We start from the raw sequence: 288,358 nt of genomic DNA on the forward strand, positions 1-288,358 counted from the left end.
TCAAGGATTCAATTGCATGGACAAGTTCATAGAACATGGTCTTATATGGTGGTGGCAGAATTAGCAGCAAGATAGATGGAGCTAAATCCAGACCGATCCTGGGAAGAAAATAAAAATGGTAAAAGGTTGCAAAAGAGTTGAGACCGGGCCGCCTTCTAGCAGGACAACTATGCTAAACCTACAGCCTAAGCAACACTGAGTTAAATCAATGCATATTCATTTGTTACAGTGTCGACTCAGGGAGGCGGAGTACGTCTGTGCATCAGACTACATATTCTTATTTGTAAAACATTATTTTTCTTGAACTTTACAATCATGCCAGTTTGTTTAATACATAAAAATCCAATAGAATACATGGAGGAAGGTGGTTATAATGTGACAAAATGAGAAAAAGTTTAGGGGGTATGATTACTTTAGCAAAGTGTATCATTGGATGCCAAAAATTCCTCACGAAAAGAAACATGTTAAAGTATTTTTTCTGTGTGTTATTTGTTTGCTTTGGTGTAGTATACAGATGTTTACACCGTTACAAGTTTGTATTTGTAGTGGTAGCTTCAAGATAATTTCTTACTGTGCAGTTATTAATAATTCACAGCATTATATCTTGAGTTTAATCTACCAGCACTATTAATCTGATCTCTCTAGTAGCATCAGTAATAATTATAATCCATATAATTATGCTGTAGATAGTATTTAAGCTGCTGTGGAAAATATGTTTGGAGACTGAATTGTGGAGGCATTTGTAGTAAACTGAGGGATTCATTTTTTTCCCCTTTATGACCTGATCAGTTTCTAATAAACTGTCTAAATGTGATTTAGAGGAAAAGCTAAACTGTTTCACATTATTGATTCAAGGGTACCCTTGCACTTTCTGTCATTTTTCATACATTTCCAGACCTTCTTGGGTTTGAATTATTGATAAATAGCTGGCTGTTGCATGCTGAGCTTATGAACGAGAGAAAACCTGGACTGGATTCTGCAGCAAACGGGACTCCGTGTCACATAAAAACATATTTACTACCAGGCACATTGTGGACACCCGTCTTCAAATGCTTCTGCTTAATTGCTGTTTTAAATATATATATATTTAAAGCTGCTTTGTTAATTAGTGTCATTAGTGATAGGATTTTGTAACTCTGCCAAATGTAAGATTTACAAAATTGTATTTTCTGGTCTATCACAGTGTTCCCAAAGTTTAACGCTTACAAGATGCCATGATGCAAGTTAAATCACACCTGCCTCCCCAAGGGACTCAGTGCACTAACACAAAGTCCCTTAACTCTCCAAAAGCTGACACAAAGAGCACTAGTATAAGAATTCAAGATTTAATTAACTGAACTGTTAATTCTGTTGTTTTAATATTACAAAAAAAATTCTTTTTCATTAACTTAACGAAAGATTAGTCATTTATTGCATTATATTGATACTTCATGAATTTCCGGTAATTTATCTTTCCTATACTCCAAACCCAGACAGAGCATGTGAATATGCCTTAAAGGTCAATTGCAGTATTATACTTAGGATGCCTTTACCAAAAACATATTCCTAGATGACTTATTAATAATATGCATGCTAGTTTTGTTGTTGTTTGTCTCTATTAAAGACTTATTTAAAATAATCAGTGTTCCCTAAGACCACTTGAAAGAATGAATGTTGTTCTCTAGAAAACTATTTGCTTCTCAGGTTTTTATAACCGACTTTGCCTCAAACATTCCCCCAGAGGGCAAAAGAACAATAAAGTGCCTTGGAAAAAGCATTTGACCCATTTCAACATTTCTTGTGTTGTTGCTTTTTGTCTCACTTAAATGTTTCTGTCTATCAAACTAATTTTTATATCAGCCAAAGACAGTCTGAGTAAATACAAAATACAATTTTCAAAAGAGGATTATATTTGCTCGGGGATAAAAGCTGTCCAAAACAACCTGGCCCTGAGTCTAGACAGACTTTATCCCTTGATAAATTATTAATTCCCGCTCACTGACCACATTCATGGGGTAAATTACACTATTTAAAGCCAGACCTGATTACTGTCACACCTAAAGAGAGTATTAACCACTTAAACGGAGTCTGTCTGACAACCTGGAGTGGGCTGTACAATTTCCAAAAACAGCACATGTTGCCCACATCTAAATAAATTGAGGAGTATAGAAGTGAAACAGCACGACACAGAATGGGCTAACTGCAAGTTACAACTAATCATTTGTTCACCCAACAAGACTCAAGGTGGACATTTACTCTAATGAACTACATCAGGGTGGCTGTGATCAGGGACAGAGAGCAGAGGGAACTGTGCCTGAGCAAAAATTGACATTTATCAGTTTAGAAAGGATTTAAAGTCTTTAGTTTAAAGTCTTTTGGACTCCAGTGAACCTCAGTTATTCACAAATGCAGAAAACCAAAATTAAAGAGAAAGGCACATCTTACATTTGCTAAAAACAAACAAACATTGTTATGATCACTAAGATTATTCAAAAGATATTCTGTAGACTGACTCGACAAATGTGGAACTTTTTGGAAGAAGTAAAAATAATTGCATTTCAGGAAAAACAGCATCTCACTAACAGTCAAAAGGGTGATGTAAGTGTGATGGTCGGGGGGATACTTGGTTTCTTTTTGACCTAGCTTAGCCATGAGTTCTGTTCTGCAACAGAAAATCATGTAGATATAAAATCAGGCTAGGTGCTTGTGACAACAAAACTCAAGTGCACTTGAGTTATACAGCAGAATACTTGACAGGAGCTCGAAAGCCAGACAATTTCCTAATGGCTCAATAAACCAAAATGAATGGTTTTAGAGTAGTTTAATCAAAGTCTGCTTGATGTGACCGGACTGAAGACAAAACAAAAACAAACAAGAAAATACTTCCCAGGCTGGGATAAAGCAGGATTAAATCGTTGTGCTAACAATTAACCTCAAAGGAAGTGAAATGGCAGCAAATTTGATAGCTGTTGTTAACACAGTTTGATATCAGCGGCGAATTACACAGATTTCAGCTCAGTTACTTCATAGTGCTCCACTAGCAACACAAGTAATCAATTTAATCTGCATACAAAGCAAGTGCTGGCTCTCATTATCACCCTGGTTGTATTTTTTTGTCTCTCTCTCTCTCTCTCTCGCTCCCTGTGCATTGTTTGCTGTATCACTGTGGAAATATTGATTCCACCGATGCTTCCAGGGAACCCCATTATTGATCCACTGGCACCAATAAATTGTTGAGAGCTAGCTGATGAAAACGCCTCGAGCTATGGCGAAGCGATCCAATAATGGCCGGGTGCAAATGTTTTCTTGCGCAGTGTCATGCCCGAACCCCTGCCATTGCTTGCATTCCACATGCGTACTGCCATTGATTTCTGATCATCCAGAGCCCGCACTAACTGATCCGGGTAGCCTCCAGCAAGCTCGGGCTTTCGGTGCCACCGCTGCAGCCGCTGTTGCCAGGGTTATGGTATTGAAGTATGCAACCTTGTTATAAGAGCCAGGCTGCCTAGGGGGCAAAAAAGGCAGCGGCTTGGTTGCTTTGTTACCTTCCCAGCAGGATAGCCTCGAGTCATTCCACAGCATCAGAGACACAGGGAGATGCTGCAGGGAGGTGCTGTACTCTGCCTTTGCACAACCTTCTAATATATATATATTCTAATATATATATATATATATATATATATATATATATATTTTGTTTATATATATATATATATATATAAACAAACAATGAAGTTCATGAAATTGTGAAAATAATGTTGAAAATTACTGACAAATCCACTCTTAAAACAGGAAATGACAACACAGTAAAGCCACAATAGCTGTAATGTAAAGATTTTGAGCTTCTAACGTATTAATCTTCTCCACGATGGATTTACTCATTTGTCATGGAACTGTCAGTGGAGATTTTTTCCCCCCCATTTTCCTTTCTTGGTTTTATAAAGCGATTAAAAGCTTGTTGACCTTAAAGATTACTCTTCAAGTAAAAAAAACAAAAAAACAAAAAAACAATAATGGTACAGATTATTGTAAACAATGAAAATATAAATGTATTCACTCCAATAGAGTCTTAGTCTTGCAGGATTTACAAGATCCCTGAACCAGTTGAGTAACGATGGGACTATAAAGCACAGAGCACAAAGAGTGGGCGAATTTAGGCGTTTACTCTTGAGTTCAGCATAGTGGCCTAAAACATTTAAAGTACTTTACAAATAGGAAATATGCGGCTCAAAAATATTTGTTTCAGTTCCTCTACAAATCCCTGCACTAAATAGATCTGATCTTTTACCATTAACAACAAACACTAATCTTCAGTCTGGGGGATTCTGCCTGTAAACTATAAATGAGCCTTCGCTCATTCTTTCAGCAGTATGTCGATCTGTAACATATAACCAAATCAACCCAGGAACAGTTGATTTAACCCAAAGGCAACCTTCTTCCACGGCCATCATTGTCCCCAGACTTAAACCTTATTGGAAACCTGTGGATTGTGCTGCAAGGAGGCCATATAAGGGCCAAAGACTCAAGGTCTTGAGAAATTGTACAAAGAGGAACGCACAAAGATCCTTCTCTCTCAGTGCTATAACCTTGTTAAATGTTAAAGAACATTTAGCGCGATCTTTTTGACAAAAAGTCTTCGCAAAACACAAGTAACTATAATAGTGCCACAAGTGAATGTGGATTTCTTGACATTGAATGTTATTCCATACAGAAGAAATGTGCATGTGTAATCCCAATAACAGGATACATATTTTTCATTGACGCAATATGCTTTCAGATGTTGACATATTTAACAAAATTTGGACCTCACTCGAAAATTGGCTTGATCAAATCCTATGTAATTTCATTCATAGGCATAACCGCTCAATTGAAAAGACTAAGACAGTTGTGAAAAACAAAAGATTCTTACAATGAGCAAAAAGGGAGTTTTTCCTCTGAGGGATTCTAACATCAAATGATTTATTTCTTATGCCATCTATGACACCAGCACAATTAAAAATGTCTTCCAAGTGAGCCATTCTATTTCAGCGTGTTTTAACATTTTTTGGGCAATAATGCTTGCCAAAGTAGTCGATGAACCCTTTGAAGCCTGAGGAAATACTACAAAACTCTATCTTTGCTATAATTAGCGCATTAGGTGTATATTGATCGTGCATTCATGACGTTTTAACATTTAACATCCTTTCAAATCAAGGACATGACATGAATCCACCAGAAAACACCTGCTGCACTGAACAATGAAATATACCTGAAAGCCTAAACTATCCCAAATAATGCGCACGTTTTCACCGCCGTGTTCCTGTAAAACATTTTAGATATTTTAGGTGAATTTGACATTATTGAATAACTCTATTAATTAATTACTCATGAACAAAACTAAAGGACACGTATAGGATCTGATACTGGAGGAAAGTACCCTGCCCGAGTCTCAGAAAAACGTGCCACGGTGGCTTTTTAGGGTTAAAACGCTATAGAACTAATCTTCCTATTATAAAACTGAAATGCTTCGCAATCTGATACACACACGAAACATTAGGTGGTGTTCCGAGGGGGCTGCAGACAGTGAATATCCTGTGTGTCGTTGAACTTTTCCACAGGGGGCTGCGTGGCACTGTGCGCGCTGGAGGGGGACGATCCACACGATAGTCCATGCCGGACTTTCCTTCCCTTCGTGTGGAGCGCTGGTTCATACGCTCGGCGATGCCTCTGCAGCCCACAGACGGAGCGGTACGGGGAGATACTACGGTCTCTGGGACCTTACCGTGCAAAGTGACGCGCTGTGATCAGTCCTGACTTCGGGTCATTTTAAAGGAAACAAGCAGTTTTCGGCGGAAATCACAGGATTACTCTCTCCGGGGGGGGCTGTCGGAAGGACTCCGCTCAAGCCAAGGTAGGCAGCGAATGTGCCAATTGCCCCCCCCCCCCCCTTTCTCTCTCTTCATTCATTCTGCAGAGAGAATTTGTCATCAGGTAAAAGTGATCATCTCTTTCATAAAACGTAGACTTTTGAACAGGTGGGCTTCAGAGCGACGCCCTGTCGTATAATCAGATTTTCCCTTAGAGATTATTCAGAGGTGTGCAACTTTCTCTTGATTCTGGGGGATTTTAGAAATAAGGTTAACGTTCCCGTCAAACTTGGTCGACTGCTTTATGTTAATTGGCACGTCGACAGCCGTCCCTACTATCTCCAGCTAAAGTGATAATGAGGCAGTTGCAGAATATCCAATCACCCCCATCCGTGCGCTTTGACGGCAGACCTGCGTCTGCTATTGCGTATTTGGCATTTAAATATGAGGACGAGGTGCAGAATCTCTGTTTTTTTTTCTTTTTTTTTTTTTTTTTTTTTTCCATTTCTGCAACGATCGCTCTTCTGCCTTTCCTCTTTACCGTCCATTAAATCGGGGGGAACGCTGTTATCACTTGTGTGATGAGGTTGCAGCTTTATCCAGTGCCGTCACACCACACATTCAGGGCTGTGTGATGTTAAACTGACCACAGATCTTCATTTCTGAAAACAACAACAACAACAAAAATAACACTCTTAGCCTTTTCAGCCTCCTTTTGTCGTAACAGGGACAACATGCATCATTCCTGTATCCATGTTCAACTTCGTCAGCCTCTTCAGTATGCAGTTTTCTTCAAAGATAGTTGAGGATCTCTTTCCTACTAGCACTTCTGCACGCCGACTGTGTGATTGCAGTCATTAAAACACTGCCTCGAGTAGCATTGCCAGTGCAATCCAGCTGGTATAAATGAACAACATTGCATCTGCAAATTACTCTCCAGACTGCATCCAGCTGCGATTCGAATGGATCACTTGTGTGATCTTAATGCTTCACTGGTTTGTCTTGGAAGATAAAGTTGTGCTGTTTGCCTGCCGGTGAAAATGAAAATTATTCTATTAGGATAGATATACCCAGTAATTAGACAGGGGTGTTTGTGCTGAGGCGCCGAGCCAGGCGAATTGCAATAAACCTCTCATTTCAGGAGAGGCAGAGTGAGATCCAAAGATATCAGGGACGAGAGGTCAAAGAAATACGCTAAAGCCATAATTCATCAACTAAGTGGAATGTAAGGCTTGGATAACACAGGAGAAACATTTAAGGCTGTAGCTGAACTGAATTGCTTTTTTTTCTTCCTATTCTCTCTTGTGTTATCGTTAGTTTCCCTTTGCTACCAAAAGGTGCGAGGCAGACATTTTTTCTGCTGTCTTATCTCAAGTATGCAGCAGCAGTCCAATCCAGCAATCTGTTGATCTTCCGCTGCTGCCTGTGGAACTTCTGAAAAGACCAAACGTGCACGCTTTCCTTATTATTCATAAGCAACCTCCCCCACACACAAGGGACTGCTTGCTTCTTCCTTGACTGTAGGGGTTTCATTGTACTGTGGAAACAGAAGTTTTGTATTTTTTTGCTTGTCAGATAATGTTAGTTTCTGTGCTTGACTCTAGACTCAGAGCTCATGCTTCATAGCTTGTATTTTTACACTTAAACCGTTAAAGAAATTAAAAGTATACAGCTGCTTGGCATGATTTAATGACTAGGTCTGATGATTTTTTTCCCCCCTTTGTCAGGTGACTTGTTCACTCGCTCCTGTGCTTATTTTTTTAACTTTACATATAGTCATCATTGGCATTAATGTCGTTGATCTTTGCACTTCAATAATGCTCTTGAAAAGTCCTGTTCCAGTAAGAATAAGGATACTTTAAATAACCCCAAATAATTTAGAAAAGGAATAAGATTTAAGTTGTGAATAGTGGATTTCATGTGAATTTACATTAATTCACATCAGATCAAAACTATACATACGGTCTCAAGTATGTACAAACACGCCTAAGATTTAAGTAAGTTTCCCTTTGAAGAAACATTTACTACACACTTTAAAAAAAAACAAAAAAACATGTTTCTTGCATATGTTTGTCTGGATGTTTTACCACTTTAATTGGGTGATTTAAAGCCATGGTCATAACCTTTAAGCCTAGTTAATACAATTGGGTTGAAGTAAGGAGGCCTTATAGAACCAATTGCTGGGCTGCTTTATTTAACCCAAAAAGGTTGTGACTGGTGTTTGGGATCATTGTTAGTTGCAGCACTGTGTCAAATCTTCTTTCGTCCGAACCAAACTGTTTTGGACATTGGTACGGATGTTCACGAGCAACCCCAATACCGTTTTATAAACTGGAAGATTCTGAAACACCAGCATAGTAAAGTAAGCCTAATGTGGACCGAGAGGGTGCCGACCAAGAGGGAAAACCCTGCTCTAAAATCGAGTTCAACCACCAGTAACATTTTAAGCTGCCTGCATGGGTATATAAAATGTTTCCTGCAGAAAAGTTGCCCCTATAGTCCAATGAGACAGAGATTGAGCCATTTCACGGCAATGACAAGGATATTGTTTGCTGGAGTTTGTCGTGGTGAGGTTTTAAAACATGAACACAATCAACTGCAGGGTTTCCCCCACTGTATTATAGACATGGCTGACCACCAGGCTTTCCACCCCCCCCCCCCTTTCAGGCTAACAGGCTTTTCTTTATTTATATTAAATATTTTTTTTTTTTATAAACCTGTAACAGTGATACCAAAGATGGTATATAGTAGGGTTGTCAAAATAATTGATGCCACAATATTCAGTGCTAAAGCAGGAATTATTCAAAGATACATAATTGCACCAAAATCCATACAAATTGATCCATTCACATCTGCCCAAATTAAATTTCAAACGTGATTTGAGCGTCAAAATGGTGTCCAACGCCTCAACCTGGATGCTTGTGCAGAGCATTTGACGGTCTGAGCAAAGTGTGGACAGACTTGTCTGATGCGCATTGGAAGGAGCTACCCTGTTCTTTTCCTCAAATGCTGGGTTTTGGACAACTTACTCGAAATCCCAACTTCCTCCTTAATCCTCCGTCAGGCAACGTCCTTTACTGTCTCTGTAGTGATAGCCCAACGGATCATAGATAATACGATGGGCACAAACAGCGCTGATAAGTTCGTCCTTCATTGTCGACTTCTCAGCTTTTCATGATCCTTCCGTGCTATGAGAAAATGCATCACTGCGTCACATAGCGGAGTCTCCCTGATTGGTTGACAGTCCGCATCCAACAGATAAACACCAATGCATTGTCCGAAGAAACTTTTCCAGACAGACAGACAACAGAAACAAAATGCTGAATGTTGCTACATGCTAAGCTAACACTACGACACGAATGTTTAGGAGCAACATAATAAGACTGGTAAAGCTCCTGCATCTGGATCAATGTAGTAGACAACCTGGTCGACAACATGAGCCAACGCGGACATGGACAGCTCAATGACCGGGTAGTGTTGGTTTGACTTCCCACTTCTCTCTGCAAGGCTCTGATCACAACATAGTTGAACAATAAATAGTGAAGCAACAAACTAGTATTAGCATTGGAAGAAAATGCTTTAAAAACTAAACCACCACCAGGCTTAGCCAATTTCCTGGGGAAACCCCTTATCTATCAGGCATGGTAATGACAGCATCATGCTCTGGGCTATTTTCCTGATAGTGGTATAAAGCAATGAAGGAGGAAGACCACCTCCTGATTCTTCAAATTTGGGGGTAGTCTAGCACAAATCAACAGCTACATTGTTGAAACTTGTGCACAGTTGGGTGTAGGAACGGGACACTGATCCAAAAAAAGCTCTACACTTTTTGAATGGCTTGAACATGAACTCTATCGTCCATTTATGGATTGTGATTGAAAGCGAAGTGTGTGGTGGAAAGCAAACAATTTAGAATAGACAATATAAGTATATACATTGATGGTGATGATGAGTAGCCTATAGGTGAACTTCTGACTGGCACTAAAAGTTGTCTTCTCTGCTACAAAAAAACCCCTGTAAACTGCCCTAGTAAATCCCTTGTAGGCATTTCCAGTGGAACATTATGCATCCTTTTAAGTGAGATAAGGGCTGTTTAATAATTCAACATCTCTATATATTTTTCACACTTGTTCCATACTATATCTCACTTAATTATGTGGCTATTGCTGTCCAGATGAAATGCGTCATCACAGTGCATAATCGCCTTGTTGTTGCACTGTTGGGATGGTTGGATTGGAATTTTTGAGGACCCGAGGGTCGACAGGCAGTGGCACAATGATTGCTTTCTAAGACCCCAGGGGTTATCACACAAGACCATTCTGCAAAGAACGATGATGACAGACCTGTTACTCATAACTTGTACCCCCCGCAGGTTTTATTAAGGAAGGCCAAAAGTCTCTGCTGTGTCGTAATCATGCTGGTGGATGACAGCAACGGTGACTCAGCTGTTACTGTGTTCTCCGACGTGCTGTAAATCCTGCTCGTGTTCTTTTTCCCTTGCCAAATTTTAATTATGCCGCACTGTTGCGTAGTTCGGTCCTGTCAGGGTCTTTTTTTTTTTTGTCACTCACTTTAGAGAACAGGACATGCTCTCTTTCCAAGACTTCAATCTTGTGATGAGAAGGCTTACCGTTCTGGCTTAAGGGGACTCTCTGAGCGCTCCTGCATCAGTCCTGTAATTTCAACATGTGTACTATGTAGAGTACATTTGCTGCTTTGAATTATAGTACAAGAATGGTCAGAATTCTAGTTTAATTTCCTTATGTTTTTCTGTTCTCGCTTTTACTCTTTAATTGTTTTAGAATAGATGGGAACATGCAAGATGTGGTTGGTAGGAAGCCAGACGCTGAGTTTTAAACGGAGCTCACTTTCATATCTAAACACAAGTCCTCATGAGGACCCTGCATGGAGTTGGAGATTGTTGAATTACCTATGGTTTCGTTCTTGTATAAATGAACAAACCGATTTTTCCTTCCTATCTAATGTGTTCCTCTATTACTCATAGTCAAGCAAAACTGTGGTTTGTAACGATAATTGTCCTATTGAAACACAATGACCGAGATTATGGAGTCTTGTGGACTAAACAAAGCATCCCATGCAAGACTCCAGGATTTTTTTTCCCAATTTGCTTGAGTTACTTTAATATACTGTTAATCAACTTGAGAGAACCTTTAAATGGAACTATAGAAAGCCGATTACTCCTGGAAACTGCCGTCAAATTCCTGCATAAGCAGGTTTATGCTCTAGATTTCTGTGTTTGTGTGTCATAGCTTTTTAAAGTCACGGTGATTAAATATTTCATGAAAATTTGGACTGTTGAAGATGACATTTAATAAAATAAATTCACTCCTGCAGGTCATACGACAATTTATCTCTCGTGCTCAATAGTTCTCTCTGTTTAGAGTGTGTATGTTTGCCCACAAGCTTATTAGTCCATCGTTTTTTAAAGGCTTATGTCCTGAAAAGGTTTTTTTTATTTTTTATTTTTCTGTCAGATGAAACATAAAACATATTTGTCTTTTTTGTGTTTTACAGGAATCAAAACAAATAGGATATCAGTCATAAACGTACACTTTTGTGATGTATTTTGGTTTGTTTTCTTCCTTTGTTACAAAACTAGGTCGTGAATTTGGTGTATTGTAGACTTGCTTTTTTGTCAGGGGACACTGTTAATTCTGGTGGGAGAAGTAGGGAAAGGGAAAGAGAGACGTGTTTGTATGCCTTCCAGCAACTGGAGCATGCTCCAACTGCGAAAGGCCAGTGCCATTGTTGGGTAACATAATCCACCAGGGAGGCCTTAAGCCGGAGACTGGGGGAGAGCTGCCTTTATCAAAGTCTCCGTACGGATGCAGATGCCTTTCAGTGCTCGACGGTGATGCAGAATGCTAAGCAACTGTTACTCAACTTGTGAGATAGAGCGCACGCATTTCAACAGTGGTATAATTCTGGGTATAAAAAAAAAAAACGCCGTCTGACTGGCTTGTATAAGGAACCGTAATGATAGTGGCGGATCCTCATATCGCTGTTTTCACCATGTCAAGGTGAGCGGATGTATGGTCGAATGTGGATGTACAAATGGCTCCTCTGGGGAAAAGATATCCCACAGATAGCAGTGTGTGTGTGTGGAGGATTTTAATGAAGTGTGGTGGAGTGTATGGTCATGTGCAGAATTGATGCAGATAATAATGTGTCGGTGAGAAGCCTGTTTATGGTTAGTGTGGCTCAAGATTGATTTTTTTTTTTTTTCTTATGGATTCTGCTTCTGTATTGGATTTCCTGGAACCTAATAAGCTCAGACATTGCTGCTCACAAGCGGAATGCATGCGTTTACAGTGGACTGACAGCACTCACCAAGCAAATTATATGCTTGTTTTTAGAACTGCAACCAATACTCATAAAGTCATTGGACATTTTGTATTACGTTACCAAATAAGATTTGATTTTATAAAGACAATAACATTTCAAGTGTGCTATCTACACATTAAAGAGAGATTTATTTTGCTTGTAGCATTCAGTTCCAAACCAAATGTACAAAAACATTAATGAGCATCCGGATGTTGTATTGGGCAGACAGATCAGGAAAAGAAGAAGAAATGAGGTGAAGAGTACAATGTCCAAAACACAGAGTGAACAACTATTGTTGTGTAAGTTCAATATTAAATGAGCTGGAAATACTATACCAAAGATTCAGTCAATCTTTATAGTTCATCCATAAAGGGAAAAAATATTCCACATTCTGTCCATGTGACTTAAAGATGTTAAAGTATGCGTTCATTTACAGAACAAATTATTGTAATTATTCAAATAAATTCCGATTATTATGGTTACATTCTATTTAATGCCATATTTGTATTGTCAACCCAAACATTGAACAGAATGGAGGTTAGGGCCAGAAACTCATGCAACATTTAAATGGCACAATAGTGACCATAGCGACTCATTTATGGCGCCTTTCCGTTGCCATTCTCCCCCCTGCACGACTCTACTCGCCCCACACCAGCTCTTCCTTACTCTTGCTGGTTTTCCACTGACCCGGTAGAGCCAGAAGGTGATGAACGCCTCGTGGGTGTGGCTTTAGGCCCACCTCCAGCCATCAGTGTGGCTCTGCTATTAAGCATTTCTGTGTGACATTCAAGTTTCTCGCTAATTTCTTTAGTTTTAAAGAATAAAACAGTTAATCATTCTAAATAAAAACATTGATTAAAAAATACAAATAATGTTTGTATATGCAAGAATGTCGTGAATAATTTTTTTTAAGGATAAAATAATCCACCAGGATAAATCTCAGGATCACAGATCAGGCTACACAGGTGTGGGGGAGTGACGGAAGAGGAGGGGAGATCCAAGAGGGGAGATGATACAATTTAGACCTTATGAGAAAGTTATTGCCTCAGACATGGCGAGAACAACAATAAGGACTTTAAGGCGCAAACCTGTGGACTTGTGACTGCAGTGAAATTATTTTTATAGGTTGGAAATTGGATATTCATGCTGCGCTAATTCTTTGGGTTAGGTCCAGAGCTGCCGCTGCAGCAGTGGGCAGCCATCCGGCTGTCTCCTCTGCCTTCTCCTTCCTCCGGCACACAGTAGTTTAATCAGGGGCCGTGAACACATTTTTGAACCAAACACTAGTCTTTAAAGACAAAACTTGGGACTTTAAATCGTCTTGTTAATGAAAAGAGCTTTATAAATAAACTTGTCTCGCCTTATAGCTTTCAGTGTGTATAAAATGAGAAATAGCCTCGCTAAATCCGCTGATCTGATTCAGGTTATTAAATACAACGCGCCTGTCTGCGTATAAAAAGCTGAAGTGTCCTTTTTCTTCTGTTTCCCTCGGGCATGGTACATGGTTTGTAAATAGTAAAATTAGGCTACATTCACACTGCAGGGAAATGCGACCCAAATCCTTTTAGCCCATACACGACACATATGTCTTTTTTATGTCTGTGTGAACGGCCCAATTCCGATGTTTTCACCCCCCAAAAAAATCTGATTTGGTTTCGTTCCATATGTGGTACTTATTCAGATATGTATTGGATTTTTTTTCAAAGCGTCCACTGTCTGAACGGTCATCTTGCATATTATCCATCTTTCACGTCACTCTCCTGTTTCTCACTACCCATCCACACACAGTAATAGCAGTTAGCGACCGATAAAATATCATTGTTAATCGCTGTGCTGCTTGCTATGATGTGATCTTAATATCGTCGGCTCCCATTGCTCAGTAGCTTTCGCAAGGAGAGATGCAGGCCGGCATCTGTTTTGCATTATTCTATTTTTTTAACAAAAGCTTTATTGAACACTTCTTGAAACAATTACAGTCACCATTACTTCCGTAAACAGTGTGCTGCTGTGTGATATCTTTCTCTGTTCTCCGCGCATGCGGGTCATATTTAATAGTAATATGAACGGCCAAAAAAAATAAAAAATCGGAATTGAGCATCAAGACCTGCAATGTGAACATAGCCTTTTATTTCTTTTTGATCCACTCCATTCATGGTGGTCCTTTAACAATAATGTTGTTGCTCTTCAGGTTAACGTTTACCTGCATCCCCTTGGAGAAAACCTAATTTCTCCTCACTGGAATTGTCACAATACTAAAATCTCAAACTCAATATTGAAACCCAGGAAAACATTCAATACTCAATACCATTTTTTAATACCACGGGGATAAAATATGGCAAATAATTAAAGGTATAATAAATATATTTTTAACATGGGAAAACTAATTTTTCAATCTCAACATGGAACATGCTTTCTCAACAGAATCACAAATGATAGTTAAATAAGTGTACACATAAATACTAAATAAATAACCAAATATAACACATGCCTAGTAGCATGCTAGCCACAGCTAATCGCACAGCCTTAATGCGGCCCACAGATCACGTTAACATCAGTGATACGCATGACGTACTAAATTAAATTATGAACGGGAAATTTTATGTGTTAACCTGTTGGAATTTATCATGAAGACCAGGATGTCGGTCCTTGAGATGATAAGTTTGTTTTGCTGCTTGACTTCATTGCCACCAATTTAAAGCACTGTTTGCACACGGGCTTGTCAACGTCTTTGGGTTTCCCTTCTTCGTTTGCCTCTTATGCAAACTATTTAGTATCGATACCATGCCAAATTAGTATTGTATCCGGATACAGCGTTTGAGTATCGATACTTTTTATACTCAAGAACTTTTTACTTGAGAATGGATATTGTTGACAACCTCACCCTTCGCCAATTGCTGAACAGCATTTTGCTCATGTCACATTCCAGCCTTAAAGAGCTCTGGCTATACCACCTCTTGAGGAAAGATTAAAAAAATTCAAGCCGGTAGGAAAAAAGACAACTAATTGAAATGCTCGCAAAGCGGATGAAGACGAGTAGAGCCCAGCCAAGCATAACCCGTGGAGAAGGAGCATTAGTGTGACGGTCCTCACTAAAATTTATAGGCCTGATGTTTCCAACTCATGTTCAGAACTGAAGTAGCCTTTTTCATGAGAAGTGCAACGTTTTAGAGAAACATGAACAGTCTTGTACTAAAGCACTTGGTTTTTTCTGGGATCTCATTGATGGGGGTTTAAGCCATAGGAGCAGTAGGATTGGACACACTACATGAAACTAGGGCATGAACCTTGAGCTCACATTGTTTCAAATAAAGGAGAAAGTTTACATCTTATTAATAAAGGATCTCCACAAAGTTTAGACTTGTTTGTAAGAGCATAAAGAAACCCTTCAGTATGTAAAGACACCAATGTATTATTTTTATTATGCCTTTTATCAAGCCAGATTAAAAAAAAGCCATTGAGATCAAGACCTATTTCACAACTTGGCCAAGTTGAATCACACGTCACAGTGGGCAAGACAGACAACGATAACAAAACAACCATTTAAAACATATAAAGCGCCAGCAATTGAACAAATAAAATGTAGGAATAATTGTTACAGTAATAATATAAAATGTAAAACAGTAATGTACGTAGCCTTTCAAAAATTGCCAATATGGATAATCCTGTTTGTATAATGCAATTCCAACCATCATATTTGGACTTGTTTCATTTATCTGAATGCAGAAACTCATGCGTTGTTTGGATCAATTGTAAACATCCTTCTATCTAGGCTGAAGCCACTATGAGTTAAGGATCAATAACGTAGTTTACATCACAGGTATTTGCAAGTATTACTTAAACTATTCAATTTGGAATTTACTAAATAGTTGGGATGACTTTTTAATGCAAATATAGTTCAATCAAATGTTTTCACTGTGTATATTTTTAATTATATGCAGTGGACTTTACTTTCATCTTATCTTGCCAGTGCAATATCATCTGTTTCCATCTCCAAATTGTAAGACTGCTTTTATGTCAGAGTCCCATGGGACGTTGTCTAATTATTTTAGTTGGAGAAATTTTTCGCCGCAGTTGCAGGGTCAGCAGTGAGGTTCAGCCGTCAGTGCTGCTGCCATGTCAGTCTATTTAACTCCCACAAAGTACAGATGTCATATCCTGCATTAACAGATTAGTATGACATTTTCACTGTTCCCAGGCACTGATGAGGGAAATTTGCATTCCAAATATATGAATGACCTCCATTTTATTTCTGTTTGACACAATTTGGCATAACAGAATGACAATCTTGTATAAAGAGACAACCAAGTTTTCTGCTGACGGTAGGTCAGTAGTTATTGGTCTAAAAACACGAATGGGCTGCTGCTTACTGAAAGGTGGGCTCAATTACGAGTTGGGGAGCTTTCTATCATGTAGCAATGACAGTTCTGGCATGTCTTAGAGTTATGGATTAGCTTTCTGGAGCAATGAGGGAGCTTCTCCTGACCTACCAGTGTGCCTTTATGCCACAGCTCTCCTGCAGCAGCTAGCCTGGTCGCCTCTCACTAACTGTGACAGGAGAGGGAGAAAGACGATGAATCAGATGCATGACAAAGATCTCCCCGGCACTGATGACGACTCAGAGTTTCCGGACACTGTCACATAGTGAGGGAGTGTGTGATCGCAGTTACGTTTATTTTAAAAAAATCTTAGTCAAGTGTGCAGCCTTTTTTTTTTTTTCTTACCATGGATCTGAGCTGAATTTCATGTCCTGTATGAGTAAGTTTTACTAATGCTGTTCTTTAAAAATCATGATTCATTAAACACACTTGGCATGGACCTGTATGTGATTATCACAGTATGATAACAGTATCAATGTATTTACAGAGAATTAAACACAATTACATAATCACGTTGTTTTTAGTTAAGATAGAGCAACTGTTATTTCTGCTGCTACTAAAGTTGTGTAAGTACAAAAATGCTGAGCAACATTTTAAATTTGTTGTACGTCTGGATTGGCCTTGCAATTTAATTACATGTTCTAATTTTAATTCAGACCGTGACATTTTTATTGTGATTATTGAAAGTTTAAATTTTTATAACAAATAACTAGTGTTCCCTGAAGATAGGGTAGGAAAGTTTATTCTTATCAACCCTGACCCTTGAAATACAATACTGCATAATTTTTTTATTATTTTGTTATGAGAAGCTACTGTCAGATATTGTCCTGTCTTGCCAAGTACATTAGTGCTTTGAAAAACATGCGTTGTCCTAAAGGTAAGACAATGAGACTATGTCGCTTTTCATGTGCTCTTATTCTGATTAATGCATGTGAATAGGAGTTAAGGGTGTGCAATTCTGCGGTCCGCTGCTTTAGGTCAGGGTAGTTTTCTTTTGCAGTGATGTCAAAGTCATGTTTTTTTGTTGTTGTTTTAAAGAACAGTGGATCAACCTTGCCTGCAAGCTGAATTCTAGCAGTATTTGAGAATTCACAGACCCACGAGGATCCATCTTGTCCCGCTCCCATCTCAATGGGTCGGGCCAATCACGTTGCAGTATTTTGGTTTAAGGCGGGACAAACAGCTGTAACGAAATCAAGAGCTGCTGAGCCCACAGCCAAACCAAAATAAACATGGGAGCTCAGGTAGATGCACGCATAGCTGCTGCTATCCCATCTGTTTTTTTTGAAAGAAGAACAGCAAGAAGCGCCTTGACCAGCATAACTTGTTGTGGTTTCTCCTGGCGCCTGCTGCTTACACCACTTTCATTGGATACTGTGATTGCTAACACCAACCTTTGCTTGGCGGGCACTAGGTGTTCAGCTCGGAAAGTTCTGCTGAATGTCCCTCTTTTCCCTGAACAGATTTGATGGGATCAGGACCAGATTGATGACGTGCAGAATGGAGAGTGCGACACATTATCAACTTGGTTACCTGGAAATTAAAATTTAGTTGGTCTAATTGCCGCAACTGGTTAGATCATTATCAGCCCAGTTAATTAAAAAGTAGGTAAATCTGCCAGTTTCACTTTCAGTTTCAAGCATCCAGTACATGAAGCGAGCCAATCTTTATCAGTGCAGACAGCATAGTAAAGCATGAAAGTAGTTCAAAGCTATTACTGGGTCATTGCTGCAGTATGCCAGTCATGCCGTTGATGCTGTACCATTGGTATATATTTGAAGATGCTATATACGCACTCTAGAAGCTGCAGAATTGTTTTTGTTTATGTCCAAAATATTTGTGACATCTGGGTTTATGGTGATCAAGTTGTACATACTGCACTCAAATGTGTGGTAAGAGAGCATTGAAGCATTGTTTCCATTGCCATTGTATCTCATTACACTATTGAAACTAAGGGTACACACAGCATAGTGTGACAAGAGTAATAGAGGCAACATAAGTAGTTTATTTGCTATTCTGAAGCTTCATTTAATTAAGTCTTTCACAAACTGAATGCAATTTCTTTTGGATATTTTTTTTTTCTGTTACAGTTTAAAAGTAATACATTATTACCTTGTCTTTCTAATAGCAGTTAGCCTGTTTCCAGAGAAACTCTCTCTGACACCAAACTGTTGAGGAAAAGTATTGATGCTTTTCTGTGAATGGAATCTCCTAAGTTTCCCACCTGAAGAACACGGTGTACACTTTGCACACCCTCCCAGGGGCCTTGCTAAATGACACCAGGCTGAGTTGTGCTTACTTCAAGTTTGAAGTTCTCAACAAAGTGAGCACCAATCCTGAAGGTGTTAATTTGAGCCGGCACATGTACAACACTATAACATTACCTTATTAAGTGTGATGGGTGGCACTCCTTCCTTTTCTAGACAGTGACTGCTCATGGTTTTGGTGAACAGAAAGATTTCTTTACGACTGAGGTTGCAACGTTCTTTCAGCCAGCCGAGCGGCAATGCACTGCCAGCAGCCGCTCCTGATTTGGGTCAGGTGAGCGGCTGCTGGGAGGGGTCAAGCTGAGTATCTTTGTGTGCTGCTGCCGGAAGAAGTGCGACAATTTGGGCAGGTGTGAATGGCTCAGTTTATATAGATTTTGATGCAAATCTGTATTTTTGAATAATTCCTCTTTTAGCATTGAGTATACAGAGGCATAAATACCATCTTTGGTATCACTGTCACTCTATTTAAGAAAAAAAAGACTTATTCAAAATAAACAAACAACACTTGGCTTGGCGGGAGGGGGGCAGGTCAAGCTTGGCCCGCCGGGCCTATATAATACCGTGGGAGATGCCCTGATGTTGTAAATAATTGAGCGGCTGTACACGTTCACTTAAATATGTTTTACATGTTTTAGTCTTTCTAAATAGTGCCTGATCAGGAGTCTTTATAGTCATAATGACATTTTTGGGATTTCAAATGATCGCATCGTGAGCTATTTCTGTCTCTACATGCTCACTCTTCTACCTTCACCTCTCTCTGTGTCACACGCATTATTATATTTGTGCTACAAATATAACGCACTGATTAGCGCGCAGTGAGACGCATTTAAATCTCACACGCGCTCGCTCAATACCAGTCTGGCGCACACTCAATGTTGACAGACTCTACTCCCCCGATCTGTTGTTGTACTCAGCTCCGTCTCTGCGCATGCTTGGCACCCGCCCCGCCGCCGAGTCTAAATTCCTAGAAAACACTGCAACACTCCAAATAAATATTCATCTCAAGAACTTCATTTCATGAGCTGTTTCTGACTAGCAACCCTTTAACTACCAGTCTATTGTAATCTATTAGAGTTTAACCGGCTATTTTCACAAATCTAGCTCTGAATTAATCCACTTCTTCGTGCCTCAGAGAAGTAGTTGGCCTCAGGTCACCGTATGCTAGTCCGAGTTTCCACAGGAGATTCGGACTATCATGTGTCCAAACATCGAAGTAAGCCGTTGTGAGCTGAGATCCTGTGTATTTAAGGCAAGGAGATTTATTTCAAGAGCCCATTACATAAGATAAGCTGGAAAAGGTAGGTCTTTGAATGGCTCAATGGAACCTATTTTTAAATCAGAAGTGCGAATCTGAGCTGATGAAGTAGTAATAAGCAGCACAGCGTAGATGATGTTTAATGACAGCTTTTGATTAATCTGATCTTTTAGCACAGAAGTGTGATTTTAATTGAGCTCATCCAAAGTCTGTCAACACCAGGTAGATAGATGGCTAACGCTCTTTCTCTTAAAGGCTTGAAAGCAGAGTACCCATCCTTACTTTGATCTCATCCTTGACAAGGAAAAGGAATGTAAGGGATGGTCTAAGGCAGTCCTGACGCTGCATAAAGGTCTGACACAGTTGTGTTGGATCCAGCTGGCATCAGTGCAGGCTAAAAGCCCCTTTGTGTTCCTGATGTTAATTTGGAGAGAGCCCCTCCAGCCTACCGACAGGGTTTCCAGTAGAAAAATGTCTAAAAGGAGCTTTAAAAACCTTCAACTACTCACCGTCCGTCTGTGCGAGCTTGCAGCTCTTCCAGCATATCCTGTTGGAACCTAGTATCTGCCAGTCTACATTTAACATTGAATTAATCTGACTAAATTTGTTGGATTACACAATTTAGGCATGCTCCTTTTTAATTAATTATGACTTATACGTTGGCACTTTTATACTCATTTTTGCAAGGCTTTTTTTTTTAGCAAAAAAGGGGAAAAAAAATCATGTGACAAGAAGCATATGGGTGGGACTTTTACAGCCAAACCGATGTGACTGCAACATGTTTGCCTAATAGATAATTTATAAAGAAAGAAGGTGTGGGCCTTGATGTAATCATAGTATGGTGATGGATTTTATATTGGGGCCCATGAACTGTGGAATGTCCATGTGAGGAGAGGCAGGGCCCTAAAACTCTGCCAGATTTCATTTCACGCTCTGCAGAGCACAGCTTCTGAGATGGTGACATTTACATGGCCCTCTATACCACCGCTAGATGCTGCTGGCCCAAGGCGCCCGCTAAATCAGGCACAAGAGCCAATGAATGAGGAGCCAAGGCAAGCAGCAGTAGAACAAGGCAGAGATGGATAATGTGCTGTGTAGAAGAAGCACCCAAAATGACAAGACTTTGCAACAACTGTATCATCTCACTGGTACCCTCAGTTTAAAAAGCCCAATTTACTGTTTTTTCTGCTTTCACTGTCAAGGCTATATGGCATACATTCCCTATCCAAAATATTCATACCCCCCCTTTTCAGATTTTGTCACCTTTTGACCTCCATCTAGCGGACCACGGTCTGGATGCAGATGAGATAGCATATATACCTCCAGATTTACTCTCCCGCACGTGCTCTGAGGTCTGAGGGCCATCTTCAGCTAATAGTGCCTGAGACGAGACTTAAAACCAGAGGGGTCAGAGTCTTTTCTCTAGTTGGCCCCAGACTTTGGACTACTTTGCCCCTCCATATACGAACAGCCTCCACAGTGGAGGGTTTTAAGTCTCGTCTTAAGACTCACTTTTATTCTATGGCCTTTAACACCACCTAGTTGTGTGGTCCTTTGTGTCCTTTGTAGTTTCTTTTTTTGTTTGTTTGTTATGTACAGCCCATTGGAAACTTTTCTGTTGTTAAATGTACTATATAAATAAAGTGGATTGGATCTCACGGGAAAAGACTGACAAACTACATCTCCCAGCAGTCATTGCGGCTCCAACGTCACAGACAGAGGCTTTATAAAACAACGTGGCAAAACTTCCTCTCCAGTGCACCGGCCAAAGACAGGACACATCAGGAAACCTCAATTTAGAGCGGAACACCAAACTTGGCAAGTTTCGTTCACGCTCCCCTGTCTTTAACCTTCGGAGCATCTTAAGAAAGCTTTCAAGATTTTTCTGTTCAACCTTCGGAGCATCTTAAGAAAGCTTTCAAGATTTTGCTGTTCATGTACCCGTTAAATCTCATGCTCCCTCTTACCTTCAAAGAAAGAGCTTGAAAGAAGCTCAGGGGATCCTGTTGTATGCGCCCCGACAGCCCTCATTCATTCTTGGGCGAAAAACATGAAACATTAGAAGTCTGCCATCCAAGACTACAGAATTACAACATAGATTCTGCAAGGAGCCGTATTTCCTCCCTTTGCATGCCATAACGTAAAGATGTGTATTTGCAGAAAGCTTTTAAAAACATTTCTCTTTTCCCTTCCACTGTGTAAGGGTGCACTGCTTTGTGTTGGTGTTTCACATAAAATACCATTAAAGTACACTAAAGGTTGTGGTTGTAATTTGACAAACTGTTCAAGTTTGAGACTCCTACTTTTCCCAGGCAGTGTGTGCAAAGTTGTAAATTCCTGGTGAACTATTAAAGCAATGCATTTACACATACATACTGTACTTTTACTGCATTACTAATGTTTAGCGCGCGTGTGTGTGTATGTGTGTGTGTGTGTGTGTGTTTGGGGGGGAATATTGCTAAGTCTGTAAGACCAGCTTTGCCAAAGGATTATCTGCTCCAAAGACCAACTGCTCATCTCTTGACCAAAAGGTCATCATCGTGTCAGTGCCAGCAAACCAGCTCTCTCCAACTTCACTATACCTTCTCCATCTCTCACCAATCCGCCTCTCTCTTTGCCTCTGGTTTGCCTGCTGTATTGCCCAGGAAGTAGTGAAGGGCCATCCATTTACTAAGATCTCCACATGAGTTAACCAGTGGGTTGGAGTAAACACGCAGAGCGGCTTTAAACTATAAAACAATTCAGAGTGCAGTCAAAGAAAAGCCTCTGGCAACAGGATAATCATTCTACTTTTGACAGCTTTCAATTGATAAAAATCCTAAGATTGCATAAAAAAATAAAAAGCCTTCTTGCACTGCAAAAACAGAACTTAAAATAAGTAAAATGTTCTTAAAATCAGTGTGTTTGTCCTTGATTTGAGCAGGTAAATAAGATGATTTGCCAATGGAATAAGATTTTTGCACTTAAAATAGGAACAATTCATCTCCATCATCTTATTTCAAGTGCAGGATGTCTAATTATCTTATTTTAGGGATCAAAATACTCATTCCATTGGCAAATAATCTTACTTCCCTGCTCAAATCAAGGACAAATACACAAACTTTTAGAACATTTTACTTATTTTTAGATCCGTTTTTGCAGTGTGTTTTCTTTTAGCATAGCAGTTTTTATCCTGGATTTTCATGGAGGCCCTGTTCCTTGGCCTCCCCTATGACTAATATCACATAAAACTAATCATACATAAAAAGCTGCTGTATAAGGAATTAAAGTCAAAACTTACAGTATTTCAGTAAAAATATTGCACCATGACTAATCTGGCTGTATTGTCAGACACAAAAGGGTATGAGGCAGATGGACACAATGACTGAAGTAACTGGAGAGCAGGTGGATGTCAGCATTGTACACGTACGTCATGGTCTGGTGAATCAGTGCAACTGTCAGGCAGATGAGTGTACGACACTTTGTCCATTACCACGATGTAAATCTAGCTTTGGCGCATACTAACTGCCATAACGAGGCGGTAACAATGTTAAGGAATCATTAGTGAGCATGTGTCCCAGTGGGACGGCGAGGGAAGGTGAGCTCGGGGAGTTTACAGCGCGACAGATGGTGGTCGTATATGTGTGTCACCGTGTGAATCCACGGTGCATGAGTGCAGGGTTGTTGTTTTGCACAGAAACAAGCGAGAAGAGAACCCAATGTGGCATTCGCTTGGTGACATTGATAGCTGCCGGCTTTCAAATGATTGTTTGTTTGTTTTTTCTTCAACTGTGTTTCATTTGGAGGGTCAGCCATGACAACATCATGATTTCACTATTATTTACAGTTTGAAGACTTAAGCCGTCAACTTTTAAACACTGCTATAAATAAGCAATCACATTCCCAGTGAGATATTCCTGTGAGGTTACCAGCAGGTTACAGTAAATGGAGCAGCAGCAAACTATGAAAACAGTTCTGGCTGCTGTCAAAGAAAAGCCTTGGGCCATGGGAGAACTGTTCTGCATCTGAAAGCATTGCAGCCAGCATTTATGACTTTCCATAAAAAAACAACAACTCTGAAATTGCATAAAGTAATGCAAATCTGAGCAGTATCGTTTACCTGGCAAAAGTGCTCGTACCGTCATAATATTTTCACATTTTGGCACATTGCAACCCCAGATGCATGGGAATTTTATAGGAAATGTTTGTGATAGACCAACACAAAATGGTGCATGGTAAATGAAGTGGAAGGTAAATGAGACGTAGGTTGCAAAATGTTTAGCCACATAAAGTTCTCAAGTGTGGCATCATTTTGTATTGAGCCACACTCACTCTGTTACCCCTACAGAGAACATTCTGGAGCGAGCCGGGTTAGTAGCACGGTTGTTCCTCACTCGTCCTCCCATCCCTGTTTGGTGGCACTAAATGGTAAATGACAGCAGCCGGCTCCTTGGAAAGTTGTATGCTGAATGTTGTGACCATGTGGTATTTGTTTGGGTATGTGACCGTGATTTTGATGCTCTGCAGGATTGTGTTTTTTTTTTTTTTCACAGAAGCAACTAAGCAATGCTGGCTGTACGGCCTTTTATTGTTTTTGTTTTTTTGTTTTTTTTTGTAAACTGTATCAACAGGGCAGGAAGGAAGATATGATATCGGTAAATACCAGCCATAGCTCTGTTGATATCTATTGGCTGATATTTTTCTCATATTTTATTTCATGGTTTTACAGAATTTGAATCTGTATTCTGATTGTTTTGAAAACTTTTCATGTAATGCATTGACAAGTAGATAATAATACATGTCATATATATTGTTTTTATTCCTGTAATATTTTCTTTGCAAAACTAAATCTAATAATTACCATTTTTAATTAAAAGGTCATGTTTTCTATTTGAAATTTTTGTGTTTATACTATAATACTGTTAAATGGAGGTGTTTCTGCTCCAGGTTATTGCACCATAAGAATCTCAAACAGGCCAATGCATACCCTTTAACAAAATTAGGTAACTAAATTACCTAATGAATTTACTATGATGATGACAAGATGCCCTGAAATTCCAGAATATAAAAACACCTAGATCTTTAAATGCTCTCTGCATTGCATTTGACCTGCGTTACAATATGTGTCAAAAGACCAGATGTCATGTTTGTATTAATACACATATTATCTCCTCATTTGTGAAGAGAATAATTTGTCCAATTATGCTGGTGCTCACAAAAGACAACAATAATATGACATTACAAGAGCCCATTAAACATGTCTGTTAAGTATGGGTTGAGGCAGAGTAGGAGTGACTCAAAAACGGTGTTACCATGCCAAACAATGGTTCATACCAAGGTGCCAAGCATGGAGAAGAGGGAAAACATAAGAGGGAAAAACCCTCTTTTCACTCTAATAATCGGCATGAATGGATGCTGAAGTACAGGCTCCTTGTTTTAGAGCCAATCATCCAGATTGCCTCTCTATTATTTTTCTTCCCTTTTTATCTCACAGCAAAGCCGGTAGCATTAGGGTTGTATTTTTACATTGAAAAAGGGTAATTTCTCCTCCTTCTATTTAGTACGGCATGAAACAGACTTGAACATGTACATAAAAGACCCTAATAAAGTAAGTTGTAACAGTTTTGGGTCATATGTGTCATGGCCATTCACTCACTGTTAGTCATCTCTCACTCACTGGAAGGAAACAAGGTTAGTAATATTCATTTTTGCTTTCTGTGGTCCATAATAGAACACATCAACAGGAAATAATACATGTTACTGATTATTGTGAAATGATTGCAGCCATTGCAAACTGAAGAAACTGAAGTTTCCCCAATGAATGTTGCTGATTTTTTTCATATCAGTATAGTCTCACTTTCACTCCGAGGTTGAATCTTTTTATTGAAATATATTCTCAAAATATGTAACAGTTGCACCTTTACAAGGCTGTTTTTTTAATATTTATATATAAAAATTCCTCTTGTTCCTCAAAATTGGCCCTGATCCTGAGCAATGATTAAGATCACTTTGTTACCAGTTTACCACCTGCAGATGAATTTGTGGGGAAACAAATTAGTCCTGTTCATCTCGGTTTGCCCCTACCACTGACATCCACGTCCTGCACATTTGTGACAAAGAATTTTTTATCTGGATTTAATAGTAATTAAATTAGCGGGGAGAAAAGGTCACATGCGCTGAGATCCCTGTGCATGCAGAGGGAGAGTTCTTTTCTAATTGAGCACAAAAATGAACAGACAGCTGGAGGTCAGGCATTAGCCTGGCCCTGTGGGCTGGGTGGTGGTGGTGGGAGGGGGATGCCCTGGAATTAGCCGGCCTCTTGTCCTGTTTTGGTCACCACATTTTCATATCGCTTTTCTCATTGAGCCTTTTCATAAACTGTGTCATTTTTAATCTAGGTAATCTATACTTTAATTGTTATTGTGTAAAAGCAGTTATGCAGGAAGTCATAGTATATTTTTTGCATCCAAGTGATAGCTTCTGTGAGAGTATTTGTGCATTTGAAAATGTAGCAGAATATGAGCATTCTTATATGAACATTCCTAACAGACAGCTAATTTCGCAGCTTTGAGGAATGATTTCAGCACCGTGGACAGCGCTGAGTTCTTCACGCATGACTCTCCTTTTTCATCTGTAGTGCTGAACTCGGTTTCCACCCACTCATGAACACACGCATGCACATGGTTTCAAATGCATATGTACATTTCTAGATTAATGAAAAGTGCTGTGCACCAAGAATCTGACGTTCACATTTGTCGAAGAAGCACCATAAACACATGTTCGCAAGATCTCCGACAGTAAACTTTAATCTGGCAATATCTTTTATTTGTCTGCCCTCTCATTTCTAACACAGACTTTATTGTCTGTCAAGAAAAAAGACATACAAACAATGACCTGTGCAATTTTATTTGATTGTGGACATAATTTCTGCAATAAAATAGAATAAAACATGATGAAGACTGAGCTGCTTCTTCATTTACTGGTTCTAAATTAATAGATCCATTAGTATCACAGTGAGCAAAAGCAACCATTTGTCCGGTTGACCAGTCCTGTCAGGTGTTAAACTCAAAAATCAGACTTTTTTATGACCAGCGAACATAGCATTTGCAAGTGGTACCCAGTAGAGGTAAATAACACTTAAGCATATTGATGCTAATACTAGTGGAAGAAGACTCAAAGTTACTGGTGTACAGTATTGGTGAGTTATATAAAAATAGGAGCAGATATGTAAGAAAATCTTCAAAACGAAAATCTATTTTCTGTGATGAAATGAGACATGGATGTTATTTGAAAATGTTACCAGCATTTTGAACTGGAGTTGAAGATTCTCTAAGGAAGAAACACATTTGGCTAGTAATGCTTGCTGCGCTAACTACTGCTGTAAGATTCTAAAGCTAGTCTAAAATGTGAACTCTGCAATCAGTATGTACCGTAAAACTGTCCTGCAGCTAGTGCTCTTTCACAGACATTGTAGCATTACTTTAGCTCCTAATGCAAATAACAACACACTCAAGAAAAGCAAGAGAACGAAAAAAAAAAACTATGCTGCTCTTATATTTCTTGTATTGTACTTCAATCGTAATCATTTATCAGTATCAGCATACCAGAAATTATGAAAATGTTTGTCTTATGTGGAAGTGGTGGCCTAGTGTTTAGAACACGAGGCAGTTGCTTCTTGAAGAGGCCCCAAAGGTCGACGGTTTGAAACTGAATGTCACTCGTGCTCCATGAGCACAGATTGCTCCTTGTGCGCCACTCAGTGTCTGCAATGTACTGCTCATGGTGGTACGCAGAGACAAATTTGGTGCCCAGCTTTTTATAGACAGGTGATTCTGGCAGATGTCACCTATACAAGAGAGATTAGCTTCATTGTGCATTCCCATCTCACCTCCTGAACTTCACTGATTTATTGTGTCAAAAGCTCAGGTTTTACTTATTTTAATGTCTTGCCTATGGTTTGGGTTTTTGCATAAAAAAGATGTACAGAAACAGACAGATTTCTTCAATTTGCGGAGAGAAAACAAATCAGTTCTTGACCTTTTTGCCCATTCATTGAGGTGTTATAAATACACAATGAAAACAAGGGAATACTTTTATGGTGTGACAAATATTAAGAAGAGAACACTTTTTTTCTTGCTCCTGTTGTTCTTCAACTGCTGACTGACAGTAAATGCATGTGTGTTGAAACAATAAAAAAAAAAAACAGTCATTTGTGAGGAGGCCCGGATCTCCTTGCTGGTTCTGACTGCCAGAGAGAGAGAGAGCGAGAAACAAATGCACATGCAGCGGAAAATGGCTTAGTCAGGGTCATCACTGGCCAACAGCTCTGGGTAGCTGTGACAAACTGGGGCATCTTCCTCAGGCTTCAAGAAACAGAATAGGAGAAGATTTAATTGATGCCAATTTCCCAGCATGCATTTTCCTGAAGTTACATCAGCCGTGAGCATGAGAAATTTTGTAGAAGAGTTATTGAAGCACCATAAGGTATCCATTTAATATATTTAATTAAAGAAAAACAGATACTTTAAGGGATCCACAATTAGTTGTAACAATAGACTTTATTAAAAAAAATATCTATTTTAAATGTAAAAACAATACATTCCTGTAAGGTGTTTAGTTTTTATAAATTTAAATAAGGTATTGTCACACAGATATTGCCATGTTGTTTACGTTGCAGGGCATTCTGGGTAAATTACATATACTAGGTCCTTTAGCGCTAGCTCCATCCGGCAAGTAGTGCTCTGTGTCCGGTGTCAGGTCCAATAACACTTGCTTAGGATCTGATCGGTCTGGTCTTCTGTTCGTTAACACCTGTTTAGGGTCCGTTTACCGTTATGGCAAGTAAACATAACGATGAACAAATCAAAAATAACGAGGACGTAAAAGGTACATTCAAGGTAGGTACAGTTATTTAATTGGGCTCAGTTTCATCATCATGTCAGATTCCGTAATCTAGTCTAATCACTTAATTTCTTTATATTGATTACTAGTGTTGGGATTTCAGCCAGGAAAGAGAATAAAAGTAAAGCTGTAAGGCTGCAGCTACAAGAAAGAGAATAAATCATCATATTGTCTCTTTTGCTATAAGAAGCTTTATAACTTTCTTTGACTGTATAACTGAGTAAGTCTATTGAAGCAGGATGCAAGTCACATATTTTATACCTGTAAATGCAATAACTTTCTCACTTCTTTAAACGTAAGTGTTGGCGATAAACCTCTAAAAACACAAATGTGCTCAAGGTACTTTTGTACCTTGAGCACATCGTAATATATCATAAGGAATTCATAAATAAAACAACAGGTTGAATATTTTATTTATGATTGCAGCCTGCAGGACCAACTGGTTTAATGCAACCGTGAACAAAGAGCAGTGATGAAGCTGAATAAGCGTCAATAGCTCAACTAAAAGTGTAACATCTTCATCAAGTTACCGATTCATTTAGTAACCTCTGAATAGCACATGACAGGCTTATTGCTTCAAGTGGAAAATACATTTGTGGTTTCCCTCTTTATTGGCAACTGTATCCATGCACATCTTATAAGATATTTTATAAGACGTGTGCTTTGTTGGCCCTGTGTCCTGTTGGGGTAAAACCACTTTGATATTGTTGAATACCTTCTGTTTCAGATACTAAATTGACAATGTAATTCAGATGCACAAATTCCTTACACTAAAGTAAATGTTGTCTTAACCCACTATTCGTTTTCCTCCCCAAGCCTTAACTCATAGTTGTTTTTACTAGAAAGTACTCCTAGCCCAGTGCTTCTGTGTTTGCCCATGACTCCTTTCCATCCTCCTAAGGGCCAGTTGACGCAGATGGTGGCTAATCCTGAGCCTGGAGGTTTCTTCCTATCAAAAGAAAGGTGTTTCTTTCCACTGTTGCATCAAAGCGATGAGTTGATAAAATCTGCTTGTTGCCCTATTAGGACGACTCTTTACTAAATGTGATTTTTATGATCAATTGAATTGGACTTATTGGAATCAGTTGGATTGGATTGTGTGGACCTTTTTCCGATCTACACCTACATCTTAATGGGTATTGCTCAAAATCCGGTGAATTGTCAGCATTTAACTATTTTTGACATCACTGAGGTTCTTAAAATGAAGTTCGGAGGAGACAGAGAAGTTGAAAGAAGCTTCGAAGAAGGAAGGTTTATTTCCTTTTCAGACATGTCAGCCCATCATTAAGGCTGCCACAACAGAGCATGACGATGGCAGGTAACAGGCAGCTAAACATATCTCATCACAACTGCTCCATTGTATCGTTTTGACAAGTCCAGCTCCTCCTGTCATTGAATATACTAGTTAAGAAAATGTTACCACTGTTAAGAAAGCCCCACAGTTGAGGTTAGGGTCTACTAAATGTATATGAAGAACAAAAATGTCATCTGCCTTAAACTGCTGATAAACTATAGATAGTTTAACTCTCGAATAATTTTGTCTATTTTAAATATTAGTGAGATCATTTTACACTGGAAGGCTGTGTGACACCAACTGCCCTCCGTTGCACGGTTTAACATCACCTCTGTTCCTGATATAATAATTAATTGTAGGACAGCAAGGTTCTTTAAAGGTTCCTGTGTAGTTTCAATTAATGAATGAGACATAAAATAACAGAAAAATCATAAATTTTAAGTTAAACACAGCTTATGTTTTCAATTTGTTTTAGAAAAAATACATCCTGTAGTATGGGACACATATATTGTGGTGTGGTGTGCAAAAAGTCATTGACCTGGGTGCTGCCTTAGAAAGGAATACATAGAATGTGCCGTAATTCTTTTTAGTGGTGTTCTATTTCTATAAACATCTGTCCCATAACTTCTACAGGATTTCACAAATGCTATAGATTTTCAGTGATGCAGAGAGGGGAAAACCCCTGTTTTTTGAGGAACAATGGTTTAATTTTGCAATAAACACTTTGTTTTTAAGAGAATTCCATTTTCAATTAGTGGACGAAGTAGAAAAGTGTTCTTTTGTCATTTAAAGCCCCCAAAGACTAATCTGGTGCTTGCTAAAGTTGGATTGGCAGGACAGAAATTCTGTTCTCAAAATAAGTGTTTAGCTATCAACCACAAAGGCTGTAATTGGCTCATCTCTAAAATAGCCTGACATCGGAAATTTGGCTAGATTGAAACCAGATCAAAATAAGCTTAAATGCATGTCTTTCTCATAGCGTGAGATTTACAGTGGGGGCAAGATAAGTTCAATTTTATTCTATTTCTCTTTTATGTGAATTGTTTATTGGAGACAAATGCAGTATGAGCTCATGTGGTTGTTGGAGTGCCCTGTTCATTCACACAAACAGATTAAGCATATTATGGCGATGCTTTTGTATAACGCTTTGGAACTTTATGATCTGTGTTCAAACATGTGCCTATTTAGTGATATTTGCACTCTTTAAGTGCTTGGAAACATACAAGCGGATAAGGCAGTGTTGTAGCACAAAGCCGACAGAGTGCAACATAGGCCTTGCATGTAGGAGCTCAATACAATAACACTCTCCGTGATGTCATCTTTCTAATCTGACGGAATCTGGGCCAGCTTTGACGACGAGGCAGCCCGAGGGATGAGCAGTCACTGTCATAATGATTCGGCGTGTCAGAGGGGGGAGGTTTATGGAAGAGAGGGCTTCGTGTTTGTGTGCCGCAGCATATGTGTGCATGTTTTCTATTGAAAAGGATTCCCTTTTAATCTCACTGCTGTTTTATGGTTTGTATGCCGGATGCATTAGAAATCAAACTAGAAAAACCCCAATTATTGGATCATTTTCTTGACGACCTGCTAGAGTATCATCGCATTTAGTAAATGCTGCAACTAACTTGCCTATTTTATAATTGTATGCTTTCTTAAGCCACAAACTTTGCTGTTTAATATTTTCAGTGAATTTGCCAATTCTTCTTTTTTTTTTTTATTTGGCTGTAACTTGTTGAATCTCTTGCGTATTCAAACACCAGATAGTAATTTTAATTGAATTTCCATGACAAAATATTTTCATGGGGACGGAAAATGTTTGATTTGATCTCAAGCCATGCAATAATTACTTGGAACAAACCCTGTTTAAAAATTACACCAGGCGTTGAGACATTCTAATTAAGCATCTACTCAGTGCCAAACACAATTTATGGTGGTTTTACTCTCCTGACAATAAACCGGTTGAATGTTTTCAGAGCAAATTAAGACACTGATTGGATGTCTGTACATGAGAAAGAAATCAAACAAAGCATAAACACTGTAGTTGTTTGAATAAAGCTCTTTAAAAAAAAAGTTTGTAAAAGTCTGACCACAGCAATTCAATTATCTAAGAGTCAGTGTGTTTATTGATCTCTTCAAATGCTCAATAAAACTATACCAATGTGTCAGACATCCTCATATTGCCGGAGGCACATGCCAGCAAGAATAATTAACTCAATGAATTTACACAGGAGGGGAAGAGGGAGTTTGATCAACTAAACCTTCTTGAAATAAAATTTAGTGGTATGAAATTAATTTTATTCTCATTGTATTTGATAAGTATTTTAAATCAGTATTTAAACAGCCTATGCAACTTTGAAAGATGTGTAAAGCTATGGAATGAGCCTTTAGCGTTTTCCAAGTCTGGATGTCTATGCCAAAAGAAAATATGATATTGACAAAATTATTTCTAGTCTTTGCACTCTGTTTTCTCTTCTGAAATATTCAAAATGCTAAAAAGTTTTCTGGTGGATTATATGTTGGTGATAACCTTGTTTTTCTTGCCAATGTGGTCTAAGAGTCTAAGCATTTGCTTTTATAGGTTGTTATAGCCTCAGATTTGTCTAGACACAAATTCATACAGCTGATTTACATTCACTTTACCTTTGCTTTGCATCGCTGTGAATTAGAGTGGCTAAATATATGAAATTGCATCATTTCAATATAGATTTTTTCTCTTTGTTTTGTTAACTTTTTTCTTTTTCTTCAACAACAAAATGTGTACAATATTGCAATTATAAAAGATTGTTTGGAAGGAATTCTCAGTAGGGTGTAACATTTAAAGGGACACTTTGCATGCGATGACAGATTTGGTCAGAGGTGAAAGGCAAAAAGTCTCAAGAGTGTCTGAGAAATCATATTGATAGAAAACAAGAAGAGTGAGAGGAAAACTGTCTTTATCTCGACCGGTATTGTCACTGCTGTATTAGCAATGTTATAATTACGGAATATCCTGCAGCTCTGCTCTCTATTGTCATTAATTCATTGAAATGAAGTGTATTTCCAAAGCAGGCGGTAGAGCAGAAGCTGAACCAAAAATGACGGGACCAGGACTTAAAGGTAAAATGTTCTAATTTGTTTTCATGCCAGAAATGAAAACAAATTAGAGTCTCAAGGATAATTTGGTGGAAATTTGCAGAGTTCCAAAGTCTGTCAATTTTGATGCAAAAAATAAACGGATCGGTCCAGACTGTGACGTACAATTAGGTCTGCAGAGAGGATCGACGAGGCGGACCTGCCCTCCATCCAGAACCTGTACAGGTCCAGGGTCAGAAAAAAGGGCAGCTGAAATCTCTGCAGATCCCACAAAAGCTGGAAACAAACTATTTACTCTTATCTTCATTCTGCGCCACAGAGCATCATTTACAAAAAACAGCCGCCACAGAGACAGTTATTCCTCCGGGCTTCTGATTCTCAAGGAGTAATTCACTTCTTTGAATCAGTTGGAGTAGGGAAGCATCTAAAACCTACAGGGCACCAGACCTCAAATACTGGAGTTTAACTGATGGTATGTTTCTCTATAGTGAACATCAACCCTTGCCTAATTTTAGTTAAAATGATTAAGGTGTACTTGTCATGAAATTGTCTGAGTAAATCATAAGATTTTCTTGAGCCAAAAAAAAAAGTGCCGCCAAAACATACATTGGTTATGTGGAGCACTTGGTCCACTTGCGTTTTCACTGGTAAACAGTGAAGATTGTAGACCTAAAACATAATTTCATAGCAAACCATATTAAAAGTTTGCATCTAAATGTCAAAAATGGCCAGAAAATCTGATAGAATATCATGAAATGTGACTCTGGAAAAGCCTACGATTTTCTATAAGATAATAAGAGACCCGGCAGAATAATAACTTTTAAAGCAGTGGTCTCAAACTCAAACCCTCGAGGGCTGGTGTCCTACAACTATTAGACATGTCCCTTGTATTACACCCTAATCATAGGAAAACTATCTCGCTAGCATTCAGGCTACATTCACACGGCAGGGAAATGCGCCCCAAATCCGATCTTTTTGCCCATATCTGTCTTTTTCATTGCAGTGGGAATGGCTCAATTCCGATCTTTTCAACCCCCAAAAAATCCGATTTGTGCCACTTCCAATCTATGGTACTAATTTGGATACATATCAGGTTTTTTCAAAGTGTTCGCTGTCTGAACGGTCATGTTGCATTTTAGCCATCTTTCATGTCCCTTTCCTGTCTTTCACTACACATCCACACACAGCAGTAGCAGCTAGCGCTCCACAGAAGACTGTTGTTAATAGCTGTGCTGCTTTCTTCTTACCTTATTTCATCTTGCTCTGATGTGGTCTTAATATTGTCGGCTTTCATTGCTTAACAGCTATGTAATAATAACAACAAGGAGAGATGCCGGCCAGTATCCATGTTTTCCGTTTATTTTTTAAACTTTTTTTTTAACAAAGCTTTATTGAACTCTTCTAGAAACAATTACTTAACCATTACTTCCATGCTGCTCTGTGACGTCGCTTTGCGGTCTTGAACCATTCAGAAAGCAGTATGATGACGATCACATTTAATAGTAGTATGAACGGCCACCTAAAAAAATCAGATTTCAGCAAAATTGGAATTGAGCATCAAGATCTGCAATATGAACATATCCTAAGTATGCAGAGCTCTTCTAATGAGCTGATGTTGGAGTCAGGTGTTCTGAAGCAGAAATGCATCTAAAAGTTGCAGGAAATGCCAGCCCTTGAGGACTGGAGTTTGAAACACAGACCCAGAAAAGCCTTTAAGACAGGGGTCCCAACGCTTTTTGTTCACATCACATCACAAAGCCCTGATCTCAATTATATAGAAAATATGTGCAAAGTGGAACCCCGTCCCACAAACCTGACTCGGGTATACCGTTTCTGTCTGGGGTAATGATCCACCAAATTATTGTGAGAGGTTTTGTTGAAGGATAACCAAAACAACTGACCAAAGTCATTCAATTCAATTTTTTTTCTATAATTCATCCATCTGTCCATCCACCCACACAACCAACCAGTGTCTGCAGTGTAAGCTGGTTCTTTATTTATATCATGACCTTTGTAGACATATCTGCCATAAATTCATTGTAAAGTTTTGTGATCATAGTTTTAAGATACTGAAGAAAACACAGAACAACTTGGAAAATTTGAGTCTGCTTTATAATTTTGACAATAACAATGTGTCAAAAAGCCAGAAGAAAGCCTCATCGAACATTATTGAGCAGAGTTTGGCTTTGTCAAAGTCTTTTTTTTTTTATCTTGGCTGTAGCAACCACATTGTTAAACTGTTGCTTATTTTTAAAAAAATCTCTGCAAAATGTCATGGCAGCCGAGTGACCCGTGTCTGTAGTGGGCCCAGCAGTTTATCTGGTGCTGATAAGAGCCATAAAAGATGGAAATAAGTGATGGATGGCAAAGGAAAGTTCATCAGTCAGCATCAGCTCAGATTCCCAGGACACAAGGAGGTCAATAGATTCTCCCATGATTCAGCTGGAGCAGGAGTTAATGTGGACAGAAAACATACTAAATTTATTCCACGGTGCAAAAGGGAAATAAAAGTAAGTACAATTTTCATAAAATGAGTGTATTTGTCCCTGACCTGAGCAGGTAAATAATACTATTTGCCAGTGGAATGAGTATTTTGACCCCTAAAATAAGATAATTAGATAAACTGCACTTGAAATCAGATGGAGATGAATTGTTCCTATTTTAAGTCCAAAACTCTTATTCCATTGTCAAACAATCTTGTTGACCTGCTCAAATACACTGTCCAGAAAACTTTACATACTTTTAGTTCCTTTTTTGCAGTGGAAATGTGTGGGAGAAAAAAAAATATAAACGGCTTGGAAAATAGCCAAATATGCAGTGAAGCTTGGCAATAAACTGTTTTACTCACCAATTATGTGTTTTTGCTGATATTTGGGTAAATAAAGATGTGCTATAATATGGCCCATATGGTTCATCCTCTGAGATAAGCTTAACACATTCTTAAAGTCTAATGGGTGGCATTTCCTGCTTCAAATCTTATAGTTTATTTATCAATCGACAATTTAAACAATTAACACAGTGATTTAGTCTCTTTTTTTTCTTTTAACTAAAAAACATTATTTGTGCAAGCATTTATAGTCAGATTATTCGAAAGAACATAACATATGCTGTGTCAAAGCAGAACAGTGCCAGGAGCTGCTAGTACACACATTCCACCTTGCAGAAAGTATGATTCATTTAGTATTCTCACACGGGAGTTCTTGTGTGTTACATGTCGTTGTGCACGCAGCAGAGTCTCTAGTTTTCTTACTAAGCCTCGTTTTGTTCAGCCTGTGTAATCCCCTTAAATTCCCCTCTGATAGCCCTTCTACCTTCACATTAGATTAGAAGAGGGAGCGATCAAGACTCCTCGACAGCCGGCGTGAAGAGCAAATCAGAGGGAAAACACATGTTTTCTGGATCATGCCTGATCCAGCTTTGCATTAGGATTTCATTCAGAAGCCTCTCTAACATATTAAAGCGTATGTTGTGTGCTATAATGTTTACACCGCAATCCTGTGGCGTCGCACTTTACAATAATATATGTTGTTGCTGTTAAAATTTATAGAATTTTTTGCATTTATGCATGGCTTCCCCTTGCATGTATTACCATAAAGTTGATTTAGATTTGGACAGACACGAGCTTCTAATGTCCCAGAAATATTGCTACATGGTCTCCTACACATGAACCTGCCTCTTTAAGAGGTTCAGCCCTGCTTTCTTCTAATAATCAAGCCCTCTTCTTGTATATATGCAATACTCCACGGTTTCAAAGAGGCTAGTAATTTCATAGGAGGCTGCATGCAGTCTGTACACGCTGATTTAATGATCATGCACTGTATGCTTCTGGGGATTTTCGTGCTTAGCTTTTAGTTGTCAAATAGATGGATAGGTAGATGTTCCATCTTCAGGCGTTTTTATACTCTACACACAAAATGCTAGGTATCGGGGATTCTTTATTGTTTTTAGCTGGCGTTAAAATTGTTGTAGAAAGTGTTTGGAAAATATGCCAGTGCAATGATGATTAATCTTTGTTGTCTATTGGTTTGTTTCGTCTTTCATCCATAAGTGATGGCTTCTTTAATACATTTAATGGTTTGATTTATTTATTTATCTATCTGTCTGTCTGTCTCTTAAACATCTAACCCCATGTAACCCACCTTACATTGTAGGTATCACCATGTGTAGTGGCTAAATGTCCGTGCTTAAAATGTTGACCATTTCTTTCTTTTGATGAATCCAAATAACCACTCAGTCAGACGGAATGAACGAGTCTACGTGTGTTAAATTTTAAACAACGATAGAAAAACAGTGTTCGCCCCGTCTTTATTTTATTTCCAGTCAGCACCAACACACATCAGTCTTTTTTGTTTTTTTTGTTTTTGTTTTTTTAAACATTCCTGAGCAGCGCGAGCTCCGAAAAACGTTATTACTCAGCTTCAGTTCCTATCGGCTATCTATTCAAGATAATTCTAAGCATTAAACTGAATGCAGATTAAACTAAAAGTAAATTATAAACATAGTAAAGCAGTAAGGTAGTTATAATGCATTCATAAATATTCTATGATATGCAAATACTAAACATATCCAAAAAATAACTAAATATGAGTGTAAATTACTGAATAGAAAAATGGCACCAATACCATGTTTCTAGTTTTAAGGTAGACCAAGATCTTAACTCTTAAAAGCACAATATGAAAAATAAATAAAACATTTTAAATATGACCTTGATTTCAAAACTACACACATAACTCCTGAATCAGGAATTGGTGGTCGTCTGTCCCATTTTCTATACGCGCTTTTCCTTAAGGTTGAACGGGGGAGCTGAACCCCATCCCCACCAACCATTGGGTGCGAGGCGGGGTAAATGTTGGACAACAATGCATACTAACACTCATACTTAGGTGATATTTAGAGAGACCATTTGGTCATGTGTTTGAACTGTGGGAGGAAACCGGAGAACTCGTAAAGAACTCTCAAATGGATGGGGAGAAAAAGCAGAAAGATCCCAAGGTGGGATATGAACCCATGACCTCCTAGTTGTAAAGCATCAAGTGCTCCAACTGTCTGACTGTGTCTCATTGACATGTATGTATTGCATATAATAATTAGGTTATGAATTGTCTGCTTAAGAAAAAACTGCCACAGGATTTCATAACAACCTATGCACATCAAATACTGCGGTTTACACTTGTTTTAAACAGTTTTCTTTTAAATGTTTAGTATTTAAAGTTTTTTTTGTTGCTGTATGGCTCTGTCAAAGACACATTTTTGAAAATGATGGAAAATATATTTTATGTCCCGGAGCTATTAAAAAAGAAGGACTTTTTACTCCACAAAAGCTCTGCATCTTGGTCGTTTTAGTGTTCTGTGACTTCGACCTTCAACCAGACTGGAGAGAAGACAACAACAGGTTTTGTTTGAAACAGTAGATTTTATTTTTGAAAGAATTACCAACTTTGTTCAAAATAGAGTCTCAGAAATATATGTATCACAATAATGCAAACTCACTGTTTTAAAACATCAAAATATTGAGAAATCTTCCTATGGAGAAGCCTCTCACAAATACCCACCGGTGCTAGGATCCTGGTGCTTACAGATACACTTCTATAAAGAGAAACCGTATACTTAGCTTTGGCTATTGCTAAATACATCTTGTATTAAACCAGGGGTTCCCTAAGTGGGGGTCTGGACCCCCTGAGGGGGTCACGAGATACCATGTGCGGTTTGTGAGAGAATCCAAATGATGATCCAAATTCTTAACTTTTACAATGTCAGAGATATACTTGTTTTAATATTGCAAATGTATGCCTGTAATCATGGAAAATGACTTTTTTCTGAACAAGTGACAACTATTCAACATCAGATAACATCCAAGTTTTGAACTTTATTTTTTAATTTTTTTGTGGAAACAGATTCTGTTTTTATTTAAACAATGATGGCCATACTACAATCCATCCATCCATCCATCCATTTTCCAAACCGCTTATCCCTCATGGGGTCGCGGGGGTTGCTGGTGCCTCCATACTACAATTCTTTGTTAATTTATTTGGAAAGTATGAGTTATAATATTAGGTGTACAAGAATAAAGAACATTTTGAGAATTAACACAGGGGGAAGACTACCATTTATTTGTGAGAGTTCACATAAAATTACTACTATGTTCTCACAATTTTATGACTTTATTCCTGTAATTTACCAAAAGGAGAAAAAAAATCAACCTCACCCTACCAAATGGAGGTCTCTGGTCTCTGGCGCTGTTATTTTGGTGTCACAGGCTGATAAGTTTGGGAACTCCTGTATTAAGTTATACTGTGTATTTTTCAGTGACGTTATCACAGGCATTTGTTTGTTTGTGCGGTGATACTTCTGTGTGTTTATGGCACTAGTGGCTCATTCTTTACAAAGTAGGCTGACAGGAAAGGGGGTTTGAGAGAGGGGGGAAGACATGCGGTAAAGGACCAACCGGCTGGAATCGAACCCGGGTAAGCCGTGTTCATTACCTCTGTGCCATCGGAGCACACCCCTCTTCTGTTTCTGCAGGTGTGGAAGCCGACTCTGAGGATGTTATCTAGTATTCTCTTTTCCTAAGCCCTATTTTGTCACCTTTTCTCCCTTCCTTTCTTTCTGTTTTGCCATTCCATTTCTGTGTCCATTTAATCTGAAATAATCCAATAACAATGAGTATCAAGTGGATCTGTCTATCTATCTGTCTATCTATCTATCTATCTATCTATCTATCTATCTATCTATCTATCTATCTATCTATCTATCTATCTATCTATCTATCTATCTATCTATCTATCTATCTATCTATCTATCTATCTATCTATCTATCTATCTATCTATCTATCTATCTATCTATCTATCTATCTATCTATCTTTTTTTTATTATTATTGATGACATTTCAGTGAAAAGCCAGAGAGACTGCCAGTTAGTGTACTTTTCTCTGCATGTATGGATTTATTGCGTGCAATATAATAGGCTTTCAAAACACTGGTCACGATGTGGGTCTATTTTGTCAACCAGCAGTTTAAAAATTATTCTTTTTTGCACTTAAAAAAGAGCATTTACAATACTGTTTTTCTGGACAATTCTGAGATGGGCAACATTTATTCTTCATGTAAATCCATCAGAAGTGTTAGATGATGTATAAGAGATGATGTATGAGAGAAACGTTCATGCAAAATGAAATGACATAGTTTAAGCTACATTTATGTTTGATCCTCATTTTTTTCCCCGGAGAAAAATAATGAACTTGCACGTCAACTTCTTGTGTCCTCTAAAGTCTCTATTGACATATCCACCAGACTGTTCATAAAATATTGACTTGAGTGCAGTGGTTGCTGAAATGCACTGAAATTGAACTTCATAAACTGACAGTCAATAGACAAATGAAAGGGAATATGTTAAACTTTTATTTACCTTGTTCATTATAGAAATGCACATTTATAAAATGTAGTATTGTGTAAAGGTTGTTAGGCAGGTATGAAATTTGCTGTAAAGTAAGAATGCCTTCAACAATTGAAGTGTTAATAGTTTATTTTTCTCAGTTAAGAAAATGCAGTGAATAATACTTATCTTTATTTGTCGTTGCGACATACATTCCACTAAAACTTGTCCTCTGCGTTTAACCCATCCCTTTGGGTGCCTGGGGAGCATTTTGAGGCTAAGGGTCTTACTCACAGACCAAGAACCTCCAGGGCGAAAGCACATCACTCTAACCACTAACCACCGCTCCCCCAGAGTAGACGGGAGATATAAAAATCCAAACAATACCACTTAGTGGTGATGCAACCAGGGTTCTGTGGGGAACATGGTATCCCTTCTAGGACTTCTTTATCTTCTTTACGAAGAAGATACTTCTCACATACCTGGGCTGTATGGTTGGTTGGAAGTATCTGCCTGCATTTCTCTACACTGGGGGAATCATTAATCCTGACCAAATCTCCAACTGCATTTGCAGAAATTGCAGTTCCAAACGTCCAAGGAACCTCCACCAAGCTTCTCTGTTGCCTGCAGATGCTCATTATTGGACCGCTCTCCAGCCATCCGGCGAACAAACTGCTCACTGCTACAAACGATGATCTCAGTTTGTTTTGGAAAAGTCTTTGTTTATGCAACTTGAGTGCATCTCTAGTCCATACCTTTTTTTTCTTTTTTAACTTTAGTTGGATTCAGTTGCTTGCAGTCACTATAGTAAGCCCTACAGACTGAAACCAGATTTATCATTGCTACCTGCCATTTCTAGAGTGAAGCTATTTTTGTGCTCATAGCAGCATTGTAACCCTTCTTCAGCATTCTGTCTAAGCGACCGAAAGAAGATGCTGATGTGCAGCTTCTTAAGGTTGCTTTCTGACAGTGAAAGAGGAAGGGCTGGCCTGGGGGGCCTGGCAAAAAGAGCAGTAGGAATGCTAGTGGGAGCAATAAGACAGCGTTACATTTGTTGGCAGAATTTACACCTCGATCATTTTAAAGCAGTGCTTCCAATCCAAGAATTGACTTCCACTTTTATTAGTTTAAATTTACCTTCTTGTTGAGTCTGGTGGGTTTTTTTTCATGTTTCTTATCCATGTTGTGTAATCAGAATCACAATCAGAAATAATTTAATAATCCCAGGGGGAAATTGCTGATGGCCTCAAAATGTTGAGGCCATTTATTTATTCATTTCATTCATTCATTTATTCATTCTTTAATGTCGAACAAATGTGCAATTGGTGTATTTCCAAGTTTTAATTCCACATGAGGTTCTATTTTATGCCTTCCAAATAGTATATTTGTTTTACTCAAGTTTAATTTTATTTTTGTCAAATCACTTTTTTAAACTGTTTGTTTATGTTACAACAATTTCCAAAATCTGCTGCAAACTTTTTCCACAACAAAATATATTTGTGTAATCTGCAAAGTATATACATTTGAATAATTGTGATACTTTACATATGTCGTTAATGTACATTATTCATAACTTTGGTTGTAATACTGATTCCTGTGGTACTCCACATGTAATTTCCCTGTATGTTGATTTGTGTTAAGTTATTTGCACAAACTGTTGCCTGTTTATTAAATAGCTCAAACCAACCCCCCTTATGACATACCTTTCAAGTTTAATCAATAATGTATTGTAATAAACTACATCAAAATGCTTTATTTAGGTCTAAACATACTCCTACTAGCCTACTATATTTTTTGTTATATGTGCAATTTGTGATTTCTTCTATTAATTAGTGCCAGAGATGTTACTCTATTGGATCTGAATCCAAATTGGATTTCTGTAAGTAGAATGTGTTTTTCAATGAATTTGTCCAATCTATCTGTGAATCGTTTTTCTAGGATGTTTGAGAATTGGGGAAGTAAAGATATAGACAGGCCTGTAGTTTGTAGAGTTGATGTTTGTCCCCAGTTTTAAACAATGACACCACTTATGTAATTTTCATGTTGTCTGGAATTCTACATGATTGAAAGGACAAATTGTAGATGTGGATTAGTGGTTCTGAAAGTTCTTCAATAATGTTATATCTATATCGCTCCAGGCTGTAGAGGTTTTGTTTTTGCAATTTCTTACCATCTCCATGTTTTCCTTTTCATTAGTTGTTCTTAAAAATTACTTTGGTTTTCTGGCCACCAAATCTTCTACAACTTTACATTACGTTGCCTGCAGTTTCTTTAGTGTTGTTGCCAATTTTTGTCCCACACTGACGTAGAAATCATTTAAACCATTTACCACATCTTCCATGTTATCATAAGCCCCGTCATTTTCAATAATCAACAAATTATCATTTTACATCAGGGTTGAAACATTGCAAACCAAATAAAATTCTATCAGTACAGTCTGAATTAGAAATGAAAGCTGAGAACCAAATTCCCCTTTTAATGTATGAAGCAGATGTTTGCTTCACATGTTTGAGTGTCTTTGCCATACTTTGCATGGTGCATATGTAAACTGTACACTAGTGGCTTAATATAATCAGCGATGTGAAGTTGGCCCATAACCTGAAGGTCAGGGAAATTGAAGCAGTCTTAAGACAAGTTATTTTCCACTCTCTCCAACTTTTACACCCACAGTGAGAGGTGATGATTCACTCACCATGCTTAGTTTCATCATCCTTCAAAACCAACGAATAGCCAAACTGCTTAAGACCAAGAACATCTGAAAGAAACCTTTAATTTTAGATTATTTTATGATATTTAGCTTTAATATCTTAACTCAGTAGGATTTTCAGAATAAACTGTTTTATGGAGCCCAATAGTACACATCTCTGACAAGCACATACTGTCTTATTTTAGGATGTACTCTGAATTGCCCTGCTGAGAAAGTCTTCTCAGTAATTGTTGTGTGAATAAGGCTCGGCATGCAATTTTTCTTTTTTTGTATTTACTTTATTTTGTAGAGCTAATGGGTATTCTTTCACATGTACATGTTAGACATAAAGCTCAAATTATATTCTATGTATACAGTTCGCCTCAGTTCCTGTTGTGTTGAAAATAAAGGGGAATTTACCTCATCACTGGAACAAAATTATGACAAGACCAAGTCAAAGTGCTTCACAGGAAAATAAATAGAAGTAAAGGAAATTACAATAAAAACATAAATCATATTCAAAGAAATTCTACAGCAATATCTAGAAGAAAGCTGTTTAAATCCACATTTAAAATAAATTGATAAGATCTAAAAATTGGGATTCTATGATACTATGAAAAATGAAACCGTGATATCTTTGCTGAATATTGCAATGATAACAATGATTGTGATCCCTCTACTTGCACTTTTATTTTATTTTGCATCATTCTTTCTTCATATCTGGCTATATCAGATGTAGGCTTAAAAGACAGGAAAGGTTCATCCAATGGACCAAATTGTTGTTCTCAAGCAGAGTTTAACTGCATGGCTATTTTAACGTTATTTAGTCTTTTCTTACTAGATGTCATCAAGTAGTCAAGTTCTGTCACGCAAAATCCAAACCACTGTAGCATTGTCTCAAATAACCCAGAAGATCCAGTGCTACCTATAGAAAATAAGTAATAGATGCATCACAGTCAAACCTGACTGGAAGACAACAAAGAATTTTTTTTTAATCAATATAATTTAATGCAATGAAGCAGTTGGACCAAATGTCTTTTTAATAGTTCACCAGGCAAAGACTACTACAAAAACTGTTCTTTAACTAGCTCTACTTTCCTAAAGTTACTGAAAGTTCATAAGCTATTCATTTAGGCTAAGCCTGCATTGTGGTTTTCAACCCTACATCTTGCAGTGCCAGCAGAAAATCTAACCACCCCATCTTGTTAAAGATCTTTTACAACTAAGTGGTTTATTTCTATACATGTACGTTCTCTTTGTTGCCTCCTTCTCCTTGCAGCCTCTTCCTCTTGGCAAAGTCTCCATCCTGAGCCTTGTTTGCATCTCTGTGTCAGAAATATAATTCATCTTTTGATGGTCTTCCCATGACAGAGAAGCAGAAATTGCATTTGTGCACAGATCTTTTTTTTTTTTTTAGATCCCATAAAAGGTTTTGGATGAGAAGCAAAGAAATAGAGAGGCTATCAGAGACAGATAAAAGAGAAAATGACAAAGAAAGGCTAATCAGGATGAGGAAAAATGTCATCCCTCTGCCACTGTCTTATTTGTCGTTACTCTTTCTTTTTTTTTCCCCCAATGAATTCCATTTCTCATCTTCTAAAAACGCTGCCGAGCGTTGAGCTATGGAGATAAACACTTGACGGGCGACCTGCCGTTAGAGTAGGTCTGAATACTATGAGATTTGTCTATCGATGGGGCGGGGAGGCAAGGTTTTGCAACTCTTCTTTTATTCAGCTGGCTTGCGTTCAGAGGTTTCAATCAATCCATTCACACCAGGAGCTCAGAAAGAAATTGAATTATGTCCGGGGCATTCAACCACAGTTTCTTAATTGGTACGGGATTAGTTCACATTGATTTGGTCTGATTAGAGTCCCCAGCTTGTGTTTCCACTTAATCACTGAGCACACCCTTATCCTCTACTGCTATTTGCCCCCTCCCCCCCAACAGCTCATGCCAATCATTTGCAGCCCAGGGCAACTTTTAAAATTTGCATGAAATCACTAGTGCTGGCTATTGCTTGATCTGCTGTAACAGTGCGCGCTCCATTCTAACCGTGTGTATGTGTCTTCTTACCCTGGCTTGTTGTAGTTCAGAAACACTATTGCCCAGCAGGTTGTGAAAAGCTGCCTTGCGGTTATGATGACCCTTTCTTGGCTGTTGGGAGCAATAAAATCTCAAAGAAAGCTCAACGAGGTTTTTTTTCGGGGTGGCAGGAAAGGAAAGATGGAAAGAATAGTGGTACATGTGAAGATAGATTGGAGATGAGAGGCAAATGCACCGTCTGTTTCCTCCCTTGAAGGTGCACAGTGCAAGTTTTGAAGTTAAATATTGTTTTTTCTTTCCCATACGTGCCCTTACAATTGCTCGACGTGTAAAATGAGTTATCTATTTACTGCAGTTGCCTCTATAGGCTGGATATTCGGTTCATCGGAGAGTGATTTGGGCCGAATCCTCTGGGCGTATGGATGGGTGTGATGTGCTGCTTGCTTTGTTCACCTGGCTACTGTTTTGAGTCTGCACCATAATCGATGCATCAGCGAGAGAACACAGGCTAACTTCAATATTTATAGCTTTCTTACCTCGGAATACTTGAAGCATCTAAACAAAAGACCTGTGCAGTTGCAGTGGCAGATACTTTTCCCTCTTCTCAAATGCATATTAGCAACACTGGTGTCGTTTCAACTCGTCGCCACAGGGGGCAAACGTCTGTAAAAAATCCTGGAATGTTCCTTTAAAATTCAGGCCTGGATGGAGAATGTCTCAGAAAAGTAAAACGTATCAGACTTTTGTGGATTTGATATGTCTTCAAGCTTTTTTGCCAATTAATTTCCATTGTGCTTTGGAGAACCAGGGAGTCAGAACAAAACATTTGCTAGTTGCAGTCAGATCTGTATGATAATTAAAACGTATGCTATGGTTCTTGTGTTTTGAAAGTTACATAATAAGGAATATGCTGAGAGCTTAAAGTCAATGGTTATAGATATTAAACGCTGAAATTTGTAAAGGAAAGAACATTCAAGACAGGGTGACAACGCATGTCTGCTGTACTCAGGGATTTATTATATCCCTCCTGGCCAGTCTTTATTACCTTTAGGCCACCTTAAAATTTACAGGACATGTTTCAGTGTCAGAAGGTATGTTAGCTGCTCTAGGTTAATGTCATGAACAATTGTAACCTATTAGTCAGTGTTAGGTGAATCAGCCTGTAACCATTTATGGGTTATTGCTTTTTTTGCTTGGACAGCTTTAACAGGTATTTGTCACTTTCCTTTATTTCTGCGTAAGATCACCCAGATACAGAGTTGTGTTTATATCAGCTCTCCAGGATATCCTTAATGGTTTTACTAGCGCGCTTCCAGAACGTTTTTCTGGGACAGCTCCAGAAAATGTAAAGGTGTCTAGATTCTGCCTCCCCACAACCTCACCAACTTAGTTTTTAACTGTGGTTTGGGGGTAAGAAACTCATTAGATTATTTTTTTTTTTTTTTTCAAATAAAGTCATGCCAGTACATAGAAACAGGTAGATTTGATAATGTCAGACATATTTTCCTATTGCTGAGAAGTTATCTTTTCTAAGAGGGCCTTCTCCCAATTTTTTTTTTTTTTTTTTTTTTTTACTTTGCTTGATCCCTCATTTTTTGATATTAAAGATTTCAAACTGCCAGAATAACCTGAACTGGTTGGACGGCAATCTCATTGGCCTACATTAAGTTTTCTTTTTCAATAGTATTGTGTAAGACATCTTGTCTTGATTGAATATATCAAAAAAGTCACATTTTTCTAAATTATACTTGATTAAAATCTTGAATGTATTGCATTTGCTGTGAACTCGGAATCACATGAGGGCAATCCAGTTTTTTTCATCTTGCCCCATAACTTGTTGTTTAACCACTTCAAACCATGACTGAAGTGTAAATGAGATAACAGTATTTTATTGTTCTTAAAGATCTAAAAGTAAACTGTGATCGCACACCATAGCTTGAATTGTAAAGTCTATACTTCTGTTTCCTTCCACTTTGCCTCATACTCCTTGTACACCAGAGGGCAATTGCTTTTATTTAAGAGAACAGATCGTAAGCTTCTAAGAAAGGAAGAGTCTTACGCTCCTCCTGTTTTGTTAAGCATAAGTGTACCGTATGTCTCCTTCCTATTCCAAATAAAACGAGATATTAATTTATCCTGTTCAGTAAACCAGCTAGTTGGAAGTTTCACAGGCGGTGGAATATGATTAGATATAAAATACTAGGTAAAATAGACTTTTTGATTCATTTCTTTTGCTGAAGTTTTCTAGAAGTTTTTGTTGACTAGATTGTAAGTCGATCATTTAATAGTCAATGTTGTCCATATGAATAGTGATTTAAGACAACAAAAGTGAAGCTGGAAAACTGGGGTGTCAAATGTGGTTTGGTTGAACCTCACCCTTGTGCTAGTGCACCTAGGGAAAAAATTGGGCATAACAATGCAACCAGTGCAAAAACACCACTTCTGACAATTGAATTAACCACCAGCCCATTTCATAGATGGTTTTAGCACAAGCTGCATTTTATGTAAATACCACATGCTATATTTGTCCTGGTACATATTTTTCTTCCAAGGGCGTTTATTCTATACGTTTTTCATATGTTTCTTCTGAGGGTTTTACATTTTGAAGGTTTCCTTTTAAGCATGTTTATGTCTTGTTTTTCTGTTAGTGTCTCACCAAAATTTCATTATTTTTACATACCAACAATAAAGACTCTTGGTTCTTGAAAAGTTACTTTAGAGCCCTGCTCCTCTTCACTCAGCCTTTGTCAGCAAATTAAAACTTAAAGCTCAATCGACAAATTATCACCGTCAGAATGAAATTTCATTCCGAATTTCTCAGTTCTCAGCCATCTCAGAACCTGGTGCGGGTCCATTCTGTGCACTCAGAACAGTCGGCACCAACACACCTTCGCGTTTATTGTTGTTTTTTTCCACATGCCAGAGAGTTTCTACTTTGAATAAGGCTTGGTGTAAGTAAACACACATGATTGGATTATTTAATTTTGAGCCCATATAAACAGTGCATTCGGAATACTTTCTTTCCTTTTAATCCGAACACATTTGAATCCGATCAGGGAAAGTCACGTATGTGAACAAGCTCCTGTCATTAACCTGCTAAAAAGCTAACAGCCACATGAGATGAGCTACCAGACTGACGTTAAGGCTTAGTTCTAGTCATGCTAGAAACGGAACAAACGCATTAAATAGTAATGACTTACCCTGCTGTTGAGCTCCCTTCACCCTCATCAATGACTCCATGTTGTTTCAGCTCCTGTATCATCACTGTGGTGCTCTCGTGCCATGTCAAATCTTGCACGTTACGTATTGTTTTGGTTTTGTAAAGCACAACTTGCTACCTATCTTTTGAGCACTTGGTTCGGTGACGCATTAATCGCACAACACAACCAACCAATGATGAAATTCATTGCCAACGCTTTTAATTGTTGATTTTTATCGATTCATTGTCGCACCCCAGCTAATGTCACATTAACGATGAAAGCGAGAACAAATCTAGATAGATTCGCTCTCAGCCTGAGAAAGGAGAATTATATAGAACATTTCTTGTATTGCCATTTATGATTCCATATATACCCCATTGGTATTCATTTCATTGTCAGGCTCAGTAACTGTCACACAGTCAGACATAATGTGCCATATGTTTCTTTTTTTCTCCTTTCACAGTATTGGTGCCACAGGCTTTCACTCTCCTTGCCAAGCTTCCAGCTTATATCCCAATATTTTGACTGCTGTTCCTCAACAAACTATAATGTAACCCTTAATCTGAACTGAAAATGGTGTCAAAATGTTTCATTTTCACTGGAAGGCAGTAAGAGAAGAACCATATCACCTTAATATTCCTCTATTGCTTTCTGCAAAAGGTTAGCACTTCACAATATGGCTGAATTGACCCAGTTATGCATATTGGGCCCATTTACATAAACAGAAGTCTAGAAGGATTACACCATTTACATATCTCCTTTAATTTATGTTGTGTTTTTCAATATTGAACTGAGTCTTGGGGAGGAGGGGGATTGGTGTTAGACAATCCAGAGTCCTAGTCTATGCAATGTTTGAAAGCTCAGTATGTTTACAGTGCAGTAAAATAAAACACAATACAAATAGTGAATGTGTTCCGTTTAACTCACTCATCAGTGATGTTCTGCTGCAGTGTTGTTGTTTTTTTTTCTTCATACCAATACTGGGACCGAAAAGGAATTTCTTGAGGGAACTTTGTTTCCAGACTTATTTTTAACTTGACACATAAAGGGCCCAGCCTTCAGTTAACTCACCTCCTTCTCATGCAGTTTTAATGCTGCATAATGCTGCAAGTGTTTGGCTCTCTGTTTCTGTGTGACTCAAAAATAATGTTGCTTCAGTTGTTTGTGTGTGGACAAAGCTTACAGACATGGCTATTTTTTTACCCTACTCTATATAATTAGCACTCTGCTTTGAACATCATCAAATTTTATGTTGCATTTCAGCTCTTTTAATTCCAAAGAACAGTGCTGTTGACAGAGAGAAAACTGCAGAACGCTATACAGGAAATGTATGTACTGCCGTATAAAAAAACACTTGTTTTAAACCTTAGGTAAAACCCAGATTTATTAGAAACAAAAAAACAATAATAAGGTGGATGACATATAATACACTATTGCAAGATGTTCACATGAAAACATTCCCTGACCGCATGAGCAACCTGCGGCTGCGTTGCTCATTGAGGTTTTTCTGAAGAGTCACAAACATCAGCATCAGAAGTTTTGGTCGAGGACGCTGATAAGAATCCTGAAGAGGGACCCTTTTCCGAACCTTCTGATCAGATCAGGACATCCCAGCAGATAGGTTAGACCGCTGGTTTTCAATCATTTTCAAATGTTATTTCTAGTTTAGGTCAAATGTCCAGAACTAAGTGATGCGCAGATCCCTTTACTTGCAACTAGCAGGTAAAGGGATATGCCCTACATTTATTTGTGTGGACCCAAAGCTGATTAAATTTTCAACAGTAAATTCTAATGAGCACTTTAAGTTTTTAATAATATTGTCCTCTTTATTAACTTTATTAACAAAGTGCTTTTATTTACCCACGAGAATTAATGAACTAAGTAAACTAAACCTAAAGTGCAATAACAAACTGTATCATGAAAGCTGAGGCGAACCTTCCTGTGCAGATGCGATGCATGTTCTGCTGATCACAGATCAGGTCTCTCCCACTCTGATGTCTGTCTGATGGAGAGCTGAGCCTTGGCTGAGCGGGTCATATCCCACACACTGGCTGACAGAGAGCAGCAGACAAAACAATCTGTCACTTCTATTTCACCATGAACACTGGTATACCAGGTAGACCTACGGTATTTAAACTTTTGGCAAATACCAGAATCCACCAAATGTCCAAAACCTACAGGATTTCACCTCTCGTTGGACAGGTGGAATCCTTAATCAGAATCAAACATGTGTGCAAGGAAAGAGCTTCATATGCTGCGTTAGAATAGAGTTACTTTACTCGAGAATGCAGTTGGAGTTTTCTGTCGTTTATTTCACAGAAACAGATCCGATTTATCCGTCTTGTATATCACTTCCAGCTCCACCATGAAACACTTGTCTAAACACTTTTTCCAAGGAGAAGAGACATGATGGTCTCAAAATGCCTTGGCTTGTATCTTAGAATGATAGCAGATAAATCAAAGAACCATTTTTTTTTTTAAATCCTATTCTAAAATTACTCACACCTGTATCCACTGCACTAACATATGCAAGTGCATTATATAAATGCACACATCAACACACTGGAGAGCCAAACACCTGCTTTGTAATAAATGAGTACCTGTCATCAGAGTGGGGTTTTCACATTGCACCACTGTGAATTCATTAAATGTGCCCTTTGGAGGTCTAAGCAACCAGGTGGGGTGCCATCAACCCCCCTCTGCCCTCCAAATCATTCCCGGCATTTCAATTGCAAATGCTGTAGTCTTCCCAGTGCCCTTGCAAAAACACCACCGATTAGTCGGCCAAACTCTCATCCCTGCACACTTTTGACAGACCAGGCCGACTTGTTTTGAGTTTCATTGTAACCCATGGGCCTTCAGGTTCAATTTGGCAGATCAGAGCTTTTTTGAAGTTTAAAGGTATAAAAAAAAAAAAAAAACACACAACATGAGACTGTGGCAGCAGATGAGTCTGTTAGTTTAATCACCTACTGTTTCATTACTCCAAATCTGGAACTACTTTAATCACACAGAGATTTGGTTGTATTCTAAATCGGATTAATGTTGTTGTTTTTTTCTTTTTTTTCTTTTTTTTTTCCTGCTGCAAGATGAGATTCTGAAAGCTCACAGTCATTGCTGTTTCCATGCATCCTGCTGGCCATTATGTTTTACTGCAGTGTGGTTTTCAGGTTTTAGAGAGATGCTCCATAGCTGACTCTGTTCTGGCTCTGAACTGATGGGACGAGTAGTACGCCTTCCACAGGAATAGACTGAGCAGGTCGCTTCATGTGATGAGCTCTCATTGGTGGAAAATAGGTGTACATGGGGTAGGAGAAGAGGTAAAAAAATGTTTTACTGATGAAGCCACTTGTTAAAAATACACCATGTTTGTACAGATGGAAATTTACAATCACTACTTTTGCAGCGGTCTGACCTGGCAATACAATTTTGAGCTGATTCAGGTTTATGTTTAATAAAAATAAATTACAACAAAGCACTTTTTTTTGCTTCTGTTTTTTGTTTTTGTTGTTATTGTTTTTTTTTTGTTTTTTTGCTTTCTGGATAATCTTAATTTCAAACTGCCGGAAAACAATACAATGTTCAGAGTAAAATGAAACTCGTATCCCCCAATAGAACGATGTAACAGAGCTGTACATTTCTGCATCTGTACCAATAAAAATCCAACAGTCCAGCCATAATTACTTTTCCCTATACATATTTTTGCATACCTGAAAATATAAAGTGTACCGCATCAAAAACCAGGATTTTTTTTTCCACTGCAACAAAAATGTCAAAATAAAGTTAATACCCAATTTAATATGTGAGAGGTAAAAGTTCTTATTAACGGTAATGCACAACTGCTTCAGCTTCCTCTAAGCAAAAAGGCCAAATTCAGTGTCGTTGCGTGTCCTTTTTTGTGTGTTTATCAGTCTTCACTGGTGTTGATTGCGTGTTCTTCATCACTTTGCTTGCTTACTGATGAGGAATCGCATAACATCTGAGCTCTTGCTCCGCAAATTCAGAAATAAGCATCAGGACGAGGCCTGCTGAAACGATGTTGCTGTGAAAATGTAATAAAGCAAAGAGATGATCGCTGCTGAAGTTTCAATCTTGCTTGTGTATAGTGGACCGGTGCTGCTCAAAATTGGAGTTTATGCATCATTCTGGGCAGGCTGGCAGCCAGCTGGTGCTGCTACTCACTTAGCTGGAGCTTGGGGGGGGGGATGGGGGTTGGGGGTTAATGCAGCGGGGCATGCGGGCTGATCCACAGCCCGTCCTCAGCAGCCAAAACTTCAAAGGATCCTCCGAAAGAGTCTAAATCACCATCTCCTTCGGTCCAGGCTCAGTGGTATACTTCCCCTCCCTCCACCTCCATGCTCAGGTCAAACACAGCCTCATCTTTTATGTATCGCTTAGCCCATTGATTGAGCTCTGAGAGATTCACGACTACAGAGAGAGCTATTTCTGTATCCCTCTGAAGCATATGAAGGTTTTTTTTTTCCCTGGTGGAGGGAATTTATTCATTTCCTTTCAATTTTTCTCTTTCCGCTTCCTTTTTACAAGTTTCTTTTTTTCTTTTTTTTTTAAGTATAGGTCAATCATTTTCTCTTTTAAATAATTGAGCACAGATAAATTATTTAGAGAGCAGGTAGCTCCTGCTGGGACCTTGCAGCCACAGTTCCGCTACTAAATCTCAAATTAATTTAAAAAAATATAATGAAGGTATTATTCATGTTTTATGTAATTATAGAAATGATGGAGTCGCCTTTCTTTCACGGCATAATTTCACAGCCACCCTCCTAACTCCTGTTCCGTCTGAAGGCAATTTACACAAGTTCTGAAATGCTATGGAGATGTTTCAGAGTAGCAGCTTTTGATAAAAAGCAACAAAAAAAAATAAACGTTTTCTGCAGACAGCGTCTCGATGCTTTTCAATTCATTGTCTCAATGTAAAATGCCTGGAGGTTCAACGTCCAAACGTAGCAGCAAACTTACATAACATTGGCTGCAAGCTAGTGAAGGTGCAGACTGGTCATTAGCCCCCAACCCCAGTCCCTGTGCACGCTGGACTAAGATCGCACATCTGCAGCAGGCATGAGCCAGGAAGGCTATGGTTTCTGCAAAAGTCTCGCTGATCTGACGTCTCCTGGGAGGCATCAACAAGGCAAGTGTGTGGTGAACCGCAATAGCCTGTTTTCTGCGCAACAGTTTTGTTGTTGGATTGCTGGTAATTTGAAATGCGACTGGTGCATGCTGGCCTCATACCAGGGCTGCAAACCTGTGCCAGAACCAGAACAGCAGTGCCCCAAGGAGGTTTTTGGAATGCTTTTGGCAGCTTAGCTCCTATGTCCATCTTGTCCACTGCAGTTTTGCCTGCGACCAAAAATTTTATAAAAATCTCTACAGGAAGCTGAAACAATCGATGAACTCAACTGCATTAACTATAGTCTCATTGCTGGGACCCTCGCAGATAGAGATTAGGCTGAGATGGGGCCCCAGCGAAAAAGGGGCTCAGATCTTGGAAGTGTGCACCTCTATATTTCAGCAATGCTAGTTGGATGATGGAAGAAGTTGCTGTTTAAATGTAAGGTGTATTGGTCGTGCCGAAAAAGAGATGCCTTAGCATTCTACTTACCACGGCAAGAGCAGGAGGTCAAGGAGTTGGAGCATGCAGCAACCGTGTAGGATTTATAATATAATACTATAATAGCCACTGTTCTACTCATAGACAACTACTTGAGACTCTGAGTGATCACATAAAACTGAATTTGGATCTTATTTTCATGATTGCTTCTGATTACCCAAAATATGCACACCATTTTTAAATGATTGAACAGGATAGCATGCTGGGTGGCGGGCAGCTCTTTGTACTGAAATTCCCCCCCTCACCCGGATCCTCTGACGCCGTCGAAAAGCCGAGAAGCATTCTGATTGTGCGCTGAGCTAAAGCAAGGCTGAAATTGCTGGTGTCGATGCAGAGAACTCCCATATTTATGGGCAAATGATTGTGAAGGAACATCCTAGTGTGGATGTAATAGCCAATGTAACAGCACTGTGGGGAGATAGCTTGAAAGCGTGATTATTCCTTACAATAAAATTTGGTCTTCCAATTACTGAAGTTGTCAAAAAGTGACAGAAAATGTGAGCCTTTCTGCCTTTATGGAGAGCATGGGGTGAACGCAATCTGATGTGGAGGACGCCGTGAGAGTTTCTGTATCGTGATACTTATCTGTTGACCTGTTTTTGCTTTTTTTTTTCTCGCTTTTACCTCAACATTCAGACTACATTTAAATACTGGTGGAAATTAATCATCAGGGGGCCTCATATTCTATTCATGGCGTGCTGTAAAGGAAAAACAACTCTGTATTTTTAGCACAGAGCCATGCCCCCTCGGTGTTTGTGACAGATGCTAAACCCCAGAAACCCCTCCAAAAAAAAAAAAAAAAAAATCTTAATATTCAGCTTTAGCAGTTGGAACGATGAGCTTCTCAAAGCATTAAGCTGTTCCACTCAACTTCATTTAAACTAGTTTTTTAGGTCTGAGACTAAGTGGTAGTGATCCTCTTTCAAATTGGAAAAAAACGAGATAAAACCCTGTTGATCTTAATTTAAGAGGCGTGTGCAGTTCTGCTTTTGGCATCATCTAGTGCGAGATGAACAAAAACGTGCAGCATTACTCCGGGCTTAATGTGTAACGAATGTCACGAGTACATCTGTAAGAGGACATGTCTTTCAACTTACCTGAATGCACTGATGAATGTGAAAGTGTCAAGTATTAATTATTTGTATCTGCATGAAGTAAAGGTAGTGTTTTTCATGGGTTTTGTGATGTATCTTCGTTTTATTTAGATATAGGATGTCACATTACCTTTGCATGACCTGTGCTTCCTCGTCTTTCATGTCTGCCATACAAAAAGAATCTGGTGCCTACCAGAAAGTTGGTAACCTCCCTCTGACCCGTGTGTGTGCGTGAGTGTGTGCGCGCGTGTGTCCAACCTGTTCCAGCCGAGTTCCACCTGGCGTGAGTTAGACAGACCACCATCTGCTCGGTGCCCCCACGCTGAACTAAATGCCACTTTCACAGAATATCAGGAAATTGTCACTATCGCACGACCTCATTTACTATGAGCATCATAATCATCTGTTGTTTTGCAGTTGTTTTTTTCGTCGTCGTTATATGCTTTTGGTGTTCTCCTTTTTGTTTTCGTCTGCTGCTCTGAGAAAATCGGAGCTGGCGGCGGCTTGCGTAAGCTTGTATTTGTGCGAGGAGGAAATCGAGAGGACAGGCCATTGATAAAAGCTGTAGGAAGTGGAAGGTAAATGCAATCTGCTCGCTCTGCTGTTCAGCGGTGACGAGTCGCTGCACTGAGACAAAGGCGGTCTTTCTCTCCGTTTCGGAACACCTCAAGGACTTGACATGCTAGATTTAAGCAAGTGCAAATAGGCTTAAAACGAATTCTGCACACCCCCCCTCCCTCCTTCCGCTTGTGTTTGCAGCTTTCCAAGCAGGCGGGGTTTTAGGATCTAAACCAATATGTTGGTGCAGTTGACTATGCACGTTTTAGCCCCTTTTAATCAAGCCATTTTTTTTTTTTTTTTTTTTGTTATTGTTGTTTTTACTTCCTGGGTCGACTCCGAAGCGGGCACGGTTTCATAAATGTACCTTTTTGAAGAATTACACCATGGCCTGTCCCTGAGCATTTCACCAGTAATGAAACACATGCGGCGCACTCTGAAGTGAGCGCAGAAAAGAGAGCAGAGAGCAACAGCACAGCAGGAGCACATGGCACATGGACCAGCACATTAACCACAAGGGGGGCGACTCTACGAGTGTTTTGATGTGTTGTGATGAATTCTTAACCACTGACTGAGTTTTGTTTTTTGTTTTTTTTTTTCTTTTTTCTATTCAAGGTGTAGAAATGTGGAAGCACGGACGGCAAGGAGTGTGGAATTGAGCACCGGAGAGAAAGGATGCCAAAGATGAAACAATAAAGCAGGTGAGTTACACTCGACTGTGGATGAGTGCTTTTCATGTGAGTACTACAATACCCACGGTTCTTTGCAAAAGTATCTACACCCCTTTAGGGTTTGTTTTTTCCACATTACCCCCATTTCCAATAGCATGTTTTCATGTATTTTATTAGGGTTTTGTGAAATCGAGCCACACAAAGCACACCATGATGGTGAACTGAAAATAACAGGAAAGGATGCATGGCTTTCAGGTTTTTATTTGTGAAAAGAAATAATAAATTTGAGCCTTGTGCCGATGCGAGGTAACCAGCTTTTTTCTGAAATTACAGCTACAAAGTCTTGCGGTGTATATTTCTCCCTGATTCGTACATTCAGAGAGAGAAACTTTTACCTATTATTTGCAAAAATGGGTCAACTTCAGTGAGATTGGAGGGATAACAGCTGTGAACAGTAATTTTCAAATCTTTTTAGATTGTTGAATTGATTTAGCTCTCAACTGTGACAGAGCAGTTTATGCCCTTGAGTGTGCTTTTACCTACACCACTCCATTGTCGCTCTGGCTGCTTGTTTAGGGCCGTTGTCCGGCTGGAAGATGAATATCAAACCCATTCTCCAGTCTTTTGGCAACTCCTAACATGTTATAACTTCCAGGGATGCTTTTTATATAACACCATCGTTCTTCCCGTCAACTTTGACCAGCTGCCCTAATTCGACAAGAGAAAAGCCTCCTCACACAACCGACACCATGCTAATGTTATAAATGCAGAAGTTTGGTCATGGTAATGTGCAACAGCACTTTTATTAGTTTTTTATTCCACATATTCTGTTTAGCTTGTAGGTCAAAAAGTAGACTTTTGTTCCTATCTGACTTAATTTTCTTCCATACATTTGATGTGGCTTGTGGCAAAGTATGGAAGTTAATCCTCGAGGCTTTCTTCTTGCCACTCTTCCGTATAGAAGAGGCCTCGTTTATGGAGTGTATCACAAATAGTCGTCCTGTCAACTGATTGTCCTACCTGGGCTGTGGATCTCTGCAGCTCCTCCAGAGTTGAAACGGGCCACTTGGCTGCTTGACTGATTAAAGCTCCTTCAGCTTAGTCAAAAATGGACTTGTCTTGGTAGATTTGCAATTGTGCCCTATGTTTTTGATTTTTCGATACCTGCACTGAACACATGTTCAAAGGCTGGCATATTGTTTTATAACCTACCCCTGCTTTAAACTTGTCCACAGCTTTATCCCTGACCTCCTGTGTTCGATGGTCTTAATGATGCCGTTTGTCAACAAACCTCTAAGGCCTTCATAGAGCTACTGTATTTATAGTTATGTTAATTTACACACATGTACACTCTCTTTGGTAATTAGGTGACTTCTGGAGACCAAAGTTTATCCTGGATTTTATATCTTTTACCCTAAAGGGGTCATGAAATCTGGTGATGACCGAGTCCTCCTAAGCTATGCTTTTTAAGGTGTATCCAGTCCTTGCATAACCGAACCAAAACCTGTGTCTTCATTCGAAACTTAAAGTCAAGTTAGTTCTCGGTGCATCTTGCATCTTGTGGACTTTGTTGCAAAAACCCAGTCAGTTTATTCAGGGAACTGAATAAACTGACTGGGTCGCATCTGCAGTAATGCTGAGCCAAAAACTAAGTACATTTTATTTGGGTAGCACCTTTCCCAGATAAAAGTCACAAAGTGCTACACAAAAACCGAGCAGACAAAATATGAAATGAAAACATGATTAGAATGACAAAGCTCCCAATTTACCGCTCAGTCTATGTTCCACCATGACCTATGATCACTGGATACGAATAATGACCGATATGGTACTAAAATGAGCTTCCACACCAGACGTACCCATAAAGATTGGGTGAGGGGAAAAAAACTAATCCGGGGTGGATGGATTTTATTTAGTGCTATTGGCGTAAACAGAGCTAAATGAAAAATGCACACCGCACCTTTTAGATTATTATTTGTTAAAGTTTGAGAATCATGTATAAGTTTCACTCAGTTTCACAATATGGACTACCTTGTGTTGCTGTTACACATAAAAAGCCCCAATAAAATGCTCTGAAGTTTATGCATGCAACGTGACAAAATGAGAAAAAGATCACAGAGCACGATTACATTCTCTAGAACATATGTAGCTTTGGCCTCAGTGCTATATACTGTATATTATATACTCTCTATTGTATGAACAGGCCAGTACAGTAGAGGGAATAGTTTGAAATATACAATACCTAATTCAAGTCGGCACATTCATATCTCACCTCTGACCTTTCAGAAAGCAACCATCTGTGCAGCAGCCATAAGCGTATTGCGCTCCTCCAGTAAAAAACACATCTGTCAAGGTTGACGGGTTACAATCGGCAGCAGAAATGAGATGGAGAGACACAAAGGTATCTCCGAGAATGACGATCGGGGGGGGGGATAGACAGGAGGATGAAGATAATGGGAATATTCTGAAATGAGAGGAACAGAGCAAAGGATAGGCGGAAAAAAAGAAAAGGTTTTCTCAGGCTGTTTGGGTGGGAAAAAAAACTGTTTTTCCTGTTTGTGTGCGATGATAACTGGTGACAGAGCAGATGGCAGCGGTGGGATTTACAAGTGGACAAAGTGTTCAAAAATGCCTAATAGCAAGTAAAAGTGCTGAACGTGTTTTCTCTGCCAGGCATAAGCTTTAGCGCTCTTGCAGTGTTGTGCAGCGAGCAAAACACAAGGCAGTGCCAAGGATTTTGGGAGACATTTATAAAAAAAAAAAACAAAAAAAAAAACATTAATGCTTGCATAATCTGACACTGTAATCGTTGTTTTGCTGCATTGACTCTCTGATGGATGCTATGGAGCTGTGCGGTTTATTGATGCCATGGTCTCTGCCTAAAAGCGCGTTAGAGAACTACAATTTGATAAAAGGGCAACAGCGAAGCGTAAATGTTAGTCGTATTTATTAAAGTACAATATTACTGAAATTAGTCATTTATTTCAGTATCCGGATTTCCTAAGTGAAACACATTATATAGATTAATTACTCAAGTCTTTATTACTGTTAATTGTGATGATTTTATGCTTACAGCTGTTGAAAAAACATTTAAGATTAGAAGACATCAGACAAATAAAAAAATTTAATACAGAAAGTATATTTAATACATAATTGTAAAGAGAACCTCATCTGGAGGCATGTTATCTTGTTGGTTTTGACTTTCAGTCGTACCAAAATGTTTCTTCGGACTTAATTAATCGTTACGTTTTCTATCGCCGCAGTCTGAGTCCTGACTTGAAATCGATGCTTGAAAATGCAACTGTGGAGGGGGCTTAGGGTGTAAGAAAGGCCAAATGTAAACCACCAACACAGCGGGAAAAAAATGCAAAAACCTGGTCAGAAAATGATGAGGCTTTGAGTAAAGATGTCCCATTGATTCTTTAGAATTTTTGAACAAGTTATCTTTAAGAAAAGGAACATAAAAACTTTCTTTCAAAAATTGTTTACTGCTTTTACATTTGATCATTTCTTGCTAGACGCGTCGGAAACTTCCTCGCAGGATCAAACTTCTTACTTGAATGAAAATATTTTGTTTTTTTACGCTTAATCTGCCAGGTGCGTGGATAATCTGGGCTCCCCCATCACACCATTATGTCAAAGTTGGCTCGAGGCTCGAGCCGCATTAAATCAGATGTGACTAATTTTAAGGCAACGTGTGGTGAAATGAGTCAGCGGGCAGTTTAAAAAAAAAAAAGGTACCCACCTGCAGTTACGGAGCTTCACAATTGGAAGCACATGTCATGACAATGAGCAGACCATGAAGTCAAAGGAAACTCTTTACAGACAGCCAGATCATTTCTTAGGGTAGGCCCAGTAAGACGGGTGCTCTCAAAGTCTGTGTACAGAAATGCTCAGCCTGACGTATTTATTAAGAAAATATTTTAACACAAAGTTGTAAAAGAGACGTGGAAAAAGCCATAAACCCTGAGTAGGTTTGTAAGGCACACAGTAAAATATGCATTACTGCAGAAGACCCTTTCACATGTGTATAATTATTGTAAATTAATGTGTGCTTCTGGTCAGAATGTGACTCTTTGAAACAAAAAGCCATTTTTTTTCTCAGTTTTCTCAGTCAGGATAGTATCAGAGGGATTAGTAAAGCAAAGTGGTGACAGTGTCATGATCTGAGGGGGCTTCCTTCTGTCAGTGACGGCATGACTGCTCAGAATAATAAATTATATTGATGCAAAGAAATTTGGAAAACTCCTTAAAGACGAATAGCCCTACCGTCCCATGAAAAGCAGAGTGGCCACATAAGCATATGACACATATAATACAAACAGGTTTAGCTTCAGAAGCTGTTTATTCAACGGGAGAAAATGGAAACACTACGTTAATTATTAACGTCATCATCTACTTTCCTCCGAGTAGTCGCTGCAAACTTTAGAGAATACTAATAAGCTTCAGACAATAAAAGGACTTTAAAAGCCGAGCAACTTTTAAAATAAGATCATAGCTTGCGGTGCTGATTTTCACTTCGGGAAGGGAGAGTTACATCATCATATCTGTACATCAGCTAAGTTTATTCTCATTTTAAAAGTGGAAAGCGGTGTTAAAAAATCATTAGATGCCTTAAGCTACAGGAGAATGGGCTCATTTATACGTCATGGCTAATTTCAAGATATTTATTCACCTCCCCCGACAGCCACCTACATCTATTCCAGTTTCATGTCTTACACATGCTGTATGAAGGATATTTGTTTTTTTCCCCCCACTTAATTTCTCTCTTTTCTTCCCTTCCTTCTGCCTATAGTTTAGAGATGAAACCTTGAACGCGATCATGAAGCTGCTCTCAAAATCATAAATACACGTAGCGTGATGGGATTTTTCATGGAGCGCTTTAAATTGAAATAGCAAAACTGTATCCTGTGAGGGATCTCTCTTTACCCCTCTGACTAATGGAAATGAGCAACACATTACTTCGTGGCGTGCATTTAATTGGGCACTAAATACGACGTAAGTTGCAATGAACACTGCAGTGCTATTTGGCAGGGCTGATGGTGTAAAGTGGCAGGCTGTAACAGAACGGACAGATGATGCAGCTGCGCCACCAGTCGTGTTTAATTGACTCTAGTTTAAGGTTACGGATTACCGAGCGAAATTGTCATTTTATTTGCTGCCTGTTCCTTCTGCTCTGCTCACTTCCCTCTATCCCTTTCATGCACATCAGGTGGGAGGAAGAAAGAGGCAAAGAGGAAAAATGCAAACCCTGAGAAACGGGACAAAGGAATGAGGAAGCTGTTTCGTTTCCACAATAACTTTGTCACAGCGATCCTTATTTAAATAGAAAATACTTTATCCACTTCATGAGGTTTTAGGGTTATAATGTTTTTTTTTTAATCACTGAAATTGAAGCTAAAATGTAAAAAAAAGAAGAAAAAGCACACAATGGATTCTACAGTGTCATTATTTATTAAAGATGGAGGGAGACCAAATTTAAAGGCTGTTCAGGGAGAACATGCAATAGCTTGTATCAACCACATGTAGCAGCAATAACTCAGTCGACGTTTTCTGTATGCGTTTATTTGTCAGCTACATAGCCGTGTTGGGATTGTGGCCAGCTCTTCATTAAACTGCTTCAGTTTATCAAGGTTTGTTTATTCTTTTTGTAATCAGTCAGTCAGGGGGAGGGCTGGCTCTGGGGCCCTATCCGAACCTCAGCTCTCTTCTTTTCAGGCTTTCTGTTTTGGAGTTAATGATGTGTTTGAGAATGGTAAATTTTCATTACGCAGTGTGGCCCTAGAATGCTTTTGCATAAAGAGAAATACATGCTCGACTCCATGACTGCAAGCTGAATAGTTGCTGTGGCTAAAAAAGAAACCCAAATCATCACTCTTGTACCACCGTGCTTGGCTGTTGGACTACGTTTTCTGTGCTGATGAGCTGTTTAATTTTTTTCCGACCTGGAATTCTCAACTCTAATTTTCTTTCTTCTAAAATGTTATGGCTCTTGTGGCCTTTATTTGACAGTTGCCAGACCATAAATGTGTGAAGATATAAGGGTATGGACATGCGGCAAAGGTCTCTGCTTTATGGCTTGAACCTGTAACAACCGCGTCAAGGACTGACACCCACGTACACGGGTCGGGTTTTTGTGTTCCCCTGCACCACTGCCACTCTAAAGTAAAGATGCCTTCTCTTGGCAACGTCCACCTAACATGTTTTGTAGTTTTTTACCTAATACAACATTCATAAACTTTAACATTTAACTTTCTAATTTAGCTTTCTAAAGTCTGGGATGTGGGAGACTGCTCTAAATTATTTTCCACTTTTGACTTCATTATCTCATTGTACAGTGATCAAAATAAAATTGTTCAGAAATATAACATTAACCCTTCCCAGACTGTTAGGCGGCGTTTTGCTTCAAACCACCAAAATTTCAGGTTTACAGAGCTGATCAAGATTCATGATTGTCAGTTAATTGAGTGCTTTAAAGTGTCTCTGCCTCGTTCTCTCTTAAACCCGATGGAGGAAGCAAGGATAGACTTAGTTTTTCCGCATGCTGCTCCTCCGTTTTGACTTGATGGTTGCTGTATAAATGACAGGGAAGATTTAGTTGTGCATAGACCATTCTGCCACTTTTAAGAATTTGTTTCTTAAAGAAGAAACTGCAAATAGACCAAATAAGTGTTTAAAAGTATAATAATTGCATGTATGCAATGAAAATATTAAAGGAATTGCTTATAAAGCAACATTGTTTTTAAGGGGACGTATCATGCCTTTTAATGCCTTCCTTTTCATTCAGTAGTGGGTAATATAAACATCGATTTTGTGATCCCGATATTCAGCAGAGGTATCCATGTTCTTGTTTTCATGATGTCATGCAGCTTTGATATTCTCCATATATTTTCTACAAAAAAAATAGAGATTTATTTTCAAACCAAGAAAAATATTATCTAACCAAAAATAATTGATTTCAAGTAAGACTGTACCTTTTGAAAAATGTACACCTGTTTGCAAACCACCAATTCTGCCTTACAAAATTGCTTTAAAAAAAACTAAACAGTGAAAATGTTTTTGTTTTTTTTATCATATTAGCAGGGGAATATTGTAACTTGCTGAAAAGCTCTTCTCTGGCCAGCTTTAGTTTGCAAGCCAGCTGTGAACCCTCACACCAAGGACCTCTGCCAAATAACTGGATTTCCTGCGAGCAAAGCTTACCACTTGAGAACATATCACTGCCTTGACATGGGTCACCATTGAAGAGAATTTGAAAATAAGCCATGTCCTTTACCAACTCAAGCCAAGAAGTTGAGTATCAGAGGAACGCATTCACAAAAAGAGAAGGGCTGGGGTTAGAAACATGGGCCGTATTCCCGTGAGCTGCTACATTTTGGTCTTTTCAAATACAAAGATCTTGATGTTAAACCGCTGGAAGATGATGCAGTAATCTGTTTTCTGAGGTGCATGTTTATGGAGATTATACAGTGCCAGCGAGTATGTAATTGGGGACTGATCAGAGGAGGTGAATCCTCACGGCACTGATCTTGGCGATAGTAACGCACAGCCAATGGATAGGAACTACGCAATGATAGGATGAACCTTAAGGCAGTGGAAAATTGTTGTCGGCGAAAGCAGAGCATGGCGTAATGAAGGAAGGAAAGCGAAGCGCTTGCAGACAAATTTTGGATATATAGCTGATAGTGTCAGTTCTTTTGCTCATGCAACATTCACTTCTACATTTATATACGCAGTTTAACGATATATAACACGGTCTCAGGTGATCTACTGAAGTTGCTGTGACACATTTGCTCACATGGAGTATCTAAAGAAGAAATTCTGGGATACATTTTTTTTTTTATGCTTTGTGCAAAGATGATAGACAAAACACTCAGCGGCATACATAGGTTGCTGAAGAAGAAGATGCTGTGATGTGGCTGTAAAACGTTGTTGAGCTGAAAACAATTGTGACACATGAGCAATGGCTTTATCAGGGGGGAAATATTAGCGTATCTTGTGTTTAAGAAGCAGAAATTGCAGATATTTTAAAGCCCTTTCCAACACTTCACTTAATACATTTTTCTTCATTAAGGCATTAATGAGGCCTGTTTTAACTCTTTGTCGTTCCTTCAAGCATCCTCAGATCATTTGTTCTCAATTAAACTTTCAAGTTTTAATTAAATCCTTTAATTTTTCTAGGTTTCAAAGGTAATTTAAGATCATATCTCCGTTGGAAAAATTAAGACTCCTCAAGTGCAGTACTCGTCCAAAAAAAACGCCCGTGACGATGTCTAATGGGCAAAAAGTTAATGTTCTTTGATGCACCGTGTCACCCCGGTTACCAGTAAAATTAGAGAGCAGTTATCTGTGTGTACCTGAGCAAATTATGAAATGGGAAGCTAATTCAACTTGCTCATTTCACAGTTCATTTGGTTGCTCATAAAACCACCAACTGCAAATCACCCTCTATACTCTCTGTGCTTCATGTGAAATTCAAACACTTAACTGCACAGGATCAGCAGGAGTAATGCCAGTAAATTATGTGCAACAGTTATTATGACACTTTAAGAAAAAAAACATATTTATTTAGGAGATAACTTTGAAGTATTGTGTGAAATATGATATTTACTTTACAGAAAAAAAACGCAGGAGATATTCATGGAAATTGCTAAGTCTGTTCAACCCTTTTTCACTCAATGTGATTAAAATTTTAATCATGTCAACTAAAATGATGAAAATGAAACATTCTGGAAGTTTCTTAGTAAAGGTTGTTCAGTCAGGTGTGAAGAATCACTGATTTATGTTGCATTGTTGCAGACTTATTTTAAAGGGGACATATCATGCTTTTAAATACTTCCGTTTCGCATTGAAATAATTCAGTTATGGTCTATATAAAGTGGAACTGTAATGCTTTGGTCTGAAATCATCATCCGCAACTCGTTTTGGTGCAGCCTCCCTAAACACATGGCAGGCACTTCACTGCCATTTTAGTTTATCAGACCAAAGGACATCCCTCCCATCATTAAGGGTTTTGTGCCAATGTAAAACGGCAGTTTTAAACAAACAACCAAGAAAGACGTACCCTCTGTTGTCTAATTGGAGTTTAGATAGACCAATTACCTGAATGTGTATAGTTCAATGATATGTTGATAAACTCGTAACCCATATGAAGTTAAAATGGGGGGCTGGTAGTGTAGTTTCAACTGTATTTACAGTCAGGCGTATTGAATATATATATATATATATATATATATATATATATATATATATATATATATATATATATATATATATATATATATATATATATATATATGCAACTAAGGGAATTTTTTTCATCAATAAAGATACAGAGAAGTATTGCTACAGTTGTGCACACAGATGTAAATAATCTGTACTGTTGTCCAGGGGACAAACGTTAGCGGGAAAAAGCAGTGGTGTGGTTGTTTTGTGTAGGTCAGCTCTTAGCCGGGCTCAGCCGCTGTCATCAAGCTCACCGCTGCCTTTGGATCCTCACTCAGACAGCTGAATACCTCCTCAGCAGTTGTGCGTTCTGCACAGGGGATGACTCGAGTCTAAAGCTTCAACTCGAGTTGAACCTGAGTCATATAAACAAAGACTTTGGACTTGGACTCTTGTTTTAAAGAGTTGAGATTTATGCTAGACTGGTGGTCTGGGACTCGAGTCTCTTGATCAGACTTATCTGATTCCTGGATCAATGTGTTTTTTTTTTTTGTTTGTTTTTTGTGTCTCTTGTGTCTCTGCTCTGTCTTCTCTAACCCCCAGTCGGTCGAGGCAGATGACCGTTCCCACAGCCTGGTTCTGCTGGAGGTTTTTCCTCCCTGTCAAAGGGGAGTTTTCCTCTCCACTGTCGCTTCATGCATGCTCAGTATGAGGAATTGCTGCAAAGCCATGGACAATGCAGACAACTGTCCCTGTGGCTCTATGCTCTTTTAGGAGGAGTGAATGCTGCTTGGAGAGACTTGATGCAATCTGCTGGATTCCCTTATATAGGAAATGTTTTGACCAATCTGTATAATCTGACTGAATTTGACTTTGGAAAGTGCCTTGAGATGACATGTATCATGAATTGGCGCTATATAAATAAAATATGATTGAAAATTGAATTGAATTATCTGAGTTCAGTCTTATCTATGTCTTATCTACCACTCATCTGTGGTTGTCACACTTTATTGAAAATAAAATATGCCGTGCATTTTATGAGAGCAGGGCTAATTGGCAAAAAGGACTTGTGAACATTTCCGCAATGGAGCTACCCCTCCACTGGAAGATACCTAAGGGTAACCAAAGGTTAACTTTGCTGAAAATCAAGTAAAAGAAAATGGCAATGTATGTAGAGCCTTGAGCCACAAAAGGGAACAAATATTAAATAACAGCAGATATGGAAAAGGAGTGCTGTAGTTATACAGTTCTGTCACACTGGACTATTTCTCTTTAATGTTTTTCATTTCCTTCATCTTTTATTCTAATCAGTTTATATATATATATATATATATATATATATATATATATATATATATATATATATATATATATATATATATAATATGGTACCTTGCTAAATGTGTGTTCACAACTACCATAAAGTTTAACATCTGCTGCTGCTTCTGGATTTTGCCCAGCATCTCTCTCTGTAATCAGAGTCGAGCACCAGGACGTCAGTCTGGAGACTTTGATGGCCGTTGGCTCAGCTCGGGTCGACATGACGCGCAACGTCCACTTTGTTGACGTAAACGCCGCAGACTCCGTTTACATTGGAATTTACATGCCCTGTTCGTGTCGCCGACTTCTGATGTGAAGTCAGCTGGGAGCTGAGCTGCCAACCGTCAGCGCAGAGCCCTCACCTGCTCTGACACCTGCTCTCTGTGCTGGAATGAGTTTGGGACCAAATCTCTATTGTGTGCAGGGAGAGCTGGTGTAGTGCCCCCCAGCCCCGACAGGGGGTATGTGTGTCCGGTTTGTGTCCTTAAGGTTTGCATCTGCATTTGTGATTGCTTGGCTCTTGCATGTGGGTGTCACAACGGATTCGTGTCCACCAGCACTCATACGAGTCGACAGCAAGTTAGACCCCCCCCCCCTCCCTCCCTCTCCCTCTTGCTCAGTTGGATCTCACTCACAGATCTGTCAATGTGTCCGTTGATGCGTCCTCGATGTGACATGCTGCCCACGGTATAGGAAAGACACAAACCATCAAGTTTTTTTTTATCTTTTCACCTCCCATTACCAAGCTGTGACCTCTTCCCACGAGTTTGGCACGCAGCTTTGCAGAGGAAGAGTCAATGCGTAATCTCGTGAAAATAACCTCTCCAGACTCTCCTTGTGTTAGGGTTTTTCTTATTTCTTTCTGAATGCATTAGAATAACAATATATGCAAATCCTAATTACTATTGGGTCTTTCTCTGGCACACCATTAATACAATATTTAATCCTTATTCTGCACATAATGTTCAATTAAAGTTGATAAATGCAGCAGTAACAGACATTTAGTGAGTATATTGAGACTGCGTTAGCTAAAAGCGTAAGAACACATTAGTTGTGTGCGCGCTTATGGCCCGCTTTCTTCCCCTACATGTAATTAACTGTAGAGTCAGTGGCTTGAAATCACCTGACACTGTGTCCGCCTCTGGCAGCGTTTTGATGCTGACGCTGCATGACGGTGGCAAGTGACTATACTGTGCATACTGTACAATCAAAGAGCACGCACATAACCTTTTTTTTCATTTTTCTTTCTTTTTTTTTTTCTTTTTTTTTTTAACTTCGCAGAGAACATGAGGCTGTGAGTCATGAGGCGGCGTATCTCGTCCTAAATTGGCGGAGACATTAACACAGAAGCGGCTGGAAAACGCATTTAGTTGTGTAAATTTTATGTGTACTGCTCTCAAGTCTCTGCATAACTAGAAATAGCAGTTATAATGAAGCTGCACTCTCATTATAAGCTACAGTGAACAGAGCAGAAATACACAAACCGGCTCACATTGACATTTACGGCGTCTTTTTTTTTTTTTTTTCCACTTCTGGGTTATGCTTGCGTTTTGATAGATCAGGGCCCAATATGTGATAACGCTCAGACTCACCAGGCTTTGATTTACTTATCGCCATCACAGCGCTACCTTGCGTGCTCCCATAGACCAGAATAAGCTGCCCCAGATTTTCTTCTTAATAAGAAAATGTGATGGTACTCCTCTGTTCGAGCGCAGGAGGAAACAGGCAGAGGCTGTTTATCTGGTACTTCAAAAGCGTGTTTATTGACAAGCTCAAAAAAAAAACAAAAAAAAAAACTGCTGTATGAATCCCACGGTGTCCCATTTTGAGTTGTGATAGTGTATATTGGGCAAAAATGTGAAAGCTCTCCATTTAATCACAAACAGTAATGCAGCCTTTGGTTGGTATGAGATAGTCTCAGTATAATTGCCTCAGTAAAAACACAGTGCCTTCATGATGTCACAGTAAGTGCAAATAAAAGGTAAATATGCAGTATTCATAACATAATCCAGTTGCTTTTATTTAAAACAGAAAGCAGCAATTTTCACCGCTGATACAATAACACAACAAATCATTGCAAAAATAGTAATGTTATGAGGTGTTGTCAACAAACTAGTAGAAACGGGTTGGTTAGCCAGGCTATCTGCTCATGTTTCCTGCCTAACAGACTTGCCAAGTGGAGCTTTAAAACTGTGCTGCCTTCGTAAGGCTTGTTTATGCTCGACACATCCGCAAGGTCCGGAAGGCCATATTACTTCATTTTGGCTCCGCACGTCCCAACGTTTCCGCTCCACACACTTAGGAAAATTCTTTACTACTGGACAATAGCAGCTCATCCTTGCGGAAAAACATGGCGGATGAGCAAGCCACTCCTTCTAGCGGAGGTTTGTAAATGTAGACGCCTTTATCATTCGGCCCATAAAGATCATCATGATCAACAAGTTAACAATTCCTGAAGAGAAATGGATCTTGAAAGAAAGTTAGAGGCTTTAAACTGTTGGAAACAACTGTTTTTTTTTTTCTACCTTTATGTGTAGTGGGTTGTAGTACACTTCCCATAGGAGCACAAGGTGTAAATCTATGAGAATAGTGCTACTTTGGAGGAAAGGTTGCATGGAGCATAATGCTGCAGACGTTGTCTGCACATCTCATTTCCACGCTGAAGTTATACTTGCGCGTTGGGTTGCTGTGCCGGTCTGTGTGGACTGGGCGTGACCCCATAAAAGCGCTGCAGACGTTTATACTTGACGTGGCTGTAGGTGCAGTATTCTCCAAAAACACGGGAGGGTGCAGTACTCAAAATCGGCAGTGGAAATGCAGTAAAGAGAGAAGAAACAGTTGAAGTCACACTTCCAAAATGGCTGTGCACAGTAAACTATCATGAAGAATAGTTAGGTGTGTTTATGGCAGCTAAACGGAAGAAGACGGTATGTTCACCCATTGCAAACAGAAAGACGTGAAGACCTGAAGATGCGCAATAAAGCCTGTCTGTAAAGCCCATAGGGATCTTTTTTAAATAAAAGGTTTTTAAAAAAGGCACTTTTTTTATTTATTTATTTTTTATTTATTCGAACATGATACAAATATAAAAATAAAATAGTGCACAGTAACAAGAAGTGCATAAGAAAGAAGAGAAAATACAGATTTTTGTTTCAGTTAACATATCATGCTCAAAACGGGGTAGGAAGAAGTGAGAACTTATAAACTCCTACCCCTAAACACTTGAGACTTTAGAGTTCTACTGTCATTAGAAAAAAAAAAAAAAATCAAAATCAAAGTGGCAGTTTGAAGTAACAGTTACTAATATTTACCTATACATTTTCCCATTTTATGCTGGTTTATCTTTCTAAACCCTTACACCAAGTTATTATCTTCAATACACACCTTATTGCTTTCTGTCCCCATGTGTATATCTATTGAAAATTACCTCTTTGTACCTTCTTTTGAATTGTGTTAAACTATTGCTTTGTTTTAAATCTTCATGTAACTTATTCCATAACTTTACACCTTTAATTGAAATACAGAAGCTTTTCCTTGTTGTTCTAAAATTGCGGATCTTGAAGATTGAGTGACCCCTTAAGTTATACCCCCCTTCTCTTTCAGAAAACGTGCTCTGTATGTGCTCAGGTAACAACTTCTTTGATACCTTGAACATAAATTGAGCCATTTTAAATTCTACATTTGCTTTACTAAATAAACTTTGCTACTTTGCTTTACTAAATAAAAGCTGATGGCTTTACATACTGTGAGCTGTTGTTTTTAGACTTGATTTACGCTGTAAGTGATGGAAACAGAACTCAAAATCCTTATTTGTACTAAAACTTGATCAGTAAATGGCAGTAATTTGCAAATGCATTTTTCAGTCACAGAATAAGTAGCAACCACACAGCATTGAACAAAATTGTGCACGACCTTGCACTGCGGCAGCTTGTAGGGCCCACGCTCGGGGGCGGGGACAGAGTGATTGCGTCACCCTCAAGCCCTGTTCCATACGGCGAGTATAAACCTAGCTTAAACCAGCCTTTACGAGAGATGGGTGGTGTTACCTCAGTTTGAACTCTTGATAGATGTCACTTTTCGCCTTCAACACACGTATGATTCTGTGTGCTCGAGTTTACAGAGACAACAAATGTTTAGAACTTTAGCTTTTTAACTTTTCTTCTCAAAAGCAAGAATGTTTAAAAAAGTGCCAAACTGCCATGGAGTTGCAAGCAGTAGCCAGATTGCACTGGTGTTAGTTGCTTGGTTTGGTGTGGTGAAATTTGCATCTGGTTTACATGCAGAGTCTTCAGTCTTCCTGGACCGCCAGTAGTCCTCTATGACCTCTTTGGTTTTGCTGGTGTTCAGGATGAGGTTGTTCCTCGCTGTTGTGGGTCTCATCGTTGTTGGAAATGAGACCCACCACAGTGATGTTGTCCACTTTATCTCAAGAACTGCTGGTAAAATGTCCTACTTGGTGAACAAGAGATTGCAGGTATTGCAGGTTTCTATAAACCTTTGCTAAGTACAGCATTGATGATGTGGCTGACTTTTTGCCGTATAAGTTTTGTGTGCATCTGTTTTGTCTGTAATGCTAGTTCAGTTACAGACTTGTCCTTCTTGTGAATGAATAATTGTGGTTGGAGGACGATTAGAATTATTGGCATCATTATAAACGTCTAATGTTGATGCACAGAAATATAGGCATTACTCCTATGTATTCACTCTACACATCAAAACTTATTAATAAAAGCCCCATCCCCCTGAGAGAATGCTCACAATTATAGTTACAGATAACAATTTTCCACAATTTGTCTAATAAAGCTGTGACTTTAAAAAGATACAAGCTGTTACAATCGGAGACTCTTGGCGACCCTCTTCTCACATTTGAACCCAAATGTGAGAAAAACACGTTATTTTTCACCAGAAAATCCATTTTTCATTATAGTGATGCTGTCCTTCCTCGTCTAATTTCCCCTGGCTGCTTTTTTAGGATGACTTTATTGAACTTTATTAGGAAAAACAAGAAAGAAAATAGGAATTTGTCATTCTCCGTAATATCAAGGTTGGTGGAAATAGATTGGTTTGAAAGGCTTAAAATGACCTTTTATTTAAATGGTGTTATTATCCTCAAAAAAAAGGCTTTTGGCCAACATCTATAATCAGTTAGCACTTGTGTGTGTCTTTTGGCTTTTTAGCCAAATCGTTTTGAATTATAGAAAATGAAAATTGCCTTATAAGAAAATCGGGGGAAAGACAGAAATACGGTGTATAATGCTTGAAGATAGAGTTTTATTGTCTGAATTCAAGGATACTCTAAAAAAAAAACTAGAAAATGTTTAATTAAACTAGCTGTAGAGTATGCCAATTTACTGTCTTTACATTTGCATTTCAGAAAGGTGTCCTTTTAAGTTCAATAGAGCTTGCTAGATAACACAAATTAAAAATTATTCATACCATGGATTTTTAATCACATTTTGTCACATTGCAAGACATAGCCGTCCGCTTAAATTAGCAGGTTTGACAAGAACAGCTTTAATCAGAGAAGCGGTCAAGGGCCCCATGGTAGCTCTGGAGGAGCAGCAGAGATCCACTGCTCAGATGGGAGCATTTGTTGACAGTTGACTATTAGTTGTTGTTGTTTTTTTTCTTTTTCTTTTTTTTTCCTTTTTTTCCTTTTTTTTCCCTTGACTATTTCCCTGACTATTAGTTGTAAATTTAAAATATCTATTTTGAAAAGTGGATAGTCACTGAAGCAAATGAACCATTTTTCTGTTGCTTTTGCACATAAAAACTGAAAAGTGTAGGTAGCAGTACTTTTGCATGGCAACATAAACAGTCCGGCTGTTTTAGTATCAGTGTACATACTGAGTTTGTTTTTATTTTTATTTTTAGATAACAATAATCTTCATTCTCCCACAGTATGGAAATTCCGATGAGTAAATCAAAAAACAAAACAATCCAAATTTTGGGAAAACAAAGAACTATTATTAGAAGTTATTAGTTTCAAAGTCGCCTGACCCAAGAAGATACACAAACACACAAATTATGTGTTTAAATAGGGTAATAAGAGATTTACCTTGCATCTAATACGGGCAACATTTAATAGAAAGAGAGAGATACTTGCTCTTTGAGACCACATGAGCGCCTGATAAAAAAAACAAAACTTCATATCTGACTGTAAATGTAACCTTTAAAATGAAAAGCACAGATCTTGGCTACCATCATTCTCTTAAGCTCCCACCATACACCCTGCATGGATTCAACCGTAAACCATTTAGAGCAATCTCAGTGGAGCCATGACCTTTTGTTATAGAGTCAAAGCCAAGTGTCAGAGCTTCTCAGTTTAATCTCTTTTCTGACAAAGATGCTGAGATTCTTGAATGATTACATTAATTTTTATACAAAAAAGGAGGAACATTTTTGGGAGATTAAAGTATTATACTGTCTATATTTTTCCACAGTTTTTTTAGCATAGAATTTATGAGATGATAGTCCAGAATCAGAGGATTTGCTTGGAAATAAACAAATAGAATTTCATATCTGAGTAAAACATCCTGATAATTGTCAATGAAATTAAAAAAAGAGAGGGTTAAATCATAGATAAATTGTTTTTATTTGTAATAATAAAATTACATTAAACTGCACTCTGACGGGTTAGATTGCCGGACTAAATTTTTTGCTTGTCAACTCAGTTTCCTTCTTTCAGGTCAGTGTTTTTGCCACAGATCCACTGCCTTCTCAAAGACTCAGTGCCTTGGTTAATTTGTTTACCCTTCTTCCTCATCACTGGAGGAATTTGTCTCTGGAATGGGATTGGTGGGTCCCCAGCCATAAGTCAGCCCAGTCACTCCATTTGTCAGAAAAAGACCCTGCAGTCGGCCTAATTATTTTTGCTTGTGACAAAGGAGCTGTCTTACAGAAACCAGACGCATCCGTTCATCCGTAAAGCCACGGCGTCTCATAATGCAGCCAATACAGCTGGCAGAAATATGCTGATTTTAGTGTCAAAGCACATCAGCACTTTAAGAAACGAGATGCTTTAAAGCATAGCTGTAAATTTGACTTTGTCAGATTATGGAGAATGTGTTGAGGAGATGTCAAGCTGTTACTTGCGCACACATTAGGGTGAAAACATGTTGTGGAAGCTGTCATGATGAAGACATGTTAGCGCTTTGTATTTCCTGCTGTGTGTTTATCAGAATCAGAATCAGAACCAGATATACTTTAATAACCCCAGAGGGAAATTACTGTTTTTCTTTTTTTTCAGAATCAGATATACGTGTTAAATCTTTTGTACTATGACCACATAAGGTTCTATCAGTTTGTCATTGCTTTTGTTGGTAATTATAATGTATGAAATACATCAGCAAAACCACCAGCCATGAGTTGACACTTTCCTCTAAAACCATTTCTTGCTGCAGCCAAAAAGAGATGAGTTCATCCATCATTTACGAGTCATTTTAACAGCAAGACATTAAAGCTAGCTTCCCCGAGTCTCCTGACTTGTATAAAAGCAACTTCAGCATAATGTGGAAACACACGAAAATACCATCATCCTTAAAGTCTGACTGCCCTGTGGCTGTAATTAAAATGTTATGTCACAACTTTCTGGTGTAGATTCCTTAAAAAAAATGTTCACTATGGCGCTATCTGCCTCATCACTTTTTCTTCTGTCCCACTAAAACTTTCTGGGGATGTTTTTAAATAAAATTTTAGAAAGGAGTGGTTGTTTGCTGAAATTGTATCAAATGTATCTGGATGGCTAAGTTGATCTCAGAAACCTCATTTCCATTTCTTCTTTTAGTTTGTTTCTGTCACTGGGACGCACGGCAGCACAGTTGGTAGCTCTGTTGTCAGGATCAGCTTTGATGGCCAAGTTGATTATTACAACAAGGAATTTGACTCCATGTCTGCTTTGCTTTTAATGAAGACATATTTGCACAAATATATATAAAAAATGAAAAATAGAAAAATGTTTCTTGTAAATATATATACAATGCCTGTTTCTATGAAAATGGAAGATATGGTTGCGTTAGTGCATGTAAGCATGGTATCGATCTGGGCATTGTTAAGTGTTCTTTAGATTGACAGCGTGGACGAAGAAACTTTCTGTGGAGGCTGGTATTTGTAAATGCACTCTGTAGCGGTGGACCTGGAGGTAAAAGCCGATCCACTTTCTATCCCTCTGCGTTTTCAGACCAATGACAGTGGTGTCGTCTGCAAACTTCGGGGGTTTCATAGACGGGTCTGCTGAGGTGCAGTCATTTGATTACAGAGAGAGGAGGAATCTGGAGATAACACACCAATGAGGGACATGGGCCGTGGCGGTTCTTGTGCAGGAAAAAATGCACACCAGTCTCACCTGGGTCTGCCATTCTGTCAGGAAGCCTGTGATCCACTGATAGGTGGAGGCTGGCACTATAAGCTAGGTGAGCTTCTGCTGGAGGATGTCTGATTTCATAGAGAAAATTTTTTTAGACTAAGGCTAAATTTGGTTTCACCTGAAAACTGAAACTGAAAACTTAAAATAAGTTAATTTGATTTATCACCTAAAGGACCTGCGTCTGTGTAAGCCCTCTGGTATGTTTTCTAAACTCGAGTTTTAATAATAGAAATAGACCTTCTACCTCTAGTCCCTACACCAGACTTTTATTTTGTCAACAGAAAGAAGCTGCGACAGTCCTCTTGCACTAAGTCTTATTGATTTCCTTGCTTCCTTTTAAGATTGTGCGCAATACGTCAATGTGGCTTTGCATTTTAATACCACATTTGTTTACTTGCTTTAGGGAGACTAAAGGCTCAAGGTGATGCAAAGAACATTAAAGATGGAATTGACCACTGCAAAGCTACATAGCAGTTTGTCTAGTGTGTGGGATGATACAGGGAAAATCTATTCATTAATCAAAGAAAATCATTGAAGAAAGATGACGTCCAGACATAACTGGTGCTTTTTTGTTGATGCAGTTTTAATAAGCATCAACATCCACTGATTATATTTTCGTTTTCTCTTTGCACAATAGTAGTTTCAGTGTAAAATCATCTTCCTCTAATCATACAGCGCTGTGATCAAATTTGTGATCTTGTCTCATGTCTGCTATTTTTTTTTTTAATTAACCTAAGAAGTAACAAAAAATAACTTTCATAATATTACAGAAAGGTGATTTAAGCTAAATAAGTCGATAATGACTTGAACCAAGGTTTATAATTGTACAATATCAACCTGTTACCTGTCCTTTTTGTTATACTGGGTGAAACGGTTCTTCCGTCCTGACAGTTTTCAATACATTATGTATTCAGAAAACGGATTCGATCTCTGTGAGAGCTGCAAGACTGCAAAAACTCTAATCAATCCTGTCATTTAGACCAAATGGCTGCGATTGGTCAGAGTTTTGGTCGTGCCCACACCCCCCTCTGTCCCTCGAGTTCAGGGGGGTACCACCTCATCTATTGGTTGTCCCACATGCCAATCATTGTGACGCGTTCACTTAACACCAATGCGCGTGCTCGTTCCTTGCTAGTTTCCGCTTGCTGGCTGCGCATGCATACTTCTAGTGTTTATGTATCCGCTTAGCTTCGGTGTTAGCCATCCATTGTCACTCCGATGCTCTCACCGTATACTTTGAAAAAGGCTGAGAGTTGCAAGAAGCAAACCGCATAGAGGAGCGGTACATGTGCAGTTATTCAGAAATGGACTTGAGAGTTTATTACTTACATTTCCAGAAAAATTGTAGAATATACCCTGAAGGTTATCTTGTCAGAAAATAGGCCTGCCAGTATATTGACCCAATCTTTCATTCCTATAAACAGATTTCACTCTGTTTCAGCAGCAAACACACACAGAGGCATTGTTAACCATGTATAATATACAGCACACAACAAATTAATTTAAATCTTTTGTGTAGATGCATTTTTTTCATATTTGTTAAGTGTCATTGTGTCCTGACTGTAAAATATGAGACACAATATCAGTGGGGAAAAAAGCAAGCACCTATGGCTATTCCCAGCGGTCCTAATTCCATTTGCAAAAATACACTGCTCCCGGTCAGAAACAACCAATCAGAGCAAGGAGGAATGGCTTACCAGTGTCAATCATGCTTGTGTACGCTTTGCTCAAACCCTCCTCCCCTGCATACAGGTACAATCATTCAAGTTCAAGATTGCCGTTGTGCCACAGCTCTGCTAAGAAACAGCCTAATGTTACAGGAAAACTGCCAATTTCTTTAGTGGCACCTACTCAGAAACCAAAGACAGGCAATCGTTGGAGCAGCACGGCAGGCTCTGCTGTGGGGAGGAGCTTCGAAGGGAGGACTGCTGTGCAGCTGAGAGAAAGGGGGAGGGACCTGTAAGGTGTGGTTATTCAAATTTTCAGGCTAAAAGCTCCTACATACTTAGGTATACTGTGTGCATACTGTGAGCCCTATGGACATTTTATCCTTCATAGTGGAGCTATTGGCTACATTTTATGTGGCAAATTATTGCATTTCCCACATTTTCTGCCAGTGGGATGAAGTGCGGGAATGAATAGCAGCATTTTTGATGAGCTAGTTGAGCACATGGACCTGTTCCTTCTCCAGTAGGCACCCATCATACATCTGTCAAAGCTGCACAGAGAGGGGCTGTGACACTGTGGGTCCTTGTGACTGCCTGCGTGGAGCAGCTCAATGCATCAAGCTTGGTGTCACATATAAAGCAGTTTGATGTGAAAACTTCTTCCCACCAAGCAGTTTATAGTGTGACATTGTGTACGTGGTTGTACAAATTGAGTTTTGTGCGTATCTGTCCACACGGAGTCCGACTCGAGTTTGCGCTAACTCCACGAGTTTGGACGTCCATGAACTTATGTCCACGCAAGTATGTGAGAGCCTTTAGTCTATAGTTTTGTCAAATCTCCTTACTGCAGCTTTAATGTTTCGTGTTCTAGATGACTATATGTTAGGTTTCCCCGTCGCAAGTTTGTACCCCTTTTTCATAGCCATGCTTTACCATTTCGTAACCTTGAACTCAACTATCACCCATCACTTTTTGTCCTTTGGTAGCTAAGTATTTTGATATTTCAGAGAGAAAAACAATAATCTAAATTGTAAATGATTTCATAGTATATCATCATACTGGACAGTTAAGCTATAAAATTACTCATACATCTCAGAGATTTTGTTTTTTTACTTGCATGGTTTTTCTGAGTGGAAATAAAATTAATGCTCCAGAGTGGTCCAGCAGGAGTCCCAACTGGTGTAGATGTAATGTAGAATCAATTAAAAGATTATGGTGATGGCAAAGATGTATTTGTACTTTAAAGATGGCACTCACCACCAAAGATAAATCATCACAGTATCACTAGTAACATGCAAAAGATCCTCAGCAATAATTAGAAAGGCTTGATTAATGCCAAGCCAATAAAAAATGTTGCACTGATTATTAATAAGGCCATAGATCATGTCAAAACTGATCTATGCCCTTCTTAATAATAAGTGGAAACATTTTGACATGCCATTTTTTGATCAAATTTATAATATAAATGTGTCAATCTCACGAAGGACTTTGGGCTTAACTGTGTATCATTTTCAAAGCAGATATAACCTCTCTAGCTTTTGCCTTCATCCACCCATCTATTATCTATACCTGCTTTTCCACACAGGGTCACGAGGAGCTGGTGCCTATCTCCAGCGGTCATTGGGCAAGTCACTAGATATGCCATTGGACAGGCCACTAGTCCGTCACAGCTTTTGCTTTGATTACAGCAATTTTCTTTTTTTAAAAGGTTTGCTTTAGGGTTTGGCGATGATGTATCTAGGTATGCGAAAATAACAACAGTATACAACTATTCAAAAAGTTCTACAAATTTGATGTCAGTGGAGTAAAGTCCATTGCGAGGGGGATTATGCGCAGAATGTACTTCTGCAATTCTTCTCCACTCTTGTTGCTGCCTCCATTCCTATCACTAGGATTATGCTTAGAATGCTTTTTGAAGAAGTCTTTTAGAGAAAATTCATCAATTCAAAGAGACGTTGGTGACACTTCAGGGTTATAGGTTAAGGCCATGTTTAACCCCTAACCCTACATTGATCAGGCACTAAGTTACTTAGACTTAGACATCTTTATTTGTCATTTTGTATGTACAGAGTGCATACAGAACGAAATTTCGTTGCATACAGCTTGTAATTAAAAGTAAGCAATTGAAATGTAAGCAATGCAGGAAAATTGCAGCAGTGATTAAAAAGTAAACAATTGCCGTAAGATCTTGAGCAAATTGTTTTAAACACTCATGAAAGTGATTATTGAATGCATTTTATTTACTGTTGTGTGTGTGTGTGAAAAAAAGCACTAGTGTTACAAGGAATGTGATGTATAGCAATAAGCAGAATAGCTCCTTTACAAGTGGCCACTGCTTCATAAATGCCTGTAAAGTCGTTCATGTGCTATATGGAGAGGTGTAACCTGACAGGTAGAGATAGACATAAAGTATAATACATGACCATAGCTCTCAGGGTGGGCCTTACCTGATGGGCACAACAAACTCATCATAACAACCTGTTGATGTTGACGAGCAGAATCGAAAATCCCACACAGATAGGCACACTTACAGCTGTGCAGCATGTTTGCTTTTATTTGTACATGTTTACATACATGTGTTCCACCCAGGAAAATACCATATATGACCCAACGTCTGTTCACAGCTCTAGTGCAGTGCAGCAGACAGCTGTGCCACAGACGCACTGCTGTGAATCACCGTGAGGCCCTTTTATTTAGGTCACATTCTGTGCTTCAGCAACCAACAGAAAGGATCTCTTGTCTACTGCAATGAATACCTTTAGCTGGACACAGCCCTGCAAGAGCCCCACAAGAAGTGCGTGTCTAACGGATATGTAGCGTTTGCATTTTGAGTTCGTTCTTTCGGGTTGTGTTGCTGTACGATTTTTACTCGTACCATAAAACAGCGGCATAATATACAGGTTATTACTCTACCCCCTGTGATATGATCCTCTGTTCTAGTACTGAGGATAGAATTGTCAGAACAATTTACATGTTTTCAATTAAGCACGCAAGATATATATATATATGGACGTCACTTTCTTGCGTTTGACCTACACCCTGTCCTCTAGTTACATAAAGGTATGGCTTCCTTGGTTTTCATCCCTCTTGCCCTCCCCTTATTTTCCTTCTTTTATCTACCACACAGTCTGTTGGTGCTGTATTATAAATCGCAGTAATGAATTGCATGCTGAGGCTAAGCCACACTGCTGTCTGCGTGCTACACTGGGGTCCATGGGCTTTTATTTTTTTGTTTCGTTACCTTTACCTACAGTCTAGTAAAACAGTGGATTCAGCAACTGGCCTTCTTCGGATGAGTAAGAAAAGTAGTTTAGGGGTTGCTGATGGATGCAGTTGTTTTCCTGACACGGCGTGAGGAAAAGGTCGTTTATTACAGATGCCACCTGAAGCCCGGAAGCTATTAGTTGGGTCAGATGGTTTGCCTTCAGAAGAACCAAAAGTATAGAGGGAAAGTTCAAAAGCATAATTCATGTTTGTGGATGAAGGGGTGGGGTGGAGGGGTGCATGAATCCACATTGAGCAGGTGTACTGTAAGTCTAAAAATAAATGCACTTTTTGACCCAGTTTCTTCATCCAGTGCTCTGTAAAAGTTCCTGATTAAAGGCTAAGACTCGGGGTAGTTTTTGTGAGTTTTACATTTTCTCCCCTGGACCTACTCAGGGGCTCTTTACTCAAAGGGTCATCTTGTAGTGGACAAAAGGAATGGTCAGAGTATTTAACCATTCAGAATTCATTAAGACCTGCTTCCGGTCTATTATTATTATAATTTTTTAGGAATCAATATGTCTTCCAATACGTTTTTATTTGCTTCTTTACCAGGCACGCTTGTTCAGTTGCTTCTTAACAGCAAATAAAATATAGCACCTAAGGCAATCACATGGCAGCAACTTATGGTATTTAGACATCTAGATGTGATCAAGATGGCTTAAGTTAAAGCTGAGCATCACAATGCATAGGAAAGTTGATTGTAAAGCCAGATGGGTTGGTCTTAGTATTTTGGAAACTGCTGATCTACTGCAATAGATGACTTTTCCATTAACAATAATTTCTCAGGTTTCCAGGAAATGGTCTGTAAAAGAGAAAACATCCAGTGTGGGAACAAAAATCTTTTTTTAATGGAGAGGTCAGAAGACAATGAGCAGAATGGTATGAGATGATAGAAAGGCAAAAATAGCTCAAATAATTACTCATTGAAAACAAGGTATTAGGAATACCACTTCTACAGTTGCAGAAGACCAGACCTTCCATGTAAAAACTGGTTGATCTCATATTCCACATAGGCTCACCAAAACTGGTCAGGATGGGGCAACTTTAAGAGATTATAAAATAACAGTGGTTTTGGGTTATTGAAGATAAATCTGTGATGTTTACATTTGTTTCAAAATTGTTTATGGTGAGTAATTAAATTCATTGTAGAGCAGCTCCTGTACATACCTTATTGCTATTGTAAAATGCTAATGTGGAGCTTTTGGTTCGCTTCAGTAGCTGCATGAAAACCTTTATGTTCTAAAACAACAGAGTTAAGTAACAGCTGGTAGTCCTCTCTGGTTTGATTTTGTGTCACGTTTTAATGTTGCACAAGAGAGTGTTGCATTGTGCCCTTAGTTCCTCATGCAAACATGCGTTGTGGTAGAAAACCATACTGAATCACCAGGGCTGTACCAGATGTTGTTAAGACAAATAGATGCACCCTTATACCCCTACATTTTAGATGCTTAAGTACCAGTTGGGTATTTGTTCAACTCCACAGCCTACATGGGAATGGTTGCTGTCCATGTCCGTCCTTTTGTGGCCATGGTGTACCCATCTTCCAGTGGGGTAATACACCATAAAGGTTCTTCTCAAACTGATTTCATGATCATAACAGCGACTTTAGTGTACAACAATGACATACATCGTGACCAGATCTAGAATCCAACAAAGCACCCTTGGAATGTGGTGGAATGGGAGATTCACATTTGTGATGGATCCATGTTAATATAGACCAAAATATCTGAGGAAGGTTTTTAACATCTTGTTTTAATCAATGTCATGATGATGTAAAACAAAAGGAGGTCCAACTAGTACCAGCAAAGCAGACCTGATTTAGTGGCTGGCTATTGTATTTTGTTTTGATTCTTCCCGTGTGATTAGAAGTACCAGTTTCTCTGCATCAATAAGATGTTTACAGAGAAGTTTAGACAGTTAAACACTGACAGAAGAAAAGGAATAGGAAATTGATGAGAAAGTCATGGTTAATAAATGTTGCGTTCTGATGTCCAACGCCTCAACTTGGACTCTTGTGCAAAGTGTCAGTAAATTTTAGATAGACTGGTTTAACGCGTATCGGGGGGAACTACCCTGTTCTTTTACTCAAATGCTGGAACATATTTACCTTGTCAAAAGTTTTGATACCTTACCCAAGATCCTGTCTTCCTCGCTAATCCTCCTCCAGGCAAGGTCCTTTACTGACTCGGTAGTGATGGCTCGACTTATCATAGATAATAGGACGGGCTCAAACAGCGTCAATGTCTTTGTCCCTTATTGTTCACTTTCAAGCTTTTTCATGGTCCTTCTGTCCCGTTGAACGACCTGGCACTACATCACATAGTGGAGTCTCTCTGATTGGTTGACACTCCAGCTGCAAAAGTTCAGATTTTCCAACTCTAGGGTCTGCAGCTTCGGACGCTCAAAACACGCTGCACCCGACTGATGAAACGTGCCGCAGGACCTCTCGACATTCCTAGAGGTGTGTCCACCAAAGACTTCGCATGTAAACCAGATGCCCCTGACGCACAAAACGCATTCGGTGGGAACGCAGCATAAGCGTGTTTTAAAAAAAAACTGATGAACCAACTTTGTGTTTTATTGAAGGGTGGTGATCATTCGATAAAATCCAGGAGATCCCAAAGGTTGTTACAAACATTACCCAGTCAGTTCTGACATAAATCCCCCTAAAAGTAAGATTTTTATTTATTCTGAAAGCTGTGCTTTGTTGTTTGTTAGGGTAATAATTGCATCTTTTCATTATGATGTTGGCTAATAAGCATGAGTTATGTATTGGTTTCAAGCTATTAAAAAAGCCATTGCCTCAAAACCACTAAAATTGTCCAGCATTCCTCCTGGTGAAAGTTATTCTAATGAGATGCCACAGATAGCACCAGAGCGAATGGTGGGCTTCGTCCGCTGTACTTGGAATCAAGTAATGCAGAGCTGCTCCTTTCCCGGGTGTTGCTGAACACTGCCTGTCAGCTGAATGAAAAACAAAACAATAAAGGTTGTTTCTATTTGTGACAAAGACGGACGGTCATTGTATGAAAACTAAAGTTATTCCAGTCATCACTCGCATTAAGGAAACGGCAATTGTGTTAAACATTTTTATTGTAAATTGCACTGTAAATGCCATTGCTACTGAAATTAGTTTATTGGTTTTATTGATTTTTTTTTCTGAGAAACTGTGATGCTCAAAACACTTTACACCTTTGAACTCTGTTTGGGGTGATAATAATATGGTTTCCTAGTCTCTTACACTATGCAGTGAGTAATAAGTGGCTTGTGGTCTTTTTCATGTATAGTTTTCATTGAGCGCAGCTTATTTAGCTCCATCCATCTTTCGGTCAGCTTTTACCAGTTACTCTGAAGAACAGCAATCCCTCCAACAGAATGGTTTCACCACCACATTTTAACATGTGTGTTCAGGTTAATGTGCAGTTTTAGTTTTCCACCAGATGTAGTTTATTGCATGTTGATAAAACAGTTCAATGTCAACCTCATCTGACCACCACCTTCTTCCACGTGTTTACCATGTTCTCTGCATGAATGCAGCATTGTTATATAAATAATTCTTTCAACAATACCTTTCTTATTGCCCCTTTTCCATACAGGCAAAATTCATAGATTGTAAAGTAGAACGAGTTCCTGCTGCTTTTCCAGATGACTTTAGTTATTATTTTCCAAGGTCAAATGATTATGATATTTTGAAGTTTTTACTTAAATGTGCTTTCTAAATTAGCTCTAACACAATTGATGATTCCCAAATGAAACAAGTAATTATTTGCCTTTTGCTAAACATGACAGACTAACTATTCTGGTAAGTTGTATGTGTTATTTGTGTCAAGGGGGTCTTTAAGCAGCCCCTGGGACCCTCTTGAAATGTTAAACCTGCTGTACCATCTGCAGTTTGACACTTTGTGTGTGTGTGTGTGTGTGTGTGTGTGTGTGTGTTTGTGTGTGTTTGTGTGTTAGGTTACATGGATGCATCATCGCATAGTGCCCTTTAGCAAATACAGCACAAACACTGTTTAGTTCTGTCATTTCATTTCTGTTAAATTCAAGCCAAACACAAACAATACGTACAAGGAGCCATGAGGAGTGTGTCGCTTCTATTTTTAGAGTTCTTCCATTTGAGGTTATAAAGGACAAAGATAAAATACTGACTGAAAAGAAGAGGTTCGGCGTCAAGAGCTCTCGTCTGCTTTTCTTCAAATTAAAGCAGGCATCATAATGTGCTTTGAGTGTGTGAAAATATTTTAGATTATATGGAGTTCTCACTAGTGCCGAAATACCAGCCAACTTGATTCCTCTCGCTTCTTGAAGGCATTTCACCTCTCTCCTGGTCAGGGGAAGGCGCCTTTTTGGACGAGAGGTAAAACATCTTTAAGAAACAAGAAGTCTAGTTTGCTTCTGTTGTTGCAATTAGCATTATCATGTCATGGGTGATGGAAAGTCAACATCAACATGTTTATAATTCTCTTTTCTGTCTCTCTCTTCCTCTGTTTTATTTCATGGCTGCATGTTTCTTTGTAGAGCTAGATTTGAGGCCTGCGCAGACTTTCTGCAGGAGCAGCCGGTGTGCGCAAGCCAACCCCGGCCACAATGACCATGAAAGGCCTGTCCAGCAGCCGCAGTCACCACGCAGTGACCTGCGACCCGTCTTATGACTCCATGACTCTGGGCCATGCCGATCGCCGGTCTTACTTCCTCAACCCGGGGGAGGCTCATCCGGCTGAGAACCCCTGCTATACCCAGCGGAGCGCCTTCCAGACTGAGTGCAGTGCCTATCCTGACCTGACCAGCTGCACTTTCCCTCGCAGACACTACAGCTCCCACCACGAGCTGAAGGAAGAGTGCGGCGCCGTGGTGCCTTACACCGGGCCTACAGGGAGCTGTAAGGGAAGCGGAGGGAACAATAACCGCATACCGTCAAACTTGCTCGAGCAGTTCGAGACCCAAGCTCCGCTGAGACGGGAAGGTTACCACACGCTGCAGTACAAGCATACGGCGCTGGAGCACCAACGCAGTGACAGCCCCGGTCGAATTCGCCACCTTGTGCATTCTGTGCAGAAGCTCTTCACCAAGTCCCACTCTCTGGAGGGGCCCTCGGGCTCTGGGGGAGGCGGGAGTGGAAAGATGAACGGCAGCAAATCCAGTCCGGACGATCCGCCCTCATGCTCCGGCACCCTGAAGCACAGCAAGCGCAGTAAGAGCAAAGACCGTTCCAAGTCAGAGCCCAAGATGCGCACCTCCACGTCGGGTTACTGGAGCTCGGACGACACGCTGGACCGAGAGGTGTGTCTCTACCATCACCAGCAGGGGGGTGGCGTTGGTTCTATGCCCTCGGGAGTCATGACTATCGGACGGCACCCGGACAAATCCCAGTCACAATATTTCATGGAGTCCTACAACACCATCAGCGCCCAGTCGCTCAAGACGTCGCGCAGCAACAACGACGTGAAGTGCTCGGCGTGCTCAGGTGGCGGCAGCGCAGCTCTGCCGCTGATGAGCGGCCTCGACGGACAAGTCCAGCTTAAGAAGAGCTCGTGGTCCTCCACGCTGACAGTGAGCAGAGCGAGGGAGGTGTACCAAAAGGCCTCCGTCAATCTAGACAAAGCTCTCGTCAAAGCCGAGCAGGGACGCACTTGCCATTTCCTACAGGTAGGACTGTTGCATCAGCCCCGCCTATTGCATGTCACGCTTCATATATCACCTGGAGCCATCTGCTGCTCTATGCGTCTGTTTTTCTTCCTGCATGAATCTGCATTTGTTTATGCATGTCTGTCTGTCTGTCGGAGCGGAATGATTGCTTCATCCTGTCAAGCCTTGATCATTTGTCTTGTGTTGTTGTCCTCTGTATATCCATAAAACATTTTGAAAAACCCATACCATGGCATCTCCTCTTTTGTGTTTGTGTGCATTGAATTGTTTATTTAAATTTTTTTTACGTGTAAGCTCGTTAATGCTGACATGTCCATGGTAGAAAATATACCTACTTTTCCATCGTGCAGTGCAGCAAGCTCAAATGGTGCCTCACAGTCCATGTTTTCCAGTGTATTACAGCGAGTAATGCATGTATTTCGCCGTCAAGATCAAGCGTGGTCTGGTCATAGCAGCGGTCATAAAATTGTGTGTTTGTCAGTCAGTGTGGTGCTCCGGTGAGATCAGAGACAGCAAGAGTTCAGCAGACTGAAGCTAAAAGAAAACTCCCCCAGTCTCCAAGCTCAGAGGGTCACACAGCAACACAGAGAAACATGCACACTGACGCTGCAATGTCGCTGGGTCAAGCGTTTGCTGTTTTTTGTCTTCTTCTCGTTTTGGAAAGGTTTCCAGATTTTCAGTGCCTTGCAAAAGTGTTCATGCCTTTCGATTTATTTTCTTATGGGGTTTTGTTTAATAGCCCAAAAATCCTGTTTTAGTGTGTATGTGTGAAGGTTTAAGTGTGTGAAATACTTAAAATTTAAAGTAATTCAGAAAAGTGTGGTGTGCATTTGTATTAAGAGCCATTTAGCCAATACTTTGTGGGCAACAGCTGCTAGTCTATTGGGGTATGCCACAACCAGCTTTACACATGTAGAGACAGATTTAGTTTTCCCTTCTTATTTATTTTTTTTTTTGCAGGATAGTTCAAGCTCAATTAGATTGTTCCTCAATTAAATATACTCTAAACCTAATCATTCCTCCTTACCCCCTGTTAGATGTTTTGGGTTGTTTTCTTGCTTGGAAGGTGAACATCTTCCCCAGCCTGAATCGTTTTGCCACATTTACCATTTTTCTTACTCCAGGATTGCCCATCCATCCATCTTCTAATCACCTCTTAGCAGCTTTCCTGTCCTGCTGACAAAGAGTTTGATGCTGCCACCATCGTATTTTACTGTAGGGATAGTGAATTCTGGGTGGTTTTGCAGCGTTTTTTAGCGTACAACTCTATAAGACTTCTCAGTTATTTATTTCAACAATGGTTATCTTATTGCCTCTGCTCAGTAGAGGCCAGATTGGTGGAGCGCACCAACAGCTGTCCTGTCAGCAGACACTGCAGCTCATCCAAAGTTACCATATGCTGCTAGAGTCCTTTCTGATTGACTATCCAGGTTGATGGCCAGGTCTTTATGGGTAAAAGGTTGGCATGCTTTTCATATTTTGAAAACTTGAGATTCTATTTTATATCCTAAACCTGCTTAAAATGTCACAACTTGCTCTTTGGCCTGTCTGTTTCTTGGCCTTTTATGATGCAGCTTCTTTAATGCTCTGTAACAATTGTTTAAACTGAAATTGAATTAAGGACATGAGGACTATAATGAGCACGAGATGACTTCAGAAAAGTATTTGTTGCACTAGATTTTATTTAGAGGTACAGGAGGTTGAAGCACACCACATTTTTATCTATAAAATTTAGATGTTAAAAACCATGTATCCTTTCACTTCCTATTTAGAATTTAGCATTGATTTGTTTTGGTTCATCATTTAAGTGAAGTTTGTGGACATAGCATGACAAAATATGGCAATGTTCAAAGGGTGTGAATACTTTTTCCGGGCACTGGATCTTGTGGAGAAGGGTAAAAAGCTTCTCCTTAAAAAAAATGCCTGTGCTTGTGCATACTGCACAAGAAAAAAGAAAAAAAAAACGGAGAGTAAACAAGGAAGGTAGAGGGAAGCATGAGTGGAAAGGACAGTAGGGGAAAGCAAAAGGCAGCGAATGTTCGCTCTGCCCATGCATTTCAACATCCTGGAAAGCCAACTGAGCAGATCAAGGCAGGAGGCTGTCACTGCAACGAGGCAACAATATTTTCAGACACAAAAAGCTTCGTTTTTTGTTTTTTTTCTTCAAAGTTGATGTTTACTGAAGGTGTTTTTATATAAAATCCGTCATCCTGCAAGCTTACTGTTTGCAACAGAATTTCCAGGCAACATCTTTCAAAGGCTATATTCGGAGAAGTGGGGGGGGGGGGGGGCATAATTTAAGCGTGACTTTATTTCACGCACCCGTTTTGATGGTAATGCAAACCCATTCTTTACCACTCTGTAGTTGCCCCTGACATTAAGGTCAGCTCGGTTTCCTAGCTACGCAGTCGTCTGTTGAATGATTCACTTTTTTCTTCACCCTGTATCTCATTTCTTTCACTTTCAGAGCTGGTGCCCTAAAAGCCACTCACATTGGGAGTGCGGTGGTTGTGCCGAACAAAACCCCCTTTGTTTTTTCCCCTCCTCTTTCCATCTCTGCTGTCTTTGACTCACTCTCTTTTAGATTATACCGGCTAGGAGATGGGTTTTCCTTTTTATTTATTTATTTTTAGCTTCATTAGCGAGCGTGAAAAGCCAGGAGAGCAGGCGGAGGCCAGGGTTTACAGCAGTTCTCTGTCAAAACGATTAATTTCCCCACGTTTGATATGCAGCTTGCGTCACGGGACGGGCGAAAGAAAGCCATCGGCATTGTAAGGTTAATGGTAGGATCAAGACAGGCCGGTTCAGATTGTATAGCAGTCTTGTCTGCTGTGTGTGGGAACAATGTTTTGTTTTTTTCCTAGCTCAACTAATCTTACCTTAATTCTGCAGGTGCCTCAGGATGACTGGAGTGGCTTCTCTCCACTGGGGAAGGATGACGAGATCCCTTGCCGGCGAATGCGCAGTGGCAGCTACATCAAGGCCATGGCAGAGGAGGATAGTGGCGACTCGGATTGCAGCCCCAAACCCTCGCCCAAGGTCCAGGCACGGCGAGCCAGCTACCTGAAGGCCACGCAGCCTTCTCTTACTGAAATGACGACGCTCAAGTGAGTGTATGCTCTCCATTACCTGGTCATTTATGGGAAGGCAGAAAATGTATTTACTCAGAAATGTTTTGGTTGGTTGTTATATTCAAGGGTGGGGAATGGATGAAGGGGCAAGTCAAAAGTAAAGCTGAGGACACACAACAATATTTTTTGTCTGATGCAACTGGAAAGTGTGCCCCAGTTCGCTCTAGTTGGTGACGGTCAGCATGAGCGATCGGAAAAGTGTTTGAGCGGAATACACGCGAATCGATCACAGCCAGTAAAGCGTCTCCTCAGTTTATCTTTCAGCAGAATCTGGACTCAATCAGGTAGTTCTAACGGATTACCAACCCAATAGCAATGATGAGTTGCCAGCAGCCAAATAAAAAGAGAGAAAAACGTTTTTCAAATAAAATCCTGGGCAACTAAAATATACGTGTTAACAGGTCTTAGTGGTATACATATGCTACCATTGCTGCGTGGCCTTTTGATCCAATTTGTAACTATTGTCTACAAGCAGTTAAGTGTGTGATCACACGGTCTGAGTTGTGATACAAAAATCTGCTGAAACCACTACTAGCGTGTACGCCAAATCTGTAAAGACTGAACGTTGAGTAGTGTCTTCCCCGAATATCCTTTGAATGTCTTGAGTCGAGTTCTAATTCAAGACCTTTAAGTTCCAAGGTGAGTTCAAGGTTAAAATGCACAAATCCCGGCTAAAATCCCAAGTCCTAAATTTTGAATTTCAAGTTTCAAGTGAATCAAAGATAATACTGAATAATTTCCAAAATTAAAAAAAAATAAATTGCCAGAAAGTTGAGTAAGAGAAACTGTACTCCAAAAACACCAGAAAATTGACATAATATAATGTAACAGAAGAATCTTTTGTCCGTTTTTACTAATTTCATACTGAAATTGTGCCATATTTTCTGTATGACAAGCATTTACGTTCACAGGGTTTAGCTGCACTTTTGTTTAAATTAAATGTGAAATTTGGGGGGAAAAAATGCAGTTTTTGACATTTTTGAGTTCAAGTCACGTCTTCTTTTATTAAACCTCTACTTAACCAGATAAAAGACCCGTTGAGATTGGGCCCTCTTCCGTAGTGGATAAAATAAATAAAACGATAACAAAGCAAACTTTGAGAATATAAAGTGGATGCAAATTGCCAATTAAAATCCAGAAGTTGCAATTTCAGAAACACACAGAAAAAAAATTTAAAACCGTAATAAGTTCAGACTTAAAACACGCTCTTAGTCCACACCTAGTAATAAGCATTTGTCAAATGACACAGGATGGAGTAAAACCATTAAATGTGAGAAGAAAAAGGAATGCATTTCAAAAGCAAAAGGCTGACTGAGATGCTGGAGGTTGAGTGCCACTGAGTTACGTGTGATTTCTGTAGTAACACCTTAACCTCCTCACCTGAACTCCATTGCAATCCAGTCTTCAAGACACTTTTCACCTCTACAACCAAATGACACCTTGAACAGATCAAGCCATTATTTCAAACGGATCCCAATTTGTGTACAGAAGTCTCTCTGAAACTAATTACCACGTTGCTATAAAATGTGCTGTAAGACCAGAATGTTGTAAAAAAAAAAAAAATATCCTTGCCCGAAGCAGTTCTTTTATTGAGACGTGAGATTAAAAGCTGAGCGTTATAAATAGGGAAGAACTTAATGAGATTGTTATGTAAGGCGTCTGCCTCTCATTCCTGCTTTTTTTTTTTCCCCTCCCACAGCTTGAATTGATAAATGTTCTCAGCTGTACATCCACTAAGGACATCCATGGTGTGACAAAGTCTAAAATTACAACAATTTAAAAGAACCATCAAGAAAATACCATTAGCATTTTAAAAAAGCTAAAGGTGTCATTTTGACGTCATTTCTCAGTGCTGTGAAAAATCAGTGGCAGAACACTACGTAAATGTTTATGGGAAATTATATTTGTAACTTAAATTTTATTTTGTTAAATGAAATTAATGTTTATAGAATTCGATCAGTCTCATAATCTGTCGTATGTGGAACATCTGAAGGATGATTCTTTGCCTTTCAAAGGGGAGTCGTCAAAACCGCCAAAAACTGCGGAGGGAGCTATTTGGAAGAGAAAGTAATAAGCAGGTATTAAAGTGTGCCAAGTCCTGGGGTTTAAAGAGATTTTAATAAGATGTCAGCAAAAGTGCATGGAGTAACCCAGCACTATCCCTTCCCCACCTGCTGCTGCACACTGCTGGTCAGCCTGCTGATAACAGCCCGCTACGCTTTTCCCTTCTGTCTAAAAAAAAAAAAAAAAAAAAAAAACGATCGCCGCACACGATTGTTTGTTTGAAAACTAAAGGAGCGCCGCCAAAAACACTCCTAGGAAAAGAAACGCCGTTTTAAAACTGCAGTTGGAAAACAAATACAAGCAATGTGCCGCTCAGGAAGCTGACTGCAGAGCGTTTACCTGTGCAGGAAGCCTGACCAATTCCCCCATCTAACGTGAGCTTGCTGCTCTAGGAAGTGCAGAACGGCAAATGTTGCGCAATAAGTAATTGAAAATGACCTTTTCATTCCTTTCTGTTCGGGTTCTTGCTGAAATCGAAGTGTCAAAACAAAGAGATAACGGGGAAATTAATGTTAGACTATTGTTAGAACATTTTTCTTTAATGTTATGATGCCGTGCTATTTCGCTCAAGGTTATGATACCCTAAGACGCTCGCGCTGGCAAATTCCCATTAAGCACTATCTCAGGTGCTTTGCTTCATGAGCAGGGTTATAGACAACTTCCTTTATTCATGTTGCAGCAAAAATTAATGTGTACACTTGCATGGTGACTAACATCAGCGGGATATTAATGGCTAATTTTAGGTAGAAAAAATATAACCATTCGTATTTCAAGGTTATGGTATACTAATAAATGAGTCATTTGTTATTATTATTTGAATACATATCTTAAGTCCTAGACACTGGATGTTTGTCTTCCACCAAACTGAGGTGTTTTACTTTCTGCTTCACATAAACAGAGAAAGCAATGAGGACACAAGTCTTTCTTTAAGCATGCGGGCTGTGAATGATTAGTTGTGTAATACTTGGAGATGAGGGGGAAAAAAGCACAAGTGCATTCTCAGTCATTGCTACCGGTTGCACAAACACTAGCATGCAAAGACACACAGTCTTATATAAGAACATGTGGCACAGCTTGGGGGCCCCACTAATGACTTGAGCGAGGCGCGAGGAATGCCATCATCATTTGATCCGATCCAGCGACACAACCCCAAACAGCAGTGCTGCACGTTGGAGATAGGGAATGAGTCGGGAAGCCGCTGACAACTTGTTTTCATACTTTTGTGAGTCTTTGTGAGCCGGCTAAAGTCTTTTGCGCCCTGCAATGATTGAATAATCAGCTTTGTTAGTCCGTATGCTTCTGAAGGCAGTGTGGGACCATTTTGTCCTTGGTGTGCCTGGAATTGCTCCCAAAAAGTTGGGCGACGTGCTTATTCTTATGTGCTTCCACTGTTGTTGTTGGGTTTTTTTTTTATATAGAAAAACTACAAACTATCTGCAGGGTGAGGAATGGGAATAGGGGGATTTTAGCTACAGTTTGCTGTTAATGATGATCGGCTGTGAAAAAAGTGTAGATCCTTTAGAAAGCAGTGACCAGCCTTTCTCGGGTGTCACAGGTTGGATCTAGCTTTTAAAATGCCAAAGCAAAGGTCACCGGTTCCGTAACCAGTCTCGGGTGAAAAGAGGGGAAAAAAAGATGTGCAGAACAAAGGCATCAGTGGAGTTTTGTTTTTTGGCTTGATCCCACTACACAGCACCCACACTCGCACAGGAATTCAAGTTGCTTTTATGAATGATTCACATGGATTTCTGAGGTTTGAAATACCAAGTGTGACATATTTGGCTCAGTTGAAAGATATCCAATGTCCCTTGAGCCCAGAGGAACACAGCGTGTCCAGGTGTTGAGAGACGAAGTTGGCGCAGAAGTGTCTACTTGTAAAGTTACTTTAAATCTCTTGTTGCCGGCTATAAATGAAAGTCCTTTTTAATTTTTAGGTTCAATTGTTTTGCGTGCCTGCCAGAAATTCCAGTGCAAAGTAATGAAACGCATTTTAAAGATCTGTTGATGCATCCAAATTTACAAAATAAGGAGGTCCTCATGAAGACTTTTTTCCCTAATACCCGTTTCAGTCAATTAGGAATATTATTTGCAAAAACGCAGATTATTCAGATATCGCAGTGCTGTGTGCATTCTCAAAGACTTAAAAAATAAATGAATTAAAATAACATACCACATGGTCTACTGTAGTACTGTGTTTGTGTTGCACTTAACTCATTCATAAATGTTCCAGATGCAGTAGAATCCATTTATCTTAATCTAGGGAAGACAGATCACCCGCTATTACCATATAATGTAGAACAGATTACTGGATCAATGTGTGCTTCTGTGCTTTTTTGTCTCTCTTGTTGTGTCTCTGCTCTGTCTTCTCTAATCCCCAGTCGGTCGAGGCAGATGACCGTTCATACTGAGCCTGGTTCTCGTTCTGCTGGAGGTTTTTCCTTCCCGTTAAAGGGGAGTTTTCCTCTCCACTGTCACTTCATGCTTGCTTGGTATAAGGGATTGCTGCAAAGCCATGGACAATGCAGACGACTCTCACTGTGGCTCTACGCTCTTTCTTGAGGAGTGAATGCTGCTTGTCAAGACCTGATCCCATCTACTGGGTTTCCTTAGATAGGACATTTTTTAACCAATCTGTATAATCTGATTTAATTTGACTTTGGACATTGCCTTGAGATGAAATGTTTCATGAATTGGCGCTATATAAATAAAATTGAAATAAATTGGCCGTGCTTCGGTGACGCAGTGGTTAGTGCGCACGACCCATGTACGGAGGCCTTAATCCTCGAAGCGGCCGACCTACGTTCCGACCTTTGGTCCTTTGTTGCATGTCTCTTCCTCTCTCTCATACCCCTTTTGAATTAACAAACATTTTGTCCTAAAAGGAAAAGCAAGGCAAGGCAAATGTATTTGTATAGTACATTTCAGTACAGAGACAATGCAAAGTGCTTTACATGAGTCAAATACAGGAAGAAAAGAAACAGAATAAAAGCAAGTAGGAATAAAATGTAGAAACAAACTACAACATGGAAAAATATAAACTAAAAGCAAACATTAAAAACAGTTGGACTACAAAGTTGAACTAATGATCTTTCAGTAAAACAGTTTAATTAGAACAGTCGAAAGGAAGTTCTGGCGGACTTTCCTAAGCTTTATCTGAATTAGTGGTGTGGCATTAAAAACTGTTGAACAAAAAACTATATATATATATATATATATATATATATATATATATATATATATATATATATATATATATATATATATATATATATATATATATATATATATATCGGTAAGTTTCATAATGTATGTAAAATTGATGAAAAAAAATGTTTTTCTTACCACTGAACATCTTCACAAATAAAGGTTTATGTTTATTATTAATCCCAATTTGGTCTGTTTTGTCATGTTTTAATTACTTTAAGAAACACAGAGACAAGCAAGAGCATTCTACTCCACAAATAAACATTTATCAAAAAGTACTGGTCTATCAGGAGTCTAAAACAATAGCTGTATGGCCTAGTTCATGGTTCTGAACCTGATAACAAAAGTAGGGGTTGGGGTGGGCACTAAATTTAATTAAAGTTTCAGAAACAGGTTTGTTATCTGCTAACTTGTCAGACGAGAACTGCAGCAATTTAACAGGAGGAGAGAGTTCTCACTTAGTGGTGAGGAATTGGGGTCACGGTTCACCCAGCCGACCGGATCACAACAGGATCCGCCAGGCAGGTGTGCCGCCAGGAAAAGTTGTCCTAACTTTTCCCCCCCTATGCGGGACCCTTGCCCCCAGCCCCACCTCTCAGCCCGTTTGGGTGAGGGTTGGACAAAAAATAAAGGGGGAAAAAGACCTAAGTCCCTTCTGGCAATTAACATGTCTATATCATGGTGGAAAAACCAACAAAAAAATCATTGCAGGAACTTAAAAAAAAATGTGGATCACTACTGGAGAATAAATAGATTACTACTGGAGATCTGGTTCATCACAACATTCTGGGCAAAATTTTTGCTGGTTGTCTTTCTTGTCGCTTGACCGAGTGTCAAAATCCAGCTGTCTCATGAGCCCACAGCTTCTGGGGAAGAAGTCAGGTGGGCGTGATCAGCCAATCACAAGTGAACTTTGATAAAATTGCAGCATATATAACATCACGCTCACACAAGGAAGATTTATTATTTTTTACTATTTCGACTGCATTCCTCAGACTAGACAGTGATCAAGAAAGTAAATAATTCATCTGTGCACACATTCATATTGTTGTATAAATGATGTGTGTTTAGGAGTGCGACTGAGTCAAAGTGCCTCTTGTATAAAAGTGGACAGGGTCACTAGATAAGCTCAATATAAATTCAGTCCATCAGAAAATGGTCCCATAACTAGAGCTGTTTTCACAGGTTAGAACATTTTTACCATTTTATTGAATAGACAGTTTACATTTAACACATTAATCTGCCTTATTTAAGGCCTTTTTTCTATGGGAGAACTAGGACACGATTTGATAGGGATTTAGACACCACTTTTTTTCTTAAACATAACATTTCATTAAAACATTAAAAAAAGAATCTGAAGATTCAGGTAAACATCAGGGTGTTCAGATCCAACAATCTGTCAGAGATTTGAGTTTTGAGTTTTCTTTGCACTGCATCACATACAACTAAAGTCTTTGGTAAGCTTGCATCTCACAGCAGTTTTCTGAGGCACTGATGTGACCCGTTGATAATTGGGCTTCTTGTGTGCTATATTTGGATTATGCCAAACAATTTCTCTGTTATGTCATCCAAATAATTACGTTTTCCACTCATCTTTCCAAAGAAAATTATTCCAGAAGTCTGGGTCTTTGTCAGTGTTCTTACTGGCTTTACTCTTTAGTCTGACCTTTGTGTGTTTTATAGAGAGTGACGCTTTCCTGCCTGGACACCTCCCATGAAAGTTCACCTTGTACAGTCTGTTTCTGATTGTAGAAGCACCCATTTTTAAATAAACTTTGACAAGACTTTGGAAAGTTCTATTTCTTTTTGCACCATGCGGTAAACTTTCAGGGTGAATTTGATTGGGTGGCCATACTTGGAGGCTATTTTCCAGAAACCTGAATGGCTATTTTCAAATTCCTTTGACTCCTTTAAATTCCTAACCAGAGTTACATCAGCAGTCAGGGGCACGCCAGGGTAAATGTCTGATGTTGAAACTGGACAAACTTGCAATACGTCAAAATGCTGAGCAATTTTGACGATGCGCAACACAGTGTGTTGTGCAAAAGTGTAATTTTTTTTCCCCATCTTAAATGAATAGAAAGACAAGGATGTCCTAGCTTATTCCCCACCAGGAACTCATATTTTCTTATTACCTTTTACCGAAAAATGTTAATTATTTCCTTCAGTTTTAATTATTTGGTTAAATTAATATATTTTTAATCAAATAATCATGTTTCCGAATACGTTAGAAAAACGCTGCCAAGTTTTACGTGATTGTACCTAACTAGACTACAAGTGCTGATGTATTATGTATTGATTTCATTAAATAATTAGGAAATAAATGATCTAGTGTGCTGCTTATTAATAAGTCGTTCGGATAAATATGCAGGCATTTTAAGAGATATTTCAGTGAAATTGGAAGACTAACCGAGTTTAAAGAGCGGCACTGGCCATAAAGAATACTAACAGATTAACTTAAGCAAGGCAGTCTGCAGTGATTTTTACCCAAAATGTTTAAATTGGACTCAAATTAAAGTCAGGTTTAGTGTAGGAAACATACAAGTCATAAAACAAGATAAACAAGATAGACTTTATATTGAGAGAGCTTGACGCACACCTGCACCTGGAGCTGTTTTTTTAGACAGAATAAAGCCAGAGTGCTTTAATTTGGAAAAAAAAATATTGATCAAAATCTTGAATCTGAAAGGATGAACTATAATCAAAAAAGCAGATTGCTTGTTATATCCACTTTGAAAGCCACAATGATGGCTGAGCGGCACTGGTGAAACTTTGAGATACCTAAATGTCCATTAGGCATCCTTATTCCTGTCCCAATACTTTGTCCCTCCAGTTCACCTTTATTCTCTAGTGTTTCATCTGAGGATGACTAATCTAGTTTGCTTTGCTGTGGCAACCAGGCTCTATTTTAAGGAAGAAATGCATAATTGAAGAGATCTGACCCGGAGGCAGAGAGCAGGAGCTGTACAGCATGTTTCCATGTGATATTCTTAGATACTTGGACATTAAAATGTGAGAAAACACTGAATAATTTGACTTTATCTTACTCAGTAGATTCAAGAACCTAAATGATTATCTTCTACATTTTAATTTTCTGTTGGCTGTAAGCCGGCATTGACATGCATATAGAGGAGAGCGAGTTAGATTTTTATTCCAATGTCTCCTGATTGATGACTCGTTTGGGCTGTATTCAACAACCGAAGCTCACATGTTGTTCACACCTATGCAAACAGGCAGCATAACTGGGCACAAAGGATGCTGAGCCATCGGATTAAAAGCAGGTGGAAAATAATGAGACACTGTTCATCTTCCTCTGAGACAGGACAGTGTGTTTTTGTCAGGCTGAAGGTCAATGTGTCTCTGTTTTAAAATGAAATCCTGTAAATTAACTCAAACCTAAAGGGACAAGCATAATCCCTTATCTTGACATGTATGGACAAGTCTTCATGATTAAGTGTTTCAGAAAGTGCGTACAATTTATCTTAAGAACAGACTATCTGTGCTACTGCAAGTGTTTATCTGTAGTGTTGTGCTAGTTGATTAGATAAGAGTGTCCCCTGAAGCAGCAGTACTGGATAATTATGTACTATATACGATGGACTGTATATACACATACACCGCTCATTAAAGCTGCAGTAGGTAACTTTTGTGAAACAATGTACATATTTGTTGAAACTGTCACTATGTCCTCAGAGTAAAATATAAGACAGATCATCTGTAAAAGAAAAAAAAAATCTGGCTCCTCCCAGTAGTCCCATTGCCATTTGCAGAAACACACCGCTCCCAGTCAGAAGCAACCAATCAGAGCCAGGAATGTCTTAGCAGTGACAATCAGGCTTGTGTACGTGCTGTCTGCACCCCTCCCCCATCCAGCACATACCGTCATTCAGGCCTAAGGTTGCCGTTGTGCTGCAGCTGTGCTACTGGTAGAGAAATAATCTAACGTGACAGGAAAACTGCCAATTGGTCAAGTGGCACCTGCTTAGAAAACAATGACAGATAAACAGAAGTGGACATATGACGAAAAGCAAGCTAAAAAGGAAGAATTGGACCAAGCCTGAAGTAGGACGAGGGAAAGCATCGGACCAGCACTGCAGGTTCCGCTGTGGAGGAGGAGCTGTGGAGAGATGGCTGCAGCACAGCAGAGAGCAAGGGTGGAGGGATCAGTACGGGGTGCTTGTCCAAATTTTCAGGCTAGACAAAACCGGGTTCTTTTAGGTCATCTTCATCCAGATGAAGCGGCCTCAAAACCAACTGCATTTGAGTGGTGGAAGTGATGACCTAGTGGTAAGGGAAGGTGGGGGGCATTTGTGTCTTGGAGAGTCCCCAAATGTCGGTAGTTTGAAGCTCAGTCTGTCACTCTGGGTCCCTGAACAAGACTCTTGACTACAGATTGCTCCCCGCGTTGGCAGCACACTGCTCCATAAAGTATGGGTTAAATGCAGAAACAAATTTCCACTGTAGGACTATAATAGGAAATATTTATTTATACTGGCAAAGTGGATAAGTCTGAAGCGGCCCCGCGCGGCGGCTTTCGTCTGGACACCCCTATAAGCATATCCGGCTACACACTGGCATCTTTGTGCATGCGAGCCAGCGCTGACTTTTGTTCTGTGTGATAAGTGCCCTTATCATGCAAGCACTATAAAAAAAACAACAACAATTGCAGACTTCAGACTTGGGTTTGTGTTTCAAACACTATTCAATTTATTGTGGATTTTATTTATTGTGGATTTTTAACACATTTTGACCCTCTGCTCGTCTGTGAAGACCGCCTTGTCATCGGTCCGCACATAAACACCTCTTTTATCTCTCTGGTGTTTGTTGTTTTCTATAGTTATATTAAGTGTTAAAGAAAGTAAGCAAACAGAGCAGCAGTGGGAAACGCAGCTAAAAGTGGATGAATGAGGGTAAATTACTCATAGAACATTAAACACGAGCTTCAAATCATAGTATAATTGCAGATGTTAGGAGGGAAGTTAATATTTTACTCCAGTAGGATTTGCTCAAAATAATAATACACATTTACAAGTAAAAAGTAATCTGCAAAACATTAATAAAATAAGAGTAAATAACTATTTGGTGAAAAGACATTTAAAGTACTCTGTAACTGATTGTAATGTTTGCTACCTTTTTGGGGAAAAGATGTAATTTGATAAGACATAAATTTACAACAATGTTCAAATACTGGTATTTTTTAATACAAATAATACAATAATAATTAGTCAAAAAAAAAACATAACTCTCAACTGTACAAAATAACAAATTAAAGCAAAATACCAATTCCTACAGCAGGTAACTTGTATGTTAGAACAGAGCGAATTATTTACTAAATGGTATTTGCAATAATTAATTGAATTACCCTGAACAATATCTAAAAAAATAAACAAAGATTTTGCACAACCAGTTGTTCTCAAACTGTCTCTTAAAACTATAATTCTGAAGTAAGTGCTGCTTAGTACGTGTCCTTGATAAATATATGACAACAATGACATCCATGTCTGTTTTTGATGCAGAATATCTCTTATTTCCAAGAGCGCAGACCTACTTGTGCTTTAGCTTTATCTGCTGCAGTTTTTGATTTTACCATAAAATAATTTGTATTAAAAGAAAAACGTTTATCAAATGTTTTTGATGTTATTGGCTCCAAACCCTTTTTACCATATCTTTCAGACCGTAAGGTACACCGGGGTAATAAGGTGCACAGTGAATTAACGTGTCTTTATGCATCATTCTCCACATATAGAGCACACCAGAATATAAGGCACACTAAATATTCTTCTCCAGTGTGTAATATCAGTCCACTCCGCAACATACACAGCTCTCTCCTGAGAGAGAAAAAGATCTATCTGTCTCTGTCGGGAGGACAGAGTAGTTGGACTACACTGCCCTGTTTGTAACATGAAGCCAAAATAAACTTTTCTTTATATTGAATTAATTTACTAGGTTTATTGTTGTTAGCGCGTACCCCAGGCGTGGGCTCCCTAAAGGCTCCCACATACTCGGGCGTACTGTGTAATTTAATGTTCACTAAATTACACCCATGGTCAATTTATTAGTAATTAGTAGTCTGTTGATTCCCCTATAAAGATCTGTTGTATGCGTTGTCCTCGCCCCTAATGCTTTGATTTTTACTTCTCTTGAAGCCAAGATTGCCGTTATTTCAAGATACTGTGGCAAACAGTTTTTGAACAGCGAAACAGTTCTATACTTATTTGTAAAATTGGCAGTCAGATTTTGCTGTTCTAAACAATCTGCTATCCATATATGGTAGTTTTTTTTTTTCTGTTTTAGAGATATGGCTCCAGAGACTCTTTTTGCATCAAAAAAAATCTTTATTTAGAAATTACTTTTCTGCTGTGCAAAAAAAAAATGTAACAGCTGATTTAGATTTACGTTTCATACTTTCAAGACTTATAGGTTTTCTTGGTTCTAACAGATGATAGTATTTGCCTTTTAAGGGTATGTATTCTTACCCGTTTGTTCAGCTTCTATCTTCCGTGTTTTGACTGGTTCGTTCTTTTCTTCTTTCTCTTTCCTCTGTAATCTGTTTTCCTTCCCTTGTGGCAGGATTTCCACAGAGCACTCGCCCAAGCTGCAGATCCGAAGTCACAGCTACCTGCGGGCAGTGAGCGAGGTTTCCATCAACAGGAGTCTGGACAGCTTGGACCCAGCGGGGCTGCTGGCCTCGCCTAAATTCCGCTCCCGCAATGAGAGCTACATGAGAGCCATGAGCACCATCAGTCAGGTTGGTGGATATCTGGAGGTCCAAACGTGCAGCTTATAAACCATGTCCAGTAAGCTTTTGCAGCGGGATCAAGTCCTTTGCGTAGTCGAACTAATACCCCAATCAAAGACTGAAAAGTATGGGAAAACTCGTAATTAATGTAGATGTCTGTTTGCTGGGGCTCAGGTGATACATTAGTATTCAAATTGAGTATTTAAACACAGGCATGTGCAAAATCCCCCAGGTCTTTTTTTTCTTTTCTTTTTTTTTCCCCTTGATTTGATTATCTCTCAATGCACTGTGGGAAACCAAAACTAGCAATTTTAGTAAATTGGCTGAATCTAAAATATGAGACTATATATTGTCCAGTTCAAACATATACAAATATAGTAAAAAGGGTGTTAGATGTTTACCAGGTTTGTTATGGTGGCCTTATTGCCATTGCTGCAAAGGCTGAGATTTTAGTCTTTGATCACTGCTCTCTCTATGGTTTGCACAAATGGGTAAGCTTGATGTACTTATTTATCTGGGGCGGATGTTTAGTCCCATCCAAGGCGCAAAGATAGCAATGTTCCTTTTGATAAGTTCTGACAAGGATCAGGCATGAAGAAACATTTCATTTTGGATCTGCCATTTAAAAAAAACAATGAACAATTTTAATAATAAATCGAAAATGGAGAATTTGTTTTGGTTCCCTGTGTCATGTATGTATCTTATGTTTACATTCAACATTACAAACGCAGAAGAAACTTAATGCAAGAGAGCTGATTCCAGCTGCACCGCACCCTGTCGCATTTCTCTGTGTACTTTCTCCACCAACAAACAAAGCTTTAGTGACATTCCGCTTTATGCTTTTTGCTTCATGTCAGCTCTACAAGGACTAAAGTGGAGCTGCATAACATCTGTCCTCAGATAACCCAGTCAACAATTGTTAAAAGGTTGTTACTTTATTTAGAGCCTTTTTTTAAACAGACTAACGAGGATGTTAAAGTATCACCCTGTTATCCGGCTCTCTTAAGCTTTTATTTTTTACATTAAATCCTTATCCGCAGCTTTTGGATTAGGGATGGGCAATTATGGTACCTTTTATTGTTATCATGAATAAGATTTTAATTGTTGTGAGAAATTTTGTTTATCATGACGACAACAATGATAACATACCTCAAAAACCAAACGTAATGTTATATTGTTACCTATCCTTTCTTTCACTGTTTCAAGCAATAAATACATTTTTAAGTTTGACTAAATGCAATTATTGTGTGCTGTTTAGGGATAAAATTGCCCTACTTAATACTGATGTATTTAAGTAGCCTATTCAACAATTGGTAAGTTCCCAGACAATCTGTTGCAAAAAAGACAGCAAGAGATAATTTGTATCATCACTTTTACCTTTATCACAAAACCTCCAAAGAATTAAATAACTTTAAGATTATATCAACCCTCCTTTCATTGGTTCCTTTGTTTAGTATTTTAAGTATAGTAATGGTGAAGATGTCTTCAGCCACTCCTCATTTCCTAAAATCTTGTTCCCAGCTGTAGAAAACAGCGCTCACCACCCTGGAGACACCGTCAAAACAATGAGACATGATGGTGGCAGCTTCATGCTGTGGGGATCCATTTCTTCAGAAGGGAAATAGAAACTGATGAGAGTTGATGGGAAATCTGGAAGAAAACTTGACCGAGGCTGTGAAAGCCTTGAGACAGGGGTGGAGGTTTGCTTTCCAGCAGGACAATAAAGCTAAATGTATTGTCAGACGTACAAGGAAATGGTTTTGATCATAGAATGTTCAAGCATTTGAATAGGCCAATCAAAGCTCAGCCCTAATCAAATTAACAGATTTATGGGACAATTTACAACTTTGATAAAAAAAAAAGTGTTTTTTTAACAATGTCTTGACTACGGGTTGCTAAACACAAATGTATTTTATTAGTAAAAATAAATGAAAGCAAATATTGTTTTTCTTCTTTTTTTCACATTACTTGTATGATTTATCAGTTAAAATACCTCCAAAAATGCAATTAAGTTGTCAGTAGTAAAGTCAAAATTTGAAAAACTCCAAAAAATTTAGTTATTACAGCATTTAACAGTATCTACATAAACACTTGTTTTGCTTTGATCAGTGGAATAGCACATAGTCAAATATCGCTATCACTACCAAAATATGTTTCCATATCTTTGGATTCTCTAGCGTACTGCTTGTTCTGAGTTGTCTTTCACCTCATAAAGGTCGCTTTTTAACGTTTATTTTATCCAGTGATTTTCAGGACATGCTGTAATCTGTGTGTTTTCCTTTTGCAGGTGAGCGAGGTGGAGGTGAATGGGCAGATAGAGGCGGTCTGCGAGTCGGTGTTTAGCGAGATGGAGTCGCAGGCCGTGGACGCCCTGGACCTGCCCATGCCCGGCTGCTTCCGAATGCGGAGCCACAGCTACGTACGTGCCATAGAGAAGGGCTGCTCGCAGGAGGAGGAAGAGGGCGTCGTCGCGCTGGGCGAGAGGAGTGCAGACTCCCCTCCACGAACCGCCACCACGGTCCGAACCATCCAGAGCAGCACAGGTTGGCGGGGAGACATCCTTTTTTCATATGCTGACTTGTCTGCCTGCTACTGCGCACTAACATACATATTCTATAGCCCATTAAAAATTCATCTGCATGCAGAGAAGGCAGTGTGGTTTCTAAATTATGCAGCTTGTGAATAGAATTAACCGAGAAATAAAAGAGCACCCCAATTACAGCAAGTGAAGGCGTTTGATTGGCATTTCATTGCGCTTGGCAGCCCTTAAAAGGGTTGTGCTCAATTTGCTGACCATAGAGCAGTCACACTTTGCAAACACCCACTGTATTGTTATCCTCCTGACCCAGTTTCATTCTTGGATACAATTAGTTGAATCCAGAACTGTTTTTATCCCACATCGAGAGCTTATCTAAGCTCTGAAGCTTGCGGACTGCTGGGTCTTATTTTAGCCTGCTTTTGAGCCTATGGTCCAGGGAGCTTGATCTTCCAGTATCTTTGTATGCAGTACTGATGTGTAGCAGTGCTGGCATTCAGCACTGAGTGCCTCCATGTTTCATGCTCCGAAATCCAAACGTCATTGCGATACATCGCGCGGATTGTGTCGCTGTCGGCTGATGCAGCCTGGCTTTCCCTTCAGCTCTTATTTAATAATGCCAATTAGACGAGAGCATTTCCGCAAATCAAGCTGACAAGTGCCGCAGACGGCTAATTAAAAGCATGCACTGCGAGCTAGAACAATGGTGACACGAAATAAATGTTTGAGTGGGACAAAACATTTGTTTACAACGGTTTGACTTTTCTTTAATTCCCTCCTTTCAGGTCTTTTTATTTTTTTATGAGGACAGCTATCATGGGAAATTCTTTCTTTTTAATAACTGTAGTGTCTCGCATAAATATTCATGACCCTTGAACTTTTCCATATTTGTCATGTTACCGTCACAGACTTCAGTGATAGAACGGCACCAAGTAGCACATAATTGTGAAGAAGTGGTACAATGAGGAATGGTTTAAAGATATTTTGACTCACTTGTTCCAGCTTACACACCTTTGAATGTCCCTTTGTTGCCTCTCGTTGCCGCTATTTTTTTCTTATTTTTTTTATTTGATTGAAAATCCATTAAATATTCATTTAAATTCATAATAATACTTCTATCAAAATATCTCTTTTACCGTTAAGGAGTGAAATGAAGATCCAAATGTATTTGAAAACAGAAGATTTTGCTTTCAAGTTTTTAAAGAACCAATAAAAAAACAATGACACCTTGTGGTTAAAATCGGAACAACACATACACAACGCCATTCACAGAGCCTCACCATTTACTCAATGGTCTGTTGCTGTTGTGAAACTCTGCTAACTCTGCTATTTCCATCCCAGGTGAAAAGTGAGAATGATTTAGGTTTATTTTACACTAAATATCTTACTTATTGTTTATTGTAACAACACTTCATGTTTACAAGGATTTTAAACAACAGTGTTAAAAGGTAAGCTTATAAATATGTTTGCAGTCAAGTTTGTCCTCTTTAATAAGGTAACGTTCTCAGCATAAATATTACAGAATGACGGAATTATTCATTTTCAAAGATACTCTCCGTCACTCTAGTTAGACATTAAAAGTAAATATAACTATTCCGTTATGTAGCTTCACAATAATCTCAACCATCAATCTAATTAACAAATGAAACACTGAAATAAGCCGAGCAATAACCGCAGATATCTAACAGAATTAAACAGTGCTCAGCTTCCACTCTGCCGGGAGGCTTGATCACTCGGTCGGCTGACAGCTGGCTGCAGCAGCAGAAGGCAGACAGCAATGCAGAGAAAACGTCAGAGTACTTTAACAATTGTGACAGGACACGGCAAAACCGAGAACAAGTCTCCCCGGGGTCATTTTGTGTTATTTTCAGAACCTGAAAGAGTAGAATCTAAGCTTTCCAATGATGTCAAACAAACTTGTGGAACTCAAAATAGAATTGATGAAGATATGATCATTTGAATTTTGGTTCTCTGCAAAGAAGATTGTTTAAAAAAAAAAACAAGAAAAAAAAACAGGCCTCAGGGTTACTTTAGAATCACCTAGAAAGTCAGCTGGCCGTTAAAAAATTACTTTGCATTTTTGGCAGCAACACCTCTCACCCAGACCTGCCTGTCAATAGAGGGTCCAGATCAACTCATTGCACTGTGATGTGAACTCACAGGAATCTTTTTCTATGTAAAGATCATTTACAGCACTACAATACATCATTTGTGTGTATATATATATATATATATATATATATATATATATATATATATATATATATATATATATATATATATATATATATATATATATATATATATATATATTAGGGCTGGGCAAGTTAACGCGTTAATTTCGCGTTAATTCATTAGACTATTAACGGCGATATTTATTTTATCGCGCATTAACGCATGTTGCTCAAATGCTTTCAGTCAGTGTCAGTCAGCAGGCGCGCTGACTGCAGCGCGCTGTCACGGCAGCACTCTCTCGCTCCCCCTCCCCTCTCGTACATGGCTCAGCGGCGCCAGCCAATCAGCACGCAGGCTCAGCCTGGCCCGCGCACTCAGCTTTCACACAAACTTAACACACAAACAGCGGAGAGAGACCGCAGCAGCGGAAAAACATGAACAGAGGATGTAGCACCGTTTGGCTTTATTTTAATACCGTAAATGAAATCAAGCTGTATGTTTTGTAAAAAGCCGGTTCATTTCAGTGGAAACACAACAAATTTATCTAAGCACGTGAAAAAACATGAAAACGTCGAGCCCCAGAAACGGAGAGAGGAGACGAAACTTCTGTCATTGCCCCGACAGACCCACAGACAGACGTCTCTGACTGAGGCGTTTCAGTCCTCCAGGGAACATCCAGGTAGATCAGTGGATGGATGGATGGATGGATGGATGGATGTTACTGGAGCCCACACATAACATGTAATTAAGACCTTGAAAGAACCCAGTACATATATTAAAAAGTGTTATTTAAGATAAGATAACATTAGCTAATCCTTTTTTTATCCCACGACGGGGAAATGTATAGGATTAAAGCAACAGGCAGGTGCACACAACACAGACAAAATTACATAAGGATTGAAATATATAAGAGGTGGATTAGCGAAAAAACACTGAACATAACATTATTATTATTATTATTATTATTATTTAATTGTAATAATAAAATAAAAACCACAAAACCCAAAAGGTCAACAGTTTCATGATACATCAAGCTTAGGGACTGGCTAATATACAGCAGGTCAAAAAAGGCCATATTTTGGCTACAGTGCTTGTTCTCTTATGAAGAAAAGATCAACTAGTGCACTAAATTCAATAGATGGGTTGAAAATATCCAGTATAAAATAAGTGCTACAAATGTTACAACACTTTTGTTCATATGGCAGCAGAACATTAAAATAAAAGTGCTCTTTACACTACTTTTGAATTCATTCTTGGAGTTTGTAAATACAATGCGATTAATCGCGATTAATCGCGATTAATCAGGGTGATTAATCGCGATTAAATATTTTAATCGTTGCCCAGCCCTAATATATATATATATATCTTGACCGATGTTCACCCTTGTTTTGCTTCTTTTTTGGTCCGCTTGAATCTGAGAAATGCAATGCCGAGAAGAAGCCTCAGTGCAATCACAGAGATACTATGATCGAGCCACGCCTGAGCTCTGTCTCACGTGACTTCAACCTACTATTCCGATTGGTGCAGAATTCTTTCATGTCGAACTTGGCACCAGAAGTAAACACTTTATGTATTTTGGACCCATCAAAATTTACAAAGCAATTATTTAAATACTATATATTTATTTTTCAGTAAAATTAATACTTTTATTCTGCACTACTCTATATGTGTTGTGGATGTACATAGCTCTCAACTCTCACGCATTGACCGTGTGACACACGCATTTCATCAATAGGGGGTTTTCAGCTGACGTCACGCTCACGTGACTACTCAGCGCGTCCGCCATATTGGGTGGCAGTCGTTTCGCACCGTTGACCTGCATTGTATGACGCATTAGGCAGTATTGGAAGTGAACAATGGGGAAAACGTGTTTAATGGTTGGTTGCACGGCCCGTGGAGGTGGAGATCAACGCTCTTTCTATCGCCTACCAGCCGTAATAGTGAATCAGTGTGAAAAAACAAAACAGCTCTCTGAACAACACCGTCACCTATGGCTGACACGGATATCCAGGTCCGATTTGGACGGTGGAATACGCCAGAGTCTGCGGTGCTCACTTTGTCACAGGTAATTAACTGTTAAGTATTTAAAACATGTAAACCGTTGCTGTATTGTGGGCTGTAACAGCGCAACACATGATCGCCATGGGAAAAACATAGAAACGGGTTAATTTTCCACCGCTTTCCTGCCTGGAGGCGCAACCACGGAGAACAACTGTTAGTGATAACAAAGAGTCGTCAGCTCGCTTGGATCGCGGCTGCAAGTCGACCGAACATAACTTTCCACAGTATCCCGATGTCAATGAGAGTGTGTTCTAAACGTTTGAAACACATAGCAGCTAGTTAAAAGTACATTACATGCGTGAGTGGTTGTTAGCACTAACGGTTAGCAGGTGCCAGAGCCCGTCTGAGCACAGCTTACCTTTGAATGAGTTACTGTGTTCCCACTGTTTGCTGGCTTTATGATCTGCCGCTCCTGAACCCATCCATTCGTAAACTGCACATGAGACTCCAATGTCATTGTTCTGCTTAAATAATTAAAGCCGCGAGCGGCGTCGATCAGCCCTGCAGCCAAGCGCCTTCGCGCACCGCCGGCAGTCAGCCACCTCAGAAGCATGCGCCGCATTTGCGTCGGATTGTTTACATTTTTACCATCTTATTATAACTCACCCGTCCACGTATGATGGCGATTTCCTTGATGTACATAACTTCGACATCTGGTACCCAACCAGATGTGAACTGGTTGTGAACCTCTAGACCCTTGTAAGCTCTCATTTCCTCAAGAGTGTGCAGAGGGATTTCACCGAACACCAGATAATGCACCTATGTCGCCGTGCTCTACATTTGGCCAATCATCTGGATTACGGCTAAACAAGGCACCGTGGAGGGCATAGGGATCCATATTGTCAATCACGGAACATTTCCTCAGATATACGTCCTTATCTGGTCGCTCTAGCGTGCTGGCGTACTTATCCATTCGCGATACGAAAATATGTGTAGGACAACTAGAGATAAGGAAGTGTGACACCCAATATGGCGGACCGGAAGTTGGCCAGTGACGTCAGTGAAAACCCCCTATTGCACACGCTCACACGCATTACTTTGAAGATATCAATCTTACAATCAAAATCTCACTCTTGAAACGCACGCGTACGGACGCTTCGCGTCATGGCGGAACCAATTTGCGGTACAATGGTTTCCGCACGTCCAGTAGTAGAGGGAACACAGCTGCAAGGACCGCCGGCGCGCAAACAAGTTTCCCTCATCCAAAGTGAAACACTTCTACGGTCCGTGTTGCGTGCAAATTAAATGGTAAATCGACATGTTTTATTAGTTTGAAATAATTCAAATTGCCGCCATTACTGTCCTTCTTTATCGAATGATGTGAAGTAAGAAAGTAAGATAGTCCGTTTAAAATAGTGACCGTCTTGAATCGACCAACAGCAACAGCAACGACCAACAAAGTGGCGAATAAAGCTCATTCTGATTCACTAGTTTTCATGATGCTCCTTCACCGATGTTCCCTAACAAACCTCTGAGGCCTTCATAGAACAGCTGTCTTTAAACTGAGATGAAAATGCACGCAGGTGGACTGAATTTTCTAATTATATTGCTTCTGAAGGCAACTGACTGTATTGGGATTAAATTAGGGGTATTAAAGTAAAGGGGATCAAAGACTAATGCATCCATGTCATGCATCCCTTCCACTTCACAATTATAGGCCATTTAGTGTTGGTCTGCAACACAAAATCACAGCACACAATGAAGTTTTGGAAAATGTCAAATGAATGGATACCCCAGAAACGGCACTGTATAGGTTAACATAGCAATTAAAGATAATGGATAATTCAGCTGATAGTCCGGTTGTGCGGTGGTAGGTATTGATCTATCAAAGACCGAGAGGAAGACACAGACGTTTGCAGTTCCTTCCCAGGAGGAAGCAGGAGTTAATGAAAACCATCTATCAGGGGAGATGTTGTGAAAAACAAAAGCTCAGTTTTCAACCTGCACAGCTGCTGCACCAGAGACATGTCACAGAGAATCCCTTTTCTTTTTCTTCTTCTTCTTTTGTTTTGGTATGTACTGCTTCACAGTACTTATAGCAATATGTTCTCATCTGTAATGCAAAGACAACACTTTAAATGTCGACGGAAAAGCACTGGTGTCGGCCGTAATAGCTACAGAGATGCAAGCAGCAAAGAGGACATCCATTCTTGGACCCTCAGTTCGCCAGAAGACGAGAGCTAGTTAGCCGTGCGGTCAGGGGGGTGATGCAGCATCGCTCCTGATTGGCTTTCAGAGTTCTATGTAATTTATTCTCAACATCTTCTGACCTTTGAATGAAAACGTGCCTCATAATCAGCACCAAACAAGCAGACGAGACAGAGAGGTTAGGCTGATGATGTAGGGAGCAGCGTGCCATGGTTTTCCTGAAGATAAAGGGCTGCTTCATATTACTGTCATGGTTGCACTGCTGCACTGTTCATCACTTCCTGGGATTTTCACCGCCGAGTCGTCAGTCAGCGTAATTAATCAGCAAATGCTTTTTTAGTCTGGTCCAGCGGGAAGACTGTGACTGGAGAGGGAGAATAGCTCAGCGTGACCACATTTGCTCTTTCTTGCTCCACATTTTGGGACATAGGCTGTGTGCAGATGTTAAGCTTGTGTGTAGAAGGTGCCATTACAGCCGTGTCCTGCTCACGCAGTGTTAAATACAGGTTTCACAGCGAATGTCCCCCTTAAATAAGCTCCATGCCTTTAATTAACAATCCTTTTATATCCTGCAAAAATCAGGGCTATTATTTTAATTTTCATATCCTTTGTAAGCTCTGTTTGCAAAATTCAATATTGAAAGTGTGGCTGCAGGAGAAATATAATAAATGCTCACCCAAGCCCCTTAATGTTCAGTTTTTGCCTATTAGATATTTTTGTAGTCAGATGATATTTTAGATCACCAACTTTTGTTGAGCACTACCAAGTAGCATGTAGTGCTTTTCATATGCATCATATAATTACAAATAAATGCTTATTTTAAATCTAATACTAATGCCTGGAAAAGAAGAGTATAAATATAGCTACAATGACAAGCTTCGAAAGCTCTGTTTAATTTGAATACTTCTATTTGGTAGGGAAGGGGTCCAAAATGGTCAAGTCAAGTTGGTACAATTACTGGCATTTTTTTAAAGAAAATTACAGCCGTTTTAATTAGTAATTCAGGACTCACTGTTTCCCTGTGCCATTAAAGTGTTGTGATGCATAGCCCACTTTCTGTTATCCACTCCTCCAAGTGGGAAAAACAGTAGTACAGACCAGTTAAACATCCAAGCACAAAACAGCTGCTCATGGGCCACTTTCCCAAAACTACAGTCAGAGCAATAATTAAGAAATTTTAAACTACTAGAATCATGAAAGACAAACCAGGATAAGGACATGTTTATCTTGACCACTTCATCGTTTCCTTATTCAATAAGTCTTGGAGTTCAGTTATAGTTTGACTTTCATACCACACCCCTACGCACAATTAAAAGGTAAGAGAGGTAAAATAAAGTTCACTGTTGGTGAACGACCAGTGGGACCTTAGAAGTCAGCAAATCTAAATTAGTTATCCATAAACCAACGGATTGTCTGACAGGCATGGCCAGGACAAGCTTTTTGGTCCTTCCGTCGCAAATAAAAAACAAAAAATAGCATATGTGCAAAAGTACTTCATGTCAACTGTAAGTGCATCAGATGATACGTCAAATATAAAATACCAAATAATCCACTTTCCACCAGGGCCGTCTCAGTCCACAGAGCCAACTCCCGGGTGGGCAGAAGAGAAAAGCCTACCTCCTAAAGCCACAGATGTTTTAAAAACCTATACTAAGAATGCCAATATGTGTGGAGGGTAATTTACATGTATTGGATGACATCCAGATCACCCAGAAATAAATTTTAGTAAAAAAGGAGAGAAAAAAAGAGGTTCATCCATTGAACTGCAATGTGTAAATCGTTTCAAATACTGTGAAGCGTTTTCTCTCTCAGGGCTGATCCACTTTGCAAGCAACAGATAGACCAGACCAGACCAGGGAACACTTTGCCTCCCCTCAGGAGACAGGACAACTGGCTTTATGTTTAAGAAACACATTTTACACTCGTTTATTAGCCTCTCTGCTCTTGCATATATTGTCACATGGACAGCATGTTCTCATAACTCAGAGCACAGCCATTTCCCACTGAGCGAACCGCCCCTCGCAGCCTTTTCACAGTTAGTTATTGCTGTTGTTCCACGCTGCAGAGGAAGCATGCACGACGCAGACACTCGCACGCACGCACGCAAACGTGCGCGGATAACGGTGGACTTCACAGGAAATCGGCTGGGGGCCCCAAAGTGAGAAGTGAAGATGTTGTTGTGGTAAATATTGCATGACGTTTCTGAGGGCTGTTTTCAAGCAGCCGCTCCAGAAGAGAAAAAAAAAAAAAAAAAAAAAAAAAACAGCCCACACGTATGGCTCCTGCTCCCGTTTGTCCCAGTGGCAAACCACCACAATATCGCACTAAACGCACACACTTTCACTCGCGCTCTGGGAGCTGCGAGGAGCCCATCAGCTGCCTTTCAGTTTCACCGCTGCGCTTCTCCTGCCCATTATTATTGATGATCTTTTTAATCCAAAGGAAGAGAAGCGAACCTTTTGATCTCCTCCCTTTGAATGCCAAGTGGCTGCCTCTCTCCTTCTCCGTCTTCCTTTGCCTCCCTCTGCCCACTCGAACTGGCACACACTGCAACGCGCTCGCGTTACCCGCGCAATCAAAACTCACGTGTCTGCTGACTGCAGCCCCGGACAGACACGTTTGGCTCAGCCGTCGGATCGGTTTAACAGAATCTGCGGCAGATCCTCTTTGTAAAGCTTCGCAAAATCCATAGTAATCAGTTAACGTGAGGATTTCGCCGCCGCTAAGCTGCGGCTCCTCCACCTCGCATCGTCTTCAGTTAACATATTAATCACCTTTTCACCCCCGCTACGTCTCTCACCTCCCTCGCCTCCGCTGCCACTGCCACGTCCCCTTCATTTTCTCACTGCTGATATGTTTCAGTAGGGAAAACCCTTCAGTTAGAAAAATATTGTCATATAGATTTGACTGGACACCTGTCATAATTTACCATGTGTTTCACCGGCCTGCCTTTGCTAACCCAATATTTTTTTCTTTAGAAAAAGGTAATACACTGACAAAAAATGCAAGGCTTCCCCCCCCCACCACCACCGCCACCACCTTGTCTCTATTAAACGATCCAGGACGGTGTTTAATGGCTGTGAATTTTCTTCAGCTCCAAAAAGAGGCGTTGTGCTGAATAAAACGCTCCCTAAGGGCTTCGGCATTTGAGGAATACTCGCGGTTTAAATTGCTGAGTGCCTTTTCAAACGCTCCGTGGAATATCACCTCTTCATTTAGTTTTTAACACTCAGGTGTGGGGGGCGTGCTTTTATCCGTGTACATTGCTAGGCTTTATTTGGAGCGGCTGAGCCAAGGCAGATTGAACTGTGTTATCAAAGTAGTTTAGGGGGGAGAGAAAGCTGAATATTTTTTGTTGTCATTAAGTCCTGTTTTGTTTCCCCTAGTTTTACCTGCTTAAGTAACTACTTCAACAAAAAAACAAACAGAGCTACCTTCCTGTCATGAATGCAGTCAGGCCATTTTTCTGATGCATTTATTTTCACCATTTACAATTATTGACAGTGGCAGCTGCATTTGTTGGCACCTCCTGGTAAAGGTGTGCACAAAGCCTTTAAAATCAGTTCCAAAATATCAAATTGAGTACATTCACCCCGCTAAATGAATGTACTCAAATTAATAAAGGCTAGATTACAGCAAACGTAGCCGCTCCTGCTACTACTACGTGAACATGGAACAGGTATGGGTTATCAATTCAAAATAACTGTATGCACTCAGCTTAAGCTGCAAGCTTCGCCTTAATTGTGGCCTCACCAGGTCTTTCCTGGCTCCACTGTTCTAAAATAACACCGTGCTGCTGAGTATTTGCCTCTCGCCGGCTGAAAGCGAAGAGCTGTACAACACTGCCCCCAGGGGCTCAGTTCAACACAGCACTCCACCTCAGCCCTTTCCTCTACAGTAGCTGGGTGAGTGGGTGGATGGAGAAACTACCAGAGAGCTTGACCCAATTAGGAACAATCGCCGCCATCGCCGGCTCCTTTTAGTAGGTCCTGATCTGAGAATAGAGCCCGAGAGTATAAATATCGTCAGGCTTTTCCACGGCGCTAAATATAGGCGGCAGGGATGCAGAGCGCCACGGTCTGACCGGATCAGGATCAAGCCGCCTACTCGAGCAGATCCCCCCCCACCCCACCCCACCCACCCCACTCCTCCCACTGGCAAGGGGCCCACACAAACATCCAGGAGCAGGGCCAGGACTTGTTTGTCATGTGTCGGGTTGGTGTAAATTTGGGTAAAAGCAACAACAACAAAAAAAAGGCCCCTCTAAGTTTTTGTTTGCTTTTTAAATGCTGTTTATGAAGGTTCCCTCTCAAGGTATTTGAGGGAGGAAAATTAGTTTGGCAGCTTTTGGTCCAAGAAAAATATATGTACTGTTTCTACCCTCACTGCTGTTGCCACTAGTGCTGTCAGAAATGATTTCAGGCTGGTTGAAGAAAATCATATTTCTGTTGTGGCTGTAAACACAGAGTGATCTATTCAGAGCAGCGAGCCCGTCTCTAAGCAAACGCCGAGGTCTACTGCTGCTTAACTAAACTGACATTAAACTGAATAAATTATTAAATTGTTCACACTTATGCTGGCCTGTTGAGGTTTTCTACAATGGAAATATAAAACGGGCTCTACGGAGTGCTTGAATGCTTTACTATTATAGTTGATGACAGAAATGATGAGCTGGACCAATCACATTTTAGATCAGAAATCCCAAATCCGTCTTATTTCCTTTTCATACCCATAAACATATAGTGTTGTTTGAATTTGCCCTCTTAGAGATTCCTTGCTTGTTTTTTTTTTGTTTTTTTTTGCTTCTTCTTTTTTTGTCCCGCTGTTTCAAATTATCCAACTGATTTTAATATCAGCTAAACGTAATATGAATAAATACAAGATACAGTTTTAAAATAATTTCACTCATCAAAGGGGGACAAAAGCTATCCAAACCAACCTGGCAGGTTAATCGACGACTTGTAAACTCGTAAACCTGATACATGATTTTGGAGCCCTGGTGAAAACAAGCGGCATCAAACATTTGTGATGACTGGTCTTTAAAACCAATCTGTTGTAATTAAATTAAATTAAATATAAGTTTAAAGCTGGACTTTGATGAGGCCCATTCCTAAACTAATGTATTAATTGTATTTATTTATTTGATCACATAAAATAAAAAATACAAATTTATCCATAAACATACAGAAGATGATGTGCGAAAACAGATTAGGTTGAAGCAAAACTCCTACTCCCTTCTAAATTCATTACTTTGAGTCAAATGCATATAAATCCGTTTTCAGGTGCTATTAATTTTCAGTACAAGTTCCTAAACATTTCCTGTATTTTTTAACAATCCAACTAAAGCATGAAGATAATATGCATACAGAAGTTCTTCCCCGGGCAGCGGGGGTGCGGGGGTTCCACTCTACAGTACAATTGTCTAACGGATTTAGTAGCCATAGTCAGTCACCCAATAATAAAACTTTCTACCCAATAATAAAACGCAGCCGCAGTGACGCGCGAGGGCGAAGCCACTGTCGGCACGGCACAACATCAACAGCTGAGTCAATCCGATATTTTGCAAGATACAAATGGCCCCTCATGATTAAAAAAAAAAAAAAGGAAAGAAACTGGAGTGAGATAAAGTTGCAAAGATGCTGGAAAGAAAGAAGAAAGAAATGAGTGGAGTAGAGGAAAAGTCTGCATGATGGGGAAAATTAACCAGTTAAGGTTTTTACTGCTGTTTTTTAACCATGGGATCATAGTCCTTTACTGGAGGGACCAAGGTCAGCGTGACTACAGGTTAACAAACACTCCCTACATGGTACCATCCCATCCCGGACTTGGCAGATATTATGTGTGTTTAGGATGTGTTCAGGGCACACAGAACATCAAAGGTTACACTATATGTGTATAAATAATGACTCTACTTTATCAATTGAAATGAATGTCAACCCAGGCTGGTTGATCAGGAAATGCAAGACATTACAGGAGAAAGTCTGTGTTCAAATGATAATATTTTAATAAATACAACCTATTTTCTTGTTTCTATATTAGATATTTTTTACAAGCCCAAGAAAAGCAGAAATAAGTTGCGTAATTCCCCTACTTTGTTTGTATGTTCAGCGCTTTCTTTATTTAGTTTTTTATTATTATTATTATTATTGTTGCTGTTATTAATAGTTGTAGCTGAGGAGGCCAGTTTCAGTCGAGGTCGCGGAGTTGATGCGGAGGGACAGAATCATGCCAGTCAAAGGAGTGAGGAGGATGAGGAGGGACAGGAGAAGGCTAAGGTGAAGGTGATGGAGGAGCAGGAGCAGGAACCACCTAAAAAACTGTGCCATTGAATTATAAAATCTCCAAGGAGTGCAATCCAAACCAAGGCTTTTTGACATTTTCTCAGTAATGGGCTAAAACGAGCTGGTTGTCGCCTGGGGAGTAGTTCAATGTAGAGCCGCCACTGTCAGTGGCCCCCCTCTGCCTGCCCCTTACAAAACGTTCTGGGGACGCCCCTGTATGAAGCAGTATTATTGCTGCTGTCAGACCATCCAGAAAATGAAAAATCTCTTACTCTGGCTGGTTATCAACATCAAATCAAGAATTACGATTACTCAATGGAAGAAAACCAAAGTTTCCTGTGGTAAGGAGGAAAACATTGTTGTATGATAAAAGTTCCACTAATGTAGGATATGTGAACAAAACACACGCGTTTTAACACAAACTAAAACAAAAATGGAGGATATATTTCTAAATTTGGGTAAATTATGTCACTTCCGAGCTGCAGACATTTGAGAAGTCAAGGGGGGGGCTCTGCGGGGAAAGGATAGGGAGAAGACCGTAAACCGAGACCGTCCCACCCTGGATAAGTTCGTGTCAGATATGTTGGGCTAGAGCTGGGTGCCGGGGGGGTTTCCACTGCCACCAGATCCGCTACCGTCAGAGAGAAAAGGAAAAGGGGGACTGAGGACCCTGTCTTCTGTGCGCTGGACTGAGAGCGAAGAGTTTTCATGGCGTTTTTTCAGTGTTTATACAACACGCTTCTCAGCATGTGGGACTTCTGGACCCGGCTCTGTGAGTCAACCTCTACTGCTGTTGTTTGTTTCTGAGGGAGGCAACATGACCGGGAATTGGAAACTGCGCAACAGAGGCTTTCACAGGAAGCCAGGATGTGGTCTTTTCAAAATTAAAGCATGCTTTAACATTTAGTCCCGCCTTGTGGTGCTAAAGGTCAAGATTTCGTTTGTTCGAGCGATACTGAGCTTTACTATGAAGATCCGGTGCGTGATTTCTATTTATTTGTTTTTGACATGTAGACGACGCCCATCTCATGCTTTCTGATTAGTCATCCTTCATTTCAAAAAGTATTTCTTGTCTTTGCAAAGCCATTGATTTAAACCATTTATTAATTGAAAATTATTTAATTGAAGAGTATTTAAATATCAGTGACAATGTAAGTACAGTGTTTCCAAAAAAGTATTCCTATCCCATAAGCCCCTTTTACGTTTTTGTCGCAACCACAAACCTCATTGTTTTTAGTATGTTGTAAGAGTCAGACCAACACAAATTAGCATTTAATTTTATAATAGATTGTACGTAAACCTTGTAGTGCATTTAGTCAACCCTTTGCTAAATAGAACCCATTGAATCTATTGCCTTCAGACATCATCTCGTTGGTAAATAGAATTCCTTGTGTCTGTAATTTAATATCGGTGTAAAACCAGCAGTACTATTACCTTCTTAAAGGTTTCCTACTTTAGAGAACATAGAGCATCATGAAGACGGAGGAACGCAGCAGACAGGTGAAATCTGTGTAGGTTTAAATTATTAAGCAATATCCCAAGCTTTGAACATCTCACAGGGCGCTGTTCACTCCATCATCTCTAAATGGAAAGAGTAGGTAACTGACTAGTGTGCCAAAGGCGAGCCTGAATCAGAGAGGCAGGCAACGGTAACTCTGGAGGAGCTGCGTAGATTCAATGCTCGGGTGGGATAATCTGCTTACACGATAGGGGAGAGTCTTGCACTCTTCAACTCTGGTTGTTATGGAGGAGTGGCTGTAAGAAAGACATCAGACGTCCCTTGCACTGTCATGCATGGGACACAGTAAGCATGCAGAAAAAGTCCGGTCAGTTAAGAGTACTTTTGGACTTTTTGGTCCACAAAATAATACAAAAAATTCTACGTTTGTGTGACTGAAAACTAACACTGTACAGCAATCTGCACACTGTAGCCCCAAGATGACAAATGGTGGTGGCAGCATCATGGTGTGGGGATGTTAGTCTTTAGCACTAACAGGAAATATGCTCAGAGTTAATATGAGTTAATATAAAGACAGCTGGAGGAAAATCCTTGAATGGGTTACCTGTTGAAAGCTACAAAAGACTGGCGTGGAAGTTCACTTTCCTACTGCAAAAAGGCAACTAAAAGTAAATAATATTTTCTTCAAGTGAGTGTATTTGCCATTAATTTGAGCAGGGAAGAAAGATTATCTGCTATTGGATTGAGTATTTTGACCCCTAAAATATGTTAATTAGATATACTGCCCTTGGAATAAGATGTAAATAAGTTGTTCCTATTTTAGGTGATAAGTTGTTCCTATTTTAGGTGATAAGTTGTTTCTATTTTAGGTGATCTGCCAATGCTATTCCATTGGCAGATCATTTAAAGTTCCGAGCTCAAATCAAGGACAAATGCACTCATTTCAAAAACATTTAGCTTATTTTTAGTGTCCTTTTTGCAGTTCTGGGAGGAAAACAGCAAACACACAGCCAGAGCTGTATTGGAATGGTTTAGATCAAACCATGTCTATTTGTTTGAAGTCAAGACCTAAATTAATAAAGAATCTGTGCTTGACTAAGAAGTTGTGTTCAGAGAGATGTTCTCCGTTGAATATGACTGAATATGTGCCGTATAGCAGAACGGGCAAAAATGTCCGTCTCTGGATGTGTAAAGCTGGCAGAGACATCCTCCAAAAGCACTTGCGACCAAAGGGAGCTCTTAAAAACAGTATTGACTTAGGAGAATTCCTGTGCACTGTGTATTTTCCAATATTTAATGGTGAAAATTTGTTTTAAAAATAATCAATCATTGTGTTCTTTCTACTTCTCAAACATAGGCTGCTTTGTGTAGTACAAATTTTGTGACTCCGTAAAATCCCTTAAAAAATACAATGAGGTTTGTGCTGTTGGGTGAAAGGTTTTGAAGTTCAGGTGGGTGTCTTATCGATACATGTGAAAGACACGGACGCCTTTTATAAACCTTCAGAATCAGTCCCTCTGCTTTCCCTCCAAATTGGACCGTCTATGAGCATGTGGACCGGCATGTTGCTCCCAGCGTCCGCTGTTGGAACGTGGAAAATGTTGATCCTCGTCCAACGGTTTTATTTTTGTACATTTCAGACGGGCGCGGGCTGACAGGTGACTCCAGAAGGCGTGGCGGTACTGTATCACAACATGAGCCTCTCTGCGTGGTTTGGATATTTAGGTCACACCAAAGTCCTCTCTGGAATTTGGCTTCACTGGGGTCCAGCCCAGAGTTCTGTGCTGTTCAGGGCAGTAGGATGCTGCACCCCAAATGCTTTTTTTTCTTCCCTTTTGGGGGGTGCAAGTCGTGCAACTTAAAAGTTCAATGCGCGCGAGAGTCCACAGGGGACCTCTGACGTCCTGCTCCCTGCCAGATGAGCACTCTGTGGCCCCACAGGTTTCTGTTCTACCAACTGATTCTGCGTGACTCAGGGAGACGCCTGCCAAGCTTAGCTGCTTGCTTGCTCACCGACCATCTTTCAGCACTCTATTTTCAGAAGAGGCTGAAAAACCCAACTGAGCGCAACATGTCATGGTTAAACACAAACATGTATTCGGGCGCATGGGCACGTTGATCCAACTAGGCCGTTGTCACGCGGGATTATTCTGAGCTAAAGAAGACAGAGCGATTGACAGAGGTCTCAATAAAAACTTTAGGATTCATTTGTAAATGGCAATAGCAGCACATTTGTCTTGTTTCTATTTTTTTTTTATTCTGCATCTCTGCTAAGTCTGTGTTTTTGAAACTATTTTACATAATGTAATGATTTTATATAATTTTGTTATTACTTATGCTATTAATATCAACAATAAAAGCTAAAATACAGAAATATTCTATCAAATTATAGTAACTCTAATATTAATTCTTACATATAATTGCTCTTATTAATATTATAAAATTCTATAAAATATTACATATTCTTATATTATATACTTTTAATACAGACATTTACAGCTATGACATGATATAAATATAATACAAAATACTAATTAAAACTATTTACTCTAATGTTCTTAGTATTCCTACTACTACTATGTTGGGTTTCTTTATTTTACATTACTTGGTGATTTTAAATCTTTGAAGGGAGTAAGAAAAATAAAACCTGCCTTATATGAAGTATAACGATACATATTATTTTGAACAGCAGCATAGAATAGTACAAATGATAAAAACGAATAATAATTTTTAATAATTTACCTCTTTTAGGTGCTTTTGGGTTTTACCTAGTGAATTCTTACCACTTCATGTTTTTTTCCCCCTCGGGCTGGTGGTTTGTCTTAAAGTAACAGTGATGACAAATCCTGAGCATCGTCCTTAAGCTTAAACTTGCACACATATTTTTAGACATGCCACGTGTTTAAACTGACGACGCTGGAAAAAAGTTTTCAGATCTCAACCCTGCTGAGTCAACCTTCTGTTAGACACTCACACATGCACACAAAACACTTTGACGGGGACTGAAGGCTGTTGTGGAAAATGCAAAGCATAACAAAAGATGAAACCCAGCGTCTAGTCATGTCTAGGCAGTCATTGCCTGCAAGGGATTTTCATCAAGTTATTAAAACTTAGCATTTTATTTTAGATCGTTTCTTTTTATAAAGAATCATTTAAGCTCCTAAAATGATGCCATTTTGTATAGAAAATCCACTTCTATCTGGTTTTAAGTCTGATTTTGTCCTCAAGCAAACCTGCTGTTAGTTGTTAAATATACATGAAATATTCCAAAAAAAAAATGAAATATGAATGAATGAAATGAAATATGTACTTCTGTTGACAAGTCCGATTTGTAACCACTAGAGGGAGCTGCACTCCTACCTATGGGTTGTGTTGCATCCCTGCAAGACTTTTTTGAATATGGAGAAACAACTCTTTTTCTTTTTTTTTCTTTTTGTCCGGCAAGCATTTCCAGATATTATATTCTTGGCTTAGATTTGCTGTCAGCACAGCCATGGCGTGCTTTTATATAAGAGATGGATTCGGAGATGCAGAGCTGGCATTGTTGGATACTAAAGCTCTGAGTCACGACTGACATTTGTACATCATTTGATCTATATGTGCCTCCGAGTCACGAAGATTAAGCCGCTTTATGTGAGGATGTTGCATGTTGAGCTCCGTTAGTCTCCTGCGCTCCTTTGGTTGCACACAAGCACGCTTAAGAGTTTTCCTTTGTTTCCTGCTCTGGGCGTTAATTACAGGGCCAGTTAAAGCCCAGATTTAACTGCATGTGTCTCTGCATGCGAACTACAGGTGCGTGTGAGCGGATCAAAGCCACAGTCTTCTAAGAGGGAATTTATATTCAGAGAGGGATATAAATTAAACACCACTCTCTCTCCCTCTCCCTCTCTCTGTCTTCCATTTCTCGGATTCCCTGTCCTCCGGTCTCCTTCACACACCTGCATATAATGCTGTCAATTCTCATGCTTTGAAGGCCTCAGAGGGTGTGTTTAACAGGAAACGGGGGCCGGGTCAAGGCATGTGGCAACGCACTGCGCACATGCCTCGCTTGCATCTGAAGTAAAAATGGGGGGGGGGGAGAAATAAAATAAAATAAAGAAGGCCCGTTTCAGTTGTGGCTGGCAGATGTACTTGCTCGGGAAGCATGAGGGTGTGTACGCACATGGGATGGTGTCGAAGTGTTCGTGTGTGGCTTCTTGGTTCGCAGCTGCGGGATCAAGCCCAAACTGGGAGCTGGATGTGGGTAAACTGTGATTTGGCTATCTCTTTTCCTGGAGGAGATAAATCCTAACCATGCTGGTGTGTCAGCCGCTCGGTAATTACTTCGTCCTGTCACGGCTGTCTGAGAATGCGAGCCAGTGGGAACTTGCACTGTCGCTCTTTCACTGACATTGAGTTGGTGTGGGGTGGCGGGGGGGGGGGGGGGGGGGGGGTTGCTGTTTCTTTTAAACAGCTCATTATCAACACAAGATGTTAACTGCTAGATAAATAGATCCAGAGGAGGTAATTGATAGGAGTGGATGTTTTTCCCGTCCTTTGCAGAGGACGTTTTCTTGCCCATCCCGTCCCTCTGACCAAAATCACCATCACCAGGACAGTAGTTTGAGCTGAAAAGATGATGCTTCCCTTTTAGATGATGATCATGCACTTGTCTGACCAGAAATCTAAGTGCAATGTTTTTGACTATGGAGGTGTTTAGAGTTAACCTGACTCCGCCAGATGTATTTCGTTCCGCCTAGCTTCATCGCCCATTGAAAGTGATTTCTCCAACCAATTTTATGGTCTGGCCAATCAGGACGCAGGGCTGGAATTTCATAGATGTGACGTAGTGGAGACGCGACCATGACGTGAGACTGTTTTGATAGCAATGGCGGTTCGTCGAGGAAGCAAGCGTTAGCATTGATGCTGCTATTTCTTCCGTGTTGTCCAATCTACCTAATATTGTTTCATTAAAAGAACATCAGAGAACGCCTCTGAAGGCTTTTGTTGGTGGAAACCATGTTTTCGCCCTTCTCCTGACCGCATTTGGCAAGTTTTGTTTTCCGGGACGCGTCCACGGCAGACGCGGATGCGCCCCGGAGCGGTTAGCGGTTAGCACGAACCATGTTAGAGGGCCTTTAGTCCTCTACGCGGTCGGCCCGGGATCGACTCCGACCCGCGGCGCTTTGCCGCCTGTCTTCCACCCTCTTCCTGTCAGCTCACTGTCAATAAAACGCGTGCCACTAGAGCCGCAAACACATAAAAAAAAAGTTTATTTTTTTCCTGCGTCGCTCTCACAGCGTCACAGGTTAGCTTCGGTGTGAGTGGATGAAATAGCACGTTGATAAAGATGACAGACAAGTGGCTTATCCAATCATATGCAAGGATTTTTGATAAGGCCCAGCCTTTAATAAAGGCAATTCCTATGGCGGTGTCCCAGATGTATGTGAGTGAAGCTAGGCGGAGCGAAATACATCTGGCGGAGTCAGGTTAGTTTAGAGTAACTGTTCGTTCAAATCCATATCATTGCATGTAAAATAGTGCTATTTAAATCAATGCACTTATTCTGCCAGTTTCAGAATATCTCATTAGAAAAAACCTAGAATGCTGTTTTAGGTTATCTAATGCCACCTGGCTCGCTTTTCAAAAGTATTTCTGTGCGCTGTCCATGCTACTCAGGAGAAGAGAGCCATAGAGTGATGGGCTGAATGATTCAGAGGGACAGAACCAAAACAAGAGCCCGACCGGGATCAAAAGATGAGCCTGATCCACTTATTCTAAACGTGCGTGTGACTTTCATTGTAACGTTTTGTTTTGTCCACTGCTTAAGATTTAAAATTCCAACAAGCTTCATTTTGAGCCCACTTTCATCAAGCAAGGTCATCCACCCTTGGTTGTAATTCAGATCCAAATCCCACAGAGAGGAACCACCAAGACGCCAAGAAAGTCCAACAGAACCAGTAGCTTTAAAGTGAACTTCCCAGGCAGACAGAACAGCTTTTGGAGCGGAGGTCGTAAACCCCTCCGGACAGAACCGGGTACAGGAACCCATGCTGGGTCAGAGAAAGCAAAGAGATCGTCTGACCCGACTGTAGTCATTCTTGTTCTGTTCCACGGTTCTGATTCTTCTCTGAAGTGGGACCCAGTTGGACCTCAAAGGCCATCTTCCTATGGAATATAATCTTCCAATCTCTCTCTCTCTCTCTCTCTCTCTCTCTCTCTCTCTCTCTCTCTCTCTCTCTCTCTCTCTCTCTCTCTCTCTCTCTCTCTCTCTCTCTCTCTCACTCATATATTTAGATTTCAGGCAAATATTAAAACTATTATTATTGAGTATACCAGTCAGAGAGAAGTGGAGAGACTGACCTACCTTTAACAAAGTTAGCCTTTTAACCTGCTGTTAATACTCTCAATGTTCATTCTCAATTCCCTCAGGCTGCAAGTTCAGATTACGTTTTTATTCAATTGTATTGTCATGATTGTTGCTCTGAGAATAATCATACATTTATTATACATCCCTTGCATTTATTTCTGTAACAGGTGCAATAATGGCTCAGTGATTTAGTAAAAAAAAGAAAATCTCATTTAGATACATTTATGATAGATTTGAGAAAGAGGGAGGCATTATTCATCATCTGCTTTTATACAGCTTCATTTCAGTGTGTCAGCACACAACTTTACCTACTAAATAAATAGATTTAAAGGAACCGGTTGTCGTTCTCCAGGCATGTCTGGATGTTTTTTTTTTTTTTTTTCTGACTCGCTGAAGCTTTCTCTTCTTCCGTTACTTTCTTGCTGCATGAGTTTTTCTGATGCTAAAATGAGCCAAATCAGATTTTTTTTTTTATGAGATGTTTCACTAGATGTCACCATTGTCACACCTGTGTGTATGCGTGTTGCCGTTAAAGCTTCTTTAATCTGATTCAGTTCCAGCGAATGCAGCCTCTCTAAGGTGTGACAGGACCATGTGCTCTCAAGTAACCTTTCAGGAAAAGCTTTGTCTTTTTTTTTTTTTTTTTATGACCTGAAACATCATCGGTAGCCTGCCTGAACACGCTCGTGGGCAGAATAAAAGTTAAAAGGATAAATCCAAAGGACTTGAAGCTTTTCTTTTTAGTGGCTTCGGGGGTGTTTGTTTACTTACGACTTAATTGGTCCTAGCTTGTTAGGGGCCTTGGGAATGCTTTGATTGTGGCCGTTCGGGGAGGAAGAGTGGCGTTTGGATATCTTTTGACACAGGAAGCGCGAGGCATGAGAGTGTCATTGATGCTTCTCCTGCTGCTTTCGGTTTGAAAAACCAAAAGAAAAAGGGAAAAAAAAAAGATTAGAGAGAGGAGCAAAGAAAAGGAGGAGGAGGAGGTGACAGCAAACAGCAGAAGAACGGCTGCGGCCCGTGCACACTACTGCCGTCAGCACACGTGCAGCTACTTCCACTTAAAAATAAAGAGAGGGTTACACTCCCCCCCCCCAGTATGGAAAAGAAGTAAATGGTACGACTGGGGCATCAGGTGTGCGGTGAGTTTGCTCTGACCCACTCCTCCGGTTTCCTGCCCGTGTTTTGGCATCAGAAAGAGCAAAGGAAAAAGCAAAGCCCCGAAAGGATTTCCTCATTGTTGACTGTGGATGATCCCCACGGCTCCTGCATTCTGAAGCTGGGCAGGGCAGGGCCTGCAAACTTAAAGCCCCAGGGAATGAAAAACATGAGGGAATGGGATATACAGCGAAAAACCTCATGCAGGGGAGGACAGACGGGTTTCTGTTCAAGCGCCGCGTTTTGCAGCACATTGGACGTTTTGAAACTCTGCTTGACAGCTAAATGGTGCGGTTGCTGAGTTCGTGTTGCGTTTCGGGGGCAGAATCCGTCGGAGTAGCTCAGAGGAATGGTGCGCGGCTGTAAGTGGGTGGTTTGGGGCTGCGCTGTGTGGGAGGCCAGGCCCCAGTGCAAATTAAAGACTTCTCTGTGAAAGTCCCAGACTGGGCTGCAATAATGTGACTGAGCAAGAAGTCTGTGTGCGAGCGGCGGCCGGCGCGGATAGAGACCTAGCCCCTCCCTTCCCCAGTTTTTTTTTTATTTTTTATTTAAACCAGTCATTAAAAATAAGCTGCAAACTCAACCCTGATACGTACTGAGAGACAGAAAAAAGACAGAAAGAATGCATCTCCTCTTTCTCCTCCCTTTCTTAACGCTTTGCTGCTTCACTAACCAAGTAAAACAGTAGGGGGGGGGGGGGGTTCAAGATTTTTAAGACATGCTCTCAGACCCCTCCTCCGTATAAAGATAATCAGGAGTTCTCTCTCTCTGTCTCTCTCTTCCTCTCTCTCTTTTATGCGGAGGGAGAGAGAAATGAATGGGGAAAGGAATGCAGGAGACAAACGACAGCTCTCGGCAGGAGAGTGGGAATGCTGGGGAAGCCATTGTTCCCCCATCCTCAGCCAGATTATGCAGGGAGTGAATGTAAATGCGCAGGAGGAAGAGAGCGGGATGAAGGGTGTGAAAAGTCACATCTGAGACAGACGGACCCAGCGTTGCAGCATCAGCTCGGTAATTCATATTTTTTCCCCCCAAAATATGCTTTTTCGTGCGCTGCGCATTCCTCCGAAATAACCTACCCAGCCAGGGCCTACAGCTGCCATCTGATCCCCCCCCCCTCACCCCCTCTGCCTCCTCCTCCTCCTCCTTCAACAGGATGTATAGGGTCACAGGGTCAGGAATGGAAACCACAAAAAACTTTGTGCACCAATGTTGCCTGGCTCTTGTTCCAAATCCCCCCCCGCCCCCACCCCTTGCCTTTCTTCTACCTCCTGCCATATTTTTTTTGTGTTGCTCCCCCGTTCTCCTCTTCCTCTCCCTCCTAACTTTCCAATCTCCCACTGCCCGCCTCGTCCCGTCCTCTCACATAGTAGCCCTGACGTTTTGGTTTTGTGCTCAGATGGCTTAAGTGTGCTTCTGGCGGTGGATTATGCTGCTAGTGTCTCCTACGCCCCCTCCTGCCCCGCTCCATGTGCAAGTGGTCAGGACAAAGAACGTCAAACACGGGGAAAGAGGGGAAGGAATGTGACTGGGGGGGAGGGGGATGCAGCCACCAACACTGATTTTTTTTTTTTTCTTTTTTTTTTTTACTGCATTCCTAAAAGAGTAAACTTCTGCACTTGTAAAAACGACTGTCTTTTATAATTTGTCAGGTTTCAAACCTGTACTTTTCCTCTCTTCCCGTTTTTTAGTCTGTGGAGAGCTTGCAGCAGAAAGCTGAAAGAAGAAGTGAACTTTTGACCACATTCTGCCGCATTTATATGTAAATAACAGCTGCAGCAGGCGCAGTGATCTTTCATGTAACGACACGACATCGGCATTGTGTGTCAGCCCCCAAGGCTGATTCCTCTGCGCTTCTAGCATGTGGGCTTTATTTCCGAGGTTTGTTCAGATTCTTTTTTCCATTTATGTCCCAAACTTTGTTGTGATTTTGGTGTGATTAGTTTCTGGTAGACGGTAGGCATAGCGTGATACTACGGGATGTAGGGTTGATGAGACTGAGGCAGATTTTTTAGCAATATTTTGAAGGAAAGCAGGAACCTCCATTTTTATTTTATTTTTATTTTTTTTGGTGACACAGCATATAGCACTGATAAAAAGCTGTGAGGTTTCTGATCAAAGTCAAAACATGAAAGTGTGTCCGGTCTAGTTGCTAAATTTAGGGATTCTGCAGAATTCGAACTGCAGTTGTGCAGCTCTTAATTAAAATATAAGATTTTTGAAGCAGTCAAACCTGCAGCCTCGAGGGGAGCACACACTGTCCCAAGTCTGGATAAATGCAGCGGGTTGCATCAGGAATGGCATGCAATGTAAAACCTTTGCCAATTTTACTATCCAAATCAAGAACATGATCTCCATACGGGATCGGTCAAGGCCTGAATTAACAACAGCCGCCACTAGTGCTGTTGACTGACAGAGTACTGGTGGAAATAGGGCTACTGGTCGCCGGTAAAGTTGATCAGGAAGAAGAAGAGGATTTTCATTGTTCAAGAATCAAGAAGCAATGTTGTCATCATGTAACCATGACGAAATTTTGGTGAGACACTGGCTCAGTATTGTGGTTATGCCCCACAGGTAGGTTGTGAACGAGAGGAGGAGGAGGAGGAGGAGGACAAATTCTGGAGAGAGTTGGATGAAGTGATGTAGATTATCCTCAGAGGTGAGAGAGTGGTGACTGGTGCAGGTTTCAATTGACACCTTAGAGCTGGGAACAGACGTGACAATAAAGGGATGGGCAGGTTTAGTATCCAGAACAGGAATGTAGAAGATCCAAGGTGCAAAGGAAACCATTCATTCATTCATTCACATACACATTCACACCTTGTTGGTGGTGAGCTATGTCAGCATGGAGCAGACTGACAGAGGCGAGGCTGCCATACATCGCCGCCACCGGGCACTCTGACCACCGCCAGGAGCCAATACGGGTGAAGTGTCTTGCCCATGGACACAACGACTGAGACAGTAACCAGGAACCCCGCCAGTTACAGGACGACCTCCCTAACTCTTGTGCCACCGTCGCCACATGGACCAGCCAGGTGCCACATTCTCACGTCATTCACAAATCCTTCATATCTTGTCTGTTTTTTCTGCCTAGCACCTGAAATGCTTACCCCGTTTACACTACCCGTTTTTAACCGTGCCGAGACCAGTCCGAGCGCGGTAACTGGGATAACTATCGAGGGTAAATGGAACGCAAACTGGACTGCACTGTGCGAGACGCCACCGGACAGCGCTAAATCTAGACAAGTTCGGCTCGGTTTTTCGGTAGCCCGGTTCTCAAATAACAAAGAGCGCATGAGCAGACCGCGTCATCTCCTTACAGCCAGCTGAAATTTCAGACATTCATAAAAATACTAGCTTCCCAACCGTGACACACGATTTCCAGTGATGATTCTGCTTAGCAGTGTGATATATCACAATAAAAATCAAGCATAACTTCCTGATTGTTAAGGGGCGCCGCCATTTTGATTTGCCTGATTTCCTCCTTTAATCCTAGAGAGCAGTAGTACCGCAGATCGTCACTAGGAAGCGAGGAACCAAGGAACCGACATAGCGTAATGTTTAAACGGTCATCAGAACCAGGCTCGGCTTGGTTAACTGATCCAAGCTCGGACTGAGCTCGGCACGGATCGGTTTAACAAGGGTAGTGTAAACGGGGCTACTGTCACCCAAAAGATTGTGCTGGAGGAACTTCGGTCAGCCCAACAAGCAAGCAACAAGGCGACTCAGGAGCTACGTCCTTTCTTACTTAAAAATAAAAGTATCGAGCACACAGGCTATCAACTTAAAACAAGTAATCTTCGGCTACTATCAACAGCTTAAACTTAATTTATGAAACAAAGTCACAGTGAGTTCAGTTGCTAAGACATAGAGCGGTGTCTTAGATTTGTTACACCCCTAGTGTACAGTGACATATGGTCACACAGCAGTGTTTGGCATTTGGAGACGGTGAAGTGTTGTTGGTGTTTTGAGTATTTTTACTTTTGTAGATTCCCCTAATTGTTTTTGTTTTGTCCACTTAAAAAGTTAATTTTTAACAAGTAACATATTCTGAGACCTTTTTTTTTTAGCCTCGGTGACAAACCCAGTTTTGTTTTAATGACTGACTGACTTCTTCCCGCTATATGATTTTGCCCTCGGCTATGCCAGATTCATTACAGTTGCCACTGGAATAGCTGCCGACACATCTGATGTGTCACTCTGCACAGTGAGACAGCCTGGCTCTTAAAGTATCAGTCAGTTGGTGAGCAATGCTTTGGGAAATGAGAGCAGTGAAAGCATGCGTGAGATGCGTGGGCGTGTTAGCTTTAGTGTTTTGGCTAATCCTCAAGTTTATGCCCCACAAGGCTGCTGGAATGTACAGGAACCGAAGGAAACGGCACGGCAAACCCCTTTATCCCGTCCTCTTTTTGTCTGCTTCTTTTTAACTTATCTGCTTTCCCTTTTAACTGAGTGACTACTCTCTTTCTCTCTCTCTCTCTCTCTCTCTCTCTCATTTCTTTCTTTCTTCCTTTTAGTACCCTGCAGACAGGTCTTTTGAACAGAAACAGGAGACGGATGTGTCTCTTCATGCAGTTATAAGGCTAGTCAAGGTAAAGTTGTTGCCAAGGAGGAGTTGAAAACAATGGCAGGCGGCCCCAGACCTGTGACAGAGCACAGCTCGTGTGTGGAAACCCTTTCATGGACTGAGGGCTACCTGGTGACACTGTGGAGAATCACAACTGGTACTTGAAGCTGAGACACCGATAGACACCACTGATAATGTAAAAAGGGACTTTGAGTCGACATATCTGGGATCAGATCAGGACAGCCCTGACTGAGATGCAGCGGTGTTTTTGCTCATGGGCAGCACTTATGTGGAAGTCAGTCAGAGAAAACCGGGTAAATAGCAAATGTTAGGAAAACTTTGTAACATCCAAATAAATGTTGAATAAAGGTTCTGCAACAATACCAGCAATAATTGTGCAATGCGTCTACAGCGTTTCTCGGATGCATAAGTATACAGTATAGGGAGGGGAAAGTTGTATAGTGATTTTTGATCTATTAAGTAAGTATTCTAAAACTTATCCTTAACACATTGCATAACTTACGGAACACTTTTTTGCGATACCTTTATGTACGTTAATTATTGTGCATGTTTTACTAATTTCCACCATAGGTAAGCGGAAAGGGTCTAAAACACTAATATTAGCTGGAAAAAAAATACAAGAAATTGCAAGTACATGAAATTCTGTTAAAGCTGTCGTTACCCCTTTTGGTGGTATCGTATCTGTTTCCAGTGGTGATTGATCTCATGTTCTGTAGCTAGACACTACATGTAAGAAAAGTCTCCAGGAGAGTATTTTGAATGCACCAAAACTGTACAGCTAGAAATCTTTATATAATATTTACACCAATAGTTTAACTACTACATTGATCTTTTCTGTGTTACTAATGATGCTCTGTTTTTAGAATGGTTTGCAGAACATTTCTGCAAATTCTATAGAATATCAAACAATCATCCGCATGTACCATATTTGCATAAACCCATACGCAATCCAGTTTAGACATTGCACTAACGTCAAACTGAAAACAGTCTAATAAAGATTGTGTAACATTCAGCTTGTCCGTCACTGTACCGGGTGTGCATAGCCCTAAGACATTAAAGAAGCATGCAGGTAACAGAGCTCGCCATTCGAACTTGGGTCACAGGAAAGTAGGTTAAGTGAAGTGAGTCTGTTGCTTAACGGCGAACAGTTGGCTGCCATATTTAGTGGCAGCCGACAGTTGTAAACACACTCTTATCTTAGAGATTGAATAGCTTGGCGGAACAGTTGCTCGCTGTTGACACAGGTTAGTGTCAGAAAGGGCGGCCCAGCTTTGTTGATATCACTGCCAGTCAGAGGAAACTGTAAGTACACTCAAACAAACACTTTGCACTGATATGCAAGCTTGTGTTTATCTCAAAGAGGGGGGGAAGAAAAAAAACGATTTAAGTGCAAAAGTTGATGCAGGATGTTTACATCTTCCTCCCCAACCCGCCGCTCACACATGCTAAGTATACTCCTTTAAAAGGCCCACTCAGACTGCCACCTTCCCCTCATGCTCACACATGCACATAGGCACACACAGTGAGCTATTGTGTCTGAGATCTCTGGCATCTGGAGAGCAGAAACCCTCGACTGTGACCTCTGGCCTCAGCAGGCTGAGAGTCGCAGACTGACATGAAGCTTTCAGAGGGACTTTCAGGTGGCTCAGAGAGCTGTCAGTAGGTCCTTTTTAAAGGGGCCATTGTATGCGATGTTCAGGGGGGCTTTTTCCATGCTTTTGAAGGAAATGTATATAAAATCGTTGAAAATAAATCGTCTTCTTACCGGAACAGTAAATATTCTAGAGATATTACCTTTAATTTGTGTACATTTATTTAGTCTTGGGGAAAACCGTCAACCGGTAGTACAATTGTCGTATATTGTAAAGGAAGCATTTTTAAATGGTAAATGAACTGAAGTTATATTGCACGTTTTCATTCATACCGGCCCCTCAAAGCACTTTGGAGACACATTCACCCAATTGCACTGACAAACACACTTTCATACGAATACATTTTAGAATATATTTTTCTTTTTGAAAGTTGATCAGAGTGTAATGATTTTATTTTATTTTTTTTCATTTTTAATCCTTGGTTTACTGTTTCTCTCGTGTGAAAATGTGATGTGACATGGTGGCCTATGTTTCTTAGCTCACCCTTCAAAATGGAAAAGATAGGATAGCATGTCATTCAGGTGATTCAGTTGTGTGTTGAAGTATGTTGTTTTAAACTTTTAGTCGTTACATTGAGGGTTGATGAGGCACATCTTGGGTGAGTGTATTTTCTTTTAGACTGTCCTTATGGAGTTCAAAAATCATCTGTTTTACTTGTATGCCATGTTCTCTCGTCTTTGCCGTTATGAAAAACTTGCCTACAGAAATGGTTCTCTGTGTTATGGATTAAGCAAAAGTTCCTAGACCCTTTAATCGAATGAAAAGTACATTTTAAATTCTAAAGGTACAGGCATTTTAGTGCATTTAATGCCCAGAAAGTGTATGCTGAAAAATCATAGTCAAAATAAAAGTTCAAATTTTCTCTGATATTTTTTGGTGTGCTCCGAACAAGTGCTATAAATGTAGCTGAAGTATTTTTTATTTATGCCTTTTAAAAGTTGATCAGAAATTTGAAGTACTGTCAAATACTAATCTGCAGCTTCTTGTTTCCCTGGGGTCTAAAAATGTGACCCCAAGACTATTTCTTGAGGAGAACAGGTAGGGGATATTTATGATGATCTTTATAGATCATGAAATCCTCTCATAAAATCACTACTCACTTAATATTGCCCATATCCACAGTCTGAGCAACAGCTGCAAAGTTTAAAGCAGCTGGAACTGTGACAAATGTGAAAGAAAAAAGTAGTCAAGTTTATCTTGGCAGAAAGGCAAAAAAGGTCAAATTTCCTGACTTCTGAAGATCCGGTTCACTTTTCTTTCCCATTTGGAAAAAAATACTAAGTCACACGGTCACACGTCATGTCACATTCATGCCCCAGAAAAAAAAAACCGCGAAGCCGCCTATAATAATTTTCAGTACGAAATAACTTTACTGGAATAAAGGAGGAATTTTATTTTGACAGTATTTCTACACATCTTTACCAGGGAGGGCGCTGAGGCCACCAACAAATCACTCGAGTAGGGTCTGTCATGTGGTGTTTGTTTCCCTTCCGTTCCCAACGGTGTTGTAATGTCGCACAGTGTGAGCCTTTTAATGTCGTCATTCTGCGAAGCTGCCATAGAAACGAAGGGACGAGTCGTTTTCATTTCTTTTCTCTTTTTTTTTGTTGCTACAGTCCAAGCCCAAACTGGTCGGTAGAGTTTTAGTAATCGGCCGTACAAAGCGAAGGCTTCAAGGCTAGAAACACGCCGGTGTTTCCTGTTGTTTAATGTTTTTTTTGTTTCTTTTTTTTTTTCAATGTCATCCTGGCTGCTCGGCCAGCGTTCCCGCTGTGTTGTCTTGTTGGTTGGCACACAGAGGAGTGTCCCAAATGGCGAACAGAAGCTTGCCTCTGCCTGCTGCTGGTGCAACACCAGGCCTACTGGCAAACCTTGTGTTGCTGTGTTTTACCATGGTGACACTATCACAAAGGACACCAGCTGGTTCACAGTGGGAGTCCGCGTGAGGGAGTGTGACGGGCAGAAAGAGAGGAGACGGGGGGAGAAAAATAGACCAAGAGAGCAAGCAGACAGAGCTCGTCAGTAACTCACCCTCATCCCTCCTCTTCCTTTTCTTTCCTCAATCCCCTTCAGTTTTTCCCCTCTTTCTTAGCTCACCCCACCCCGGCAGACCTTCAGCCCCCAAACAAAGTGCAGCTGGGCTCAGCTGTCAGTCCTCCGCCGTCCACCCCCTTTTCTTTATCTTTGTTTTTGTTTGGATGGCAGTGGGTTTCCCGTTGGCCTCCGCACGGGGGAGCTCGTTTGCTCCTCCACCAACTTAGCCAGCCCTCTTAAACCAAACCATCTGCTCTTTGAAGTGGCCTATCACAGATCCGCAGATTGGGAGGTTACAAAGCAGCTGTCTGCTTTCAATCTCGGCACAGTGATTAAAACGGAGGAAACGGCGCACACCTATGCAGACACAGAGAGTGGGATGTGCAGAGTCCAATAATACAGAGGTGGGCCCTGAGATGGCAAGTTCTGTTTTTGTTCCGCAGGCCGGAGGAAAAAAAAAAATGAATGGAGGCCGCTTTGTCTCGGGGGGTGGGAGGGGAGAGGGCTTTCTTTGATATTATCAAAGCCAAGGGAGGGGAGAGTGCTCTGCCAAAAAAAAAAAAAAAAAAAAAAAAATCCTCTTCACACCAGTTTGTCGGCAAGAGACTTTTGAAGTATTTGTCAAAAAAAAGGGATTTGGCAGGGAGACACTAGAATTTTGTAATTCACAAACTCCTCTCCTCTTTTCGGATGACAGTGCTCACAGCAGGCTACAGCTACCCCTGTGAGGAAGGGAGGGAGGGAAATTCCTCAAGACCATTTCTAATATGTAAGAAAATGTTCCTTCTCCATTGTATGCAAGGGAATAGAGACTTTCTCCTCGTTAGTCGTTGATAGTGTTAGGTAAGGAAAGCTTTCCTCGATCTTTGTGAAAGGATCTGATGGAATCCTGTGTCACATTCCTGCTTCACTCCGTCCTTGACCTTCTCTGTATGTGGGAGGTCTGGGGCAGGGTAGCTCTCCCAAACGTTTCTGCAACAGGATCAAACTGTTTTCTTATCATTTCTGTAGAAATTTTGAGAAACTTACCCCCCCCCCCCCCCCACCACCCACCCACCCACCACCACCTGCGTTATCTGGACAGTAGGTTTCCTCTCACTTTAGTCAGGGCAGAACAAATGTAGGGATCCACTTGTTTTCTCTGCTGGAATTTGCTTAAAACTCCCGACATAGTCCCCTGCACAGAGCGCCGCATTGTTGACAATCTCTCCTGATGGATGGAGAGCATGTCGCGGACAGGAAGTCTGCAGCCACCCCCCCACCCCCACCCCTACCGCCTCACCCCCATCTTGATGTTGAGAGGCTGAAACATTAAGCTGGCTTGTGTCAGCGTTCAAAAGTGTTTCTCTGCAGACCTGCGCCTTCGCTCATGTGTGCGTGGGCTTGTTCGGACTCCGGGGTGTGTTTGCTTAACCTGCCTTGGCATTCGAAACCGCTCGACATTCTCTGGAGTCCCTGGCTCTCGCCCTGACAGCTAGGTGGGACGCTACCCTGCCATCTCCGGTTTCATATAGTACTTTATTGAGCGGATGAAAACCCTCTTTACCTCTTCTGAGGATCCGAGAGGAGTGCGCCGACACACACACACACACACACACACTGACGCACACCCTCATGTGTGACTTTTAGATTACTTCAGGGGATAGATTGTCTGAAAGCAGCTGACATTTTATCCTTTGAACCTCCTGGTTGATAGGGGCAGGACCTCGCCCTCTCCCTCAGCGCATCTGTATGGGTTGTGTTGCTTTTTATCCCACTTCAGTTTTTACTGTCATCTACCCGGACAGCCATTATCGTGCCTTACAAACATATTCTTACTTCTTTAACTGATTGTTCCATGCTACAACCAAAAGGTTTAATGTATTTTATGTGACAGGATAGCACAAAGTAGCACATTTCTATGGAGTCAAAAGACAATGATGCATTGTTTTCCAATTTTATACATATTAAATTCTGGGGAGTGTCACTCTGCTTTACTTTGAAACCCCTAAACAAAATCAGGTGCAACCTGATAGAGTAATCTATTTATTAGACGGAGTCTGTAATTTAATCTCAGTTTAAAAAAGAAATAAAAAATACAGCTGTTTTTTCAAGGCCTCAGAGATGTGTTAGAAAACATTGCACAGAGCATGATACAGCTGATAAAACCTACCAAAACAAAGTCTGTCCGCCTAAACCGACAGGTCGGGCAAGAGGACTATTCATCCGAGAGGCCCCCGGTAACAGTGGAGGAACTTCAAAGATCCACTGCTCAGGTTGGAGTATCTGTTTACAGGAACAACTGCTAGCCACCCTACCCACAAATCTCAGATTTACGGAAGAGTGGCAAGAAGAAAGCCATTGTTACGAGAAAGCCATAAGAAGTCCTGTTTAAAATTTTCCCGCTAGCCATGTAGGGGAAACGGCATACGTGGAAGAAGGTGCTCTGGTCATAGGAAACCAGAAATTCTAAATGTGGCAGAAAACTAGCATGCAGATCACTCTGAAAACACCACCCTCACAAAGAAAAATTATACCATTATACCTAGGCTCCATCCGAATACCCTTAAACATTGCTTCTATTTCCTGCTCCTGGCTCCTGTTCCTTGACCTTTTCATTGGGTCAAGAGTGAGAACTCTTGGGGAGGAAAGGAGCTTCTGACTGCTGTGCTGAATTCAGACAGCCTTTAACCCTGAAGTCATTGCATTACGGAAACGCACATGGATGATGTGAGTCAATTTTGTGCCTACAGCCTTCCAAAAATGAACTACAAAGTGTGCGCTTTCTTCTCTCCGAGCAATTACGTTGATTCCTGTGAAGTGGGCTGTGCTGATGCGTCATGACATGCAAAGGATTGTGGGATACCTTAAGACTTCTAGGCACCAGTAAGGGACATTACAGGATTCCTAGGCAAAACTAGCCGCATATAAGCTTATTTTCCTACTTTATTGTAGCATTAATCTTGGCTATTTTGCAAAAAAAAAAAATAAATAAAAATGATGAGCAACTTTTTCAGTTTCAGGATCTGAAAATCTGGTAGACACAATTCCAAAAAAGACTTACAACTGTGTAAAAGCAAAAAAAAAAAAAAAATGCACCTGAATTGAACCAGAGGCATCTCACTTTGAATGTACACCACATTTTCTAATTTTTGCTTGCAAAAAAATAGAAAACCGCATATTTTCCTTTTACTTTATATGCTAATTTTCTGTTGCATTGTGTACTTGTATTCCAAATAAAACACATTTACGGGTGTGGCTGTAGACTCACAAAAAACATAGTTTAAGAGTTTAAACATATTTAAATGCCCTACGTAACCCTTGAGAAAGTCAAGACATCGGGACTCTTTCCGCCTTGCTTACTTTATGCGGCCTCTAATTGGCTTTGGTTATCTTTTCTATTCCCATTTTATGCAGATGACATTCATTTGTTGGCATAAATACATTAAGTCAAAGACACATGAGCTGCACCATGATCTCATCATGGTGCAGCTCATCTGAAACAGATTTCCAGCTTGTCAAAACCTGACTGAAATCTCGTCTGGGGTCATCCAGTCTCTGCTGCCGCAGGAGGCGGCGGATGACTCAGGCAAATCAAACTCAGGATGAAGTCACCCCTCTGCTCTGTGTCCTGACATACTGGAGGTGAACAAACAAGATCCCCACCTCCTAATAGTTTTTAGACACAGCTACTGGGGCTGGGTGTGGCTGGCAACAGGTTGTCTGCTGCACACAGGGCCTCAATCTCTCCAGGGTAGGATGTTTGCCTTTTGCAGGGATTAAAAGGGAGCCAGGAAACCCGCTGACCTACTTTTGCCGCAGAGCACACACAGAGAGCGCAACCTAGTTTGGATGACAGCGCCGGTCCAGGAAAGGGGATTCCAAAGTCATAATGTTGTTAGGAGATGGCCATTTTTGTCTCTCGGCAGACGTGCCGTTGTTTTCTTTTTGTCTGCTGGAGTGTTTCTATAGGGTGGCTTGTGAGTCAGGATGTGTGAGACTGCTCCATTGTCTGTACAGGACCTGTAGCTGTAACATGAGAAGGAGGGAATGCTGACAGAAAGAATGAGCGTGTTACAGAAGACAGCTCTCATTATGTTTTTTGAAAGATATTTCTTCAGTTTGAATAGAGCTCGGTTGTTCATTTCCGTGGTGTCAATTAACCTCTGCGGCTGTTATTTGTGCAAACAGACTCATGAGCGGGCATAAATTTTGTCGGCGTTACCAAATTGTGCCGGGTACAGTCGGCGTGTAGAAAGCTTAGACCGTTTAGATTAGTGGGTCAAGTGGCTGACATGTTAATCCTATTACAAGATGCATCTCTGGTTTGTCAAAGTTGGCCCTAATCTACTGTTCATTTGTCCCCAGCACTTGGACTAAAAGTCTACGGTGAACTGATGAAGATAAACCTTGACAAATTATATTGTATTATATATTTAGAGTATGAATTTACACTGAGTTTTACATTTGTTGCTGTCCTTATAAAAGCTTTAAATGCGGTAAAATAAATTAATCTGTCCTTCCAGAGACATAATCTCCCAAAAAAGGTAATTGTCTTTAGCAAAAATAAGCATCATCACAGTTATTAGCTCCTCTAAAGGTTTCTATAAATTAACATTGCTGTAGCAATTTTTTTTTAACTTGGATTGTACTTTTTTTAATAAGTTGATCATATGTGCCATGGATGAAACTGTGGCAGTCTGTGCAACTATGGCACCCTTGTTCATTATGTTTCATGTGCCTTGCTTTCAGACTGTTTGCCATGAAGATATTTGGCCAGCCGAAAGGTCTTTCAGTGTCCTATGTGCTAATACCTGGTATAGATCAGTGATTTGTTAAACAATCTGCCCGTTTTGCCTTTTGCGAAAATAGGCTAATCAGATCGGTGATCAGCATGCCGAAACTAAGAACTCCCTCCTTTTTCCTATTTATGGACGCATCAACAAGCGGCTTGTACCTTGGTGCGTGTTTTTTTTCTAGTTTAATAAAACGCATCAATATATTCTTGAATTTCCTTGTTTTTCTGTAGGATTCAAAAGTGCTACCTGTCTAAAAGAAGGCAGTACTGAGCACGTAAAGCCTTAAAACGTAGGGAGAGTGGTGTGAACATCTGCTGGTAAAGATTCTCAGTCATCCAGGTCATGGCCATTCCAAAAAAAAAGTAAAAAACAAAGCAACTGGACTTGTTTTCCGTAGTTGAAGACGTTTTGCTTCCTCTCCAGGAAGTTTTCTCAATTCAAAAAGTCTGGAGTAATGTGGAGTACCAAGCTTTATACTACTGCCAACAAAGGCCTTGCAATGGCTTAGATAACATGCAAATTCAACCGAAACAGGTCCACCCCCTTAGTGTTTTTCTGACATCAAAACACTAAATCAGATATAGAGCAAAAATGAAAATGTGGGTGAATTACAATCGTTCTTACAGTGTTCAAATATTAACATTAAAAGCCCTTGTAACCATCTCCTAACTTGTGAAAAATAATGCACCCCTTAAGGACATTTTCTAATCTTTCCCATTTTGAGGAGTTGCCACAGGGAATGGGCTTTTCTACATCATATTTACACCCCGGGGAAATAGTCCATCTTAAGTTCCACTTACTGTTGGGGCTTGATATTCTGCTGGTTTATACTCCAGACATCAATTAATTATCGCCATGTCTCTTTCTGTAATCCCTCCGCAGTGTCATCATGCATCACCACATACAAGAAGACCCCTCCGCCCGTGCCTCCCAGGACCACCCCATCCAAACCGTTCATCTCCATAACCGCACAGAGCAGCACCGAGTCGGCCCAGGACGCGTACATGGACGGGGGCCCGAGCCAGCGGGCGGGCATCAGCTCCCAGCAGGGGCTCTCCAACTCCACAGAGAGCATCGACAGCATGAAGGCCCTGACGGCGGCCATCGAGGCGGCCAACGCTCAGGTGCACGGCCCCGCCAGCCAGCACGTCACCAACAGCACCATCACCATCACCGCCACGGCCACCACCTCCGTCACGGCTGACAGCAAGGCGCAGAGGGAAGCGCTCAGGAAGTGCCTCTCCATCGGGATTCAGGTTTGAAGAAAACGGCTTTAATCCAAGGAGTCTGGGGGGAAAAAAATAAATAAAAAAAGTTAAGGGCTGGCTGGGGTTTTTGACAGATTCTTCCCTCCCATTTAGGTGGACCCGGAGGAAGGAGGGCTGACGGACGAGCAGTCTAAATTCCAGTCAATAGGAATTCAGGTGGAGGATGACCGATGGTGAGCGGGGACACGAGGGGAAAAGCCTGATCAGTCTAGAGGGAGGTGCACGGCAGAGGAGTGGGCCTGTTTAGACGGATAGAGCTTTGTGGTGTTAAGGGTGCGAGCGCCTGACCCCCACCGCTCTTCTCACACTGACAACTCCTCAGCAGCTGTCCCCGGTTTAAGCGAGGTTGGCGTCAGAGTCCCCTCATCCAGGGGCCCCAAGCGACAGCTGGGCTAGAGGATGTGGGGTTTGTGTGTGTGTGTGTGTGTGTGGGGGGGGAGTTGACAGCCATCTGTTGCTCAACACATTGTGATTCAGGCAACTCTGAGGGTCCGTGTTTGTGTATGTTCAGGATGGAGGAGAGAGACAGCAGTGGGAGGGTGTTTTATTGGGCTTGTTTCCCTCGGAAAGTCACCGAGTTTTCTTTTTTTTTTTTTTCCTTGTTCGGTTTGAGGACAAGCAGCCCCCGCTTGTTTCAGTACCGACGCCCTTTGTCAGCTTCCATTCTCCCCTGTCATCACGGGGAACTTCTGTTCGGTGACCGGTGCAAGTTTTGGGCCTCCGCAGTCAAGGTGCTGTTTGTTCCTGGGTTTCAAAGAGGTCGGCTTTAATCAAAGGTCCCTGGGAGGGCTGAGTCCAGCACTTTTCCAAATGCACACTTGAGCAGTCAGAGAATGTGAGGGGATTTCCTCAAAGAGGAGGTCTCAACTGATCAGCCAAGCTCGGATTTCCATGAGTCGCCAAGCCAAATATTAACTCATGCAGACACCTTGGTGTCTGCCTTGGCTGACTGGGACATTATGTGGAACAGAGCCTCTGCTTTTTCATTCTCGGTTAATGTTTAGTTACTGGAGCTGCCTTTTCCGTGGTGCATAACGACTATTTACCCGTTGGCCTTCATCTACTTCCACGCTTTTGGGTGTTTGTGAGCATCCTCTACTTTACTATGACAACGCAAACAAGCAGGATCAGACCAAGGCAGGGGACTTTTTCCCTCTAAAATGTCTGGAGAAAAACACTCCATCTTCACCCCCGCTTGCTTCTGTCTATATGACATTACAATTTTATTGAGAAACCTACAAGTATCAAACAAAACTAAAAATAAAAGCTTCCGGGAGAAGGTTTTGGACTTTTTGGTGATGGCTTTGCAGTCTGAGCACAGCAGTGACTAAGCGACAGTCACAAAAAGTCACCCTCACAGACAGCTAGGCCTCACAGCCCTTTCATTGTTACCTGACTCACCTCATCCTTTTAAGCTGTCACTTTCTGCGGGTGTTGTTCTGTTGTCTATCGCGCAGTTCTCCTGTTTCACGTGAAGTTGTCAGTCTTTCCTAATTTTCTGGTTTAAGCAGTTCTACTTGAATTCTGACTTGGATTAATAAACTTCCTTTGGTTTTTTCTGTGCCCTTTGGCAATATTCACACAAATTGAAGTATTTCCTCATTTTTGTCATTACAGGCACATATCTAAACGTATTTGGCTGTATTTTTAGGGTCGTTGACCTGCTGGAAGGTAAACCTCCTCCCGCTGTCTAAGATCTTTTGCAGCCATCTGCAAATGTTCTTCCAAGATCGGCCTGTATTTTTCCGAAAAAATATGAAATTTCGACATTTTCCAAGTCAGGGTAAATATGAAGGAAAAATAAACTGAGAGTGGGAAAAGTATTGAAGTTTCCATTCTTCATTTCTTATTCCAATATCTGAATCAGAAATTTTTTTATCTGAACTTTATTATTCGAAAGTAAAGAAAGTAAATACTTTTATTTATGTTCATATAACTGCCTTTATTTTTGGTTTGCTCACTATAGCTTCGATTTTTACCACAATTACTGCTAAATTTTTATTTTTACCAACAGATTAAAAAAGAACATGTTCAAAATTTCAAAAAGGGGCCAACTCAATACTTTTTTGGGGGGAGGGGGTTGTCTTAAATAGTTTTTATTAGTGGGTTTTTAATTGAATCTGAGTTTCAGATGCAAACAAAATAAAAGAAGACACCGCCTATCACAAACTGGTATTTAGAGGATGTCAGTTTAATGTAGGATAATCCAGTCCAAAATGTTATTCTGGGTTTTATTTTAATCGTATTACTGTTTATAGAATTTATCTAAATTTATCCAGGTAAGAAAAAAATAAAAATAGCTGCTGGGTTGGAAACCAGCTTTAGCAACGTGTACTTTCGGGTAGTGAAGTCAGAAATATTTCTGGAACCATTGCAGAATTTTACAGGTCGTTCCCACTGATTGGCGTTTCTCTTCTTGGCCTCTTGTTAATCAATACACCCACCTGTCTAGGCTGCGTCTTGCCTCGCCTCGCCTCGCTCTTCCCTTGCAGGAAGTTGTAGAAATTCAGCTGAAGTAATTAGAAGTGAACACCTGCCCGCCGGAGTTACTCTTTAACTGCTCTTCACACATACTTACACACCAGGGCTGCCTGTATGCACACATGAAGCACAAACACACAAGCTGTTTGATCTGGCTGGTGCCACTCCCCCTTTGTCTTGCTCTCTTGCTCTTGCCTGCATAAGAGGAGGAATGATTTTGGAGGGGGGGTGTTAAAGATGAATGCTTCAGCAGGAGGACCGTGCATCCGGAGGTGGGCTTGGGTAGACGTGATGGAGTGGTGATCATTCATACAGGCCGGTCAAGCTTAGGTTCTTGGGTGAGAAGACTGTGTTCACGTTGGGGCAGTGCCTTGGAGGGTCCACTGAGACCATGCTGAACTAACGGCTGCATCCCACCTGCACATTATTTGTTACTGGACTCTGTGTGTGGCTTTTAAAGTCACTGAGCGGGCAGTAGCAGGATGCTTCTGAGCCAGACATTACACTGCAGCCTCCCAGGTGTGCGAATGAGGGTGTTTTTTAACCCTGCACTGTGTGTCTGTGTGCGCACGTCAGCGCCGCAGCAGTCCTTGCGGGTGTAATGGATGTTTGCACACTCTATTGCTCCTGAATGAGACAGGTGAAGCCCCCCCTCCCCCCCGCCTCCCCATCCCTCGCTCGCTACACACACACCACACACAAAGAAGACGTTCTGCGCTGCAAAAGCCATTCATCACTATCAGCGGCGAGATCGCTGCGATCATGGTTTCTATTTTTCACTCTGGAGAGCACCTCCAGGAGCTCCGCGTTAATGAGATGGCCTTTGCTTCAAAGGAAAAAAACGAAACAGTGTCTTACCAAGGATCTACACCCGTTTATCCATGTCACATTTTTTATGTTACAGCCTCATATATCGATTTGTTTCCTTCTGATCTCCCTTCTTTCCGAACCGGCATAAGATGTGTCGGCATGTTCAGGCTGATGTCCGCTGTTAATGTGCCGCCACAGATGGCGTGTGCTGCACATGGATGTGCTCAGTCGGGGTTTGTCATCCCCACAGCATAATGCTGCCAACACTTAGTTACGTACGTCATGGGGGTGGGGAGTTGAAGGCAAAAAAAGTTAGATTTTGGTGCAACTTGGCCTAACTATCTTCTTCCACTTGTGGATGTTATGTAACAGCACAGCTCAAATCAGTGCATAGTCATGTAGCAGATGGAAAATTGTATTTGTGTTGTGTTTTCGGTGGTGTTTTTTTTTTTTTTTAACAAACACGAGAAACATCATTCCAACAGCAATTCACAGCGAGAAGGCTGTGCTGTGGCTTATGTGGCATGTTATTGTTGCGACATACAGCGTTATGTATGTAGATGTGTGGTGTAGTTTCGTATCCGCACGGCATGATGCTGCCAACACCATGTTTTGCGTTAATGCATATCACTCTGGTTTTTGGTCAAAAAACTATATATTTTTTTTAAATCACATGAACATAGCAGGTTCTTTTTACGCGTTTGCTCCCACGCGTATGGCACCATGTGTTTCCCCCACATGGTGCCATACGAAATGGAGCAGGGTATAAATACACGCCACACTTTTCAGATATTCATTGGTAAAATATATTGAAAACCATATATCAGTTTCCTTCCAGTTTACAGTTTTCCACTAACCTGACTCCGCCAGATGGATTTGCTCCGCATATCCATCTGGAAACCTTCCGTTGAAGTAATTTTGGGAAGGGGTGAAAATACTGGTTAGCTGATTGGCCTATGTTGGTGATAGACGGGCCAAATAAACCAATCAGATCAACGAAGCATATGACGTACTAACAGAGCGACGACGAAAACACAACCACAAGCCAAGCTACTCTTGCTGCTGCAGGTAAAGGCTCGTTAGCTCAGCAAAGAAATACTCTGTAATTCCGATAAAACTTGCTCGATAGCCACGCTAACGCTAGTTTCATCGGCTGAAGCCGCCATGTTCTTTAGACTGAACTGTCGATCTTCTCGTTGCGTCACACCTCAACCCGCCTCAAAGCCAACGCTGACTGGACGTTCGTTTGGTGAACTGCTCCAAATTTTCTTTAACGGAAAGTAGCCAGACTGATCTGCGAGTGAAACCTTGAAAGCTTGCGAGATCAGGATGGTCTCACGAGGCTAGTTTTCCACTACCTTATCAGGGCCTGTCGCACAAAATTTCAAGGCAATACAATTAAGCTGTGTGGTTTCTAGCATAATAAAACTTTCTTAAACGTCGGTGGGTAAGAAAACCTGACACCGTATCATCATTCTCACTCTACTGATTTCTACTGTTCTTCAGTCTACTGTTCTCCAGTTTTGCATTGTATTACATTGAAATGACTGTCGTCATTTCAGCTTTTAACTTTTTGCTCTCTCTCTTTTTCTTCATAGTAGGTACACCTGGTCTGGCGTTCTGTTAACTGTGACATCATCCAGAGAAGACGGCTCACCCGCTACTACCATCTAATGTAGAACAGATTACTGGATCAATGTGTGCTTCTGTGCTTGTTTGTCTGTCTTGTTGTGTCTCTGTTCTGTCTTCTGTAACCCCAGTCGGTCGAGGCAGATGACCGTTCATACTGAGCCCGGTTCTGCCGGAGGTTTTTCCTTCCCGTTAATGGGTGGTTTTTCTTCCCACTGTCGCTTCATGCTTGCTCAGTATGAGGGATTGCAGCAAAGCCATGTACAATGCAGATGACTCTCCCTGTGGCTCTATGGTTCCCCAGGAGTGAATGCTGCTTGTCGGGACTTTGATGCAATCAACTGGTTTCCTTATATAGGAAATTTTTGACCAATCTGTATAATCTGACCCAATCTGTATAATATGATTGAACTTGACTTTGTAAAGTGCCTTGAGATGACATGTTTCATGATTTGGCGCTATATAAATAAAATTGAATTGAATTGAATTGAATCATAAATGTAACATCTTACCGTGTTTGGCCATCTGTCTCCAGTCACCGCAGGATGACCAGGTCCAACAGCGTGACCACGGCCGTCCAGGCAGACCTCGACGACCCAGCTGATGCCCCCGAGCTCCCGCCGCGGCAGTGTGCCACCATGCCGCGCCAGCACTCCCGCGACGCCGCCACCTCCACCGTCAGCATCCAGGGCTCTGGGAACCACTACCATGCCTGTGCCGCGGATGAGTACGGCGAGGTGGGCTTCGACCCCTCCATCCTGCCTCCCCCGGACCCCTGGATGGACAGCGTGCCCGAGCCGGCGGCGGTTGAGGCCCTGGAGGCCGTGAGCCGGTCGGTGTGCTCCCGCGACGGACGCTGGTTCCTCAAGCTGCTGCAAGCCGAGACGGAGCGCATGGAGGGCTGGTGCAGGCAGATGGAGCAGGATGAGGTGGAGAATGAGCTGCCTGATGAGGGTAAGTTAGATATTTTGATGGAAATGCCATAGAAAGACAGAATACCGTAGTATTAGATGGGGTTTTCCATCCCTGGATTTGAAGGATGCTGATATTTGTGGTCGCAGGACCACAATAACTACTTGTTCCTGTCTCAGGCCCTCTGGCCTCCACAGACATACTGTGCATACTTATCAATAGACCACTGCCGGCCCCAGCCCCACATGTGTCCTCTAGTCTGTATAATGATCTTCCACCCAAACAGACTTCCCTCAGTGCTGCTCCAAAGCAACTATTTGATCTTGGAGAAACCCTCGAGCAGCTCCCGAGTGCACGGTCATACCAGTGTGAGCAAACAAGCCCCGGGCAGGAGGCCCTGTATTTATACCTGTCCTAACTGTGCAGCTGATTTCATGCCTTACTGAAAATGTCATTGCTTATGCAGCTAGTGTTTTTGGTTCCAGGCAAGAGATTCTTTCACAGAGAGCGCAGAGAACAGGGAGGGTGTCTCAAGGTTATGTTTTCCCAGATCCCACGCTACCAGACACACACACACACACACACACACACACTCCCTGAGTGAGCTGAAGACTTAGTGCCGATTCATTACTCCCCATCCCAGGTCCTGATTATAGAGGAAGCTGTTTTCTTGTAGAAATAAAAAATCATGCATTATCTCAAGAATCAGCCTCCGACCTACACACTTTCTTATTTGAAATTCAAGATTTTGCATCACATCTGGCTCATAGCTGCACTTCTGGACACTGTGAACGTGGCATATTTACTTGCACGGTAAATAATGTGCGACACGGGGCAGAAACATGCAATTTAATCAAAGGTTCTGTTTTGAAGGCTGTATAGTGTAGCTGGGGACTTGGCCAGATCCGGCCACTAGGGGCGCAATAGCGCCAATCGGGCTGAGTGCCACTGCAAGTAATAAAGAGAAGAAGAGACTGACGACGGTGAGAAGCGAGTAATGCAGGCAGCAGGTTGTGATTGCAACATTGTATTCGTCGCTCTGCCTCTTGTGGTTCAGTGTGCGTCCAGAGAAACGTAAGTTATGTTGTTTATGTGATATTTAGGTCGGCTGGTTGAGTTTATATCCGGTGCTGCAGTTCATATTTCTAGCAGTGCTAACTGCTAGTAGCTTTGGATGGTCTAAATGGTCAACTGGGTTATGTTATGCTGCTGACCATTTCCTTTGTTGTCAGTTGAGTACAGGACATATATTACTATTGTTTTTATTTGTGTGCTATTGTTAAGTATATTGATGAATGTTATTGTTTGGGTAATTCCACACACACACACATTGGATTAAATTACCATAAAAGGACTGACTGCTGTCATCATTTTATAAGTCTTGGGGGAACTTAGTGCGTTCTGACAGACGCCCACTTTGTGATTACAAATCAGAGAAGCCAGTCTATTAACTTTGAACCTCCGCAACAAATGGTCCTTCGAGCCGGATAAGGTAATTCTGAAGTGAAAATGGATCAGGTTCCCCCAAGTGAAGATGTACGTCCACGCCGGCGAACAACCCAACCCAGATGGATGGAGGATTATGAAGGGTACACCCTCCCACAGGCTGCGAGCTACCCACCCCGTACCTTCGCTGCGTTAGAAGAGATTGTCTGGAGCGGAGGAAGAGAGGGAATTGCCGAGATGACACCCCTCACACAGCGCTCACTACAGCCCACTCGTTATTCTGCTGAGTTCAGAGAGACATCTCCCGGTCATATTGGAGCTGCAGCACCTGCGTATGTGAGTACCCCACGGCCAGACCAGGGCCCACCTGCAATAATGGATGTGTTGCAGCAAATACAAGAGGAGAACAGAAGGTTGCAGCTAATGGTGATGGACCTGAGAAGACAGATGGATGGGAGTGGTGCAACACCTCCCCGTTCACAGACCACACAGCTGTACCACCAACAACAGAGTCACTCCCCTGCCAGACGAGAGAGCACCAGGTCCCCACAGTCACAACACCCCATGCTACATTCACCACCTGAAACACGACATCCACCACTAGGAGACAGGGTCGGACCACGGATGCCACCACCGCTCTTGCAGGCCGCACCACCGCCGCCAATAAGGGAGCTGCACCATCTGCCTGCAGTACCAGACAGAAATATAGCCGATCATGATTGGCCGCCGCCTCCCCCACCAGTAGCATTCTATGATGATAATTATGGGCGTCCAACAGATCAGCCTACACCCGTAGGGCAACCTGCTGATGTTGTGGAGAACCTTAGAGAACGTCTGCAGCAGTTGGAAGCACGACTGTCACCAGCCCCATCCATGCTGTCAGAACCACAATATGATATGGTGCCGCCATCGGTTGCACCCCCAAGACCCCCACAACGGCTAACCTCTGAAGTGCCACTGCCGAACAGCAACGAGAAGACATACAGGGGCCCGACGCCGTCTATCCCCAAGTTCACACGGGGTGACCCCAGAGAATTTTCCAGACTAAAGCTTGCCCTCGATAATATTCTTCCTGCTGACGCGACAGAGATGTTCAAGTACCAAGTGCTCTGTGACCACCTCAAGTTTGAAGAAGCTCTCCTGATAGCTGATTCCTATAGTAACTCCTTATTCCCCTACTCTGACACTATGGCTTCCCTGACCAAACATTATGGTCAGCCCCACCAGCTGTCTCTTCAGCGGATCGCAGAGCTAATGGAAGAGCCCGCTATCCGTGCTGGCGACACTGTAGCATTCAGGAGGTTTGCTCTGAGAGTCCGAGCTCTAGTCGGGATGTTGGAGCAGCTTGGTGAAGATGGACGCATAGAGTTAAGGTGTGGGTCTCATGTGGCCAGATTAACGAGGAAGCTCCCCCAGGATCTTCGAGCCACCTTCCGTCGCCATCTTCACTCCTGGAAGGCAGGAATCCCATCTTTAATGGACTTCGCAGAGTGGCTTGAATACGAGCTGGAAATCCAGGAGGATGGAGACCGGTTCGGCAAGATAGAGGACATCCAAAGAGGGAGAAGCTGGGCAAGGAAGGAGCATGATAAAGAGCATAAAGCCACTAGGAAGACCTCAAACGTGTTGCATGGCACTGCTCATGACACACCACCCCAAGCGGGTCAAGCTGAAGTCTTGGACTACCAAGGGGCTCCGGAGAAACCCAAAGCTTACTGCCCCTACTGCAGTAACGCGCAACACTTTCTGGACCAGTGCTTGAACTTTAAGCAATTAACCAAGGAACAGAAGACGACCTGGGTGAAGTCCAACAATCGTTGCTGGCGTTGTGGCCGACACCATCAGGCCGCCCAGTGCAGGTTGAGAGTCCTATGCAAGACGTGCAAGGGGAAGCACCTTGAGGCCTTGCATGAGGTTAATCTTCGGTCCGGCAGGAATGAGACCACACCAGTGAACGGCACTGGTGCAGAGGTGAAGTCAACCACAGATGTTCTGTACCTGGATCGTCGTGCCGGCTGCAATCAGGTCCTTCTAAAGATCAGTAAAGTGCTACTGCGCAATGGTGACCACACTTTGGAAACATATGCCATATTGGATGATGGCTCAGAGAGGACGATCCTCCTCCAGGAAGCCGTCCAGAAGTTGCAGCTGCAGGGAACTCCAGAGAACCTCACCTTGAGAACAGTTCGGAAGGATGTAAAAACCTTAAATGGCTCATCGGTGACGTTCAAAATATCTCCAACTGGTCAACCAACAAAGACATTTACCATTGAGAGCGCCTTTACTGCAGACGGACTAGGCCTTGCGGAACACTCTTACCCAGTGAAGAGACTCCAACGCAGATATAAGCACCTCAGGATGCTCCCCCTGCAGCCATTCACAGCGGTTCACCCACTTCTGTTGATAGGATCTGACTGTCCACACTTGGTGACCCCGATCGAACCTGTCCGTCTCGGCCCACCTGGGGGCCCAGCTGCGGTAAAGACCAGGCTTGGTTGGTCGCTGCAAGGGCCAGTCAAATCCCTCCAACACGGCAATCGCCCAACACAGTGTCTGTTCATGTCCACCATCTCCCCGGCAGCTGAACTCTTTAACCAAGTAGAGAAGCTCTGGCAACTGGACATCTTGCCATACAGAAATGAGAAGCTAGTGACTAGGTCACGGAGAGACCAGGAGGCCATGAACCTTTTAGAGGAAAAGACCAGAAGAGTGGAGGTGGATGGGGTCCTCAGATATGCCACACCACTATTGCGGGTGAGTAACATGCCTACACTCACAGCACAGCCTGAAGCGGTACTCGCCAGCTTACGTAGTACAGAGAAGCGCCTTAGCAGAGACCCAGAGAAGGCAGAGGCATATCAGGCAGAGATTGCGAAGCTGAAGAAAGCAGACTATGTCTCAGAAGTTAGCCAGGAGCCGGAGAAGACCTCCAATGAGTCGTGGTTTATTCCCCATCACCTGGTGACCCACAATGGGAAGAATCGGATCGTGTTCAACTGTTCTTATACTTATAGGGATAAGAACCTCAACGAGCTTCTGCTGTCTGGTCCAAACCTGGGTGCATCCCTTCTGGGTGTCCTACTGCGGTTCAGGGAACATTCCATTGCTGTCAGCAGTGACATAAAGGGAATGTTCCACCAGGTGAGATTGCTGCCAGAGGACCGCCCTCTGCTGCGTTTCCTCTGGCGTGATCTACAGAGAGACTCCCCACCTAGAGTGTACGAGTGGCAAGTCCTTCCATTTGGGACTACTTGTTCCCCATGCTGTGCCATATACGCCCTACAGAGGCATGTACGTGATCACACTCAACCAGGGGATGCAGTGCGTGGGTCCATCGAGAACCACTTCTATGTAGACAACTGGCTACAGAGCTTCCCTACCCCAGATATGGCCAGAGATGTTACAGATCAGTTGAGAGGGCTGTTACTGGAGGGAGGCTTCGAGCTGCGACAGTGGGCCAGCAGTAGGCCAGATGTCATCGGTCACCTACCGAAGGAGATCAGGTCAGAGAGCAGCGAACAGTTGTTAAACCACACCGACATGGACCCGCAAGAACCTGCCCTGGGGCTGCGTTGGTTATGCCACTCAGATTCGCTGCGGTATAAATCACGGCTGCTGGATAGCTCCCCTGTCACCATGCGGAACATCTATAAAGTATTGGCCAGCCAATATGATCCCATAGGGTTCCTCACGCCCTATACTACGAGGGCCAAGGTGCTTGTTCAGCAGCTGTGGGAGAAGAAGCGGGAATGGGATGACCCTCTGCTGCCTGACGAGTTGCTCACGGCGTGGCAAGAATGGGAGAACGAGTTACAGTACCTGGACTGCATCAGTATGCCTCGCTGCTATGTTAGTCCAGCCATGGATCATTCAGCCTACAAGCGAGAGGTCCACATATTCTGTGATGCGTCTCAACGGGCGTATGGCAGTGTGGGATATCTACGCACAGAAAATGCAGAGGAGTATGTGGAGGTGGCTTTCCTGACAGCTCGGTCCCGAGTGGCCCCCAAGCGTCAGCTCTCAATGCCACGACTGGAGTTATGTGCTGCACTTACGGGTGCACAGCTTGCAAACGTGCTAACTCAAGAGCTTACTTTAGAGATATCCAGAGTGGTCATGTGGACAGACTCCACAACTGTTCTTTCTTGGATCCAGTCGGACTCTTGCCGCTTTAAGGTGTTTGCAGGAACCCGTATTGCAGAAATTCAAGAGCTGACTGATAGCCATGCTTGGCGCTACGTGGAGACGTCACAAAACCCAGCAGATGACCTCACCCGGGGAAAGTCACTGAAAGACCTATCAGGTGAGAATCGTTGGGCTTATGGACCCCCGTTCCTACGGCAGCCACCTGACCAGTGGCCAGTGCACCCAGTCACAACAAGTGAGGACATCACTGAAGAGCTGCGAAAGCCAACGATCTGCCTGGTTAGCACAGTAACCGGCACCCATCATTCCATACCTGATACTCAGCAGTTTAGCACATTTGGTGAACTGGTGAAAGCCACTGCGGGGTACCTTCACGGGGCGGCTGCTGACGCTAAAGAGACTCCCACAGCAGAGGAGTTCAAGGAAGCAGAACTCAGCATCCTGCAGTCCGCCCAAAGAGACAGCTTCCCTGAAGAAGTCCAGTGTCTGGAAGCTGGGAAACCAATCCCTTCCTCCAGTTGCCTAATCATGCTGGCTCCAGAATATGACGCATCAGTCCAGTTGATACGGGTTGGAGGGCGTCTGAGGCGTTGTCAGGAACTGGAGGATGACGTTATCCACCCTATAGTCCTTGACCCGAAACATGCTGTGACTAAGCTGCTCATCCGACAGTTTGACCATGACTTGAAACACCCTGGGGCAGAGCGACTCTTTGCAGAGTTGAGGAGGAAGTTCTGGATCCTTCGTGGCCGTGAGGCTATAAGAAGAGAACAGCGCTCATGCCCTGAGTGCCAGAGATGGAGAGCCCAACCGGTCAACCCCAAAATGGCGGACTTACCCCCTGCACGGCTCAGGCTACATCAACCAGCCTTCTACTCTACGGGGATTGACTGTTTTGGTCCGATGCAGGTTAAAGTCGGCCGACGGAATGAGAAACGCTGGGGCTTACTCTTTAAATGCCTCACGACAAGAGCTGTCCATATTGAGGTGCTGTCCACCATCAACACAGACTCCTTCCTGATGGCCTTGAGGAGGTTCATATCCCGTCGGGGGAAACCAACAGAGCTGCTTTCGGACCAAGGCACCAATTTCAGAGGTGGAGATAGGGAATTGCAAGAAGCTTTCAAAGCCCTCCATCCTTCTCTCCAAGCACAGCTGGCAGAGTACCAGATCAAGTTCCGCTTCAACCCACCTAGTGCCCCTCACCACGGTGGCTCCTGGGAGCGGGAAATCAGGTCTATCAAGGCTGCTCTGATTGCTACCCTGGGCTCGCAAGTTGTCAGTGGAGAAGTGCTCACCACCATCCTGATTGAAATCGAGGGTATCCTCAATTCCAAACCCCTTGGTTACGTGTCATCTGACGTAGCAGACTTGGACCCGGTGACACCTAATCTATTGCTGATGGGGCGAACCGACCCCTCTCTACCTCAGGCAGTATACCACGACTCAGAGCCGCTCAGCCGGCGGCAATGGAGAGCCTGTCAGGTGCTTTCGGATCGCTTCTGGGTGCGGTTCTTGCGCCACTACCTGCCCACACTGCAAACCCGATCCAAGTGGCAGTCCGACACGTCCCCTCTTCAGCTGGACACCATCGTGATGATCGTCGACCCTCAACTGCCCAGAGCATCATGGCCTGTTGGGAGAATCAAGCAGGTGTTCCCTGGGGCCGATGGTCTGATTCGCACAGCGGAGGTTGAAGTTCGGGACCGCACCTATGTCCGACCTGTGAGCCGTCTTATCAGACTCCCTGCTATACCAGAGGAGAATGAACAGTGATAGACTGGGTACGACAAATTTGTTAGAACAAATTTGGGGGCGGCTGTTTTGAAGGCTGTATAGTGTAGCTGGGGACTTGGCCAGATCCGGCCACTAGGGGCGCAATAGCGCCAATCGGGCTGAGTGCCACTGCAAGTAATAAAGAGAAGAAGAGACTGACGACGGTGAGAAGCGAGTAATGCAGGCAGCAGGTTGTGATTGCAACATTGTATTCGTCGCTCTGCCTCTTGTGGTTCAGTGTGCGTCCAGAGAAACGTAAGTTATGTTGTTTATGTGATATTTAGGTCGGCTGGTTGAGTTTATATCCGGTGCTGCAGTTCATATTTCTAGCAGTGCTAACTGCTAGTAGCTTTGGATGGTCTAAATGGTCAACTGGGTTATGTTATGCTGCTGACCATTTCCTTTGTTGTCAGTTGAGTACAGGACATATATTACTATTGTTTTTATTTGTGTGCTATTGTTAAGTATATTGATGAATGTTATTGTTTGGGTAATTCCACACACACACACATTGGATTAAATTACCATAAAAGGACTGACTGCTGTCATCATTTTATAAGTCTTGGGGGAACTTAGTGCGTTCTGACAGACGCCCACTTTGTGATTACAAATCAGAGAAGCCAGTCTATTAACTTTGAACCTCCGCAACAGGTTCCTTTGTCCAGAATGGATTACATCCTCTAAAGCATCCGTTCCTTTGTTACATTACCAATGCACCTCCCTCCCATGAGTGGTGCAGCATGCCTGCAGTATGCAGCTCTGTGAGTAATTGCATTGTGGATTGCGTGCGTGTGTGTGTGTGTGCGTGCGTGTGTGTGTGTTTGCATGCATGTGCTGCTGTGTCTTTTTTCTGCAGTCCTAGGGAAGATCCGCAGTGCAGTGGGGAGTGCCCAGCTGCTGATGTCCCAGAAGTTTCAGCAGTTCCGGGAGCTGTGTGAGGAGAATCTGGTATGTGTCACCTCATCCTCTGCATGCCGTCCGCCTCTCTTGCCCCCTTTAACACTGACATCATCCAACACAAATCATGCTGACAGGCCAAACTAGCAGTCATTGACTATGCATCCACTGTAGACATCACATCTATTCCATCTCTTCGCGTCTAGATCTTACGTTTAGTTTTAACTAGTAGTCGGATAAAGATGGATCTTTGAATTTGAGTGCCATACCCTTTGTTGCATCGTCTTGCGTAACAGGAAATCTAGCTATTGCAGAGAATTGGTGAAATTATGGTACCTAAAGGTATTGTTTTCTGGTTTTCCCTGCACATCAGCCTATCAAATGACTGGAATGTACACCCTTTTCCATGCCTCTTTGTCACACAAGACAAACAGTCTCCAATGTATTTTCTTTTGGTTTCCTTTATGTGATAGACCAACTCAAAGTTGAGCATAATTGTGAAGTGGAAGGAACATTTTATCCGATCTTCTGAAATTTATTTCGCCATTTATAATCTGAAATGTCTTATGCGCATTTGTATTGAGCACCTGTTATACTCTGAAACCCTGAATAAAAGTCCACCTGTGTGTAATTCCCAACATGTATAGAGCTGACCTCCGAGGTTTGTTAAAAGCGAAAACCACCTTAAAGACCAGAGATCACACCAGGGATTGAGTTGCAGCCATTATTTAGTGTTGGGTCATAAGGACCGATCTTTGAACATCTCAAAGGGCATTGTGCTGCCCATCATCTCAAAAAGGAAAAGAATATGGCACAACTGTGAAACCTACCAACTTACTTACTTACAGAAAGCTGTAAGTAAGTTGTACCGACTGCAAGCCATGTAGCCATCATTTGGAAAAAGGTTCTCTGGTCAGCCAAGACCAAACTTTTAATTTTACAGCACGCCACCAATAACACACCATCCGCTTCGTAAAACATGGCGTTGGCAGCATCATGATGTAAGGAAACATCCAGCCAGAGCTACAATGCAATCAATGGTTTATAACAAATCAAAGTCATGTGTTAGAATGGTGCTCTCCATCCGGTCTGACTGAGAAGATTATTTTGCTGAGATTAATAAACAGAAAAAGTCAGTTTGAGGAGTAATTCTCGGAAGCAACCAATCAGAGGAGCCTATTTCAAATGCATGCCACACCTTTCAGATTTTTATCCGTCATTTTCCTTCCACTTCACAACTATGTGCTGCTCTGGGTTGATCTGCCATGTGCAATCTCCAAAAGAAAATACATTACAGTTTGTGGTGGAAAGGTGAAAAAATCTGAAAAAGTTAAAAGATTTTAAAAAACAGCTTCTCTATCACCACTTGTTGGAGGAAAAACAAAGGGTATTGTAGTTTTCAATGCACATACTGTAAAGCAGCCCATTGTCCACTTGTTACAGTATGACGCCACATAACTCTGATAAATCCTCTCATTCAAATTCCAAATAACCTGTAGAAAGAAAATGGCCAAACTTGTGAGTGATCAGGCGTATAAACAGTATTTGTCCGCATGCTTGTTGTGTTCGTGTGTATGTGTCAGAACCCAAACGCGCACCCGCGGCCCGTCTCCCAGGATCTGGCGGGTTTCTGGGACATGCTCCAACTGTCCATCGAGAACATTAGCCTGAAGTTTGACGAACTCCACCAGCTCAAAGCCAACAACTGGAAACCTCTGACCCCCCCAGAAATCCAGGTGCGCACACACAAACACACACGTAAAAAAAAAAAAAAAAAACGCCTTACCGTGAATTTGGAAGCGCTTCAGTAACCTCGCATGCTCTCTGCTGTCGTCGTGCTGCGTTGTAGCATGCGTATACGTGTTGCCTGCCTGACGCCGCTGCCTGTCTTGTGTGTTTTTGCTCTCTCTCTCTCGTTGTCGACAGTGAGCCTGCTTTTGAGAAGCCACTCTACCTGCCATGCACCGTTGGGGCCTGTCCATCTCCAATGGTCTTTTTACCTCAGGCAAAGGCCGCCATCGTGCTCGCTCACCCCACACAAATGGCCGCCGCCGCGAACCATGACCTCATCCGAGATTGCATGCTCTCGCATTATGCCGCCAGCTGCTCTGCATAACCTTCATGCAAACTTGCAGTTGTCCTTGTTTAGCTTCAGCCTGCCCCCCCCCCCCCTTCCCTGAAGGAATCCCAGCTTTAAGTCTGTTTGTCGTTCCTGTCCAGGAGAGAAGGATGCCCCCCCCTGTGCCAAAGAAGCCTCTGAAGGCCCACGCACCTCTGGCTAGGGACCACTCGCTGGAGAGCTCCGAGCGCCAGCGCCTGGAGGCTCGCAAGCGGCTGCTCGCTGCCAAACGCGCCGCGTCGGTGCGGCAGAGCTCGGCCACCGAGAGCGCAGACAGCATCGAGATCTATATTCCCGAGGCTCAGACCAGACTCTGAGAGGCACGGGATGCGTACGCCTACACGTCTAATACTTTACACTGTCTCATAAACACTGTAGTAGCACTGAATGCTAAAGGCCAGGGCGCTAAACACGCTAGAATCACCTTTTCTGCCGACTCTCCAGATCACTGTGGGCTCACTCGCCGTGGAAGGTGTCTGAACAGGAAATGTACATTTACAGTATTTATTAAATTATTTATATATCTCCTGTCCACCCTCATTTCCTTTTTTTTCCCAGCTTTGATGTAGCAACCCTGTTCATCACTCATAGATTTGTCTAAACAAAAAAAACAAAAAAAAACAGCCTCTTCCGTTATGTGGCCTGGTAGCCTACTCCGTGACAGAGATTTTAATGCCCCTTGCACTTTTTTGAATGTTGTCACATAACAATCACAAACTTCTATGTTTTTTTTTACTGTGATTTTCTGTTATATTCCGACACAAAAGTAGAACTTTTACTAAGAAGTAGAACCGTCCCACATCAAGATGCTGTTACCAGGCATAGGGTATTGCATTCGAGAGAGTTGTGGGGTTTTGCATCTCCACAGCATGATGCAGCCACCACTATGCTTCAGTGTGGGGCGGTGGGAGTTTCACAATTATGTTGCATAACGTGAAGCAAAATGAAAATATGACATGGTCTTACTTTTTATTTTTATTTTATTTTTTATCAGAAATCCAAAATGTGCAATGTGCATTTGTATTCATATCATTGTCCTGCAACATCTGCCCGGTTTCAAGTTTTTTTTTTTTTTTTTTTGCAGCCATTAAGCGGGGTTCTTCTAAAAATTTGTTGTTCAGTTTTGGTCTTGCTTTGTGAAGCACACGACTAATAGTTGTCCTGTCAAAACATTCTTTAGCCTTTATTCACTTTTTGAATATGTACAAGAATATTTACAGCATGTAACATAATGTTATAACTTTTATGATTTACGGCGCATTTTGTCAACTTTTTAAAATAATGGCCAATGTAAAAAAAAATTCTAGTTTTTCAGAAAACACACAAAATAATATGGCAATAAGTTATTAAGTTAATTTAGGCAAAAAAAAAAAACACATTCTTTTGCAAAAAATGACAGGCCATTATTTTAGGAAGGTGACAATAATCAAGTAAGTGGGTGAAAGTATAAGCCTACATACATACATACACACACACACACACACACACACACACACACACACACACACACACATATATATATATATATATATATATATATATATATATATATATATATACATTTCCTCTACTTCATTCATTAATTCCTTATAGCACCTACATAATCCTGATTTTATAAAATATAAATCAAATACAACTAGTATACTCATTCTCACACATGAGCTGTGGAACTCTGCAGCTCCTCCAGAGTAATACTATAATGTTATCTAACACACCTCTGAGCCCTTTATAGCAACCATATTTATAAAGAGATTAAATTACACAAAGGGGAAGTGGGATGTTTAAAGAATTTTATTTTCGCAGTAAAGAGCGCTAAATTAAATAAAATTAATGCCACATTTTACACATTTCCAAGAGTAAAATGTTTGTGAAGGTGCACATCTTTTTCTATATGCCTCTATTTCACATAAAACATGAAAGTTTGTGGTTGCCATGTGACAGAAAAGAAAGAAAGTTCAAGGCACGTGAATATTTTGGAAAGCCAGAGTATTGGACACAAGCAGGCGTCTTTTTTTAAGCTTCATTGTGGCAGATCGTGTGGCGGGACTCAGCTTGTCCATGTGAGGCAGAGAGGCGGTCCTCCTCTTTTGAAAGGTCATTCTGTGGGATGAGTCATAAGGGGCGTGTTCTTTCATCCAGATCTCAAAAGTGCTTCCTATTTTTCTAAAGCCTAAAGGCTCCTGACCATCAAGGTAGCAACATCGACAAAACCAACATCCTATCCGAAAAACATGTCTTTAAAAGAAAGAGACACAGGTATAACATCACTCTCATGTGGACGGTTTTTTTTTTTTTTTTTTTTTTTTACACATTTATTCCTAAACAAGTGTTGTGTTCACACTCCTCCTGTGTATCAAACTAAGCTAAAATACTGATATTTGGTACAATATAATGTAGTTGTACTATATTTTTCTTAAACGTCATTTTTAGCCAAGAGACGTTTCTTGGTAACATCGAGTCCAGGGAAGTGGAATAGGGACTATTTCTCCTCACTGTGTGTGCATCTCTGCCTCCAAATGAAGCAATTACTGAAGGTCATACAGAAGAATCCTATTTCTAGTATTTTGTATTAATTTATTGGTTGGGGGGGGATTGGCTGTTTATTGACATTAGGATTATTAATATTATATTATGCACTAACAACACGGCCCTTATACTGTGTTTAGGTTTTTGTTTATTGGCTCTTCTGCATGAAAGGCACCTTGTTTTCTGTTTCTGTGATCAGCCTTAATTTCTACTACAATAGTTGAGCACAACAGCAGTCTCAGGGGAAGAGGCATGTTGCGTGCGTGCGTGCGTGTGAGTGAGGCTCAAGTGTGTGTCTGACTTAATTTGAGTGTTTAGATAAATCTCAATAAATTAGAACATCATGGAAAAGTGGACTTATTATAAGTAATTCGACAAATTTTATACAGACTAATTACCCGCAGAGTGATACATTTCAAGCATTTATTTTTGGATATTTTGATTGTTTTATTCCAGAATTGTTACGTTATGACCAAGTGATACACGGTCATAGGAGCAACTGCTGACATGGCAGTGCTCTAGTGACATAAGGGGCGTAAGGCAGAGAAGATCCTTGCTAAAGAAGCTGCCTTTGAGAGTGCTGAGTTTGAAGCATGTCAAAGGAAAGTTGAGTAGAAGGAAAAACTGTGGCAGAGCCCATAACAGGATTTTGATCTCTTAAAAAGAGGTATTTCTAAGTGTTCAACTTCAAACTAGTAGTTGGATTGTTATTAGCTATAGGGGAAAATCTTTAAAATGAGTAAATGTAGACTGTGGAAATATATCACTCTCTGTGTAATGCATTTGTGTATAAATTTCACTTATTGAATTGAATTACCGAAACAAGCTTCTTTTTTTTCTATGTTATTCTAATTTTTTGAAATGTACCTCTACGTGACCCCAAAGTTCCATCTCTTATTGTAAATAATCCTTCTGATCTGGATTATCCCACATAAACGAAGAAAAAAAAAAAAGAAAGTGTTCTGCCATATTCTGAACAATTTCCCCCGTTGGGAAAACTTGACCCAACTCTCTTCAATCGTAACAAGGTATTTCTGTCAGCTGCTTGAATGTGGAGACAATCCCGATCCGGCCTATAGTCATTTTTATTATGTTAACTAACAGAACGGCAGGATGTGACGTGTAATTTAGTTCTCCGTGTTGATCTGACAATGTTTGTGCCATTCAATAGGCGGGAATACACTTTATCCTGCTATTTTACCTTATTAAACAGCTACCTTAAGTTTTCATTGAGGACAAAAAATGTAATTTGTTACTGAAGTGATGATGTACTCTTACAGACCATTTGTATTTCCTTTAGCTGATGGATGAAACTTTAGTGAATACACATAACAAGGCCATTTTAGTTTGTTTTTTTGGGGTTTTTTTACTTTTAAACTTGTGTTTGCATTAAATTGTCTGGTAAAAGATAGCTTCTCTGTTTATGTTTATTATTATGACATATCAGTAATAACCCTCCTGATTTAGCAGGGAGTTAGAATCCAGAATGCTGAATTGTGCACAGCGATTCTGGCACTTCTGAAACTTGTGCTGTACACCTGCTCCTCAATAAATTTAAATATCTTTGAAAACTTGACTTATTTCCGTAATTCGGTCTAAAAGGTGAAACTCGTGTAGATTCACTGCACGGTGATGTATTTTCAATGTTTTCTTTCTGTTCATTTTGATGATTGTTGCTTACAGCTGATAAAAGCTCAACTCAAGGCTTGTTGGAATATTAGAGCAATACATTACACTAATAAATATTATTATTTAAATTTTTTTTTTACTTTTAATACCTAATACCAGGGCCACTAAAAACAATGTCTACCTACATCACAATATATGCTCCAAATACTTGGTCGGGGCTCATTTTGCCTGAATTACAGCATCAGTCTGACGCGGCATGGAGGTGAAGAGCATCTGGTAACGCTGAGGTGTTAAAAGATGCTCAAGTTGCTTTGATGGGCCCCTTGAGCTCATCTGCATTATTAGGTTTAGGGTCTCTCGTCATCATCTTCACAATAGTCCACAATGTTTACGCTTTTCCTTCTACTTAACTTTCTGCGCAATTGTTCTTGAACAGCCAGCTGTTTTAGCAGTAAACTGTAGTAGCCTACCCTCCTTGTGGAGCCCGCCAATGACTGTCTACTGGACGACTGTCATGGTAGCAGGCCTCCCCATGACGGTTCTGACCAAAGGTCCAAGTACTGCCTGTTTTGTGTCATAAAACAAAAAGTACTCTTAACCAGTCAAAATCCCCAAGGCCGTTGTCAGTAAAAGGAACGAGAACGTTACCTGACTCCGCCAGATAGATTTGCTCCGCATATCCATCTGGAAACCTTCCGTTGAAGTAATTTTGGGAAGGGGCGAAAATACTGGTTAGCTGATTGGCCTATGTTGGTGATAGACGGGCCAAATGAACCAATCAGATTCGTCGTCTCCCCGTTACGAGCGACGACGAAAACACAACCACAAGCCAAGCTACTCTTGCTGCTGCAGGTAAAGGCTCGTTAGCTCAGCAAAGAAATACTCTGTAATTCCGATAAAACTTGCTCGATGGCCACGCTAACGCTAGTTTCATCGGCTGAAGCCGCCATGTTCTTTAGACTGAACTGTCGCGCTTCCCGTTGCGTCACACCTCAACCCGCCTCAAAGCCAACGCTGATTGGACGTTCGTTTGGTGAACGGCTCCAAATTTTCTTTAACGGAGAGTAGCCAGACTGATCTGCGAGTGAAACCTTGAAAGCTCGCGAGATCAGGATGGTCTCACGAGGCTAACGAGAACGTACCTGGACGTCAGATTTCTGCGAGAGAACGTCTTGAACACCGAGCATATCAACCAGCAAATGCCACAGGGTTTTCAAGTTGCATCGGGGAAACTGCTAAATTGGGTGGGTTACCATTCTCACATCTAGGCTCTTACGTAAGGGGTAAATGGACCATCCGAAGTTTCTACCATCATTCATTTCTCTTTGAGGCAAAGATCAACGTTTTTGAACAAATATTCTTTAGGCTGTAGGGGCTTATTAGCTCAATATAACAGTTCATTTGTTCGGATTTACCTTGCAAATGAACAAAAAGTTCTTTTGAGCAGAACTAAAGCCAGCCTGAGTACCACCAGGTGTACAGGAACCACAGATTGAGAATTAAAGGTGTAGCTCATGAGATAATTTCTGAAGTAAAAGTAAAAAATATATTTATTTCTTTTTTTTATGTAATATTGTGAGAAACTACTGAAATTATGGCTGTTAGTTGTTTGTGAGACAATCAATAAAATGAAGGGAAATAATAGTTTAAAAAATCACTTTATTTAGTAAATCTGTACGAGTTTCACTTTTTGACTTGAGTTGTTGAAATGGAGAAAGATTTTGAGGATGGTAGAATTTGAGGTGCGCCTGTGGTTGGTCAGATTAATATTTGTACATAAATGAATGTTTCCCTATGTAAATGTAAACTGAAACACATGAATAACATATTGAGCAGATATACATTTTGTAATTATGTTATTACACTGTTGATGTTATGGCACATGTATAAGCTCTTATCAGCATTAAAGAAAAGTCATTGCTGTTATTTTGTTGTTTGTTTCTTCTTTCCCCGTCTCCACATGTGTTTTCAATTGGAATATAATTAAGCAGATTAGTAGGCTGTTTTAGGGCGTTTCCCCTTCCGCGGGTGGGGGGTGGGGGGGCAGATCCCCATAATTAGACGGCACTCTTGGGCTCAGTTTAGCCTTGAAGCTCCCGTACGCGGCGCTGCTTCTGGTGATTTGTCACTCACACATCAGTCGTGCTTAGGGAGGCCTGCTGGTCTCGGTGGTCAGCGTTAGGGTTGGGGTTTGCGCTCTGATGGTTGCTAGAGGATGTTGTCTTGCACTCTGGGCCAAGGTCTTATGCAGTTTGTATCCTCTAACTTGGTGAGTTGTAACTACTGTGCCTGAAGGTCCGCTTAAACCTTTATTTGTGATTACAACCCTCACCCTCGGACTTGGTCATAAACCATAAAGACTGTCACTTAGAACTGAAAACGACAGACTCAAAACAGTCACGGACAATTAGTTGAGGTCTCACAGGAACCAATGTGTAGATCTCTTATCTGCTGCTGCAGAAAACTGAAAACAAGAGTATCTGTTTATTGCTCAGTTTCCAAAATCATGAATCCCCTCTAACTTATGAATTCAGTGTTTACTTTTGTACTTCGAAGCGCTTCGAAGTCCATAATTAAGCTGAAATTGCAGTCTCGTATCCAAAGAAACTACATCATCCATATCCTCGGAACTAGAGAAACTAATTTGTTTCATTTTTTATATATATATATATATATATATATATATATATATATATATATATATATATATATATATATATATATATATATATATAATTAATTTTTTTAAGTAACTCATAAAACTGATTAATTATCAAGCCAATGGCTCGACCAAGCTGGTCCAGTACAAATCTGGTTTCGTGGCAGGTTAAAATGTCTAGAATTAAAAACTTTAGAAGTCTTCATAACATTTCCGTTGGCGTTACTAATAGAAAAGCCTGTGATTATTTACTCTGATGACTGTGGCAGTTTGTAGTGTGCAACGGTGACCTTCTCATTATATAGTAAAGGGACTGGATTCAAATAGGGCTGTTTCAGTCTTACCGACTACTCAAAGCACTTCACACTCGAGCAATATTGATGCAAATGTACTCCCAAATGTACATATATTCATATACAGAGACGCATATCGGTAGGCATCTCGAGGTTAAGTGCCTTGCCCAGAGGTACATTGACGTGTAGTAGGAGGAGGCTGGAATCAAGGTGGAAAGAGTAATTGTCTTGCAATCCCTAAGTTGTGGTATTACAAAAAAAATCGACCCTTACCATCAAGCCACAGTCACCTCTTTGGCTATTAAAACGTATACTGTAAAATAGGAAGCATTAGCTATGTTTGCATCACAAAATTTCCCAATCGGATTAAAATGTGTTGGGATTAAATAAGTGGATTGTGCCATTTATATGGGCACACAATCAATTAATCTGATCATAATGTGCTTGTATATGCACCTGGCTTTATTCAGAATAGAACCACTCTGACATGCGCAGTTATCAAATTCCCCTAAAAAAAAACACAAAAGAAGAAGTACTCCCATTTTTGCTAAACAACAAGAAAGAGCAAACAAACCAGTGTTATACAAGTTTATTCGTCTTCCGAGCACCCAGGCTGGACTTACACAATCTTCTAATTACAGTTGAAATGTTACTGAGTAAGCAACAATTTTGAGCTCTTTTATTTTTTCAAACGGAAAGGTTGTTTCTAGAGCCCCGGCAGTTTTGTTTCCTGAAGTATTTCTGCCATTCAACGCAGAAATACGTCACGTTTATGTCGGACGCACATGCACACTCGATGCAGTTTGCCACATTTGGAATAACTTCAGCCTGACAAGCGTTTATATACACGTTGATCAGATTTTCAATCGGTTAAGCTCATTCATTCCGAATGAGCTTAATCCGATCATCATATTCCAATTGGCTTGTTTACGTGAAAATTTTTTTATTCTGATCGGTCCTTTGTTCCGATTACTTTTGCCCATGTTAAGGTAGCTATTCATAGGGTGGCTCAGAAATTTCTTACATGAAGTTCTGTTAAAAAGTCTCAAAAATAACTTTATCCCTCAAACCCAGTTCTGTGAACGTTTAGCGCCTCTAATGATTTGATTGGGCAGGAAATGGTGGTTGGAGGCGATGTGCAACCAATGAACTTTCTAAGTGAAACATGAAAATTTAAACATGCAAAGTGTTTTAGGTCAGAGTAACTACCCAATGCAAAAGTACACTAGTGTAAATATAATTTTAATAGTTTCCACTTAAATCGTATTTTGCATTTTAAAACACTTTACGGTTTTATGAGACAGTTACTCTGAACAAACAGGATTTACATGTTTCATTCTTAATAAAGGTTTCATACAGGAAGATACGGCATTTGACTGTGAAACAATCGTATGATTTTGTTTGAATAATTGCTCAATGTAAACATAATGATGGTTCAAAGGTTCATGAAAAAAGAGACTATTTGGTATTAGAGTTGTTTTAAGATGGTAGAAGTTTGCTTTAGCCTTGACTTCTCTTGAACTAATAGTTTGCTTCAGCCACCAGCGCCAGCAAATCTGGATGTATACTAAAAGAAGACCATAAGAGACTTATAGTATCTAAAACAGGTAAGTCCTTTAAATAAAATCTCACTTGAGAAATTCTCAACAATCCCATTAAGCATATCTGGCCAAAATAAGCATTTTTTTTTTTTTTACTTTAATGATTTGTACACTGCCTTGACTTTTTCATCAGATAATTACTTTGGCTGTATGTACTTAACATAATTCTTGTTTTGCAGGATGTTGAATGGGAAATGGGAATGGTCATTGTTTCAAAAGGCAATGTACAATCTTCATTAGTAAAACACCATGTGGTGGTCAGTAACCACTGAATACAGCTGTAATGGCAGTATAAAGGTTTTTAAAATAAAATTTGCATTAATGAATAAACAATTTTAAAATTAGAGCGTTTTTTTTGACATGGCAGAACTGTCTTTTTCGTTAGCTGTGTTTGCACAACCCATTTGAAGGAAATCAAATCAGGTTTTCATCAATGTAAAGATACTAATACGCTGCTTTTAAGGTTATCCCCAAAGTTAGGAAAGATGCTAGACCCTAGATGTGTTTGTTTTATTGACTGCTTCATACATAAGTCCAAAGAAACAGTGAATATTTAGATGCTGTGGTGCAAACTGTATTTAGCTTGGAAAGTTGATAACAAATGTCTTTTTCATGGTTTAAAATACTAAAGAAAGATGTTTACAGCTAGTGGATATACAATACTATGTGTGCCTCAGATTTAATGTGATACAAAACATCAGTAGCGGCTGCTGTTGGCAAACTGCGCACAGCAGCATATCTTGGATATTGACCTTGGGCTGCCTCAGAGACTAAAGTCACACTTTAGTGATTTAATTTTTCCTACTTCCAACTCTTGATTCTCAAATTCTGACTTCAGAGTGTAAATCAACACACAAATACATAGTTACTACAGGTAAGATACTGCCTACTCATAACCTTTTTTTTTAAAAAAAAAACGCTTAAAAAAAATCTGAACGTGTACAATTTGAGCAATCTACAAAGTTTTTGTGGCTAAATAATTATTCTTTTTCATGCCAATTTAAAAATTAAATTGACAAAATGACATTTCTTTGTTCTGCTGCCTCTGTTGTGAGCCACTGAGGTGTAGACGCATCAACCTCTGCTGGCAAGAAACTGTTGACGTTTGTTGTTTGCCCCGTGTTAATTTATGCAGGATTATGCTAATTCACGGGAGTCGTCGTAAAAACCTCTCACACCCGGGGAATGCCTGTGGAAAGAATGAGAGCGCCGCACTGTTTCTGTCCTCCTGTATACCCTGCTTTTATTTACGGAACAGCCTAACTCAAAGCCTTCTGCCCATCCTGAAGGGATGAAAGTGTAATCTGCAAATTTAAATTGGATTTACGGGAGTGTAAACGCACAATAAAGGGATAGTTCAGGGTTTTTGATGTGAGATCCTTCTAAAAGGATATGAGCAGTCAACATCTTCCATTTTTACACAAAGAATGCTGTGCACCACCTGTGAGCTTCTGATGTAAGAAATTCAGACAAAACATGTAAAGGATTCCCTGTCAGAGTAGCTGCATGTTGTAAAAGCAAGGTACTGTAAAAATCAAACATCTTGAAGGGGCCCAGTCACGTACTATGGCTTTACGAATTTCTGTACCAGTAGCTCTGGTTGCATTGAAAGGTTTTCTGATTAAATAATCATGCCCTGCTGACTTATTATATTTTTTTCTGTGTTTTACACTATATTTTTGCTCTATTTGTTAGTAAATGAAGCCCTTTTGAGTATATTTACCATAACAAGACCACATGACCGAATGGATGATGTCTATGCACCCACTGAGTAAACAAGGAGAAGCAATGGGACCAAGGTAGTCGGCGACCCTCAGCGAAGGAGTGAAAAGAAAGGCAAAGTAACCCTAACCTTGTAGATCCGGTTGGTCTTCGACCCCGACGGGCTGTCACTTTACTGCAAGCCACTGCAGGACGGTCTGCTGGTTCTTATCGTAGTTGCGCCAATTGTCGCCATCTTACCCTCTGATAGTTCTGCGGTACTGCCGGCAGATGGCACAACAATGTTTATGTCTGCGGATAGTGCCCGGTGCAAAGTTCTCTTCAGGCTCAAAAAGGACAAAATAAACACTATCAGGACAAACGATTGACATATATTCTTTTATTGAAGACGAATATAGTTTTTTTGTGTTTTCTTTTTATGGTCAAAATACATAATTAGCCCCCTTTAACAGTTTAGTTGAACACTTTTTTTATTTTACTGCTTTTTCTATTAGGTTGTTAGTTACTGTGACTGGGAAGACTTTACATGGGTTCTTCTTAGTGTTCAGGTGTATCTTGATTAATTCTACTGTTGTCTGTAAGTCAATTACTTCAGTAATTTAATTTAAGAAAGTGAAATTTGCATAGATTACATATTTTGTAGAATTGTCATTCTTGGAAAAAAGTATGTCCATGTACTCAATATGTTCACTCAATTTGCTGAGGCCCCTATAGCATGGATAAATAAAAAGTCAAGGTTGCCAACTTTCCTTCCACTCAGTCTTCTAGTAGTGTGCTTGGATACAGCAAAGGTAAAACAACCAGCTTTTTCAGCTTTGACCGTTTGTGGTTTACCCGCCGTGTGGAGGTGTCAGTGGCTCCCTGCTTGAAAACTACAAAGTCAGCAGTTTATTGGATGTTGCCTAAAATGGCCAAAACTTAACATTCCTCTTTTTAAAAATCATATTTTTATTTGTCTTATTTAATTTTCTGAACGGGTTGCCATTGTATTAGCTGTAAGTCACGACTATCAAAATGAACTCTAAATACGGACATTAAGCAATAACTTCTTATATTTACGGCTTTGGACCTTTTGACCAAACCCAACTTTAAAAGCCTAAAACTCTCCTTTTACGGGGTCTTAAAGATTTGGGGGAAAAAAAATGGAAAACAACTTCCAAGATGTAGAAAAAAAGCAAACTTTATTTGAATCCCATGTGACCACTTTTTGCCACAAACATTGCACAGTATGAAAAGAAATCACATCATTGGGCATTGTGTCACATTAACTGTACACATGATCCTATTATAGGCAAAAATGCTTGTTTTTGGTGATTTCAAAATAATAAAAAAAAAGTCTTTTTCAGGTTGTAAAACAGCAAATATGTAGTGTTTACAATTTTACAGTCCACTGGCCGTCGTTTTCTCTGAGTGATGTTGAGGGGTGAAGGCTCAGCCTAAGAACCTGCTACATTGGTCATCTGAAAATATCCCTTGGTATGAAAATAAGAGTATAAAGCAAAACAGTATCTTAAAATAGCTAAAAGTAAATGAAAAAAAAAATCATAACTAATGAAAACAGTTAAACATTAACTACAGTAGTGAATACGTTTTTTTCATCGATGCCAAGAGCAAAGTGTAAGACACTGAGATGTCCTTTTTTTCTGCCTTTAGTGTGCAAATGAATGAGGCAGAGCAATCAGGAACTCTGAAATGTTTTTAACCGTAAATGAGTGTGGACGTGAGTGACCTATCTGAATCATTCAGCTCTGACTACATCCCGCTACTGTGATATTCAGTACAAGTCAATGACATAAAGACAGGCAGCATTTCTTTGATAACATTTTTTGGTCCCTGTGTGCAAATAAAATACACATGTAGATACATACGCATGTATATGAAATGACTAAACTTACAGCCAAGGCACCTTGATACAGTCTTTTAAAAAAACAAAACAAAAAAAACATCCTCATCATGTCGATTGGTATACCAAAAATAGAAATGATCAGGCTTTTTCATGTGGGTTTGTTCTCTCTTGCGTGCAGAAAAAAAGTCACTAAACTGGCGTGTTCCAGATTTTAGACGCAAAGTCAGTCTCCTTTCCCTCCTCCTTTAGGACACCAGCTGTTTGGCTTGCAGCTCCATCTCCGCAGCCCGTTTGAGGGCCACGTCCACCAGGAGCTGGAAGCCGCTGAAGTCCTGTGTCAGGTCTGGGGGGGTCGGGGGAGGGGTGTTGAACAGCCCGCTGCGAGGGCTCAGGTTGCCCTCCATGCTGGTGCTGCCAAGGATGGTGGTGGTGGAGGTGGTAGTGAGAGGCCCTTCGTCTCGGCACCGGAACACCGCTTGAGCCTGCAGGGACTGCAACAGCTCCGCCGCCCTGTCGCAGTTCATTCCTGGGACCGAAGGGTGGGAGGCTGTCGGGCTGGCCTGCATGGCTGTGGTGACAGTGGTGTGACAGATGACAGAGGGCCGGTTTGGAATGAGACCCGGAGAGGGAGACGAGGAGACTGGAGAGGAGAGTGACGGGGACACAGGCTTCCTCAGGACGCTAGGAATGCTGGGATCGAAGCTGGAAGGGTGGAGGACGCGTTTGTCGCATGCCTCCTCTGCGCCCGCGGTGGGACTGCTGTGTTTCGGGGACTGGGAGCTGTCGGAGAAGCCGTCGCTGGCCTTGCTCCCTTTCCTGGAGATGGTGAACTGGTTGGGGTCCTTGCCGTCTTTTCTGAGCATCTCTGGGAGGAGTCGTCGCCGTGCGTTGATGAACCAGTTACACACCTGGAAAAGACAAGCACAAAAGTCCCTGCGATGAGAAACCCGCATTGTTTGGCTAACATTTTACGCTCGCAAAAGAAATCTGCCACTTTTCACAAGATGCAGGTTCTGTATATTAGCAACTGAAATACATGTGTAAAAGGCACCTTATTTTTGGGACTGCAGAAATGCAAGGTTAGTCTATTTTAAAGTTTAGACTTCAAAGGGATGGTTTGCGAGTATTAAAATAAAATTTTTATTAAAATATATTACCAAACCAGAAGTAAATGGTGGTGCGTCTCAGAGCTAAGCTAGAAACCCACCGGGTTTTGCTAACTCTTGTGATGCTAACTAGCATTAGCATTGCAAGCCGATAAGGTATTCTCTTAAAGGTAGGAGATTATTAAACACAACAGGAACGTGTTCACAAATGTAAGTAGTGCCACGCTGTTTGCCACTCGTTTGAACCGATATATACCACCAGTGGTACATTGTTTTCCAAAACTTTCACTTCGTTGCAATAGTCATTCTGACTGTAGAAACTCTGGTACAGTCATGATGAAAACTTCCGGAGGGAGATTTTCTCACTGGGAACACTAAAACTAAACCTCATCTCCTCTGGCATCTTTACTTCATATAGATCCAGATGAGTTGACCTGAAAGCTATAGCTAACAGCTAGTTCAGGAGGGGCTACGGCCGAAATAGACTATGATCATAGTGCAACTCCTACTTCAAAGCCATCATAGTGGTTCATGAAAGCATTATTTTATGAACCTTTAAACCATTTTCATGTTAGCATTTGGAAGTTTACAAGTTATTAACCAATGGTTATCTACACGGGAATAAAAGGAAGGAGGAGGTGCGCCAACAACGACCTTCCTGTGAGAAACGCACCCTGAGACGGGACCATTTAAAGCATATCTCATTCGTGTGAATTGTTTTTGATTGTTTTTGTTACACAATTGTGATGAGGATGATCGTTGGTGACACACCAGCTCTTCCCTCCTTTTTATAGCGTAAATTAATATTAGCCTCAGCGTAAATAACCAGAAAAAAAACCTGATAAAGTTTTGTGAAATGTGTTTGTGGAGAATATTTGAACCTGACGTCTTTTTTTTTTTTATTAAGACAGTAGAAGTCCACTTTCGATCTTGGCCCCTTACCGACTCTCCGTTTTTGAGCTTCGGTCTCAGGAACGGACTAATCTGGATTTATGCTAAATGGAAGATGCCAAGAGTTATCCACAGTAGGTAATACATTAACTGCTTGAGTCTTGACTTCAAAAATCCTTAACTATCCCTTTTAAATTATGCATTTTAACAGATTTCAATAGGAGCTAATCTCCTTTGTCACAGCACTAATGATGGTTGTCCCACCCCCTTTTTTTCTTTGCCCCATCAGGCTAGTTGTAACTGGCTCGGGGAGGCCAGTAACTCTAACTATGTAAATGACTGAGCATTGTTCCCAGACAGCTGGGATGGAACGCGGCTGGAGGGAGGGAAATTCCTGTCCGCTGCCTCTCAGCCAAACCCGCAGCACTCACAGGGAGTGAGTTTACTCACGTTGCCTCATATACTTTTCATGTTGCAACGTCGAGAGCCGCTTTGGATGACCTTCAATTCACTGTTGACGTGTTGTGTTTGCCATCTTGACAGGATATGAGTCAGTCAAGCTCACGCTTGTTTCCTCTCGAGTTTTACAGTGGTGGGGATTTTTTTTTTTTCTTTCACACTAATAGTTTACTGGAAGCAACTCTAAAAGGTAATTTTATGTGCTTTCACTTTATACCTGCAACGTGGAGAGCTGAGTCTGCTTAGAGAGGAGGGCCTTCTCCTGCTCCGATGGGTACGCGTTGTAACGGTGCTCGTACAGCCAATCCCTGAGAATCTGGACCGACTCTTTGGGCAGGTTCCCTCTCCGTTTCCTCTTCCCGTTGCTCCCGGCGCTCGAGGACAGATCCAGGGGGGCGTCAACGCTGTCCTCGTCGTCTGTCTCGCTCCCTGACAGCATTGTCAGACCTGGGAAAAAAAAAAAGAGGAGAGCATATTAGGACAAGGCAGGAAAAATTGAAGAGCCTATCCCATTTCCATCAAGTTCCGCAGAGGCTGTCTGGGAGGCAGCTGATGTGTCAGAAGCGAGCTGTCAAGTTCAGCCATGTGATTCATATAAGGAGCGAGGGAGGGGAGCAAAAAGGAGGGGGGGGAGGGGGGATGTCACAAATGCTGGTCTGATGCTGTGTCAGTTAAAAAAAAAAAAAAAGAAGCATGCCTTAAACAAGCCAAAAGACATGAAGTGGATCCTTTTTATGAACAACAGTTCGTTTACATTTTTTTTAATGAAAAATAGAAGGTTCTGCTTTCAATGTTAGCCATTATCAAACAGGGGTTTGGGCCTTTTGGGTCGTCAATAAAGCAGAATATAAAAAAGGTGTCGCGTTCACGACTTAAAACAATACACCCAATAAATAAAACATTTCTCCTACTCTGCTGCTAGAGCTGTAATTTATTTATTCAAGTCATCTAAGGTAAACGCAGCGTGACGGGTCTGGTCGTCTTGCAGTGTGGGTAGAGATTCTGCTCAGCAAAAGGGGAAAAACAAGACGTTCTGTTGACAGGTAAATGAGCTGGTATGACATTCTCACCAAGGGTTAAACTTACAACTTTTGACTGTATAACATGATCTTATTGCTTCCGTTATGCTAATTGATTAACTTTAAGCAAAAAGAGTAACAACCAGTTTTTTGGCAACACTTTGCAAATGAAAGTCTGTTAGATATATATATAGGTAGACCCTGCGGTCTTAATTAGATTGATAGATGACGCTTCTTTAGTTTATACACCATGACTGTTGGCAGGGACAAATTTAGGATGTTATGGGCCTCTGGGCTACAGCCGGTTGTGGTGTCGTACAACACAAGTTTCATCTATGCAACCAAATCAGAAAAGGCTGAAGGTTAGGTATACAACAACTTCAAGGATTTCAGAACACGTCTATGTGATAATAGTTTTCTATCCATGTAAGTGGCCATTCTAAAAATGTCCTTATCGTAGCCACTAGACCACAACAAGTGGTTAAAGCAGGGTGCTTGCATCCTGAAAAAAGGTGCCAGTTCCCCCGTTTGAATCCCACAGACTGTCACTCTGGGTCATTGAGCACAGCGGTGGCCAACTGCTCCTGGGGTTGGGATGGGTTAAATGCAGAGGACAAACTACATTACAATGTATGTTGCAATGGCAAATAAAGAGAACTACTTTAATTGCAAACACTGCATTATCTTTAGAAATGTCTTATAAGCGTACAAATCAAACAAAAATGCCCCAAAATGTCCCAGTAACTACATAGATGGCAACAAATTGGAGTATATAGGGGTCACTGAAGTACTCCGAAAACAAAGAGCGAGGCAATCATCTCTCACTCAGACTTTCTTTAGCATCTCATTCAAGTGACTTTAAGTATGGTACATTGAAGTCTTTTTCGCCAGATTGGGTTTCCACCAAATCAGGCTTCTTTTGTGCCCTGTGGGCTGGGGGGGGAGGGGGGAGGCATTGGGCAAGTTGTTAACATGTGGGTGGCTTTTCACAACATTTGGTGGGTTTTTAGCAATTATTCGTAAGAAAACAAAAAAATCGAATCAAAATAGTCCTTGTGCGCCAGTTTCCTCGCACTCATTGTATTAGCTCATTTATTTTGAAATGTCTAGACTGTCAAACATTTACATCATCAATGATTAATAGTCATTGGTTAATCAAAGATCACTATGATATGGTATTGGTCAGTTGTAAACACCCCAAATGGGTTTAAGAGTTCAACTGATCAACTTAAAGATGTTTCGTGTAAAGGACCAATTGTTAGATTGGTGTATACTCTATAGAGACAGAAATTATAGGTTAACAACTCATATTGGCAGACTATTGATAACTTGTTTGTGGTTGCTATGATGCCATGTTTGGGAAGGTGATCTATGTGTGTAGCTTATTTGATTGCCTGCGCGTGTAACGTCTTTTCTTCTCTTTTAGTGCAGGTGTGTGCTAATGGCTTCTTGTTTTTCTTGTAATAGTTCTATGAGTTCAAAGAGGGGTTGAGATTTGGGCTTTTTTGTTGTTGTTGTTTTCACATTGTTTTGGGCTGGGAACTGTCAGATCTGGCAACCCTGCTTGAATCTAACTTTTTTAAAACCTTGATTATGGGCATGCCTCCCCCTAACTGACTGGCAGCACTGCATTTAAACAGACGTCGCCTATCCAACTGGAAAATTGACCCTCTTCTGAAAGAAAACCCAAACTTCTAAATCATTTAGGCTAATGTTTACACCTGAACAGCTTGGGGAACGTTGTAAAAATTAAAAATTAAAAATAAAAAAGACGAGGTTTCAGCTACAGGTCTAAGAAGCCTGGCCTTGAACAAAGTATAGTGGGAAAAGAGTAAGAAAGTTCCCGACAGGATGAGGTAATTACGTAGGCTGGGGAAGAGGGGAAAGGGGGAGGGGAGACCTGTTGCAAATCAGCGTCTCCAGACTAAACAAAAGAACCCAAGGGCTGCGTGCTTCTTTGTGCCCAAATGGAAAAGTTTCCACTCGCGAGGAGATGCCTTACGGCGAACCCGACACCTTCTTTAAAACTTCCAACTGTCCAGAATGACCAGAAAAGTGTCCAAAGCCACCGAAGTCGCCGGCTTTGTGAGTTTAGCCCAACTTGTAAGACGGTTTCTATTGTGTGTCTCTGCGAGCAGGAGCCGCACCACGAGGTCGGCAAGCAAGGCAGCGGCCAACTTCCCAACAATGAGGTCAACAATGAAAACTAGCCCGCATTCTGACTTTACGCGGTTTAAACCCGCGCTTTCTGGCCCTTTAAAACAAAAACATACAATGTATCTTTTTTTTTTTTTTTTCAAAAGCACGTTGGGTAAAACGTCACAAACTCGCGAACACAACAAAGGTCCCTTCAACTTTGCCTCTACATCATGGCTGCATAATCCCATCACGTATCGATTATAAAAAAAAAAACAATCTACCTAAATACCATGGCGCAAAAAAAAAAGCGAGCCCTGACGTCTTCCGGTGAAGTTTTTTAAGCGATTTGTTGTCGATTCACGGCAACTTCCTCGCGAAACCGCGTAAACACGCGGCGCACGCGACATAAACAAAAGTGGCATAAATAAAACACACGCGTGTGTCTAACGTTAAACGCTGGACAAAAAATAAAAAAAAAACAACATACACAAAATAAAAATAGCATATCGACTTTTGACACCGCGCCAGCACATGGTGGAAGAAAAAGCCCCCTGTCATGTCTGGAGAGGAAACAATAGGCTGCATGGTCTGCATGCGAGGGGAATGATTCAGTTCAGCGTTTTCTCCTTTCTTCTCAGGACTCTAGCTCTATTTTTTTTTTAAATATATATATTTCCCCACAACAATATAATCCAAAACATCCCACCTACCTTTTTTCGTCTTCATCTCCGTTTGAAGAAAAACAAATATCCCACTAATTCCTCTGTTTTTTCCCCCTTGTCGTTCAGCGTGTAGCTATCCCAGGAAGAAAAATCCTTATTCATCAAGTTTCTTTTTTTAAAAAAAAATCTTTTTTTTTGGATCTTGGTCTCTCTTCTCTTGGTCCTTTTGCGAGTCTTGAGAGATGATGATGGTTGGGGGGGATTTACCTGAGACCTCTCCGTCCCTTTGGCTCTCAAAGCCCCTTTTTCCTCGTTGACTCTCTGTCTGTGTGTGTGTGTGTGTTTGTGTGTGTGTGTTTGATCCTGAAACTGGGTGACAGCTATCTTTGACAGCTGCGTGACTCAACGCACAAGAGATCCTCCCACCATGTTGAGCTGCGTGGGGAAGAAAATCTCTGACATCAGCATGGCTTGTTCCACTGACATGAATGCATACGGGCTTTAACTGCTGCAGAATTGCAAGTCGCAATAAAATGCATTGCGACTTGCATACGTTTGATTACTAATATGCTCGGAGATCCCGTGTTTATTCGCTTTTCCTCCAAATGAGGGCGATCGGAACGGAAACAAAACAACAGGCTGGTGGAGCACTGCGGACCTCGTGGCAGTGAGAGGAAAAAAAAAAAAAAACATGGTCTGCCTTTAGGCAAAACATTTTTATTCCCTCGATCAGAACATGTTTTGTGGCTTTATATCCACACTTTGTAACCTAACTACTACCGAAGGAAGGATGTTCTGCGTAGCGGCGTGATCCTATTATGCGTATTTGGGTTCCCACCGTTGGACCATCAAGTGTTATACAATAGGGGACTCAAATTCTCCCCACTACTCTACGTTTCTCTCCGCGTTTTTGGCGCGCCCCTGCGGGGAAATTAATAACCATCCTTAAATTAAATTAATTTGTCACTTTATTGTATAAAAACCTCCAGGCGTGGGCGTAGTGGTGACATATTGACCCGCCTTGCAGCAGCTGGAGGTTACAGTGCGTCCGTCCAGGTTACTGAAGCCAAAAAAAAAAAAAAAAAAAAAAAAACGGCGATGAGGAGGAAAACGATCGATGCCTTCATTTGTATGCGGCGCACAACCATGCGACAGCTGCTGTGGCACCGGCTGTTTGCATGAATTTGTTCCAAACGACCACTCGGGTTCCATCAATGGGGTGAAAATGTCGCCCTCTAGTGGTTGGTTTTTGCCAATGACACAAGTGTGCAGGGTTAGAAAACTCCGAGGTCCTCGGGTTCCCCCTGGTGGTTAACACGGCGCTGTGCAACCCCAAGTCAGCTAAGTTTGCTTGGAGAAGCGGAACAAAAATCAAAGATTCTTTATTGTTACCGCGTGTTACCGAGGTAAAATGTATTCTTGGCGAAAACGGCTAAGAGCACACATAATAAAGACAAACAAACAGGGTTATTTTTTTCTCTCATTATAGCGTTCCAAAGATTAAAGAATTTAAAGGATGAACATTTAAAAGTTTGTATGAACTAGTTGTCCTTCATGAGTCACAGATAACAAATAATGATGATTTGAGGCTTCATTTACAGAAATGTGCATTTAGATATTCTGAGATAATAGTGTGCAGGTAGGCATTAACATTAAAGTGATTGTAACGTATGACAGGCTAGTATCAGTGGGGTGGTTTTTAATGTGTTTGACTACAGTCTCCCACCAGGGGGCCGATTGCCCTCACAGCTCTTGGGAAAAAGCTGCTTAGTTTATTTGTTTTGGCTTTGATGCTTCTGAAACGTTTACCTGATGGGAGAGGGCCAAATTGCGCATTGCCTGGGTGGGTGGGATCAGTGGAGATGTGTCTGGCCCTTCTCTGGACTCCCACATCCCACAATCCCCTGCGCTGTTCTTACCACCCGTGCTAAGTCCTTCCTCTCCTGAACAGTGCAGCTCCCATAAAACACAGTTACTTTGATACATAAAACACTCTCTATGGTAGCTCTATAGAAGTTCTTTAGCAGTTTAGTGGAAAGTCCAGACCTTTTCAGTTTCCTGAGGAAGAAGAGCCATTGTTGGGCCTTCTTCACCAGGTAGGAGGTGTTCGCAGTCCAGGAGAGGTCGGAGGAGATGTGAATGCCCAGGAATCTAATGCTATCCACACGCTCCACCACCTCCCCCTGTATGCAGAGTGGAGCATGTTCTCAGTCCTCCTGGACCTCCTGTAGTTTATTATTACCTCCTTGGTCCTACTGGTGTTCAGGATCAGGTTGTTCCTGGAGCACCACTGTGTCAGATTGCTGACCTCATCCCTGTAGTGTGACTCATCACTGTTGGAAATGAGACCCACTACAGTGGTGTCACCCACAAACTTCACCACTGTGTTTGTCGGGTGGACAGCAGAACAGTCCTGGGTGATAATGCCGAAGAGAGCAGGGCTGAGGACACAGCCCTGTGGCATTCCTGTGTTGAGGATCAGTGGAGTAGATGTGCGTTTCCCTATCCTCACCGCCTGGGGCCAACAGAAAGTGGGGCTGATTAGGAAGTGGATTGAAATGATTAAATCTCACAAAAGCAATCTGAAAGGTGTGGAGTGCTTTTTCAGTCTGTCCTCGTCATTCAGACACGCCTAATTAAAATTCATTTCAACCTATTGTCTTCAGAGGTCACGTAATTAGTAAACAGCGTGTGTGTTTGTATGGGTTTTTTAATGAACGCAGTCTTTCTGTGAAGGTTTGTTAGAGCACATTAATGAGAAAACGGCATCAAACCAAGGACATGAGATCGGTCAGCGAGAAAGATGTGGTTTTTGGAGATTTTTCACTGCTGTTGATGCTCGCTTTTTAACACAGTAGGCTGACAGGAAGGGGGGAGACATACGGCAAAGGACTGCTGGTCACAGTCGAACCCGCTTCGACGACTAAGGCCTCCGTACTTGGGGCGCGCTACCCGCTGCGCCACCAGCTCGCTCTGGTGTAGTGAGGGTTGGAGCAGAGTTAGGTTCTAAAAAAATGCCCTAAGCTTTTAAGATCGAACGGTCCACTCCTCAGTCTATCATCTGAATATGGAAACCTACCAAGACATGGCCGTCGAATTAAACAGACAGGTTGGGTAAGGAGATTGTTAATTACAGAGACAACAAACACCGGACAAATATGGGTCCTACATTTCATAAAGCTGTCCTCGTGGAAGAGCGGCAAAATGAAGATTATTGCTGAAAGAGAGTCGTTCAAGAAGTCCCAGTTAATGTTTCCCATGTGCCATGCAGAGGACACAGCAGGCAAAAAACTGTATGCTACAGTAAGATGATATAACTATATCTCAAAGGCTACATTATTCCAATTCCATACTGAACATATTTCCCAAACGTTCATCATTTACACTCATTAGAATATGTTCATCCACCCATTGGCTATACCCGCCTATCCGTGCAGAGTCTCAGGGGGTATCTCTAGCGGTGTCATTGGGTGACAGGCAGGTCACACCCTGGACGGATCGTCAGCCCGTCACAGATCAGAATATGTAACCGCTTGAATTGTAACTGGATGACTGCTATGAGGTAAAGGATATATTAAGCAGCCACATGTCCGGTAATCTCCAGAAGCTCTCACAGTCCTGAGGTTAAATTTAGCCATAGGAACCAGTTTGCCATTTTAAAGGCTTGTGGCCTGTTGTCATTCAAGTGTAAATGAAGCTGAATCAAATGCACACCAACATTATGAGTAAATAGAATAGCATGTTACAATAATGCATTGTGGTTTTATTGCTTTGCTTTTGTTCATTGCTTGTTTTCTATGAAGCACATTTGTCAATATATTAATAAATTAATATTGATTGATGATTGGTGTCTTGTTTATTTTATGTCTATATAATCTTCCAAATTCAAACTTTAAAAAAATACCTTTTGGCACAGCTCACGTCTAAATCTCATAAGATTACTTGTGACCGTTAGTTTTGATATTTGATCTTTTAAGTGGATAAGCCATCGGCAAAGAAGACTCTTTTTTTTTTTTCTTTCTCTGAAACCTGCCACATGTTGTTCTGGCAGTAAGCGACGCAGAGTCATACAGTAAATAAAACCCAGCCTACAGTCTGTGTGCTGGGGCTGACCACGGGAAGATGGGTCAAGTCACCCAGCGGCACAAGAAACCGGAAAGCAAATGTTTCCTTTCAAAATAAAACAGCGTCCTCACAGTTGTAGCTCTTAGACCGCTTGTTTACGACTGAAATGTTGTCACATTCCCGTGTTTGCACTTGCCAAATACCCAACACATAAACTCTTATGTCACTTTTTTTTAATCACCCTTTTAACTTGGGTGTTTAGACGGGTGTTTAGTGCTATTGTTTCTGGCATTTTTTTTTCACAGCCCAATTCTAAATATGTATTGATATAAGCAAAGATGGAAGATAAAAATATAAAATTTTTGAAAATGTGTTTCTAAAATGTAAATAAATGTAACAAAATAAAACGATTTACTGCAAGACTGAGAAACAAAATGGATTTCTTTGTGTTTATCTACTTTAGTGACAGGTTTTCTTGCTCGTATTTAAATACGTGATTGTTGTAAAGTCCTGTCTCCATGCTAGGATATAATATGTCTGTGTCTGTGATGTACCATCATTTTTTAATTTGCTTTAAACTTAAATACACTGTGTAAACACTGTATTTGCTTTTTTGTCACACTTAAATGTTTGAGATCATCAGCCAAAGGTTTTCATCCCTAAGATAACCCGATTAAATGAAACAAGAAGTTTTCAAATTATGATTTATTTTATTAAGGCAAGGAAATAGATTCTAAGCCCACATGTTGTTTTTGTGAAAAAGTTATTTCCACCTCAGCCTAATAACTGGTTTTGCTACCCATGGCAGCAACAGCTGCCAGCAGGCATTTGTTTTAAGTGGCAGCGAGTCATTCACAACTCTGTGGAGGTCTTTCTGACTCGCTCTTTGTTACATAATTGTTTTAATTTAGCAACGTTTAGGTCTTTTAAAGTATGAATGCCGTGTTTAAGGTCATGGCAGGATCTTATTTGTCTTTAAGTCCAGACTTTGACCATAGGTAACTCTAAGAACCTTATACTTTATTTGAGTCATTCAGATTGCTTTGGCTCATTGTCACACTTTATAACTCCGGTTTGCTGGGGCTTAAGATCACAAACTGATCCTTGGACCTTTTCTGTTCAGGATTTTCTGGTAGAAGAATTTCTGATTCTACCATATGTTGGCTGTCATTATCACGTTCCTTTGTCTGAAAAGCTGTTAGTTTTACCTAGGATGTAAAAAGATGCCACCCTCTAAAAAGCCCCACTTTTATCCAGTCAGTCCACAGAATGTTTTTCCTAAGAATTTGGGGTTCATCGAGATTTAATAATTTTTTTTGGCAGATATTAGACTGGCCTTTCTGTTCTTTTTTGGTCAGCAGTGGAGCTCTATCACGGAAGCAATCTCTTTCTTAACAGTAAATCATGCATGCTGATCATAACTTATGCAAGTGAGCTCCACAGTGGTTTAGATGTTGTCCTGGGTTTTTTTTTTTCGTGACACCTCAGGTCGACAGTGTTTGTATGGCACATTTACGTACAAGGACAACGCAAAGTGCTTTAGATGATTTAAACATTTGAAAATAAGATCAGAATAAAAGCAAGTAAAAAAAAAGTTGGAATAAAATGTAGGAAAATTTAGACAAAATAAAACATAGGAAAATGGAAACCGAATGCAAATATTAATCATTTTAAAAACAGTTGGGCTACAAACTTAAACTAATAGTGCCTCAGTTAACAGTTTAACTAGAACAGTCAAAGTCAATCCTAAACAAATGTTTGTCGATTCCAAAACCAATGTGATGTCATTTCGCACAAGGCCTGGTTGGATACCTTCTCCCTCAAAGAAAAATAAATCCTAATAAAACATAAATAAAACAAAGTGTAATCAGGCGACCCCTGTCTGATATTAACATTTGTTTAGCCATTTGACACATTTATATGTGACAAAAGAAAGTCTGAGAAAGCTGTGTATAAGAAAGATAAGATAATATACTCTTATTGTCCCACAATGGGGAAATTCGGTCATGACGGTGGCAAAAACACAGTTACACACTAAATTTGTAATGGAAAAAAAACAGCTAATCTAATCTAAAGTTAGTCTGAAGCAACAGAGAATGAATTTATCAGAAAGGCTAAATTAAAAAATAAATAATTACAACCAGAATAAGTATTGCACAGTTGTTGATAATACGAAATTCCAGGTTAAACAAAATCTAGATTCAAGTTGAACAAAGGAAAAACACCAAGAGATTTAGACAACGTAAGAAAATATGCAGTATGCATGACTGACTATCATTTGATAAGACAACAATGTTGTCCAATTGTTTTAATGATTTCTAACCTTTTAAATGTCAAAACTACGACCACATTTAAACCATAAAGCTGTTATTGCGTGCGTTCTGCCACTTATAAACACCTACATACGTATATTTTTATCGTTGGGTTGTTTTTACACCATTGAATCATCTTTAGGTCGATTATTATGGAACAAACCGGCTTACAACAAACAAACATTGGAACTGGTGCTTTTTGAAAAAAAAAAAAAAAAAAAGGTAATTTTATTGTGAAGCGTCTCCAAGGGGAAGTTCATGTGCTTGAATCCCGCCTGACTTGTGTTTAACCAGCAGGGTTCGGTTGCAGTTTGAACTCTAAAATTAGGGAGGCACCCCCGTCTGCACATGACGCAAAGAGCCCGAACTGGAGCGTGTCGTCGCCTCTGCGCGCCGCTGATAACGGGACCGTGGGGCCATGGAGACGTCCCCCTCAACCCCCGCGCCGCTGTTGTCGCCCACGGCACGGGGCCGCGCGTATTTTTAGCCGCTGTTGTCATGTTTTCGTAACGGCCCCGGCCGCTTCGCTCGCTATAAAGGACCGCGTCCCTCCATCATGCAGCTGTACAGCAGCGCTCTCACGCACTACCCGAGGGCGTCCCGCTCCGGCAAAGTTACCGTCGCTCTCTCCCCGGCGTCCGAGCGCACCGGCGCGGCCGCGCAAAGTTCCCCCGAGGTCGACGGACCCCTCCGACTGCGCGCAACTTCGGCCACCAACGGCAGCGAGGCGAACATGCCAGCCTTTTCCTGTTACGAAGCCTCCCCGATGAGGCCGGTCCACTTCACATCGACGGCCGAGATAATCATCCGCAGACCTGATGGGGTGGAGAGGTCTGTGCCGGTTCACATCATAAAGGAGTCCAGGGGCAAGCCGCAGAGAGGCGAAAACCAGCTCTGCGATGGCTGTGATCCAGATATAATGGAGGTGATGGATCACCTGGGCAGTGGGACCGATGAGATGTTTCCTGGGAGTCATGTCTTTAGGAGCAACAATATCAACGGGGCGTCGAGGAAGTCATACCAGGATCAAACTTCTGCCCAAGGGTCGGCCTCTAGAGGGAAGAGTTCCGGTCCGGTGGCTGCGGAAGAGCCGTCTCCCATGGGGTCACCCCGCAAAGACTCCAAAAAGGAGAAGGCCTTCGAGCTCAGCGTCCTGCAGGAGTCCCCGCCGCAGAGGGTCAAAGAGCCGGGGGACCTCAACGACAAGGTCACCCGGTACCTGGCTGAGGTGGAGAGGCAGAACAAGTACCTCCAGGAGAGGCACAAGTACAGGTACCACATCATTCCGGACGGCAACTGCCTGTACAGGGCCGTGTGCAAGGCCACGTACGGGGACCAGGCGGGCCACGGGGAGCTGCGGGAGCAGACCGTGCACCACGTCGCCGACCACCTGGACGAGTTCATCCCCATCATCGAGGGCGACGTCGGCGAGTTCCTCATCAACGCCGCACAAGACGGCACGTGGGCCGGGTACCCGGAGCTGCTAGCCATGAGCCAGATGCTGAACGTCAACATCCACCTGACGACCGGTGGCAGCCTGGAGAGCCCCACCGTCTCCACCATGGTGCACTATCTCGGGGAAGAGGACTCGTCCAAGCGGGCGATCTGGCTCAGCTGGCTCAGCAACGGTCACTACGACGTCGTCCTGGACAAGCGTCTGCCCAACCCGGAGTACGAGGACTGGTGTCGACGGTCGCAGATGCAGAGGAAGCGGGACGAGGAGCTGGCAAAGTCCATGGCGGCCTCGCTGTCTAAGATGTACCTGGAGCAAAATGGTTCCGTTTGAAATCGAGGCTGTTCTGCCGGGGACATGTTTCGGGACAGAAAGACAGAGAAACACTTCACCATGATGGGTTTCTACCTGCTTTAAATTATTTTTATAAGATTTCTACACGTGAAAACATGTGCAGTGCACAAAGTTACGTTTTTGTAATGTACCAGAACTTCCGGATTGGAGTTTGAAAGGATGTACGCCTGGTGTTCGGATGGTTTTAGTTACGTCGAAATGACTGATACTTTGAGTTTGTGAGTGTTCTTGGGGTGTACACAATTTGTTTTGTTTTTTTGTTTTGTTTTTTGGCTGACCAGTTATATTTTTCTCACATGCTTTCAGTTGCCACACATTTTAAACAGGATTCCTATGCAGTCTGAGATTTGCTTTTATCTTCTAGGTCTGAATAAGTATAGAAATAAAATACATTTAGGAAAATGTTAGATTTTCCAGACTATTTTTTTACTTTACCATTTTCTAAAGGACAAAAGTTGAATAAGGCCTCACAATTGCGGTGCTTTTATATCTACATGACTTGCTTTGTCTTGTATTTTCTGTGTCGCAACTTCATTTTAACATTATTACTTTGATTTTTTTGTCTCACTGACTGAATGTGAATGTGTTTTTCATAAAAATATCAACAACAGCAAAAAAGACATTTTCACTTCTTTTTGGACAGCAGGCAATTTTAAACTGAGGTTGAACTGAATCTATTTCTGCAAATTTAGATTTTGAGCAAAACGCAAAAAAAAAAAGCATGGCATTTGCTACTTTTTATTTTTACTTTTCAGACACCCAAATAAATGTGCCAGAGTTCCCAATTTGCTTTTAACAAAATCTCAATTTTGTGCTGGATCCTCCAGTACTTATTTGATAAGTCCAATAATCATAGATATGAAAATGGAGCTTATCTAAATTAACCCAGACACCAACAAAAAGAAAAACTTTTAAATATCGCATTCCAATAAATAAATAAATAAAACCAAAGCCAGTTGGAGTATTGTTTTGTTTCATGACTTATTGAAACCTAAAAATAAGACGTTCTGACCGCTATTCCAAACCTTTCCTTTAAACAACGCATTATTTCCTACCCAAATGTCCCAAGATGTTACTAAAGAAGGCTGAAAACACTGTCTATTTAAATCAGCATAAGTATGTAAATATGACATGAAAAATGTGGGAGAACCTTGTTTGAAATGCACTGAAACCAAGATTGCATTTTTCCGCTTCTCTGTGCATTTTTGTGCAATCTGTTTTCTCTCTTTTGCACTGAAGCTCCAACTAGGCGTGGGTTGGTATTTGATTCTCACCGCACTTATATTTGCAGTATCTAATAGTTTTTGTTTTTTTTAAATAAGTAAAGCAATCCTGCTGCTGCTGAAGTAATATATTATTAAAGGTTTAATCATTTATATTTGTTTTTATGTGCCATTTGTGTTGTTATTTCGATCTTGACACAGACTAAGAAATATAAACTGCACCAACTCGATTTGATGGCCGCTTTAAGCTTACATGCGCACCATAGTATTTTTTTTGTTTGTTTCTAAATCAATAACGTAATGGGTTTTACCTTGTGTTTTTTTATTATTATTATTATTTGGAAATGTTTCCAAGGTTCCTAAATCCTCCCTCTTCTCCCGCAAGTGAAAAGTGGAGTAGCTTTCTTTCAGTCAGCTGACCATTGGTGTTGCAGCAACATGTTGGGGAGGGGCAGGGCTGTGCTCCTTTATGCTCCACACAACTGGAGAAAAAAAATCCCATTCACTCCAGCACTTTATGCGGCTTCTCAATGAAACTACTATAAGCCGTAAGAATATAAAACAACAAATTTTAGAGGTTGTGAAACCAAAACTTTTACGAATCTTGCTATACCATCATAACGGTATTCGGTCCACGCCTATCCCAATGCAGCTGTTGCGTTTTTATTGGTATACTGTTTATGATCAGTTATTTTTAGCGATGTCATGGATTTGCTTTAACTTATTTTTTTATCATTTCTGAATAAAATAACAAAGACTTTACATTTATGTGCTTTTTATCTACAAATTAGTGTTTCTTACACCCACCCCCCCTTCAAATGTACTCAAAGTTGTCTGAAAATCTTAGCTGTGCAAAGCATTTCAACCTTTTCTTTAAAGTGGATCATGGTAGGTCAGATAGAGCAATGCTATAAGGGTACAAAAAATGCTTGAAAACTTTCAAGGATCCTGCAGCCAATCATTCAGGTCCGACTGCAGAACTTAGTGGGAGAAGTACTTGTGTCCCCTGTCTATATGGATTTCTTTTCCTCGTTTTATTCCAGCTGTGACTGCCAACAGTAATGTTTTTGTACAAAGAATTTGGGACAAAAAAACTGCATATTCCAACTCAGTCTGTTTTTATTGTACATGGCTGTTGCCAGGGAGCCCCATTTATTCATACCTCTGTATTGGACAATGTAATTACCGATTATTGTGTTTTTGTTAGTAAAACTAAACATTTTATTTGATTTTGACTCCAAATTATCACAAAAATGTTGCATTAGGCAAGAACAATTATTTTTACATGTTTGTGTGATGTACAAAATGCAGATGAAGTAATCCACTGTGAAACTAGAATACGTTGGATTTAAATATATATATATATATATATATATATATATATATATATATATATATATATATATATATATATATATATATATATTTTATATATATATATATATATATGGGTTAGTGAATGGGAGAAAGCGTCGGCTGCTGCAGCTTCTTGTCTGTCTGTGTGATGTGGGTGGGGTTAACTGAGGTGATGGGAAGATGGATGGGGCTAAGTAAAGGGCAATCTCCTTGATAAAAAAAATAAAAATAAAAACTGTTAGGGACTGCAAAATACTCCAAACTGGGGCCGAGGTTCACTCAATAGCTGAACAATGACTATAAGCATGCTTCCAGAGCTCCATTAGCAAGGTTCAGGTCAAAGGAGAGTTATTTGTTAGAATGGCCCTGTCAAAGTAGAGCCCTATATCCAACAGAAAACCGTTGCCAACATTTTGAAAATTGCTTTTCACAAATGAACTCCGTCCACTCTGACAGCTTGAGTTTCCCTCCACTTCAGCAATGTACTATGTAATTGCGTTGCATAAAATCTGATTAAAACATACAAATATTTATGGTTGTAACATGACAAAATGTGAAAAGATAACAGAAATGTAACTATTTGTGCAAGACAAAAGATAAATCCAGTGATTTCTGAACAGAAATGGTTGATGGAGATGGACTTAGTGACCTTAGCGTGGATTTTAAAAGAGAAACTCTGCAGGCGGACAACTGTCAAAAGAGCAAAAAATACCCTAGTCTTACTCAACACAGTTCAATCTATTTTTACACGATTCCTGGAAGGGTTTCCAGGAATAGCTCCATCGCGGATTGTTTCAGTAAATTATTTAGAGTGCAGGAAATGACCCCTGATTTGATGTTTTTGGTGCTATTGCATCCAACAAAAACTACCACAATGCCAGGAAAAAGAAAAGGAAAAACTACACAGTACGCCTTTGCTTCCACTAGATGGCACTGTGGACTATAATATCTCTAAAATGACTTGAACGTTTCAATCATGTATTTATCTTTCTTTTTTTTTCCAAGTTTAGGGATGAGCAGAGTTCCTTCGGCGAGTTAAGTCAAAATGAAATGTTGGACATGTTGAAAGTACTTATTTAGGATTATATTACTCCCCCCCCTAGAAGTCTAAAAACGTCACTGTTCTTTCCTAATTCAAATATTGGTCTTATACTTATATGAGTAAGTTTTATGAGCCGTATGTATGAGTTGCTGCCGAGTCAAACTGTATCATGTTGTTGTTGTTATTATTATTATTATTATTATTATTATTATTATTATTATTGTTGTTATTGTTATTGTTATTTTTATTATTATTATCATTATTATTATTATTATTATTACTATACTGCTATTATTACGTGCTCCCTGTTCACCTGAAAGCTTTACAGTGATGACGCAATGATGCGGTCACAGGCATAAAGGAGAAAGTTTTAATCTCCTCTTTATTGCGGGAGGAGGAATGAGCTCCAGTGGCGCCTGCGTTTTCTCCTGCGGACCAAACCAGGCAGGCAGGCAGGCAGAAAGGCAGAGGAGAGTCGAGCAGAGCACGGGAGGAGGGAGCAGGTGAGAGCGGATTCTTTCTCCGCAGTGGGCTCTGAAGCAGCGCGCGCGGAGAAAGAAAGTCACCGACGGCAGCTGACGCTCCTCCGCCGCGTGCGCAGCTCCGTGAAGGAATTCCCCACCCCACGCGCCAGAGACCACGGTCCACCTCGGACGCCAGGGAAGTTAACGAAGCGGATACTTTGAGCCAAAGAGCCAGCATGTCGGGACACCGGGTGCAGTTCGCGGACCTTCCTCCAAGTGAGCACAAAGGAAGCCCCAAATTTGCCAGTAAGGAACATTTTGAGATAAAGTCCTTTTATTTTTTATTTTTTTATTTCTCCTTTACGATACATATAAACATCCTTTCAAACATCTTATTGGTAACAATCTAAACAGTTGTACTGTACATTAACATTGCTTAATGACTTGATAGCACCATGTTTCCCCCGAGTAGCCCAAACTTTATTAAGCATTATAAGTCATGTTAGAAAAAGTTACATTGTCAGTAATCCTTCAAACCAACCATTTTCTATTAGAAATGTTAGTATCCCCACATTACGAAAACAAAAAGAGGAATTTATGATGAATCACAGCCAACCAGTGGCTGTTCTGGCATTTGTTTGTGCCCTGAGCACCCCCCCCCCCCCCCCCCCCCACACACACACACACACACCTCATTTAGTAATATATCTTTTTAAATAAATAACTGATGAAAACTATTTGGAAATAAATGTAATAGATTTGTTTGAAGTTAGTCTTGTAATTTATTAACATATATGATTTTTAACTCTGTAAGCACGTCATGGCAGCGACATGTGCAACTTTAACTCTCAGCCAAACGTGTGTGTCCTCAAATAATGTTTGATCTGAAGGAAGAATATTCATTTACACCTTTATACCCTCATTGTTATTATTGTTATGGATATTCATTTTCCTTACTGCTTATATATCACGGGTCTTGAGGGCTCTTCTGCTTATACTTACCTGCACCTTCTCTTCTAGCAGTTCAGCTTTTGCTGTTCATTACTCTCCTCCGGTTCATTTTCAATGGATTTCTTCCACAAAGTTTGCTCTTGTGATACTTCCGCTGATTCTTCCTCTTCAACATTGCTGAAGTGCTTTGCTTAAGCTTTTTCCGCAGTTTTGTTAATCAGTTCAGCATATGCGCATTTACACTGCATTTTCTTTGGAGAAAAATAATTATTCTAGTATCAAGATTTTGCTCGAGTTTCAAAACAAATCCCTCATAGATTTTCGTTCAATACACCGTATTATTATTATTATTATTATTATTATTATTATTATTATTATTATTATTATTATTATTATTAATAATAATAATGATAATAATAATCGGAATAATCACCAACAAATGCAAATAAAGAATTGGCCTTCCTTTTCTTCAGGGCCCATACTGTAAATGTAGGGGGGGCACTTTTTTATGAACGTGCCAAAGTTGTCCCACATATATTTTTACTACAACAAAAGATTACTTTGAGAATATAAATAGTAATATATCCACAATGTCACTGAGTTTGGATGAAGATAAGTCACATTTCTTAACGCAATATGGGCGCTACGTTGAAAACGCTCACCCCTACCATATACGGTTAGTCAGTGTTTCCAAAACATGCATTTTCTTCTCAACACGGGGCTAGGGAGTACGTCCTGCAAGACACATTGCTGGTGGTGGCCAGAAGGTCCGGTGGCGCCGGTGTGTGGCAGCCTCGCTTCCGTCAGTCTGCCCCAGGGCAGCTGTGGCTACGATGTAACTTACCACCGTCCGGGCGTGAACGAACGGGTGAATAATTAACTGTGGTGTGAAGCGCTATACAAGTGCACGTCATTTGCAATAACATTGTAATATATTTTTTGTGATAATTTACAGTGAACAAACATACTTATTCAGCTGCAACGTGAACTTGCGGCAAAAACAGCTGCCCGTAATGTATTGTAAATCCCTCAGTTTGCTTTCACTGCGTGAGCATCGCCAATGATCCGCTGAGCTTAGGCGTCAGTGGGACTATTCCACGTGCTTCCCTTTTAGTACGCTCATCTGAGGTGGCAGTTGCCCTTTCCGTGATGCTATAAACTTTTTTTTTTCTCTCAGACTCCACATCAGTGACTGTAACGGTTCTCCTGCTTCATCTAAAGGGGATGCCGACCTTGAGCACCATTGAAGGATCACTTTAGCGTATAGCCACCATCTTTAGGGGACGCATAAAATGAGACCAAAGGTGTAGTACAAAGATGTCTGCTCTTTGTTATATTATTAGATGGGACACAGCTACATTTTCTGTGTAGCTGTGTACTGCAGTACAGGCACTGTGGCAGAGAAACAAAGCCCATCTCCATTGTGACAGGCTAGAGTAACAGAGCATGTAAAGCAGGGGATGGTTGGACAACAGCCTGGTGTAGTGCAGGGTGATGATATGAAAGAAGCACTTGGGACAGTTTATCATCTGTTCATATTCATTCATTCATGCTCGAATCAGTAAGTCAATAGCATTCCTCCTGGCTGCAGAGGGTCAAAGCGCTGATGATGTATGCAGGTTAAACTCGGACTGTATGCGGGCCACGTGGGGTTGATGTGTGCGAGGCCACAACAGCAGCTTCAGCAGCAAACTACACATTCTGACTCAGCCAATCCATTTCCCTGCTGCTTAGCGGCAGGTGACATGGGGTCAAGTTTCCCTGTCTTCATCTTCTTGTGTTCTGATGTGCATGACCCTAAAACAAATGATCACAGGAATAAAAGTGAAGTCGCACGTTTTCGTTGCTGTAGTCTACTATTTGGAGTATGTCCCTTGGCTTTGACCATTGCCGAAGGTGCATTCTGTTAGCAATGCGCTGATTGCAGTTTTTTTTAAATCCAATTCCGATTCCTGGTTTTTCCCATGCCCTAATAATAGTGATTTAGGATTTTTCTGAAGTCTCTCTAAATCCCTGTACACAGGGCAATGTTTTTTGGTGAAAACTGGAAAGTTTTGCTACTTTTCTACGGTTCTTTTAAACCACAATGGTGCACGTTTTCCCCCAAAATACCACAATATGACAATATGTTCCAGAGTGGAATGCTTCAAAAAAATATCCCACTCTCTGTTGTCTTGAAAACAGGTACCGTATGACAGAATGTGCCTTAGTAGTTACACCATAGACATCATATACATAGACGCGTTGTTGGGCGGGTTCTGCCTATGCTGCGATGCGTCAGAGCGTCCGCCATGTTAAATGTGGCAAATCTGCAGTTGCTCAGTCACTTAAACAGTATCAGAGGGACTTTAATCTCAGAATATACTTTGTATTCGTAACATTTTTATTTTTGGAATATTACAAGTTTATTTTCGTATCCCCTTAGCTTTATTCTCCTGAATTTATTCTTGTAAAGAATAAAAATACTTAAAATAATCTATAATCTATTACTCCAGGAGTGAAATAATCCTGCAAACTGTGATTATTCTGGAAATATTCCCAAAACATTTTCTCATAACATTACCACTTTTATGTTTTTTTTTGTTTTACTTTATTGTCCTAGGTCTTTGTTTCTCATAGTAGTAATTTTATCTCTTTAATACTCCCCCAAAAAGTCTGTTCCTAAAGTTTCACATGTGACACGGTTTTATGAAATAATGAAGACCACAATGTTTAGATTGAACAAATTGATCCTTATATTCATAATACACACACACACACACACACACACACACACACACATATATATATATATATATATATATAAAATCACACAGCTATTTATTTGGCTTATTTATAATACTTGAAAATCTATATATGCACATCTATGTCTAAATACAATAGTCTGTACTGTATGCAAGCTAAAAGCCTTGAAAAAGAATGATCTTGCACAGCTTTTTTCTAGTGTTGCCACTCTGCAGCTTTAGTGTGTCCACTTTTGCAACATGGTGCAGCCTTAGTTTATAGAAGGCAGATACAAGTAGTGAAATCAGCCCAAATACATTTCCACACAGCACAGGCATGAGGCATCTTCTCTGATCCACGTTCACTACAACAGAACTTTACTTTTTTCTGCCACGTACAATATGGCTGTGATGTTGACGTGCGAACCTGCGCCCAATGACTCGTCTACGTATATGATGTCTATGAGTGACACCTTATGCAGAGAGTGTTTCTGCGCATCTGCATGTTGCTTATAGTTTCAAAAGAACGTACTGCCTTCTAGTGGTGTGGCAAGAAAATGACACACATTTTTCAACATTTCTACCAGTGTTGTGTGTATTGTAAGTAAAACATTGTCATGTTGATGTTGAGCAGAAATGGCAAACAATCCCGTTTTCAACATATCATGGCCATTTTCACAGAACATATGACAAGATAAATAAACTTTATATTAAAAAATGTAGCTGTAAAGCAAACAGCCCAAGAAAGCATGCCTTTTTCTCTTTGTTCTTCTATGAATCTACAATACCTTACTGATAAGATAAGATAAGATAAGATAGTCTTTATTGATCTCACAATGGAGAAATTCACTCGTCACATCGGCTCATACAAGAAGGTGCAGAGTAGGGAAGGTGCATTCAGTTATATACAGTGAATCTTCATATATACAATGGATCAGAAAGAATACCAAAAAAATACAAAAAAAAAAAAAAAAAAAAGGAAATAGGAATGGGCATATGATGTCTCATTTACATTCTTAGTGGTCTATATATATATATATATAAACATATCTATATACTTAAATCTATACATATATCTATGCGCCTACTTACATATGCACCTACGCGTATGTACGTGCATATACATTGTATACATTTGTACATACATACATACATACATACATACATACATACATACATACATGTGGGCTGACTTATGTTCAGGTGATGATAGCAGCAGAAGTCACTACATCAGGATTATTGCACGGGTTGTAGGACAGTGTATTAAATAGATTATTGCACCTTGGTTATCGCACATTAATTATTACAGTTATGGTCACAGTTATAGTGCAGCATTGTAAAATCTTATAGCAGCAGGAATAAATGACCTCCGGTAGCGCTCCTTTTTACAGACAGGATGTCTAAGTCTTGCACTGAAGGAGCTGCTCAGCTCCTCTACAGTCTGGTGCAGCGGGTGGAAGGTGTTGTCCATGATGGATGTGAACTTGGACAACACCCTCCTCTCAGCTACTTCCTCCACAGAGTCCAGAGGGCAGCCCAGGACAGAAGTGGCCTTCCTCACCAGCTTGTTCAGCCTCTTTCTGTCCCGCTCTGCGCTGCCAGGAGCCCAGCAGACGACGGCGTAGAGGAGGGCTGAGGCCACCACAGAGTCATAAAAAGTTTTTAGCAGAGGCCGGCTCACTCCAAAGGACCTCAGCCTCCTGAGGAGGTGGAGCCGGCTCTGGCCCTTCTTATACAGGGCGTCGGTGTTATGTGTCCAGTCCAGCTTATTGTTGACGTGAACACCCAGGTATTTGAAACTCTCCACAGTTTCTATGTCCTCCCCCTGGATGTTCACAGGTGAGTGAGGTGGGGGTCTTCTCCTGAAGTCGATCACCATCTCCTTGGTCTTGCTGGTGTTTAAGCACAGATGGTTCTTCTCACACCAGTCCACAAAGTCCATGATGACCGACCGGTACTCCAGCTCGTTCCCCTCAGACACACAGCCCACAATGGCCGAGTCGTCAGAGAACTTCTGAAGGTGGCAGCTGTCCGTGTTGTAGGTGAAGTCCGAGGTGTAGAGGGTGAAGAGAAACGGAGACAGAACGGTGCCCTGGGGGGGCCCGATGCTGCAGAGTGCCACCTCTGACTGACAGCCGTGCAGCCGCACGTACTGAGGGCGGTCAGTGAGGTAGTCCGGTCAGTGCGTAAACATGATAGTGAATGTTTACGCACTGTTATTTACTTAAAACATAACTGGCTGCACAGTAGCACTTTTTCCTTGCAGGAAGAAGGTTCTGGGTTCAAATCCAACCCTGGGTCTTTCTGCATGGAGTTTGCATGTTCTCCCTGTGCATGCGTGGGTTCTCTCCGGGTACTCCGGCTTCCTCCCACAGTCCAAAAACATGACTGTTAGGTTAATTGGCCTCTCTAAATTCTCCTTAGGTGTGAGTGTGTGCGTGAATGGTTGTTTGTCCTGTCTGTCTCCATGTTGTTCTGCGACAGACTGGCGACCTGTCCAGGGTGTACCCTGCCTCTCGTCCATTAAACTCTTGGAGATAGGCACCAGCACCCCTCGCAACCCCATGAGGGATAAAGCGAGTAAGAAAATGGATGGATGGATGGATAGGAATTACATTTTATCTTATTTATAAGACAAGTACTCTATAAAATCCTTATTTTTTGTGTATAAAAATGAAAAATTTGTTGTATTTCTTTTCAGCCCTGTCCAATGTAAAATCCGCGAGCAAACAATCAGATTTACGGTTTATTGTTTGTGTAAGATTGTTAGATCAGATATTTTGTATATTGTAACCTTACAGTGTAATTCAAGCTTTCCACTTGCCATGGGCAGTAATTATGCAATCCATTTGCCTCTAAACCTATAATTTGGACATGGGAAAGATGTCAAAACCCATCTTAGCCATGTTTCATTTCAATGTCGGAGAACCAGCGAGATTTTCCCCACATTGTGCTCGTTGACCAGGCTAGCTGCTAATAATGATTTTCTCGAAAGCTTGTGTGTTCACACACCAAAGGGACATAATAAAACATAGATTAAGTGCTGTGTTAGGTGTCCTGCGGATCTATTGAAAAGTAAGTTACGAGAGTTGAAAATAATCAGTTTATCCCTGAAACTATTTTGCATTGCTTTTAAATTGTCAGCAGTGCTATACGATTTCTAACTTGGGGTAGCTCAGCTCAGGACCCTTTGACTCCTCATGTTGGACTTCTCACTTCAGAACATATTCCAGTTTCATTTTTCTTATTTCTAAGTGGGTAATTACAACTTCTGAGAACCAATGGGACACCCTATAATTGCAGATTTATCATGAAATAGAAAATATTTTTGGAGTTAGCAGCAAGGTGGTTTAATTTCTAGCATTGTTTTCTTGCAACACGAAGGTCCTTGGTTTTAATGTTACAGCCTTTCTGCAGAGAGTTTGCATGTTTCCTCCGATCACTCAGGCTTCCTCATATAGCCCGTCACCCCCTTAAAAATGCTCAGTTGGGTTAGTTAGCCTCTCTAAATAGCAAAATAATAACAAAAAAGATGTCCTCCTTTATGGCTATTCTCCATATTTAATGATTAAGTGACCATTTGTAGCGTACATTTTGACAGTCTGTGAGGGCCACCGAGTGGTCACATAATCATTAGCTGAATTTATCAGACACTTGGTCATTCTGCTGTCAGTTCAACAGTTTACTGACAGTTTAGTGACTCTTCATCAGTGCAGACAGAGTGTCTGCATAGCAAACTATTGAAGGGACAGTGTGTAACTAATTTGTATTTATATTAGCAAAAAAATAAGTATTAGCTACTTTCATAATATTCATATTGTGCCAAGGTCTAATAACAAGCGCATGAAAACTAAAAGCTTAGAATTATTAGTTTATAAATGCATAGGTGGCGGCGCACGCACCCAATGGAAGACGCCATGTTACATTGTCATTTTTGATTACAGTAGCTGAAAGGGAACAAACTTGTCAGCCTTATGATTTTTACCTGTATTTGAAGACATGCTGTCAGTGGAGGAGGGGTATAAGACAATCAAAGACGGCCATAGATCGTTCTACTTGCTGTTTTCTGTTGAAATGGAGGACCATCCGTACTCTTTGCCCAGTGAGAATGAAGAGAAAGTAATCAAGAAAAGAAAGAGATGTAATAACCAGGAGAAAAAGAGACTGTATCAGCATAGCTATTACCAGGTGGAGACAATTCATGAGGGAGCGGGAGTTCAAAATGGATGCAGATGTTGCAGGCTTTCTGCTGGGCAGGTAAGTTAATTCAATATAACAGTGAAGTTTTTTATGTTAGAAACAGGGCAGTGTAGTCCAGCAACTACTCTGTCCTCCCAGTGGAGATGGCCGTAGCTATTAGCAGTAATTTGGTACCAAATACATGAAGTACATACTTGTAACTTATTGGCGTCAATGAAAAAAAAAGATACAGAATAATGTATCATCCTGTTACCTCATCATCAGACAGGACACTTGAACTCATACAGGATGTTAACATTTCTTATCACATTTCTGACACTCCATGGCTTCCGTACAGTTATTACGTGCTTAACGGCGAGGCACCAGAGTGCACTTCTCGGTCGTTTGTAATTAATTTAGCGCACCGCTAGACAAGAGGAAAAATTACACACTGGTGCTTTAAGTAGTAACATTGTGTAATATTTCTGTCAGGTTATCACTGGGACATTTGGGTCGATTTAATGTCAGCTGGATGTGTGGTGTCTGGGAGATGAAACACTCCCACATAATTTTCAGACATGTTCAAAACATGATAACCTGGCTTACCTGCAGATCGAACCGCGTATGCTACAGTGTCAAAGGCATTGGAAAACAATGCTATTATTTTTTACAGCTCATTATTACATCATCTAAACACAAAGCAGAGACACTTAAGTGTGATAGGAGTGTTGGGTCTGGTATTTAAGATCAAAATGTTGCCAACATTACTTTCTGATCTCCTTTTGTTATGCTGGTAATTTCTTGCGCACTGTGAAAGGAAAGACTGAGTGTGTCATTCAGTGAGTAAAACAGTGACTTTCATTAAAGCCAGGACAGCTGCAGCCTAAACCATGGCGCCCACTGGCTCAGGTTTCCAACTATATGTACAGGTTATGTCAGCAAGCTGTAGACAATGGGAAGCTTGCCTATAAGTGGGTTAAACATATTGCTTGGTATGACTTTTTACATTCTGTTTAGTTTTTTTTTCCTTTTGCTTTCCTTTTGTTGCTATGCATTCACTACTTTAGTGACTGCCTGAAGAAGAAGCAATAAACCTGATTGCATGTTGTCATACTTTTAGTCATATGGTGAAATCTGTGTTGGAAGCATAAGCAGAGGTTGAGCTTCTTTATCAGTTCTTTAAAGCAAATGATTTCTGTGCCATTCATTCATCTTCACATGCTTAAAGTAGATCCTGTCGGTGCATCTTATAATTCACCGTGAAAACAAATCAAACAGACATAAAGGTGAGGATGGAGCTTCATATTTCATAGACACATTCTTTCATTCACTATTTTTATTTCAGCTGCTGGTGACTGGGGTAAGGTGGGAAATGCCAGAATCTGGTTGGACAATCACACCCGATAGCCATTTGAGCTGATCCTTCTGGAATTAGCAAGCCGTCCAAGATGCTAAACATCTGGTTTAAGCATTAATTAAACACATGTCCCTGAAGGGCTCCTTAAGTTCCTCTAGAATGCAGAACAAAGCTTTAAGCGTAGACTAACATGCTGTTGCCTTCCCAGCTTTAATTAGTCACATTCCAATGGTGTTCTTAGAAAAGGTGAAGAAGGAAAATATAAATTAAATAAAAAAAAAACCAAGATGCTTTAGACACATTTGAGGTGGATATCGGGAGGATAAGAACATTAAGGATTGTCCAGATCACGATATTTTAATGCCAAAAACCGATAAAAGACATTAAGAATTAGGCATACTGCTTTCCAATCCGGATGCTACAACAAAAGTAAGGACAATTAATGCTATGTACACATTTGAAAACTCAGTAGCTTTAAAGACGAATAAAGGAAAAACACTATCAGCATTAAATGGTCTAGATTAGGGTGTCCCACTTATCGTAATGACTAGTCACTTTCAGGATGATTCAGTCAGTCTCTTTTTTTATTGACAGCAACAGTTATTGTTTTCCAACCTGAGCTTCTGTAGGTCAGTGTTTTTATGGTGCCTAATTACGGCTTCACCAGTTGTTTCTCAGTATACAGTATATCTCTCGTATAATAAAATTCAGGTCATCAACTCGTGCTGAGAATGTTTTTCATGTGGAGCATAATTAGATTTTATGAAACAAAATCAGATTATTGTCAGAAATTCTGATGCAATCATTTTAAACTGCCTAGACTCCCCCCCCCCAGTTTGATTCTTGGGATGAAAGCAGGAAAACCCTGAAGACGTCTTGAATTGTCTGACCTGGTGACAGAAGGAAATTACATTATTCACCTGCTGTTCCCTTTCTGAGCTAGCTTTAAATGATTGTGATGTAATATCCCAGATAATCCCGATGATCAAAGTCTTTGTTGAATAGAAGCGGTCTGAATTCTCCTATTTCAAAAGAGGTTGTTCACTTTGCAGTGTTTCTGTATGTACAACCTCTTATTTGAGTAAAAAAAATTATCCTGGTAGCCTTTTGGAAAAGAAAAAAACACACTCACTGTTTTAGTGTAATTATCAACGACAGTATGTGTTCTTGTAAATCTAGATTTTTATTATTTTAAAGCTCAGAAAAGGACAACAGTGCATATTTTTCCCACCATGATATTACTTCCTGTGATTTAAGTCACATAATATCCAGACTATATCGCAGCTCAGAAAATAAACGCTGCGTACTACATCCTGACTTGTGACATTTTGCTCCGATCATCAAGCGTGAGGAAGGCGAGCCTGAATAAAGGTCATGCTTGAGAAATTGAAGTTAAAGGAGGGGGAGGGGGACGTTTTTGACAAGACTAAAACACGACAGTGGGCGGACCAGAGGGAGTACATCTTGTCGTGCTGAATATTCCTGTGGTTGCAATTAGTCTTGGTAGAGTCATCATCTCCATCTCGCCGCCTGATAAAGCTTTGGATGCCTGATGAATTATCCGCCGTCTTCTGTCTTCTTCCGCTGCTGGAGGCTCCAGCGTCTCCTGCAGTGGGATTCTGGTGCTGCGGAGCAGGAACAGATGTTTCATTCTGTTTTGTTTCGTGTTGCTTCTCTAAACCATTCCACAAATTCCTTTCCTGAAGATGACATGACGAAGCGGCTTAAGGAACGCATATCATAAGTGTGAGATTTCCTCACCAAGAGTTCGACGGAAGATGGATAGAAGGTTGTTTATCTCTGTGAGCAACAAGTGATGAATGGATTCGCCTCCTTTTTTGTTGTTGTTGTTGTCACATGCGAAAGCAGCTGAGAAACAGCCAACAAGCCTGCGATGTCGAGAGTCATCTTAAGAGGATCTAAGGTCTGATAACGCATACAAGAAAATGTTCACTGTTAAAAAATGAGAACACCCAAAGGGTTGCACGGCTCGCCACAGAGTTATTATTCATCCACCACAAGATGTGCTTTGGAAATAGCTGCTCCTCTTTAACTGGTGATGTGAGACGGTCTGTCTTGGTGTCAGGGCTCAGGATGTAATCACAGTCTCCGTATGCCCTTCCCAGCCCACTAACCATGCATGATACACTCTCTTTCTCCAAACGAGCAGTATGGGCACAAAAAATGATTTAGCCACACATGAGTTAGAAGTCAAATAGCCCCCCGTTTGATGTTGCAGCCAGGTCATGTTCAAAGGAAAATATCAAATAGGTGTATGCGAGGAGAAAATGGGCCAGTTTTTATAAGGGTTTAACGCAACGCGCCAACACACACACCCATTGGAGGTGGTTCTAGATAATGGAGCTTGTGTAAAGCTTATTTCTGCACCTCATGCTGACAGCACCGAGTCTTCCATCAACATCTGGTGGCTTTAATGATTTCACCAATTGATCAAAAGATTCTGGTCACTTCTGCATGCACAGAGACACACACGCACACACACGTAATCTCTTGGAGCTTTTCTTGTTTCAGCATTAATGTCAGCCATCTGTGTTTACAATCATGAATCAAATTCAGTCCAGCGGTTCATAGGGCCTGAACCGTCCATTAATCCTTGTAGTCAGGAATCGACTGTGAACAATTCTAGAGAAAATCTACCCGACAAACAGACCATCCGAACACGAGAAGGGAAGACAGACTGTATGTACTACATCTAAAACACTATCAGTATGACAAAGGGGGAGAGGGTCTCACTACCTGCTCACTTTTGAGCGGGTTCAATTATTTAGTCTTTTACAGTGATTCATTTTAAAGGGATTTATACCCCTGGGAGATTTAGATTTAGATTCCCTTTATGTTGATTTCATTATTTCTGATAGGAAATGGGATGATTGTCTCTCAAAAGATAATTAAACAATTAGGGTTTTACAATATCACAAAAATATTTATTTGCAATATTAGTCCTTGACATAGCAAAATTGGTTACAATTACTCCTATTATGCCAACACTTTTTTTTAACATTAATTACATGAATTACATGAATGTCGGCGCCAACTGAATTACAAGATTTCAGCCACTAAAAAGGACATACGGGGTGTTATATTTCATCTAAATGTCCATACATACTATAAAAATGTATGGGTGTTATTGCCTCACCCTTTAAATGTAATACCTTGACCCATATTGCATACAAGCAGTACTTTGTGACCGTGATATTACGCACAGTGATGTTGTCAGGAAAACTGTGATTATATGTTGACAGTGTTAAAGTTATGTAAAAGGGGTATCAGTTTTGCAAAAATAATTTTTCTGTTGATATAGTCAGTTTATTAAAAATAGCAAGTGAAAGAAAATATTTACACCCTTCTAAATAATCTATAGAAAAGTATTTATTGGGCTAGAGGAATCAAACCCTTCTTATAATTGCTGACCATCTTTTAATATCTTCACACCTGGATGATTTTCCTTTGGTTATAATCTCCAAAGGGTTGCTAGCACTGTTGCGTTGCAGCAGGGTTCGAATCCTATGTTCCTCCCATATTTCAAAAACATGACTTAATTGCTCACTCATGTATGAGTGTGTGTGCATGGCTGTGATGGACTGGTTCAGCTGTCCGGGGTCTACCCTGGAGCAAGGCACCAGCCTCCCCGTTGAGACCCTGCAAGTGTAAGTGAGTATAGAGTAAACAGTGGATTAATGATCTCCACATGTTTGAGCTCAGAAGACGTGCATTCTATCATCCTGTGCACTTAATTCACAAAGATTCTCAGAGAGCTCCTATCTTAGCCTGAAAGTTCCTACCCAGGAGTGTTAGCTTAAAAGCGATTCAGGTCGCTGCTGAGAGTGACTCTGAGTAAGGAGACGACAGACATTTTTTTATCTCAGTGGGGAGGTGTGGTTGGCTAGGTATGACGCAGTTGTTTAAGAGCTGTGATTGGTTGATAGTAAAAGGGAAAAAAAAACACTCGCACAAATGTGGTCAAATTATGAGAATGTGTGATCAAATGAGAGAAATTAGTGTTATTATGATAAAAACTAGCAACAATTATTGAAAATGTTTTGAATCAACGTATTGAGATCCTCATCTTGATTTGCTTATTTTAATGTTTACTTGCCAGTCAATTTACTACCTTTTTTCTATTTGATAGTATTGTGCACTCACCTGTCAGTATTTTGCTGGCATGGCCTGCTTGTATAAAGCAGTCGTATTTGGCAATATGACCGCCATGAAATAGAGAAAAAAGATGTATAAAAAAACTAACAGCAGCGCATCTTTCCGGTTATCTAAGAGAGAAGGATTGTTGAAATATTAATTGATCCTTTTAGTCTTAGCAATCTTTGTGAATATGGGTACAGATTTTCTAATAGAATAAAGTCAGGTCTCTGCTTGACACACTTATAACCAAAATATTCCTTTTATGAAAAAAACAAACATGTTGGTAAAATTGAAAGATTTCCTTGAACCTGATTTATTTTATATTTTTACATAAAAGGAGCAGCGGTTTGAAATTAAAAACTGAAGCATGGATTCTCATGCATCAAGCCCACGTTAATTCCAATTCTGCCGTTAAATAAGTAAAACCACTCTAACCCGGCCGGTTTCAGAGGCTTCAAATCATACGGCAACTTCAACTTGTCAGGAAAACAAAACACGCTCGCTGATGTTAATTAGATAAACTGTAAGTAAATGGAAATGTCAGAAAGGTTAGAATTCAAACTTAAATACTTTGTGTTATATTAATAGCTCAAGAGAATACCTAGAAGCGAATAACTACTGTTTGCAATCCCCTCTCTATCTTGTAAAAATGCTTCAAAGAGGGCTCCCACAGACTGCACATTAAGCCATTTATGTCCTCTGTCACTGAGCTTTAAAGCTTTCCTTTGATTCAGTTTATTTATTTAGCACAAACACATAACGCTCATTGTCTGAAGGTATTTTACAAAAAAGAGTCAATTCAGTCAAATCATACAGAGAGATTATATGCCTTCGAATTACTCATCAACATTGCAGTCATTCTCATTTATGTTTTATCTCTTTGATCAATCGTTTTGTTGGTTTTCTATTCACCAGCCTGTTTTTTTTTTATTTAACCTTTTAGTGGTGTATTAATTTTGGGAAGATTTGATGAAGATTGTGTTTCTGATTCTTATTTACAAACCTACACACTATGAGAGATGTTGACCTTCTGTTGGTAGATACATTTGTTTTACACTTAATTTCCTCACATCATACTAAGTTCTTTAAATGTGTGGTTTCACACCCCCAAGTCTTGAAACCTGTTTTTTTTCTGGAACAGCCTGTGGTCTTGTGGCTAATTTTTTCAAATTTGACTTTTGTCGGGTTCAAAAATATAATTATCCAACGTTCAAAGAAAAACAAAAAAGATCAGCAACCTTCAAAAATACAAAACAAAGATACTAAACTAGTCACAAATCAAAATGACAGAACAGAAAACTGAGACGACGACGACATCTATCTCACCATAGTTATTGGGGGAATAAGAGAAACCATAAACATGAGCACACATCCCTGAACACTTTTCCTCAGTAACTATCTTTCATTTGAACGGCTCCTCCTGATTGCATATAATTTACCTCACTTGGCAACTAGAAGTCGTCAGACACCAGCCATTTAGCATTCCACACGCTTTGCCTTTGTGTCTAATTTAATAACTGCGTTTGTGAATTTGAGGAGAATCCGCTCCCAGTCAATAACCGCAGACCACTCCTGTCAATGTGACAAATGGGAGGTTTGGGAGGGCGGTGGGTGTGTGTGTAGCTGGATGGGACGCCAGTGATTGGGTGCGGTAGCGGCATAGCAGCTGTGGGAAGAAAACGTCCACATAGTGCTGAGAAGATTCTCACTGCACTTCATATAGCGCAGTTCTCCCTTTCAGCTGCTCACAGTGTCTGTTTTGGATTACGCAGTACCTAGCGAAAAATATACGCCTCGAACATTTTAATGTTTTGTCAATCGATTTCCTTTGTTGTGTGAAGCAACTTGGTGATTAAACCTGATTCTGATTTATTTTGGAAATTATGTAGCTTACTATGTTTATGCATTTGGCGGATGCTTTTTTCCCCCAAAGCAATTCACAATTGATCCTCAATAACGGTGTATCCAGTATCAAAGATAACAATAAGCTACTTCGAAGGAAGACCTCTAGTCAGGCTTTGTCCAATGCGACAGTGTAGAAATAGAGCATAGGCACGGAGCGGAGTGTGCATGGAGGGCATAGGGAAGTACATTTCGGGGGCTAGTTCGGAAAAAAACAAACCGTGCCTCTTGAATTGAACTGAACCCCGAACCACCAATTTAAAAGTCTGATTCTCTATTGAACTGAGCTACCCAGACTCTGGTAGAGCATAACTGTGTAGTGAAAGGAAACTTGGTTCCAACATTTTTTTTTTAATTCCATTAACTTTTTAATCTTTATATGTAAAAAATGTGGCATACTTTTGTATTCACACACCTCTAGACTCTAGACCCTTAAATAAAATCCAGTCCAACTAACTGCCTTTACAAGCCAAGAGGACCTTTGTAACTCTGGAAAAGACAGATAGGCCCACAGCTCAAGTGGGAGAATCTGGTTCCATGTTTTAATCTTCCTCCCCACAAATCTGGCCCTTATGGAAGGGTAGCAAGAAGGCAGCCGAGAGAAGTTTTGTTAGCAGTCTGCCACAAGCCTCCTAGGGGGCAGAGCGGGGAAGAAAGGGCTCCGATTCAAAGGTAACTTTCTGGCATACAATAAAAACATTAAGCATGACAGGAAACTGACACTATACAGCATCCCCATGGTAAAACATGGTGGTGGAACGCAGGTTGTCCTCAGAGACACTGAGGATATTCAGAGTTTCTTCAAAAATTGACTTCAAAAAGGATTTTTATTGACAGTCTACATTCCGTCTGACTAAACTTTAGCTATTTAGGAAAGAAGACTGAGAAGAAAAGAATGTGCAAAGCAGGTCAAGACCTAACCTGGTCAGCTATAGTTGGTGGTAATAGAAGAATGGACTCACACCATAAATATTATTTTGTAAAGCATTTTTAAAACCATGAAACCTTTCCTCTGCACTACTTTTTTATTACCGTGTAAGAATTACAATAAAACACACCACAGTTGTTAGTTGTAATGTGACAAAATGTGAAAAATGTCAATCGTTATGAACAACAATGCAAAGTGTTGGAGCCTAGAACAACAATTCAATTCAACTGTTCAATTCAATTTCATTTATATCGTACCGATTCATAATACATGTCATCTAAAGACACTTTACAAAGTCAAAGTCAATCAAATCATCCAGACAGATTGGTCACAAAGTTTCCTATGTAAGGAAACCCAGTAGATTGCATCAAGTCTTGACAAGCAGCTTTCACTCCTCATGAAAGAGCGTAGAAGCCACAGTGGATGGTGGTCTGCATTGTCAATGGCTTTGCAGCAATCCCTCATACTGAGCATGCATGAAGCGACAGTGGAGAGGAAAACTCCTCTTTAATAGGAGGGAAAACCTTCTGCAGAACCAGACTCAGCGTGAACGGTCATCTGCCTCGACCAACTCGGGGTTAGAGAAAAGACAGAGCAGAGACACAAAAAAGAGAGACAAAGAAGCACAGAAGCACTAGCACTGTCCTATTGCTTGACCAGCAAATGCCATATAAAATTAATGTGAAATATATTCTTTGTGGGAACTGTTTGATTTTCTTCTATTTCATTCAATATTTCAAGTCAATTTAGGCTAATCTACTTCCAGCAAGGTCTATGAAATACCAAAACGCCAATAAGTGCAAAGCTGACATCAGCAAATGGCTGCTGATCCTTTGATCCCACCTCTAATCTCAAGACAAAGGATTTCTTTAATTAGGAGCTCTTTCTTTCCTATTGAAGTACTTATCACACAAGGGACTCCATCCTTAGCATCATGGTCAAGCTTTTTCTTTCAAAGATTAAACAGATCCTACCATAGATTTAGCTTTTTTTTTTTTTTTTTTTTTTACATAAAAAAGAGATCACTAATTAGAATTTAATGAGGATTCCTCATGACTGTTAGTCATTAACTCACTTTTAATGTCAGCACATCAGCACCCAGGCTTGTCAGCTGGCTAAAATAAAATAAAAAATAGAAAAAGTAAACATGACGAACAGCCTCTGAAGTCTGCGATGATGAGGTCTTGGCTGTCAGGAGCCGCTGCAAAGGCCAGGAGTTGTGTAACAGATTTAACGGCTGTGGCTTGGTGCAATCATCAGACGTTCTGGAGAGCTTACTGAGGGCTTTTACCCTCTGCCTCTTCCAGTCAATCATCTCTGTGTTCGTCGGCCTAAATAATAATTTGTGTATCAGATGCGCAAACCTTTCGGACACTGAACTGATAGGAGTTTTTTTTTAACACTTGTAGATGTTTTTTTTTTTTTTTTCAGGAAATAACACTACCTATGATGAAGCCACCTTTATGTCGTGGCTGAGCAGAAATTTGACGTACGATCCATTATATGAGACTTGGAAACGTCTGCGTATTCAAATCTGATGTCTTCCAGACTGTAAAGCTCAGACCTCTGTCTTACAGTTAGAATTATCTTCTGAATGTTCATACAGCTCCAGGGAATTGTGGTTGTTGTTTTTTTATCTCTGGATAATGAACCACAGGAATGCGTTTCTGTGTTGCTGCATAAGTTCATGCGTTGATTTTGGCGCTCATGTGAGCGATAAGTGCAGATCTGGTGATTATTGAATGAACACCTTGGAGTCTTCTTAGGGTCATGATTCATCACTCTTTAAGATACAACATATGTTAGTTGACCTTTTTTTTTCTTCCCAATCTTTGGTGTCTTCCTTCTGTGCTGTTTAGACATGAGTGTTTACAGCTTTAGACCACCAAGCTGAACTCACTGCTAATCTTCTAGTCTATGCAGTGTGGTGGAATCGTGTTGGGCAGGTTTCCATTTTATTATTTTGAATCCTTCTTTTTTGATCCATCTACCCTGGTGTTTTTTTTTTACCTGCTAGATAGTGAGATGATCTGTTTAAAATCAACAATGTAATTGCAATGTTTTTGAAAGGCACCAAAGCACTTACCTCTGCTTTACATCTTGTTGCTTTAATAACTTTGCTGTTGTCAGGGTGCTGCTGCAAGATCTGTTAAAGATGCATTTGTTTTCAGAATAATACGTTGCTGGGACTTGTCTGAAGGTATGGTTGCATATTTAGTTGGTTGTATGAGAGGGCGATGTGTTCCCACTTCAGGGGATTTAGAAAACAAGAGCTCAAAAATTGTCAAATGACACAAAATACTTTGTTGGAATTTTCTACATTGCTCTATTTGTTTCTAAACATGGTGACAGAGCTGAAGTTTGCTCGCTGTTTGCCACTTTTGACCTTGAAAAAACACATCATCAAATAGCTGGGGTTGTTATTCTTTAGTGTAACAGACTTGTGTCCTTTTGCCTCACTTGGCAAAATATGGACTGAAAGAGAAGAGGGTCAATGACCGTTTCTGAAAAACAATTTGAAAGACTAATACATAGCAATACTGTTTCAATCTTCATTTCATGTTCTTTACAATCACACATCTGTTTCGTCAGTTTTATAGTGTATATTTTTTTTTACATTTTGTCACTTGTTCCAAAAGAAATAACTTGTTCGAGCATGTTTACGTGAACCTGCAAGCAAACCAACAGGAGCAGTTTGACAGGCACAATTTAGCTTTATCATTTCCTTCTAAAGGCATATCTGACTCAACACATAGCTGCAAGTAAGGTCTTGCGCTGCCGATGATGTTCTTATGCAGAACAATTTGGTGGTACGCAAACATTAGCACATTTGCTCTCTGTTGCAATAAGACTTGTTGATTATTGCTCCTAGCATTTTTCTAAACGGTTCTAGTTAGTCATATGCAGAAATGTCTTACAGAAAGAGTAACTTTCCATAACGCCCCCCGATCCAATGGAATCAGGGAGTAACAAAGACCTAGAGGGGTCTAAAGACGCCAGTAATGTCATCTTTCCTTTCACTGAAAAGGGTGAAAAACATTTAAAATTTGAGGAGAAATCTGATTCGTTAGATTGACAGAAGACCGTGTGGATAGTTTACCTATACATATTTGCACTGTTTGCACCATAGATTTATTTAAACGCCTTTTCAAAGCTTGTTTTTTCATTTTTTTTACTTGAGTTGAGCAGACTGTCATACCCTAAAACGTCTATTGCTTGTTGTCCTAGATCTCCAACAACACGTTTCACGAGGAAGCTGTAGACTCTCTTGGACCAAACATTTCAAATCACCTCGATCAAAGCGCTCACTTACCCCGATTCAAAGACTGAACGAACGTCTTAAAGATTTAAACAGTATCTGAAACCTTTAACTAGAAAAAGGAAGACACACAAAATAACCTGAGGCAACTCGCTGAGCTTCGTTTTATTCTTAATTTGGTCCATCTTCTGTTTATTGACTCCTCCTCATAAATGGTCTCGGGGAAAGCGTCTCTGCAGAGGTCATTCAAAAGAAACTAAAGTATCGATGCAGTAGTAACGCAAACGAGGAGTGAACACTGCTTGTCAAGACTCAATGCAATCTGCTGGATTTCCTTAAACAGGAAACCTTTTTACCAATCTGTATGATTTGACTGAATTTGACTTTGTAAAGTGCCTTGAGTGGACATGTGTTATGAATTGCTGCTATATAAATAAAATTGAATTGAAATTGAATTGAATTGAGAAAAATTTTAAGGGTAAAACATTTACCAATACCTGGCCTGAAATTTAGTGCAAAGGGGTCATAAGATTTGAAAGTAGTGCCTCCAATCCATGAGCGTACCAACAAAGGAGGTCATTGAAAGAAATTACAACAGCATCAGAACTCATATCTATAAACATAGTTAGGATTCTGTCATGAATTAGTACTACATTTCAATGGATTTTGTTTGAAATTTAATGAAATTATAAACAAAAGCAAAGGAAGTCAGAATTTGACCCACTTTGGAATAGAACTAGAAAAGCATCCTCTGCTAAGAAAAAGTTCTTGGATTTAGTCAAATAAATTACATCATAAAGAGTTTTGAGATCAAGTACGCAATACAAGTAATGAATAAACTCTGAACGAACTATGTTCTGCTAATTTAAAGCATCTGGGAAGCCTGCGTCTCTCATTTTAAAATCTTTTAGAGCATACTTGCAGCTGCTGTTCCCCCATTATCATCCCACGGCTGCTTGTTATCATCGTCTCCTGTTTTTTTTCTGCCCTCAGAGGGCTCTTCTAGCAGCAGGAAAGCACTGAGGTGGGCAGAAGTTAACTTTCTGCTGACCCCGAGGACCTTTAGGACGCCCAGCCCCTGAGTCAACTGAGCTCCTCATCCTGCATCAGAACTTGACACTGAGCGGCGCCCGGTTTTAATGTCATGGGGATTGCGGCTGCTCCTCACTGATAAAGGTTTGGGGTTAGTCTTTGATGTTCTTTGGGCTCCTTAATGAGGATCAGACTCTTGGGTTTTCTGGCCAGAGCCACGGCACTCTCTTACCCCCTCCCTCTTTTACTTGGAGCAATGAGGGGGATTTTCCCCTCCGCTTTTCTCCTGGAGAATACTTTTCTGTCCTGTGCCAGCCTCCTGCTCCATGTTTTTTTTTTTTTTTTAAATCATGGTTCTTGGCATATTGAGGGACTTACTTCATCATTTTTTTAGGAGATCTGGCCTCAGATGAGCCACACCTCTGAAGGAGCACACCGGGGAGGCATTAGGCCAGACATGTCCAAAGTGTGGCCCGGGGGCCATTTGTGGCCCCTGGACTCATTCTGGGCGGCCCCTCCAACAGTAAGTTATTTCATGAAAGGTTTGGTCCACCAGCACAGGAGGCTGATGCAGATGGAAACTTTTAGTTTTTAATTAGGTCAAAATTATTACAGAAAAGTTCAAATCCTACAATAGAAAATATTAAGTACACCACAAAGTATTCTACTTTTAATAAACACACTTTTGACACTCTTTTCAATTTCATAGTAACATCTATTCAGTGATATTTAATTACACAAATTCAGACTTTGGTGCATTAAAATCTGCTTTGAATTCAATTATTAAAATTGGCTAATTACAACAAGTATTTTCATAGAACAACTGTGCCAAATATTGTTCTTATATTGTTAGACCAAAAAGAGTAAAGTTTATTGTTAGAGAGTCAAATTAAATAATTCAAAATAATTTGCAAACTGGATGACCATCTTTTAATACGACAAATGAGAAAAACTCCTTTTTTACCCTTAAAGATTTTGTGGAATAGGTAAAAAATTTTACATAATAGTTTTGGTTAAAATTTGTTTTTGTTTTTTTGGCCCTCGAGTTCCTTTAACTGGACAATTTTGGCCCCTGTACCGAAAAGTTTGGACACCCCCTGCATTAGGCGTTTCCAAGGACTCGGGTCCGGCTCAGTGTTGACCAGCCGAAAAACAGATGAAACGGGTGTGCAGACAAACCAAACAACAAGCCAAACGGGTTAGGTTAGGTGCCAGACAAAGTGGTGGGCCCTGACTGACCTCTGACCTATGCTCTGAAAATGAAAGCCAATCAGAAACATGTGTGCCAGCGCTGTGGTCATGTTTCCACTCCGGCTGAAGCGACACGTTCGCTCAGGAAAACAAAGACCCACTGTTGAAGTGGAGAACAAGTAAGGCAAAGGAACTTCTTGCAGAACCTTGTACTCCTAAATTATGTGAGTTTTTTTTTCTATCCTAAAGGTGGCAAATCATGCGCAATCAGGTTCTCCAAAGGAATATTTACACAAAACCCCTTGTCTCAAGCAGCATGAACGGCCAAGAATTGTCTGGAGCGAAGTGTAAAGCAATTTATCGCAATTGGCCCTCAAGTTAATGATATTTCATGCTGAGAGAATTGACTGTAAATTCAGATTATGACCACAGAGAGAACCCAGAAAGCGAGGGACCATTATTCCTGTGGGATTTCAGCGTACTGTGATGAAGAGAAGTGGAGCCAGAGAATCTTTCTCCTGTTTCCAAACCGGGAGCCCAACGCTGCAAGTTGATACCTCATGTAGCTGCTCCTTCCGCCCTCGTCCCCCCATACCTATTCCTAGTCCTTTGACGCCATGATTCCTTTCAACACCAGCCGCCCTTTTCAAGCTTTGCTTAGTCCCATATATATGTGCCTGTCTCCCTTTTGTGTCTCTTTTGACTTGGGTGCTTATCTCTGTCCGGTGTCAGCTCGGGCCAGACCCTTCTTGTTTGTTCAGCAGATCTCCACTGCTGACTGAAGCCCTGTGTGTTTGTGTGACCATACGTGTGCGTGCATGTCTGTCCGCTTGCATCTCTGTGCGCTGATGGGAGACTTCCTGCGGTGCAGCGACATGGATGCTGATGTTTGCTGACCGCTGCAGTTCACATGCGCCGCTTGATTCTCTGCAAGGAGCAACATGATCTCAGTCTCTGTCTATAATAAATAGATAAAAAAAACAGAAATTATTAGAGCGGTACAATTTATGAAATCGTAGTTTTTGATTTCTGTACGCAGTTATGCAACATTACAGGTGCCATGAATTCATTCTATTTTCAAAAATAGATTTGACCAATGGGATGGACCTTTGCTGTCTTTCCTGCTATCGATCTTCACGAGCTAGAAGCTAAACCTCAAGTAAAGTTGTGGAGTCTTCATGATGATGGGAAAAAAGAGAAGTGTTCGAAAAATGGTGGTTAAAACAACCGCGATATATTTCACAGTGATATGTCAATTTCAAAATATATCTTATCTCTATTGCTGTGTTGCCTTTAGTGTAAGTTTAACTGAGATCCACTGAGAGCAGTCTTTAAGCACCAATCTGATATCAGAGTTTTTTTTTAGTCTGACCTACCAGTCTTGATTTTTGTTGAACTATAAATAACAAATAAAATATGGTCCTTCTGATACCTTTCACTAGAAAACCTGATGGTCATATTGTTGTAAAACTGTTCCCAACTATATAACTAAATATTTTCAGGTATGAAATATTTCCCCCAAAACAGCTTACTGGGTCACCTCTGTCTGGGATGCTAGTTGTCTAGAATTTTTTTTTGTTAAATAATTAACAGAAAATCCTATTTATAAACCAGGTTATCTTTTCTGAAAGTTCGTTTTACACTCCCCAAAACCCGGAGACAGGGGAAATATATAATTACTGAGATTCCAATGTAATTGCTTTATCTATTTAAATATCAACTTTTTCTGTACAAATATTTATATTTTCCCAACCAGCTGTCATGTTGTCTTCATTACATGTTATTTTAGGGTTTTCACCCTCCGTGATTCGTTTCAAAACTATTGTATCCTATCTATAGATCTAGCTCCAACCAAATAATGTGCTCCAGTATTTAGGTTTCTCTGAACGTTCTTCAACACAATAAACTCTTGAGTTTATAAAATAATACGCTAAATTTTTTTATGCTAAATAATTGCTTTACAGAATATTTGTGATATTTTTCTATCTTTCACAACCCACTTTGGAAGACTTTTCTACTGTAATTTATGTGTAAATACCCAAGAAGCCCATGGGTCCAAAACTCGCAACATTGTGAAAATAGAACAACCATTTGAATTCTATTCCTTTATCTTAAATGGCCTTTTGAGGTAAGGTGCAGCAGTGAATGTAGTTTCCTCCAGCTGTAGGGTCAGGGAGTAATTCGGTGCCAGCTCTACCAACTATTGCTTTGCACTGCAGGTCAGCTGGCTGAATCCTGAAACCTTATAGTCAGGGTTATCATATTGTGAAGATCTCATACCGACCTGTTCATGTATTTTTGGAGTTTGAGTTGTGAAGCTCAAACTCTCGATTTGGTCTTTCTTTGCAAATGGGAGAAAATATTGTGCCTTTTCACTGCATGATGCAGCAATTGGGAGGTTATGGTTTTATATCAGTTTAACCAAGCTCACTCAGAGCTGTATATGCCTCAAATGTTTAATTTATGCTAGTTCTTGGCAAATCTCCTGGCCAGAGCTCCTGTCTTTGCAGTGAGGGAGGGAATAGATGAAGTGTAGAAGAAATGCCATTTAGGATCTGAAGCAATACCTGCATGCATGGCTAGCCTGATCTTTCTTGCTCTTAGAGATGACTAAATATTCAGTGATTGCTTACATGTCAGGAAATAATTACTAATTTAATTCCAACCCAGGTCATTTAGTACATAGATTTTACCCGTGAATAGATCTTACTTTACACATATACAATAAAAGCATCTATACGAGTTTCTTAAATGCACTCACTCTGGTCCACTGATGTACAGTTAATCATGTAATTTAAATATCTGCTAGACCTGAGATGCTGAGTAAAATGATCTCAGCTATATCCAGGTTATGCTAAATTATGGGGCTGATATTCAGTCGAGCCAAGACCTAAGCATAAAAGACCTCCAATGGAAATCTACCTTCTTAGCAACCACGACATACAAACAAGCAGATATAGACTTATACACACACTGATTATTCACAATCCCTCAGAGAGCACTGAGACAAGTAGCATTTTCATGTGTGAAAGGTCACAAATGAAATAACTGTTATCATAAATTACAACCACACGGCTGTAATGGTCCAGAGGGAGTCATCACTATAAAACGTTACTTCAGGTTGAAAAACTTGCTGAATAATTGCTGAGGAATTCAAGCTTGGCCATATTAAGGCCTATATAATTCAGTGAGCCCACTCTTCGCAACATATTTCACCCAGCCTGGAGGATTTCTAGAATTTTATAACCATCCTGTCCTATTCGGATAAGACTGAATGCGGATCTAGTGGTGGAAAAATCCACTTCTGTGCATGCAGTATACAACAATTAGCCCAGCACGCACTTCAATGAATGAAAAAAAGGCATTGCTACATGTGAGATTAATGCAGTAGGATAACCTTGGGGAATATACCGTAAATAAATGCCATTGGGAGTCGAAACTTTTACTGCTAATATAAAATCAAAAATTGTTATTGTAGCTATAATGTTATTTTTTTAACAGTTTGTTTACAGTTATTTTGATTTTATCATCCAGACACATAATGACAGTAGGGAACACAGGGGAATGTTTTGACTGTTTGCGTCTTTAAAGAAGCACCGTGTGAGTTTTGACCCAAGTATTAGCCTCATTTGAGATACATTAAACTATATTTCAGGTCAATATACAGCGATTGGTATTTATCGATACTCCGTATGGGCTGCCCTTATCAAAAACTCGTCTATGTAGCTTGAGAGGCTCGGACCCATCACTGGTTCATGTGACAGAGCGCCGAAGACTGAAAACATTCCTGTTTACTACAGCTTAACCATAAAAGTGAAATACTATTTTAGCAGTTGACTTTTACTTGTTTTAGTTGAACCATTTAACGTTTGCTCTTTTCAACAGATTGATATATTTTACCATTATTTTTTTAATTTATTTGTTATTTTTAATATCAGTTTTTTCACCCTTTCACCCCAAATTAGCTTTTGCACGAATGACGATTTACAGAAGAACCTCTCTGGCCGTATACGTTTGTCCAAGGTTCCTGGATTACTTAGTGTTTTCCTTGTTGCAGCATAATGTTAACGCCCCAGAAGCCTCGCTTTTCGACAGTTTTGAAAGAGTGAAACTGAAGTCTTCAGATGGAAACCACGTGGTTCCTCGTGCCTGACAGATGAATCCATAAGATGCTTCTCTCCTCCTCAAGCTGTTTGCCCAATAGCAAGAACAAGCTCAAACAGGTGCTAACCTGCTATAGTGTCTTTATGAAGGTATGTTCTAATTTAGCTCTATCAAAGGTGAGAGAAACATTTCAAATAAGAAAGACCGTTAGAAATATTGCTTTTCTTGTTTGAGTGCAAACGGTTGTGTTTAGCAAACCAGTGGAAACTCTTTGGCTCTTTTTGTTTTAAGTGTTTTGTTTTGTTTCCTAAAGAAACTTTTTTTAATTTTAATGCTAAACTCTTAGAAACACATCAGAGAGGAATCTGGAACCCTATATCCTTGATATTCATACTGTATCATGACGATGTTGCACTCATCAAATGAGAATTTCATAGGAAACATGTAACAAAACAGTTCATGATGCATAAATTACCACAGTTGCCCTACAGCAATGCTCTTACCCGTTTTTCGCTTTCATTAGATAGGCACACGCTTTGATTTTCCGTTCTTAGTGGAATGCCTTAAATGCGCACAGAAAGAAGCCTGGGACTCCTCTCTGCTCTTGTTTATCTCCCACCCTCTCTCTCCAGTCAGCCGCTGAAAAACAAATCAATACGCCATAAAGAGAATGGAGAAGCCACTTATTTACATCAGTCTGGACGGAGAGGTAGTTTGTCTTCCCTCACAACCTTTTTGTCCGCTTCAGGCAGACGCATTCAGCTTTCCTCCAATATCACAGTGGACACGCTGTCAAAATAAGAAGCTGAACTCTCCTGCAATGTTGAGGCCTAGCTGCTGCCTTTGGGGGAGAAAGGGATGACAACATGAAGTTTAGATGTTTCCAAACGGTGCGTTGGTGCTCGCTTGCCTCATACGCAGAAGACTGAGGACGGGAAGTGTCTCGTAAGGCCACAGGGGGGCCCCAGAGACAGGAGATAAAACCACGGTGGCAGTGCTGCATCCTGACTGGAAGCTGCATTATTGATTCCTCAGACGTCACAGTCTCTCAACGTTAAATTCATTCAATAATCAAGCTAAAATCGTTCTCCCCTTGTCTCTGGGATAATAATCCATGTATGGGTTCTTCTTAAGAAGGCTGACTTGTCACTGGGGATGTAGGCCAATTTTGCATCGTCATAGCTACTAATAAAACAGACAAAACTATTTTCTCCTGTTATTATGATGCTGTTACAGGAGTTGTTTAAAAAAAAAAAACGTCTTTCACACATATTTTGGCGCTAATGTGTCTGGAGATAATTTACCGCTTGGGATTTTGACAGCTACTTTACGGAGCGAGAACAAAAAAAAATGTCTTTGTATTGTGTCTTTTGTTGTTGCATCAGCAGGGGATTTAAAGTTCACTTGCTAGTTTTTCTGTTGTCCTAATAGCCCACAGCTTGGAATATGTTTTTTTGTGTGTGTAGATTTTGGGCATATGTGGGTCATAAAGAACAACACAAGAGTTGTACAAGTAAGCCGTTACATAATGTACATGCATACATTAAATAACAGCTAAATTTACACATTGTTTGCATATTTACAGGCCATTTTTAACCAGAAAATAAATTAAATTGGACCAAAGCACAAAAAGCATAACATTTATATGAGTTTAAATGAGAATAATTAAGTTATTTGTGTGAAATTCTGTCACCGTGTCCGTGGGTTCTTGGATTTCATCCAAGTTAAAATAATTCTCTAGGGGATGCCTCCCATCCATCCATCCATCCATCCATCCATCCATCCATCCATCCATCCATCCATCCATCCATCCATCCATCCATCCATCCATCCATCCATCCATCCATCCATACATCCATCGCTATTGTATGTTTGGCCCTTTATTTGAATATCTGCAGTCAATAAATCAAGACATAAAAAGGATTTTTTTCTAGCATATATACAAGCTGACACACTGTCACATTTCACATATCTTCTTCAGAACTTTAAAAAAAATTAGAAATTTTTAATAAAAGACCCAATAGGTTGTTTATTAAGATGTTAATACACTTATTTTTGCAATACAGTAGATTTAGTTGACTCTAAAGCAAATAATTGTATTTATTCTTTTGCTCTTACTGCAACATTTTCCCACTAATCGCTCATTGTTACCTCCTGGCTGTCTCAAAATGTTTTAGGTGGATACTGTTTTATGCCAATCTTTGTGCAGACCAAGATTTTGTATTACCTCAAAGAATGGTGCTACGATTAAAGCACCTTGATACCCGATTCTGTGTAATTAGTCTGCAGGTGAGTCAGCAGTAGCACGGCTTTGAAATGAATAAATCTGCTCTACGCAAAAGATGATGGGCGCTTCTCCTGGCCGCAAAGGCGGCACCTCTGACTTGTTGAATGATTGACGACCTCTTCCTCCAACGATCGGCACAGCATTAACTGATTTGATGCGGAGGATAATGAGAGATATGCTTCTTGGCTCTCCCCAGGGAGCTGCCGCATCTTGAAGCTAATTGGTTCCAACTGTCGCAGCGAATCTAGTCGTCTGATTTCTGCCCCAGAGTCACTTTTCTTCAGAAGGGATTTAGGGACAATCGACAGCTGAAAATACACAGAGGAGTAAAGGATTTCTTGTTGAAAATGAAAAAGCTCCCTTTGTTGTTGTTTATACTATTATGAGACAGAGTATTTTCCTGAGAGAGCCTGGAAACATATATTAATTTCATGAGCCTGAGAGTTACTAAAAACTCTCTGATAAACAATGATGGCTTTCATGAGTAGGACATTGTTATGGAGATCGTTTTAGGTCAACTGCACTCTGGGAGTCTGACTAAACTAGAAACCCTTTTCTAAAAGTTGTAGAGTACATCACAACTAAGTGTCCTGTCTCTATTATATTCCCTGAGGGGGACGCATTGGTGAGGCTACCTCATCTTTTCACACAAGAAAAGCTCAGTTTTGTCTGTGCAGAGCTTGCTCGATGCCCTCAGTTACAGATTCAGCTGCTGAGCAGGGCCAAATGTTACAGTCAGGAATGACTCAAGATACGGTCGAGAGAAGGCTCTGAGATAGAATGTAGGAAAAGAAACAACCAGCCCTGGAGGCTTGGAAAACATGCTCATGCTTAATCCTCTCCAGAAAAGTACAAAGCACACCCTTCCCCCTGCAACGGCCTCCCAAATCCTCATCCACCGCTGGCCGACCTGTCCTTTGTGTTAAACCGTAGATGAATGAAGTTCGCCGGCGATTATCAGCGATCCAGAACTTTCCGACTTAATCAGCATTGTGTTTAGTTAGACACAGTTGTTTCTTTAAAATGCAATCTGATAAAGCCGCTGCAGACTTCCTGCCCATCACCACAAAGCAGACATGCTAAAGCTGCATTTTAACTTTTGGACAGAGGTAAAGTAAAAGGAATTTTTGGCAATCGTTGACTTAGCCGCCCAAAACAGGAACATAACAGAGGACCAGGAAAAAAAATAAAAACGTTTATTCTCTTAAAAGGGTACCTAGTTGTATCTTTAAAACACCTGCAATATCTGAATTGGAATTTACAGATCTTAACATCTCTAGTCGGTCGAGTATCCTCCAGATTGTTGTTCACTGTCTCATTTATTTCAGTCTTAAAATCCAAGAAAGCTCATGAAATCTGCAAATTTTAGGTCTTATAAAAAGAATAGCAGTAAAGCTGCAACACTTTGCAAAGGTAAAATCAGGGTTCCTACAAAGGCTGGGAAAATATTGAGTTTCACTAATAATTGAAAAAATAAATAATTCTCGTCTGGATTACTATGGAAAAAGAAAATAGAGTACAGTGAGAAGCAGATCAAAATAAGGAAGTAAAGCAATATCTTACTATATCATAGCGGTTCCTGGGAGGAGGAAGGTTTACTTTATTAATCCCTGAGGGGGGAATTGAGTTGCCATTGACATGTAAAAAACACATATATACAGGTAAAAATCACTCACACTGGACTCTGCTATAGACCACAACAAAAATGCCACATCATTATAATATAGCATCAGTTAGCCAATCCATAATCCATCACTAAATTAAAAAAAAAGACTTTTTGCAATAATAATACAGATGGAGTAAACTTCTAAAAGACATAAACATAGCAAACCAGGTAGAAACGTAGCAACACATTTTGTATTGTTTTCAAATTAAACACAGTTTAGAAGCATGTGGACTGATTTCCGGTCAGATTAACACCTTCAAAACACAGAGGATTGTAAACACACTTTATTGTACTTTCACATTATTTATATACACTGAACATTTACAGTATAAGTTGGAAATGTGTGAAAGGTATGAAAGAACTCTACGCTTGAACCCAGGTTAACCACAAGTCAAACCGCTGTGGTTGTATTGACGGATAGACCTGCACAGCTGTTTTGACAACTCTGTAAGATTGTCTTTTTGAATTAATTATTCTGCTTTTCCACAGTTTATCTTGTTCTCAGATATTTCTTTTCCCAGGAAACCGCTCTGGTTATGGGAATACATAACTGCATAAAGTCTTGGTGATCACTGATGGTTCTTTCTTAAATGGCCCCCTAGGAGAGTTTCTGCGAATAAAGATCAGACTGTTCTTTTTTGATTTTTCAGCAAATATAAAGAGGGTTTTAATAAGTCTATGTTTTAAAGAATTTCTGTTCATTATAAAAGATTTATAGCTTTTGAACAAAGTTCTAGATCTAGTAAGAACTAGCCATTCATTGTTATGACAGATCGGAAGTTGACGACCAGAAACCAACGTGTGGGTCTTTTCTTGAATTGACAACAATTTCACTGTAAGTGAGCGTTAAACCTCATGATTATAACTTAAGTTGCTTCTAAAAGTAAATAGATTATCATGCACTTCCATCAGCTTATCAATTTTACACAACTTTCTGTCTAGCATGTTAACATGAACTTCTCAAGCAGTTGCATAGGCTCTAAAGATGCCTTCAATCTTACTTGATTCATTGCCAAGTCTTGGGTGAATTATAAATGTTGCACATTATTATGAGTCTTTTATGGCATTTTTTACAGGTATGTGTGATTTAACAGCCACTCCTCTGCAAATGTATCATCTAAGATCAAAGTTTGAGGAACTATCTGGCACCTGTGTGTTTCCATTCTCCTATAAAAACCTGCTGTTCTGTTACTGTGATGTGTCAGCCACCTTCCTGCCAAGATACCAACAGTAGCCGGCTCTTTGGCCTGGACTTGCACTGCAACAGGGGGCAGGCTTCCAAATTTTTATTTTATTGCCGGTGGTGGTTTTAACATATCAAATAACCGTCTTTCAATAATTGTGTTTTTGAACGTTGAAGCGGTAGTGGCAGGTAGTTTGCTCCCTACACTTGTTTCTACCTGATTAATTTCACGCCTGCATTGATGCACTCTGTGATCTGTCAAATTGCACAAAATGACTTAATTAGGAAGCTGAATTAAATCCAATCCTCAGACATGATATTTTAAACAACCTTTGAGGCAAGTTCCTGCTGTATATTTGGATTATGGCTTTAAGTGTCGGAGGCTTTCAGTCGCTGACGAGGGCTTTCATTTACTTGATGCACCCAAAGCCACATTCACATTATAAAAGGGTTGTCATTTTTGGTTTGCTTCACCACTCTCCATGTTTCTAATGGCTGGTTCACACATCAATATAATTATGCCAAATTTTGCCTTCCGACAATCTTAAGGATAATTACAATAATCGTAATGGCTCTAAAGCCAGTCTTATGGGAGTGTTATGAGTGATCTAGCCTGCTCGGAAGGATGTCAGGACCGATCAGGCCTCAAATCGGTGATATTCAACACGTTGGATTGTCTTGGCCCGATGTCCTAGTGTGTGGGATGTTCCCCGAGGACAAACAAGCCTGTTGAAAGCGGCATGTGGCTAATCAGAAAGTGAGGTGACAGAAACACAGAGATAAAGCAAACGCAACAACCCACCTCCATATCGTAGCGTAGCAAACGTAGAGCCACTTCTGGCGAGGTCTAAACCACCACTTTTTCTTTATGTAATTGTTTTTTCTCCGTTAAAATGAGTCCACCAACAATCGCCACTGTGTATGCCGTGCCGGCCCTGTGGCTGTACACCTCACACTGTAGGGGCAAACCTGTTACATCTACAATCCTTCATCCTCATGTGTGAGGTCTCACAGGTTTGAAGATCAACCGACTATTTTAGAACCTTGCCGTGTGAACCAGGCATAATCCTGAGTACTACAGTTTTGTAAACACAGGCAGCTACAGTAGTGACACACAAATATAATCTGACACAATTCCAATATTTCATCTTGTCTTTTTTTCTAAAGCCCAGTAGACATGCAGCGGTTCCCATGAGGTCCTTATCCTTCAGATTGTTGTCAGCAAACTGTCGTATGTGGGTCAATCTGCTTTGGTCTTTATCTAGAGCCACAGAGAAAAGTGGCAATGTGATTAATATTTAATATCTACATGATCAGTGATGGATGTTGTCATGTTCAGAGTGGGCTTAGAAGTGTTAAAGGCGGTTCGTAGGGGGGATGGGAAGCTTAAACCTTCTACAGTAAATCTCTGCACAAACTTCTGTGTTTTATCGGTCCATAGCAGCACATTCGACTTTCCATGCATTGGAGCTCGTGTGTAAATCCTTTGCCACTGCCTATGCAGATTGCAGCTCTTTTATTTATGTGTTGGCTGAACACAGCTGATCCTTTGCTGTAATCCATTTTCTGGTGTTTACTCAGCGAGCGAGCAGCCACATCCGAGCGTGTTATATCACATGTCTGTTTAGGTGCCGCAGCACATTTTGCAAGTGTCACAGACTCATGTGGCATGTGGATACGGTGAGCTGTCTGCAGACTTTGGCACGTTTTTTTTTTTTGTCATTTTAACAGCTGAAAAAAACTGATGCACAAGTCTGAATTTGGTGTCTCTTGTGTCAAGGACAAAAAAGAGTTTCAGAAGATGTTGAATGACTTGCTAAATATAATTTTATTTTTTATTTTTTTACATTTTCAGAGGTTCTCTTTTTGGTCACTTTTACAGATGCCAAGCCCAGATTGTGCCAGAGGTTGTACATGTGTCATTAAAAACAAAAGAAATCTTATTTGTTGTTCTAAATAATCCTTTTCTCTGTTTTTGTCTCTCCCACAACAATATTCCTCGCTCTTACAGTTTCTGTTCAATTTAAATGCGTACGGCTAATTATGCAAGTGAGGTTGTAACGCTATTAAGCAACTTTTACGCCGTGATTCCACATCCTCCGCTCCTGTACGCGTCCGTTTTGAGTTCTTATGTGGTGCAAAAAGAATGGTTTGCATCCGATATTTAAAAAAGTAAATTTTATTGTGAATATTTAAAAATGTATTTAATTCCGATTACTTGTTAAAGATGATGATAGATGAATATTATTATGATGATTTCCTACGTAACGTTTTCTATTTACAACATTTAATTTTGACAAACCGGAGGTTGTTGACATTCTTTATCCTGTTTGCTACGATTGCAATTGCGGAGCTTGGCCCGGCCGGAGCGGAACGGAGCAGAAAATTTGAGTTGTTCTGTAATTTGATAGTTTACTGATATTGTAAATAGCTAAAATTCTTCCCTCACTAACGACTTCCACACCAAAGGGGGTTTTGGTCAGTATCACATGGTAACATTTCATCTGGTGCATTCACGTATCAGAAAAGGTTTGGATTTTTGAGTTTCTGACCAGTGTGTTGCAGCTCAGGGATAATCACACAATGATCTGCCAAATTTGGCCATCTTCACTTTTTTTTTTTTTTTTGGCTTTTGCTCCAGGTTTTTATTTTTGTTCATATTTGATTCCCTTTCAAACACGTGCATGCAACAGCTCAGAGCAACATGACTGTGTGTCTCTCTCGCAAACTCATGCACATTCACTAATGCTTCAAGGATTCCCTCCTCTGGGCTTCGTAATTCTCTGTAAAACCCACCAATGAGTGTGATGTGTTGCGCATGTGTGATTCCTGCCTCTGAACATTTCATCACATGTGAGGAGTGCAGGCTGACTGGATTTAAATAACTCGAAGCTGACAGAGAATGAGTTGAAGGAAAGAGGAACGGGCAAAAATAGGACGAGGCGAAGTAGTGGTTTGTAGCACAGCGTGGCTCTGAGGAGTCGGACGATGACGTGAAGCGCTGCGCTCACATCTGGAACAGCTTATGCAGCTGCACCTGAAGAGAAGGGCTCCTCTGCGCCGCCGCTGCCGGCAGTTTCTCCTTCCTCCTTGTGCTCCTTTTTTTTTTTTTCTGGTGGTCTGTAATTCTTTCTTCCTCTGGTTACTGGCTTGCAGAGCGCTGGGATGGTTTCCCGCTGTGCATCAGACAAGGAGAGCATGTAAACCCAAGCCAAAGAGAAGAGGAGAAACAAGAGAAAAGCGGACTTTAACATATGAAGGGATTATTGGGTGTAAGGTAGGAACGGAAAGTTCATGCCTGTGTTATGAGCGTAGGTGCGTAGAAGTGAGAGCAGGAGAGGTTTGCAGGAAAAAGAAAGGGATGGAGGAGGAGGAGGCAAACGAGGGATTAAGGAGTCGGAATGCGCTGACATTGGAGACCTGAGTTTTTGTTTGCATTTGGCACGGCACATCCTGTCACTCCACAGGTTTACCCACACATGCAGCTGTTTACCAACACACACATCGACGTAGACACTCACTGTTTGCTTTGTCGGATGATCCCAGGAGGCCACGCCAGGAGAGGTGCACACCTTCCAAGGAGCTAAGTTTCCTCCCACCCTGCTTCCCAAAAGGGCCCTCCTTCTCTCTTCTCTCCCCTCTCCTCTGGCCCTTCTGTCTTACCTGCGCTAGTTTCAACACGCTGCGGCTTCAGAGTCACAGAAAGACAAACAAACCTCCAGAATGCCACTGGGATACAGCTGCTGTCACCCCGGCTGAGGAAGACTGAGGGGCTCTCACTGGTTCACTCTCCTACAAGATGTCTAAAGCCTCCAGGCTTGCTCGGCCCCCCTCGGCAGGAGCTGGATCCAAGCTGCCATCCCCGAGGAAGGAATGCCCTGGGACAGCCGGGTTGGCCGGCCGTGCTCGTGTACTAAGCGTGGGGGAGAAGCTAATGAGGGCAGGTAACGACGGTGCGCTGAACAGACAGAAGCCCCCGACTGTAGCTGTGGCGCTGGACAAACCACAAAGTGAGACCCAGAATGAGACTCCGGGGCCCGGCCAAAGTCCAGACGAGAAGAACCCGAATGTGGAGGTGGTGTCGTCCAAGAGCAGGATCAGCCCACCTAAAGTTTCAAGTCAGCAGCAGAGCTCAGGTCCAAGTAAGTAACAAACGAAATGCATTATTCGCTGACAGTTTGTTTCTAACGCTCTCATGGTTTACTGGTCCCCTGTACATTGTTTGGTTTGGATTTGTACGTGTAGGAATTGTTTCCCCAAATACTTTTCTTCCCTGGTCTTGATGTTATTATTAATTTTGACGGATTATTCTTTTATTTAGCCTCGGGTTATTTTCTGGTTGTGGGGATGTTCATTCAAGTGACACATCATTTTATTCTACTAGACGGACTAAAATATCTTCTTGACTGAAGTCCCCCCCTGGGGATGAGAAGAAATTGGATGAACTCGCCAAGACTTTGCTGCTAAAAATGAATAGAAGCAGGGCATATCTGAGGAAGGAATTGTTATAATCCTGTAAACAGACATGGGCTTGAATTAGATTTAGCAAATGTGCAGCTTTCTTTTATCAGTGAATCATTTTGTGGACGATTTTTGATCTTCAATACAATTTTATTACATGCAGATTCTTTCTCTTTAAGAACTATAATAGCAGAGTTCAAAATATTTCTTCCTCGACTTTCTGCGGAGAACAGTTTATAATAATAATGTTTATAATAGGAGCAGTGGCAACATGACAGGGTTTCACTCATTTTAAACATAGACAAAATAATTTGCAGTTAAGTATAAACTATCTTGAATCTTACATTACAGAGAAGCACAGTTAGCATTACTCTCTCTGTTTGTATTCTCTGGAGCAATTTACCACATTAATACTGATAGAGACTCATGAGTCAGATCGTTGAGTAAACTAATAGCCAACTGAACCGGAGTAGAATGACAGCACAAAAAACAATTTTAATAGTTGGTTTTATGAATTTGTAAGTAAATATTATTATTTCTTCCAGCATTTTTTGCACTGATTTATATTACCATAATGATTTTTATTATTTAGTTTCCTTTTAAAGAGGATCTCAAAAGCCTACACTTCAGTGGGCCTTTGCGTCCAATTCTAGGTTCCTTTCAGGTGTGAAATGGCAAAAACTGTAAAAATGCAATATGGAAAAATATACTAGAGCTCCCAGTTAAAGCTAAAGCTTGGTTTATGCTTGACACATATGTTTCACGTGGAAATGAGACATACCCAATCCAGCCGACACATTTGCAGCATTTATACTTCAGTATTTTCCTAGACTCAATGGGGCAGTGTGGAGCGTACAACACCACACCACATATAAAAGTAGAACACACAGCTGTTTCCCAAAATTTTAATGCCTCCTTGTCTTCCATGAGTGACAGTAATTTCTGAATTGTTCACAAGCTGTAGATGGCGGTGATATTTATTCTCTCTCCCAGTAGAAGCTCTTGCTTTTCCGCCATGTTTTTCCACAAGGGACTGTTGACATAGTTATAAAAGTTCTTAGGTATGTCTAGTGGTATGATTCTCGGTTCAAGTGCGAGAGGTCCTGCGTTCAACTCCCGGACGAGCCCCCAATTGTTACGACCTGGCTCAAAGGCCATGGCAAAAAGGAAGACACACCATGTATACAAGGCAAGCTGCGCAACAAAACACAGCTGCCCCACCTGTAAAGAAGTGCCAGTTTAAATAAGGAGGTCTCTTTCAGGATTGGTGGAGCAATCAAGGTGAGATGCAGGAGGAAATACAAGAAATGACCCAGGAGAAGATCTGCATCAGCGGGCAGGAAGCAGCAACTGCACCTGAATCTAAATAACATGAGAAGAGAGAAAACAAACGAAGGCTACTGGCCATAACAGTGGGGCGGAGGGGCATGGTTGCTCAAATGACGCAGTGTGGCTGTGAGGACGCGTCAAACATAAATCAAGTTTATGCTGTTGTTGCTTTCTGAGTGAAAGTAAAAATGTCTTAACATATTTAAGCACATGACCAATTCTGATAATAGCTAATTTCGAGTCTTATAGTAGCAGCTTCCACACTGAAGAATGTTGTGGTTGGTACAATAGCGTTTGTATGATGTTTTCACTAATTGGAAAAAGATCTTTTTCGTTTTTGAGCATCTGATTGTCTTAAAATACATATCTGAAACTTCTGTCACTATCCCACTGAGTTGGTATCCACTGGTTCTTATCACTTCCCCCTTTGGTCCTTCTTACCACATTCCCGACTCTGCATGGCACCAGCTTTTATGTCCTCTTAGGACTCAATCTTCTTACACTCTCAAAAGAAACTTGAGCAAGACTCTGTATAACTGAAGACTTATTACAGTGCTTTACATCTGTGTTGCTGTTGTTAAGAGCTTGACCGACAGTTTAAATTTTTCTGAGCTGCTGTAACGTTCACTGTCAGTCACTCATAAATCACTGTAGAGTGATCGGTTTGCAGTCAAAGACGGGGGAACTCCAAGAGGAATGGGAGTGACATAGATAAAGGCTACAAGGCGGAGTCAAATGGTAGAGTGACAGAAAGAGGTCAGGAATGTGAGCAGGGCATGCTGGGAAATCAACAGGTCCCGAGTTGTGTCTGTGTGTGAATCTCTCAACGTGGTGAAGTCAGGTTAGGGGTTGGTGGGGTGGGGTTGGTGGGGGGGGCAGCTTATTCTGGAAACCAGATGTGCTTGTTTTCTTGCTGAGCTTCAAGTATCTCCTTTGTACAAACAAATTGTCTTTCTCCAGAGCTGATGTCCTTTTTAAAAGCTGGGGTCAGCTCATGTAGAAATTATTAAACATCAAACCCCACTTCTTTGATTACATTTAGTGCTTACGGCCTTCTTTCTTTTCTTTTATCTCCTCTTCTGTCCTTCCTCACTCCTCACTGTGATTCATTGTGTCTTTCTCCTCACCAGCACCCTCTCTGCTTTTGTTTCTCCTTGAGTCATCCCCTTCTTCCTATATCATTCTCCTGTTGTGTTATGACAGCATTTGAATCGCTTATTGAAAGATTCCCCCACCAGCCCCCCCCCTCATACACGCAAGTGCTCATAAACTCACAAAAGACCATCAAAAAGAATAATTGAACAGTTCTCTACATTTGCCTCTGTCCTGCAGTGCATTTTTTAGTTGGAGTTGTACTTCAGTGGCAGCTCAAACTTTTTTACATCTCATCACAGCAACTTTGAAGTTCTCAGTTGAACCGGCAGTGCGTCAGCAGTCCACTCTCTGCAGAAACTTGCAATAGGGTAGACCAATTTCCCCATTACTTTGATCTATAAACGTTATGCAATACATTGTCTTGACTTAACGCCACCTCTCTTAAGTGGTAGCTACATTTTCGCATTTAAAATTGTTATTGCAAGGGTGTTTTATTATCTGCTAATTTATAGTTTATAATTTATATAGGCTATAAATTAAAGGCTGTTGATATGAGAATGTCTGCCTAGTCCTCTGCTGAACTAATGCTAGTTACTGGGCATGACGATGGCAACAGCCCAAGCCCACAGGGTCAAACAAAGCTGTTGGACATCGGCCTGTCAGACAATAAATGTGTGTGACAGGTGACATTTCCTCTGAGTGAAAGCTTCAAAGATGACTGCTGCTCACCAAAGAATCCAATTTCAGCCTTTAAAGTGGAAGCTCCCAACGAGGAGTGAAATATGTTTGATATATTTGCCCTAGACAGTGTGTAACATTAAGCGTAGATTCAGGTTTAATTTTATTTTGGAACTACTAGATTCTGCACTAACCCACAATTTGAAACTATTTTGGTGAGCAGGAGTTTGACATTTGTTTAACTTCAAAAAGCTTTCCAGGGACAGCAGACTGCAAAGCATTACAGCCTTACGTAACAGATGTTTTCCTACCTTTGAGCTGGCTTTCCAAAGATTTATCCACCTTCCTCCTGGCGCTGCATATGTTGGATTGATTGTGGGCATGACTTAAACATCTTGGTTGTTTAATTACTGCTAAAGCACTTCTGGTTCAATGCAATCTGGGTTTTGTTGTGTTGTACTTGCAAAAGGTGCAATGACAATAAAGATGGAATCTAATCTAATCTGTGTTTGGAAAGCATAAATTACACTAAAGCGGTCTGTTTCAGTGGCTAATTATGAGTAGGGAACAGCTACTTGTTGTGCTGTTCCTATAACGGGATGAGGCAAAATTTCTGGCTTCAACAATTGTGTGCGTGTAACATACACCCAAAGTGAAATAAGATCGTTATTGCAATAGATGAGTAAGTTTCTATCTGTTATCAGCAGGTAATGAATCAAGATTAATGTTGCATATAAATTTGCACCTTTCACTTAGTCAACAACAAATCTGTGGAGAAAAAGCCTTATGAATGCAGTGGATCAGCTACGAATGATCAACTAGGAAGGGGAAAAAAATTACTTTTAATGAATATCAGCACTGCTGAGAATAGCTCCGGTATGATTTTAGGTTTAGGGTATAATGAGTAAAGTAGTTATGGTGGGTAATTAGAGCTGCACAATATATCAAATTGCCATCATCGCAATATCAATTGCTGCTTAATCGCAATGAAACTAATTGTATTTGACTTTTGATAAGTAATTTTATTTCAAGGCACATGCAATACAATTTTTATCCACTTTGTCAATTCATTGAAACAAAAACTTCATATAGATTAAGGCCACAATATGTTTAAGCTCACATAAAGTAGTGGGGAGGTTTTGATGATGGAAGACAAGGAGAAGAGAGAAGAAAAAGTGGTTTGCTTTCACATTGTACTTTTTGAACTACAACTCGTAATAATGCCACGCATGTGGCGATCATTGCTCCCATTGGACAGAAATGACTAAGGCGGGACGTAGCACAAGCCCGGAAATGGTGGAAAACTATTATTAAAAACCTGTGTGCAGCACCTCTTTTTTGCATATTTGTGTCGTTATTACAGCTGCCAAATTACTGAGAGTATCAAGAGCGGCTTATTCAACACAGGTTTTCGGGACATTTTGTTTCTAATTTTGGAGCGAGAACAGAGAATGTGTCCTGCAGGCAAAAGGAGTTCCACAGCATACTGACAGCAGCGTTGCTAAGCAACAGATACAACAGTAACTGCTACGGTGGCTTGTTAAGTCCAAGAGATGTATGTTTGCTGTAGTTAGGTCAGCCTTTTCATATTCACAACAGAAGCAAACCATACCATAGCCTGTTTGGATTTGCAGTATTCAATGAAATTTTGCTAAAATGTAAGTTTTGAATATGCAGTTGAATGACAATAAAGTCTGTCTACTTCCAATTCTAACATTTGGAGGACTCTGTTATTTAACATGTAAACCAACACATGGATAACTCCAACCAAAAGGATGTAGTATTTACTCCAAATTGTGAATGTTGGTTCATGGCAAGAGTAAAAACGCTCTCCATCATGGCAGCCTGTCACCTCTGTCACCCCTTTCCACCCTGTACAATTTTCTGCAGCCAAATGAACAACTTTAAACACTGTCATCATGTGAGATGCCAAACAATGAGCTTGTGGTCAACATAAATGAGACAATTACAGCCCGTGAGGACACCTTTAAAAGTCCACGTCTTCACATTGTGAGACATGAGTGTGAGCAGCAGACTCCATTTCAACTCTCACATTTTAGCTCTCATTTAACCCTGGATATATCTAACTAAACTGAGATGTGAATTTGCCTTTGCACTTTTGTCATAATTCATTTTCATACCACATAAGCATCAGAAACCATGTCTATTTAATTTGTTAAGCATGCAGAATGTACAGCAATTACATTTCCGAATGTCTAAGAACTTCCTTAGGATTTTTGCTTCTATAATGTCTGTGTGTCAAAGAAACACGGCCATTTTGCTTGAGCTTTGAAAAATGAAACAATAGTGGTTATTCTGATGATATAGGGTAAAGATATGATAAGATAAGTAATTCCTGTATTGTCCCACAATAGGGAAATTTGGGTGGGACAGTGGCAAAAACTCATAGACAGAGTTACACACTAAATCAGTAATGAACAATAAAGAAAGGTAATCTAAGCTAAAGTTAGTTCTAAAGCAACAGAGGATTAACTCATCAGAAAGGCCAAAATAGAATTAAAAAAATTCAAACCAGAGTAGGCATTGCACAATTGCTTATATGCCATATTCAGGTAGAAAATGAAATATTCAACCTAAACAGAGGAAAAACAGCAGCTGATTTACACAACCGCATATGCATTAACTGGCCTTAAATTTCCTTATTTATACCTCGCTTGTACCAAATTGTAGCGTCATGCTGACAGGCCAGAGCGTCATACAGTGTCTGCAACCCCCAGTTGTTGCAGAGTTGTTGGTTCAGCATTAATGAAGCAGATCTCCTGTTCCAAAACATCCCAAAGGTGCTCTGTTGCCTTGAGATCTGGTGATTGGTGAGGCTAATACACTAAACTAAACCAATAGTAAAGTTGTAGAAACCAGTTTGGTGTAGAAACCAAACAATCCTGCTGGAATTAGTCATCAGAAAATGGGTACACTGTGGCCTTAAAGGAATGGGCATGGTCAGCAACAGTGCTCAGGGAGATTGTAGATTAGATGATACTTAATGTAAAGTATGACAAGAGAATATACCACACAATCGAGCAGGTGTACCTAACAAGTTGGAAAGTGAGTATACATTGTAAGACATTTTCTTTTTAGTCGGTGCCTTTGTCTGGTAAGCATGGGCTGGTATTAGATTCTGACAGTATGATAACCTTAGGCAAAAATATTATGTTTTCACAGTACCATGGTATTATGATTACAGCTCTGAATGTGTTATTTTCAAATATTTGCTTGTAAAAACAATATAAAAGTCATTTATTTTTAAACAATAGATAAAAAAATGGAATATAAGCAATATGTATTTAAACTAAATAATGATAGTAACTGAAAATTCTCTAAATAAAATATTTAAATCAATGCAGTCATTTTGAGATCACAAGGGCCGTGCCGAAATTTCACTCCCCTAATACAATTAACCCACAGTATGTCGATAAAATAACACATTTCGAAATCTAGAACAATAACAAAGTTTACAACTGATAGGATAACTGCGCTTCCACTGTTAAAGTATCATGTTGGGAGTTATTTTTTTAGCCTTTTAGACTCCGAAGTAGCATTTGATGTAAAGAAGATTATGTAAAAAGTGTTATTTGCACACAGAAACAACAGAAACATGTGTATCTGTAATACGCGTCCAGTTAAAGAGCTGCTCATCTGAAGCTACAGAAGCACTCAGTACTTTATCTTTTCACAGCTAATCAGATACACAGTGCAACAACTCCAAAACGCTCTCGCTACCAGCACAATCACCAAGCTGTCTGCCATAGTAACACGGTGATAGTATTCTGACACTAAAAGTAACTCCTTCATTTCAAGACAGCAGTAACTTTACCTTGAACTTAGCAAATAGCAATGGGTGGTGCTCCTGTAGATGCACTATAACGTCCTCTGGCTGCCATAGTCTGTAAACACGTTCTGCACGTAGGGCTACCTTCTTCCTCCAAGCCATTGATGTCCATCTTCTCACGCTAGCCAAAGTATTCTTTTAGACAGGGGAAAAGTTTGGGAAGCTCACCTCCTTCAGCCATCACGGACCCTGAGCTGCTATACAAAGGTGGGGGAGGTCTACGGTTGTATACAGCCTGACGGATTTGATCTCCACTTTCTCTCTGACAACGTTTTTTTTTTTAAATTCTTACTCTGCAGGAACGGTACAACAGAGATTTTTAGTGGTTTTGAAACCGTGACGAAACCGGTAACCGGCCCATGCCTAGTGTCTGGTTGTTAAGCTCTGTAGGATGTTGTGTCAGGATTATGGGTGGTATCAATGTAGCCTTGCAACCGTTAGTTAAATGCAGGTATCTATTCAACGCCTTGATCTTGTGTTGTGTTGTCTCTGTTCGCAAAAAATAGGCAATGATCGAAGAAAACTGAAGAGTGTATTTACTGGAGCTGGGGTATCGAACAAGTGGAGGCAAGTGTTAAATAAGAGGGTGAAGAGGTGATAACGGGACAATCTAGAGTCAAGATAGTGGTAACTGGATATCAAGGGAAGCAATGGTTATTTTACGTTATTTTAAATAAATATTTAAGGCTGCAGTGTGTGTATGAGAACAGCTTACCTTCCCAAATCCAGGCAGTCGACGAAGGTATCTGCAAAAGGTTGACGTCTGGAAAGATTTTGGTTGATAATGAGTCAACCGCTCTTTAGCTTTCTTATCGGTCTTTGTTATCATCGCACCTTCAAGGCTTTTTCAGTCTAGACAAACCTACATTTTCATCATGTGTGTGATCATTGAAGTCTTTAGATCTTATGATCCACCAGGTAGCAATTTGTCCCCGGGGATTGCTGATTCTCGATGACCTCACCTCCTGGTGACCGCAAAAAGACTTATAACAGTCTGCTTTATTAGGCATCCAAGCTTGTGTTTTTTGTGTCTGGCTTTTGAATGTGTAACCACATCAGTATGTGCTCGGTTGCTTCAGCTTGTCTTGAAGTGTCGAAGGTTAGTGAGACGCTTCATATTTTGTTGTACTTGTCTGGCTCTCTGTAACATGGACTTGCTTTGACATATTCACTGCTGAGATCATCGTGTCAGTTTTGCTCACGTACTGTAAAAGTTGTATTTATCCTTTTCTGACATTTTGGGGACTGTGTCTGTTTCTTTTTTTGGGGGGAAAAAAGCTGAAAGAGCTGCTTAGTTTGATGAAAATGAGTTTTAGCGTTGGGATGTGTTCACCCATTTATTTGACACTGAATCCAAGAGTGGGGATTAAATTAATTGTATTTTTCCTGTGACTCCAAAAAACATAATTTACTGACTTTTTCATCTTTGACATCTATCAGACGGCAAAAAAAATATACCAAATTACTCCAGAACAGCAAATGACACGCACAAAAAAGAGCATGTAACATTTAACCAAAACACTGTTGAAATATTTTTTGACAAATCCCCATTAAAAACAACTCTATCTGAAATACCATGGAGATTTTAGCACACATTCTTTACTCAGCATAAAAGAAGGGTTTTCAGTATTTTTTTTTTTTACTTGCCGTTCTTTACATTTGGTTTAAATGTCTTGATAAATTGGCAATGAGTAGGAGGTTGATTACCAGCGAAACCCCCTGCTCTTACTTTGAATCAAGCAATCACAGGCTTTCATTTGACGGGTTCATGTGAATTACACCCAGTTATTTCAGTGCATTCTTATTGATTTGGTTATAACTGAGAAAAATTGCTAAATCCTTTACACCTGTTGTTGCGAAATATATCTATCAGGCCATTTGAGCTGGGTTTGAGCAAGCAAACGCTGACTTACACCTTAAAGTTGCAAATTTGAGATGGCAAAGGAAATAATTAGGCTAGTTTTAATCAATCGCAGTACACTGGTGTGAAAAACAAGACACATTTTCTTCAATTCACAATGTTCATACTCAGGCTAGCTAAACCCTCGCAGTAACCAATCACAATGCTAACTGCCAAATCAACTCCCTTGTTACCTTCTTGCAGTAAATCTCACTGCGCGGGAATCTGCTGATAAGCCCCTCAGAGTAATCTGACATAATACCTTAGATCAATGAGAATAACCTAAAGTAACAGTAATTGATTTTGTTGCCTAATTTTATAAACCTTTATAAAAGCCTCCTTTATAAGAGCCTCTCTGAGACATAGAGATGAGATGGTGACATTATGGCAAACATAAAGAGCAATATCCTGCCCTAGCAGAAGACTGAATTTCACAGTCTTGATTCTATTAGACATGCCCTATTCAGTACAGGAGTGAACAAAGCACATGCCTCAACAGGAGTTGCTGTTTGTACAAATCCCATTTTGTGTCTTTTTGTTTAGATGTTTGTAAGATGCAATTGTCAATACACTAGCAAACATAGCAATGTTGGATGCCGTGTTACAGCAGCTTTTAGTTTTTGACCAAAAACTGCTGTCTCAGGTCCTTCCATAAGTTTTATGTTTGAAGGGCTGCGTCATCATAACCCAATTTTTGATAAAATTATAGACAAGCAAAAATTCTTATCTGCTTTTCTATAATCTTGTATCCATGTTAAGAGGAATGGAGAGAAATATCCAAAAGTGTATCAAAAAAAGAAAAGTAAAACACAGGACATACAATGCAGAGGAGACAAAACATCTTTAATCAATTTTTGAACCTCTTACCCTCTAAGTTTGTTGCTTTTGTTAAAGTTAAAGATTTTTTTTCCCCTTCTACAGTAAACGTCAATTAGGAGAGTTTGGAAAGGGCTTTCCATCTAAATGCCTCAAGGGAGGCAGTCACAATGCCAGGATGTTTTCACAGCTGTGGGGGACAACTTACCTTTGTCCTTGGTTTGTCAATAAGTACCCAGCAACTAAAGAGACACCCAATGAGTCATTGGAAGCAATAGCGTATAGGTGAGTTAATGGTGTGTTCATTGACCCAGGGCCTGTGCTCAGAAAATGATTGGATCTGACTCATCCGTCAAAGACCAACGGACAATAACTGGTCCGCTGAGCAAGAAGAAAGAGCTAAAGTTAGTTGGCCACTCATGAGTGTCTACTGTAAATCCTTCTTTTGGGACTGGTGGGTGTGTGTTTGGTTTCTGATGTGTAGCTCGGGGCAACAAGGCTTTTCTCTTGATCTTAAGTCCATCCTGCTCTCAACGAGACACAGCGCAGGGATTTCTAGTTTCTCTGCGTTTGATTTGAGATGAAACAAAGGCCACGCTCTGATTTCCAGTACAAAGTCTCAACTTGTTGATCATCATCTTTCACATATTTCTGTTCCACGGTGACCCATTGATTGGCATGATTAAGGCACAAAATCATCAAAGCAACCCCTCCAAATGCAGCATGAAATTCTTTCCTTTCCATCTAGGCATACCACTGCAAGATAGATCTTTTTTACGTTTGTGTTTTAGTCCAAAGAGTAAATGTAGTTAATGCAGCCAACTGAAGGGTGGAAGTGAATTTAAAGGCTCCCTCAGGGTTTCCTCTCAAAGAGTCGACAGAGAAATCGATATCTCTCCACTTCCCCCAGTTTCGCTCTTTTTCCCTCCTCTCAGGCAAATGCGACGTGTCTACATACAGTATGCATTCATCCACGTCTGTCTGTTCCTCTGACTGTAAGCAGGAGCGGGAGCAAGCAGACAAATTTGTCGGATGTCAGAACAGCTTAACACAGACATCTCTGTGGTTTGTTTTAAATTCAAAACCACTGCTTTATTTCTTTTTTTTTCCACATAGACATTCATACAATACTGGACTTTTGGAGACTGAAACATGAAGGTTGTTTTTTCACCACTTAATATGTGTTTAACATTTCCAGTTAAAGGCATTTTGTTTTTTACAAAAAACAATCAAAAATGTACTGCTTTGATGCAACAACAAAAAAAAAAATCACATACCAAAGTATTAATTTAAATAGGATTTGATCGTTTGCCCATCAGTGAATTTGTATACTTGCTAATAAACAATAATTAACATGAAAACATCTGCTATATCTTCTTCTTTTCTTAATGTAGTTGTTGTCTGTCCAGTGCGCTGTGGCACAGTTCAGATTCATGGTTCAAATCCCAGCTGGGGCTTGACTACAGGGAGTTTGCGTGTTCTCCGTGAGTGTTTGAGTTCTCCACATGCATTCTAGCTTCTTCCCACAGTCTAAAAAAACACGCATCGTCGGCCCGTTACTCTGAATTGCCCCCAGGTTTGTATGCTGACTTTTTAATGGTCTTGGACTTTCTGAGCCCTTTTCTTTTATACCTGTTGCTGGAAATTGGCATCAGCAGCCTTGCAGAGATTTAAGATTGATTAAAAAGATAGTTTGACAGAAAAAAAAAAAGATTTCTGTTGTGGAGAAAGTTGTGTGGGACAAATACTAATGTAGAAATCATCAACGTAAATTGCCTTTCATATCAAAAGTGTTGTTTCAATGAATGAAATAATTATTCCACAAAGGTTTAAGCTGAGATCAAAGGTATTCAAAGAGAAGTCAGCTGTTGTGTATATATTAAAATTGTATTAGTTACTCTGGTAAAATGTTAACCAACAGCAGGATGCACAAGTGCGAACCACCAGGACTGACCAAAGACTCCTTGATAAATGTTGAAACGTTTTCAGAAAGAACTGAACGAAAGTCCGGTTGCCTCCGATTTAAGCCTGTTTGCTGATGCAATGACCCAGACAACTGAGAATTTGCACAGACATGCTTGTAAAATGTGCTTAATTACAGCCCAGCACAGTCTTCACTTCAAATAATAATATAGTTTGATGTAGATAATTATCCAATGCAAATATCACTTTAGCACAAATATTTATAAAGTTTAATTCATAAAAAACACAGTGAATTTTTTGTGATTGGAATTGATTTGAGATGACAGAAATCAGCTTTTCAACCTGGCCATTAGGTCGACTCTCTGGTGATAACAGGTCTCACTCACCAAGCCGACTCAGGGAAATCTACTACTACTACTAATACTACTACTACTACTACTACTACTGCTACTACTACTACTGCTACTGCTACTGCTACTACTACTACTACTACTAATACTACTACTACTGCTACTACTACTACTACTACTACTACTACTACTATGACTACTACTATTGCTGCTACTGGTAAGATATTGACTGGAATTAAGAGTCCCATCAAAACCCCACTTAAAAAAAACAAAACAATATATCCTTTTAAGAGAAGGCTTATATTATGTTTATATTTTTAAGTTATGCTCTCTTCTTGAAAACCCTTGATTTCCCTTTTTATTTTGGTAGAAATTTCCCCAGTTGCATTTACTTCCTGTTTCATTGTGAAACAAGGTTTCTGTTTGAAGTCAACCCACATGATGCTCCTTGTAATTACTTGCCCTCAGTCCATAAATACTCCTGGTTTTCTCTTTGCCAATTTGTCGCTGTTTTTCTCCAGCCTGTCTGATGGAGAGTCTCCTATTTCACAGCTCTGTCTGTTTCTGTTGAGTTGCATAGAGATCCTAGATTGTTCACCTTCCTGCTTGCAGTCTCTTAGTTCTGCCTCTCAGCCCTTCATTCCTTAACCATCAGTTATGACATTAATTCTTATTTCATCTGCCTTCTACATAACGTGAAATGTTATGGAGGGCATTGTCACATTTAAAAGTCAAAGTATGGATTAAGACCATAAGCTATAACAACAATATAACAGATAGGAGTAAAGTTAAGATGAAAGTCTTTTTTTATTAGGAATAAATGTCAATCATATTTAAAAGTCTGGAATAAAGTTTCCCAGTAGTCCACAAAACTTTGATTTTCAGCCAATGGTGAATCATCAAGTATGTAGAAGGCAGTCTGTGGTTGTTTCTTGGAGACCCTGTATCTTTGTAAGGGGAAATGCATGCCTGAAGTTGTGTCATGTCACGCCCGCACTGAAACAGCATTCTTTTTTCTCTGAAACTGCCTGCTCCAACAGAAGCATCATGGGTGTCTGAATCGCCCCAGTCATTTCGTATTTGCCTTTCTGCTCCAGTTTCTTGTCTTCTCTGCCACTTTACAGCGACAGCAGCTTTTAGTGGCTCAGTTGTGCCCTTGTCTGCCCCAGTTTCTACCACTGAAGATGACAGCAAACTGTGAACAAACCATATCTGACAACAACCCAGATCAGCAAACAACTGAGATAAAAGCAAACACAGCTCCTAAAATACTGTTTGATGATACACCTTGATCTGTTATCTGCTGAGTATATTTAGGCATTTTCTTTTTTAGAAGAAAGAAAAACTCTAAAATGCTGAGACCTGATAACATCTGGCATTTGAGTGCCGTGGATCGTGTTTGATTCTTGCTAAATCTCACTGTGAATGGTTCCACGTTTTTATCTTTTTAATGAAACAATGTTTGTAGATTTGATTTGAAAGTGGTTTCCAGCAATTTCATAGCCTCAACACATGCTTTAGATCTTAGAAAAAGAGAAACATATGAGAAAAAAAGTCTATAATGTTATATAGAAATCGCTTGATGAGCTACAGAGGTCAAAAGACAGCTGTGATATGGCAATATGACAGATCCTGAAAAAAATAAAACCATAAAAAACCATAAAAACATGGAATTTTACCTTGAAGAAGCTTTTTTTTATTATTATTTTTATACAAGCTTAACCTATGCTGTACAGCATAGGTTGATGGCAAGAATTTGTTTGCGTCAGGACACCAAACTATGGTATTCTTGCTGGTTTTCACTGCGTTGTTTGGAAGCTCAGCAGCTAACAGGGGTAGGTAGACTTCAACCTCCCTGTGATGCCTTCATCCTTCCAGAAAACAAACAGAGAAGGCTTGAAGGCATCTAAGCTTTGATTGTTTTCTGACATGGTCTTCATGTGAATCATGTTTTCAGATCTGTTCCACTTTACACACGGTCTGAAGGAGAAGAGATTATCCAATACAGATGATACTGTCGGAACCTTCTGCTGGTTGAAATTCATTTATCACTAAAGTACAGCTGGCTGAAGGCTCGATATTTGTCTCACAACACAATAAAGGATGAACCTTTAACTTCCTGTTGTGTTCAGCATGTAACCTTTTTTGATTGACATAAAGCACCGTGCCATGTCAAATCCACTTGCCAGTCACCGTTTTCCACCAACCTTCTTGGTTAACGGCAGAACATGTTAAAACTAAGGAATCGGGTCTGCCGATAACCAGGACGGTTGTTCACACAGCAACTTCCTTGGTGTTTTATTTAAGGAAGTATAGACGCTATTCTTCCCTCTGAGTAAGAAGCAAGGGAAGTTGCACTGCAGAAATTTTATGTGCAAAAATCACATGAAGTCACCTGAGTGGTCCACTCTGCCTTCATATGCTTTCAGTATTTCAGAAATATTCAGAATCCCCTTTACCAGGAGGGTTTTCTTCCTGTTAAAGGGGAGTTTTCCTCTCCACCATCACTTCATGCATGCTCAAAATGAGGGATTGCTGCAAAGCCATGGACTAACAGGTGACTGTCCACTGTGGCTCTACGCTCTTTCACGAGGAGTAAATGCTGCTTGATAAGACTCTATGCAATCTGCTGTGCTTCCTTAGATAGGAATCTTTTTGACCAACCTGTCTGGATGATTTGATTGAATTTGACTTTGTAAAGTGCCTTGAGATGGCACGTATCGTGAATTGGCGCTATATAAATAAAATTGAATTGACCCTTAGATTTAATCCAAGATTCTGGTTTGTAAAGATAACTGATGGTTTAGGGCCTTATGATATAAGAGCCGAGCAGGATAAGATGGAGTTGAATCTTTCTGATCTACAGGCCTCTTCTTCTCTCTCCCTCACTCTATCCTCTGAGATCAAAACGTATCTTAAAGACAAATAAAGAAATCCTCCAGCAGAGTGAGAGCTCATTTATCAGATCTTTTCTTTTTCTTGGCACTGTCATTCACTGGTGGCAGTTCTTAGGTTTTTCATCTTACAGCTGAATTTAATTTGAGCTGCATTGCTGATGCAGTGCTGAAAAGAGCATGTATCAACTTGCATTTAAATTATAGGCTGAATGTAGGATGTGTTTACCTCCAGACTTCAGTACCAGTGGAGTTGTTATGGATTTTTTTTTTTTTATTGACCGCTAAAGTATGAGCCTCTTGGTAGATTTTGAATTTGCCCCCACTTTATGACTGCTAGAGACTGCAGTATGTGGATAATAAATAATGACTAATGAACTGTGTTTTTTCGTTGTTTTTTTTTGCAAAAGGCTGCTTCAGGTTAGGAAGATGAAACACAAATTTCATTCCCTGGAAATTCCTTTTGCTGTGAAGTGATACTAGCTTTCATGCCTTGTTTTTGGGATGAATTTTAACCATATTCTCTCTTTTTATCTGTTGCAAATAAGGCACTTTATTTGTCATTATACATACAAGATACATACAACAAAATATAGTAGATCAGATCGAGGGTTCTTTAAAGTACAGCAGCTTTTTATTTATTTTAATTTAGAAGGATATTCCAAGATTTCAGTAAATGTTTATCAGCCATACTGCTTTCGGGCTTTGATCGTCTTGCTTTATTTGAAACTTGCAAGTCAAAAATACCCAGTGCCATGTTTAAATTGCAAGATTAGAGAGTAAAGTTTCCATTAGGAAAAAAAAGTGCTTATCAGTGTGTGTTTAAAGCTGAAATAACATCCATTCATTATTTATTAGAACGATAAGGAGTTGCCCTGTTTTTCATAGAGCTCCAATTCTTTGAGACAGTGTTTATGGTTGTTTTCTTTGTGTGCAGCAGCACCAGCAAGAAAAAAATATTTTAGAGGCAGCCATTTGGTTCTGAGTTCAGAGCCCAACTGTGAGTTTGTATAAGATAACTGACACCCTTTGAAATGGACGACATTTGGCAGCAAAGCGACAGACACTTTGCTGTAATTAACATATCTTCAGTAGAGTTTTAACACCCACAGCGTGCTTTGAACCCATAAGCATAGCTTGGCTGAGATCTATAAATTATACATCCTTTATTGTCTTGTTATATTGAGCAATTTTTGAACAAACTCTATCAGTTGTTCTTAAGTATGTGGGGTATTTACATTTTTTCATGTTTCCCGAAACACATTTAAACTCCTGTGATATATTTTAGTAAATCCATTAATTGTTTTTTGACTTCAAGGTAAAGTTCTTTAAAATGATTCCTGTTGTTTACAACTTCCCTGTCATGGTATGAGCATCCATCAGATTGTATGTAGTGTAGAAAATCCCCCACCTTTTCTGCAAACTGTTGTTTGTGTATGACGGCCATTCAAAAACCTCTGTGAACTTTCAGCCTTCTTAAAGCTACAAAATGTTTACTTTTAGTAAATAATGAAAAAAAAAAAATAATAATAATAATTGTCCAAATAGCAGAGTAATGTCATCTGTATCTCTTTTCGGGTATTTTTGTGTTTGCTAGAAGATTTAGCAGTTATCTGGTCTGTTGGTAAAATAAACAGGCCAGTGCAGGTTAACTACAGGATCAGAAACATGGCTAACTAACAAGCTAACGCCAACTCGTCAGACTCCTACCTTTACATCCAACCCTCCGAGATTCCAACATTTAAATCAAATTTTCTAAATCTGAATGGATCCCGGATCTCCTCAGAACATATTTTGCCTGGCACGCAAATGTTCAAGATGGCCATGGCTAGCATACAAGCGGCCCAGCTAGACTCATCTCATACAGCTCAGACAGCATACATGGGTCTGTATGAGATTATCATGGTATGACAGCCTTGAGTAAAAAGTCCATTTACAAAAAGGAACTTGAAAAAAAGTTTGACATTTCCCAGTTGCTTTATTTTATAACAAAAAGGCTAAAGTTATTCCTATGCTTGCTAAAATATTCGAAAAAAAATAATAACGTTATCAGTAATATTAAATTAATTAATTAAGAAGCTTTTATGCAATGTTTTACGGATGTGATAAATCTGTGGAATCTTATGACATCTTTTCCTGCTACAGCTTTCAATGCAGACAGATACAAATGCCTATTGGATGATTGCTTGTTAAGCACCAAGCCTACAGAGACAAAACTATATTTCCATCAAGTTGTGATGTAAATTTTGAGCAAAATTTTAAATTTTAAAACAAATTTGCCATGATTCCATCAAGTGATTTGGAGCAAATTTACCAGGCTACGTGAAGCTCAACTTCGTTGGAAGTTAACGTTATACGTGGCAGTAATAAACAGGAAGTAGCTAGCATGGAACACACATCTGAGAGAAATGGAGAGAGGTTTTCAGGAATGTGTTACTATCGGGCAAGTTGTAATTGTTCTGTATGTCAACCTGCATTGGCAATGTCAAATGCTGTCCAGACATGTAGAGAAAGCAATTATTTCACGTTATGGGAATATCTGGGAAGAAGCTGATCAGTCATGTGAGCTAAATGTTTGCTAAGTCAGAACTTACTTACCAAATGTGTTTCTATCTCCTGTTTAGCACATTACCTTTTTCAGGAAAGCCAAAAACCACCTTAAAGGTGCATAGCCACGTTATTTGACCTTTTTATTTATTTGTACGTCAGCATCTCACTCTGGTTGCATACAAAGTTTATCACGTCCTGCTATTAGTTGTTATTTTGGTGTTCTATGCTTTCCTTTTGCTCAGTTTGTTAGTAAATAAAGCCTTTCATGTTTATTTACGATTTTAACGGAAGTACGTACTGCACATGCGCAGCAGGGGTTAAAACAAGGGAGCGGCTAACGGCTATTAGCATCTCTCAGCAAAACAATGAAGAAAGATCTAAGATCCCGTGAAAAAAACGCAAAAAATATGATTCCAAGAGGGAGAAGACTGTAATGTCACTTAGAATACAGTATGACATTGGGGTTCACTGAAGCGGAAGCTAAACCTGTTGTGGTTCAGATGTGACCGCAGAGTTGATTGACGTGAGTCATACTGATAAAGTTTTTGTAGATTGGTTTATTTAATTAATAATGATTGGTCTTCGTTCGCGCCGAGTTGCCACGTTATTACGAGACATTGCAGAGTGTCAGGCTTGGGCTGGCATTATGTACAATTGATTTCTAAATTAAGCAAACCAGCATTATGATAGTTCTGCAATACTGCCACTAGATGTCGCCACAACTGTTTATATTTGTTCATTGCGCCTGAGAGCAAATTATCTTTTGACTCAAAAAGGACTATCAAAACACTATCAAGATGGAGGCTTGGTGTATATAACCTTATTTTATCATTATCAAATTGTTTTTGGTCTTTTTAAAAAGAATATTAAATGGCTATACACCTTTCAGCGAGCATAAAAACATTTATGTCATGAGTTACTTTAAATATTTCTTGTTGCATTATTATCATTATTTCAAAATTATTTCACCACACAGTGCTGATATTGGATATGACAATGACTGCAAGCATTGTGCACATTTTAAGGGGTGGTGTGGGGGTGTGACTAATTGTTTTAATATATTTTATGTGCAGCAGGGGAAATATGTTTCATTTCTACATCTGTAAGAAACAAACTGCCTGTCTGAACGACTTACAAATGCATTCAGTTGACTCTTTAATGAAAACAGTACCCCTAATAACCGTAAACAATATATACTGCATTAAACGTGTTTACTTTTTACTCTTACTGGTGTTGTACACATCTGATAAATTAAACTGTATACAACAAAATAAATAAATGCAACTGGACTTTTGCTCAGTTTTTGTGAATACGTGTTAACACCTACCCAGGAGTCTTTGTCAGCTCTGGCGTCTCGCAGTTAAGCAACAATAATAAGATTTGACTATTCAGTCCTTCTGCTTCACACAATCTTGTTTGTCCCATATGTAAAATGACACCAAACAGCATTAAAACCTTTCTATGAAAAAAAGATTGGCTTCCCTCCACACCAGGTCGATGAGTAGAATATCTTCTGGCATGTACAGTAGCGCCCCCAGGTGTACAGCTTCTTGGATTTCAAGTTTAATCATATCGTGGTTTGACTCTTGCTGCTATTTTGTCAGAGTTTAATATGACCCTATTCACTTTATCCCTGCTAGCACAACTTGCTCACTTAAGAGGTGACTAAAACTTCACTTTTTGCCAAGTTTCTCTCTCTCAGCCCTGTTAAAATGAAAAGCTGAGCCGACAGCTGCCCTCTGGTACATTCTTGCAGTATCAAACACTAAGAAACGTTGAAGCAAGGATCAAACGTCCTCTGTCCCCCCACTAGCTTGAAATCTGAGGATTTTTCTCCTCTCAAAAGGGGGGCATAATAGTGTTTGGCTGTGTGACGACGTCACCGGTGAGACTCACATGCTTTTCAACTCCACGGCGAAAGCTCGTGATGAGACTGACGCAGCACTTTAGTGCAGGATTATGAAGACACTAGAAGGGGATTTCTGCTTAACTGTAATCACCAGCTGGAGGTTTTGATACTTTTTCAAAACAGTGTGACCCAGATGAACAGTTCCCCTCTTTTTTATGTTTTTTTTTCTTCCTTTTTTTTTTTCTTGCCCTACCCCTCTTAGTCTAAATCAGGGCAATTCAAACAAAAGAAAGTTGAACACGTCATCAGATTTTGGTTAATATTTAACAAACAAAGCGACATCAAAAGAGTTATCGAAAAAAACTTGTTAGTCCTTTGCAACTGTTCGGCGAGAGAAGAATGTTAATTCTTGTTTTTTTGGAGGTTTAGTGAACAGCCTATGTGTTTTGCTACTTTTGTCTCATTGTAATAGATTAAGGCAGTTTTTTTGCTGGCCTAGTTTCACATAACATCCAGCATAAGGATGTACATTGAATGCAGTTGGCATCAGAACATCTCTTACGTAATAAGGCAGTTTAATGGCCACAGACTGTAGGGGAAAAAAAAACAATGCTGGATTAAGAATACATATTTTAGAACAAAACGTGACTGAGCTTGAGTACAGGCGTTGGCTGCGATTTTGTTTTAGAAATTATATCTTTCCTGTACTTTGTGAATGCTAAATGGGGTAGATTCCCCCGCCTTGCAGCACTTAAGTATATATTTAAAAAAAGTTTTTTAAAGTACAGGTGTTCTGAGGTGCCGCATATTGGGTTGTGGCAGCAACTGTATGTGGATGGCTGCTCATGTGGTCTGTCCCTGCAGGCTCGTTGTTTTCACCGAACAGATGCTGAGCTGTTGACACTTTGGTGGCAGCGCCCGACCTGCACAGCTAACCTCCAGGCAGCTAACCTCATTCAAACGTCCTGCAACTTAACAATAAAGGGAGATTCGGTGTTTCCAACATTTGGATGATTCATTTCTCAAGGAAAACAAGGGCTCCAAAATTGCATTAATATCCCGGTGACACTTTTAAATGTCTTCTATGTTGAATGTAAAGTTGACAAACAAGCCCATTATCACCCCTTACGTGTGAAACCCTGAGATTCAAATCACCCGGAAATAGTAGAGGTACTGGCACGTGTGTTACCGATGTCCAAGCAGCCTGCATTCATGGACACTGAGATGTGGAAACCTTTAAGTGTTTGCTACAGATCTATAGGTTTTGTTCAGACTTTTTACTAGAATTTCCGCTGCACATGAACCTCTGTAAAGTCTCTGAAAGTCCTCGCTCTAACCCATTCTTCTACAACACTGATGAGCCTAAACAAATGCTGCAGATGCAACCAGACAGCAGTCAAAGCGATGTTCCCTTTTATTCTCTCCCCTTCGTCTTTCCGTCTTGCGGAGATTTAATGTTCATGGTGTTCTGGGCCAAATGCTGCAGGGTTCAGAACACACTTGTTTGCTGTTGTATGATCCCCTGAAATTAGGTTCTGACAGGCTGATTGGGCGAGTTCTCGCATAAATGAGAAGTCTACAGATGTGTGCTAAGTTGCCGATTGAGGCCAGCAGCTCACAAGCCGACAGCTGGCAGTTAATGTGAAGCTCAGAGATCATCAATTATTCACAGCTAAAACACTCTTAAAAGTAGCAATAAATGGGGCTTTTATACATAAGCAAATGATTTCATCTCCAAAGTCCTCTAGACATGTTCTAATAATAAATATTTCTGAGATGGGTGAAATTCTTCGGCTTGGCGCAAACCCCATGCTTATTGGGGAAGCACATTTGTCCATGTTTCTGTTGACGTGGTTGGCCACGGCTGATAAATATTTCACACTTCTTACTGTTTGCCATGCTAAATGGCTTTTATTAAGACCAATCATTCTTGTCTTGCACCAGAAGGCACAAAAGTGCACTCATGGGCCAAACACAATTATGCTAAATGCTTTTATTATTACTGTATAAATTACGCCATTAGATCTGCATGACTATGACAACAAAATATGTATTTACAATTATGGTTTTCTGCATTTGCAGTGATTTAAACGTGTGCCTTGCACTTCTTTTAATCATCTTTCTCCGCTTTCTCCTGCTCTCTATAGCCTTAGGTGTGCAGTGCCTTGCAAAGGTTTTCATGCTTGTAGAACCTTTCCACTTTTCAACAAGAAACACAAGTTTTATGTATTTCACTGGGATTATATGTGATAAAGATGTACAGAAAAGTGCAAAATTGGAAGCCAAAGACAAATGATGCAAGGTTTTCTTTTTATCTGACAAATTATAATCTGAAACGTGTGGTGGATTCAGCTTCCCCACCTAACCACCAGTTTTACACATTCTTCTTTGCACAGCAGTTCAAGTTCAGTTTGACTGAATGGACATTTTCTGTAAAGACTGCAGCCCTGGTTGTATGTTTAAGGTTTTTGTCCCGCTGGAAGGTGAACCTTGCTCCACTCTCACGCCTGTTACAGCCTCTAACAGATTTTCTTTTAGGATTGCCCTGGAGTTGGCTCCATCTATCTTCCCATGAGCTCTAAGCAGTTTCCCGGTCCCTGAAAAAAAATTGCATTTATTGTGCATTGTTAGTTTTCTACCACACATTGTGTTTTGCATGCGGAGCAAAAAGTTACATTTAGGTCCTGTTTGATCAGAGCACCTTTTTTTTCCGTATGTTTGCAGCTTCCCTTAGGCAACACGTCTTGGGGCAACCTTAAAATGGTTTTCTAATGGATGCCCTTCTATTTTTCTAGTACATAACTTGTAGATGTTGTGTCTTTATATGCTCTCACCTTGGCAGTGGATCTCTGCAGCTCGTATAGAGGTACCATGGGCCTCTTGGCAGCTTCCTTGATGAACTCTCATTGCCCAGTGTGTCACTTTAGGTGGATGGCCATGTCTTGGAAGATTAGTAGATGTATCATATTCTTTTCATTTTTATATGATCGATTGAAGTTTATCATTAACCTGCATGGTGTGTTTATAAGAGTGCTTTCACATGTAGCTAGTCCCAGTTTGAGCGGAAAATGCTCCAATTTGGTTTGGTTGCCCTTTAAGCTGTTCTTTTGAAAAAGGACCAGACAGACTGGACAATACCATCAACAAAAGCTGCTTGTTTAGGGCTCTATCATAAGAAGCCTGCCCAGTATGAGCGGCAAGAAAATATGGCAAGCCTTAATGATGTTTAATTAAAGACACTCCCATCTCCACTTGAATATAGATATCTGAAATGAGAGTATCTTCTAACCAGAATTTAATTTAAACTATCTGCAATGTTCATTCTAGACAGGAAGAATTTGTTGGATATGTGTAGCTGCAAGCCCATTAGGCAGTGATGGAATATGTGACATCATGTGTCCTCGGAAAAAGGAGGTTTAATACAGCTGAATTGTTCCTTGTGGATAGAAAGGATATCAGTCTGGATATCTGAAATGTAATTTTTCTCAACTCACGATACTTTGTTTGAATAGCACTGTAAGGCAGAGCTCAGTTGGCCAAAATGATTAACACATCCTAAAAAGCTAATAATTATTATTTTTTTTTTTTTCATTCACCCATTCACACACACATTCACACCCTGACGGTGGTGAGCTATGTTAGTAGCTACAGCTGCCCTGGGGCAGACTGACAGAGGCGAGGCTGCCATGCACCAGCAGGCAATGCGGGTGAAGTGTCTTGCCCAAGGACACAAAAAGCTAATAATTTAAACTATAATCAAGAATAAATAAGAAGAATTAGTTTAGCTTACAAATCCTCCCTGGCTTTTAAATGTAAACATTTATTGCCATATACAAGGGTGTGAGCTAGGCCTGTTGCAGCCGTAGAGAAAAGAAGATTTGAAAACAACCATCCTTTTTCTTCCACGCCACAGTTATGAGGCGTGAATACTTTTGTAGTGCACCATATATTCTGTTACAAAGTCAGTCGACTTACTGACTCTTTGCCACGCTTCTTGTACAACCTTTGCTCACTTAAAACCTAACTCATAACTCAAGATAGACTAAATTTTGAAGATATTAACCTCAGGGAAAGAAGGCATAGAGCTTTATTTATGCATGAAGATCTGACTGGAGATGCAGCGTTATGCCTCATTTTGACGTCCGCTTCATCCTGCGCATAGAACGTGGATCTGAAAGAAGTTTAAATGTTTGTGACTGCGGCCAAACCAAGTCGCTACACTGGCTAAGACTCAGAATCGCATGCAAGGTCACACAGCGCCTAACACATGCAAACATAATTATCCCTCTGTTTGGAGTGAGCCCAGAGAAACAAAATAGCTGTTTCAAAATACCACAGGGATTTCTTTCTTTTTTCCCCTTCTTGGTTGGCCTACGAAGGAGTACAGTATATTCTACAAACATGGAGCTGCCCGTGGCTACATTATAGAACGGCTATCTGTGTTGATAATAAAGTAATGATACAAATGGGTGAAAAACACAGAATGCCAACAAACCAGAAACCAAGAAGGGAGCAGTGAAGGTACATTTGGTTTAATGTTCTACTGTAAGTAAGGCTGCACTATATTAGAAAATTGTACTGTGTCTGGATTGACAATATCATTTCCAATGAATCCACAAATTTCCTCTCTCCTCCTCTTCGCATGTGGGCTTCCAGCACGCTGTGACCTTTAGCATTGTCTACTCTGTAATCTGTGTTGATAGGTTCCATCCAGCAGGATAAATATCTTATTGGCACGCGAAGTGTGAACTCATCACACTTATAATATACGAGTAAACACTTTTCGCATTTCAAACAGGATTTTGCAAACAATTTTTGCACAATCTCATATTCTGAGGTCGGTATATATGCAAATATCAGTTGTAAGATGTAATATTCCCTCCTCAGACTCTGCAGATTTTCCCTCCTTCACTTATTTATGTTTAGGTGACACAAAGAGACGGAGAAAGGAACAAGGTCAGACTCATCCGACCTTCTGTTTGGTGTTCACAGGGTGAGCTGTGTCTCTTTTTCCCCCCCTTTGTGTTACTGTTGCAGCAGGCCACGGGACCATCAGATGGCCTCATAGTGCCAAATTCATTTCTACAGTTTGGCTCTGATCTCACACCTCTCACTTCACATTCTCATTACTTTGGCGCGTTGTTAATTTATTTAATCCAGGCCTGTTTAGATTCTGCTTCCTAGAAGCTCAGAATGGCAGCAGATTTAACAGTCTGCTTTATAAGCTTCTGCGTGTTCCCAGCATTCAGGGATCTGTCTGTGGATCGTCACTTCAGTCAACTGTCAAACCAGAGATGTTCAGTCACTCAAAACTTCGATAAGTTTCCTTATATAATAACATCGTGGGGGGAAAAAACACTGCTCAATGGGCCTTATATTGCCATTACATAAACTTTACTTTTTCTCTTGTTGATAAAAACTCAGCATGTTAGTTTTAGATGAGATCTAAATTGCTGAGTTGGTCAGAATTTATAGTGACCAAAGGTTATCTTTCACCAGTCATGTTTAATTGAATTATGGTTGGTCTGTTCTTACTTATTCCAGTTTGTTTATCAGAATTTAATACATTTTTAGGGTGTTTATTGTTTAATTGTTAAGTAGTTTGTCATGGGAATCATTTGATAGAGGTCACACATCTCTAACAATGTTTAAAAATGTTGAAAGATACTGATAGCCGGGTCTTATCAAAATACAAGCTTTGCTTTGCTTTCAATTGACCGAGTGACAGTACATAAGACACAGCGATAAATTATCTCAGCTGTTAACACGTCCGGAATCCTCTCCTGCTCCATTTTCCGAACAGCTTTGTGAAAAACATTGCACTTCCATATTAGCTAGAAAAATCATGCATGGGCTACAGTGTTGTGCCCCTTCATCCTTAACATGAGCTAGTTACGACCTCAGTTCAGCCAGGTACAACAGAACGGATCTGTGTTCATAGTTCACCACCTACATATTTCAAACTAAGTTCACAGCTCCAATTTGAAATAGCTGTTGTTCACCTGTCATATTTTGTTTGAAATAAACTGAAAAAAATATATATATGAGTTTTGACATCATTCACTAATTAACATGAATTATGCCATTGCCTTTCATCAATTTCTTGTTGTTTTAGCTCATTTAAATTGTATTTGATAGTGGCTGCGGTTTGCACAGTCATGGTGTAATAGCTTCATAAACAGGAAACAACGTATTGACTGAAAAGTGTCCATATAGACAATGTTCGCAACTACTATCACTTTAACCCTCTTATTACCATTAAGTCAATGCAGTTGGAACTTGCTAAAAGTTTTTTTTCTTCCCTCTAAACTGTCATCGCAAAGTCGAAACGCACAGTAATGCCCATCAAATTACTAAAACAAAAGCACTCACCCATCACACACCTTGTGATAATTTCTAAACATATAATCAAATAAATTCCGGTCACATGTATAAAGTTTTGGTGATAAGAGAGTAAACCCAGCACGATGTTCCTCTTTAGTCCCATATCCATATAAGGACATTAGATAACAAAATCTTTAATCATATAAATAAATAAAAATGTCTTGTTGTTGCAGTTGCTTACCTGCAATTTAGTTGTGTAAAGCCGCGGCTTCTGTGCACTTCATCTTCCATCCATAAAGAGACAAACACAAAAAAACATTGGGAAAAAAAACCCTAGTAATGTTACCTGATAGTTTCAAGGGTTGAGACTTCAGCTTATACAGTATATTTTTGGCTTTTAGGAGAGAGCTGTAGGATTAAAAAGAAGTTGTTTTAATCTGGCCTAATGAATCCAACAGTTGGATGAACAAACAAATGAATAGAGGATGGATGGATGGATGGATGGATGGATGGATGGATGGATGGATGGATGGATGGATGGATGGATGGATGGATGGATGGATGGACGGATGGATGGATGGATGGATGGATGGACGGACGGATGGATGGATGGATGGATACATGGATGGATGGATGCATGGATGGATGGATGGATGGATACATGGATGGATGGACGGACGGATGGATGGATGGATGGATGGATGGATGGATACAAAGCTACCTACTAAAGTTTCAGGTCCTAAGGATACTTGGAGTAATCAAGTTTTTGGTGACCTGAGGAGTCTAAATGGTTCTTAACTGACAAGTAGCTCCTAGATGTAAAATATCAAAACCTGAGGCCTTCAATACTTTATAAGACTTTGTTCTTAATGGAGTATTAGGTTGGAAGACGGCACAAAAGTATGAAGTCTAAATTGTCTACCATCTCAAAATATGCCAGTTTCTATGAATGACAGACTGATGTTAAAAGTGTGCAAGCAGATGTAATGACGTTTTGAATGATTTTATTGTATTTGTCAGCAAACACATTTTTCCTGTGAAGCCTCATTAAGACTTACGAGGAGATACTGACAACATATTGTTCTAGATGTGATCATATTATGTGAGCATCCAATGTGAAACCTAGTATTTTATATCTATGCTTTTGTAAGTGTTCTGCACTGCTTATTGTCTGTGTAGCAAAACATGTTTGGTGTGTTTATAATTACTGAAAACACGTATGAATAATGAATGCCAAATTTGAGCAACATGAGTGTATCTTAACTGTTTGAAATAGTAATGAAACTATTGCAGTTTTGTGGGTGATACGTGATATCTGCTTTTTGTACAGCCTTGACGTGCCTCCAAAGGGTGGGAGGGGGGATACAGGTTTTAACTTGATTCGATTTTTAAACTAATTTCTGATACTAAAAGAGGATAACTTTAAGTCTCCCTACTCCAATAACGCAACTTCTACACTGAAGATTGTGGTTTTTTATGGTGTGTTTACTCGCAGAATAAAAAAAAATCTGGTATCTATCTATCTATCTATCTATCTATCTATCTATCTATCTATCTATCTATCTATCTATCTATCTATCTATCTATCTGTCTGTCTGTCTGTCTGTCTGTCTGTCTGTCTGTCTGTCTGTCTGTCTGTCTGTCTATTGTGTGTGTGAGAGAGATGTTAATGATCTAAACATTAGAATTAAAAGCAGAAAATGTTTCTTAATACTTAAGTTGACTCCAAATCTGTGTAAAAAATTTATTTAAACCACTAAATCAAATTTCATTGCTCTGTAAACCTTTTGTTATTAATGTGTTTGTACAAATGGAAACCAGCTATGCATCTTTAAATCATAATTTAAGGTGCATTAGGGTTACAACATTTTATGTCGGAACATCAAAATTATTTTTTAAATTACAGCTGCGGGTTAGCAAGGAACGTAAAAAAAAAAAAAAAAACATGCTTTCATGTTTTCTTTTTTCTTGTGGAAATTATAAGACTCCTCTTTTAAATCAATCCATTCAGCCTCATCTAGGCTCATGTTTTCCTCCAGCTTTCCAATATTGAGTGTTTTTTTCTTCATTTTGTCTTCATCCTGGAGATCATAAAGCTTTTCAGTCTCATTTCCTGCATCCCATTTGTGTCACTGAAAGCAAACTGCACGCCATTTTGCCCCTCTTTACTCAAGTTCAATAATACAAGAGCCGTCTAGTTTTTCCAAGACTCAGGTGGCTCTTTCACTGGGGTGACTGAAGGATCGACTCCTCAGAGGCAGCTTGGCACAGGCTGAGACACATAGCTGAAAAGCCTGCGGTGACGTTTCTCATCTGCTTTTTTAACTATTAAATCCCCAACTGTTTGGATATTTTTTGTCTCCCTTTTGCATTTTGTTTGGGTTTCCTTTCAGCAGTGGAAGGATTTAACGCTCAGGGATTAGTCAAAATTAGGCCCTGTTTACACTTTTGATGAAAGAAAATCAGGCAAAGAAATTTAGTGTCACAGCAGTACAAAACCTGAATGAGGGTGAGTACAGATGCCGATGAAGTTAAGCCCCATCCATACAAATGCAGAACACACACTGCGGCACCTTCTTCACAGTCTCTGCTCTGCAAATAACTTTCACCCTGAGTCAACATGTCCTTCTCAGACATTATTGCATGATTAAATAAATGCCGATGTACAAAGCCTTCATGGCGCCACATCTGAACCACGGTGAGAGTGACAGCACATTTCATCTACTCCCATCTCTGCTTTTTTTTCTTTTTCTTTTTTGTACTAGCCGCTGCTTTAAAGTGCCGTTGGTTTGTGTGACTGTCCAGATCACGTCTATCAGTGTGTGGGTTTTCTTTCTTTTCTTTTTTTTTTTTTTGTCGGTGCACAAGAAAAAAAAAGGGGTTCTGTGAAGAAGGGCCTCCCTGCTTCCAACACATGGTGCCCAGACTAAACAACAAGATGAATGTTTCCTGAATCCAACTTGGCACAGAGGCACCCCAATCTGCCCATGTGTCTCGGCTGAATGACTGAAAGGCTTGCATTCAAAGCAGGAAGAAAGGAGAGGTTAGAGGAGGAATGGGGTGAAATTAGTACAGTGGGATGGAAAGAAAGATGAGAGAGGGATGTAGTTTGGTCATTTTAGAGTCCCTTAGAAAAGTACTCAGACCCTTTGAAAACTTTTTACATTCTGCGACAATTGCAAACCTTAGCGCATTTCAATTGGATTTAGGTTGGACAGACGAACAACACGATGTGAATAATTGCGAAGTGGATGGGAATGTTGCACAGTTTTCTGTTTTTTCCTCAAATAAAATTTGAAAAAGTGTGCTTTTATTATCCTTTAGAGTTAATAGTTTGTAGAACCACCTTTTGCTGCAATCACAGCTGCAGGTCTGCTGAGGGATGACTTACCTGCTTTTACAGATCTAGCGACGGACAGTTTTGCCCAGTCTTCTTTGCGAAATAGTTAAATATCAATTAGATTGTTAAGAAAGCATATGTGAACAGCAATTATTTTCAGTTATGTCTAAGCCCTTCCCACACACGAATATGCAGTTTTGACCACAGCATAGGTTGTTGTCCTGCTGTGAGGCGAACTTCCACAGCAGATTTTCCTCCAGGACTGCCCTGTGTTTAGCTCCATCCATCCTGTCCCTGCTGATTAAAAAAAAAAGAAGCATCCCTGAAGTGGGACGCTGACCCCACCACTTTTAAGCGTGCTGATGGTGTGCTCAGAGTGATGCCCAGTAGTAGTCGTCCTCCACACATGCGGTTTTGTATGTAGACATAAAGTTTATTCTGGTCTCATCTGACCAGAGAACCTTTTTCCCCTACACAGGTTGTGGTTTAAAGCAAACAGGACTTTTTTTACGTCTTTCTTTAAACAAGAGCTTTGATCTTGCTGCTCTTCCACAATGACCAGATGGAGTTGTTCCGTCAACAGGTTCTCCCACCTGAGATGTGGATCTTGACTGTGTCCATGATTGACGCTCTCAATGCCCTGCCTGTCACTGTAGGTGGAGGGAGGTTTGGACACCCTATACATCAGAATAAGTCTCATAAAAAGACTGAAATTGTTTTTGATGTGAGCATTATTTGGTCACTAATGATTAATATAACTAGTTTTTGTTAAATATTTTCCAAATCTTGAGTTCTAAACAGCAGAGTTATATCTTTTTTGAGCGTATAATTTATTAGAATGGGGTTTAATCTTCAAAAGAAAAAAAGTTCCAACTATTAGCATTTCTTACAATAATTTTTTTAGGTGGAATGGCTGAAGCAAATGTTTTCATAGCAGTTTTCAGCTCCTGCTGCAGAGTATATATTTTCCTTGTATGTTTTAAAGGATTAAATTTTCGAAACTGTGTACATACGTTTGATCAATCCACAACAATCCACATATACCAATTTTGGTATATATCTTTTTATATTTATTTGATGTAACTGAAATGTCATAAATATAACCAAATCCAATAAGGTTATCGATCAGTCTTTGTCCTTAAAGAACCAACTAAACTCTGTGTCCTTAGAGAATATAGAACCCTGCCCATTTACTGCACTCTGTTCAGCCTTCCTGTTACCTATTTTCAGTTTTGCTCTTTCTCTACCTCGTCTACTCTACTGCCTGCTTGACTCCAAAGCCCGTTTGACGTAAATCTGATCATCTGCCGCCCTATCTGAGCCGCTAAAGATCTCTGCACTTGACTGTGCATTTCCAGGGACGATGATTCTCCCAGTCAGAGGGTGGCGCCAAACACACAGCAAATAAAAAAGATGAAGTGTCCTTTCGTGAACAGAAGAAGAAAATCAGCAGCAAAGCTCATTTTAAAGAAATATAGTGGAGAGAGGTCAGCTGTTTTCCTCATATGAAAGGACACAATGCATAATTATTCTTGTGAGAAATCATTTTGGGTTTTTTTACTAGACAGTGTATACAGTGTAAAGCACACTATCACCCCGAGAGGCCTTGGTAAAAAAGTTGCATGTCTTTGGGTAGAATATGGCTTTTCTGTTGAATTTAACAAACAGTATGTTTAAGAGCCAGTGCATGTCTGCCAGGTCCAAGCAGGTTGAGGTGCATGTCAAGTCCTCTGTTGTTGCCTGAAAATAAAACATAGATATGTTGTTGAAAACAGTTTCTTTTTTAAATAGCTTCTTTCCTCTCTGTACGTCTTGGGGCCCAGAGAGAAGTACAGGAGTTAGGGAGTTTGTCCTGCATTTGGCGGGTTGCTGGTTGCCTCTGTCAGCCTCTGTCAGCCTCTGTCAGTCTGCCCCAGGGCAGAATACGGTGTGAATGGGTGAATGACTGACTGTAGTGTAAAGCGCTTTGGGGGTCAGGTCTTGACTACGCTTTGGGGTCGTCGGACTTGATAAAACTATACAAGTACAAGTCATTTATCATTTACTCCTTCCAACTTAATCTTAAAGGAGCAATAAGTGAAATTCCACCAGTGTTGTTGAGCACCGTCTGTAGACCAAAACAAGAGGTGTGACAAGCCACGCCTCTCTCTACCTCCACTCCAGCTGCAACCTTGCTCAACACTACTCTTCTCGGGGGCACATATGCACCTCCAATGCGCATATTTGCAAAGTATAAATACACAGCAAAACGACATCAGCTTTCGGAGGGACATGTCTAGTAAAGGAGTGAGTAACTCATAACTTTATAATGCTGTTAGAAAGAGAACATTTCGATCCGCTGGATGTGCTCTCCGCCATTTTGCTCTTATGTCACACTGCTCTGATGGTGGCATTTTATGGGGAGGGAAGGGCAGCTATTGGACATGCACGTACATGCACACGCAGCTGGCCCGGCTTTGTAAACAAGAGACAGGAGAACAACACAGAGAGTGTGTGGTGTCATACCATATTCCACCTTAAAAGATACCTTTAGTTCTTCACATCACTGGTTTTTAGTTCTTTCTATCTAAAATTATTAATTATTGCTTATTTCTCCTTTAAACGTGTCACTGATACTTTTTCATTCATTAACATCATCCACACCGAAGAGTGCTACTTGTTAGCTTGGCATGGTCGTTCTTAGTATGGTGCGCTCCCTGTTTGGAGAAAACGTTGAACTTTTGACTTTCCTTTTCGTTAGTCCCTGGTCTGGGCCAATTGGAAATTGTCTAGTTCTGTTGCAAATGTACCTAACCTTTAAGAAAAGGTTATACTCTATTCACAACTGAACTTTGCCTTTTAGAGATCAGTGTAGCTTCTTCTCATTTAAGTGCTCAGAAGATTTCACATTGACTTCCCACACCTCTAGAGTCCCGCGTATATGAGAGCTGTGGGTGAGTAAAAAGTTACCAAACACGGGAAAGGCTTAAGTCGTCATTGTTTAGGTCTCTTCAGTCTGTATCTACAAATCCAGCGGAGAGTTTGCTTTTCCTATACACACTAGACCCGCTCGCCGTTATTCTTTTAGATCTACATGTTTTCAAGTGGGTCAGAGTGTCTTTGGGTTGGCCCTCATACCCACAGAGCGTACGATCTGTTACAATCATGCAATATTGGAGCTGCGAACAGGACCAACAAAAGCTCAGTGTGCTCTTGTCAATATTTCTCCTCCCACACATAACCTTTCACCTTACTACCTTGCACCTTCATGTAGCACCTTAACTCTTTTTTTTTTCTCTGACGTTCTGGATGTGAACATTGGCCAGCTTGCTGGGGAAATAATGATTGGGAGTTTTTAAAGAAGGGGTTGGGGTAGTATGGAGGAAATTCTTGGCAGACTGTGGGAGAGGCTGAGGCGCTGAGGGGGCTATGAAGGGTTGAGTCTTACTGCGGTTTTTAACAACAAGCTGTTGGATTTGAAGAGAAAGTTCCAGACACGCCCCCTGCCCTAACCGAACGCCGCAATCCCCCTTTTCCCCATAAGCCTTCAAAAAATGTATGTCTCAGTAAAGATGTCTTCGCAGGAAGCCCCCACTGTGTGTTTTCCGTCGCATGATCCTTCCTCCACCTTCACCCTTTCTCTCCTCGTCTCGTGACTGAGGAGAACCAGACTCCCGAATTGTGGCAGGAGGTTAAAACACCTTATAGTAGAGAGGGAACACACACGGATGGGTGCCTGCATGTGACAAGCCCCTGCCAAACAGCGGTAGAGAGAAAGAGAGAGAGAGAGGGAAAGGGGCTCATACCCTTGGTGGTTGGAAGGCCTGATTGGAGCATAAACAGCAGCCCAGGAAGTGCTGAAGTAAGAGCGAGAGAGAGAGAGAGGTGGGGAGAGAGGGGAAATCAGGAGATCTGCCGGCTGAGAGAGAAAAGTTTTAGGGCTGCGTGGAGCAGAGCGGTCGTTTGTGTCGCTGCGGTTGTTTCCAGCGAAGGGGGGGGAGAGAAATTCTTATCGGGACATACTGTGTTACAGAAAGAGCTCAGGGTGAGTAGCTGCATCTCCTACAATAACACACTCGCACCCAGATGCGAGCTGATACAGGCACAGATGTTTAGTCTTTAAACACCACCCCTTCTCTCCATTTGTCTTCCCCCCGCTGTGGATTCAAGCAATCAAACGGAAATGAACTTGTTTTGCACAAGAAGTGTCTCTCGAAGTTGCGGCATGCAATGTTGTTTTTAATTCCACCAGGATTTGGAGGTTGTTGTTTTTTTTTTCATTCAGTTTACAGTTCTTAAAGTTTTGCTGCTTTCTGATTGTGTCCCCTGGCTCTGAAAGCTGCTTGTTTTACATAGTTGTTGTTATTTTGTTGAGTGTGTGGGGTGGTGGTGGGGTGGTGGGGGTTAGGGTGGTTAAAATTCAGCCAGCCATTCAGTATTGGGCCAGTAAAAACTGTGAAAACAGTGAGCGAGAAGACAGGGGTAAAAAGGGAGCGACTAATGTGTGTGTGGCTGTGTCTAATTAAGCTGATGGAGGGGGACGAGGGTCAAATCATGAGAGGGTGAACTGGAAAGAAAAAAACACAAGACACAGTCCTGACACTATCTGTCACATTAATTGTCTGGGATTTGAAAAGTCTAATCAAGCTGAACTTTTCTCAACCTTTTGAACCTTTTCCGTCTTTCTAGACCACAGACCGATAATTTCTTTAGCATCAAAGTAGCTGCTTGTTCATTAAGTTTACTGTCAGACGCGTATGGATCAAATGGACTGCCGTACTTTCCCACTAGGAAGACTCTGCATTCCTCCCCTCAAATTAAGCGTTAGTGTCACCGGTATCTCGGACATAGTTGCTGTAAAAGCAGTAAGTAAGCCCTAATTAGTGATTATCTCTGTTTTTCTTCGGTATCTTCACCGCTCCCCATAAAAAATGTCCCCATCTGTGAGAATGAACTGTCTTATCGTGCCTGTCCTCCGGTCTTAACCTTTACAGTAATACTGGAAAGAACATTAGGTTTTTTTTCCACTAACATCTGGAAAATATGAATGTTGTCATTTTGTAATTCTACAGCCAATTAAATTGTAGGAAACACACAGAAAATATATTCGTTATTTATTTGTGGTGCAGGTTATCTTAAAGAGTTAGTACAATAGAGACGTTCATTTATTTTAATTTTGTAGTTAAAAAAAGTGAAATACATATCTTTATTACACATAGAGTAATATGTTTCTAACATCTATTTCTGCTCATTTAGATGATTATGGCTTATTTAACAAAAACCCATGATACAGTTTCACAAAGGCAGCCCATCTACCTAAAAACATTACAGCTCTTTATGCTCCCATATCCCGATGAGTTTAATAGAGATGTGGATTTTCATTTTCCTGCTAGACTTGGCATCTACCCAGCGTGCCAAAAGTACCAGCACATGCTTAAATGATCACTGGTCAGCAAAGCTATCTGACCCCATAAAGAGTCATGGTCAGGAGAAAGATGAGAGACACTAGACCCAACAATGCAGACAAAATGAAGATAATCATAAAGCAACATGGCTGAACTGTATTCAATAGGCTGTTGGCAGATTTTCTAAAAAACTGAAATGTGGTTATGGTAAGCCGTAACTAAACAAAATAACAGAAGTCAATATTTAAAATATCTATTTGTATGTAGAATAAGTAAATACAAGTTTAATTTTCTAAATTGCTTGAATTAATTAAGTTAATAGTTTGGATTTTAAAGACATATTAGAGACACACACCTGTGAATGTCCCACCATTCCTCTGTCTGTTTATTCATATCCAGACCAATTCCTCCACGCTTCTCTTTGATTGTCAGCACTGCTTTGAATTCAGCTCACCTCCATACCCTTATTTGTTACCTCCTTGATCATAAGTAGTTGCTGTGATTTGTTGTGTCTCTTTGAGCTACAAGTACATCAACTCCAGTCCTCCTCTTGGGGAAAGTAGGCGAACAGACAGAAGATGAGTTCCCCTATCAGAAAGACAAATGAGCTTGCACCCTTGTACTCCTTTCCAGATCCCCTGAAGCCCATCATTCATCACCAGTTTTGGCACTTTGGCTGAGTTTAACTCTCTCACAAGTTTTATGTGTGTTTTGCTGATATAGCAAGATGTCTTTTTTTTTTTACAAGACCACAGGAAACTGTTATTAACTGTAAGGCAATGCTTTGGCTGCCAGTGTAACATAGCCGGGCTGTTTTTCTAAGTGCTAGCATATGAGGCGTAGCGATTTTGGCAGTGCTTTTACAAGCCAGGGTACTCATAAGCTTTGGACCGTATACTAGAAATCGTCCAACATCACCACACAACATCCACATATTGGATTGAATACTTTAACACCAATCTGGACTGATATCTTGCATCAGTCAAAACATTTTTTAATGTGTCCCAGAGATCAAGCACACACCTGAGCAAGATTTTTATTTATTTTTTTAGCTGATCCTAAACATAAGGTGGCAAACAGAGTTTGATGGCTGTCACGGAGCATTGGATTTTGTGGTTACACACCTGTGCCTGTGGCATCTGGCCGAGCGGGGCTGAGGCCGTCAGTGGGGTACAAATAAGGGGTGGTGAAGGTGATGGAAACGGGTGAGAGGCCTGGCCAGGTGTTTCTCCATCAAGCTGTCGGCACTGTCATCTGTCAGTGGGCTCCAAGCCAACCCATGGCACATCTCATTGAGCTCTCTTGGGTTTGATCAAGCCTCCTGACAGAACGTTCGACACAGATCCTATTCATGGTACCTGACGGATGTGATAAAACATGCCTACACAGGGAAATTCTCAAGAATCTTGGTAGATTTCTACACTTAGAAACATGTCCATTTAAAGTATTGTTTTTATTACATTTTTATTCTCATTTCAAACACCGAATTGTTGTCCTTTTAACTGATCACTTATCTAAGCCAATTTTACTTCGTCCATGATTGTGCACAGACAAAGAATTTGACTTTGGTTTATTTAACCAGGCAATGAGATAATTGTTGACACGTTTTTGGTACTACATAACATAGGCATCAAATTCATTGTAAGTGGTAAGCACTGAATTCATTGCTGGAGGAGGGCTTGGAGTGGGGAATTGGGCACAGCATGTATCTGTCAGGCTGTCAAAGAAAAGCCCTGTCATTACATTTACCTACGAGGCAGAACAGAAAGAGTGAGTGACAGATAGGAAAATGGGGCTAATAAAATCACTAGAGTTCAGAGATTTAGGGCTAGTGTATGTATGTTGGCTGACCAACAATTTAGCTTTAATTTAATTAAATATAAGCCAAGTTTGGGTATTTCCTGATCTTGATTGCTGGTGTTTTAGACTATCCCATGCTTGAACACTACTGACCCTAAGGAATTGCGTCTGAAGTGTTTAATTGCAGATGCAATGGGTTCTGCTTCTACAGAATGCACAGGGACTATCTGCTTATAAATGTGTGATATTTATTATTTATTATAAAATGACCGGTAAGGTGTAAGCATTATTAAATTTGCAACACCAAAAAGGAGCCAGCTTGGCAACGGTGGTTCATGAAATGGGCAGTGTGGCCCTCCACCCAGGGCGTCACAAGCAACAGGGTGCGAAAAATGGTTACCTGCCAGTTGAGTCTAAAAAAGTTTTTCTATCAGCTATTTCTATGCCCAACCGGTGGGATCTGGATGTCCCCTGGTTGCATCATGAATAAACATTGCTGTGTACATGTGGCTGATGACACCAAAGATGGTCCTTCTGGGATAAAATTAAATGGCTAGGTCACTGTTTCGTTATGGAGTCTGAACTGCATTTGCGTAAGTGTTGGAAGGCAGAATGAGGGGATTGCCCATGATGCTATTCATCCAAGAGCAACATTTGCAGATTACATTTTTTAAGAGCTAAGTTGTTGCAATCTTTCAGCTACATATACAACTTAGAAAGAACAATTTCACTTGCTCACAATTGTCCCAAGACTTTTTCATCAATCTTCAGAAATTCCAAGTGAATAATGGCCCTTAATGCGGTGTCGTTGATAAGAAAGCTCTTTCTTTATGTTGCAAGTCTAGTTCTATAAACAGATACATGTCTGGGGTGTCTGTGGCTCTAATTGTGCACATCTCAGATTAAAAGGTCACATAAAGCCTGCTTAGTGGATGTGTCCACTCCTGCTATCAGTACCAACATTTTTTGCTTTAAATGCTTGAAGACTTTCCCCAAAGAACTTATCTAAGTGTACTGTGAATACCAGAATGTTTAGACCAAAGCAGTCCTCCGTGGCCTAAACTGCAGTGACCTGAGTCTTATAGAGTTGAGAATTATTTCAATATGTAATTATGACTTGCAGTAGACCAATCTAAATATAGGCCAAATACTTTCCTACAGTTTAAAGTGAGCTATTTCGCTTGTGGGTGGGGATGGGAACAACAGTGTGGAAATTTCTATTGCATTTACAGCCAGTTTTCCAATTATAATTATTATGAAACATACAGTCTAGACTTTGTGCATTACTGACGTTGCCAAGTGGAAGGCAGCATTTTATTGACTCATTAGAAGAGATGTAGAATGCAAGTAGAATATATTCAATTTGCCATTAAATTACAGTTTAACTAATAATACCTCACTGTCTTTGATATTTGCACTTATTCTGATCACGACGACTGATTAGACTCAACATTAAACCACCCATTAAACCACCCTGAGATGTAAAATAAAAATACTGACAATTGTTATTCCTAAGTAGGTATTTTCTGTTGAGTATTGTTGCAGTCAGGGGTGTGAGATGTGCTCTGATGAGGATTATACATTGAAAAAAGTCTAGTATAGGTGGTGATACAGTATGACAAGGGTGTCAACATTTACATTTTCTGTCTTTGTGTTGTATTCTCTTGACTTTGCTACTCCTATGTGTTTTGATCACCCTATGGAGTCATGTTCAATAAATTAGATTAGAACAAGGCTTGTTTGTTAGATTAAAAGTACCATCTGAAATTAACAACCTTTAGGCATGTATTGATCAAGATCAAGCCACTAAAGAATCAAGAATCTTTTATTATCACCATGTGTTGGTGAAATTTACAGGAAAGGAGCTAGCACTACTTTTCTTTTACATAGAAAGTACTCCGGGATCAATGCTTCTGTGTTCTTTTTGTGTTTGTATCCTCATTCTTCTTAAACCTATATCCTGTCGAGGCAGATGTCTGTTCACACTTAGCCCGGTTCTGCTGGAGGTCTTTCCTTACCGTTAAAGGGGAGTTTTCCTCTCCACTGTCGCTTCATGCATGCTCAGCATGAGGGATTGCTGCATCGGCGATGCAGACGACTGTCCACTGTGGCCACATGGTCTTTCAGGAGGAGTGAATGCTGCAAGTCAATGAGTCGATCCAACCTGCTGGGTGTTCTTAGATAGGAAACTTTTAAGCGATTTTAATAATCAGCTGAAATTTATTGCATTGTTTGATAACTAACTAACATTGTTCAGAATTTATTTACTTGTCTTGAAACCTGTCTGTATGATTCAATTGAACTGAGTTTGCAAAGTTCCTTGAAATGACATATGTTATTAATTGGTGCTGAGTACACATGTACGCCACATTGATACACTATTTTATTCTAGTCTGTTTCATAAGATCTGAATGAAATCCAATGTTTATAGCGGCAAAGTTACAAAATATGGCTAAGGTTAAGGGATACGAGTAGAAAAAGGTCTTGAACAAGACGTTGGTACTGGCCATCTCTGTTAGCAGCCGCGTGCTATTTCATTTTACATAATCACCCCTGCTTCCTCCATCTATCAATTCCCCATGACGTTTGGCCTGACTTGGTGAACCTACCGGGGTTTGTCTGAGCCCCTGACGGATGAGCTTTGAATAAACATGATCAGAAGCTGTATGACTGAGGCCTGAGTGAAATCGATGCGATTGATATCTGAGAAAGTTAAAATGCACAGAAGATTATAACTGCACCCCATCAACAACCTATGAATGTGACTAAAGTGTAGCTGTGTTGGCTAAACAACAGGCCAGAATCCATTGTCTTTCTGAGAGTGTAAATCACTGAAGGTTTTTCACCCTTACAAAACATTAATTAAGAAAGGGCTGAATTTGAGAATTAGAGCCTACTAATCCCAATAAATATGGATGAGACTCCTGGCCTGGTTAAAAACCTGCAGTGGCTTGCCCTTGTCCTTCAGATGTGGGCTTTTTTAATGCTTTCTATGGATTTAATTGACTTTCCACTAATGAGTAATTATCATAGCAGGATTTTATAATTACTCCATAAGGCTGCCAAACTCGACTAAGATTGCAAAACTGCAATCTCTGAAATAGTTCTTGTAAGCCTGTGACAAACGCAGGATGTTTTCATAAAAGCCGGGATATTCTAGGAACGGTGGCTAATCGAGCTCTGGAGTCGGACGTTTTGAGGAAACCTGTCCTCTGTCTGTACGTGGCCTGTTTGGAAAACTGCTTCCTGCTTCGACTGATAAATAAGACCGTGTAAATACTGGAAGGACGCCCAGCCGAGCAGTTTAATATTTGCTATCAAATAAAGCCGTTGTATGCTAAATGTAATGACCGGTATGTACTCAGAGTTGCTATTTTTGCACAGAATGAAGTCCGTAATCTTTGAGGACTTTATTTAAATTGGATTATACAAGTGTGACAGCTTTAAATCTAAACTGCAGTCCAAGACAGATTTGTTCACACTTGTTGAATGCAGCATATAGTTAAAAATGTGTTTTTAGAGCATTATTTAGCCAAGCAAGCATAATGTTTTTACTTGCTTTCCTGGTTATTGCTCTGCACATAAAGTCAGCTGTGAATAATAATAATAAACTTTTTAACAAGTCATTATGAGATTTTGTGGAAATATTTGTCCGTTATGGATTCTGACCTTTGACATGGTGACCGCTTCTAGTTTCTTAATGTTTTTTTTGTTTTTGTTTTTTATGTGAAGCATTTCTGCATTTGATTAGTAAAATTAAATCCTATAATCTGGCCCTAAAATTCCTTTTAGGATAAAATTTAAACAGAATTCTTGGGTGAATGTGGAATTAGTCCTGATGTGTATTTGTGACATTGAACTCACAAATCCTTGACTTTACACTTCCTGCACTTGTAGGACAAGAGAAGGATTTCATCATGTTAAGTATTCCTTTAATTTATTACATCTAAATTTAGACACGTTGCTTTTGTGCAAAAGTGCTTCAGTGTTTCAATAGTGTAGTCAAACATTTAAGGCCTAAAGATAAAAACAAAAAGCTAAATCATCAAAATACTAATGAAAACATGCTAGCCAGCAATTTAAAAAAGGGTTTATGCTAAAAACAATTATTTAACAATAATTATTGTAAAAGGCATAAAATAATTATTTTGGCAAGCAATTTCTTTAAATGTAGATAAAAACAGCTGAATTTTTTTTTTATTCCAAAATCGATACTCCTTTTACATTGTTATCTTTTAAGAGATTTTAGTCGCATCTCCTTTCAGAAACAAGCTCCCTGGTTGAAATGAAAACTGTTTTAAATCCAAATCTGACAGTGACACGAATAATTTTGGGCTCACCTGTATCACAGTTTTAAATGATATTAAATTAGATTAGCTGGTTATATGTAGAAGGGCTAAGACAAATTGCTATAGCTTTTTTATTTTTTTACAGTCTTTCTGGTCTCACCTAAGCAAACAAGCAAACAAGCCTGGACAGCTGCTTCTCTACTCTAAAAATCTGATGGACCAGAATGTTTGACTTCTTGTGATACACAACGGTACAAACAGTTTGTAGGATTTTTTGCAATCTATATCGCTAAAAATCACTAAAAAGGGGCCATAAAAAACACATATTCCATTTGCCAAAACTGGTTCTCAATTGTATTTCTGAACTGGATTTTTCTTCCTTTTACTGATCATGTTAATATGTGGTAGGGCTGCGTCATTGACGTTTCCTTTAAAGCTTTGGATGAAACATTTAATTGCTCTTCTGGATCTTTCCTTACCAAAACATCAAGTGGAAACAGCCACTTAGCACACCTTCACATAACCTCATGTGGTTTCCTTGGCTGTGCCGCATACCACCTTTTCTTAGCACTTTATATTACCATTTCCTTCCTGTAAGCTTTTCCTTTCACAGGAGAGCGTATCCTTCCTAGCAGCGCTACAACAATGCCCCGCTTCATTCAGCTTTCCAAGATCTGAGACCACTGGGGCCAATGTGCTGGTGGGCACATGCTAAACCCATCAGATAGTCAATGACTGTGGTTAGCCACACAGAGCTCACAAAATAACTGTCTCACTGGGTGCATAATGAAGCTGAGGGAAGGACTCGGGTGCGGTATCAACTTTCTCCTTGTGGATAAATGCGTGTTGCGTGCTCTCCAACCAATGGACTGCCAGTTTTTCAACTTTCCTTTCAGCGGGCATAAAGTGGGAAATGGCTCCAAATGCCTTGTTTGCATTTTATAACGTCAGTTTGTATTGCTTTGAAAACTGCCCGACGTCCCCTAGCGTTGTGCTGTCCTTGACTGAAGCAAGCCATGCTGGGAGTTTTTATTACCAGACACAACACATTTGGTCTCCAAAGGCTCAGCTAACACATTTTGATGGACGAGCCTCTCTGGAGCTGGAGAATTACTTAATTACAGTCACTATCTTCATTTGAATTAGCAGACTGGGCATCTATTATGCATGACTTTATGTTAGTGAACTCCTCCTAAGAGTCGACTAATACCCACAATGTAGCCAAGGAGTTAAGGTTCTTTAAATTACTTTATGTGCATAGGGAAGAGAAATTGCAGCAGGCATGGTTTATTCATTTTGCCATTTGTTTTAAGTTTTTATTAGGTAAAATGTACTAAAGATTCTATAATGGAATGTGTTTTTTTAACATTCTAGTACAGCAGTCTTCCAATCTTCAGGGATGGAAATTAACTAGTCACATTTACCCGCATTACTATAATTAAGTACTATTGGTGTGTACTTTGTACATTTTCAAGTAGTTTACAAAACACAAACCTTTACCTGTACTTGAGTACAATTTGATTTAAGTATTTTACTAAGTTACATTTGAAATCACATCCAGACACACAGTCAGTGATTCCTCAGCTGGGTTTGAGGTCAGGGTTATCAGATCCCAACATGGAGGCACAGCGTTCGACATTAGAGGCGTTAGCAAAGACACATCAACTATAGCTGAAGTTTATAACGGTTTAAAAAGCTTCTTTAAGTAAGTTTGAGATAAATATCTCCTCTTTTCCTTTGTGAAATACATAAGAGGGACTTTCCACTGCTCATAAAAAAGTAACTAAGTAACTTTTACTTAAAGTATAAATTTAATTAGGTACTTTTACTTGATTATTTTACACCATTAACCTTACCTTGTATTAAGTAACTGTACCTTTACCTAAACACATTATTCTGGTACTCTTTCCACCTCTGCCAATTTTAAACTTGTTTTTGCATTTTTTTTATGTATGTAATTTTCTTACATTTTTTTTTTTGTAAAATACAAACCAAAGAAAAACAATCCATTTGAACGGAGGACGACTTTATTCAGTCCGGATGTAATTTATATGGAAAAACATCATTGTCATTGTATTTAGAAGAATTATGAGGAGGTCAAGCATCCTTGACAAATAGAAAAACTTCCTTTAAGCTCCATAGTATCGCTGTCTCTTCCAGTCAGTGGTTCTAGTTTTGGTGGAAAAGCTATGTCACAAGGTCTCCACACAGTCTTTTCTGTCTGGTTAAGGAGAGATAAATAGTGTTTTGTCTCCAGAATTTTTTCTTTTCAATTACACCGTCTAAAAATAGTCTGCTTCTTTTTTTTTTTTTTTTTTGGTTCAACAAAGAAATGTAAGATTTCTTTCACTGTTGTCATGTCATGCCAACAGTAAGAAAAGCTTACACTTCGAAGCAAACAGGTCAGAGCCCAACATTTAAGTCAAAGATACAACCCGTTTTCAAGGTTAATCATTGTTAAGGCTTAAGGCAACTTGAAGAAAACACAAAAAAGGCAGGCATAAATGTGACTTATAATAATCAGCTCATTGCATTGGGTGCTTGTGTCTTCAAGCTATTTTGAATAACCTTGGCCAGTTCAACACATGAGTTGTTGCTTCCAAAAGATCCACTATAACAACCATGAATAGTTTTATAAAAGTTAAACAAAAGTTCTGATAGCTGGTCTGATGTTGAGGGTTTGCTTGCTCTGTTAGAAAAGAGATAAAAGTTGGGTTAAATCTCTCACGGTCCCACCTAAAATCAGCTGCAGAACATATGAGGACATGCTGTAAAAGAAGGCTTTGGTACTGTAATCCTGTAGTATTTTAACCAAGCTATGTCACACATATTTCATTAGGAGCGGCGGAAATCATGTCACCGTTTGAAACATCGAGCAGAATATGTCTCCATCAACAGTTTCTATGGAGCAGCTGACAGCTGCATGCTTCACACTCGATGACAGCACTTAGTCTGAGTGTCTCTGCCCCCGACTTCCATCTCTCTTTTTGTTTCGCTATGACTAGGATCCCTTCAGGTAGCGAGGAAGATCTACAAACACCTCCAACTGTTGCCTTTCAAGAGCGAATTCTTCTTCAAAGTTGGCGAACTATCAGCGTCTGGTCCGCACGCTTTCGCTCCTGCGTGGGTTATTTGTTGCACAGTTTGTCCCAGTAAGCTGGATTCTGTGGTGCTTTGATCAGGGCAGAGTACCCTCGCTAATCCGCTTGAGCGCTGGATGTTTGCCAAGGACACATGAAAAGCACACACACCAACTAACTGTGATTAAAAAAAACCCCACATGTGTAGGTTTTGCCAAAAAGGGATGAAATAGTCGGAATAAATTATATAGGAACGAGATGACATAAAACTCAGATTACACATTTGGTTCTGCTTAAAGTGTCACTTTTGGTAACTTAGCCTTTATGAAAGTTTGGGTATTACACCCAGGGTAATATACTTAAGTGCTAAAAATAATCTTTTGCACTCTGTCCAAAGCGGTGTAGTGCTTAATTATGTAATGCCCACCTGGGTTTGCATCTCTGTGGGGAAGAAAAGGCGCAGTCTCAGTTTTCTATTTTAATTAGAGCCGCAGGACATTGGCATGCATTAAAAAAATCGCAAATTGTCAAGTCTTGATAATTGTTTCAGAAGCTTCTCATTCGGTCTTGGACCATTGTGTTTGAGTGCTAATAAAAAGACGGGGAAAGATTTTATCTGAATCCAGCTGATGAGCTGGGAGGGTGCACTGAAAAGATGGAGGAATTATGTGAGGAAATGAGAGTTAGGCGGTGGAAGAGAAAAAAAGAAAGGAGGGTGCTTGAGCGTTTAGTTTATGACGGCCCTCCCTGCATTACCTCACTGAGATGTTTCGGCACTGATTACATCGCCGGGCTGGAAAGGAGGCTTGGATCTGGGGCGATGATGTCATCAATAGCCAATCAGGAGACCTGCGGAGTCAGTACGGTCTGGCCAGCTGCTCAGATGAAACAGTTGGTTTTTCTTTGAAAATGAATTTTCCCCCTGCTGCCTTTTTCTCGTCTGCCGCTCTCCTTAGGTTGTTTTTTTACGTTTCTGATTAAAGCGATTTTATCACATCTCGCTATTGCCGCTGTCACAGGGCAGAATGCATCAGCAGCCAACCTGAAAGTTTGAGCAGGATGTCTAAATATAACTCTAAAGGAAAAGTGTTGAATTAATTTAATTCAATAACTCATAACGGAACAGCTTTCTGCCTGTCATTAAAAGTCCACAGTCTGCACTGGAAATACCAGCAATGCCTTTTTAGAACCGTCCAAAGATAGCATGCAATACATTATTAAATGACGTTATCACCTAAAGTGCTTAATTGGACATGTGCTTATTGTTGTAATGGGTGCTGTGGGAGACTGGTGTAACATTTTTGGAGGGGAAAAAGGGAGTATAAAACATTGTAAATATTCTTAGAACTACTAAACTTTCTTTAACCTGGTTGGCCAGATTGATAATGTGTAGCACTCTCCCTTCTGCACATTATCAATCTGGGTCTGCTCCCATCGAACCCGTTTGGGGAAAGGAGGGATGTTTAGCCAAACTGCTTGGGCAAAATGGCACTTAGGGACCGCCTACCAAAGGCTGGTTTTAGCCAATCGTGGTATCAAATCAAAATGTATGCAGCAGACTTCATGAGAAACCACAACAAGGTATGCTAGTCAAGGCACTGCTTGCTGTTGTTCTTTCATATAAGAAATCATGGATTCTTACAAAATGGATGTGATAGCAGCTACGCTATTTTCCTTCTGCGCTGCCATGCTTATGTTGGTTCGACTGTGCACTCAGCCGCTCTTGCTTCTGTCACACGGGTATGTCCCGCCTTAAACCACAATACTGCAACGTGATTGGCCCAAAGCAATTTTGGTTCGGACATAAACAGATGAAGCCGAAGCAGTAAACGATGGATTCTTGTGTATTCGTGAACGCACAAATGCCGGGAGAATTCATCTTGCAGGCAAGGTTATACTTTATAACAATCAATAGAAAACTGTGGAATGAGCAATTAATTTGCAACCAGACCTAGATGAGTGAACATTTCTCTGATTCCAGGAGGGATTGCTGTGCGAGGACTGGGCCACCTGTGAGTCCTTTGGACCAGGAGAGGGGCCTACGATAGTACCTTCTGCCTGTTGAGAAGAATAAAAATTATGCATGCTTGCAAATCAGACTCAAACTTCTATAGCAAAGAAAAGTAGATAGTTGGGGCCTCCCATGCAAATGGATGGAGGCACCTATTACTATGCATCTCTAATCGGTCTCTTTATTATTATTATTATTCTTTATTTAGTTATTAGCTGTTTTGAAAACTGTAATGAGCAATAAATAAATAGATATAAGTAAATATTTAGCGTCAAAGCGCTAAGCAGAGCGATAAAGTTGCCAAGCTGGCAAAGCTAGTAGAGGAGGAGGGGGTGAGGGGCACAATGGGCACCATTTCATAATTTAAATGTGGAACCCGACCTATTATGATTTCTGTTAGTTTTTGATAAGGAGGTCCATGGTTTTATACCTTTTATATTGTAGAATATATCATTTGTTTTCACCCCAATTTTGTCCGACTTTCACAGTAATTTTCCTATTGGGGCAGCTTTAAAACGAAATAATTTGAAGCCTTGCCGTTATAATGAACTTACTCAGCCTGTCGCCACGTATGAGAACTTACATTTTATCTGGCCGTTGGGTGAGCTGAGTAATTTAATACAGAGTCAAATTAGGTTAAAGGTACAAATTCGCAGAGTGTAGGAAGATCTGGAAGCAATTTCGAGTGAGATTTTGTATAATAAAATCAGTCACATTGTGCCTTTCTTCTCTCATCCACATTCCCATGACCTGATGTAGCCTTTGTATTGTGGCCCTAATATGGTAAAACTATTAAAGTTTGCAGAAAGTCTCTCTTTGTCAGCCTCTGCCATGGGAAAGCTGTAACATTTCTTGCTTTCCACATCTGTACAACAATAAATCCTCTGTTTCTGTCCTTATTTCCCCTTAAAATCGATCACCTGCATTCTTAAGATCCCACTAGGAAGTCAATGCTTCCAGCGTCTACTGTGTATGGTAAACATATACCCCGCTACATTGCAGTCCATGCACTCATATACGTGGGGGCACTCTCCCAGTCCTTCTGAGTAGATCCAGCCACACTAGTCCAAGTTCAAAAACCTTGCAGTCGGGCCCCCTATCTGCGCCTCGGACTTCTACGCTTGGATACGATCCACCCCAGCTCATTGGTACTGCACATATACATTAATGCAGGAGTGCACAGTCAGAAGCACACAGCAGATGAGCAGCGCACACAGAGGATTTCAGAGATAGAGACTGGGACAGAGGTACCAGTGTTCTCTGGAGGGGATCCCCCCCCCCCCCCCCCTTCACGGGGGCCCTATTTCATCTCCCACCACCTGCAACACTTATCAGCTCCAGCAGCACTCAAGCAGGGCCTCGTGCAGCCTCTTCAGCTTCATCTGCTCCACCCAAAACACACAGATTTATCACGTTGGTGAATAATAAAGGAGTTCTGAGCTCGCCGGGTTCAGTGCGGTTTAAAACAGAATGCCACGCCGTGAACCTGCTGGTTGAACAAATGCTGAATTGCTGCTTTTGAATACTCGACTTGTCAGTTGGTAATAACCCCCCCCTAGCCGATAACTCGCGGCTTGCATGCAGAGTAGAACGGAGAGGACGAGATATGAAGTGCAGCGGGGGAAAGTGAGCGACACATGATTGACTGGCTGCAAAGTCTGGGTCTTAAGCTGCTTATCACTGGGAGGGAGAGAGTCAATTGCAGCGCAATCACTTTTTAACAAACGTGTGTGAAAGCTGGCATATTAAAAGAGATATTTAAACGGAGGGCTTGTGCAGGAGGAATGCGCAAGTCAACTTGCTGAAAAACATAACTTTTCAGTGAATTGCCTGAAAACCATCTGCTTCTGGGAATCATCCAAATCCTTTCTGTATACTTAGTGCTTTCTTGTTTGTTTATGTCTAGCTTGTCAGTTGATTTAGAAACTTGCCAAAACCGACATGAGATATGTTATCGGCACATACACGAGCACACAAACAGAAAAGCCTGAATTTTTACCTTTTAATCACTTCATGCAGATGCTGCTGCCTTTCTAAGTAATCTGCACGCTGTTATCTTGCAGTTTTTCAGTGGCACATATGGAAGGTGAAACTATCGCGACCGCTCCAGAGCTCCCAAGATCTGGTAGCTTTCCTTGGAATTCCGACAAAATCTCCAAAATGAAAGAGCTTCAAAGATTGCATTTCTTTAGATGCAGCTATATCTGTAAAACAATCTCATAAAGATTTAGTGTTTATATGCGCCGAATGTGTCTACATTCAGTTTAGCCATACGGTGTCATGCAAAACATTTCAAGACCCTCAATCTTCACACACATTGCGGAATGTTACGTAAAACTTCAGTGTATTTTATTGATGTTTTCTGATATCCTAATACAAAGCAGTGAAGTGGAGGGAAAAATTATACATGGTTTTTAAGTTTTTTTTTTTGCAAACCCAAATCTGAAAACTATAGCATGCATTGGTATTCTGCTGCCATTAGTCAGTACTGAGTCAATACTCAGCTTTTGCTGCAATTACAGCTGCAAAATCTTCCTGTTATGTTTCTCTCAGATTTGCACAAAAAGACTAAAGACAAAAATGTTTGCACATTCTTCTTCGCAAAATAGCTCAGAAATTCAGATTTTCTATTGTATTTAAGCCTGAGCTTTGATCGGGCCGTTCTGGCACATACAATAATTTTGATCTAAACCCTCTACTGGTTTGCTTAGTGTGGCTGGCTTTGCTTGCTGAGGGACTGGAGATGGAAACAAGTTCTTCGCTATTATCTCGCATATTTATATTGTGTTCATTAATATGTATTGTGCCTTTTGCCAATAGATTGAAAATATACTATTTTCATAAATATCAGCTGATTTCGGTGCAGAAGATGCCAGCACCTGATTGCACCATATCATGATGCTGCCACAACCATGAGGGGACGGTGTGTTCAGGGTAATTGTCGTAGTTTGATTCGATTTACTCGAGTTGGCCTAAAAGTTCAAATAGCTCTCATCGAGTAGAAGAAAACCATGGATTGTTTTTGTTACTCTTCACAATCATGTACTCTTGTATGTCAGACTTTCACATACGGGTGGATAATAATTCAATATCAATATATTGCGTTATAACTTTATTCAATAAAGGTGATATGACATTTCTGATATTCAAACATACATTACAGTCTATGATTACAGCATTTGTCACTGACTGACATTCTGGGTTTTATGTATTTTTATGCGTTCAGTTTTTTAAAGCAAATATTTGCCAAGTTTTATAAACTTGGCAAAACAATTGTCATAAGTTTGTACAGGCATCTGTTGTGGGTATTCTTGGCAGTCTTTCTGATGTTTTTATTTTGTTTAAAATTGATATCTTTATTATATTGTATCGATCGAAATTAAGAAATATATTATGATATAAGTTTAGGCCATACTGTCTATTCCTAATTTCACATAAAATTGACAGAAAATGCATTGGAATTTGTAGTCGTAACCAAGAGCAGAAATTCCTTGTTATTGTTGGGGGAGACAAACAGATTTCTCATCATCTTTATTTTTTTATTTGTTTTGGTAGGATGCCAAAGGCACAGTGAGATGTTGTAAAATCAATATTTGGAACCTTATCAGAGCCATGTACAGTTACTGAATAATTGTCATGGCACAACCAAATTGATTTTATAATCATATTAATAGTAATATTAAATATTACAGAAGTGTCCCTTATCGGTCCTATATCCAATATATAATGTTTTTAATGTCTCCAACCTGCTGGACCAATAATGACTAGTAAGTGTTAAAGTCTTTCAAACATGGGTGTAGTTTTAAAAGGACTGTTGAGAACCATGATAAAGATGGTTTCAATTTGAGTGTGGCTTGTACTCATAGATTTCTGTGGTCATTAACTAAATGTCAATGATCTAATCTCTGCGACAACAATATGAGGCTATAAAGTTTACAAGCAGAAGAAACATTTTCACGAATTGCCCCACTAAATAAACAATTAAATTCCTCAGAAACTTGATTTATGGTGGTGTCTCTCAACACAAGTTATGAGTCTTTCTCCCAGAATAAACAATGTTGTTTTTTTTCACAACTCATAACTACCTGAACACAGTTCAACACAACAGCAACACTGCTGTCATTACTTATCTGATCATTTACTATGTCTAAATGAAAGAGTTTTTTTTCCCCTTAACATTAACAAACCCAAGTTCATTAAACTTCCCCACTTATGTGTCTGACTGTCCATCCCCCTCTGCGTCCACCTCTGCTCCCTGTGGCTTTGCCTAATAACTTCACGATGAAACAATCCCAGAAGCACTACAGCTTCTTTGTTTTCAAAGATTGTCACAAATTCCCCTTCATAATACAAGTCTTTCTATTTACTTGGGTTTTTAAAGCACTTAAAAATGATTGGATAACAATTTTCTTTTCTCTAATAATGAAAAGACAAGTTGGTCTTACTGTCATTGTGAGGACTTTGCACTGACTTCCAATCATTTTCCATTCCTTTCTGTTGCCTAACTCATTACTAGTACATACCCAACCCTAACCTAAACCCAATTCAGACCTTGGACTTGAACCTAGCCAACGTTTTTGTCCATTTTGCATTTTGAGGACATGTCCACACAATGTTGGTTGTTCGTCATGAGTGGTGTCCATATGGCTATACACTGCAGGTTATTTATGGAGTATGAGAGAAGCAGAACACATTACCTGAATTAAAGTGGATATAGATGGTATAAATGGAGCTAAATTGAGATTATACTGTTTGTTTGAAAAAGAAACAAATTGAAACTGAAAAAAAGCTCAAAACTATTTCTATGATTCAATTTTTTTTTTACAGTTTCAGGTATTATTTTCTGTTTCAAACTTTTGGCGTAGGGGCCTCGGATAACAGAGGTGTGGAGTCATGCTCAACACGGGCTCAACTATGGCCAGCTGTTGGATTCAGAAACTGTGGGAACTAGGAATGTCTTTAAAACTTCAAAGATATTCTATGTTTATGTGATTGGTTTTGGAAAACAACATGCTTCACTGATCTAAGCTGGTTAAGTCAACACACGACACAAACCCCAGTGGAAAAATGACGATACTGACGAATCTGCATAGCTTTTTTCAGTCTGTGTCGGTTATTTCCCATCGTCTCAAAGTAAAACGCAAGAACTGCCAAAATGCAGCGGAAGCATCTGACCACAGCCCTAAACCCAGCATGGCCTCCGCTTTTTCAGGTTCCCCAGCTGGCGTCAGTGAGCAGGTAATAATATAAGGGCTGGTTGTCATTTTATCACTCAGGGAAACAGAGAGAGAGAGGGAGATAGAAAACAAATATATTCACACTCGATACTTAAGCAGTATAGAGAAACAATTTGCCTGAAATGTATCATGTTCTGGCCGGTCGCTTTAACCTGCCATGAGCACTAAGTCCCTGCTGGTTTTGTGAATGACAAATAGCTCCATTATTGTTTAAAGAGTATCAAATTAAACTATTTAAACACTGCTGAAAGTTGATTTCTGATCTGTTGAAGAATAAGTATTGTAAAAATATCATGATTTAAGATGGTACAAGTGATGCAAACTTAATCAAAGCAATACAAAAATTGGAATATGTTTAAACGTTATCACAAAACCAGCAATGACTTGTTTCAAATGTACCTGTGAATATTTTTATTAGCATCTGTCCATTTAAAATATTATGGTGAATGTAAAAGTCAGTCATTTGTATTTATAAATCTACACATTTTAGCATCTGGTTCCATAGTTTTGTAAGGCAGACTCGGCACTGCTGATATGGCGAACTTGCTGACGTATCTTAATGCATGATGCATGTCAGGCAAACTGTTTCTCTAAACTGCTCAAGCATCGAGTGTGAATGTGTTTGATTTCCACCTCCCTCTCTCTCTGTTTCCCTGTGGCATAAAATGACAACCAGCCTGTGTATTATTACCTGGTCACTGGGAGGTCCCCCCACCCCCATCACCTATGGCATAATAAAATGTGAAAAAGCTCCAGACTTGAGAATAGTTTCTCAGTCAGCCATTTATCTTAAGATTTTTTTTCTTCCAAAATGATCTTGTGCACTACTGTGAGTGTGATTTACTCTTTATTGTTTTACCGTTCAGGCAACACTTTCTGCAAATGACCAAAAAGCCACTTGTTGATACCCTGCCTTGACCCATTTGGATGCATTTGAAACACATTTGTCACACTGGCTATCTGTTGTGATTAAATTAACTGTACCCAGAGCGCTTCTTATCTTTTATCCAGGGAGAGACTAAATTCCCTTTGGCGATGACGGTGCACACTGGGTTAAAGTGGTCAAGCCAGAGCGAGTTGGATTCTGCAGTTGCTTTTCAGAGACACAGGCGTCTTCCCGGTCACAGCTGTCAGTAGCGTCCCCTTACCCCTCCCTCAGAGCGCCGCTGTTGCCCCAGCGAATGTTGTCAAGGGAAACTGGCCGACATCTGAGCCGACGGCTGGATTGGCTTTCACCTACTCTGGCCTATGAGTTAATGAAGTACACACACTAGCTGGATATTACTGGCAGACAAGTACACAGTCACAGCTAACACGGAAAACACACCAACAGACAGCAGTCCAATAAGCAGCACTTTTAGTTAATAAATGACAGAAGAAATGCTGAAGATCTGGTTTCTAGCCCAATGAGTGGGACATTTTTTTATTTTCATACAGGCAGAGAGATACACGTTTTATCAACACAATATTACATAACATGAGTTGGGGGGGGGGGGGGGTCAACAGCACCCCCTGGTGGGGAGGGGAATGCAGATAATTCTTAAAGGAGCTACGTTTAGTCTTACAGGGAACTCATCAGGTGAAACACTACTTATGATTCATCAGTTGACAGGGAGGAGCTTTCATTCATAATATTTTCTGATTATTGCAGCTCTGAGCTGGCCTCTAAACATCTGAAGTAAAAGTTGCTCAGCTGATCCCTCTCCTCCTCTCTGCTTGTTTATCTTGCCTGAACAATGCGGGAGGATGGGGTGGGGGGGTGGGACACAGGAACACACTCAAAGGGAACCAGGGAAGTTTTCCGCTTCATGTTTCAGTTCCAGCTAGCACATAAAAAAGATGTATGTTGGGTTAAATATTTTTTTTACAGTAGACATTACTTAATTGTTTGTATTTTTTTCTTTTCTTTTTTGTTACGTGTCCTCCCTGGCAGTGTAGCAGTAAGAATTGCTGTCTTAATCCCAAAAAGAGCCCAAGAGATTTTACTTTCACATGTGAAGCCTTATTGCTTTCAACATAGTGCTCCATAAAGCTTTATTCAATTTTATTCTCAAACAATTTCATGTTCAAAGGATACAGAAACGGGAAGGTAGAAGAGAGAAAAAAAGGAGAGAACAAGATGAGAAAAAAATGCTAAAGGTGATAAAAAAGAGGAGAGGAAAAGGATAGAGCAATATAACATCCTCAGAGTCTGCTTCTACACCTGGAAAGAGAGATATAGAAAGAACAGCAAAATCAACCGATAAAGTATTACAGGTGCAAACAACCAACGCCTTGATACCATCTCTGAAGAATACACAGGATTATTTAATACGAAATGTATAAAGTGACAGCTAGAGCTAATAAAAGGGATTTCTGTATAGAAGTGAATAATTGTTTGTTTCTAACCCAACAAGCACCTTTTTACGTGTTAACTGGAAATTAAATGTTGACATAAAGTGGACAACTGCAGGTTCACTTTTCTGAGCCACTTTCATGGGTCTATTGCAATATTTACTTTTACAAGGAATGTAAAACAACCCTGTATGACTGCGCACATAGCTCGTGTTTAATGATATTGCCTGTTGAGTGGGAAGGATGCAAACTTTGCACTCCATTAAAAGATTTATACCACCCAGGAAGAGCTTCACCAAGAGACAGTAAAGCAAAGAATCAATGGCTGCTGCCAATAGCCTCATTTAACACTCTCTGTATCTCTTATTTTCTGTCTTTATCTATTCCACATCTAATCCTTTGGAGCCGTTTTGGTATACAATTCACTCATTTCTCCCAAGTGCTGACGCTCAAATAAACAAACCACACCATGTGTCTGTAACACGTCTTTTGGCCTAGTGCCTTCCTTTTAATGCGGGTATGTAAGCCCAGAAAGTCTGAAAAGGCTTGTGTATCTGATTACGCACACGCACACTAATACAGTACACACAGTATCGTAACTTGAAATGTAACTGCACCGACAGTGTGTCCCACAGAGATTAGGTTTAAAATGTAGATGCTTCTGTGATCTTAGTTCAAGGAACAAAAAGCAAAATTTCATTATTCTAGGTAGAAAGAAATAAAACATTTTCTCAGCTTTTGTGAGAAACGAAATGTATATTTTCAGATGGACTACGGTATGACGTCACAGTGCACCTCTCTATGTTGTTCTCAGTGTGTTGTTTACATGGCGGGGCTGGCCTTGCGTGCGTGTACATGCATGTGAACAGCTGTCACTCAGGGCTTAGCTCCTCTCTGCCCGTAAAATGCCACCGTCAGCATAGTATGGCACAAAATGGTGGAGAGCACACCCAGCTGATCAAAACGTTCTCTTGCAAACAACATTATAAAGTAATGAGCACTTCTTCCCTAGACATGTCCTTCTGAAAGGTAATTCTGTTTTGCTGCTTATTCATCCTCTGCAAATATGCGCATATGAGGCTACCGCTGAGAAGGGGAGGGGAAAGAGGTCCCAGTTTACAACCGGAGCGGAGGAAGAGAGAGGTTTTGGTCTACAGACAGTTCTCAAGCCCCGCCTAGTGGTGAAAAATCGCTTATTGCTCCTTTTTGAGGGATGGTTCAGTGAGGTAATGTTAATAGGTTATAAGCAGGTAGCATGGTATCTTCATGTAGTACAAGTAGAGATGGGTACCGAATTCGGTACTTTTATTGGCACCGACCGAATCCCGCTGGTACTATCGGGTACCAATTTACGTAAAATCAAACGGCACTATGTTTCAGTAACTAAAGGCATCCCTGTGACATTGATGGAGTGGAAGAGTGAGAGGTTTTCCATGCCGAACATGAACACAGCATTGCACGCACAAGAGCGTGACGACGTCAGTAGCCGCTGGTCCAACAAAGCAGCAAGCTATATTTAGCGACTATTCAGACCGATGCTGCGTTCTTTTTTCAAAAAAGTGACAAGCAGAAAAATCTAGCTACTTTCTTCTGTGTTATTGGTGTCTTCCAGTCAAAGTAACAATTGTTCTTCAGTTATTGTCTTGGGAGAGCGGTGAGTGCTGCGGTGAGCACCTTCATTACAACATGTTGACTTAAAATATTTTAGCATTTTTTTGTATTAGCAAATGGAAAAAATGGAACTGATTTATTAACTCATAGGATAGCTTCCTTATCAAGAGCATAAGTCATACAATTACTGGACTGTTTAAGCAGCCATTCAGTTTTTAAAATATAATACTAGGTGTAAAATATTTCTTAATCATAAAAGCGTGAAATGTTGTTATGTCTGCAATATTTAGTTTCATAAATTTTGCTTAAAAAAGGAAAACCGATAACTAGATCGCAAGTAAGCCATTTCCTTAAGTGTATTTTTAAGGTGTGAAGTGTTTGAAAAATGTGATTGAACAGCATCGTTTTAGGCAGCTGCCTCATTGGAAACACATATGTTATATGTGTAATCAGGGAGTTCTCAAAGGCCATCACTACAATTTATTGCTCTGGTGCTTTCTGGAAGCTTCAGTGTGCTTGGATGAGGAACTTAAGACCTGGTGGTCTCGATCTGCCATAAGAAGAGAAGGATTAAGAGAGGATATGAATTTCATGAGGGCAAAAAGCTTAACACAATAAAGAAAACTTACAATTTACTAGGAATAAGGCAGGGAAACAAACTATGAGGCTATGGCAAAGAAATCAGACAAGAGTGGAACGACGCTTGGGAAACACGATGTCAGCAGAAGAAACCGGCAATGAGTAACAAAAACCAGGGAATTTAGCTACAGAGGGTGGTGTGGCGAAAAGTGAGGCAGAAACAGGGGAAAGGAAGCAGGAGGAAATGAGGAACTAAGACCAATGAACGGATCAGCTGAGGAGAAGAGAGCAATAAACACAGAACTAAAGCCAAAACATTGAATGAACTAAGAACAAAATCAACTAACTAATCCAAAAAAGAATAAACTAAATATAAACAAACAGCTAAGGATTAAAGGTGTAGGAGCATAACTAAAGGAAGAATCTTATCAAAATAACATGTAAAAGAAAATCAAAAATAAATGCCTAGAGATCGTAATAATGCATAAAAGTGGGAAAATCTATTCACAGTTTATATATAACTAAATATTTAAGTTTGGGTTCTGAAATTGAACATTGTATAATTTATTTCTTTTTTGCAGCTCTTTTTGTGGATCTAAAATATCTAGAAATCCTCTAACTTTGAAAGGAGGACAAAACACATGTGATCTGGACCACAGTACAGTGCTGTGATTCTTCTGCAAAGGTGGAATCTCTGCTTGCTTTTCACCTTCTTAAAATGAATGTGAGATAAAATTATTCAAAATTTAATTTCATAAAGATAACACGTAAAATTTAGATGGTAATCAAACCTTCCAGCAGCTTTGAGATTTTGAACATTAATGTCTTGTACTAGATTTTATTTACAAAGCTGTTTTCATAGATAATTAGGGCATTGCAAAGTGTTATACATATAAGATAAAAACAGGAGGCAATGAACACACAAAACAACTTAAAAGAATAAGAAGTATAACAGGGCTAAGCACGAAAGAGAGAAAAAAGATGTTCTGATAACATTGTTAAATCCAAACAAAAAAAGTATCTATAGTGATAGCAATAATTTATATTAATACTAATTAGGAAATACACCATAGTGTAATCAATGTTAAACATGATCCTTGATTATGTGTACATTATTTATTGAAATCATTATTTTAATAAATATCCACAATCTCCTTTATTCCTCAGATTTGTGCTGGAATCGTTTCTTGGCTGATTTTTGTACTGAATTATGAGACTGCACCTACATCAATATGGAATAATGTGAATCTTTGTGCTTTACTGTTGCTTTGTGTTTATGTCACAGCTCCTTGTGAGGTTCTCCCATTTCTGATTACTTACACATAATAAAAGCTGTAATTGTTCCAGAGAACCATTATTGTTTTCATGGCTTCAGGGTCTCGCCATGTGAGCCCTGCTTTTATCGCACACAACGGATCTTTGTATCCAACTGCATGGTTATGGGACAGTAATAGCAGTGGAGAGTGGGTGTGTGCACACTGGAGCATTCCTCCATAAATAAGTGACAGACAGAAAGTGACTGCACACAGAAGAACTGCCCTGCTGTTCAATGAGCAAGTGGCCCCATGTCGTCTTTCAATTTAGAGGGCCATCATTTACTCAACGCTGGCAGCCGGGCAGCATTCTTGAGCCACTTCAGCTTGACATAATTCACTTCCAGGTCTCTTGTGACGCTCTAAAAGGAGGATGCATTTTTGTCTCAGTGGTCTGCAATGCTGACAGTAAAGAGCGCGGCCACGCAGGTTGTTGGGACCCAAGGTTGTAATTGTTGGTTTGTGGGAGCTGCTTTGATTATCGGGTTTGGTTTTGGAAAGACGGACCTGTTGGTTTGTGATGATGTATGTGTCGTTGTTGGGACTGAGGAATTTTGACACATAAAGCACTGCCACTGCTGTCAATGTTCCCGAATCAACAGTTTTTTTACAGGGTTAACTTAGAAAACTAAAAAAAATCCTATATATATATATATATATATATATATATATATATATATATATATATATATATATATATATATATATATATATATATATCTTTGAAATCGCTAGGGTGGCCAAAAAACTAATTCCAATGGGGATTTTTTTTTACATGAGACAAATAAGACAATATACAATTCTGAAGCACATTTCAATCAGTGCTCCTCTTATTAGAAATATATTACATAGGCTGTTAAACTTTTTCTACTTTGATTTAGTCATCAGAAATTATAAAATGTTTATGAAAACTGCCAGTCTGAAGAAAAAAAGCATTAAAAACCTTGCTAAATCCTGGTTAATTAGAAGGTAAAAGCAACTCATTTTATCCAGACAAAAGTATATTAAAGGCCAATTTTGGCAACACCCAGTGACTAAGTATTGTATTTTTATATCGTTGGTTTGCTAGGGCTCCTTATATCTGATTCACAGACTGCGAAAATGTTATATTTTAAGTCAGCTTCATGCAAACCATGCAGACCATGATACCCCCCATAACCAGAGCAATATTTAAGTGAATTAAGTTATTTAAGTACTGTATAAGCCTATACCCAAAACACTGATTTCCTTTAATTTATCGTTTAAGGGTCGAGGCTTTATGTAATCTTTTTAAGTGCTCTTGATAATAATTTCTTCCAACTTTCAGAATGTTTTTTAAAAGTTTTTCTCTGGACTCTGTGTCACTTATTTTTTTTGCTAATTATGTCAGCAAATTTTCCAGTGCTTTGAGGGAATCTTCATCCTTCGGTTGATCATCTGTTTATTTATTAATTAGTTTTGGATGACTCCATTTTCACTGAAAGGTTAAAATTATTGGTAACTGTACATTCCTAGTCATGGGTCATAATCCCTTTGCGTCCCAACGTGGTTCAACTAGAGAAAGGGGAGCAAATAGCGGCTTAAAGCTCCAGCGTAAAACTTGTTCTTTGCTAAGTTTTTTGTAATAATATTTCAGCTTATCTACAGCTGATAGAAAGCGGTGAGACCTGCTCTGTCTGAGGACGGCCCCTCGGCCCAGTGCAGGGGTGGGAGACAGAAGGACTCTGGCTAAAATAACATCAGTGTTTCCCACCGCATACAGAAAGCTGTTGGAGAATTGGAAATCACCTTCAGTGGTCTTACATCTTAGTTGCACAAAGGAGCAATATCATACATCTTTCCTCCCAGCAGCACTGAGACTTTATAACCATCACTGCTCTCAACAAACTTGATAAGTGCTCTGTTGTAAATAGGCTGTTGGTGTTTTTATGCATTAATATACACATTCCACACATATTTCAAAAATGATCTTTAATGTTTATTAATATTATTTTTAATGCATTATTTTCCTGTGTTGTAAATTGTTGTAAATTAACCCTCACTGTACAGTCTCCTCTTCTCATTTTCATTTTAATATGTATTTTTACCTTTGTGTGTAAGCGCATGCTCAATTGGATTTCACCGGTGGTACCCCTGAACTTCCCCTGTGGGATTATAAAGGACATTTTTATTCCACATTATTGTATTCTAACACCGGTTTGTCTCAGAGAAACCTTGTTATGTTGAAATCATTCAGAGGTCAGGGAAATAAGTGGCAGAGGCATTCCTTTGAAACTGGTCAGACACTCGCCTGAAAACAAAACAGCCAAAGTCCAAGGAACAATGTAGAAAGACATTCAAAACGCCTGGAGACCTAGTGATTAAAACAATTTTAAAATGACTGAAGGACACCAGGATTCCTTAGAGGAAGTATTACACAAAGAGAGAGGGACTGAGATGCACCAGTCAGAATTTTAAGGTTCATTTCTAATCTGCTTATATTTTTAAGCTTTAATCTGACGATTCAAAATTTAGCCAGTGATTATTTCTTTAGGCCATATCATATAATGATAAATAGATTTCAAAGTATCTTTTAGCCTGTGAAAAGTGATTATTTATTGAAATCAAAAGCAGTGGCAAGCTGTGTGTGTGTAAAGGAGTAGTCTTTTTTTTAAAAAAAAATATGGCTAACTTTAATTTAAACAAAATCATTACAATGTCCTCATTCAAAAATGTGTTTAGTATCTTGCATTAGTGATTAGAGCAGTTAACTTACTAATACAAACACAAACAGTATTTTCCAAAATCCAGCAGGTTCCATGACAGGCAGTGGTTGAAAGCTCAAAAAAGTAACTTTGCTCCACCTAATTCACCCTTTCTGTTATCTGCTTTAAGTCTTGCTCTCTCTCACTCTCTTTCAGCCTGAATGAACTGCAGAGATGTCTCGGGTTGTCTTTGTGCGCCTCCTGACTTACTTGTAAAAGCTTTACTGATAGGTAAAAATAACTAAATCTGAGTCCTCTTTGCTCGGTAGAAGCATCAACAATGAGGAGCGTCACTCTTATCTTGACCTGGTGGAGCTTAGGTGCATTCGCCGCTTGGAAAAACATCAGACGTTCGACTCCCTGACCCGCTGCTCATCCAGCCAGGGCCGATCAAGCTGAAAATTGCTCGACTCCAAGAATTCTGGCTAGTTCCAGGGCTCGCATAAAGGAATACATTTGCCAGGGGGGATATCTGCAAATAATGAACATTACGGAGTACAGTGTAAATCATCATCATTGCAACGGTGCCAACAAGTGACGCCATCCCCTGTGGCCTGCTAATTCTCAGCCATTTGTGAGTAAGTGCCCGAGCGTGTGGGCGGATGAAAGAGGCGAGCTCGTCTCCGTGCGGTAGACATCACAGGTCAGCTGCTGCATTGTGGGGTTGTTTTTTTTTTTTTCTTTTTCATTCATTCACACCAGCAGTTTCGATTACACGGGCCACGAACTGACTCATTGATCCTGTCACGTTTTCTTGGTAAAAGTCCGCTACTTTGTCCCTTCTTTTGGTGCGTTCAGACGGGGTCACTTTACATCAGCAGCCGCAAAGAAACCGATTCACACAAGAAATACAGACCTTCTCCATTAAGACAAATAAACTGTAGGTAACAGTGAATCCTGGTTAAAAAAAAACAGCGACTGGTGTATTTTTGTCCTGTCCTGTAGATCAGATAAATTGATTAAATAATAGAGCACCGCATATGCCGAGAGCAATTTGCAACGTGTTCAAGAAGTAGGTTATGACACATTCGGATGTGTTCTAGCATCTGGTGGGCCCCCTGAGTTTAGACAGAAAACTTAATGAGAGACAGCCTGCAGACAGAGTCCTGATAAAGAACAGACTGTGAGTAAATGCGAGTGGGTTTATGTGTCTCAGTCGGTCTCACACCTGTTAGGCTCTGGCTTTATGGAGACGGTAGTTTCTGGGCTGTAGCTGCCTATTTTTTTTTTCATTTTGCGTTCGGTGTGGTGTCATTTCAGAGCCGTAGCAGAGACTTTAGCCTGGGGAGGGGGGGGGGGGGGCGAGGTTCTGGTCGCTCCGTGTCCTGGAATGCAGTTGACTTTCTAAATCCCCACTAGTCTATCCTGGGGCAGAGGGGCAGGGCCTATCTCAGGACCCTCTTTTCTTTTTCTACGTGAGCTACATTTGGAATCTCTAAGCAAGCAGCGAGTTGGTCCTCCCAGCTTGGACTTCTTCTTTTTTTTTTTTCTTTTTTTTTTTTGACTGAAAAAAGCTTGATTTCATAGAGCAATGGAAGAAGAAATTACTGATGAACCCAAAGATTGCTCACTTAGGGAAGGTAATGAACTTTCTGATATGCCTCCCACAAATTAATTCACGACCGCCAGAGCGTTTGAGTGTTTTCTTTCTGCTGAGCGTAATTTTGTTAGCAGTGGGGGAACTGTTTTGGGAGTTAAAAATAGTATTGGAGTACATGAGACATGCTGCGACTCGGGAAGGGCGGGGGCGTTTGGGTCAATGACGCAACACTTTTAATATTCTTTTCACTTTTGCTTTCGTTAAAAAAAAAACAAGAAATAAGAGCAAAACGTATAAACCTCTGTATAGATGCTCAGTCTTCCAGGATATCACAACCCTAACTGCTTAAATAAAAGCCCGCTGGACTTTTTTCTTGTTTCTTGAGGATATTTCACGTCTCATCTGAAAGGCTTCCTCAGTTCCGGCGGACTTTAGTTATTAGGATGTGTGTAGTTACTGCAGCTGCAAAACCTACAGCGAGGTTACTTTACCCTCAGTGCCAAAGTGTCTTAGAGGGTAAGACTAGAAAAAAAGTCAAATCTTCCCCTGCCTTTGTGGTACACTGTGTGCTTTTAAGCTTTAACAGGCAAAATCTGTGGCAACTCGCTGGAAATTCTTCATTCAGCTGGGGATGAGCTGAACTCTGCAGGAGATCTTTTATTTTACCCCTCTAAAAAGGTACATATTGCACCTGTATATAAAACATGAAAGCAGATTATTTCACCATATTGCTTTTTTTTAGTCCTATGACATATATTTTGCAAGGTACTGAGGCAGCTTTCCTCTCATGCATCACAATATTGTTCCAGTTAAATATATAGGAAAAATAAAGTCAAATTACAACCAGCTCAGGGCTAATAAAGACAAAGATTAGTCTGACAGATGCTGGGTAGTTGGTTTGAATCCAGCTGACAATGACCACCAGATCCACCAATTAGCGTGTGAATGTGGCTTTTAGTATAAAAGCAATTGAAAAGTTCTACATAAAGCAGTCCATTAACCATTTGAACGAGAAAAAAAAACAGACCTAATGAAACGTTACTTTGGCTAATGACGTGGAAGTGCTTGCATAGCTGTTTATCAGAAGCAACTCTGTACCTGACAGTTTTTGAATTTCACCGTTCAGAAACCTGCAGCTTCTTCTGTACACTGCAAAAACGGATCTAAAAATAAGTAAAATGTTCTTAAAGTTAGTGTATTTGTCCTTGATTTGAGCAGGTAAGTAAGATTATTTGCCAATGGAATGAGTATTTTGACCCCTAAAATAAGATAATTAGACATCCTGCACTTGAAATAAGATGATGGAGATGAATTGTTCCTATTTTAAGTGCAAAAATCTTATTCCATTGGCAAATCATCTTATTTACCTGCTCAAATCAAGGACAAACACACTAATTTTAAGAACATTTTACTTATTTTAAGTTCTGTTTTTGCAGTGTATTCGTTTTGCTTTCTTTTCTGCAGCAGGTTTCGTGAATAAAAGTCACAGTGTTTCACAGGAAGAGCATAAACATTAAATCACAGTGAAATGACACATTCAATTCTTCTCCCTGGTTTCTTTAGCTTTGCAATAAAGGGGAAATATTAGGTTGCTGATTTGAGATGGTTTCGCTGAGATTACAATATACACTCTCTAGTGGGCGATGTCATCATGGGCAAAGTTAGCAGGAATATTACAGAAATAGGAAGGATTAGAATTATCTAACAACAGGTAACACAAAGTTATTTCAATTAAACAGTTGCTCCCAGTTTAGCGCAGTAAGCTGCTGAGATATGTTACACACGTGTTTCGTTTCCAGTCTCTTTCTGCATCAGCCGCTTACAGGTCACTGCGTGTTCAAATTTCAGGCGGCTGCACAGGTTAGTTAGTTCACTGAAGTGGTGCAGACAACCACCAAGTCGAATCTTGCACGTCGTGTTTTTGAGCCGTGTTTGTGGTTTTAATAAACGCACTCAACTGTTTTTTGCCTGCAGAACGCTGGCACACGGGGCTGTGGTCCTTTTGCCTCTTTGCAATTTTGGTAAAAGCTGTCGTCAACCCTGGGATGCACCGACCGTGCGTCAATTCATACCAGCACGGCAGAGTTTTGATGCTACCCCTCTCTTCTTTCTGCCATCTTTCCGTTAGCTGACTCTGTTCTTGCTTTCTTGTTTCTTACTTGAGAGCAAACTGGACGTGGGTCTAGCTTTCAACAGGGGGCTAAAGCCTTGCATCCGTCAGTATTCATTACAAACTGAGGGTGTGCTTGCAAAGTGGAACAGGTCAAAATGCTTAAAGTAGTTGATTGGGGTGATCATGTTGTTGTTTTTATTTAAATGTAACAATAATGTTATCAGTTGCAATGTCTATGAAAGACTTAACAGTAAAACTATAAATGTGAATTATTTTCCTTAACATTTCTTGCAAGTTGTTTATTTTCAGACTGAAAATAAACGGTTGTTTAAAAGGTCCTTTTTATTGTGTTTTTATGAGAATATGGCAAATCTTTTCTCCCTCCTGTAGAAAAGTAACATTGGACATTGATGCCAGTTAAGTTAAAATGAGGCAATGATCCTACATGTAGTAGACTTGAAGATGTAATGTGGTTATTTTTTATCAAGTGCTATTTTTAAATGCCTTTACAAATGTTAAATGAAAAAAAAAAATGTCAGTTCATGCCTCATTGTCTTGACTAACTACAATACAATCTAAAAAATGGATGTTGGGGAAAATATGTTTTGCCACTTATTTTAGAAAGTGAAGCACAGAAATTACATAGATTCATTACACATAGAGTAAAATATTTCAGGCTTTACTTTCTTGTAATTATGATAATTATGGCTTACAGGTTATGAAAACCCAGCGTCTCAGATAATGCAATTAAATGAAATCTATAAATAATATTTACAAAATAAATATCTGACTTCTGAAAAGTACGTTCATTTCGTGCCATGGATAATATCAGCCTGTGATTCTGCTGAGGTGTGTAGGAAGCCGATGTTGCGTTGAGCGGGGGCCTTAAGGTCATCTGCGTTGTTGGGTCTGGTTGCTCTCATCTTCTTCTTGACCAGAAGCCTTTAAAGTGGGGGTCACGACCCCTAGGGGGGCCTCACCCAACAACCCTCAGGCTTGTAGACCCACTCTTGATATTTGTAGCTACATAGAAAATAAGATAACTGGAGAAGGAAGAAGACTAGAATAGTCTCTTCTTTTTCACATGTTTAAGTTATTTGTATGATTGACAGTTTTTACGTTATACATTTTTAGCTACTGACATCTAGAGATGTTGCTTCAAGGGCTTTAGAAGTGTGGGCAGGCGCCAAGTCCTGCTGGAAAATGGAATCAGCGTGAAGATTTTTATCAGAAGGTTATAAAGTGGAGGATGGCTGGGTGGACTCTGGAGTTCAGAGAACCCAGCAGACCAACACCATCAATGTACATGGCACCCCAAATCATCCCTGACTGGGGAATCGACACTCTGGGCTTCGAAGCAACGTGGATAATGTGCCTCTCAAAGTTTCCACTAGCTCCGGGACACTGATCTCTAAATGAAATGAAAACTCTGCTTTCATCTGATAAGAGAACTTTGGACCACTGAACAACGATCCAGTTCTTTCTCTCCTTAGCCCAGGTAGGATGCTTGTAGTCCACTGGAAGGATCTGTCTGTTCGTAGTGGGTCTTAGGAAACCCTTGTTGGAGGTCCGGCAAATTCTTGAATGGATTTTGCTTGACAAAGCCGCGGTTATACCTCATTCTGATGCACCTTTTCCTAGCTCAATTTTTCCTTCCTCTCAACTTTCTATGACTGTGCTTTGATACAGCAGACAGTGAAAAACCAGCTTCTTCAGCAATGACCGTCTGTGGCTCACCCTCCTTGTGAAGGGTGCCAATGACTGTCTTCTGGACATCTGTCCAGTCAGCAGTCTTCCCCATGCTTGTGTCTCCTATTGACCCAGACTGAGAGACCATTTAGAAACCTTTATTTTGAGTTGTTTAGCTGATTAGGGTGAGACACCGTGAGTTTCCAGTATTCAACTTTTTCACAATATTCACATTTTCTGAGACACTGAATTACCAGGTTTTTCATGATCCGGAAGCCATAATCATCAAAATGGGAATTTAAAAAAAAAGTTTGAAGTATTTTAATCTTTGCTTAATGAATGTACTTGATGTATGAGTTTCACTTTCAAAGATTTGCTCAAGAAAGCCAGATGTTTTCTTAAAACACATGAATTTTGACGGCTTGTCCCCCCGTGTCCCCCTCTGCTGTCTCAGAACAAACCAAAAGCAACCTGAAGGTGACCTCCCCAGAGGACACTGAGCACATAAGCCGCAGGCAGGCGTCTCCGAATGGGACGGCTTCCACAAGAGGGGATGCCAAAGGGAGCCGCACTGTCCCTCGACGGCACACGTTAGGAGGGGCCCGCAGCTCCAGAGAAATCCTGGCCATGCAGCCACCAGATATGGACAAGAAGAGGGAGGCCTTCCTGGAGCACCTGAAGCAGAAATACCCCCACCATGCCTCGGCGATCATGGGCCATCAGGAGAGGCTGAGAGAGCAGGTCAGTGGGTTCAAGAAGGCCACTAACGTCCTTTGTAGCGCCTGAGAAGATGGACTTAATTTATGCAATTGATATAAACTATTTCCTTTTAATAATGTTTTAGAATTTAAGGAGATAATAGTAGGTATTTAAAGTGCCTGGCAAAAGTATTCACACCACTTGAACAGTTTTGCATTTTGCCATGTAAAGAACTATACTTTTCATCGTATTATTTATTGGGTTTTTATTTGATAGACCAACACAAAGTAGGGCATAATTTGTCAAGTGGCAGGAAAATGATCCACAGAGACTTTTGCCCATAATTCCCTGTGAAAAGCCTTAAATTTGTTCATCTGAAAGCACTTGGGTTTGGACTTTTACTGAGCCAATCTAACTTGTGTTTTAAACCAAGCCATAGCGCTGGCTATATGTTTGTCTCATATCCTGCTGGGAGGTTAAACTTGGCCAGTGTCTAAGCCTTTAACAGTTGTTCCAGTCCAGACCTCTGTCACTGCTTAGAAGTTCCCACACAGCATGATGCAGCCACCTCCATGTTTCACCGGGAGTACGGTGTATTGCAGGTGTTGAAGTGTCCTCACCATGGATTGCATTGTAAAAAAAAAATAAAAATACACTTTTTCTTCAAATTCACTATTAGGCCCTATCGTGTGTTGGTCTGTCACATTAAATTGCATTCAAATATAACTTGAGCTTGGGATTTGAAAAGGTTAAGGTTATATGAATACTTTTGCTAAACACAGTAGGCTTTCTCTATGGTATGACTACATAAAGTAACTCAGACATTTTTTTCCCAGTATATGTAGCAGATTACAACTGCTCCTGAACTAATTTTTGAACAAATTAGTGATGGTGAGGTCAACCTGCCGGGGGAAACATCTGTCGCTGCTATATCTTGTGATCCATTAAGCTTTGAGTAGAATCGGTGGCCCTCGGTGCCTGATACAGGCCTGGTGCCCATCTGTGCTTATAGCTGTGG

General features: G+C 40.3%; 4 protein-coding genes across 30 annotated transcripts in view; 3 read left to right on the plus strand and 1 right to left on the minus strand.

The window, feature by feature from the left end:
• Positions 1-5,691: 5,691 nt before the first annotated feature.
• Positions 5,692-156,449, plus strand: dlgap1b (discs, large (Drosophila) homolog-associated protein 1b). 4 transcript variants are annotated; one of them, XM_036125631.1, is made up of 12 exons: positions 5,693-5,869; positions 56,512-56,597; positions 84,870-85,997; positions 88,890-89,104; positions 100,967-101,144; positions 103,423-103,678; positions 139,237-139,610; positions 139,716-139,795; positions 145,078-145,496; positions 153,679-153,770; positions 155,303-155,455; positions 155,646-155,906. In XM_036125631.1, exons 3-12 carry the CDS (start codon positions 84,939-84,941, stop codon positions 155,646-155,648), a joined length of 2,829 nt encoding a protein of 942 aa, XP_035981524.1. In that variant the 5' UTR covers positions 5,693-5,869; positions 56,512-56,597; positions 84,870-84,938; the 3' UTR covers positions 155,649-155,906. The 4 variants fall into 4 exon arrangements, with proteins under 4 accessions (XP_035981525.1, XP_035981524.1, XP_035981523.1 ...); XM_036125629.1 differs by lacking the exon at positions 155,646-155,906 and adding an exon at positions 155,940-156,449 and having other exon boundaries at positions 5,694-5,869; XM_036125630.1 differs by lacking the exons at positions 155,303-155,455; positions 155,646-155,906 and adding an exon at positions 155,940-156,449.
• A 10,981-nt stretch (positions 156,450-167,430) lies between these two features.
• On the minus strand, positions 167,431-174,859 carry tgif1 (TGFB-induced factor homeobox 1). Its single transcript, XM_012853150.3, has 3 exons — positions 174,439-174,859; positions 170,788-171,017; positions 167,431-169,022 (listed from the first exon to the last, which is right to left on the minus strand). The coding sequence occupies exons 1-3, from the start codon at positions 174,452-174,454 to the stop codon at positions 168,360-168,362; spliced, it is 909 nt and encodes a 302-aa protein (XP_012708604.2). The 5' UTR covers positions 174,455-174,859; the 3' UTR covers positions 167,431-168,359.
• A 6,159-nt stretch (positions 174,860-181,018) lies between these two features.
• On the plus strand, positions 181,019-184,557 carry LOC105918134 (OTU domain-containing protein 1). The gene has a single exon (XM_012853149.3). The coding sequence runs from the start codon at positions 181,324-181,326 to the stop codon at positions 182,551-182,553; it is 1,230 nt and encodes a 409-aa protein (XP_012708603.2). The 5' UTR covers positions 181,019-181,323; the 3' UTR covers positions 182,554-184,557.
• A 2,121-nt stretch (positions 184,558-186,678) lies between these two features.
• The window catches only part of si:ch211-285f17.1 (sickle tail protein), a 175,262-nt gene continuing 73,582 nt past the window's right edge, over positions 186,679-288,358 (plus strand). For 21 of the 24 annotated variants that reach the window (XM_036125264.1, XM_036125272.1, XM_036125275.1 and 18 more), the window contains exons 1-2: positions 221,286-221,721; positions 287,096-287,382. In XM_036125264.1, the coding sequence (XP_035981157.1) occupies positions 221,379-221,721; positions 287,096-287,382 (630 nt within the window). In that variant the 5' untranslated portion in view covers positions 221,286-221,378. Of the gene's footprint in view, positions 186,966-221,285; positions 221,722-254,869; positions 254,963-282,676; positions 282,880-287,095; positions 287,383-288,358 lie in introns of those variants that run through there. The other 3 variants (XM_036125273.1, XM_036125281.1, XM_036125274.1) reach the window with 3 other exon arrangements.

The sequence above is a fragment of the Fundulus heteroclitus genome, chromosome 21, assembly GCF_011125445.2.
Source record: "Fundulus heteroclitus isolate FHET01 chromosome 21, MU-UCD_Fhet_4.1, whole genome shotgun sequence".
Classification (NCBI taxonomy): Eukaryota; Metazoa; Chordata; class Actinopteri; order Cyprinodontiformes; family Fundulidae; genus Fundulus; species Fundulus heteroclitus.

Coding starts and splice junctions, on each gene's coding strand:
- dlgap1b (XM_036125629.1), top strand. CDS start 84,939: ATGACCATGAAAGGCCTGTCCAGCAGCCGCAGTCACCACGCAGTGACC. Junction 139,611..139,715: donor GCCTCTCCATCGGGATTCAG/GTTTGAAGAAAA, acceptor CCTCCCATTTAG/GTGGACCCGGAGGAAGGAGG. Junction 153,771..155,302: donor AGCTGTGTGAGGAGAATCTG/GTATGTGTCACC, acceptor TGTATGTGTCAG/AACCCAAACGCGCACCCGCG.
- tgif1 (XM_012853150.3), bottom strand. Junction 169,023..170,787: donor CTCAGCTCTCCACGTTGCAG/GTATAAAGTGAA, acceptor TGTCTTTTCCAG/GTGTGTAACTGGTTCATCAA.
- LOC105918134 (XM_012853149.3), top strand. CDS start 181,324: ATGCAGCTGTACAGCAGCGCTCTCACGCACTACCCGAGGGCGTCCCGC.